The sequence below is a fragment of the Corvus moneduloides genome, chromosome 5 (assembly GCF_009650955.1).
Source record: "Corvus moneduloides isolate bCorMon1 chromosome 5, bCorMon1.pri, whole genome shotgun sequence".
Classification (NCBI taxonomy): Eukaryota; Metazoa; Chordata; class Aves; order Passeriformes; family Corvidae; genus Corvus; species Corvus moneduloides.
This window is the reverse complement of record NC_045480.1, coordinates 49,395,175-49,683,532: the sequence shown is the minus strand read 5'-3', so window position 1 is coordinate 49,683,532 and position 288,358 is coordinate 49,395,175. Positions and strand designations below refer to the sequence as shown.

Below are 288,358 nucleotides of genomic sequence, written 5' to 3'. Positions count from 1 at the left end.
CTGTGTTCTGTTATTTAACTTCACCCAAATAACCATACAAATGCATTTACATGAAATAATGATCTCAGACACTTCAGTATAAATGAATGTTGTGAGTGAATACAAAAAGAAGCAGCAACTTCAGACCACATTATCATAAGTCGCTACAATTGCTATACTAGATGCTCTTTAATTATTGCATATTAATGATGCTCATGTTTTGCTGCCTGCTAGCACAGACACTTCTACAGTGATCATGTAACTTGATGGTCAAACAGGAATATTCATTTTATACTTAAGCCTCCTCTCCATCAATCAGCATTTTTTTATTCTTAAAATAGATCAATTTCTTGACTGACTGATCAGACTGGAGGAGAATATTATTACAGTCCAAAAAAAGAAAGCAAGGGGATTCAGCGAAGATGGAATAGGATTCAAATACTAGGTAAGTTTTCTTTCTGACAGAGATAAGCACATTCTTAAAATCACTACCATATACATTTTATATATGATATTAAACAGCTTTTAAACACAAGATTCAGTAAGTTTTAGATCTTATGAAGTTACTGCTACAAATTTAAAGCAATGGCTAAAATAGCAACCAGTTAACATAATGAAATCCACTGGGCACATTTTCTAAAACTGCCCTTAAGACTCAAAATACTGTTTATCCAACATTTGCAATGCAAACCACAGATGTCTAACAAACAATTTTTCATATTTTGTAAGATTTTTATGCCTGCTTTGTGAATATCAGCACCTACACTTCTTTATCCAGAAATGAGTTATTAAGATATAAGAATGAAACCCCAGTGTCCAGCTTTTAAAGAGGCCTTTAAAGCACAAGGCTTCTTCGCTCCATGGCACCCACATGACTCTTCAGAGCACTGCCCGCCTGGAGGGAGAATTGTTTTCATCAAAGGCTGGGAGGAAACAGGGGTTATGCCTGAAGTGCCAGAGACACACCATGGTCCTTCTGTTTCCTCAGGCTGCTCAAAGGACTATGGAAGACAGTGTAAATCGGGGCACTCTGGGCCCTGCTGGAATTTAGATCAAACACTATTCACAGTTCAAGAATAAATGATGAAAAAAATGATCTGGTGGCACTCACACTATACAACCACCAAAACTCTTTTCTTGAACAGGTTAACTGAGATGCAAGCTGGCACAATTTGCTATGTCTATTACAAAAAAACCAACTGGATTAGTTTCCCTAGCTTCAGTAAGCGTTGACTTTAATGTCAGTAAAATGGCCCTTCACCTTTAGACACAATTTCAGAAAAATTACCTTGACAGAATCTAGTGAGTTTTCTGAACTTTCCTCACGGGAACACTATTAACTATTAACTATACTGTCTGATCACCTATGTTCAAGAAAACATGAATTCAGACTGATTACCCAGCCAATCTGAGGGATGAAATGTGGAAATCTGAGACTCACTAGTCTAGCAGAATGAAAAATGAGAACTGTGATTTTTAAGTAGTTTACAAGTTCCGAGAGAGAAATCATCACCTTGCTGTGTGAATGTATCAGCCTATGACACAAAGTTATTTTTCAATTTTACATTCCCTCTTTTTCTAAAGTATGTCAAAAAAGAGAAGTTCTGTTGAAGGTGCTGAGCAACCTTCATTCCCATTGATCATAAGAGGCATTTAAACCTTGAAAACACTCAGCCAAAGAAACAAATATAATCTCAACTTGTGCATTCATTTAGCAAGCATAAAGACATCTAGCTACTTTCTGTTTTCTGGAATGTATTTAAAACAAGATACTAGTTGATGTGCTTCCATAAACAGTCAAATGAGCTATACAGATATTTTAAATACTAAGAATGCTTACCAGATTTGCAATGATATAGTGGTATCCTTTAACATGTTTACCAATTGTGATAACCTGTAAAAAAGAAGAAATACCTCCATAACAGAGAATGTTCACCTGGTTTACAGACAAAGACTTGAAAGGTACGAAATGCAGTATGATGTAAAAGCTAGTTAAGAGCTTTATGGTATACAATACTGAGTTTATTCAATGCTTTATCCTTTATTTTACCTAATGCACCACTGAACATACTTTCTGCTGGTAGAAATTAGCCATGTTGAAGTCCAAGTCCCAAGAGGGAGAGTCCCTCCAGACAGAGGAGCTGAATGCTAATTACTCTGCTGTGTATTAAAGGCACAACCCAGCCAGGAGAAAGCAGGCATCACACATTAGAAACACTGTGCCTCACAGACTCCTGCTTACATTCTGCCCACTGACATTAATGAATTATGAGGAAGCCTTGCAAAGTTCAAATTGTTTATTGCCCTAAGTCTTCCTCATAATCTCCCTCAAAGCCAGCTGGTGGTTTCTTAACAGTCTCTGCTGGCACACATGTAGCATGGATTCTTCTCCCAAATAAGCTTAATTAAGACTATGTCTGCATGGAGAAGTTTGCATTTTGAACCTAAGCACTTCTCCAGAAAAAGGATGTGCAAGATAAGAGGAATCTATAGGTTTATTCCATCTTTTGAACAATGAGAACAACTTAAGAGAGGAGGACTCATTCATTTCCTCATTTAACATAAAACTAAAATAATCAGACTAGGGATCCTGAAACTTGTATCAGGGTACTAGCGAACAACATTCCACATACTTGGTTTAATGAAGTTACAGAAATATAACTGAAAGCAGTGTTAACACTGAGTTTACATTACTAGAGTTTGAGACTGAGGGGGGATCACATTACATAGGCCATAGAAGTAATTAAATTGTTCCTCTTTTGAGGTCAATATATATATGATACACAAATTTAAGTATCCTAAAGCAATTACTTGGATCAGACTACTTAAAACTACTTATTAAGAGGTTTAAGAACTATATGCAGCTGCTGCTTCCAAAGAAATTTCAGTTAGACCAAACAGATTAGCTCTTCTGTGAAATATGAAATATTTCTTCATCATTGGTGTCTGAGATGACAACCAGTAGCTGCAAGCCTTTGGATCAATGCTCAGTAACTCTGAGCCACTGGGTACTATTTCATTAACCCAGCTTGCTGAAACTTGCCACTTGTCCTTATGAACACTAAGGATGCTGCCAGTTCAAACTGAGAAAATTCAGTGGGAGTTCCGAAAGCCATGATGAAGGAGCTGTGCACACAAAAGCTATTCAGCAGTTTAGAGGACCTTCTCTAGCAGGGATGGACAAGTAGTGGCAGTAATTACACAGCTGCCCAAAGGGTGTTATCAAGGTGAAATGAGATTCTGCAAAGGAAGCTGCCTGAGAAGAGGCAGAAGCTATATAATCAAGAGCATGGCGATACAGACCTGCCAGATCAGAGAGGAGGAATACAAACTAGCCTGAGGAGAGCTGGGGAACTGAAATATTTTTCAACTTATATGAATTGTTGAAATCTGGAAGAGAAACTATAACACAAGACAAAAAACAAGAATGATGACACAACTTTGCAAACACATTTTGTGGCTATACAAAGAGCCAAGGGCTACAAAGTACAACTGGGTGAACTTGAGGCTGTCACCTCAGCTTAAAATATTTGCAGGATAAATCAAAGCACTAAAATGAAAGATGTGATAAACAATAGAAAGCAAAGAAAAAGTGAAGAAGTTGTTGCTTTATGTGCACGCAAATAATACTTTGGTATTCAAGGAAAATGTGGTTAACAGAAAGCCTGTTGCATTTCTTGCAGTAAAAAAACACAGGAAAAAAAAAAGGAATACTGATATGATGTGTCTACTTCAGGCATCCTCCTGAAATGAAGGAAATTTCTGAAGGTTTTTTTTCAGGGCAGGAATTAAAATAATTTTTCAAAAAATAAATCTGGTAGCAAAGCAAGACCTAAAGTATGCTGCTACTAGAAAAGAAAATCAGAAGAACACACTCAAAGGATACTCCCACGCTAAGAAATCCATTGCTCAGCACTTCAGTTTAAGAGATGGAGAAAATTATTATAGAATCAATTAGTAAGACTTTCTTTTAGGCTACTTGAGAAACGGAAAGTGGGTTTACCTTTAAATGTAAGGAAGGGAAGTTACTGAGTAAGGATAATGGGCTTGAAAAAGAGACCAAAGTCCAGAAACAACTAGGCTATCTTGTGAAGAGAATTCCAAGACTAAACCCATATGGGAGAGCTGAGAACAGTTTAAAAGAACATATTCGAGGGCGTAGCAGTAAACTACGAGGAGAACAACTAACTAGAGTTATATTAACTGACCTGTGAGGCTGATTCAGTTACCTAGAATTCTTCAGTGACTTACAAATTAAAACGGCAGAAACAAAAGCTTAGCCTTCTGTATTCTTAAGGAGTAGCACAAGTCTGTGGGGATAAGCTGAGAAACTCTACACATCTAAAAAAGGCAGAATCTATCAAAGTGCAATTAGGGCAAGAAAAATATCTGAGAACTGCAATCAAAATAAGAAGCAGACAAAGACAAATATAGGCCTATTATGAAACAAAGACTGTAAAAATGAGTGGTATCTGAAGGGTAAAAGAGGGTTCTTGTCTTTAAAAAGTGGTTAAAAGGTGAAACTGAAGAAAATCATGGTCTGCCAAACTTTCGTATCAGAGATTATAATGAATATGACATACTTATTTTAAAAAGAATGTATAGGACAGTAAGATAAATGGTAAAAATAGTCTTGTCAAGATCGAAATATGTCAAAGCAGTATCTTTCTTTTCTCTGGCCTGATAATCAGGAAACAGCAGATGGGACATATCTTGAGTCTAATAAGGTGTCTGTTCTGTAGGACAACATTAGAAACTCACAAGAGACATGGATGAGACAGAAAGCCACTGTAAGGTAAGTAAAGAACCATTTGAAAAGCCACACAGAACTAGAGGACCTATAAAGACTACTTATGTCAAACATTGCTCTACACTGTACATTTCTTGACATTGTTAAGTCAGAAAATATGATTTTGAAAAGCTGCAGATGATAGGGACATCACACTCTCAGAGATAAAATGCTCTTGAGAACAGGATCAAATTCAAATTTATCTTGAAAATTAGAGAAACAGTTTGTGGATATGGATTCCAAATAAAACACACAAACACAATGTACTCCATTAAGGACACTGCTCATTGTCTGAGCCTCTTCAAAATGTAATGACCTTCAAAATGAGGGCCAAACTAACAAGCCCTTCAAGAAACCTTCAAACAAATACATCCATACTCTGATGATACATCCCTACTGATGCTGCACAGTCTCACATAATGAAGCTCAAGCCAACAGGGAACTATCCTTACAATTTTCCATTGTGCTCTGCCTGCATGAAAAGAAGTCGTAAGATGCAGAGCCAGTAAGACCTTCCTAGACTAGAACTGAAGTGGTGGATTTCAAAGTAATGCACTAATTTGAATCAGAGCACCATGATAATGTTGCTAAAAAAAAAATTTTAAGAAAAAGTCATTTTTGCAAATAATTTGCATGGGTAGAGAGAAGACAGATTTTGCTGCTCTTTGTAAAGCTCAGGAGGCCTTAGCTATGAAAAATAGCATCCAATTTTAGTTAACACACTTGAAGAGTGACACAAAATGAAGAGATAAGCAAGGAAAGTAGAAATGACAAAGAGCTTCAAAACATGAATTTCAAAGGGCATTAATCAGAAAGAGAAGCTGTGATACAGCGTTCCCAAGACATAAAAGGTTCTCAGAAAAAGCACTAGAGGGAGAAAATACCTTCTAGGTGTAAAAAGAACTAATCCTTAGACATAACTATTTATAATGGGCCACATATAATACTGTATCAACTATGTATAATACAGTATACTACTTACCTTGTGGAGCAGTCTGAACAAGGTATTTTGTAAATTACTGCTTTTATTTTAAATAACCAGGATAGAAAGATATATAGGATCATCCAGATAGAATTATCTTGCCTCAGAGCAAAGGGAGGGATTATAGGATTTGTATGTTCACTTTCTGCCTGGCACATATGCGGTCCTCAATACAAACTTGTCACTGCCAAATGATTCACAATAATCACAAAAATATCATCAAGACAAAGGAACTCATGACATTTACTTATACAATACTGCTAACTGCTGTCAGTGAAGAAAGGAGCATAGCAAACCTGATCGACAATGTCGTTGACTTTATCGCGTTCACAGTCCAAAATCACTCGTCTTTCCTTTTTCACCTCTAGATCTTGGAACAGTGAACGGTAAGTTTCATCTTTCCTCTCATTGTTAATATTTCCTACATTGATAGCAGTCACTTGCCATTTCTTTTCAGCAGCAGAATCCAACACAGCTTGCAATGTTGATAAGCCTAGTGAAGCACAGGAGAAAACAGAAGATATGACAGACAAAGCTTCGGGAATTAACAAACTTCTACAATGTGATTTGTGAGATTACTTATTTAAGATCTCCTGCAAGTTGTTTGACCTGTCACACGTAGGTAGAAGTCAGAAACTAAGATATATGTGGGCCCAATCAATTGTTATTGCATGAAATTTCCATTTACATCACTGCAAGGCATCAAGGTAAAGCCCTCTAAGTACAACCTTTGGGTTAGGCTCAACCTTCTTCAGAACTGGATTTTGCTGGTTTCATTGATCCACTGCTGGAATTCCACATAGTGGGAAAGAGATCTTCTAGGAGAGGAGCGATCCAATTAGAGCAGAAGGATCAGCCACTCATTAAAAAAAGGATCAGCTGCTTAAACAAAAGCCATTGAAGAGCTTTTGCTCCCTGCAATTGAGCAGTACTGTATTTAAACCTGGACCTCACTGAAGTCTGGCAGAATTCCCAAGTTCTCCAGTGATGGTAATGGATTTATTATTTCTGCTGCCTGCAGTCATATCCCTGATTATAAAAGATGTGTTGAGATATATTTTTCCATATAGATAAGCAGGCTCAATGCTAACACCTACAAGCAGTGCTGAGAAGTTTGCTTCCATCTTGTACTTTTGGCATGTTTCTGATAGGAAGCTGTAATGTCTGTACAGATGCAACTGCCTACAATATACTGTAAAACCAGTGAAGGCTTAATTTGACAGATTTTACTTCTTAGGGATTAAATAATGTAGTCTAGAAATGAAAATTACAGCTGGAAATGAATTCCTGCTATACAAAAAGTACAATTTTAATTATTTCCAGCAGTACAAGAATGAGACTTACCATGTTTCAATTCCTACCAGAGAATTCTACATTATTCTAGAGAGCAGTTTTAAGGCTACCAGATACTATTATTGGAAGAAAAAAAAAATTAGACTTTCTTACAAGCAAATTGACACTTTTGCTCATTCTTCTCTCCTGAAACCACCAAACATTGGGAGTCATTTCTTTGAGACAAATTCTGCCTTGGTATGTAAAGGGAGCTTCAGGTATAACTCTCATGAGAAATAATAGTTGTTATACTCACAAACATAGAAGGAAAGCACTAAGAATTAATTTGTCTCCCAGTTTGTAAGTATAATATTAAATTAAGTTTGGTCAGTGTTTAGCAATTCAGCTTCATCAGTGAAAAATGGTAATGCCATACAGCACTACACAAGACTGGTCATCAGCAAAGGTACAAAATGGCAGGCTTCCAAAAGGATAAACTGAATTATTATCTTACATAATTCTGGTTTGCCAAGTCTCTTTAAGAAAGACTGATACTAAGTTTTGTATGTCATGTAGTGAATACTTAGTTTAAAATCACAGATAACGACAGTCCACCAGTACATATATAAACTAATTCAAAAGCTAAAGATAAATGTGGAGAACTTGCGTTAAAAGGCAAAGATTAGTAATGTAAGCAAACTGAGAGATGCAGGGAGCATCCTAAAACATTAAAAAGCACTGAAGTATGTTTATACCTCAAAATACTGCTTGAAATTAAAAACTAAAAAAAAAAAAAAGAAAAATCAGCCAAACTGAAAAACATTTAATCTGAATCATTGTTTCAAATCAGATTTCAGGTCCTCCAACCTGTCTGTATTTCCTCCGAGTTAAACAATCTCAACTAGGCACAAATTAATAAGGACTATTAATGCAAACACTACCCATTGCAACAGGTTTCTATATTTTTGTCATCTGATCTTCTATTTTTCCTAGGGTTTCTCTTTTCCTGGGGGGCCCATTGCAGAGATGTCAAATGGCTGCCTGGATCGCTTGCTTTTTTTTGGGGTGGCAGATTTGTTATCCCCATACAGCTTAGTTTATTCTGATAGCAATAACATATTGCAAAATAACAATAACAAAAAAAGCAAACCCAAACCAAAAAAAGCAAACCAAAACCAAAAACCAAACAAACCCAACCAAACAGAAAGCATTCACAGCAATACTTCTGTGAAAGTGAAATAATCTGGAGAGTAGCAACAGAAGTAGGAGACTCTGCAGAGGAGAAAACTCCAGTAAATTCAGTTGGTTTTTTTAAGCTGCAGGAGCACTTCTGCTTGGCAAACTCATATCCTGAACCTTTTTTGATTATCATGAGACAAACCCTTAATTCAGTGAGCTCTGAAAAGGAAGACTGACAGAGGCTGAATAACTTAGAATCTTACAATAATGTTACTACTTTTTCCAAAACTCAGCAGAGAGGAGGTAAGGATGGCAAAGGACACTACTCCACGTTACATGAGAATAACTACTGTATTAAGACAGTAATAGCTTGGGCACACACATACTGAATGGCCTCACTCCTTACAGACAGGAATGACAGGAAATTGCCCTGTACTTCAGCCAGTCAGTCCCTAACCACAGAGGTGCTCTAGCACTAGCAGTAAATGATTCTTCAGGAATAAGTCATTCAGACTAATTCCTGTTAGCCTTCATAGTTTCCACAAAGATTAAGTCTCCTTTTTTATCTCACTCCTAAAGGTGGAAACAGCTTCAATTCTATATCATTCCTTCAATATACATCACTGTCACTACATTAACAGGCAAAAGTGCTTAAAGGAACAGTGGATTTGTGTATCCAGGATTTGATGTCAACTTAGCTGGCTACAAACTGCTTGACTCTGCAGGTTAACCTCATGTAATCTGTGAGGAGCACTGGGGCACTGAGGAGCAACAATTTAGTCCACATAAAGGTAGGAGCTTCATGCCTTGGAGCTTGTTATCACTGGGGTGCCTTGCCACAATTAAAACAAACAGGTTTGTTTGAAAAAAAGGAACAACCAAAGGATGACCAGAAAGAAAAGTCTCATGTTGTTATTCCTGGCCAGATTCAGACAGTGCAGCTCACAAGAACTAGGTGTTTTTCAGTATTTCCTAAATATAAATCACATGCAGGTCACACTCTGCCTACTGCTGGATCATTGACAGAGTACTGGCTAAGAAAGTAGTTTTACATCTGTCCTTTCTAAAAAGACAGCGAATGTTTCTGATTCTAATGTGAATTTGAAAAGGAAGTGCCAGAGAAATGAGCTTAGCATTCACTGTTCCATGTGATGTTACCTTTGGAAGCTACACACCAGGTTTAGTTCTTCAAACTTGAGTGCTTACAAAAATGGTAAAGAACTCTCTTGAGGAGACCCCTTCAGCTTCTGAACATCATGTATAAAATGGCATCAGAATGCAGGGAATTTAATGTCAAACAAACCATAAAATGTCTCAAGAAACCATAGGGTGATATAACCATACTTTAAATCTATATTATTTAAATATATTTAATATTTAACTCTGACTAATGAACATGCAGGCAAGCAACAAAATAGCCCTCTTAAAGGGAACAGGAGCAGGCAAGGATAGAAGTAAGTTAGCCAAGGACTACTAGGTGAGCAGAACCTGAAAATGGAATGATAATAATGGAATTCCAGAAGAAGCAGTTAAAAACCCACCCTTTCCAGATAAAGCTGCTTCTTCTCAGAAAACTAACTGATATACCACAATTTGCCAGTGATTTTCTTAAGTTCATAAGCTGTTATATTATTATGACTACAGCCATAAAAGGGCACAGGACTTGAGAAGGCTGTATGGTGGAGTTAACTGGTCCCAAGCAATGGGTTTGGGTTTATCAACATCAACAATAAAATCTAAGCTCAACAGATGAGAGGAACTCGATACCAAAAGCAGTCTCCAAAAAAGTAGGGACTGATTGCATCCAAGATTTATTGCTTGCTTGGTGCCCAGCTATGGATTTTGCATACATGGAGTCAATCTGTGGTAGCAGATAACCCTTCATGCTCAGATTTTTTTTTTTTTCTCCTTAGATGTTTCTTTGACAAAAAAAGAAAAAACTTTACATAGAAACTGTTTTACAGCATGTGACTAATCTCACATTGTTTAACAGTTGCAATTCTATTAATGCATACAGTAATAATTTTATTCTCATTTAAACAATTTTCTTTCTGTCCCAAAAGCTGATTTCTAAATGCAAGAAACACATGATTCAATTAAACTTACACTTGCTGGAGGTAAATATTTCTTCTGTTATTTGCTTATCTAATATGAATTCCAGATTTCAATGAGATACATCTGCCAAACAGGGTGCAGGTAAAAAGTAGCACACCTTACCTCTGTCACTGTCATACAAATATGCAAACTTGGTCCACTGATAGTATTCGATCAAGCTAAGAAGAGCTCCCTTGAGGTCAGGTCTCATCTGAATGACAAAGGGATGTGTTCCATCTGTTGGGAAGCTGGGAGTTATGAAGGAGACATGAAGAGTCCCACAGAATGATGTTATGGTATTTACAGACTTCTTGTCATAGAATCCAAAAATAGCAAAGACTCCTCTTGAAAACTGGGAGCAGACTAGGAAGAAGAAAGGCAGACAATTAGTGGGAGAATTTATTTTTAAAAATTATTGAAAACTCTTATCGTGTATATATTTATGAGAAATGTATGTTTGCAAAGTGTCTGGCCACATAAATACCAGGCAAAAAAAAGTACTACTCTGCTATGGAGATGACTTTTTAGCATTATCAATCAGTAATATAAAACTTACACTAGAAAAAACAACAAAAAGGAAGTATCAGATATGTGGTTCACACTCCTAGATGACAAATTCAGAAATAAAACTCAACCAACTTATTCTTAAATTTAATTTATGTTGTGAAGAATAGTGATGCAGACATCAATGGCAGTTGCAATTAAAAAAACAAGACATTATGAGCACACATAGCATTAAGGAAACAGATAATGTTTTGTCATGTTAAAAATAAACTGTGTGTGAGGTCAAGACTCACTGAGCCTTTTGCAAAATACGTTAAATAACTTTCCATTTGTGGAAATACAAAGTCAAAACTAAACCCAATTCTATCAAGAGCAGTAAGAAGTCCATTTGCTTTAAAGTCCTCCTGTATTAAAGCATTATTTTAATTCCTGCTTTGTAGGACTCAGCAAAAGCTGGTCCTTCTGGATGACAGCTGAGGTCATGTTGCAGGAAGAATAACCTCATAGGTGTAAATAACATGCTGATTGTTCACTTTTTATCAGTGGAGACAATTCAGGCCAGTTGATGAATGTGACTGACCACTGCGGCCTGTGCAAAAGCGCCAGTTCTTCCAGGGTATTCTTTTCTTTGAGATTGCAGGGTACACTAGTGCCTAAGTTCTACAGCCAGGGTACAATAAGGAAATATTAATCTCTGATGAACTCACACATATCATTTATGCATTCTTTGGTTTGCAGAGTCACCTTGAACAAGACACATCCTTCTAGAGACACCTGACCTGCTTATAGATAGAAATCACAGTGTAATTGATGCTAATTTTGCCCAGCCACTTACTGCACTAATCCTTGAATATAATTCATATAAAGGCAAAAATAAGTTGGTTTATTTTTAGAATTTCTTAGATTTGAACTAATACCACAGTCTTACCTTTTAAAGTTAATTTATTTTTAAAATTGTGGTTTTTTAAAAGAAATATTATCCCTTTATGCCTTTTACTACTCAATGCTATCCTCTTTTCATGGCTCTGCCTATGTATCTTTGCTACCAGTCATCTCTCACGCCCTAATTATTCCTATACTCCAATTAAAAGCACCTTAACAGGATGAGTGAAATTCTGAGTCTGCCAGTTTTAAGTTTTCACCTATTAACTTTAATTAGGTCAGAATTTCGCCTCAGGTTAGAAAATACAAGTGATTAAAAAACTTGATGAGCAACACCTCTTTATAAAAGGATGATGCAGATTTTACAGGGCTGGAGTGCGAGATGGTCAAACCTTTTCCGTTCCAACAGCAAATCATTACTGAATTATAGAATTGTTTTGGTTGGAAAAGACCTTTAAGATCAGAGTCCAATCATTAACCCAGCACTGGTGAGTCCACCTCTAAACCGTGTTCCCAAGTGCCACATCTCAACATCTTTTAGAGACATCAACGACAGTTACTCAACAGCTTCCCTGGAACAATTGTTCCAATGCCTCCCAGCCCCTCCCACGAAGAAATTTTTCTTAATATCCAGTCTAAATATCCCTTATCCTAACTTGAGGCCATTTCCTCTTCTATTGCTCATTTTCTGGGAGGAGAGACCAACTTCCACATTGCTACACCCTCCTTCCAGGCAGTTGCAGAGAGCAATAAGGTCTCCCCTGAGCCTCCTTTTCTCCAGGCTAAACATCCCCAGCTTCCTCAGTTGCTCTTCATAGGACTTGTGCTCCAGACCCTTCCCCAGCTCCATTGCCCTTCTCTGGACATGCTCCAGCACCTCAATGTTCTTCCTGTAGTGAGGGACCCAGAACTGAACACAGGGTTTGAAGTGCAGCCAAGCACAGGGGGACAGTCACTGCCCTGGTGCTGCTGGCCACACCATTGCTGATACAGGCCAGGATGCCATTGGCCTTCTTGGCCACCTGGGCACAGCTGGCTCATGTTCAGCTGCTGTTGACCAGCACCCCCAGGTCCTTTTCCACTGGGCAGCTTTGGAGCCACTCTGCCCAGGCCTGTAGCCCTGCATGGAGCTGTTGAGACCCAAGTGCAGGACCCAGCACTTGGCCTTGTTGAAACACACAATTGGCCTTGGCCCATCAATCCAGCCTGTCCAGATCTCTCTGTGGAGCCTTCCAACCCTCCATCAAATCAACAGTCCCACCCAACTTGGTGTCATCTGTGAACCGACTGAGGGTGCACTTGATGCCCTCATCCAGGTCACTGATAAATACATCAAACAGGGCTGGCCCCAGCACTGTGTCCTGAGGGACACCACCTGTGACTGGTTTCCAGCTGGATGGAATGTCATTCATCACTGCTCTCTGGGCCTGGCCATCCAGCCATTTTTTTACACCTCCAAGTCATAAGCAGTCAGTCTCTCCAGGAGAATGCTGTGGAAACTGTGTCAAAGACATTACTAAAGGCCAAGTAGAAAAGATTCACAGCCATTCCCTCATCCACCAAGAGGGTCATCTTGCCATAGGAGATCAGGCTGACAAGCAGGACCTGCCTTTCACAAATCTGTGCTGGCTGGGCCTCCTGATCACCTGCTTGATCTGTGTGTGCCTTGTGACAGCATTCAAGATGACCTGCTCCATTACCTTCCCCAGCACAGAGGTTTGGCTGACAGGCCAGGTCATCCTTCTGACTCTTGTAGATTGGTGTCACATTTGCTAATTTCCAGACAGCTGGGACTTCCCCAGTCCTAGCAGACTTGATGTCAAGTCAACTGACCCATGATTTAAAAAAAAAAAAAAAAAAAAAAAAAAAAAAAGTCAAAAATCAAAATTCTACTGATGGCACCAGACTTAGAGCCAGGTATTGATCTGCTGGCTTGCTGGTTCTGTTTCTTCCCTCATCTTTTCTGCACCCCGAAGGATAGAGAAAAATGCCACTTGTGCTCCTGATCCCTCAACCAGCAAGTCCCAGAAGTCTCTTGGTTGCTCTCAGACTTCTTGTTGCAACTTCATTGTTGCCTACATGAAAATAATCAACCAAGGACAATCAGTCAAAGGCAGTATTCAGGGCAGGAAGCTCTCTCTTTATGCCTTAAACCAGAGCCCAGGGAGGCAGCAGATTTCCCTAAGAAGTGGGTCTGGCTGGCATAAGGTGCCTTCTGTTCCCTACAGTGGGGCATCTCCTATGAAAATGATCCATCTTTTTTCTTCATGGAAGCAGTTTTGATGCAGAGCATGGGCCAACCTCAGCAACTCCTCCATGCTGGATGAACCACTGTCCTTGCTATCATTCAGTTTCACCTGCAGAGCCTCACACCTGTTACAGGAGGGCACCTGGGAAGGTGGGGCTGTCACAGAGGAGACACACCAGCTACGCCAGGCAGGAACCCATCACCATTGTCCCCTATCCCTTTAGTCACTGCGTTCGCCCAGGCAGAGAGAGGAAAGGGAATCCTCTGTATCATGTATCCAGTCTGCCTGTCCAGCCTGTCTCAGGGAAAGTAGGTAGCTTTTAGTCTCTCTCCCTCTCGCTCTCCCTGCCGCTCCTGAACCCACTCACCTCCCGGAACTCTTGTCACTGAGCAGAGGAGTTCCCCTACCCAGGCACAGCTCCCACAGGGATGCTCGATGCTGCTGGTCAGCACTGGTCAGAGCAGGCTCCACCCTCCAGCCCGACATCTGTGTGGCAGCATGTTCCCATTGGAGCCCTGTCTGGGCATGTGTGTCATGGTGAACAAAGATTTCTGAAAAAGGCTGTGAATTTTCTGAATAGCTTTACTGTTTAAGTTACTGGAACTTCTTGTTCTATTCCACATAATTATGCTCTCGCTGAGGCAAAACCAACTCACTACCTCCCCACACACTCATGAATAATTGTTTCCCATGTACAGTAAAGGCTAAATACTGTCTGAACTTGCTACAATAAAGGCATTAATGCCTCATAACTCACCTTCAAAAATGCACACTAAAATAAAGCATCAGTTTACTTCTGGATTCTTAGGTAAGAATTTTGCAGAAGACTGTTACTTGTACACTACTGTGACCTCCTGTATTAAATCATTTTAAGGCTGCATCTGAGGTGACAGAGACAACAACAGTCTCATCAAAGGATCACCGAAAAATAAAAATGTTTTATGTCACTACTGCCAACACCTAGGATGCTACCATTTCTCCTGTCACACTTACTGCTTTTCTTCCATCACCAGTCACTGATTTTAGGCATAGATGGAATAATGTTCCCTACAGCAGCCAACAACCAGAAAATTTGAAAACCATAGGTGATGCCTTTTCAGAATCACCACCCATCCTCTCCTCAACCTTCCTGACACTGGAGACCTTTACCTTGAACCATGAGTTTTCTCAGTTTTGCTCTTCCTATCTTCTCCTCTGTACACTGGGGACAGAGGAGAGAGTGAGTGGCTGTGTGAGTGCTTTGCAGGTGGTAGGGTTAACCCATGACAGGGTAAAAGGTGTTATTCCCACACCCACAGGGCAGACCTGTTAATATTCCTGGTCTGTGCTCCGCTGTACCTCTGCAGTGATACACACACCCAGTTCTTCCAAACTGAACATCCTCTCATACCATCTCTCATCACAGCTTACTTAAATGCAGCACTCTTGGATTAACACAGTGAACAACTCTCCATTTAATAATATTTACACCTGATAAATCATCACTCCTTACATACTCATGTCTTCTTCTGGGGAAGGTTGGTAAAACTGGAATTTTGATCTCCTCTCCTTCACAAAGTGAAAGATGAGTAAAAGGTACCACCTCCAGCTGGGAAAGTCAAGTCACTGCAGTTCTCAGTACCTAGAGGAGCTGCAGTTTAAAAGCTGAATTACACATACACATGTGTAAACAATCCCAACAAATAATATGGTAAAAGCAAAAGCATTTTATATTTTTCAAATTATTATGAAACCTGAAAAACAGATACAATGTCTCATTTAATTCAACCAGGGCTCCCTTAATGTGAGATAAAATCTCTCTAACACAAATCTTCAAGTATGGACATAACTCACATCTGGGTCAGCCACAAAAATCAGGATCAACTATAATCCAGGTAAAAATAAATTTTCATCAGCAGTGATCAGTCGCTCACTGAAGAACATCAGTGTTGTGCTTTTCTGTATGAAATTCCACTAAAGGTAAGCAGGCAGGCACCTATGCCATGTAATAAAAATGTGCTGCAAATAAGCATTTAGAATTTGTCTAAAGACAAATTTTTGCAATTTTTCTGGGTTCTTTTGTCTTTTAGGAGAAGAAGGGGAAAGAAGGGACGGTATTTCCAAATATAGTGGTGACCCAGTGGATAATGCAGAAACTGCAATTGTTTTTGGCAGGATTCCCACCTCAGACAGTCTACAGTCATGTTGCTATTGCTGGAAGACATTAGTTTTATAATAGTGAATCACAAGCTGTTCACAATTATTAGAGTAAAAAAAAAAGTCACGATGATTAGGACTCATAAGCCATTGAAATATGAAAGATCTATTTCATTAATGACATTAGAACCAACTGCCAGGATTAATTTCTTTCAAGCTCTCCTATATGAATTGAAGTTTTTTAGGTTTATGGGGTCCTTTCTAGAAATAGTCTATGGCTTATTTAGCAACAAGAGGGCTGGAACATAGTAAGCTCATTCTGTGATCACTTTTCTAGAGAGATTCTCCTAGAATGGCAAATAACTGTGAATTCCAAGAAACAGGGTAAATAAAAATTCCTGAGAAGGAACAATTACCAGAAGGTTTTGTTATAGTTAAGATTTAAGTATTTTATATTTGACTTCTTGTTCTTCTACAAACACAGCTGGACACAAACCTTGTTTGCCTTTTTTTTCCAGAACATTGAAAATGTGCCCTAGACTTTTATTCCAAAAGCTAGGGGCCAGATTTGCTCAAGAACAAAATTAAGCTTAAGTCTGCAATGAGAAATAGGTGCCCTGTCACAGGGTGGCCAAAACTGCTTGCTCCATTATTAACTCTTCCACTGTTAACTACATCTGCTTCTTCTTAGAACTCCTTTTTACCACAATGCATTCACACCTTTCTCTCCTTCCCACTTTCTCCATTTCACTATTCTGTTTTGTCAATGAACTCTATAAGCAGGATAACCTGATATTTACCACTCTGGTCATGACTGGTTCTTCAGAAACAAAGAAATACAGCACTATACACTCTTTGCCTCTCACCACATAGAGCATATTTCTGTGATGCATATCATCCTAAACCCAAAGCACAGGAAATGCCAGCTGAAGAGTACGCTTGCAAATTCCAAATACAAAAATATTACAAATATGCTAAGCTTTACACAATGAAGTGACTCCAGTGAAGGAATGATAGTTTGTTTGCATGACTGAAGAACTGAATCATTAAATCACATAGAAATAGCTGGATTTGAATACATATGCTTAGAAACTCTTCCTGATTAAGTCTTCCTAAGCCAAGATTTTCTTCCTTCAGTACTCTCCAAAGGAAAAGTAATAAAGCTAATAATTGTTTACATTCAGGGACAATTAAACTGGAAAAAGAAAATTAGCAAAATGCTAATTACTTACTGGAAAAAAAGTCTAACAGGACATGCTTACAGGTAAATTTCCGAACACCAGTATTGTGACTCTTAACATACTATTGAATTTTAGTTCATGAGAATTTTGATACTTGGTTTCTGTCCAAAGATGAACATTTAAAATGAGAAAGTATTTGCCATTCAGCACTTGAATTTCAAATGCTGTCCAGTATTAAAGTGGCTCTATATGTTATTCTATTGTAATACCTTGGTTTATTATGGTGCTAACAAAAGTGTTTTAATATTAGCACAGGCAAATAAGTATTTAGTGCAATTATTTAATCATGCATATGGAATAATCATTCTCTTACTTCTATGAGAAAGAAACTACAGCATATGTGTAAAGGAAGAGTCAAGCACCACCTCCCCAAAAGAGACCAAAATACAAAGGAAACACTCATTGGTTTGAAAAGCTGATAGATGAGTTGGAAGTAGCCAGGAACAAGATGTGGAAACTGAATGCCCAGTTTACACAATAATTTCAGCTTCTGAAAGAGCACATTATGAATAAGCAGAAAGTAGAAAGGAACAATAGATGGAGCAAAAAATAAGCAGCAACCACAGAGAAAAGAAAGAATTCATATATGATTGAGACTGTATCAGAAAATCATTGTGAAAATAAAAACCACTATGGATTGCTTCCAGAGCCATTACAAAGACTGCAGCACAGCAGACAGCATATTACATACACGTTCCTAGACTAAATAATTTTTTTTAGCTACTATAGTCTGCATGGTCTATTTTACCCATTCAGATTCTACAATTACCTCCTAGATGTAAGCTTCCTCTCAGGAAGATTGAATAAGGCATAAAGAATCACCGAAGTCCATCCAGAGTGATATTCAGAATGACAAAAAAGTATGTTTTAAGCAGAACAACTTGAGATGGAAATACTTTTTTCTAAAGGCCATGGTAGGCTAACTGAAATTGGGAAGAAAACAGCTCCCCAAGGCTCAAAGAAGAGCATAATAACTGAAAGAAAACAGACTAAAGTTTTATGGCAGTATTCAATAAAACACAGGGCACAGAAACCAAATAAAGGCTGGCATTTCAAAATTCCAAGATACCCTTTACCAAAGCTGAGAGGGAATCAATGCCAATTAAAAAAAAATCAGTGGCAATCAGAACTAAAAATATGCCATACTTCTGGATAACAAAACAGTGAATTACACTGAAAAGACCTTCCCTTTTATCCTTGCAAATTTTAATTCTAGCACTGATAAATGTAGAGTTTTATCTCATTTTAAGCATTTAAGAAAATCTGCCCAAAATTATAGCCATTCAATACTGATCTAAAGTGTGTACTCTCCTCTTTGCAGATTGTTCATATACATATCTTATGGCTAAAAAAATCCCCAAAACAAACCAGACCTCATTGGGAAAGGTAATAATTGAATATTGAGCTCACACACAAAGAACGATGTGGAGCTCACAAGCACTTCAGTAATGAGCTCCTCACCTGTACACTCAGCATTAGTGCACAAAACGTGACTTAGAGCAACAGACAGGGAGTTTACAAGCCACCAATCTCTATCAGAACAGGGGGGCTCAGTTTTTAACAGAGCTGACTACGGAAATTCTCAGACTGGAAAAGGAAGAATTTAAATCCTGAGGCTGGAATGTCTGTAGAGCACAATTATGGTGGAGCAGATGCAAAGGATTTTTCTCTTTTTCCACCTTTTCTGGCAGAAATGCGGTCTTTAGTTATTGCTACAACCTGAACTGTTTGCCCAGAGATTATGCAACTGAATGGAACCTTCCACACCTTGTTATTAGCAAAAGCAGCTTTGATCGTTTTGTAAAATTAGACTCAAAACCTGGTTTGCTGCAGTACTAAACAAGCCCAAAAGCCAGAAGAGAGGCAGCTTAATCTGTTTCAACCGGTCAATCATACTTCCCACTGAGGAAAGAAACGTTGTGCCAATATGGGATATTTTAAGCAAGCACAAAAAAGCCTTCATGAAGTTAGTAGCCATCTGTTAGGAAAGTACATGATGATAGGCACAGCTTCTCTATATGCTAATGCTGTGATAATGAAGGTGGTAAATAAACAGCATGTTCACAGTGAAACAACAGGTCAGAAAAACAGTCTGTTTCAATGACAGTTGCATTCAGTTGCATATTGCTTGGCTGTGCACTGTAAAGCATTTGAAAATCTTTTTCATTGCTAGAACAATTACCATGATGCAAAAGAAATCATTGCAAACACTGTTGGAAAAATTCATGTTAAAACTACTACATTTTTATGAATCAAGTAAGATTTCTGTAATAAAATCCAAGTCTCCTCATGAAAGAAAAAAAAAAAATCCATATTCCACAAAATTCTTACATAGCTCTTCACTGTTAGGATCCTAGTGTATTTGTCTAAATCTCCCTTTCATTCAGCTGAAGAAGACATAATGTTTCCTGAACTCCAAATACAGTGACCTGGGAACTCTATTAAATAACAGAAATATAACTTTATCTTGTCTCCAAAATCCAGATATTCTTCAGGAAGTTTGTCTCCCCCGCCTCACTTCTTTCTCTCCCTCCGCCATCCCAAATAAAATCCATACTGTCTCCCTTTGATTATACAAACTTTAACTCACCAATTTCCTTCCAGTCTGAGAACTCACCTTGCAAATGTGCCTCGCTGGCTTTCTGACCGTGTTTCTACCTTTCCCAACAATTACAACCTTGCAGTAACACAAAATTTTGAGTGTCCAACAAAGTATTACCTCCTAGATGTAGGAGCAGATAATCAAACCTAAGAAGAGGCTACTGGCTTTTTGGAGCCACACTGCAAGTCATGGAGAAGTTATCTCTTTCAGGGCCAGGCTTGCTTTGTTCAGTCATCATAATTCTACAGAATTTAACAGAGACAATATAATTTATCCCAACTAAAAATGTAATTGTCCATTTTTAGCATAACCATTTTCACACATATTTTCAATCCAGAAATGTTATATGCAACACAAAATTCATCATCTCCTCTTCCCCTTAATCAGCATTGCTGGAAGCATCCCATTTCTACATTTCATTAATCATATTCCAGTTCCCAAGAAAATGTCATTGTGTAAAATTGTCTTTGAAAATTTGTAAAAGGGTTTGGAAAGAGATAAAATTAACTTGGTAGGCAAAACTACTTTTTGTTAAAATGTTGACAGATTGGGATTCAATTTATCAACTTGTTTTTCTTTAATTGAGCTAGAAGGACCAACCATCACTCCTGAGCAGATTGTCTCTCACCATCTAAAAGGAAACATGGTTTCAGCACAGTTTCTCTGTTAGAAGGATGGAAATAGCTGCAAGAAAAGACTCTGAGGTTACCTTGTAAGAATAAAAAAATGAAATCTGCAGCAAATCTTAAGGAAACTGCTGTAAGGAATGAAGATGATTTCATGAGGCAGAGAAAGTACAGCAGAAAATATGAAAGTGATCTGTTTCTACTGAAGAAGTCTTCATACTACATTTTTAAAGAATAAACTGTGATTTTCCAACCGGTCACCAGTGACCTGCCATACATCTTATTCTGAGAAAGTCAGATGTTTAGTCTTATTTATTTCTTACATATCTCTGTCTCAAATGATGCAGCTGGGAGTGTGTTTCCTTCACCCTGTACAGGCCAGCCTACACCTTGTCACTCCAGCACAGCTGGCACTGCAGCACACAGCTGTACTACACCTGTCATACCCAGCTCAAGGTCCCCTCCCTCCAGACAGCTGAATCTGATTTTCAAGTAAATTATCTAACTAAAAATTTTGGCATAAACATAACTCTGCTGAGAGGAATATCTCACACAAACTCATGATTAAATATAACAATAATAAAGACAATTTCCTATGCCGTCACGGGTCCAACAGCTCGTACTCCTCATAGGAATAATGATGGATCTCTTCCACCTGTAACAACTTCCACCCAGCATTGTTCCAGCCTAAACCACTGACCTACAGCAAAGGGTGGCTTTGTGTGGTTCTTTTGGTGACATTTTAGCAGCACTTTCAGCCATAGTCTAACTTCCTGCAACATTTTGCTGATTTATGACACTCATTGGTATAATCAGCTGCTAACCTAATTGTCAGGCTTTATTTGGATTTACAAATGGTCCAGTACTCACATCACACACCTTCCTATATGCATGCCCTATTTTTTCAATGACTGTAGAAGTAAGAGAAACATCATTTATTTGGGAAGTATTCTGTGGAGCATTCAATAAACATTATTAGTAATACAAATCAGAATAGCAGTAAGATCCTCTTAATTAGGTCACTCTAGTGAACAGCTGTTTGTCCTGATTATATGACTTATTTAATTAAGAGAAGAACATATTCAAAAATAAAACAGCAGGGAGTGGTTTCAAATGATAAAGTAAAATGAGCACACATTGTCAGAAAATTTATATTCCTTGCCTCTCCTTTGTCAATTGCTTTAACCTTCAATAACTTGATGCACTTCAAAATGCATCAAAAGTTTTAAACTTTTTTGGTTCTATTTAAGAGAATTCAGTTTAGGGTTGGCTGATCTACTCGTTAACAAAACTTGCAAAGATGCGATACAGCACACCATTACCAGTTACTTTAACAAAGCAATGATTCATCCTTATGCTTCACTGTGACTGAAATTATACTGCCAGATTTTTTTCTTCCTGTGTTCAGATCTCACAAAAGTGGGGCTAATTAGTTTAATGAAGTTTTACACTGTTTAACCTCTATCTTTTGCCTATATTACCTGAGCTAATTTGAGCACCTACATTGCACTGCATGCTGTGTATAGACATGCACACACGCTACATCTAACTGAAAAAAAATCATTTATAGAGGAAACTTGTGCAATGTCTAAAACAGCAGGAAAAAACTCACTGAGCACTGAAATGGTGCCAGAGTCACATTTTCTGGGCCTTTAAGTTCTCTATTGCAAACCTCCTGCTATATTATGGATGTTGTCTGTATCTTTACGTATGAATTATGTCTGTTCTAAATATATGTTTTGCAGAGGCTTACAGGATTACTAGATTTGGCTTTATAAAAATATCCCACTCACCTACGCTCACTGCTGTTTCAGTGGTGAGCCCAAGTCATCATCATAAAAAAAAGCCCAAAACAACACCACCCCCAAACAAAAACATACAAACAAACAAACTCCCCCCCAAAGCAAAAGACATTTTATGGCCTTACAGTTTCAAACCATACCCCTTCCTCTAGCTGAGCAAAGCAGATCTTAGACAGTCAGGAAAAAGTATGATGTGCATATAAGGCCAGTAACCCATTTTTGGAAAATGAGTTTTTCCACCACATGTTCTTATGCTTTAAAAGTTTACCGTAATTTACCTGAGACAAATAATTGTTAAAATATTTACCAACACTACTTAGTACATTTCCTCTAGTAAAGCAAATAAACTTCTCAACTTCCCTTGCAAATAGTTACCTTAAATTGACCTTGTTTATTAAGAGCTGCTAAGCACATATTAATTCAAAAAAAATGGTCTTTTCCAGGCACATTGACATCACAGAAATGAAAATCTACTTCTCCTTGTACCAAATATGAGAAAAAAGTATTTAGTATAGAGTCATTCCAGAAAACGTTGGTTCGAGGAGACACATTAACTTTAAGCAGCCGGCAATAAGCCCTCTAGAAATGCATTACTGACACCAGAAAAAAATATTACCACGTGCAGTGCACATCAAAAGGCCAGACTAAGAATCTAGTCTGAATGCTCCAGTCACTTGGAGACCTACTCACAGCACATACTGCACTCTGTTCATCCACTGGCCCTTTAACTATGAGTTTAGTAGCAAGCAGCGCACTGCCCTCAGAGCACACGTGCAGAAGGGAAAGCTGTTATTGAAGATTGAATATATTGGTTTCAGGGGTTTTAGCTTGGGCTGGCTTTAGGTTATCCCTGTGGACCAAATGCCCACTATCAGTTTGATTGCATTGGTGGAATTCCAGAAACACATCCCTTTAATTCAAAAAGAACGTGTTCCTTGGGCACCTAAACTGCTCCAGAATGAGAAACAAGCAGCAGTCAGGGCTGACTAGGAAGCTTCCCTGAAATAATCTATTCTTAATCCAAACTGAATTATTCATGGAGACACCCATGTATTCCCAGCAGGTATGAAAAACATACTTCCATTTGAACATAAATAAAATTTGTCATGATGGGATACCACTAGAACTGGGTACATTGGGCTGCATAAATTTAGAGTTTCCTGAGTATTTCAGGTTTTCACTGACAACATGCTGAAGAGGAGTTTACACCGAGAACAAACGTATTAAGACTCAAGATTCAACTATTAAGATTCTTTAATTACCTGTTCTTAACAGGTAACTGATTTTTCACAGTCACATATGTTTAGGGTGTGACAGCTCCCACAAAAAAAATTAAAAACTCTTTCGTCATGTTGATGTCTTGCACAGCCCTAACCTTAGCATCTGGCTTGGTGTTTTGTTTGATGCCCTAATTCATTGAAAAAATGCTAAATGTGTCACTTCCCAAAGAAATATTACCTCTCTTCTCTTCTGTTATTTTTAAAGACTCACAAATTTCAAACAAGTGTCATGATTTGGGTGTCTGTTTCCTGAAGTAAACGCCAGGCACTGGCAAAATACAGTAAATCATGCTGTAGATCTTGTAGACTGATTTGCTATACTTAAAGGTGGCTGCTTAAAATTTCTAGCACTAGCCAGCTGCAGTGGTTGCTGTGCACTGCAGGGAGAGTAGTCCAGTCTTGAATAATTAGACTTCAGAGTTATAAAACACAATTGAGCTCCTACAGTTAAAAAAATTTCTGTGGCAGCTCTAAGACCCTCCACTACTTTTGGAAAATCAGACCACAATTTTCATAGCTAAGAAATCACAGCTTGATCAGTTGCTGAAGTTCAAGTGAAACAACTAAGATTTTTTGCTCTACCCTAATAATGAAGCAAAGAATATGCTTTTTAGTGTTTCCCCTACTTGACAGTCAGTAGTTGTTTCAAATTGTGGGTAATATGGTCAGGGGGCTGTATGCTTGGTCGGTTTAGCACTTTTCCATAGTTTGACCAAGAAACAACATTTAGATTACTCTAAATGATGATTACTAAAAATGTTATTTATCTTTCTAAGGCACACTTCCCTCATTTAACTGAAACATAACCCCCATTACGGTAACTTTGTTCAGAGTAATCTAGTACCTCACACTGTTTGCCTGGAATAATTAGTTTTTGCACATACAGCATTCTAATGCTTCAGGCTTTTAAAATTGCTTCTATAAATACACCTGATCAGCATTGTAATGCAACAAAATACAGCATTTTGTAGCATATGGCACACAAAGCAGCGAAGTGAAGGGCAAGCCTAGCTCTCAGCTGCGGCATGCCACCTAGTTTGTTCCATAACACTTATTTAACCATATGGCTCATCCTAGGTGGCAAGGTACCACTAAAACACAGGTGTGTATTCTTTCACTTGAATTCATGACCCATGTGACAAAGCTGAACTCAGCTCTTCTAATCCCATAGTCAGTGTCACTTCTGTTGTATAAATTTACATAGGGTTTACCACAAGAAACAAACAGAAATTGTATGTGACACCTGCACATGACAAAATACTTAATTACACTGACTACTGTTTAAAAACATTTCCCCATGGAGAACAAAGCCTAATCTAAAACTCACTGACGGTTATATAAACCACAGAACAAGGATGCATTTAAAAGAAAAAATGTCTAGTGTCTGACCAACAGCAAATGGGTTCCCCAACTTCCTCTGAAGCAAGGTCATCAGCATGGAATCAAAATCTCATTTATTCTGGCTCAACTGTCAGTGAGGCAAACCTGAAAATTTTAGCACGCTGGTTCTCCCAAGTCTTGGCTCTTCCAAGGTCCTTATTTCAGAACTGCTATGCCTCTGATCCTCACCATTAATGTAGTCTTTCTCTCGTGCTTTCCACCGGGCTATAAGAAATCTGTTTTGAGAAGTCCTCTGAGCTTATAATTAGGCTTCAGCCCCTAAAAGACCAAAAATTGATAGAAAGGCTACTGCATTCAAAAGCTGCCTGTTTGGCACCCTTTAATACTTCATAAATCAGAAAAGGCTGAAACCCATAAAGACTTTTTTGCTGCTCTCTGTATTAAGTCAGACTAAAAACATTGTTGATCACCTGGGTGAATCTATTACATAAAAGAGTACTGGGATTTTCCCCCTTTCACCCCAGTTTTTTTCACCTTTTTATTAAGCATCCTTTTTTAGGGGATACTCTTAAATGCCTTGCCTTGAAAACGACAAGTGCCTCAGCTCACTAAGAGACATAGAAAACAGCTAAAGTCAATTTCAGAACTGCCCTGAGCAGAGCTGCTGTTTTAGTACCTGAAATTACCACTGAAAATATTTGCAAGAACCACCATTTTATTATGCAAACATGTGAAATACAGTAGCAGCTTAATCTTATTCTCATTGGAGTCATTGGAAGTTTTGCTATTTACTGAAAAAGGAAACAGATCAAACACGAGAAGCTTAATAATCCAAGCTCACTCACCATTGTGCAAATAGCACTTGATTAATTCAAGGTACCATTGTAACACACAGAATGGCTCTGCACAGGAAAAAGTGAAGTCTCATTCTTCACAGGGGGAGAATACCTTTGTACCACAGAAATTCTGGGAGTAATCCATCATGCCTCAGTGTTCCACTGCTGGTCAAAGAGCTACATGATGGGTCTCTGTGCCCCTGACACTGTCAGGGCTCAAGGCCCCCCGTAACTCCCCACCTTACAGACACACACGTACATCCCACGGAAAATGCAGCTCTCCAGACAGCTCACTGCAACCAGCTATGAGTTCACAGCATCAGGCAGGGCAATTCTTTCCACAGATGGATTTGGTTTTAATGACTCCAGAACAAAGCTGCATTTTTATAGTCTTTGCTTCTACTAAGATATTTTATGTAACAGCAGCAATAGATTTGTTTAGACAATGATAAATAACAGAAGGGAATAATGTACATTTTGCTGCGATCTTCTGTCAAGTAAATGCTAGTAAAATACTTCATCAACTGTGAAGTCTGTGAAGACAGACTGCCAGAATGGTAGAGAAATTCTGAACCTTTACAAGACACTTTAACCATGTATCTTAACCAATTTATATGCAGATCCTTTCCTTCACCAAAACTTTTTGCACTGCCAGACCATGTTGCTGAACTGAACCCAGAACAAAAGTACTGAATATAGAAACTGTTTCCTTTTAATTTGAACAGTGATAAAAATGCAAATCAAATAAAAACATTTTATAGCAGCATGAAGATTTTATATGTAGCCAGAAAATCATATAATGATGCGTATTTACAGGGTTTTAAAAAAATTACATGAATTACAGACAAAAAATAGAGTTTAGTAAACTGCAAATATAAATCACACAGTATCTTGAAAGGTGACATGAAAAAGATGAATTTAAAAAAAAAAAGAAAACCAAAGGAAGTCAGAAATAAGGTACAACCTCTCCTCCTTTTCTGCTTAATACAGTACCTTAAAAGTACTTTATAGTATCTTAAAAGTCATGTAAGTAGCAAACTGTGCCAAGAACAATTGTGGAAAACTGTGCTATCTGAATATAAAAATCGGGTTTGTTCTCATGACTATAAAATTTGCATGCAATGCATAAGATAAATGTATGTTTTGTATATTCAAAAGAATATTTTAAAATATTTTCAAACTGAAGGAACTACTTTTTATTTGTTTTCAATTGCTTGGCTAAATATGGTTTACATTAAACTACTGAAGATATATAATTCATTATATAGTTTCCAATTGCAAAGGACACAAGCATTTTGTATGCTTAAAAATGTAAAATATTTTGGAGTGCTTTTGTTACTATTTTAAAATGTTAGAATACTCATAAAATATGTTAGCTAAGCACTTAAAATTAATGAATTATTTGCTGTAAGTAGGCCAAATTACATGAGGTTTCAAAAAGAAAAGTTATTTTATTCCACATGACAATTCTGAAGTAGATTAATAACCCTTAAGCACAATATGAAACAGGGATACAACATAAAAGGTTAAGCAACACTGTTGATGGCAAAAGGCTTAACCTGCTTCACACAAATATGGGAGATAAATTACTATTTTTATATTAAAGTAGCTATTCAGAGCTTTCCTTGAAAAATTCAAATGACAATCATGAAAGTAAAATTCTAAGCAAGCATGAGCTAAGTACCTCAAGCAAAGGTTATCTTGAGCATTATTCATATTTTATGCAAAAATGAGACTTGGCCTGTGCTTATCACATCTACTCCATTAAACAGCTTACTCTGTCTCAGATTCCTTTTCAGGGATACAAACTCAGGCTGCGAAGCTGCATTTAAATAATGATTTAAAGAATGATATATCTGAAGAATTGAATAGTAGTTAATTTTCTTTTACTTTCAACCTCTTTGTTTGCCTTTTAATTTTTTAAGTCCTTTCTATATTACCGTGGTAGAACTGCAGCACGTGTTGAGTTCTAAGCTGCCCATGCTGCCAACTTCTTGACTACATTCAAAAAACTTCCCACCAGTTTCACACACAAATCACAAGCAGCAGAGATGACTAAGACTGCAAAAATCTTCCCATCTAGGTCACTCTCTTTCTAGAGCAGGACCATGTCTTTGACCCACTCCTAACTAGACAACTTCCAACAATCATGAGGGAGTCTCACATTCAGGAGCTAATCAATGACAGCTGTAAATGACAAAAAGTGCATTGAAATTCTCTTTGGACTCTAGCATACAGAAATGAAGGAGGTTTAATTCACCTTGCAAGGCTTTAAAATGCACATTAACTTTATGACTTTAGCTAGGCCATCCTAACCTTTTCTGGGTATGTCTGCATAGACAGTCTCAGAGTTTCCATCACTGCAGAAGGAATGTCATTTAACTCATGTCGTCATCACTGGATGCTAAGATGCAGCTACTGCACAGTATCAGCAACACACTTTACAGGGTGGGCTTTTATGCTTAAAGCCTCAGTAACATTTCAGAGAGAGGTATTTTGTGGGGGGAAAAAACCCCAACTCTTAAATATTTAAAATAATGGTAACATTTAAAAGTAAAAAAAAAAAAAATCAAAAAACTTTTATTTCTGGATATATTACCTGCACAAACTGTACCAGACTTAATGACACTTTTGATTATGACAGCATAACTCTACCATGGATGCTCTTGCTCTGGAATATTCCTTGGGAAATTAAGCCTTTGCTATAAAAAAAAAAAAAAATTAGCTGAAATAGTAGACTTGATTTCAAAGACTATGTACTAAAGGCCAGTTATCATATTAATTAGTGGACTAAAAGCTAAATCAATACAGCAGAACAGAGATCAAAGACGACTTGTGCCCTTATGTTCTCACAGCAGACTGTACAAACCTGTTTTTGTGGGTTTTTTCTAAAGTTTTAGATGTACCTTATACTTATCTCATCCCCACAGTATGAGAATGTTTATGACAAGATTGAATGACCTCATACAACTTTCTGTAAGTAAAGGAGAAGCCAGAAAAGAAAGGCAAAACTGTTAATTTTAAATGGAAAGAGGGAGGCAGATGAAACAAAGAAGAAAAGAAATAATTAAAACCACCACTATTTTCTGTGAAAAGTATGAACAAAGATAAGAAAGAAGAACTGCAGAATCATCACTGGAAAACTGCAATTTATCCAGCTAAAGCACATAATATAAGTACGTGCATTCCTTGATGTTTTCTCATGCCAAAGAGCTTAACCATTGAAGGTGTCCCTTTTCTCTTTCTATACTACAGCTAGAAAGAATGCTGTGTCATTGCTGACAAGCTCCTATTCTCAGAGACGCCCAGCTGAAAGTCCTATATACACTGATTTTCTGCCTCACTTTAACATGGCATGACCTCAACCACTCTCAGTTTCAGCACCTGAAGTTGCCCAGCCCTACAATTCTTTGGCCCTTGAATGGTTGTGCTCCTTGGCAACTGGCATTTGTAAGTACTTGAAACTCTGCACTATTAGATGATACCAATTGAGTCACACTGCCAGATTAACTAAGGCCCCCAAACCAGAGAGAGGGCAATGAGAGGACAAGGAGAGAGTAAAATCTGCTATTTTAGATTCTTAAGCAGCAGTGAAACCAGCAAGAGGGCTAACACCTTAGAAAACATTAACAGGAGTCCTCCTAGGGTAATTCTTGCCAAAGACAGACTTCCTTTTGTGTTCAAAGGCCTGGAATATTTATTTTTGGAAAATCATCTCATTTACAAATATAACTGCAGTAGTGAGCCACCATTATTATAATTAACCATATAACCTTTAGTGGGAACCCATCCTTGTGATGCACATTTCAGTCTCAGAGGCATTGTTGGGTGGCTTCAGTGAAAAAAAAATCCCTAAAGTACTCTGAATACAATCAGGATCCAAAAGAGCAAGTATTTCAGGAAGGCCTGGGAGATTGCCTCTGATGAGATCCCTTCTAAGAGGGTCACGTAAGGTACTAAATGCTTGATCCAAATGCTGCCAGATCAGTCAGAGGACAAAAGCAATCTTTTTTAATGGTCCTTTGGGAAGACAGGGCTTGCAGTGAATTTGGTACTTCCTGGTATATTGTTTACATTCCAAGAAAGAGTATTAAATACTGAAAGGACCTACAGAAGATGAAGTCATTGTGAATTATAGTCCAGCGCATGGCAATCTCAGAAAGGAACCCAACCCTTTAAATCCCAACACACAAGTTGTGAGTTGGCAGTGCATGCCAGTTTTTACCAAACCACAGCAAAATGCAGATCACAAAAAGAGGCCATTAGGTCAGATACAAGCAATATGAAAGAGGAGAACAGCTAAGAGCATCAACCCTCTTAAGTGGTATAAGAAATGTCAGTATTCTTATTTGCATTAGCAGAAATTTGCAATCAGCCTATGAAAATTACAAACTGGGCAAAAGGAAAAGGGGACTGATGGCTAGTCTGGAATAGTGTTTTTCTAACTGGGATTTTCAAAATATAAGGATTGTATCATCCTTTAATCCGAAGTAAGGTTTTAAAACGACAATAACGAAGCAGCATCAAATGCTAGAAGGACTTAGGGCAGCATACTTAGAGATAGAAATGCCACTGATACGCTGAGAAAACTGACACCAATGCAGCAACATTATATTAAAATCCAGAAATACCCACTGCTTCACTGTCTGGCATTCCATTAATATGCACATAGCAGCTCTGCAACATTTCTACTGATCATCCTCTTGGCAAACCACTAGTTTCTTCAGTGCCAAGATTTTAGGTAGATGACCTTAGAGATACAAATATATGCCCTTAAAGTGAAATATATTCTGGAAAGAAATTCCTGTCTGAGATGTTAATTCATTCAATTTTCTAGACAGACCAAATAAAAAGAAAAGCCAGCTATTGAGATGTGTGCTTGCTATTACAAAATACCTGCTGGCATCTGAAAATAAACTAGCAGAAAATCAGGATAAATGAGACTTGAGGCAAACAACCCTTTGAAGAGAATAATGATGTGATAAATAAAAACAACACATTTCCAGGCTATTGAGGTACTTCAAATGTAAGAAAAGGATTGAGAGCAGAGGCTGAACTAATGGGGAAAGATTAAAAGAATCCCAAGGAAAACATGACCAAATATTCTGAAATATATGGGCAACTGACCTGTTTAAACCTAGAGGAAATCAATGACTGGTGATTTAGATAGATGATAAAGTGATTTACAGGTGCACCTTCTGCTCCTTTTTCACATGTCAACATCACAGGGTGAATTGTGACCATGGCAGTCAAGATTATCTGGACTATATTTTTAGCTTTAGGAAAGAAGTACAGCAACTGAAGTACCTATTACTGATGTGACACCCAGGAACAGAGATTTGACACATTTAATTCAAGTCCAATTACAAATAGTAATACCAAGAGGATAGGAGGGGTCTTCTTCATTATGCTCTACTTGTTTTACAGCCTGCTCTGATCCCTGGGAAATTTTTTCATTAGCTTCTTTCTAAAAAGGAGGAAGCAAAATTAAATTTCCCTAAGACAGAATTATTACTGGTGGAAGTTTAACATTTGGTTTGTTGAGTCTTGAACTAGCAGGAATTACTGTATTTCGAGTTTCTGGTCCTTTAAGGCCATTTCAGTTTGATAAATGCCTACACGCTACTGACTAAAGAATATTCTGTTCCTCCCAAGACCGTATGCATGTAATTTAATCACACTTTCTGTAATAAACACCACTAACACAAACTAGTAACAAATAGCAGGAAGAATTATTTCACCATTTTGGGAACCAACCTTCTCACCTCTTTTGGAGTAATCATAATCTAGTAGCCAACATAACAAACTTGAGAACATAAATCTACTACTGACAAGCTGCTGACACAGGAACCAGCCACGCCCTGTGACTTTCTCCTTTACATTCATTAGTCAAGGTCAGTAGCATAAAATTTACTGGGTCAATCAAAGACTAATGCTAACCTAGTCAGTGGTCTATGGGAGAAGACTATGAAAATTCCAAAAATAATCTGAGTTCTTAGACTACGAGAAATGGAACAAGATCTACCGATCTGGTTACTTACAACATATCCCTAAAACTTATTCCCTTATATTCATAACTAACGTATGTAACCAGTACAACCAGGAAAATATGAAAGTTGCTGATGTCATCAAGGGAAAGATTATAAAGAACTATTGCCATTAATCATAAAATAAAGAGTAACTTCATCATTAAAATGTAAGCCCATTCAGTATCACCACCTGGAAATTCAGTAATAAATGGCATTTATAAATATTCTTAGAATATATATATATATGTGAATTTACAACTGCTTAAAAACATATATGCCTGAAAATAAACAGATTTTTCCACTTTTCGTGCATCTTAGTGACACTGTTCTCCAACAGAGAGGGAAGATAAGAGTTAAATTTTCATTCTGCACCTGTGCACCTTCTGGAATATAATGTTTCTTGTCCAAAAGCAGTGTAATGCAGTATGAACAGAACTAAGATGACCTAAGATTCTTGAATAGAGGTAGTCAGAATCATTTTGGGAAGACATCTCTTTTCTGTGAACTCAAACTTTTTGCCGAAGTCTATCTTTTCCTCATTTCCCTTTCCCTCTCACACACACACACAAAAAAAAAAAAAAAAAAAAAAAAAAAGAATGACTAACAGAATGTCTAAGTTCTAAAATAGAGTTCTGGGTCACAAGCATAAAGAAAAGACAAGTGTTCTCTAATTGGAACTTATTTAAAACAATACATCAGTTAAGGACCTAAATCATGCAGAGGAAAAATGACTTTGATTTTTCCCCCTTTCATAAAATTGCTTTGACATGCTTCTCTCTCTTTTTCCTGCCTATTTTATCTTGCTATGTTTCTACCAATCTTCAACTCTTTTTTCCTTACCCATAAGAAATTTCTGATCGATTGTTTTCCCTAACACATTACAAAGGAAACTAATGTCAGAACAATTAATTTTTCTGTCAAACAGAATTCTTACTTTCTCACCAGCCCTTAGGAAATCTAGATTCATTTACAGCTCTGCTGTAGACAACACTGTGACTTTGAGTAAATAATTTAATCTCCCTCCAACCCTCTTTCGCACTGCATGTGGAAAGAGCAAGAAAGTTCTTCAGTCTCCCTCATATACTTCAGTTCTGGGCTTTTTGGGCCAAGAATTGGCACTTACTACAAAGCTGTGCAATGCCTAGTACAATAAACCTGCAATACATCCAGGGACACCCAGACACAAAGGTAATGCAAATAAATGCAGATGATGCTCTGCAGTACGAGCTAGTTTTTAATTAGCTGCTGAGGGGTTCTACCACACTACTTACAGATGTACAGAAATCACTTTCAGTACCTGCTCACAGGCTTTTGGAACACTAAACAAAGTCCTCTCAGACTAGCAATCTCCTATTACAGCATCTGATGCAAAAAATAATTGATAAAAAGGTTAGGGAGTTCAAATCCCCCAAAACTACTGACAGATACACATCTAATGCATATACACAGGCTAAATGCAATATTACAAGAACTGCTACTCTCTAACACCATCTTCAACACTCCCCTTGTCACGAGTGTATGATACCCGGGAGGAAAATTAAATAATCTGAAACAAACAGCAGGACAGGAGAAAAAGCACTGATTCACAATCAGATTGCAAGTTCTGTACACTGATTTACAATGGTGTTAGTTGTAATGGTGGGATTTATATGAGTTGATTATATACAACTTACATCTGACTGATAATAGCTTGCATTTGAAGTCAGGATCTTCACCTTTGTAATTGACTGTTTCATGCTATGCTGCAAATTGAGTGGCAGAGGCATTTCCCTTTCCATTGTCTTCCCTAAGGATTAATGTTTAAACCATTTATTCCAAAGCATATATACTCTGTTCAACTTGAGCATAATGTGAACTAAATATTTCAGAAAATAATTTAAAAGGAACAATTTAATGAAAAAAAAAAAATCCCCCAAAACACCCACACAAAATAAAACCACAAAATAATCCCTCCAGAATCACTAAGGCTTGAAGACAAGTCCATTTCAAAAATCAGTTCATTTTTAAAGCCTAGTGGAACATTTGCCTACAGTTTGAAAATAGAGTCAGTCTTCAAAGAATTGCAAGGCCTTTTGAAACCTACCAAACGCTATTGTAAATGAAGGACTGATGCTAGAAAGCCCTCAAACTGTAGCTTGGTAGCAAAAAGCCACTGTTCAGTCCAATTTATGTTCCTTCTTGAGGGGAAATGTCAAATCCCAGACTAGAATTACACACCACTGTAACAGTTAAAAGAGAACTCCAGAATAATGCAAACACTGCTGTTCACATTCAGGACTAAATTAGATCCAGTAAAACAATCAATTTCTTATATCAAGCATTTCACTTCAGTCAATGCTTCATGAAGTAAAAAACACAGCTAAGCAAACTACACAAGAGTGCTCTTAAAATAGCAATGTATTTTTCTCCCAGAAAAACTATCATGTCTATAACTTACACATGGATTGAACTTGGCAGCATGAGCATCTGAAACAGGCTCTGGGGTTTGTAATGCCACTCTAATGCATTGCCAGAAGTTAATATTAATAAGAATTCCAGAAAAGCATAGGAAAAACTGCACCCAGTTTCCCTGAAGGATACATCACAGTACATTCGGAATTGTTTGTCAGAAAAGTGCATGGAGTTTTCTTGATAGCACAACAACTGCTTTTATTTTTCTTCTTTATCTTAGTCGATTCTTTCAGAAACAAGCAAACTTGAGAATTAATGCAACATGCAACCAGAAAGAAAGATTTTAGTATTTTACTAGGAAAGCAAGGTTATACCTTTCTCTGGAGATTTCCTTCTATTAAGCTAAATGTAAAGCAAGTCAGTAACATTTGCTTTGTGTTTTGTATATTCTATTGCACAAAAGAAGTCATCTTTTGCATTACTAAAAACATGCATGCAGAAACAAATTGGTTCCTGTTATCAAATATTCCAGAGTAAAGGCCAAGTCATACAAGGAGAACAGTAAAAAAGGACACTTCTGACAGCTCTCTGTATTCATAATTCCTGAAGTGGATGGCAGGAAAACTGGAACACTGGTGTGGACTCAAGCCTGTCCTTAATTCTTGTCACAGTGACAAGGGTCTCCCCTCTGGTTCTCCTATGCAAAGAAGAATTCCAAATGGATGCACTCCTTACACATGCCCCCATTCACTCCTGTCTGTGATGGACTTCTGACAGATCATCTGTTCTACTGGGATGATATGCAAAATCACAGGAGCAGGACATAAAGCACAAAGGCAGATTGGAAGTCACCTACAACATGCCAGGCAAGTCCCTGATGTCCCAAAATAGTGAATGCAAGAGTGATACAGCAAACAAGATGAGCCCCCATGCGTTGCCCATCCCCACTGCCTCTGGCTGGGAAACTTCCATTCAAACAGCCAATTCCTTCCCTTAGAAACATGGTGGCCAAATCCAATTGCCTACTGCAAACAGGTCCTGTACTCCACTTTCCCTAAACTATGCCCAGGCATTGTCTCTGGCTAACAGGCATAGATCCAAATCTGGAGTGGTGGTACCTCTGGAGTAAGTAAGGATATAAGCCCAGCAGATGACAGCAAGTTATAGGGCATTACCACAAGTCAGAGAAGACTACTTGCAAGTTGCAAAATAAAAACTCAGGAAGTTTATTTAAAGCTGAAATAACTCACGCTAAGCAGAAAATCCTGCAGCATTATTCACTAAAACTTTATACCATATCAAGTAATAAGAATTTTTTAATCACCATGACATATTCCTTTGTAACAAATATCCTTTTACATGCTATTGAAAAATGGCTTCACAAATTTTCAAGTTGAATTGTTTATTCTTACACTTTTAAAATTAACTTCTATTTTGAAGGACTCCAGAAACACATCAAGAGTTACAATAAATCTCCTCAATCCCTTAACAATATACCTCACATTTATTAATTCTCTTAAACTGACACACCTCCCTACTTTTAACTCATCAGCTTGCAACTTCTGCCCACAAGAAGCAAGTCTAAGGTCATGGTAGCAAGAAAATTAACTTCTTTCTCCAATGTCACAATCTAGTTTTCAGTCACAGAATTACTATAACTTAAGCTTCTGCTAAATTACTATCTTCCCAAGTTTCAAAACACGAAATTAGAAATAAAAGAAAAAACAAACCAGAACATTATAAACTTCATCATTGAAAAAACTAATCCTTCTTGTGTATATTTTCCATACCGTGCAGAAAGGGTGAGCAAAAATGCCATTCTGTGCTCTATGTGTTGCTTGAATCTTAAAATGTGGTGGATCACCATCACCCCAGGATGGTATACACCTACATATTTTCTGGAGAGAGACATTTTGGTTTGGTTTGTTTCACTTGCTGTTAAAAAGTTTGTGAAAATAATTTAAAAGATTGAAAGAAATACCATCAAGGTGATATTTTAGAGGAATCACTAACTGCTACCTGCCATTTTATCAGAAAACTCAACCACAATGCTGATGATTTAATTGAAATTATTCCCCTTAAAAATGCAATTACAGCTTCCTATGAATTAGAACTAGATGTGATTAACCATTTCTCCAAAAAAACAAAAATTCCATGACATTCACTACGAGGAAAGATATATGGCTAAAGATTTAAAGACAATGAACCTCAGGAGGAATAATTTTAGGGACAGGGAGGGGGGTGCATATGCATATCTTCACTCTAGACTATTCTGTTCAATAAGATTTCTCTTACATCATGTTTTCAAATAATCTGCAGAAGAATATTTGCATTGAAGAACAAGCAATGGTTCAACAGAATTACCACCTGGAAAATTGTCAGAATTCCATCATTTTTTTTTCTAAGTATAGTTTCTTAAGGCCAAGCAGTTGATGTATTCCACATTAATCATTAAGAGCTGCTAGTACCGCTACCTAAGCAAATGGCATGCTTCTAATAAGGACTGTACGACCTACTCAATTTTGAGTACCTGTGTTCAGCAGACCCAGGAACCCTGGAGAGCACCTCTGGTCTGGACAAGAGCTCTTGTTGACATTTGGGAGCCTGACAGAGCACTGACTGTCCCCTCAAAAACACCATTCTGTGTGGGAAGGAAATCCAGACGCACAGAAGATAAAATGGTTGTGTGCACCGGTACCCAGCTGAGATCACCGCAGATCTAGAACTACACCCTCCACCTGACATCAGCTGTAGTAATTCAGGAACAGAAAACCCACTGTTTAGTTCAGCCATGTATGAACTCTGTATTATGTTTATTCTTAATTTCAAGTACCAAATATTTTCCATGTATTTTGTTTTTCATACTTACCCAGGTGAGCTACAAATGGGATGAACTACAGTCAGATGCAGGGGAAAGCTAGCACAAGTCCTGTGATTAGCAGTGCTGCTGACCTTTTGTAATTCCAGATGACTACTGCTGGCATGCTCAGGTATACTGGACCTTCCAGGATTCAGCCCTGTAGTAACTGTCAGAGCGAGTTACATCAATTGAATAGGGATTTTGAAGAAAAATCTAGTAAACCTATTCCTGAGGGCTGCATAATATTTTGTGATCCTTGTTATTTCATTGTCTGTAAAAAGGTACACCTGAACAAGGCTGCTCTGTTCATTTATCTCTCGATGCCCTCGTTTGCTATTCAACAGCATAGCACTACAGTTATTCCTGCTACTATTCAGACTTGCATGTTTAAATCACTCACTTTTCATCCTGTGTACGAACAATCCAGATCTTGACAAGACTGTTTTATTTGTTTGTAAGCATGTTTTTCCATGTAATGTTCCCTCCTGTTCCTACAGGAATGAAAAATCAGCATAGTATGTAACACATATTATGTGCCTCTAAAGGGTAACAGGAACGTATTTTTCTTATGCACTTTATCCTAAGCTGAACTTCCATTCTTTGTGCTCAGCAATGCAGAAAAGGGGAGGGAAAAAAAATCTGAGTGCTTTACTGCTGTCTCCTACTTTCTCCTTCATAGAAATGGACCATGATATGAATTAATCATTCCCTGAATGAAGATTATACAGAAAAAAAGCAAGGTAATCTTATTTTACCTGTTGATCAAAAGGAAAATAAAATTCCTAAAAAGAATTCATTTTCTCGTTTTCCAGCAAGCTCCTTCAGCAAATACTTTGGATGAAACAGACTGTCTGACAGACCATGAAAAGCATATTGAAAGTTCAGCATCCATCACAGAAAACATCCTGTCAACAGGTTTCTAACCTTTAAATCTAGTGCCTGTTACCTTATGAGTCCATAAATGTAGCTGTCCTAACAGCTAAACGAGAAGAAATCTTTACCCATATAGCCAGAACTAAACATATGCAGACCTCTAGAGATTAAACTCCCTACCCTGAACGTAATCTAGAACCAAGTGACTAGACCCACAGGAACAGCAGGTACCATGCTGAACACATAGGCAGTACAACTTAAAATACAAACAGCCTTAACAGCTACCTAAAATACCCAGCAGATCTTACCAATGGTACCTGCAGCATAATACGGAACTAATTAAAAAAAACCACATTGCAATTCCTCCTAAGGGAGGCAAAACCCCATATTTTCTGCTACAATATCAGGTTCAAAACTGCAGATCTACTAGTACAAATTAAGATGAAGCACTTCAATCTAATGAGAAACCCTAAGGTTAGTATATCCCAGAGAAAAGGTTACCTGCATAACTGTGTCTCTTTTCATGTGTTTGAAAATACCTTTCTCACCTTGGCCCATACTTGTTCTGAGGATAAGGTAGAAAGTTGGCTTCTCTTCTCTCCCACCCTCTGAGCCCCCAGACTCTGTCTCACTTGTTTCTAGACCATTGGACTACTCCAACATAAAGGTGGCAGATCAGCACAGCACCCAAAGCACCATTATAACCAGAGTGCTTCAACCCATTACAGCTCAGAAAGTAGCTTCTGGCCAGTAATCCCACTTCCTTTGCCTCAGAGCTTCGGTTGGTCACCCAAGCAGGGAGAGGAGCAGTTTTAATTTGACCCTTTCAGTTGGAAACTTCTAAATAGGAGCTTTCTGTCAATTAAGCTGGCTTGATGTCTGTTCCATCAGGTGCTGCTGCCAATTTCACTGTGAGGCACCTGATTCACACCCCTGAGACTGGGTAACACAGATGCTTCCATCTTTGACCTATTCCTGGACTCTTGACTGTTCCCAGTTTCATGTGTGCAACACGAGAGCATTACACACCATAGTTTCCAAACCACTTTGGGAACTGGTCAGTCCTGGCCTACTGTATGGAAGAGAACTGGAGATTCAGCACAGCTAGTAAGGACTCATCAAAAGTATATAAAGCCACCAAGGATTACAGAATGAGAAATTCCCACAAACACCAGAAGCAACATAAACTGAAATGTGCACATCTGCCCCATCTTACAAGTTTGGCAGCATGTGTAAGACAAATCCGAAGTGTATGAGATTTTTTTGGTCAAAACTCTCCTCCAGCATATCACCAGTGAGGCAAACCTCTTCTCGGCTCATCAAGTTAAACAGTCTCTCCTTTGGTCTGTCATACACAGTTAAGAAACTGCTTTGTAACAAGATGAGACGTCTTGAGTTCTAGTACTTTAAGCATTCAGAAAAACAAACAAAAAACCCACTTTACATCTATCACCCAATGGATCTGTACCCTAAGTAGAATCAGTCACTGAGCAACAAATTCTTAAAATCGAACCTCGACACCAGAAGACAAACCTAATGAGATGGAGGACTAGGGTTCCTGAAACAGCTACTTTTGGTACATTTAGCTGGTTGGCAAAAATGAGAGCAGCAAAAAAAACCCTATACAAAAAAATGCCAGAATTTTTCTTGAAGAGGAAAAAAATTTAGATCAAAAGCAAATACAGTTCAATTGCAGTGCACAAAACAGAAGTTGCTAAGCAATTTGTAGTGATAGGACTAGGTTAACCATGTGAACATTGCTAGCTTCCTCAGGAAGTTTCAAAGGACATTTACTAAATAAGACAAATTTAAAGGCACAAATTTCTTGCTATGAAGACACCAATGTTTCACAGTTAAATAATTAGCAAAATTATTTTCACAGTCTTTTTAATAATCCAGTAGTAGCAACATTAGTTTTGGAGAATTGTTATAAGCACTACAAGGACAGAAGAAGGGAAAAACCCCACCAAACAAACAAAAGAAGAAATGAAGAAACTTCAGAATTAAATAAATCTACATTGTTGAATTTATCACCAGTATGAAGAGAGGAACAAGCCAAGTGAACATTTTTCCTAACACGTTTGTTTTTTAAGGCAGTTGATACTTAGTTTTTAAAATGGCTTCTACATATTGTAACATACAGATCTCAAGATGTCATGTAAAAACAAAATACTGCAAAAATTGAACACTGCAAGTCCCTGGAATACAATATAAAGCCAGAAACACTGCAAAAATTGAACACTGCAAGTTCCTGGAATGCAATATAAAGCCAGACACACTGGCACAGGGAATTGGGATTCTGTGTACCAGAAAATGAAAAGTAATATTAGGAGTCACAACACTGACAGAACTATTGTATTCACAGGTTCAGTAGGAAGTCAGAAACACTTCCATCCAGAAAGGCAAACAAAAATCTTGAAGTAATTTTTTTTGCACCCCCAGAAGATCAACACTAGATGCAGCAACGCTGGAGGTTCCTCAGCATGTTGGAACAGGCACAGACCATCCTTGAACATGTATTTATTTGGAATGTCTCAGTCATGATTTAATACAATCTGTGTTTTCCTCTACAAAAACTAATTGCAACAGTACTAACAAAAATGTCAGAGCTCCTAAAAGTCATTTAGGTGTTTACAGACTTGCTCTTTTCTCACGAATCTCAGGAAATTACTGACATTACAAAGTACATGCTCCAAGCAACGTTTCAGACACTGGAGTGCCGGGACACCTGAACAGATGTGCCATGGAGCTTGAAGGACGCTCCCATTTCCTGGAGCTGCCCCTTGAGGTCACACAAGATAGGGTGAATATCACAAACTGCAGGTGAGTAGAAGTGCCTCCACAAATGAAGACCTTGAAGAATATATTGTGGTTTTTATCATATTGAAATAGAAGTAAGCAGATAAGCTCAAAGAAACATTAAGTGCTCCACTTGCTAACAAAATCAGTATTTGCAGCCCACAGATGCTTGCTTGCTTCATACATAGCAAAAGTATGCTACTTGGTTTTATAGTCAAGCTAAAACACATTTTACTACAAGTAAAAAAAAAAAAGAGTTAAGAGAAAATTAAAAATTCAAGTTTATGCAAAGATTTCATCACATAATAACATCCAAGATCAAATACAAAAAAAGGAGAGGAGTAAGTATTACATTTTTTCTCTTCGCTTACACAAGCATAGGCCAAACTCTTCCATTTTTAGGCAGCAGTTCTATTTACATACTGAAACAGAGTTGAAATGGTCTAATAATTTTTCTAAGATTTCCATACTGAAACCTAACAAAGAACTTCATAAAAGTGTAAAATACATAAGAAATGCCAATCAAACAAACATGGGGTCTTATATGAGCGTGTGCCAAAAAGTTTGGAAACAATATTGTGTAGGTCAGATAGGTAGTCAAACATTATTGCCCTTTTTAGATATTGTTTAATCCCTGCCTCTTCTCATATACAAAAAAACCAAATCCATTTAGACAGAAAAAATAAGTAATATAATTGTTGGATCTGGTTGTGTTCCTACTACCATCAGCAGAAGCTTGAGCATTTATTTGGTTGGGTGAAAATAGCCTGGTCTTATTGGTCTGCACTCCAGATCGCTGGATCCAGCTGCTGAATACATCAACAAATCCGATTAGCTGGTAAAAGCACTGAATGACTTTTCAGTCACCGCTTTGTAGATTTTCAGCATGTTCCACTCTCACCAAAAGAAAGCACCTTAAGATGGAGCAGATAGAAGGCTGTGAGTGAAATTAAAACCATACTTATCCTGCAATATATAAGATATAGTGACTCATATTCTCATCTTCCTGATCCCTCAAATCCATCTAGTCTTTCAATATAATATTTCCAACTGTTCATTTAAAATGGCTTTGAAAGTTTAAAGCTGTGTATAAATCTGGCCCATTAATATTTGTTGGTTGAGCAATTGTTTAAATTAATATAACTGAATTTTCCTAATGGGTTTTCTTTTCCTCTATGCTTTACCATGACAACAAAGGGTAAGAAATTGTCTTCCTGCTTCCAAAACCTCGAAGTTACTTTCTTTCTTCCTGTGTCAGGCAAAATGCAGGATTACTGAGGTTTTTTTAACCAAAAATTAATCGAGGCAGGAAAAATGAAGAAGAGTAAGAGACAGGGAGGGATTCTGACATCAAGACAAGTGCCAAAGGCATTCAACTTGAGAATTAAAGACTAAGGGTTAAAATTCAGGTCTTCTGCCTGACATGGACAAGAGAAATAAAATAACTAAGTTACTTCCTGTATGATTCTCCTAACCATTCCCTGTAATTCCAGTGTGGATCAATTCTGCTTTGGTTATAAGTAGCATTGGTGTAGCTTATTGTGCCTGGTATGCACTAACCATGCAAATTACTCACCCTGCTTTACAAATATTACACCTGGAATACACTCTCAAATATCAGTAGGTCTCTGCCCAAGGTACAGTCACACAGGAACATTTTGCTGCTTGCCAGAACTCACATTTGTACAAAGAACCCCCTCTGAGACTGTAATAGTACAGTCTAATGGAATTCACGACATTCATAGAGGGGAAAATTAACAAAAAATATATAAATCAGCATTTTGGCTTGGAAGACATTTTGTCAAAAACAACTCGTACCTGGTATCAGGAAGAAACATTTTGAGCAAGCTAACCCTCAACAACCTCAATTTCAAAGATTTATGAGATAATTGAACAAATTAATCTGACTTGTTCAGAGCTGTACAGTCTGTCATCAGCATACATTTGCAGACATTCTGAGATAGTTTACACATATACAAAGAAATACAACACATTCAAAAAATTTAGATCCACATTAGTTGGGATGGTAAGCCATATTAGCCTTTTAATTTTATGGATCTAAACCAGAGCAAATACATTCATAGAAGGCAGAAAACCAAAGAAAACAAATCCCTTCTCCGTGCTGCAAAGCAGTTGCAGAGCTGTTCTGCTGAGCTCTCTCGCCCTGTTGCTGACATGAGCCCTGACAGCAGTCTTGCCTGTACAGATGACGAGAAAAATCTCTGCATTACCTAGCAGATTGCTGTTTAAATTTTCTATCATACCACGTGCTTAGAAACAATCTGTTGCTTGTAATCTTCAAAGTGTGTGAGAAAAAAATCAGTTCACACCATTTGTACTAAATAGAGGCATCTTTTCTGGCCCAAGTCATGTTTGTAAACTTCTAAACCCATTTACACTGAGAAGAAATTACAGTGGTATGGCACCCTTAACCACAGCAGCCTGAAAAAATGCAGCATCAAGTCAGTTATGGTTTTTTTCCAATATTAACTACCTGAAATCAAGATTAAACTGAATAGGTGATGTAGCATAGTAAACTCATGTTCATATACCTGTTTTGAACCTTTTATAAAATTAGCCCCTGTTCCTTATTGAGCTTTGAAACTCTTCTAACAGTTTTATGACTACACATTTATGAATCAGGGCATTTGAACATTTTACAGGATTTTGCCCTACTCTTGGTCACTGGAAGAATCCTAGGGGAAAAATATGCCCATTTCAAAACACAAACCGCAAATTACTCTGTTTTTTTTTTTTTAACAGTGAAAGGAAAACATAAGTAATGAAGATGCTATTTCCACGTGCAGTAAAGCCCAGTAAGTCATTCACGGACTAACTGAAGTGACTGGCAATTCAGAGCCAGCATCCCAAATATACAAAACAACCATACTGATTCAAGATAATGAATATAGACCTGAATGTTTTTCCTCTGATATCAAATTAAACAGCAGATTAGAGTTGAAATATGACATTTCTTTAGCTTGAGTCTGTCACCTTTAGTTGAACTGTATGTAACATTTCAACTCTCAAAAAAAAATCTCATTAATTTCTCCAAGTCAGGTTTGGGAGCAGGTGGTGGGAGATAGTAATAGCTGGAGCTAAACCACACCTTGCTGTAGAATCATGGTGAGTATCTCTGCCTTGTAAAATTTTTTTCACACTTTCATAAAGTGGCTATCCATTGGAAAATGCATTAGGTATCTCTACATTAAATCAGATTCAGGACAGGAATGTTAACTCTCTGTATTCATTGCCCAGACGGGGACTTTGGGGAGGAAAAGGTAAATTCCTCATAAATTGAGTGATTTGAGAACCTTTCTTAAAACAATAAAAAAAAAAATAAGAAAACAATAATCAAAGATCTGTGGTGGAATAAACCAAGGAGGCACAGCAGTGCTGCATAAGAAAGTAAAAATTGTTCTGTGGTGGTCCTATATACAGATAGATAAAGAAAAATGAACAGTATTTCAAAAGACATCTATACCACTCTGTAAGTGCACCCAAATAAATACAATAGCTGTATTTTAAGCACAGTTATTGATTTTAGAAGGTTCAGTATGAATTTATTCAACATGTGGTTATTTAAAACCTGCTTGCACTCCTTACTGTTGAGCTGGTTCACAGTATGCCTTCACAATGTTTATCTGATTATTTTATTCACTCCTTATTGCTTATCCATAAAGAATTCATTATTGAAATTATTTACTAATTTAAATAAAAGCTCTTTTGCAGTTTCGACAAGGTTACACTTAATATGCACTTGTAGTCAATGCAAAGTCTTTTTAGGAACTTACCAAAGGAAAACATTAAGGTTTCAAGACAAAATAATAATGATGCTCTACAAACCTATATAATCTGTATAAAAACATCCAGACTTCTGCCCTATACCTTTTCAGAAACCTATTTGGCAAAAGGAATTAATCTCTTGTCCACAGTCCTCTAAAACCAGATGCCACTGTATTCACGTTCTGATAAATGTAATGACCAGATGAAAAATAATGGGACAAATCTTGTACATTTCAGAAATAAAAGTTCCGGTTAACTGTCAGATAGAAAGCCCATTCACATATACATACAGAGAGAGTTTGATCTATACAACTGCATTTTTTACCTATTGGGGTATCTTTTCAGTGTTCTTTTCAGTCTGACCTGATACTCCCTGTCTTCTTGTGACATTGTTTCCAGAATATGGGCATGAGCCTTCAATATAAAAAATTAGTAATTCATGCATCTGGTTCACAGGCATGAGAACATGACTTAAAGAGATAAATTATCTTACTATTAAGTGCTATGAGATAACCCTCTTCAGAAAAATGGACTGTAGAGTTTAACTGATGTCTTGCTTTTTATTTATCTGACATTCAAAATAAACTGCTGTTCATTCTGTTAAGTTCATATGTGTGTACATTTACATATACATGTGTGCATACATACATGTCTGTCTATATATGTACATATAAAAATTCATGTTTACTGTGGGTTATATCCTCTTTTTAGTTTCCTGAAAATTACTCCTATCAGCATATAGGATTTTAATTTGATTTCAATTAATTAATTTAAAATTATATTTTCCTTAAGAAAATAGTTTTTAACAATTTAATCATGTTTTCACAGAGAATGCCTGAGAAATTATGCTATCTGAATTTTCAAAATAGTGATAATTACCTGTTTAGTGTATTTTCAAACTAATATGTTCCCAGATATTATATACTTTCCTAGTAATTATCGACTGCTCAAAAGGAATTATTTATCTCTTAAATATGCCCTAATTCTCAAAAATATTTTTATCATGAGAAGCTTGAAAAAAATAACTAATGAAACCAGCAGTAACAGCATCACTTAGTGCAGCGGTGCTTGGTTTGTGTGCATAATACACACAGGATAGTAAAGGAAATCTTATGGACACAAGGAGTTAAGTACATCCTCAACCATGTGCAGTCAATCACACCCATTGAAGACAGTGTAAATTAAGACTTTCATTAGCATAAACAGAAAAAATTTACTATATTTTCATATATTATATATTAATAAAATCACATATAAACACATTAATATATTGAAGAGATTGACTGCTAATATTGGTTTATTTGCAAGCTTGATTGGCATATTTAAGGCATGATTGCCATACTACTCACAAACTACTGTTAAACATAACTCACTTTCAGATTTCTAGGAGTAAAACATATATTCGTACTGTATTCAAAACTGCATGGTAAATTATTTCAGATTTTATGGACAAAATTAATGCAACAATCACATAATAAGAATTTAAAAAGTCAAGTAGGCAAGAGAAAACTGTTGGGTTTGTATCTGCCCACATTCTGGAGCACGGCTGTGTGAAAATGGTCTGTGAGCCAGACGCAAAGGTGCACAGCAGGGACAGCACTGTCACACAATAAATACCCCAGCTTTCTTTATGAATAACTCTCAGGAGTAGAAGAATGTTTCAAGTTTGCTACAGAGATCAATTTTGAGAGGAGAAATGTTTTGAGAGAAGAAAAATCACAGGAGTTCCCACTGTAGGCTACATCCTGGTTTTATTGTATCATTTTACTGCAGAAACCCATCTGATCCTGACCATTTTAATTACAAGAAGGCACAGAACCTATTTCACATCTGCTCACTGAGCCTGAGAAATGTTTTATAGTGAAAAGGAAATGAGAAGGACCAGGAATACAAATGAACTGAAACACAAGCAGCTAATAAATTCCTCCTTTCCTTAAAATCAGTTCTAATAATCTATTGTGAAATACATTTAGGCTTGGTCCACAGTAATTTTAATTCAAATAAACACATTTAAATTTTTTTCATCCTTCCCTTTAAAGGATGTTTTTTGCTTATTCGTTATGCATTTTGCCAACAATATGCTCAATGCTATTTCTTTAAGAATGAAAGCTATAGCATTATATTCCAAAATGCTTGGGAAAACCTTTGCCATGACTCTCAAGTTGCAACATGGCAGATATTCATATGTTTTCAAAGCTGCTGGTTGAAAACATAATGAAAGGATCTAAGGTTTATGCATGAATCAACATACCCTTGTCACAATGTCATGGTGCAGTGATCCCTGCAGAGCTGTAAGACTTGATTTAAAACAGAAAAGCTCAACACTGGCTCTTGAGCCAGCAGGATTAAACATCCAAGATTGTACATATATTACTTCTGTGCTCAAACTACTGTATGAAAAACTTGTTATCATTATGGCAGTTTTATAGTACTCCATAGGAAACCTCTCTTTAAGTGACTCCAATATCCTTTCAGTGCTAATATATGTCAGAACACAGTACAACTACCCCTAAAGTTGTTAGGTAGGCAGATTTAAGAGGAAAGGATTTCATCTTCATCACATTCCTTCTTTCTTGTTTTGACAGAATTAAGAACTTTTAAAAAATCTGATATAACCGATCGTCAACAGTCCTCCAATTAGACTTCACTCAATTACACTGTGCTGAAGGATAATGAAGTCCAGTGGTTTGCACATGTCCCAGTTCTGCCCTATGAATTGCCTCCAGTGCTGTACCTTTGTTCCAGCTGTTAAACAGACAGAACCGAGGAGATTCTGTTAGAATGAATCCAGAATTCTCACACAGTGCTAAGCCTAGCCCATTTCTCTCGAAGGGTGCAACAGCAGTCACAGCAGTGAACAGTGCTCCTCATTGGGCCATTACTCTGAAAAAAATGTGCACCATCTCTCAATCTAAACCATTAAGCTTCTGAGTGATGCTGACTTATGAAGTGTCAATTTGCAATTAGATTCCAACAGCTGCTCCCAATGAACTGTCAACACAGCTTTGCAGAGTTGCAACAATGCAACAAACTAAAGTGACTATATTTTATGGCTACTTTTTGAACATAATTGACTTGTGTCCCTTTCCCAGGTTACGTGAAGGTGGCCCGTCCACCTTGGTCAAGATCAGTAGAATTTTGGCCCAATTTGCTGTCATGCAATATGTCATGACACGATCTCTTAGTGTTGATGTGAAATTCCCACTGAAGTGCAAGTCATTACATGAGTTAAGGCTACCTACTGACAGTGTCCACTCCACTACTACACCCATTTTCTGTCCACCTTTAAATAACTGAGTAGTCTCACTACTTGGAACACTCCTCGGGGGAATGTGACCACCATCTCCTCCTTTCTAAAGTTTAGGAACCTAATTTAAAAGTAGTACCAGCAACACCGATTCATCTAAAAACCATTTGCTCCATCGACAAACTCCAAGCAAGCGCTGATAATTAGTTTGAAGACTTTTACTTATTTTTACAGCTGGCTTTCTGTTTGCTTGCTTGTTTTTAAAGCAGATGGAATAGTGTGCTGTTGCCCTGAGGCTACCAGGGGAGGGAGGCAGGCCCAGCCCCGGCGGGGTGGCGCAGGGGACCCCAGGCACTGCTGGCTGCCACCCGCAGGTGCCGGGTCGGGACCGGCGGGCAGGGCTGCACCCCAGCTCTGCCACACCAGCTGCAGCTTCTGCAGCCTGAAACACAGCAGGCTCAGGGGTTTAAATCAAGAGCCAAAACATTTCAGTGGTCGATTTGGGCAGAAAAAGGTCATCACTTCTATTATGGTATAAGTCTGCCACTATATCTCCGTGAAGGACAATCACCTTTCTGGGGTGAAATACCTGGGTAAACACTGAAGCATTTTCAGATTCATATTATCCTACATTTCTGTGACCTTCTTTTACACCTGCATTGTTTCACAGTGCTGGTCTTGGGCACAAGTTCTTTGAACACAATTCTGGAAATAAAAAAAAACAAACACCCCACCCAAAAAAAACCCTAAACCAACCTGCAGAATGCTCAGCATTTCAAATGAGAACAAGCATAGAGGGGACAAAAAAAGTTGGATTCTTCTTAACCATTTGTGCATGCTGCGCTCTGCAATCAGCTCCTAAATTCTAATTCTTGCACGCCAAATATTTCTCTTTGGAACTCCTTTTTCTCCAATGAAACCCTTCTGGGAAGGTAATCAAGGGGATACTGTACATATTTTTATCACATGCTTCACTAGTCAATTAAATCCAATGCACAAGGTAACTTCATTAAACCATCACTGGTAACTGAAGTGATGAAAAAACAAGTACAAGTCCATGTCTTAATTTGGAGCTCTTCAACCTGCTTGGAAATTGAAGCCTTGCACAAGGTTCAGACAAAAGAAAATCTAAAATGTGGACAGCATCTCCCTTCTGCTGGAAGCCTCAAAATCCACTACTGCAGTCTAGAGCCTACACATATCATCTGAGTATTGTAAAAGTTCTCCAAGGAAGACAAGAACAAGGCTAATACATGCACACAAACGCTGGTCAAAAGCACTTGATGGTCTTGGAGAAAATTATATAACCTTTACTTTCTCAAAGACAAAGTGATTATGCTCATCTCTAGTACCAGTAGGAAAAAAAAAAAATCTGGTTTTTGCAAAACCTTTTTTCAGGGTTTTGTTAACTTCACAGAATTGAGGAACACAGAAAGACCTGTCACATTTTTGCAGAATGCCATATAAACTGCTACACTTACTTCACCAACAGTCCAAGTAACATCATCTGCAAATACCGACCACATGTGGTTCTGGTTGATACAAACTCCCATTATCTAAGAAAGGAAGAACTATCCAAGCAGTTTGCAAAGAATAACAATTTAGCATTACTGTGGGTGATTACATGCTCTGACCTTTTCTGCTTTCAGCTATGTATGCTATACCCTCCTACCCTCACACATGCCACTGAAAGCTCCTTGCGTTGAGCTCTTGCACCACCTATCCCAGCATCTGTGCCAAGGCGCCCCTCTTCAGCACCACCGCACCTACCACAAGGCAGCTGAATCAGGGGGATAAAAAAAGGTCACCAACGAAGGGAAATCGCCCCCGCTAACAGCTAACCTCCAGATTCAGTGTCCCTTGCGTCTTTTTCCCAGGAGGGACAGGAAAACGCCTGGGGGAGCGCGGCGCTGGGCGGGAGCGCCCGGCACGGCACCGAGCGCGCTCCCCGCCCGCTGCCGCCCGCGCCGCTGCGGGGACCGGGGATTCGCCCGAACCGGGCACGTGCGGCACGGGGGCAGCGGGGGCAAGGCGGGCACGCCTCACCGCCCTGGGAACGCCGCCTCGGCTCCCCGCTCTCAGCCCGGCACGGACCGTGCCAGCCGCCCCTGGCCGCACGCCGGGCCGAGCGACAGGAGGCAGAAGCGCACACCGCTGCGGGACTCGCCGCCCCGTCCGGGGCTCCTCTCTTCGCGCTACCACGACCGCGCTGCTCCGCCCCGCCTTCCCCGTCGCCTGCCGCGCAACGCACGTGCTCCGCGCCCCGCGGCACGCGTGCGGCCGGGCCCTGCCGAGCCGAGGGCGGAGCCGGGGCACGGTCCCGCCGGGAGAGCCGCGGGGGCGGCGGGCTCCCGGCGAAGCTCAGCGGACGGCGAGCGCGGCCGCCCATGAGCGCGCCAGGCGGGGGGCAAGCGGGCGGCGAGATGGAGCGATGGAGCCCGCAGCACCGCGCGGCGTAAAATGGCTGATCGCCCCCCGCCGCCCGCTCCGCACCCCTCGGCTGCTGGCCAGAGGGGGCCCCGGCTCTGGCCGCGCCGGTAGCGAGGTGGCTCCGCAGCCCGCGGGCAGCGGGGGAGCGCTGCGGGCAGCCCCGGGGCCGCGCAGCCTTACGTAACGCGCGGGGGGAGCCGCCGGGAACCATTTTACACCTCCCGGAGGGCTGGGGGGGCGCACGGAGACCCCGCGCCCCGTTCGCACGGGGCCGGGCGCTCCCACACCTGCTCGGCGGCGGGGCGGCTCCCCCCGGCACCCTACCTCGCACACGCCCCCACCCCGCGCACACACACACACACACACACACACACACGTACCCCGCACACCTCCGCGCACACACACACACACGTACCCCGCACACCCCCGCACACACACGCACACCCGCCGCCACGGCAGGCTGGCAGCGCCCGCTACTCACAGGCGTTGGTGACGGCGAAGCTGTTGGCCACCTCCAGGTTGTCGATGTGGGGAGTCAGCCTGAACTCCGAGGTGGAAAACTGAACCATCCCTACCCGAAAGGCGCTGTACTCCTGATCGGCGCCCCTCGGGAACAGCCCCCCTGCAGGGAAACACACACGCGTCAGGCGGGCGGGGGCACCGGCGGAGCGGTGCCGGGGCCAGGTCTCTGCCCGCCGCGGGGCTGGGCTGGGCGCGGGTGCCGGTGGGCGCCGCTGCCGGAGCGGTCCCGGCCGCGGCTCCGTCCTGTGTCGGGGGTCGCGGGGGCCGGGCGGTGTGGCCGGGGAAAAGGCGAGGGGACCTCGCTGGTGCCTGGCGGGCACCGCGGTGGGACTGGGCGCGCGGCGACATGACAGGAATGCCCGAGTGACACCGGCGGGGATGAAGGATCGGGAGATCCGCCGGGAGGAGAGCGGGGTCCCCCCAAATGCGGGCACCTACCGATCTGTATGCTGTTAGAATTGACCCCCCAGATCAGTCCCCACAACACAGGAGCCAGGAAGACAGAAATATGCATAATCTTTTGCATTTCCAGGAAAAGTAGAGCATCCACAAAGCCACGGAAACAGCCCTTTCTTCTTCCTCCTCCTCCTCCTTCTCCTCCGCGGAGCGCTCTCGTCAGCAAATTAGATCCCGTGCGCTCCGGGCGAGCGGCCGGCGGGAGCAAGCGAGCCACGGGAGGGAAGGAACGAGAAGAGCCCCGCGGCAGGCGCGGGAGAAGCCGCTGTCTGAGCTGCCGCTGCCGCTCCGGTGCTGGTCGCGGCTCCGGCGCCGAGCGGGATGGGGGTGATGGGGGTGCCGGCGGTGCCCGCTGCGCTCCCGCCGCCCGGCCCGGCCCTGCCCTCGCACGCGCTCGCCCGCGCTCCTCGCACTCAACGGGCGGGCGGCGCTCCCGGCGAGGCGGCGGCGGCGGCGCCTGCGCGGAACCGGCCCCGGCGGGAGCGCGCCCGCCGCGCCCCCTCCGCGCCGCGCCCCGCCCCTCCGCGCGCCCGCCCGCCCGCCTCCAGCACCGCGGACAGCGGCCTCACTTTTGGGAGACTATTTATTTATTTATTTATTTATTTATTTATTTATTTATTTATTTATTTATTTCACCCGCCTCCCCCAGGATGGAGCCACCTCAGAAATACACCTGAAAAGCACATTCCTATTTTTTTTTGTTTTAGCTGCTGTACCCAAACCGTAGAAGTTAATGTGCAGGAAGAGTTAAAGCTATTCTGATATTTCATTTTCATGCATAATGGGGATTTTTTTTTTTCTTTCCAAGATGGGTTCCAGCTGTATTAGCTAGACATGCTATTTACTGCAAGCTAAATTTAACATTTCTCAGTTTGGCACAAAGTCTGTTGCTGTGCACCACACACACACACACACACAATTTATAGAAGAAAAGGCAATGTGGCATTCCTGTGGCCTTGACAATGAATTTGCTATTAAGTGATAATTTTCTGGCATATTGTTTTATTAATTTATATTTAGTTAATGATGGGAAATATCCACATAGGAAAGGATACTGATCCTGCGTTGCATTTCCTTTTCCCCCTTTTTTATTTTTTTATTATTATTAAATTGTTTTCATTCTCCTTTCCCAGAGGAGGGGATTGAAGCTTCAGGTATTCAGACATCAATATGAGTACATATCCTACATGGGAAGTAGGCAATCTGAAGCCCTTTACTCATCACTAATTCATGATGAGTTTTGTTTCATTTGAGTCATTTCGCCAGGAAATTCTGTACAAGCTTCTGTCTGTACTTATCTCATCTTCTCTCTCTCACCCACAAAATGAGATGAGCCTGAAAAAGAGAGCAAGCTTTAACATCCTGAGCATAAAGCCCCTGTGGGCTTATCTGGGTGGAATGGCAGAGTTTCTACAGCCCTTCCTCACTCTCTCCCCCAGCCTGGTCTCTCCCAGAAGCCACGTTTTGCACTGCATGGTAAAACCTACTGCTGAATTCTGTGAGAGGGGCAGGCAGCGTCACTGTGACAATCAACAGATTAAGCTGTCAGGGGAAAGCTTGTGTTCAGGCAGTCCCCACTGCATCCTGGACAATGAGATATACAGACATTTACTTCTAATAAATATTTCAGTGTAAAACTGCCAATCTTTAAGAGAAGTGTAGATAAATTGTATGCTTCTTTTTTTCACCAAAATCTAAAGCATCCCCTTTATGTATAACAAATGAGACTAAAATGATGCAAAGACCTCAGTTTGAAGATTACACTTTAATATGTTATAATTAAACAAAAAATCGTATTTGCCAATATACATTATAGCTGCATAATGAACTAACATATAAAAAGGATTTGGGTGATGTAAAGCATAAAAATAAAATCTAGAAGAATCCTACTTTTTGAATTAGCTGTATTTGCATTTATGGAAAGGATTTAAATCTTTAAACTGTTATTTGAGGCATTGGGGTTTTTATTTATTGGTTTGGGTGTTTGGGTTTTTTTGCGTTATAGAGAACAGTGCTATTCCACATAAGCATCAAGACCTTTGTTGGACACAGTAAAAATAATTCATGGTGATGCATGTTTTAGCTGCTTAGACAACAAAGTATTATTTATTGTTTATACTAAAGCATGGGTAAATGCTATACTAAGTTTTGATCCCACTGTGGTGGGCACTGCAAAATGAGCAACCTTACCTGAGTCAAATAGTTTATAGATGAAGGTCCTGAGCCCAGTCTCTGTCATGAATTGGCCTTGCTATGTCTTCCAAGATAAAGACCTACAGAATATAGCATAGCAGGTAGGTAAAATAAAAATGATCTGAGTAAAGAAGTTAATTACCAATTACAGCTGGGGGTTGTGTACAGACTATTTGTGATGAGTTAGTAACAGCTGCCACGGCAATCCCAGCTGATACTGCCCTGGCTGTTGACTTTCTAATGTGTATTTTTCCATTTCAGAATTGTGAGCCTGTATGGGTATACATCATGTTCAATGTGTGCATGTGTATGTATGTGCATGTACTACTCCAAATTTGTACTGTCATGTCAGAACATGTAGGAAAAAAAAGTCAAACTATGTGGCCATATTCCACTGTTGGTGTGCCAGGGACAAATAAAAGATTTCAACTCATATGAGTAAGTACAAAAGGACAGCATGGGCTAGCCAATCAGCAAGGAAACAGTTTAATCAGAATTTAGTAATAGTGAAAAATGTCAATACTTTTTTTTAAAGGGCTTCTTCTACTCTCTATTTTTTATAACCATCGAATAGAAAAGATGCAAGTGGGCAAAGGAGAAAAAAGGAATTTATAGGTGATAGTAATTTATGATCATGTACTAAAAATAGACATACTCATTAACACTGTGCGTGAGAAAATCAGACTGCATTGCTGGGAATCACATTCAATACTTTTTACTCCAGGGAAAAGAATCTTGCAAGAGGTAAGTAAGGATTGTATTCTTTAAAACAGAAGATTATATTCTTATATGCATTCTTCTAAATCCATTAAAGGAGCTCATATAAAAATGCATTAGTTCAGAATGTGAACAAAGCATCAACAGGGAGACTGTTAATAATAAGCATCAATCACTTGTTGAAAGGAACATAGCAGTGCAATAATAATGAAAACAATGGCAGATGACAGAAGACCAGATATGGAATAAAAAGATGTCAGACTCCTGAAAACCCCAAGTGCCTAATCCTGATTCCATAGTACTCCAGGAGAGGTTTGCTACTTACTGCAAAGAATCATGACTATACTTGATTTAACAATTTAATATTGTCTAATGGATATTCTGAACGTAAGGCAGAAGTTGGTGAGGAAGTTAAAAAGAGCTGATATATGTGCTAATCAGAAGTAAAATTTATCAGGAATACATTTCCTCTGCAATTCATCCTGGCACAATCCTGGTTGAGACAGTGGCTGCAGTTCAACTAAATGTTCATATGTTTCACCAGCTGAATACGAGATGCAGAAAGAAACTTGGAAAAGACTGAAGAACTGGAAATTTTTGCCTTGTGCTCAGAAACATTTAGCGATCACTCCATATACTTATCAAAAACATAGTTCAGGAATGGCTTGATGACATGGAGCACATGCTACAGGAAACTAACTTAGACAATATAAAACATTTGAGGAGAAGGATGGAGTAAAAAACTCAGTTGTTGAATGCTGATAATCATCACATTCAGATTAGAAACTAAGTTTCTCTTTTGTTTTGTTGTTTTAGTAATGTGTCATTGACCATGCAGTCATATACTGAGCAGTGTAATGAATTCCTCAGCCCTGCAAAATGCTCAGTTAAAACCAGACTCTTCTACATATCCTAGTTGAAAAAAGTAAAATTCTGAGAAGGCCCTTGGCAAGAGCTCAGACTAAATGGTTATAGTGGGCCTTCTGGTCTTTTATTTTATCAATCCTTGGGATTTCTATTCAGAATTATTTTCAGTATCTTCTTCATTATAAAAAAACCTTAAAGTGTGCAGATTTAATAGGATGCAAAAATGCTGTACCAATGTATGAATCCTTTGATTCCATGGCTGATCAAGAAATACTTCCCTTCAATAAAGATTATTGTCTTTGGATTTTTGTAATCTGCAGAACTTTTTCAAATACCAGTAAATGTAAATAAAGAGGAAATACAAATGAAGGTTCCAAGTTCCAAATCTTTTTTGAAGTGTGTAGTCCCATATGTTCACTCTGGATCTCAAGAGTCTTTTTAAAAATAAAAAGTACGTCCTGATCTTCCATGCTCATTCTGCTTCCTGTTCTGATTAGCAAACACGTACTGTTCCCATTAACAGCACTCATACCCAGGGAGGACACGCTCTAAGGAACAGCTTTGGCTGCCTTCTATTTCGTGATTTTGGTGATGGAAAAAGCAACATCATGACCCTTCTGGTATAACTGATGTAAAATAATTAGTAATAATCATACAGCTTTTGCTTCCCTTTGCTGGGTAGTAGCTGTGACAGTGCAGTTTGTTACCAGCTTAGCTAACTGTTATGAGAAATTTATAGCAATTTGGGATTTACCATTTTTATTTGAGCTACTTGTGTTCTTTCTATTTGCAAGAAACTTTATATTTATTTTGCCAATAAAATCACTTAAGTATATGCTAAATAAACCATGTGTGTGGAAAATCTACTATGGATGACTTCAATTTTTTCTACTGAGATTATAGCAAATTACATTATTAAGCCCCTGGAAAAATATAAAAGAAACACTTTCAGATTAGACGGTGCATGCTAAATCCCTGATTCTTGTCTGGCAATATCTTTCTTTTTCTTCCAGTGGTATAAAAAACTTCCATTGCTTTGTCTCAGACCCAAGGGATACATTTCTTATTCCTGTTCTAATTCTTCCCCTGCCTACCTGCTACTTCTCTTCTTCGTTGCTTTCTCCTTTCTTGACTGATTTCCATCTGGTTTTCCAACGCGTTGCCATCAGAATCTCCTTTTCTATATGGTTATTTTGATTTCACCCTCATATTTTACTCCTCATTCCCTCTGTGGAGCACAGCTAATTCAAATGTGTTGGATTGTTGCTTTAGACTATAATAGCCAGCCTTGATCCTCTCTCTTTTCATTTACCACCTCTTCCATCTGTTCCATGAGCAATGCCAGCCTTGACTTCAGTGTCGCTTTTTATTCTCATCATGTTCTTATTCCTTTTTTCATGCCAGTGTCTATATTTGAAGTATCAACTCTACACCCATTTTTCAGGTCAGTTCTTAATCACTGAAATTCCTCTCTAGCCTTGCACCTTTTCTGTCACCTGTGAGAAATGTTTTACTCGTTATGCAGAATGAAAAGCCCTTTGGAGATGATGAAGACATCAGATTTCATATACTGGTGGACTGTTCCCTGCTGAGGTATGGTACTTGTCAAATCCCCAGTACTTGTCAAATCACCTCTCCACCTCACTTACCTGCATTCATAAACAACATGCTAAAATGTTAAAAGGCAAATACTAGCTAACAAGAATGTTATAGTCTGCTCTCTATTGACATATCTGGGATACACTTTTAGTGTTACTCTCTAATTTCTACTCACTTATGACTCGGACCTTTTTTCTATTAAAAATAGGTGTTTTTCCCTCAGCAATCACAGCACCATGTGGTAATCCCACATGTTCAGAATCCCAAGCAATAATACTGAGAAGCAGCTCTGGATCTGCAAATCACAGACATTGAAACCCAAGGCTAACATGCACCAGTGATAGTAAAACCTCTGTATATGCTTGGTCATATATTCCTCTACAGTTAAATTTATGAGTATTGTAGGAATTTGATTCTGTCATTGTAGTGAGTAGGCAGAAGTAGTATTTCAAACAAGGACACTGGACAAATACCAGCCCATGGGAAATGGACTGAGTAATCATCATTCTCAGCATGGAGAAGACACGTTCTCAGTTTAATATTTCATCCATACATAAAACTATTCATAACATATATGCTTAATCCATTTACCTTAGAACCCTGGAGAAATCAGCTGATCTTTTTCAAATTTGAACCTGTTGCAAAGCTGATGAGCATCAGAGACTTGACTTCCTTTTATATCCCAACAGATAAAATTAGTTCATGAACACTGAACTCTACCAGAGAATGGAAATTCTCACAGTGGTTTTCCATGCTAATCAACACTATAATTTGCTTTATGACCTCGCACAGGATTCAGGACAGTGTTCACATAAGCTTTGCAAAGATGCCTTCCACCACAGCAGAACTAACAGCTAAACTCCTTAATCCAGGGATGACAGCTTCTCGTAACATTCCACATTGCAAGACTGAATCTCTCCTTCTTGTCTGGAATAGTTTCTGTATGATCTCGTTCACATCCTTTGCACAAGGCTTCGAGGCCAAGAGCTTTTTGAACAAGCAGGAAAGCTGCAATGACAATGCCAGTGCTAATCCTGCTTTTGGGCTGGGGACCAAGGCGGTCAGGGCCAAAGCAGGGGAGGGGAAGAGGGCAGTGTATTTCCTCCTTCCACCCCTTGGAGCTGGGGAGCCCCGTGCCAGGCTGCTCGGTGGAGCAATTTGGCCAGCTGTCAGCATGGGGAGGTGGCTGATGGCAACAGGCTGCTTTGCTGCTCCCTCCTCATTAAAGCAGAACAAAACCCACTACAGTCACCAAATAAATGAAAGTATGAAAGCTCCATCTTTCTTCTTCCATAGGCATGCTTCCCTTTGGAGCCGTACAGCAGTATCAGAAGGCACACAGGCATCAGGTTCCACTTCTGCCAACACCACTGGTCACAGTCACTGCTGTACACTAAACTGGCAGTGTAACAGGTTTTAGTGTGTCCACACGTAACTGAGAATTAGGGCATAGGTTCATTTATAAGCACATTGTTCTAAGCTGCACAGTGTGAAGTTTTTATTCTTTTTTTTTAAAGTTTGCCTTTAAAAGTGAAAAAACCTTCTTAATCTTATAAAAAGAAAGACATTCATGATAGGGATTTAGTTTAAAAAATGGTTATTTTATTGCAGTGCATTTTATTTAGATCACTTTAATAGTTTTATAATTTTGTCAGGGCTTCTGTCACTGGGAAAATCAAGTAAAATTTAAGTTATAGTGAGTAAGAGTTTAAACGCCTATCAGTCAAACAGTCCTATTACATTTTTCATTTAAGAAAAATAAAAAGTATATCAATCACACAAAAAGCATCAAGCAAATGTTAAAATAATTTATTTTATGACACAAATAAGTACGAGAAAAATTGTTGCAGAAATTATAGTATGGATTTCAAGCCCTTACCAACATTAAAAATAAATTAAGTTGTAGGAATAGATAGAATTGCATGAGACAAGATAATAATTCCTTTCTTCAAGTATCCAAAATGTAGAAAGTTTTTGTTTTGTCCAATTACCCATTGCAGACATTTTACACTGTACTTTTAAAAACCACATCAAAAATAGGACATAAGATTAAAAGGACTTCTATGATTTGAAACATCAGCTCTCCTACTCTTATTATTATGATCTTTCCATAACAGAAATCTTTTTGGGTTCACCATTTACCTGTTTGACATAAATAATTTTTATTTTAAAATTTTTTTCCGTTAAGAGACAGCTTGCTTGTTAGCATGGAAATGTACAGAGTTCTGCTCAACAGAAGTTTATTTTTAGTTCTGAAAAACCGCTTCAGTTGTTCAGTCCCAGAACTAGTTCACAGCTCAGATATTTTTACTTTCACCTCTGCATTGGCATATCTTCCCAGAGATTAGTTGTGATAGTGTGCTGTTAATGGCAAGATTTTACAATGGGGAAAAAAACCAAACCAGAAACGTAAGAGAAAACCAAAAAATTCTTATGAGACACTTAATTTCATACTTCGGACTAGCAATACATCTATTTCATAGTAAGTGGGCAGAAAATAGCATTCTTCTAACTGCACAATTGCATTAAATATCGGGTTTAATGGATGAGCTTATCATAGAAAAGATTCTGCTTATAGAATTTGTGGCATTAAAGACAACTTAAATGATGCTTGCTTGTCTTTACCGAAACTTCATTTGTGTTGCTATACATAATTATACATATTAACTGCTAGTCATTATTGTGGTCTGTGGAGCTGCCATTTAACCTAAGAGTGACCTTGGTCCTTGCTAATTGCATTGTATGCACGGAGGTGATGTGCATATGTAGCTGGGTTCTGAACAATTCTAAATTTCTGGCTTCCTTTCACTACAGGGACACATACACAGCACAATGAATGAAGGAATGAATGCATGAAGGGCTCCAAAAGAAAGAGATGAGTTGGTGGGACCTCAAGGGCAGTTCAAAAATGGTAGTTATCAATAAAAACCTAACCTTGACCTTGGAAACGTCACTGTCATAAGTCTAAACAAGCTACAAAGGAAAACACGGACAGAGAGATGATTTACACCTAGAGACGATTTACAGCTAGGACTATATGGGGCAATGACAGGGATATATTCTCTCTCCCAAATCCTGGCTGCACCCAACCTGTCAGTACCAGCTGTAGCTGCTGTGAAAATAGCATTAATGCTTTTCTGTTAAATTAAGCAGATCTTCTGATGTGATCTAATGAATTCACTTTCTATAACTAAAACTATAAAAATGCCTTTGCTGATGGTATCTGACGTAAATAAGTGCACTGAAAGGCATTTTCTGCAGGAGAACCCTCAACAACATTTGCCTTAATTCTGCTGGGCTCCCTGTGGTTTTAGTGGAACTAACAAAATAGGACCTTAATTTTAGAGGTTGGTCAGCTGTAGCAAATAAACGTCAAAGGCAAGGAAATGAGCTTATACAAAAAACACAGGCTTTCTTTAGAAAAAGCTAGGGAAACATAAGGAGATCAGAAACTTCTCTCCTCAAATGTGTATCCAGAATCATCCAGTTCTTACTGATGTTTTCATACTATAAAGGCAGCAATAGTTCAGATTTTCTTCACAGCAAGAAGCACTCAGTTATTTGAGGCAGTTAAGAAAAATCGCAGATCACACCAGCACTCCAAGCACTACTGCTGAACAAGATAGCAGACCGTAATATTGCTTCTTTGCTTTCTTCTTGCAGCACTGCACATTAAAAAATCTGTAGAAATGTTATGCTTCAGAATGGAATTTTCTCCATTCATCATCTGATTATTTTATAATTTTATTAATTATAGCTCATCTCAATTCAGTGCCTCATTAGATGAACAGACAATTTGGTGTTATTGACAAACGATTGTGTGATACATATGAATAATCAATTACAGTAATATCCCATGAAATGACAGTGAAGTTAAATGAATTGAAAATACCACCCTCCACGGGCTCCTGCAATCTTTTCCTTTTGAATGTCAACTATGAAAGACAACCCAGCAGCAAGCAATCCATGAGTCAGACAGACGTGTGGCACACACTTTTATCTTCCTGTGTATAAACCAGTCCTCAGGTGATTCTATCTATACTGCCTTTGGATTACGTCCTTTAAATGACATAGTATTGCCTGACAGGAACTTCCCATCTCAAGGATTTAGCTAACAAACCCCGAGAAATAGATCCATATTTTACTGTATCCCTTTTATTAATTCATTTACTAGTAATTCACTTAACATACCTATTAATTACCCTTGATCATTACTAACATTGGTGAGCTAATAAAATACTGGATATCAACTAATCATTGTACATTCTATGTGACAACATTTGCTTTGAATTTGTAATTGAAGGAGTTACTCCAGTATGTGACTTCATACAGGTAAAATCCCAGAAAAGATTATTTTGGGAAGTATTGAAAAACATCTGTAGTACAAGGCAGTCATTGGTCACAGCCAGAACAGCTTCATGATGGGGAAGTCTTGCTTGTCAAACCTGATTTCCTTCTACAACAGCGTAACCCACCTGATGGGTGGGAAGCCTTCCCTGATGAAGGGAAGCCTATTGATGTAATCTTTTTCGACTTCCACAAAGGTTTTGATACTGTCTCTCACAGGATCCTTCTGGACAAAATATCCAGTACTCAGCTGGATAAACACATCATGTGATGGGTGAGCGACTGGCTCATGGGTCAGGCACAAATGGGTACAGTGAATGGGTGACATCAGGCTGGCAACCTGTCTCTAGTGGGGTTCTGCAGGGCTCCATCCTAAGCTCAGTTCTCTTGAACATCTTAATTAAGAACTTGGATACAGGACTCGAAGAAATACTAAGTTTGTTGAGGACACTAAACTGGGAGGAGGTATTAACTCCCTTGAGGACAGAGAGGCCCTGCAAAGAGACCCTGAAAAATTAGAGAGATGGACAATCACCAACTGTATGAAGTTTAACAAGGGCAAGTGCCAGATTCTGCACCTGGGATGGGGCATCCCTGGTTATGTATGCAGACTGGGGAACAAGGAGATGGAGAGCAGTACCATAGAAAGGGACCTGAGGGTCCTGGTCCATGGCAAGCTGAACATGAGTCATTGTGCCCCGGCAACTGGGAGGGCCAAACTTGTCCTGGGGTGCATCAGGCACAGCATCGCCAGCCGGACAAGGGAGGGCATCATCCTGCCCTGCTCTGCGCTGTGGTAGCCTCACCTCAAGTGCTGGGGGCAACTTTGGGGCACCACAATATAAAAAAGACATTATTATAGAGCGTCCAAAGAGGATGGTGAAGGCTGTAGAGGGGAAGCTGTATGAGGAGTGGCTGAGGTCACCAGGTGTGTTCAACCTGGAGGAGACTGAGGAGAGACCTCATTGCAGTTACAACTTCCTCATGAGGGGAAGAGGAGGGGCAGCCACTGATCTCCTCTTTCTGGTGACCAGACTGGTCACTCAGGGAATGGCTTGAAGTTGTGTCAGGAGAGGTTTAGGCTGGATAACAAGAAAAGTTTCTTCACCCAGAGGGTGGTTGGGCTCTGGAACAGCTCCCCAGGGAAGTGGTCACAGCACCAGCCTGACAGAGTTCAAGAAGCATTTGGACAATGCTCTCAGGCTCATGGTGTTATTCTTGGGGTGTCCTGTGCAGGGGCAGGAGTTGGACTCCATGATCCGGATGGGTCCCTTACAACTCAGAATATTCTATAATTCTGTCATGATTGAACATCCCATGGCACTCATAGCTCACTCTGTGCCATGGCAGAGGATGATTTATTTTACAGGGAACTGGAAAAATACATGGCTTGGTATGCATGCACTTTGCAAATACTTGTCAAACAGAACAATATTAATAATGGGAGGAGAAAATACTGGTAATTTATTAAATCCTGACGCACCATTTTCAAGAAGGTTTAGTCCTAGGGATGCCATTATATCAAAAATAGATACTGATGCATATGCATATTAAATTATAAATGGATAAAGGTATCATTTTAAAAGCTACATCTTCTTCCTTTGTTTCTCTGCAGAGTCTTCTGAGGAATTTGGATCCAAGTAAGGAACTGTGAGGTTATTTTAATCTTTTTTAGATATAAGAAATCAGAAATATTAAAGGAAAGAATGCATGCATGTGTGCAGTAGATTTGATTCTCCTCTGACAATAAATCAGAAAGAACTACAGTGGAAAGCCAATGTAGATGAGAGGGAAGATCAGGCACTTGAAATCAGTCAGACAACTTCCAGAAATGTTAAGACTGGGAGAAGACAAATAGAGATATCACTATTTTATGCCACTGAATCTATGATTAATAATGACTGAAATATTTTTTATTGCTATTTGTGTGCATTACAGTAGTGCCTTAAGGCACTGTACAACATATAGTAAGATAATATTTTTTGCCCCAGCCACATCCAATCTAAACAAAAGGCCCTTGGCACAACAGAAAGCCACCTTATTGTCCTGTCACTTGGTGCAGAGGAATGCACCAAGAAATAATCTGCCAAACTTGCACTGGAGACCTGGGAAAGGGACACTTGGCTGTGCTTACTGGGTACGGTGTTTAGCTACAGAGCGTCACTTACATGCGATGTTCAGACTTGGGCTGTGCACAGAGCTGTCCCCCAGCTGGGGCCCGTGTGCTCTCAGCCAACAGCAGCCAACTACTGCTTGGTCAGAGAAGAAATAATCCCATTGATTGAATTCTAGCAGCAGGAACTGGCAGAAAGACCATATTAAAGAAGAGCATGATGGCCTTGTGCAGATATGAGGTCAATACGGACAAGACCACCTGGTCTATTTTATAAAGCTTTGGTTTTTATTTTCATCTGAGAAATGAAAACTGTTGAAAGATTCAATGTTTAAGGCTGGAATCTCCTTTCAGACAAAATAATTTATTCCAATTGTCAAAGCTCATCAGACTCTCAGCATGAGTCTTGCATAAATGGGTTTATTCCTGGCTGTTTCATTTGCACACTCCATGAAATTTTTTTCCACCTATTTAATTTCATCAAAAATTTCTTCACAGACACTAGCAAACTTGCTGCAAGAGCACTGTAATGCAAAACACACTATCTCTTCCTCGTGTTCTTGTGGGAAAAAAATAGGGTAAACCACAATATATTTTAATAATTAGCATGCTTAGAAAAATACCCATTTTAAAATGCTGTTCCTGAAATAGGAAGAATATGGAAGCATATGACAAATAAAGCAATAAAGCCGTGCTTATGGGTAACAGATAATAAAGTGCTGCCAGTTTGGATATGCACTTGCTGTTTAAAATCTCCCATGATAAAATTTGTAACATTCGGTATTCTACAGTAGCGGTGTACAACACTCCCGTGAATTTGCAGTGTCTGGGAATATTACTGTGGCATCAGTGTTGCTATTTTTCTCAAGAAAGTGCCTCTCTGTTGCAAGAAAACTCATCAAGTGTTGAATGGGATGAACACATTATTGCAACGGTCCAGGGTTTGGGAAATGTAGCTGTGTTTTCCCCTGGCCGGTTTGCTTTGAATGCAATTGTACAGGGCAGGTCCTATGCAGGGAGGGGTCTTGTCCTGATCCAGCCTTCTGTGGGGCAGCCAAAATGACTTCAGCTGCAGCACATCTTCTGAAACTTCCTTGGCTTAAAGACCACAGCAAGGTGAGAGCTTTAAGTCCAGAGAAAACAAACAAAGCTGCTGTAATCCTCTCCTGCCATCATGCACATTTGGTTTTATTCATGTAAGAATTATGTATTTAAGAAGCTTTCACCTTGGGGAAGGAACTAGAAAATATGAAGAATTATTAAATAAAGCCTAAAGTTTAATGTCACAAAGTAGATGATATCTCATGGTGGATGCTGTATATCATTGGAATTTGCTTGAAAAAAGATTGCTTCTGTAATAGCCTGGTCCTGAAGCACATGCAGAAGGGAAATGGAAGCAGGGTTGTCTCAGAAGCTGACACAATCAGACAAATATTTTAAAAAGCCTACAAAGATTTTACCCCCTCCAATAGGCTGAGGCTAAACAGGATCTGTCAGAAGCGGGAGCAGGTATCAAGACAGGCTTTGTCAAAAGCAGAAGCTGATGCTGGAGTGGTACTGGTCAGAATCATTACTCTTTACAGTCAGTTCCTGTCAGTATTATGCCTTTGAAATAGCCAGTCTCCAAATTAGTGTTTTCCACTGAGCTGGCCTTTGAGAGTCAAAGAAACAAATTAATCTGGAAGAGTGAGCCTGCCTGAGACACTGATAAATCTGTTATGACAATGTAAGGCTTATTAAACACTGAGAAACATTATTTCCCTAGCCTCTGGGTCAGATGAAAGTTTTAAGGTTAATAGAGGAAATCAACATTTTAAAAAATGTCACATTGACTACTTTCTTTTTGTATTCTGCTTTTCACAGGAAATTCATACACTTAAAAATATAATGCATGCAGTGGAATTTTATCTAAATATCAGAATACTTTGAGGTATAGGGACAGAACTGAAATGGCTTAACACATATAACGTTAAAATTAAAGAAAAAAGAAGGTCTCAGGTCTTCTCATATATTACCATTCATGCGTTCTTCAACATCACCACTGGCTTGCCCTTGTGAACTCTATGATAGAGTCCCACACACAGTCTTTGCTCTGACTGGATGGAGATGAAAGGTAGGATATCTAAAGTGTATTGCCAAGGAAATAATTCAGGCTTGATAAAAGGAGTGCTTTGCAGAACAGAAAAGCTAAACAGTACTATTGATTATCATGATGTATTCTACAGCAAAAGAAGGTGGAAGCACAGGAGCTGCCTACACACAGACTTTCCTCTCAGAAGCAGCCACAGTTTCAGCAGAGGTTTTTCTTGCAGTTTATATTGCTAGAGAAGATTTCCCCTGAGCTGAAAGGTTTTTGCAGGGGGCAAACATACAACAACTTGACCTGCTTTACTCACAAGGGTTCCTTGGCCCAAAAACCTCTTGAGTTTGCTTCTTCAAGTGAAAAAATGACTCCCACTGTGAATATTCATAGAAAGAAACAGGCTGACACAGATATATATGAAAAACCCTACACTTCCCACTGCCACAGCCCAAAGAACTCATCAGGTAGAAAAGAGTTATACAATACCTTATCTTTTGTACTCCACAATCCTCATATTTCTTCCTGTCAAAGCACATTATGTGGCCTAAGTAACTGCCTGATGGGACAGAAATCCTTAGTAACCCACGTTGTCTCTTTGGTTGGTCTCCATCACAGTAAACCACATTTTCCCGCAATAAGATGAAAGGCCATTAATATTCTTGTACTAAAAGACGTGTGCTTAATGTACCTGCTGCCTTTGTGTGACAGCTAATGGTGCCAGGCAGCTTTAGATTTATCTCAATACTCAAAAGATGAGTTGACTAACAAACTTGAAGGCCCTTCAAATACCTCCCCTGCTAGGAGGGAGTCAGTGGATGCTGTTCTCCAGAACCTGACAGGCACTGACATGTTGAAAAACCCCATGGCGAAAAGCAATCAGTGTCCCTCAAAATTAGGGATGACCTCTATGGACAACCTGGAAGCCAAAAAGACTTTTACAGTCTCATTCTTGTTAGTCTTACCAGTTTCTTTAGTCTCATTAGTCATTCAAAAGATTGTGATCTAATATCCACTCCTAGAGGTAGGGACTTTAAACAAAAGGGCTCATAAGAAGGATAATCTTATGACCTAGACTCAGGAGGAAACCTCGTTCATGCTCAGGTGGGCGAATCCAACTCATTCATTTACACGTGCATTGGTCCAGGAAAAAAGCAAACTGGCACTTTTTTGTCACTGCCACTGAATTCTCTTGTCAGTGCACAAAATTAAATATGTCAGAAATCCCGTAGGTGATCAAAAGCTGTGGAGAGAATGTTTTACAGTGCCATCTTTCACATCAGCCGTAGGAAGGATCGCTCCGTGCTGGCACACCGTGCGTCACCCAGCACACACCTACAGTTCACAGGCACGGGCTGCTGAACACCCACACGAGCTAACTTTAAACCAACCGCTCGAGCTCAGCAGCCAAGGCAGCACAAAGCTTTATGGGGCTGAACTCCAAGCATATTTTTTCTTGCCCTAGCCAGCAGGTAGGCTTCCCAGCCACAGCTCACCATCACCATGGTGATGTTTCCAGCCCTCCCCAAAACAGCCAGTTTAAGGTTAATTTGGATAAGGCTGCACTAGCTGCAGACATTTCAGTGACTGCAGCATAGACATACCGTAGCAATGAAGGGCTTTCAGAAGCATTTCAAAATAGCCAGGTAATCTTTATTTTAAATGTCTGCTGACACCATTCCCACTGATGGAAGAAGGATAGGTGCAGGGGGAGTACAGGGGTGGGCAACTTTCTTGAGTAAGGCAAAATGCAAGGGAGTGCTGCAAGCAGCCCAGATTGCTTGTGACTGATTTGATACAGTGGCATAGACAAAACCACTATGATGAGGAATTTATGTCATCAAATTTTTCTTTACATTCCACTGTTTACTTAGGTGTAGAGCTTCATGTGAAAAGAATTAATTTCCTTATCTTTTGGGAACCACAGATGAGCTTAATTTTCCTGGTTTTTTTTAAATTTCCTTATAGTAATATAAAAAGAAGGTAACTCATTTATATGCAAAGCAAATTTCTAGACAAAAATTAAATTGTTGACACAAACAAAATTATTATTCAATTGATCTGTATCTGAATTTCTTTCCACATTACCTTCTCTAATCCCGGAATTAGTACACGAAAGCATCAAGTAAGAATGTCCTCTCATTCCCTTATCTGCTACCCACCCCATTTGTACTCATTGCAGCACTACGATATCTCAATAGCCTGAAAAATCACTTGACACTGCATATATTTAGGCTGCAAATAAATAATTCAATGCTACCTATTCTATAAATAGCCCCATTGCAATCCCCCAGTAACCATAAGGATAAGCTGCTTTAATTGAAGCAGAGACCATGGTCTATATTATAACTGTATTACAACATCTCTTAAGAGATTCCCTTAACAGCTATAACAGACTGCTTAAGTAAGGTACTGTCTCTCTTCAGAGTAAAATATTTTTAAATAAAGATTACTTGCAAGTGCATTTCCTTTAAAAGATTATACAGACAGATCAATCACTGTGGTCATGCCCATTGACACTAGCCCAGAAGGAAGTGTTGCTGCTTTCTCTTTAATGGCAAATAGGGCACTAAAGACATCTTCCTTTACCCTGTTAACAAGTCCAAATTAATCTGAAGACTTTGAAGAATGAAAGCTGCTTGGCAGTGTTTCCATGTGGTCAATCTTCTGTACAGTGCACTTACAAAAATAAACCCCTTTCCTCAAAAGACCAACTGCTCACTTACACCATCTCAGCTAGAATTAAGTGAAGAAAAGAGGAGATGCCATTACACGCTGAAGAGCTGCTCCTAAAACTGGGTGTCAAACATGAGCTGTGTACTACAAGGAATTAATGCATAGCAGCTGATACACTTTTCAAATTACATCCTTACTTATTGCCTACCTTAAATTTGTAGATGCAGTTGAGAAATGAATTAACGAATCTCCATGGAAATTCCTGATGCAATGTTTGAATGTGTTCTAAAATCCTGAAAAATGTCAAAAGATATCTAAAGGGTGATGATACTATAAAAGAACAGAATTAATACTAATTAGTATTTGAATACTACACCTCAATGCTTAAGAACCAAGAAAATACCAAGGTTTACCTTAAGGGTAGAACAAAAATTTGTAACTCTCCTTACCAGTTAAGCAGAACTTGAAGTAAATGTCAGCTGAAACACAGATGGGCTCTCCCTCAAAAACAGATTTTGCTGTCATGTGGCTTGTTCAGACATCATGACTAGTTAATTGGGTTACTAAGCTGCACTTCACGAACCTCACCTTTGCTACTACTTGAATGTCTTCATTTTTATACTTTCAAATTGTAACTGCAGGGAAAATTTCTATAGCTGTACATTGATTTTGTGCCCATTTATTTTTAATTTAATAATATTTTTTTCTTTCACATTATCACGATCAATTAGGATCCTATATTTCGTATACAGTTTTTATATTTGCACCTTATTCTGGAAATCAGTCATTAGGCTGAATTTTACAACTAGAGGGTGCTGGTGGACCATAACGTGAGATGGTATGCAAAACTCTTGATGACCTTTAGTGGAAAGAAGAAAAATAAAATAAATCAATTATTACTGCTCAGCAGGACAAGCGAATGTATTCCAAGATAATACAAATACTGCAATATTATCTAGTGTAAGTAAAAAGAAAATTAATACTTTATAGCTGATACTGGTTCATTTTAAATTTACTTTCAAATTTGCTGTTAAACTTCGCTTCTGGCCTTAGTTTTTGTGCTGTAATGAACAAAAAAACCCTTTATCTGAACAATATACATTCCTTTTGCTTCCCTTTGTGTGAGTTGGAAAGCAATTACAGTGTATTATTGATTAAGTGTTTTATGATAAAACACAAAAGCCGTCAAGTAAGCAGGAAAGCAAGAAGGAACAAAGATTAATTTAACAATAAAATCTATAATTGAGATTTTACAGATAGAATGTGGACACTAATTACAGATAAATCATTTAATAAGAGTTCTAACAAGAAAATTATCTTCCAAAATTCATATATTTTCCAACACAAGGTAATTATTTTTTTGCCTTCCAGTACTGTAAGAAAAAATACAAGTATGAGAATAAATAATGTCTATAAATATACCATTCTGTATGTATAAAAGTTCCCCCTCCCTTCCTTCCTCTCTTTCACTTATCCTTATTGCTTATTAAGAGTCTCTGACAATTCTGCAATTACCTCCAACTAACAGAAATATTCAAACTTTGAACTAGACCTTAAAGATACCATTTCCCTCAGCCCCCGCTGAACACAGCTCAATAACATCTGGGATTTGCCTTCAATTTCTTTGGATCAGAAAGAAATCCAAAGGACAAACTGTGGCCACCTGGTAGCGTGGCTGCCTGAAACCTCCATGAGACAGTGGCCAGGAAGCTGGTGGAGTGCATGTGACCATACTGTGAAGAGCAGATCTCTTCAACCCAAACACAAGTTGTTGCAGCCAGCCTGTTGATCACAAAGTGGCAGTGGTTTGAAAAAGCCCTGGGCATGCAGCTCCACCAGATGTGCAGTGAAGCCAGCATGGCATGCCATTCCTCTTCTTACATTCCCACTTTTGACCTTTTGGTTGTGCAGGATTGCTGTATGTGGACAACATTCTCATTGTGGGCAACTCCCAAGTGATCCAACAGTCCACCCGTGGCCTGCATTAGCTCAGCACATCCTGGACATGCCAGAAATGTAGCACAACAAGTGGGATTGTTTGTTTCCACACTATGGAAGGTTTCATGTATTTAAACCAGTCACTTCCTAGCCTGTGAGAGGCCAATAGTCCAGATTTCTTTTTATGAATCGCAAAGTTAGTGAGAACTGCCTTATTTTCATATTGTAATTAGCTATGGTGCCTCAGCTTTACAAGCAGAGATGTATTTCTGTATGGCATGCTCTCACGAGCGGAGGCCAAGTCCCCGTTCTCTCTCACATGCCTACCTACATGCAGCTTTCTTTTGGCTGCATTTCTTCTCAGGACTTGCCCTTATGAAGGGATGAACCCTGGCATCCACAGGAGACCACAGCTCCCGCACTATGCACACCAAGGAGCTCATGTTTAGGTAGTCTCCATGCCATAGGGTTTCCTCTGGAAAATGGAAAGCAGTCTCCTATCAGAACTGTTTCATGCACAGGACCTTATTCTCCAAAATGTAGAAGCCAAATCAATGAGCTGCTGGCAGCCATTAATTAACACATAGGCACACTGGGGCTCATGACAGTCTCAGCCCCTTAGACCTTTGGACATGTTTTCACTCCTACTGGTGGCTACGTGCTAGCTAGAACACAAACAGAAAAGGTGTAATTTTAGTGGGGAAAATGGGATTTCGTCTTGAAAACTGGTTTGTTTAAAATTAAAGATTTCAAGGGGATAAACAAAACAAACCAAATAATAAGTGTCCAATGCAACAACAAAAAAATCGTGACTTACATACTGCAGGCTTGCCAGCTGCTACAGAAGCTGAGCCAGAGGACAAAGTAATGTAAAAATGTATAACAAACCTGATACTGAGCTGCATCTTGTGATGCCTCTCCAAAACTCCTGATACCTTTAGTCTAGAAAGTGGCCCGTTTGTTTTTTATGTACTGTATCTAGTTTGTGCCTAAGGAAACAGCAGTTAAAATTTGGCCCAATGTTTTATTGCCAGCATATTCTAAAATACTTAAGTGTGCCTGCTTCATGGACACAACTGTTGAGGATTTTTTCCTAAATGAGCTGATTTTACAAATTTAGTACTTCTCTGATCTTTATTTTTCCACATAGACAAGATCTGCTTATTTGATGCTGCCTTCACTTACAAAGTCTAAGTAATAATAATTACACCTTAGCTTTTTCTTCAACAGTGCCAGCTGAAATTATATAAGAATGAGATGTTTGGTGGGTGTTTCTTTTTCCTCTGGAAGTCAGCAGAAAAGCTGTTAAATACTACATATACTAGAATACTGATTTTAATAATACTCAACGTGCACATCCATTTCATTGTCAGAAACACTTGAAATTCCTGTATGTTACTAATATCTGAAGAGCGTTAATCAGCTTTATAATGTAGTAGGCATTGTCCTTCATATATATTCCTAAAGCAGGATGTATGCTGTACATTTATATACACAGTTGGTCAGAGCACAGACATTGCAGTGTCATGCTTTCATTCAAATTTCAGATGCCATATGTTCAGTACAATCGCACGGCATCAAGATGCAACATATTGCTTTGCAAATGCAAATAATTTCACACAGTGGCCTTCATGACTGGGAAGGGATAATGAAATGGGCTATATTTTACACATATGAAAAAAATAAATAAAAGATTTATCATAAATATATGGACCAGTATATGACGTTGAAGAACAAGAAGCAAAAAGGAAACAGTGCTCTTGCATAAAGATCAATTCTCTTTGCTGCTGATGGAATGACAGGCTTGGGAGGAGGAGGCTTCTTGTTGTTCTTGGCTTGAGATTTCCCGAGCCCATTGTTGACTTCAATGGGCTTCCCATAACAGTCATAATTTGATAATTCAAAATCCCTTGGCAAGCTTCCAACAATGCTGAAATCATTGGATCTCAGATCAGATTTCGAAGTGCAAACTTTTTTGCATCTGGTCTCACCAACCTATGAAATAAAGAGTGAGGGGAATCATGATCTACTCGCCACAACTCATTAGCAAACTTCATGCATCTGCTAAAGAACACTAAACAAACATATAGGAAATTACTTGTTGATAGGGATACATTACATCAGACTAATTTGTGGAATGGTTATGTTATAAAGTACTTAAGGATGATCAGTCAATCATATAAACTAATCCAAACATTCATAATTGTGTAATTTTTCATGCACAATGTGCCTCATGCTCTGCAATCTGCTATAGTTAGACTCCTTCATTTTAAGATGATAGAAGGGGAGAGAACATTTTCATGGGGAGTATTTTTGGATATTTGTTCTGTGCTGATGAACCTGCAGGCTTGATACTATTCAATACTTGCATTTTTCTGAGCTCTGAAAGCCATAGTCAGAATTAACCCTAAAATTCAATGTTTGATGCAATTAATTTTAGTTTGTTCTGGTTCTAAAGAGTTGCCAGGGCAGTATCCTATCCCTCACCCTAGGGCGACCACCTTGCATGGTGAGAAGCACTTTCTTTGTACCTGCGGAGCTTGGTGCCTCTCTAAAGACAAGTAACACAGATGTAACTTTGATTGAGGCTTTTACTCCCATTATTGGCAAAGTTGATTCTTGTGCAAGGTGGAAGAGAAGCATGGCACTACTCCTTCTGCAAACAGTGGATACACCTTCCCAAATTTGCCAGAGTTATATTTCTCATGAAAGCAGTAAATTTTGAAAACGATGCACTAAAACAGAGGTGCAGGTTTGTCCTGGCTCCAGGACAGGGCTAATTTTTGCAGTAGCCAGGAGGGAGCATGGCCAGGGCACAGAGGTTATTCTATACCACCTCATGTCACTGGCAGGGCTGGAGAAAGGGATTCTCTTCTGGGGTGAGGGGGTTCCTTCTGGTCAAACAAACGTGGTGGAGGGAGCCATCCAGTATTGTCTATTGTCAGGGAATTTTTCTGTGTGAATAATTTATTTTATTATACCTTTTTCATTAATATTATTGCTGTCAACTGCTCATTTTCTTATCTCATTGCTGTTTTCAGTAAATTTTTCTTATCTCAAACCATGGTCTTTACCTTTTATGCCTCCCCTTGGAGTGAGGAGACAGAACAGCACCTGGTTTTAGTGGGAGTACTACACTGGAGAATACCATTCCTAAGCCACCACAAAATCAAGATTCCAGGGTATAAAAAAGAAAAATAGGATAGGTGTTCCCTGACAGTAGGACAAAAACTACACAAACAAATTTCTTGCTACTGTCTTCCAGTCCTCAAAGACCTGACAGCCTAACAGTGCTCATTACTGGAGTAGCAGGGGCAAACTGTCTAGCAAGGCAGTGACTAAGACACAGATAAACATGATTATGTGACCCTAGGTGACAGGATGCTGTTATTCACTGATCTGAGACATTCCTTCCAATCAGATCAGACCCAATGACATAGGTAATAAAGATATAAAGCAGACCCTTGTGCAATGAAAAGTGAACCTGCAGGACAGGGGTGTATGTTAACTGAAGAGTCACAGGAATATTACATTTTTTTCTATGTTTAAAGCTAGTAAGATTTAGTAAGGAAAGAAATAGAATCATGTATGAAATTATAAGCCTCTTTTTGGATTTTCCAAATGCCTCATACTACCAGCAATACATTGTAAAACTCAGTGACACTAACTGGAGCCTAAGTTCTCTCATTCACAGCACAGAATATTCCTGTTCCAACTGCAGTATCTAGAGTGTTCCCCTAAAGGCTGTTACAAGTCGGTTCTCATTCCCATTCAGGACTGGGAGTGGATTCTAGGTCACCTCTGCCTTGTAAGCAGAGAACTGTTCACAGCATGTTCACGCAGAGCTCTGCTTAGTTCAGTGTCAGCTGGAGTACTGATTTATCAGGATGACACAATTTTCCTTGTATGAGCAACCTGGCCCAAATTTTTCTTTAATAAGTATATGTTACTTTTGAAAACAATTTCATCCATTTCCTTGCCTTTACAAATCTGACATTCTTCTATTTACTATAGTCAGCTGCTGCCTAAACATACTTTTAAATTTCTTCTCATACATCTCTTCAACTCTCAAATGTTTCTGTTGTTTTAACCTAAATTCACTTCAGTTGCCCTACAGCTTTCCTAAACAATTTGAGATAATACAAAGTATATATAATATATATATAATTATCTGCTTTTTATTTATTTGTCTTGGTTTGTGCTAGGACCCTAACAATAATCCTAACAATGCCTCTGCTCCTCCTCATTTTCCACATTTACTGCACAAAAAACTTACCAAAGGCTACAGGAACCTTTTTTGTAAAAAAAGATATTGCAAGGCTTGATTTTAGAGTACTACACTGAAGATGTGTAAACAAAAGTAAAATGTTGTTAAATGTTATATCCTTTTAACTTCATCCTGGCACAAAAAATATTTTATATCATTCACCTTATCCTGCTCCAGCATCATGACTTGTGGGCCAGACTCAACCCACAGCATGCTTCCACCAGATTTATGGCTTTTCCCCAGCAGGGGATGGGGGGCAGCTGTTTGGGAAGGGAAGGCTTCTGGGATAATGTAGGGCCACCCCACACTTCCGAGGGAGACGGGCAGCCACTCCTTGTCCCTCTGGCATGGAGGTGGGAGGGGCCAAGGAGAGCACAGTAAGGTGACAGCTCTTGGGGCTTGGCCCAAAGCACAGACCTAGTTCCCTGTTTCTTCCAGGACTGGACCATTTTGTCTAGGTTTGGTAGGATGGAAAGAACACCTGTCTTTTCATGAACAGCTCAGAAGTACCAACGAATGTCTCCTAGAATCCAGAAGGCCCCTTATGATGATCCTTTCTCACCTTTTACAAAATTCAGACTGACTGGTGCTCGCTGCCAAGCTCAGCACCTGCTGCTGCTCCAGAGCTGCAGCACGTGTGCCTCTGCAGAAAGCCTTTGGTTACAGAATTAGGGAAGTAATGTGAGAAGAAAATGGGGAATGAGATGAAAGAATAAGTGCTGCCTGTGCAGGCAGACTGGCAGGGAGGAGCAACTAACTCCCCATCTCTGCCACTGCTGCTTCTGGTGCTCCTCCTCTCTTTCCACATTTACTGCCCAAACTAGTTACACTAGATTTTCCTTTAAAAACATCCAGGATGGAGAATTTTTTCCATGACCTTGTTCCCCACAAACATATGTACCTTATTTCAAACCTGAATTTATTCGGCTTCAATATTCAGACACAAGTCACGGCTATAGTTAGTCTGATTAACTGCTGATACTTAGAGATGGTAACAAATCTAACCTTGATTTTGCATAATTCAGATGAGGTAACCAGGCTGACATATGAAGCCAAGAAAAATGTTCTTAAGAGTTTCTTACCTTTGCATCATTACTTCTGTCAACCTAACTGATAATACTTAAAAAAGTTATATTCAGTTTGATTAAATCAATAAACTCACAGCTCAACTTTAATTTCACTGACCCATTCATTAGATAACATGGGGCTGAATTATGAGCAAAATTAAAGATAATTAATACTTACAAACAATAACTATTAGTCAGCACCCTGTAAGCTGTGCAGTATTCTCCACTGATTGATGTCAGGCTCATAATTATTCCTGTTACACCACTTAGCTTTTAAAAGTACTGGCACAAAGTTAGCTTCTTGCTGTATTTTGGAACCCTCCCAGATGTAAAGGATTTATTAAAAAATCAACATTAATGTTCCGCAGCACTCAGAGACCAGCTCTGTAAAAAATTCTAGATGCAACTTAAGCTGAAATCTTGATTGTAAAATGTCTACCTTTAATAGTTACTGTTTAACATTCTCATTAGCTATTGTGAATGAGAGCTATTTCATCCTCAGATTTAATATATCTGGCTTTTCCCCAAACACAGAGCAGAATATTTGTTCAACACTTTTCCTGTTTCAGCTAATTCTTGATACTTACAGCACCTCTGCCTAGTATAGTACCATTACTCTTCTTACAAGGTTTTCTATTCTTGCTGTATAGGCAAAGTAACTTCCTATTGCCCTCAGTTATGCTAAGCATCTATCTCCTTACTTACACCTATTATCTACAATTATTTTCTTGATTTCAGCTTATATTAATTGCTATCACCTCCCATTTGCCAGTGAGAAGAAAAGAGAAATGCTTGAAGCTCAGATAGTTTTAAATATTTGGGAAGTTTGTTTTCAATTGTTCTGTTTGTTAGGTTTTAGGGTTTTTCTTAAATTAGAATAGCTTTACTTCTGGTCTGTAACTATTTCAACATTATTAGCTCACCAGCACCGTTCATAATTTTTGTTTAAATTCTTCTATCCAGATTAGACAGTTCTCAAATTTATGAAATCTGACCTTTCACAACACCAAAAATATCAGGACTTGACTCAATTTGTTTTGTGCAAATAGAATAAAGATCCTTGTCAATTGACTGTTCATCCTGTGATCAAGTCCTCTTTATCCATCAGGACAAAGTGCAATATAAAAGTCATCATATTTGAGAGCAGAAATGTATTGTCCATAACCTCTAGCAGGGCTTCAAATGTGCTATAGCACTGGCAGCCTCTCAAACTCTGCACGTGTCCCTCAGGCTGAAGAGCTTCTCCACTGTAATGCTGCGCTCCCTGCCCTACACAGCACATCCTCCTTGCCACAAAACCATCTCTGCTGCTGTGCACCCAACCTCCTTTTGGCATGCAGATCTGTCACTAATGCTGCCAGTTCTATAAGGGGCTTCCATACAAGACAAAGGAGGAGTTTTCTAACAAGCTGTTATTAATCTCTCTTGCACTTGTTCTGTGCTCTTCTCTTGCTCTTGCCGTGATAGATGTAGATCATCAATAAAGTAATGATTTTTTAGCATTAGTCTGTACTCAGACTGAGTATATTTTCTGGTGCAGCTCAGGAGGAATATGCTACCACACTCCAAATATTCCTTGTAAAGTACAGGACAAAAAATATTAATACATAAAATATCACAATATCATGGCACAGCTGAGGTTGGCAGGGACCTCTGGAGATCATCTAGTCCAACCCCCTGCTCAAAGCCCCTGCTTGGGGCCTTTTTACAGTCATGTTTTGAATTATCTCCAAGGATGAATACAGGAGTCACTGGAGCAGAAAGTACCTACTCTGTACCTGAAATGCTGTCAGGAACTATTAAAATAGGCTGCAGCCTGTGGTTTTGTGTATAAGGTAAAATGTCAGCTGGGTTTTTGATGGTTCTGCAATAAAAATTTTAGTCTGGAGTTCCACTTGAGGGGAAAAAACCTGGGAAGACCAGGTTACAACAGGTCACCACCAGTGGTCAAGTATATTATAACTCAGTAGAGGTGAACATAACTCATCTCAGATTTCAGAGCCTAGATGTGGCTCTGACAAGATAAAGCAAGCAACAGCACCACTTCTTTTTAAAAATAACTGGCATTAGAGCTATTACCACCACTTGCATAGTGCTATTCATCATCTGCCAGAACCATTCTTTTAGCAAATGTTCTCTCCAGTCATTAGCACATTATCTGTGGGGGACATCTTCTATTAATGGGCTTGATGAAAATGTGACTTTTCAAGTGAAGGGGTGTTGTTATAGTTAACAGTGCAATCTCTCACTGTAATCACGTCAGCAATGAAAGCAAAAAAAAATGATTCATCTTCAAAACATTTCCCTTTTTGCTTGTTTTTCTCACTGTATGGTGTTTCATTGCTAGGAAACACATGCAAACTCCTACTGAGGATTCCCAATAAAAAACCAGTGCAAGCAGTTATCACCAGGTTGCATAATTTTCTCCTCTGCTTAGAACAGCATCTACTTGCAGCCGCTATGAGCTAAGGGAGCCAAGCTGTATTTTCTCATGGTTTTTTGCCTGTAAGTGCATAGCCACTGCTTCTCCTAGAAAAACACATCAGAAGTACTTATTTTCTCTTTTCTTCCCCACAGATTCAGGGTGATCTTGACAGACAGACCACTTGACTTTAATCAGACAGTCATATTGATAAACCTCTGGGTTTAAAATGGCACTGACATTTCAAGGGTTTTTGTTGGAGGGAGCATGACTCATAAAGCTTGGACTTGAGGGGTTGGCATATGCCAGCAACATGCAGCTTTTACATCAGCCAGTTCCCAGGATCTGGTGAAGTAGCTACACATGCATGGAAGTCTTTCTCCATCTTTGGGTGATTGGCAAACTGTGAGCACTCTTTTCACCCTGCCATCTTCACTGTCACTGTTGGTGACTATCGGTCGTGATTACTGACTATTGACACAGTGACAAAAGTGCTTTCTGCTGAAAACTTTCAGCAGACCCTTGCAGATTCTGTTACAGGGGAACTCTTCTCCTAGCCTGCAATTACAAATTACATTAAACTTCTAATGTTTAGGATACACTGAAAAGCTTATCCTTTTACTCCATAAAAACGGAACAATAGCTGCTTGTATTTTTAGGAATTATCATGTGGTTTTGTTACAGTTGTTTTTTATTTAAATCAAATACGCCAGGTCTCCAAACCAGATGCCATTTTAACTTTCACAAATGGAGCAAGCACATGACAACAAGTTGTTCCACAAAGACTGGAACCAGGGATGCCTGATTGCCCCACTTGCTTCCCTCTGATCCTCCCCACAGCAAGGACCTTCTCAACCCAGCAGCTCCCTTGTACCTTCCACGCAGGCCCTTTGCCCAAATCTCCTGCAGAAACATCATTGCTGCAACACTGCAAAAGCAGCAAGAGCACAACTTGCTGTTCAGGGAATGCAAACTGCCATGGCATCAGGATCCAGGGCATTTTGAAGTGAAATAAAGTAACTTCTCTTTTTAAATTTGATTACCCTTTAATAACTTACAGATATATATCAGCACCATTCAGTTAATATTTCATAATATTTAATAGCTTAATTTAAACAGGAGAAACACTTACAAATGGAATTATTCATGCTCTCTGTTTTTCCCCACTTGGAGTTAACTGCTTCCATGTCTTTTCTGTTGGCTTTACCTTCAAGTCTCATCTGGTCTATCCACTGTTTCAAGCCTAGCTATGCTGACATTTCCAGCTACACCCTCAGTCACTTTTGCCTGAGTATCACCTCCTAGTGGAAAAAGAACATCCATGAACATTTCTACAGGACATATACTTACATCAGGGGTGCAGTTATAAGTTGTCCTTTTCTCCTAAAGTTATACACTGGGTCACCTAAGTCTTTCCAGACATTTAGCAAAGTATTTGCTCTTGCCTCCCACACAATCCTACATGACCCTGATGAGAAACAGCTCCTGAAGTTCTGGGACAGCACTCTGGCCTCCTTTTGTTTTGTATTCTTTATGCTTTTCAACATACAGTTTTTTTTCCATTACCTGCTTCGTTAATGTTTCTCTCCCTTGCATATTTTCCGTATGACAAATGCATTCTCTACTTGATCATAACTAGGTCTGTATGGGAGCAATCCAAATTTTGTGGGGCAAGCCTAGTTTTGGATTAGGAGTCAGAGCTACCAAAAGATTTACACCTGTTCTGATTTAGGACTTTAGTACAGGCTTTTCCAGGGCTGAGAACTTTCAAAGTACTCCTACGCGGTAGCAGGTTCAGAGAGGGAGTTTGCAGCTAGGCAGATTTATAGCTTTCAAATATATAAAATCTAGCACCACTGTCCTACCACATCCTGATGTCAGATGATTCATTGGTCTGGGAGCTTTTTCTATCTCAGCCTGGTCATCTTCCCAGAAATTACCAGGATACCTTTCCTCTGGTAGGTTGTGTTTCAAAGCAGGTGGATTAATTCAAGCTGGATCCTTACCCATGAGCCACTCAGACACATGAATAGCTTTTACAGCAATGAATACCTATTTCCACTGTGTCTTGGTAAATAATGGTTTTTTTTGATCTCTGTATAAAGATCATGAGAAGCTACTGGAATGTTAAAGGTCTCTCATAACAAACTGAGAAGACCCTGAAAAGTGCAGGTCAAACATTAGAAGCTGAGGCTGACATTTCAAGATTGTGGAGGGGAGATGCTACAAGAGGAAGGCAGACTGAATTCTGAATTCTAAAAACCGTCAGCCTACTGCTAGACATCATTCATGGGGAACGTTCCTGAACTTCTGTGGATAATGATTCCTCTTCTTCTAAGTCATAAAACACACTGAACACCAGTGCCTTCTTGAAAAAAAATTAAAATATGAAAGCACAATATAGGTAGTAATAGATAATTTTGTCTTCCACATGGATATGACAATGGCATGTACCTGAGAGGGTGGGTATACCAAGGAGAATCAGTAATTCAGCAATTGGTTTTGTTCACACTACTTTTTTTTGCTAAACTTGTCATTGATCAAACTGAACACTTAACACTTTTTAAGTACTGGAAATAGGAAAAATATATTTGATGCTGATCTGCTGGATTTTTGCAACTATTCTGTCAGAAGAAACAGCTGAATTTGGGACCTGCAGATTGCTGAACACAAAATTATCACATTCAATTCAGGGACAGCAGAGCCATTTTCTTCTACTCAGTCCTCATGTTGCCTAGGCTTGGGGAATTACTCATGACACAAGTCAAAGAAATCATGGGGTTACTCTAAGCTGAGAGTAGTTGCCTACCAAAACATTTCCCAAAGATTCTTCTACCAGATGAAACTTATGGTAGTTAAGTGCACTGTTCTGCAACGCCTGCAGCTCTTCTGGGCTGGGGGCAATCACTTATGGCGTAAACCCAACTTGATACTACGACAGGGTTTCTGCCACTCTGGCATAAACTACTCCTTCCCTAAACAAACACTGAAGTCACAGTGTACCAATATTACCACTTGGATCTGGCCTAATAGCTTTATTTTATACAACAGAATTGCTAAGTCATTGAAAAGGACAAGCCAAATTCATATTAGACACGTAGAAAAAAGTATTTTCTTCTGCAGAATAAATGTCAAATATCACTTAGGACTGAAGGCATGGGATATCTGGTAACTCTTGGAGCACAAACAGGGGCTTCTAAAATGTCAGGAATTCAGTAACATGATGGAAAACTTAGCCCTGAGTGAAGATGTACATGTCATCTTTATCCATAAAATGAAATCTGACTGATTTACACATAAACTCTATCTAGCAACACAATAAATGCAGGAACTGTTTGACACAAACAGACCTGTCTTTTGTTTACAAATGCCAAGACTTCTGGATTCCTGGCTTCATCAGCATGCAATTCAGTGCAGCTGTGGCCATCCCGAGGGAGCAACGAGCTGGGTGTTATTTGAGTATGTTCTCAGCAAATACTGTCTGAGAGTTCTGTCCTCTGAATAATTACAGTTTGACAGCTGCTATTTATTATGAGAAAAATAGCAACTGTAAAGCTGCTTGCTACTTTATTTACCTGAAGCTAAGCAGCAGCCATGGTGCTACAATATTAAAAGACAAATTTTTCACTTAGAACTTCTGACCCCAAATCACTAGGGACCAATTGTTCAGATTGCTAGCCATTAGTTACCAGCATGTTTCTCATGTCTTGGCCACTTCCAAGATTAAGCACTATTCAAAAATATTAGAAACAGTATATTCCTAGACAATAATGCTGATTTTGCATAAAAAGCTTTGCAGCTCCTACCTGTAAAGTGCTGATGTGAACAGGAGTCCCTGTGCCATTCACAGTGTTCTTCTTGGCAGCATTTCCTCCCTTCCCTTCTGCTTGCTCTGCCTTGGCAATCTTTGCCTTTTCAGCTTCGATTCTCTTTGGATTGTTTAGCATTACCTGAACCACAGCATATTCCACCAGAGATGCAAACCCAAAGAGAAGGCAAACAATCAGCCACACGTCTAAGGCCTTCACGTAAGACACTTTGGGAAGTTCAGCGGCAAGAGTGGTACATTCAGATGCCAAGCTGAGCACTGAGAAAATACCTACAAAAAGAGAAAACAATATATTGAATAAGAAAACTTCCCTTTAATGGCCCTGGCTGTGCTCTCCTCTGAAACAGACAACAGTGAATGATGTTTTGTAACAGTGAATGGGACTTCATGATGTGGTCGGTGCAGCAGATGTACAAAGTGCACATGCCTTCAGCTAATGAACAAGTTAAACACTTAGGTAGGATAGTGCAGTTAATGATGAATTATTAATAATGCAGGACCTTCATTTTATAAACAGAGAAACAAATAAGTGAGGCTAAACTGGTTGTTATGGTTTCCCTGTCCCATCACACATCACAGTTGGGAAATGGGCTTTCCAAAGACTTATCTTACAATGTGCATCTAATTCTGGGAAGGTAGAAGAGAAATATGTGACACTTAAACCTAAAAACTCCAAGTCCTTTAAATTAGACTGGCATTGTCTAATTTATATACATATATATATATATATATAGCATAGAAATCCAAACTGTGCTATAGCAGGAACAATTCTCTGAATGACCTGTTCACAAGTGTGATATTCAGACCTCAGGTGAAAGAGAAGTTTTTGCTGAAGGGCAAAGTTGCACGAGCAAATCAAAAAGCCTGTGCTCCTGATTCATTGAGAAGATGAAACCGTGGAGGTGACTGAGGGTCTAAATCATTCCCCATTTGAGTTTCGAGGATCTAGAGGAAGCTTTCTAGATAAAGAGCATTTGACAAAGCCCTTATGATGAAAAAAGCCCATGTGCGCAAAGGCTCTGTTGAAAGGTCACACTCATCATGGATTTCACCAAGCATTTCCCCTAATAAGGCTTCCAAATGTCACCATCAACACAGGATTTCTATCACAAGAGACAAAATACAAGCTTGACCCCAAAGAAAGATTTCTAACAGGCTCCTGTGAAAATAGTAGCATGAACAGCTACATTTGGAAAAAGCTAACTTTAGAAATAGCTGTCATGTGGGGAAAACTTAGTTCGATCTCCAAGTTCAAAATGTCCCATTTTGGTTTTGTGAATGCTAATGATAAAAATCTTTATTTATGAGTGGGCAGCTAAATGAAATAGAATTGATGTCTATAAAAAATGTTGGCCAAAAGGAGATATTTAGTTAGTCTCAACTATGTTTCTTATATTGCATGAAAAATTTTGTTATTCATAGAGAGATGATTTCCTTCAGATCCATTTTAAATAACTCGGGATGTGAAAATGTAAATTAAAATGAAACTATCTGTATTGGCCTATGAAAATACTCATTTCTACTTGATCACGAACAACACATTCTTTAGCTACTGCTCCTATTTGAATTTTGATAAGATTGATATGACACTTTATTTGGCATTAATCTCTAATGGACAATTTACTACCTCCTAAAACACTAAAGTGTAAAGAAATGTTTACAGTCATGCAATTTTAAACCACAAAATTTTATGATGTTTGACTTAGAAATGTGTAGTATCAATGTATCACTGCAAAGCTGTTTTTTTTTTTTTTTTTTGTCCATAGGGATAAAAAAGAACAACCAGATGTGTTATCTCAGAACAGAATGATATAGCAAATACTGAACAAAATCCTCAGTGTATGCTCTGGCTTATTTTCCATCTACTGTAACTGAAGCATTTAAGTACAAATGTTCCCATAAAGATAGAAAGTGAGCATAGAATACTTCTCTTTAAAAAAAAATTATTTTCACTTACCAGCACCTGCAGACTGGGGATGAACACTAATTATGGATCACAAGGAACTGCATTAACAAGTACAAAAAAGGCTATACTGCCTCATTTGCCTGTGCCCAGCATGCTGTTTATTCTCTAACAGCGTAGTGTACCAAGTACTATGCATGCCTATGCTTGACTTCTGAAGGGCAGCCTCTATCCTTCTCCTGCATAACCAAACCAGCTAATGACATGGACCAGCTCAACATCTTGGATATAGTATTTTTGTTCCTACTGACTTTAAAAGTGTTTAATATTTTAATACGTGATAATTAATAGCATACCTGGTGCCAAAAACATTTGTACACCCCCTTTTTAGACCTTAAAGTATTATACCTTACAATCTTGGATTGAATTCTACAGAAATAACTTATAAATTCTAGCTGAAAAGATTTTTGTGGAGTTTTCATTAACATGTTCAGTAGAGCAATTGAGATCATGGTGACCAGCAGCTAATTTCCATTTTTCTGAATTCCTACAATGAAAGGTTCACTATAAGAGACTAAGAAATGTCTAGGTTTTCAGGTAACAATAAAGTGAGACAGAAGCACAGAAATATTCTATTCAGCAACCATTTGCTGCCTGATGAATATTGGCATGGCCTTGGAGACCCTAGTACCAGAATTGTAAGTCGCACTTTTAGCAGCAGCTGCACTAGGTGCCTACTTACCACAATCCAAAGCTTAAGCCTCAAATGTGAGTGAGGAGCATGAACAAATAAACTGAAAGATCTGAAGTAGCTTCTCATTTAGTAAGATCTGTAAGTAGCCACTGGTACACTTTCTTGGGGCTAGATATCATTTACTTGACACACAAATGTTAATCTTGTTGTATTTCAAGGTCAAGGATCTCAAGGATGTCGCTAGAAGAGTTAGTTCGTTGCTCTCCCAAAACTGGAGAAACACAAATCTTACCCCAGTGACAGTGTTAATAACTGTCACACTAAACACTGACTCAGCTAAGGGATGGTCAGATTTAGAGGTTTTTTGCTTTTCTGGCAATTAAGGAAAAGTCACATAGCCAGGTCAATGGCTAGTATCTTTGAAAATGCATTATTTCAGAAATGCTAATACATAATAGAAGCCAATAAACACAATGAACGAAATAAATAAACAACAAATAAGCATGCATATTTATTACAAAGACAATGTTACTTAAATCTAAGACACTTATAAATCTAATATATCATTAATAAGCCCATCTGGTTCACTATTTGAAGCATGGGATTATAAATTTGGCAGTACAGCTTGATTTCGATTCTAGTTTTCCAGTTCCTCTTTCATTCTTTTTAATTTAATGCCTATTATATTTTCCCCACCCTTTTTGTCTTCAAATGTTCTCTTAATGATTTGCATTATGTAATGCAACCTTGCAACTTTTCAAGGTGAAAGATTATATTTGTTACTTGCCATGAAACTAATAAAGCTTGAGACTCCTTCCCAAGTAACTACTTTTAAAGATCAAAAGAAAAAAAAAAAGAAAAAAAGTCTGCACAGGAGTCATATCCTGTGGAGATGTGGAGTTCCAGTGTGGGTAAGAGATTTTTGAGGAAGGCAGGCAGCAGGAGGGATTCTGCAACTGCACCACTTGGGTATTGGAAACAGGTGCACTAAACCTCCTGGGACATGGCAAAGATTTGGAAAGTATGGGCTTGGAGAGGAGGGAGTGCTAGGGAAAATGGGAGCCTTGGGAGGCCAGAACATGGGAAATGGAATCCAAATAGGAGAAGTGTCAGGATGGAAGAGCCTGTCTCTGCATGTCACTGAGCTCTTGGGGTCAGCAGGTTTGGCCACACCAGAGCTGTAGTGCTGTGTACAACCCAAGTAGTCAGGACAGTATTGTTTCTACTAACCCTGTGTCCTGCTATTTCATTGAAATGATGCTATTTCATAATAAATGAAGGGCCTGCCTACTATGTTGTGCTGAGCAACATGACTGCATGAGCTTGAAGCACTCTCATGAACTGAGTCTCTAATGAAATAAAGCCAGTCAGGTAACACGAATGCTCTTTCCCAAACATCATTGTTTCTATTAATCTTCAGAAAGACTGCTCCAATAGGTACCTATTATCATCCTGCTTTCTTACTGATTATTCAAATGTTGAAATTCCTGTAAACTGCATATTGCCACAGTGTTTGCAGCATCACCTGTGCATAGATGGATCAGATTTGTTCAGGTTGAGAAGAGCAGAGACAGTGTGTTTGTCACACAAATGCTGGAACTACTATCAAGTGAAGTCTTAATGCCAAGGTGGAGTTTACAGGACTAGGAATGAGCAGATTTCAGTGAAAATGATGAGCAGATAATGGAAGTGGAGTTGCTTTCAGGGTCCAGTGTCATTTAGCCAAAGCAACTGAGAATGGCTCAATGGTGTTACAGTGGATTGTGACAGTACGTGAAAACGCAGGTTACCCAGTGGGACTCTTGCAGCACTTGCATCAGGATTGATCCAAAATGACAGCCAGGACAGAACAACAATTAGCAGTGTAGGAGCATAAACACCCATCATGTAAAATCCAACTTGTCTTCTTAAAGTGAAGATCACTTCTACACAAGTGTAATAACCTTTAAAGAAATAAATGCATTAATGTTTAATGTGCTTTGCAGGTGAACCTCTGATCCACATCTTCCAGGTCTTTTTCTGTTTAAGAACAAGTGTTCAATGCTTTGATTTTCTTTATAAAGGTAAAGAATTTAATCTGAAAAAAAAATTCAAAATACAGATCTGCTTAAGCACCAAATGTGGTCAGGCTGCGGTACTCTGTGCTGTGTAAGGAACCCTTCATCTTTTCAAAACACACCAGTAGCAGGAGGCTGAAGTGACTCCCAGCTTGATGCTGGCTTCAAGATGCAGTCCAGATAAAACCAATGGGGTCTAGCAGTCCTACTTGCTTAAGTTCATCTGAAAATCCTACTTAGCATTAATTTGTGCAAAAGATGAAGTAAGAAATACTAGTCTAGAAAGTTTAGAATGGAAAGATGTGATCTGAATGTGACTCTAAGCAGAGATTTCCCCAGTACTGAAAGCTGGTACAGGTGACTTCTAAAATTGGTACAGACATTTCAAAGAAACTGTGAATTTTGCAAACAAGGAATAAAGTATCAAATCTTTTAAAATTAAGATTTAAAGCATACAAACTTTCAGAAGATGTTTAAGATGAATTCAACAAAGAACAAAGTTGAAGTTACTACATTTTTTGCTGGAGGTAACAAATGTATCAAGAAGTCTGACATCCAGAAAATAATTTCTGTCCATATTTTCACTCAATTAGTAAAACTGGAATTTTTATGGTAATAGTAACACAACAGTGTTGTAAAAAACTTGAAAACTTCACAAACTATTCTATCACAAGGAAAAGGCATTCCGACGTTATATTACAACAACTTCAAAATTCAAATCGGACTATATTTATCAAACCAGTTGGTGCAAAACTGATTTATAAGATAGAATGTGTCCAAAAGTTCTCTATTTATCTTCCATATTGTATTAGTTAAGTGCTGTACAATGATAAGTTATCGTAAAAGTGCTGTTTGGGCATACAAACACCAAAACAACAAAAGAATAAAACATTAAACATAAACATCCTTGTATAGAAGACATTCTACTGTGTTTTATAGTTCATTCTATCATCTTCAGTGACCTGTTGGCTGAATATTTTCCCTCTTAATGAATGGATTCCAGATACTTTTAGGTTTTATTTTCAAATGAGAGATGACCTTCAAAATCATTATTTGTTTGTGTTATGTAGGAAATGCATTCTGCATGCCTTCATTTGAATAATATTTCATTAGAGCATAGTATCTATTGCCCTCACCATTCAGCTTGAAAGGACCTATTTGATCTGTCATAAAGATGAACAATAGGAAATTTGCAAATATAAATATTCAACGTCTTGCCACAAAAGCAGCCCAGATTTGCTGACCCTCTTTCACCTTAGGTAGGTATGATAAAACATCAGTTGGCAAAATAGGCAGTAAAGATTAAGTTTTTTTGCAATTTTCAAGGAACTCCTACAAAAGTTGTAATTTTGAAAATCTGCCCCTTGATGCAAAACTTCTCTTGATTATCTGACAAAATCCTTAGCTGAATTAATTTTAGCTCTGTGTGTGAAATCTGCTTTTAAAAAAACACCTTCAGCATAAGAATTTTCAAGTTAATTAAAAAAACGGAGTATTGAAAACAGCCTTTAAACATACTTCAGAGTACTGAAATATTCCACTCACATTACTGAAGTATTAATTCTGGGTTTGATTATGAGAACGAACAGATGTTCTTGGCAGAAAGGATTTGCATTAAAAGAATTGTGAAAACTTTAAAAAATCGTTCTCTCATGTTCTTTCTTTAATGTTTAAAGCACACACACAGAATGTGAACATTTTACTGAGCATTTTGCACAGTGTCATTTGTGGTCACAAGTTGCTGAAACTTGAGAGAACACTGATTTTCTTTGTGCATAATTCTTAAATATTTTTTTTAAGGTTCCAAAAAATATCTCAAATATCTAAAGTTTTTTTGACATTTAATTTCAGATTTAGGGCACACCTCAAAATTATCACAAATAGAACATAAAGTTTACAATTTTCCCATTTGTATGAATTTCATTTGGGAAAATGCAGGATCCATTCCTTTAGTTTTTCACTACTTTATAGACTATTTTTTTTCAGTAAATTCATTGTTTCATTAAGAACAAAGTATTTTTCCCACTGCTAAGCAAGGTTTTACCATATCCTGAATGCAACCACTGCTAGCTGATGGATATGCTTTCAAAAAAGCAGCATTTACCTGAAGAGAGCTAGTTTCTTATTATTTACAAATTATAAATCACCTGAGAACCTGAATTATGTACTTAGGCTAAGAACTCACTCATTATGCAGTTAAAAAACAAAGCCCACTTTTACTTTCACCACCTTTTCAAGTTAAAAATTTAACTCTGAGATCTGTTAAGGCTCCTTGAGATCTCTCCAGGCTTGGAATGTACCACAGGAGCAACTGCAAGTAACAGAGTCTCCACCTGAATAGGCAACATGAAACTTGCAGAGGGTCCTCAGAAGCTGCAGCACCACGGCCTTCCTAGTTGAGTTTTAATGGGAGATTTATTCCCGTGATGTAAAAGCACTGACTAAAATACAGCTGTTCTTGTAGAAAGTCTTGTGGTTGCCACAGCACGAGTAGTTTGGATATAAGCAGGAATCAATTCCATAGGCAGGAATCAATCATAGTAAAAAAGATAAATCATTAAAAGCCAGAGTACAGAAATCGTTGGAAAAAATTGTGCCCACATTAAAAAAATAATCATAGGAATAAATAAATACAGGGTTGAGGACCACAAGCAGCTTTCAAAAATGACAGAATTTCTGAAACACTTAGAGGAAGGAAGAACCTGCAGGGTGAAGCATTTGGAATTACAGTCTAATACTATCCACTTACGGAACAAAAGCCTAAACAGAAAATCAAAATTTACCCATTTTGCTGCAACTGGCATGATTCGGCATGAACATTATTTCAGAAAAGTTAGATATTTATAAGCATAAACAAGTATCAGGACCATAGAAATAAAATGGTAATAGTAAGATCACGAGATGTGTAAGCAAAACCAAGACAAATATTTAATCCCTTCTTCAATTTGGTTATTTCTGTATTTGAATTAGTTTGTAACGATCACATATTAAACTTACCATTATATGAACTACTCATTAGATTAGTTAAAAGTAATCTGTTTTATCCCATGAAATATAAGACATGGACTGGAATATTAACCATTAACTATAAACAGTAACCAAAGGAAGTTTAGAGTTTTTTAACCAAGGAAATAAATTACATTACCTACCTGTGCCTTTGTAATACTTGGTACAGTTACCATATTCAATATCCTCCTTTTTAATATCAAACTGAGGCAGAGCAATTTTCTCTAGCTGTACAGGATCTCCAGACTGCCAGATAAACCGTAAGTCATCAGTTGTGTAACCAACTACAAGAACAAAATAATTGTTTAAAGAACCACCTCAATCACAGTAAACTCTGCAAGAAAACCTAGTATATATGTATTATATATCTTCCATTCTTTTTCATCTCCTCTTCAAATAAATAAATACAAAAATTAAATAATCCACAGCTGCATTTTTATGTAGGCCTAAGTTAGGACTTAGTGGCTGAAACACTACATTATCAGCAATACTAGGATGACTAAGAGGTATTTCTTACAGCGTGTATTTTTCAAACAAAGAAAGCAAAAATGTATTTTCCACAGCTTTCAAGCCTCCATATTCATTCATACTCCAGCAAAATATGAAAAAGCTGAATTTTAATAGCACTTATGAGTCCAAGTAACTTCAAGAGAATTTAACAACTCAATTACTGTGATGAATCTTGGTGTTAATGTAAGACAACTGCTCTGCTTATTTGTTCAGTCTAAAAGCCCTGATTCATGAAAGCATTGCCATTCAGGAAATACCTGACCAGGAATTAGAGCAGATGTGCAGTCTGACAGAAATCAGCTCAGTGCCTTCGTGACCTCCTGAGTACAGACAGATCTCAGAAACCCCCTGAGTGCCCAAATAATAATATATATACCACCACCAAGTGAGAGGCAGTGCAAGTTAGACTCACAATATTCAAGAATAAAGCAATAATGAATGAATATGCATAATCAGAATCATGATTTTACATGACATTTTCTTGCTACCTTCTGTTCATTAAAGATTAACTTAATTCAAACAGAGATAATGTGTGTTAGATGGGAACAGAGAGGAGGAAACATAAAAAAGATGGAGTTGGAATGCATCATTTTGCAGTTCAAAGCCTGGGAAAAATGTTTAAAAAGCCATTCTTTTTCTGAAGGCATTATTCTTTTTAATTTTTGAAAAACAGCTGTGATTAAGAAAGTGAAGCTGTTCATAAGTGATGTCTCTATGATTCACAACAATTTAATAAAAATCACAATGTTTCAAAGCTCCATAATATAATATACTATTAAAAAAAGTTGTTCTGATGTTTCATTCATAAAATCGTTTTCACCCTGTTCCAACACACAGCAGATCACAAAACTGCCAAGATCCTTTATGATAACAATAACTGGAGAGTGAAATTTCTGTCTGTAGAGAATAAGTACAACTGGGGATCATAACTGTGGATATAAGAACATCTTGGTAACAACTGGTGGCCTTTTTTGATTTTAAAGTCTAGCAAGTAAAAACAAAATATTGATTTGAAAATAACCTAAGGAGAATAAAACTGCCAATTTCTAACAGGGAAAGAACTGGGAGGACAGATAGGAAGTCATGGGTACCTGTCTTACTTTTGATAACTGAACTAAAAGGTAGAAGAAAGTTTAGTGCAGACTCTTTCAAAAGGAGCAAATTCACTGAATGTGAGTATATCATCTTAGCACAATTGTGTTTTATGAGTAGTTTATCCTTGAATGACTATACCTTGCAACACCTGTGAAGCAACCTGGACTGAGAAATCTTAAGTGAACTTCCATTAGTATTACTAACTAAGTCCAATTTAACCCCAAATTGATTTGGGGTTATCATAAGAGTTTACTTCAGCTGATGTACATATATATTACTGATGAGCAAAACTGCTATGAACATACTAAAATTCTAAATATAAATGCTGACAACCAAAACCTAAAATAATAATAATAATAACATTAATTATTATTATTGTCATCATCATTATAATTATCATTACTATTATCCTTGTCCCCATTGTGATACCCTGCCCAGCTTTGGTTAACCTTGCTTTTCTTCACTTGTGACTTCCTTTCCCTAATCTCACCTTTCCCACCAGACCTGCTGGACTAAGAGCTGCACAAGCTTTGTGTTACAGCAGGACCAGACCGGAACAAGTCACCTTCCTTCTTTCTGCTTCACGCTCATCCTTATTCAGGAAAACAGAATTACCAAGAAAGCGGGATCACCAGGGATCAAAGTGTTGGAAAAAGCTGTAGTTGAGTAGGGACCTGTGTATGGGTATGGGAAGGAAGATAGATTTCAGAAACATTTTGTCTGCAACTTCCAGCATGGCATGAAGCCCTTCAGAGATGTGACCTGTCTGCCCTGTTGTAAGATTAAATCACCTGGAGACCAGAAATAGATGCCTGACTACATCCAAAACACATCCTGAAACCACTTTCCAAAGGTTTGATACTAAATGATCTCACTCCTTTGACATCAAATACTTTTCCTTTGGTATTGTATCAAAGGAGTTCCAAACAATACCAATAGATCATCAATGCAAGGGGATAAATTGGGCCCCAACAATCTACAAAGCAGCACAGGTTGTGGAAGTTAAAGCTGCCTGGAAAAACCATTCTTTTTTCCAAATGATATGTTTCCATTTATCTCAGTTTATTGTAAATGCTTTTATAAAAGTTCTCAGTTATCATCTTGCTTGATAGCAAAAGCTAAAACAAAGAGTGCACAGTGCCATATCAGTAAGAAACATCTTTGATAGGGAAATCTATATTGGTAGGAACCAGTGAATATCAATTTCATGATTCATTAAAAATGTTGAGATGAAGTATACAGAATTGATAACTTTTGTTTGATTCTCATGCATGCCTAGAAGAGAACTGTTTTTATGGACAGAGTGATTTACATACAGCTTTCCAATTGCATCTTGCAGCGCTGTGTATCCATAGGAAACAAGGTCAAGTCCAAAGGGCATGACAGCGTAATAGACAATCTGAAAATACAGAAATTATATTTTAAAACAGTGTGAGCTGCCAGGTAGGCAGTAGATGGCCATGAGAAAGAAAAAAATCACAGGTATTTGATTTTCATCTTCTAAAAGAGCACAAACAAAATTTAGAAGTTATCATTAGCAGTTTGAAATGGATATCTCACTAGTATAAAATAAGAGAATAAAATTCTATAGAGGGTTTTAAACACATAGTAGTTTACAAATTAGAGAACTACAAATATAAGACAAAATACATTTAGCTCATAAGCATAACCAAACCAAATGTCCATACAGAACAGAGTCCTGTCTCCAGAATTGGCCAGTGGCAGACTTCTAAAGAAGAATACGACACTACAGCAATCCGGAAATGTTATTTTGCCAGATATCCTGCAGCACCCAAAAGTTGCACCTCAAGGGCTCCCTAAACCAGAAGTTACTCTTCAGTATTTAAGGGACAACAACAGATTTTTTAATCTCCAAGAAGATGTTTTGCTTTCAGCTGCTTTCTGGAATCTAGGTGTCCTGGTTTCAGCTGGGACAGTTAATTTTTTTTCCTAGTAGCTGGCATAGCGCTGTGTTTTGAATTCAGTATGAGGATAATGTGGATAACACACTGATGTTTCTGGTTGTTGCTCAGTAGTGCTTACTCTAAATCGAGGCCTTTTCAGTTTCCCATACTCTGCCAGTGAGCAGGTGCACAAGGAGATGGGAGGCAGCAGGGAAGGGATGGGCATCGTTCAGCAGGTAGTGAGCAATTCTATTTTGCATCACTTGTTTCTCTTGGGTTCTATGTCACTCTCCCCCTGTGCTTTTTATTACAATTAGTATTAGCACTAATACTTTTATTTTTTTTTGCTTGGCTGCAATTTTTAAGCTGTTCTTGACCCACAAATTCTATGGGCTTTATTTTCCTGCTTCTCCTCCCCATCCCACTAGGGCCAGGAGGAAGTGAGCAAGGGGTACTTAGTTGCCAGTTGGGGTTAAACCCCGACACCACATAAACTTTAACACGAACAGCATCTTGCAGGAAAGAATGCCATAGCTAAGCTGCACACACTCTAATCACACCTTTTTATCTATCTTCAGTCTGTCTCAAAGGTCTTTTACTGTAAAAGAAGGCAAAAAAATCAATGTCCATCCATTCTCTCTGTGCCATTTGTGATTTAGAGACCTCTATGCCACCACCTCAATCATTTTGCTTTTTCCAGTGTGAAAAGTTCAGCCTTGCTCAGCTGTTCCATACCTTTGACCATCCCTGCCTCCCTTCCTACAGCTGGAAGACCAGAATTACATTCAAGATGCAAGCATAGTATACATTTATGCAGTGGCATAACATTCTCTTTAATCCCCTAATACTTCCAAGAATTCAATTCACTTTCTCAAACAGCACTGAGCTATTAGCTGACATTTTCAGAGAACTAGCCATGACTAGTCAAAGCTTATTTTTTTGGTTGGTAATAACCACCTCAAAATCAATCAGGTTTTATGTGAAGCTAAAATAATTTTTTCCCTCATGCATCATTTCCAGTTGTTGACATTGAATTTCATCCCATACTTTGTTGCCTAGTCATTAAATTAATTTGTGGTTCTCACTGTTGTCTCTTTACCATTCTACATATTTTGGTATCATCAAATGCACTTGCAAATCCAGTTTTTCAGTTGACTTATGTTGAACACAGAACACAGAAGAAAGTTTTTTTGTGGGAGTCTACTGTTTACTTCCCCTGATGTGAGCAGTAGCTGTTTATTCCTGCATTCAGTTTCCTAATTCTCAACTATTTGTGCAAGAGCTTTCCCTCATACACATTTTTTCATGCAAGTATTTTGATAACTGGAGAATCTTTCATTTATATGTCATAATATCTCTGTAAACTAAAACCACAAGACATAGAAATTATATATTTTAAAAATGTCACCAAATCACAGTCCCTCAAAAAATTGATCTTACCTGCATATGTATAATGTAAGAACATAGTGTGCCATTAAAATAAACCAAATATTTTTAGAGGATGACAATAATTTCTAACTTTATTGAACCTGGTTTTCTTATTTGCAAGTTTTCAGAGAGTAATATTTCCATCAGAAACACTTCTATTAGTATTCACTCAATATTCACTAACCATTAACCATACCTATTGAGCTCATTTACAAATAGCTGCAACCCAGAAAAAATATTTGAGAAATGTTTCAAGGTTTCATTTAACATTCATTCTTTCAGATGGGAAACTTCTTTCATAGCTGGAAGTTATTTTCTACTTAGAAATATTAATTTCTACACACCCCAAACCTCCTACAGAAGCATGTAATCAAAACCAAGACCTTCAGAGCAAGCCAAATGAAATGCTTTGATTGCCCAATGTATTTTCTTTTCTGATCACTGCCAGCAATAGTCTTGAGACTGACTTTTCTCATCCTGTTTGGAAATGGGCAAAAAAACCCCCGCCTCTTTCATATTGTTTCTTCTTTCTTCTATCCATTTCTACTGCAGGAAGAAATAGTTCACATGACCCCAGCTTCTGAAGGGGTTCCCTCTTAAAGGTAATGTTGCAGTATATTCAGACAATCATTTTTACATCTATCAGGGCAATATGTTACAGCTCATACCAGAAGAAAATTCACTTCCTGTTAGGAAATTGAGCCCAGTCTCTACAAACTATAAACTCTCCAGATCTGTAATTCACTATGACCTCCTTTTTAATCAACTAATTTGCTGTTTTCAGTGGATGACTATTTTTGTGGCATTGTGTATACCTTTGATAAACCAAGTCAAACCACCAAAAAAAAAAGTTAATTGCAATTAAATTGAACAACAATTTATGGACTTCTGAAAAAAAGTAACATCCAGTAAGGCATAGAATTTAATCAGGATTATTTCACAGTACTTTTACAAAACATACATATTCACAAATTTTGTAATTTCTGTGTTTCCCTATATCTTTACCAAGTAATCATCATTTACTTTAGTTGCTGTAGAAATTCAAGTAGGGTGCAACATATACTCTTTTACTGAAGGCTTCATTTCAGATTACTATCCACTCCAGTATGCTTCTAGGAACCTAAGCAACTAGCGGAAGAGTTTAAATTTAGTTTCCAATCATACAAGTTCAGTGTGTCAGCTTAACATGACATACAAATGTATATACACTTCAAATTTCTCACAGCTGCAGTTTTATCAGCTGACATGCTTTAAAACACCTTCATCTGATTCCTTCACACATAATTAATTGCAGCATTGTTTACAAACTGTCATATAAATTTAAATATTAGTCATAACTTGCATTACATTACTAAGGCTAATAGAGCATATATATTTCACATAAAGTCACTTTAAAAAAATAGTGGAAATATATAAACAAAATACCTCATACTGACTAGGACATCTCCATCTCGAAATATAAAAAGGAGGATATTTTCTTGTGTGACATCATGGAAGTTAGCATTTTTTTCATTTGCAAAGAATAAGTCTGGCTTCCAAAGACACTTAAACATAGTTGGGTCCACTGTCAGTGTATCTGAACCTCTCCAGTCATTGGGCAGTTTGAGTCTGGGGTCATTCCACTTCTGTCTTAGAAAGATGTTGACTCTATAATCCTGATGGGAAGAATAAACAAGTATTAGACTAGCCAAAAGTCTAGCAAAAACCCCACAGAGAAATAAAACCACTCTATCAGACTCAGAAGAGAAAAAAAATTATTCTCTGATTTTTCTATCACACAGTAATCACTACTCAAATTACATTACGAAGTGTTATGTTTAACAGACTTTACTACAGTTAGATTACATCTCACTCACGTTTTGAAGATAGCAACTTTCCTTAAACAAATGACCAAATTGCCGCTCCAGAATCATTTTTTGCATCCCCTCAGTAGCAGTCCCCTGTTACCAGGCATAGAGAAAAGCATGCAGCAGGGCAGAGAGAGGCCATAGCTTGACTACACTAAATGGCTGCAGGCAGCAGGCATGATATCACTTTTATCAGGATATCCTGTGAGTGCCCATTCCAGTTTACTCTCCATTTGGTTACATGGCACACTGATGGCAAAATGTCACACTATAAAAGCAGTAAACAGACCAGGTAGATAATGAATTTTATACTACACACCTAGAATACAGCCTCAGACCTTCTGACCGTGATCTGGAACTATTTTGGTAACAGGAAAACTGATGCCAGCTTGCAACATAAGTACTGAGGTAGCATGTATGAAAGGAGAAACAGAGTTGGTCTCAAAGAGACAAAATCAAGGCTTTACAGAAGAAATCTCCTTCTGGATTCAGAAGGACTCTGGCTGAAGTAGTAGTAGAGCCATGCTCAATGAGAACCTAATTTCGCTTTTGGGAATTGGAGTAGCATGTGTCTCAGGGCAAAATGATACCCTGCACGTGTTCTGTCCTTAGTGAAAGCTGTGTGCATCTGAAGGAAAAATTTGACCTAGAATATCAGCTATGATTTTTCAGTCTTATCTCGTAAGTCTTTTTGTTTTTTACATTTACATTTATGCCAGTGCCTCTTTTCGATGTATATGTAAACTAGGCAGATCACATACAGAAAAAGAACAAAGCTATCGCTGAAGTAAAGTTAAACATAAAAAAATGAGCCAAAATTCTGTATGTAAGATAATTTCTATCTCCAGTCTTCCTAGTTGCCTTCTATAGCATGCTTTGTTTTTTCCTAATTGTCTATTAGGTACAAAGCCTCCTGAGATAAGGGCTGTGTCTTTCAAAGCAGTGGAAACACTGCCACTTCTCTACAATTATAGCAAAATGCTAGAAATCTGTGAGTGAAGGTTCTCGACATATTTTTGGTTTGTCAATGGATTCTGGTTTATAAAGTTTTTTATTCTACATGTCAATGACTCTTACACATTTTTTTGTTGATACAGCTGAATTATCTTCTGTTGTACTTACTACATTTACAGTCCAAAGCAGGTGCCATGTTGAGACAGTCATGCTAACTTCAACCAGAAGGAGTTCACTTGGCTAAAACATCATGGATAATAATTTGTTCTGTTGATTTGCTCTGTAAATTTAAGTACAGTGCCCACTTTCCCATGTCCATTCCACCAGTAAAATTAGTCCATGTATTTCTTTATTACACTATACTTTGTAATATTTCTCCTTACTGCATTGTAAGGAAAAGCAAAGCAAAACTAAGTACTTGTTACTTGTTGGTAGTTGGTTTTGGAAAAAATATACATAGTCTGACTCATATTCATACAAAGACCAATAATGTCTTGCCAAAGTAAAGAAGAAGCAAAAAATAATGGTTAATATGAAGTGAATTTGTACTGGAAGGCTCTCACAGAGAAGCCTCATAATTGGAGGGAATTCAGGTCATTATCTCAGAAAGCATCTTTTCAATTATATGTAGATAATTGAAAATTTCCTTTACTTGCTTCTTGCTGAAAGTTCCCATTCCATATGCACTTCCTGTCTCAGTGAAAAAAATTACTCTAAACCATATGAGATAAATACTGCATACCATTCATGCTCACAAGCATTACACTATTTGTTAAACTGAATTCAACTTCCTCATAAACAAGTGCATTACCCTAATTTTATACAAAATCAGATGCCTTCTCAAAGCCATAGGCAAAGGATAAGCACTGTCCAACACTTGCCTTCAGCTTACCCATTCAGTAGAAGGAGATGCTTACATCACTGAAAAGCAGAATGCACTGGCAAAATAAGAATTGGAAGTAAGATCAGGTGGATGCTATTTTATTTCCTGCCTTGCTCTATTACAAATGAACTTAAACACCAAACAATCAGATGTTTCGACATTTTAAGAACTTGAGTCTGTTCCCATTTAACCCACAGGGAAGAAAAACCCCATTAATCTAAAATGGGGAGGTTCAGGCCTAAAGTAGAGACCTTGATGGGGCACTTGGAGAGGAAGGCCACCATATACTCTAGGCAATAAAGAAAATGTAGAAGGAAGCAAAGAGATGTCACAATACAAAACTGTGGCTAGCCAGACAACAATGTACAAAAGGGCTGCTTCTTAGAAGAGTATGATCCTTATAGCATCTGGCAGCAGTAAAGTCAATGATCTGGTATAAATCTGTCTTGAAAAGGGTCTGTAACCAGTCCTCTCAAATTTGCACAATAAATTTTAAGATTTAGTAAGTGCACTACAATTAGGTTGAACAGGGGCTGAAGAAGCAGTCTGCATGGAGCACATGGTATTCCTACTGTACATTTTACAAATTTTTTTTGAATATTGCAAAGCGATTGGCATTTTATAGTAACGGAGAGTCAAAGAGCAACTAAAAAGCCTGAAACTAGGGGAAGAGGATGGAAGAGATGTTCATGAGCATTAGAGCTAGGAGGACCTGTCAGGTAGAAAGAAACACGGAAGTATTCTAGAGGGCTTTGTTTTCCATGCAACTCCAACAGAAGGCAAGTTGTTTTCAGAGAAGCTGGGAGGCATTCTAGGAAATATTTCAAAAGTCTACTAAACAGTGGGCATGTGGCCAGAAAACCACCTCAGGCCAGAAAGCAAGCATAGCCTATACATCTCTCTGCAAAATGGAGCACATAGATCATGAAAAACTAACTACATAAACTGCACTCATACAAAGAAAGGCAACATAATAATGCTTCCTTTTAATGAAGTAGAAAATGTCATTTTTAAGATTAAAATAAGGAAAGTGAATTTTTGTTTATATTCATGAATATTAAAAAGAAAGGTTTTAAAGTAAAGGAGAAGGAAGAAGTGGTGTTTTGTCATTTGAGTCAGTGAAGAAAGGTCACACTGCAAGCAAAAACTTTGAATATAGATTCTGTAGACAGAGAGTTGGATCATCATCATAGAAAAAAAAATAGCCCTATGGGTATTTATACCAGAAACTCTCTATCCCTAGGAATCCTTGGCTGGTCATCCAGTTTAAAACAGTTTCTAAATGTGATATAAACACCATAATATACCACAAATCTGCAGTTTGAAAAAACGTGCGCAACTCAGAAGCAGAGTTAACATGGGATCCTAGACAAGCGGTCTAACGATACAGAAGGAAACAAATTACAGGATTCAAGATAAAGGGAGCTTACTGGAAGGTAGCAGCTCCAGTGTAAGCTCTTTTCCTTTCTATCTGTACAAATTCTGATTCTCTCTGTAGTTCACTAGTTCTTTTGCTTATTTTTTTCCAGGTGACCTGCTTGATAAGTGTGTGGAAACACTACAATGCTCTTCAGTATTAAACAACACAACATGAACACTATCATTTCTAGACACAGAGCAAACATTTGCCCTTCAGATTCTTCACAAGGGCTTGATTAAAGCAATACAGGATTCTGGGCATAGGACCCACAAAATGGGTACTATTTTGTAAACAATGTAGCTTCAAACATGTTGATGCTTTTCCACAAAGAAATTCCCTCCTTTCTTAAATCTAAGTGGACTCTAACTCAGAGGGAGGTAACTTCAACTCTTCATTGAGGATAAGACAACTGCATAGCTAAGAATATAATTATCTCAGGACCAGAAGGACAGCAAGCAAGGCCTTTTCTCACTGGCACTCTACACATTTGCTTGTTGGGCCTTCTACCATGACCTCACTTCCAATCATCTGGCCCCCACTGTTTTTTTTTCCCACACTTCCATTACACAAAAGAAGGAATCATTGCTTTGGCATGGCCTTACCCCAACATAGATTTGGCAGAAATGTAGGAGTTCAATTATTACAGCCAGCAGTGGCTTAAGAGCAAAGTATCATCACAATAATTCGTTGACTGAAAGACTTAGAAATATATACTTTCACAAATTTTGGTATCATTCCAACCAGTTTAGTAGCTTCTGGTAGAGACAGTGTATTAATCAATACTCCTCATTATTCTCATCAACACCAGAGACAGCAGAGATGTAGCCAGCCACTCTCTTCTCTAACACCAAGGAACATTTTCAGCAGTTCTGGTACTTCTGCAAATGTCTCCTTTTCGGAACACAAGAGACCCCTCTGATCCTTTACAGACTTGGTGCCTCACCTCCAGGAAATATTTTTCCTGTGACTCTGGAGGTACAAGTCTTTTCCTAGTCTAAGGGATCTTTCTACTGTCTGATGTATTACCCAGACCATTTGAAGACTAGTACAAACCTATCCTCAAGAGAGCAGTGATTCCTGAATGTCCACTGCCCACTGCAGCAGGAAGACTTTTCCAAGTAATACATGGAAGAACAGATTGACTGTTTATTTTGTTGGTGCTTCCTGTGTTACATTAAGGCAATCAAGAAGTAATCCAAATTCCACATAAACATTCCACATGCTTAGCTATCACGGTGATCAGCTAGACACAGAAATCTAAATAAAAGCATAAACTAAAGTAAGGATGGTGTCTGAAGTTCTGAGTTATGGAGGAGTGCATGACTTACAGAACATACTCGTAAATTTGTGAGTGACCATAACAGGAAGGCACAGACAGACACACATACATGGCTGCAGAGAGCATGCTACTTTTTTTTGGAGGGGGTGGGGAGAAGCACATCCCTCACATTCATGTTTTGCTACTATTTGAATCTGGGTGAATTGTAAAAAAGCCTCTTTAAAATTCACTTTTTAAAGCATGCAATTCATTTCAGAAACTTGAAAGGGCCGGCTGGCCTAACATACTTGACATTTTAAGACACTTATCTCACTCATACTTTCCTGCTCTTCCTCCCTGCCCTCCTTTAAACTGAAGTCCTCTTTTTCTTTTCAGAAATAAATCTCGTGGCCTTTTGGGCAAACTTACATTTTTTTTTGTTTTAATACTACTTCCCACTAATGCCATTAGTTCACTTATGATCATTTGCAGTCAAACACAAGTCTTTTTTCACTGCTAGCTAAAGAAACAGAAATTTCTGGCCAAGCTGTTCAAAACTGTTCCAGCCACCAAGTATGTTCAACTTGGAGTGGCTCTGCAGTCCTATTGAAGTGTCTTTAGGGTAACATGTAAACTGGTTCTGAATTTTAAGTGGGCACTTACTTCCAACAACAAAAAAATGTATTTTATTGCTTATTAGTGCTATTGTGGTTTATTACTTCTCTGCCATTTTGAGTCAGAATGCTGACTTAGTCACAGCATTAAAAAAGCAACTTGATTTTGTGAACTGCCTTAATGCTTTAGATGGAGCAGGTCACCAAAGCAATAGGGGAATGCCTCAGAACTCCCACTCAATGCATGTCTTGGCTGTGGTTTTCCATGTACTGGCACAACATGGTGCACTCCCCTCTTTTTTATGCAAAAGAAAAAACCTGATCAGGTCAGAACATCTCCAATAACTAAATCAATTTTTTGGCAATATTTTTGATAGTATTTATTGGAAATACAATTACAAAAAAAGATCTGCAAGTCCCAAAATATCAGAAAGAGCTTTGATGAAGCAACTCATATTTTGAAATTGATTTTATTTCCCAAAGAAACAAAAGAAGTCAAAATTGCAATGAGGATTAATTCATCCTGTTATTGACATGCTTTTTTTGATAATTTTCTGGCTAAACTGGAAACACATTTTTGGAAACTTCACTCCCTAGTTTATCTTTCTCATGCAGTAAATAAACAGGAGTCAGGCTATGGTTATTGATAGTCCATTAATTTACTACTCCTCCTTCTATTCTCCATTATTTACTTACATCTTCAGATCCACATAAAACAAAGAACCTGTATGTTTCATCCTTATGCATGTCTGTTCTTTTTCTCTCATATACAGTCCTAGTGGTTTGGGGTTTTTTGAATAACACACCAAGAAACCTACGTAATAACTCTCAGGGAGATTCTTTAATTCATACTATCAAATGGGTTCTTCCAATGCACTTAAAAATTTATGGAAATTAGTCTCTCTCTTGCATCTTAGAAACCATGGATTTCCTTTCATGTAAATCAGATTTGAAAAGCTACAATAATCTGTGGACACATATAGAGTGAAATAGATGATTAGGCTTAGGTTTATGGCATAAAGCACAGCCAGTCAATCACTACTTCCATTATCTTAAGTCTCAGTGTCTGCAACCACAACAATTATTTCTATTTTATAGTTCATAATCCTCAGTCTGGAATTTAATTTAATAAGAACATTTCCATGTGTACTACAAGAATTTAATTTCACTCTTACCATAGTTGTCTCTTGAATTGACCCAAAGCTGTTAATGAAGATGTTGACTGCAACATCGACTGGAATTCCTTTAAAAAAATAATTCTAGTGAGCTGCACAATCCAGTAAAGGTACATTATCCTTCATTTAAAGCTCCTTTATACCATTATCACAATATCACAATGTAAAATGTTTTTTTTATACGGTCATACAACTTTATCTTTTTAAGTTAGCATATATACAGTTTTCAAAGTCAATAGAAATCACTAAACTTCTTTATAACTTAGTGATAAGACAACAGAAAAAATAAAAATCCCTATTCCAGAGAGCTAATCTTAAAGAATTCTGCTGACCATATATCTAAATGAATAATTTTTGAATTCCATGATTTTCTGTTATCACAGAATGAACAAGCCAGTATTACTTTTGCACACAGTGCAACAGATAGAGGCAATTCACATTTCCAGCAGCAGACACTTTTAACTGTCAAGGTCATAATGACAATTTATCATCCCAAATTACCTGTTTATGATTTATGATACTTCCTTATATTTTAAGAGGATACCTCTTTGTGCAAGTCAAGTACATAACCGTAAAGTATGCAGGCAGGTAAAGATTAGTGCATGCATCTTTCATGGCTATCTAGCCTCGGTATGAAAGAGTTGGAAAGCTGTTCCATTTTACAATGGTTACCAATTTGTCAAGAAAAAATTTCTAGAAGTCAGCAGCTGTGAAGATATTAAGATGGCCTGGATTTTTTCTCTTTTCCACAGCCAGGATTCCTGTAGTTGAAGAGGGATGGTATGACAGCTGCTACATCTGCCCTCTGTCACCCTGCAGGAATTGATTGGCAGTCATTTAATCTGGTGTTAACAGAGAGTTATCACAGAGCAAGGAGAAGTGGCCCGATAGCTGAGAGAACTAATTATGGGCCACTAGTTTTATTTAGTATCTCTATGGTGTGAGTGTCAGAATGTCCACTAGATACAGGTATCTGATCTCATTTACACTGTTACAAATATTCAGTGGGTTTCTTCCTACTTTCAGCAACAAAAGAGATAGAAGAATATATGAAGACTGTTCTGATAGACTAAGTAAATACAGTACAAAGTAATATATGACTCTTCTAATAGCGTGTTTGTCTGCATAAAATCCTTTTATATACATTTAAGACATAAATTCAAACTCATTCTCTTGGTCACCAGAAATTTATGAAGATAAAATTTCACTTTTTTCAGGTAAACCAATTTGTTTGGTTTGGTTTAGTTTGGTTTTGGGGTTTTTAAATCAGACTACTTATGTGTGATGCTTTTGATTATGCAACAAGCATAATACCTCTTCTAATGCCTGTGACAGAGCACCCATCGCATCACTAGTAGCCAAGAGTGAACTCTCTCTTCCAGATTCGAATAGGAAGTGCTGTCCAAGAAAATCACTCATGCGTGAGGAACATTTTAACATGGGCAAACCACTTGTCAGAAAATGTTCTTTTTCTTCCACCTCCCTCTGAGCTAACATTACATGTCCTCCCTTTCCCTTCCGTCTTGATTCTTACCAGGCTGCCAGAAGGGTTATCAAAAATATAAAGAAATCTGCAACATGCCTTGTGATTACAAGCTGATTATGCTGAAGAACAGGTAGAGAAGAGGCTGGACATTTATTCTTTGTGACAAGGCTTAGTGCTGAAAACATATAAATATGGTTCTACAGAGAATAAGAAAGAAGTAGTACACTTGCTGAGAACTCAGTTTAATATGTTTATAAAACAGTTAAACAGAACATCTGAAAACAGCCTCTTCAAAAGCACAATAAAAGATTTCCAAATTTTTCATACTCATGATATTCATGTTAAAATATCTCAATGCACATTATATGGGAGTTCTAAAATGAAAGAGCTGTTTTACATAAATGGCACAGCCTACATATAATAAAATTGTCTATGTCTTTTTTCAGAAGGTAAATAATCGAATTCCTGGAAAGCCTAATTTACAGCCTAATTTGTGTGAGTTCTTAGAGGTTTTGCAGAGAATATATATTCCATGTTTTTCTGCACATATAAGGAGTCACACTTGCCTACACAGAAGAATCCTGCAACATCTGACTACAGGTAGATGTTTTAAAGGCAGAAAATGTGTTTAAATGCATTACCTATTTGAATTCCCAAAGTGTGTAAGCTTTCTAACCAAAATATCTTTAAAGGCTTGAATAACTGTATGGTTTCCTAATAGTGATACTGCTGACCCCAACTTTTTATAGTCATCTTAAAGGATGTCTATAGAGAAATCTGGTGTTTTAAGATACTGTAAAGCAGAGTCTAACTAAAATGTAGGGATAAAAAGATATTTTAAAAACTTATTCTATAAATTATATTTCTACTTTTAAACAGTCTTTTATAAAATAAGACCAATAGTAATAAAGCATCACATACTATTATGACAATGAAATCCTAGCATATTATCTTCCAGCTCAAAAGGACAAGTATCTTCTGTAGTTTCACACTATCTAGGGAAATTTCCATTAAAAAAAAACAACAACCCAACAACAGAAATTTAGCTTTTGAATATTATCTCTATATAAATTTTCTCTATGTGAAAAGAGTAAAAGTTAAAATCCAAAGGTTAAAAAAAAAGGGCTTTGACAAACCTTTGAAATTAGGCCTTATCCTGGGATCATAGCTGAGCAATAGCCTATTCAAGATATTGCTGGTGGAATTAGCAGGTACTCTTGCAAGGTCTTCAGCTGATTGCTGCCTGTAAAAAATGTTCATTAGTTACTATCAAGACAGAAACAAATGTGTGCTTAAACTGAAGTAATTTTAAAGTAATGCCATAAATGCCATTTTACAAGCAAAATGTGTTCATTATTTTCAGGCACCATAATGTATAGTCTTCCTTTCCTTGAGAAGTTTCAGTATTTTTCAAGAAACTATTTGTGTAATAAACAAAAATGCTCTCTGACATACTCTCAACTGTAAACTTGGAAGCAACTAAACTGCAATTCACTAATTGTTCCCTTCCTTCCTAACATAAATATCCAGAGGGACATGATTTCTTCATCAGTAGAAAGCAGCCACCTGAACTATTTTTAGCGACTGTCAGATTAGGAACCTTAGTAAATTGACAGCCACTTTGTAGGTGCCAAAGCATGCAGAGGCTTTTGGCAGTCTCCTGCTCTCGCATGCCTGTGCCAGCTATTCTACCCAGAGCTGGAGGATTGCATAATCTCATTGTCAAGTGCTAATAAAAGCTTTGCTACAGAAAACAAGGCCTTGGACTCTCCTCTGGTTTTGCAGGGGGAATTTAAACATCTTCATTACCTTGGCATTATTGTGCTGGGTGTTAAATGAAAACTATTGCTACAATCAAAAAGAACCTGTGACAGGTAAATGTAGTTACAAGAGTACATGAAATTGAGTGTAATAAAAAGCAATACGGGTGAGTCAGTCCCCTCCCCAGGTAATTTAAACACCAAGCAGGCTCATAATGTTATGTAAATTAATTTGTATGTTTCTAGAACCTGTTCAGTGACTGTTTCCAGTTTTGAATTCCACCTCATAATCACTTTTCCATCCCTTTTATGACTACTCAGCTTTCTGTCATTACAGTTCAGTAACCAGGATGCCATGTAAAAATAAGACAAACACCCTATAGAGGTATAAGTCATGTGCATCAACACTATCATCTTTTGCAAACAACTGTATGTGTTTTAAAAAATGATCAAGTTTATTTCCTAAATTTTTTCCATAATCAGCATCAGATGCTGTTGCTTTCTTCACCCTGTAATTTCTTTTTTTCATTATTCTCTCCCATACCAATGTCAGTTTGACAGCCCTACAGGTTATTCTTTGTAACATTTCAGTTCATTGCTTTTGCTCTTCTCATCCTTCAGTTTCCTTCATGTCCTCTGGGATTTCTGCCTTATTCAAACATTTGTTGAAGGAAACACTAACTCTACAGAAGGCTTTTGGCCAGTTAGAAAAAAAAAGGAAATCATGAATGTAATTAGATCTCCTGATTTTAAAATGTCCCATTATAGTAGCTCCTGTTCAGCATTTTCCTTACTGATTACTGGGAAATTAATTAATTAATAAATAACTGCCAGCATAGCATGACATCACTATTTGTTCAAAAAACTGGAGATGAGACCAGATCCTAGCCCTTGAAGAGCTTTTATGAATAAACTCACCTTTAAAAACAACTGGTTTAACTAAAACCATAAGGGAAACAGGGGGAATCAGATCTGCTGACTTGGTAGCACTCACTACGTCTTCCCAATGAGATTTAATCTCCTCGGTTAACATGTAACAGCTAAAACATTTATAAATAAAACTAGGAAGGAGTTCCCTATTATTAAAAACATGTCAACCACTTATGACAACATAACTGCATTTTATTATATCATAATCTCCCTGATACCCTTTGAGCATTTTATTCTCCAAGAAAAAAAACCAGATTCCTGTTTTCTCTGTTGTGTTCAGGATGTTTCGGAAACCTAAAGCTGCATATCTGGTTAGCTATTTTCTTGTATTTGCTTGATGTTATAAATGAGGAAAGAATTATGGCAACAATATGGCACTAAATCCTCCTTGAAATTTTGGACTACTCAACAGTCATTAGCAGGATAAATATGCATTCCAAAGACTAAACAGAGATGTACCTATCAAGACGTATGTATCCAAGAGGATAGCTTAAACTGTAACATACAGGAAGAGAAAAGAATTGTGGAGCAGCATTAAGTGGCTGCAGTATGATTCCCCACCCATCTCTTGCACTAATCACACTAAAACTTCTGTGATCTGTAGCAGCCACATAGGTGAACCAATTGTTCCAGCAGAACTTATCCAGAGATAACTGGTTTTCCAGTAAAACAAGGAAGTATATAGAACTGTATGTTCTGCATACAATAAGCCTCTGCTAATTTAATATTAGAGCAATTAAAAAGCAGTATGTGTTCTAACACCTTTGAATAATTGACAAATTCACTTTCAAACAATCCTCCCAGGGCCGAGTTTGTAAGTTTTTATATTTGACTTAGAATTGGATCATTATGCAACAGAATTGGTTTATTTCCTCATTTGGTCTGGACTAGATGATCACTGTAGGTCCCTTCCAGCTGAAATTCTATTCTATTCTATTCTATTCTATTCTATTCTATTCTATTCTATTCTATTCCAATACAGTACTATTCTGTAACCTTGAGATGTGTTCAGTTTTTAGTGATGACCTTTACCAATAAAGAGGTTGCCACAGAAATACCATAAACCAGCTCTGTATGCTTTTTTTTTGCAGTTACCACTAGATGGACAAAAGGGAAACATAAGGTTAAGATTATTTTCCATTTTCTAGAAAGAGCAATTCAGAAAAGAATGTTCATTTAGCTATTAAAAAGGCAGCAAACACTATGTACGCTGCATTTTATCTGATACAGAAAGGTTCATGGCACTGCTTCCTTGCAAGTCACACATGTTAACATAGAAAACATCTACATCAGATGTCTACTGAAAATACATTTATAAAAGAATCTCCTTAATACCAACAATAAGATTTCTTTCTAAATTATGTATGTCCAGTACAATGAAATATGAAAACAAATCCAAGCAACAACTAATGAACAAACTTAAATACTTTTTTTTATTTTTGTTGTGGGTTATACAAAGAAGTTCATTAAATAGTGAAAACAGTAATCTGAACCACACAGGATAACATGGACACATAAATGAAATACACATGCTCATAAAAAGCAATGAGGAAAAGAGGAAAAAGTTTGAGAACTTTTTTGCTGTTTGTTTGAGCAACAAACAGCAAAACAAAGCCAAATACACCTGACAAGTTTATCTGTCTCTTCAAGTAAGAGAAAGAAAATGGTAGTTTTGTGAGATCTGAGCTGCACTGCAGAAGTATATTAATACAAATGTCTGTTCAGGCTGTTTGTTCAAGAGCCATCCAAAAACTGGGCAAAGGAGATTTATCGCATTGCGAAGACAGTGATGGAAAAAACAATGGGAGAATAGCTTGCTGGTAAAGAACAACCCAATCACATCTGCCACAAGTTGTTGGGCTGTGTTTTGAACTTAGAGAAGTGTGTAAGTGCATCTGTCCTTGCTTATCTAAGAACCAAACGAAATACAATGGCACTGGCTGTTTTGAGTTAGGAGCAGAAGCATTGAGATTCAGTAATTGCTACTTTTAAAGGTCACTTTGAATGAAGTGGTTTAAATAGCTACTGGGAAAAAAAAGCTTTGCTGAGCATCAGTCATATTTTCACTGTGGTTCTTTTACTGCATGCTGTCATTAAACTACCATCATTCAATAGCACACACAGAAACTTCATCACAATGACTGGATCTCCTTCTGAGAGCACTGCTGACCAAAATACCTAAATTTCACCTGCAACTTAATACATCAGATGTGTTCCTTGGGGTGAGTTAAGAAGTTAAGGACACTTTCAAAGTGACAGATGAGCAAAAAGACTTAATGAGACAGTATATGGTATGTGTTAGGTGCTTGGATAAAGAGGGTGGGACTATTAAGGGAAGATATTTTTCTAGAGCCACAACCACCCCTGCTTAATTGGCCATTATGGAATGAATTAATTATAGGCATATTTGTATATTACATAAGAGAAAAAGGATTTGAGCTGAGATCTGCCTTCCTAGAAGAATCATTACTTCAGTGTGCTGAAGGCTGAGTCCCACATAACAACATTCACACCAAGAAGTTACTTACCACTTTTTCTAATTCAACCTACAATTTTTCCACTTGTAAAAAGCTGGTAACTTAGATTTTCACCAGTTGCAGCACACATTTTAATTTTAATGCATTTATTTCAACCTGAGTTGCCTGCATGCAGAGCTGATGGAAAGCATTAAGAAATGGGAATGCAGCACTCTTTACAGTAATTGCTGAGTTCTAAGCAAGGTACAGTACATACCAAAGGATAAGGCAACAGAAGCCTCCAGTTGCTATGGAAGAAATTTAAAAGCAAGTAATTGTAAAGCTAGAATTTGCCCTATGAAAAATTTTACCTAAGTAACAATTAAAAAACCCCCACACAACCAACATACAAAATACCCAAGCCCAAAGTATGATTTTTCTTTCTCTGAACAAATAAAAGGAAAAACAAGCACTATTCTTGTATACACGAAAGTATCCACACTTCTACAGTGTCCTCACAATCCAGAGAGAAAACAAAGTACAGTCAGTCTTTTGCTGTAACATCTCTGTGTGAAATGCCTGGTCTTTCAGAGGTTACATCTGGTATCACTGATGAATCAAAGAATTACTCTACAAACTGTATTTCACAGGATATGCAGTGTGTCCATCTCCTCTTCCACCTCAGCTCTACACATTTTATCACTGCCTTTGAAGATCATGACCAACATTTTCAGTTGATGGCAACAGGTAATTATTTTCATAATTCACTAATCAAAATCCAGAAGTTTAGATAAGCAGATATGCAGGAGAAAAGGAAGCATGTATTACACTTTGTTTGAAATTTATATAGCCTTACATTTGTGTTAGGCAAATGTGTCAGAAGACATTATGTCTCTATAGGTCATCATGACATTTATTCTCTCAGAGCTCACTGAAGTTACAAGGAGTCCTTACCACATGCAGTGCTACAGGAGGAAAGAATATAAAAAATATTCTACACAAACGGGAAGAAAACTTTTCCACAGTTCTAGATTACTGACAGATAAAAATATGTATCTCCATATTAATGGTACTCTCCAGTAAAATTTCCCATATGATGCTGAAACAACAGATTTCAGTGCAGTTTATTTAATCTACATGATGGAAATCGACATTTTAGTCATATAACATGGCTATGTACATGGGAGAAAGGTAAAAATAAGTTTTGGGAAACATAATATCTATTATCCCAGCATATATTTTAAGTACAATTTTCCTGGCATAAACTATCAGTGTTCTGATTGGCAGGCATTTGATTTTCTGAGTGCAATAACTGTAAGGATAAAAACAGGTTAATACATATCAATGACATACAATATAACTCTTCTGAGTGATCTCTCTGATGTTTAGTATGTTTAATAGCTACATTTTCAAACTGTGCGAGGTGACATGTCTATTCCTAGAAGATTAATTACAATTACTTCAATGAAAAGTGGTATCACTAATTACACCAAAACTATGGAACTCTGAGTCATTGTTTACACGTCTTTACGAAAGCAGCTGACAGCTAAACACCTAAAATTAGATATGTAGCTTCAGTACCTAAATTTGGAGGTAATGCAGTGTGGTGAACAAAGAGAAAGGCTCCTTCATAGCTAATTTTGAAATGGAAACCCAGAGTAGGCACCCTGAATTGTGACCTATGAGTTGAGGGGGTGAAACAGCTTGTCTTTCATCTCATGCTGTGTTGCGGTGAGCCATGCTGTAGATAGACCAAAGACAACAGTCTCCTAATGTGGACATGTAGACAACCTTCCTGCAGTTAGGTAGTGTCAATACCTGCTAGCGGCACTACTTCACTCCTTGTCTAGCAGAAACCTCTTAAATCCAGCTTTGGCTTCACATTCAACATTACCAGGGTTAGACACCTTAAGGAGTGTTTATATCGTAATCTGAAGTGCCTTATTAGTCACTAAACTTGGGAAAAGCAAGCTGGTTCATCTGCCTGCCATAGAGCCGACAGCCCCCAAACCAGGAGAAACAGGTTAGCATGGTATTTCACCCAGCCTGAACTAGCACTGCTCACAGCAATGTTTCTGTTTCTTAAAATTAGCTTGCTGGCGCCTAGCTTAGGCATCTCTGCACCCCACTGAAGTCACCACCTGTAGCCATTGTGCATAATGAGTGTCCTGCTGTGTCTTGATATAGCACACAGATATAAAATATGACCAGCATCCAAATGTTTAAGCAAAACTACAAACATTTTAAAATTTAATTAATTAATTAATTTTATCCACATCAGTTCCTTGTCCCAGTATTTTTTTTTTTCCAAATGCTGTAAGTATGGAGACAATAGAAGGACCTCGGTAAAATCTAACCAACTGCATGGTGGTATAAGTGGCATTGTAAGAGGAAAGCATAAGCTGAGATACATTCTATATAATTTGTCTTGACAACAGAATTTAGACCTATGGTTGTCCTTGGGCTTACGGAAAGGTGGTGCAATTTAACCCACAGATCCCAGTTTTTTCTCAGTCAGAAGGTTGTATATGAAATACAAAGCCTGTAAGTTTTCCACACAATTACAGTGTCTCATCACGGTGGTGTTGAGAATGGAGGAAACGCTGCTCACTGAGAGGGAAAGTTACTCAAGGAGAACCAGTCTATTGTGGTTAATTACTGTTTTACAAGACAGCTTAGGTTTTGCTTATATAGCTTTATCTTTTACTGCCTACCATATTTAACCACTTTGAAAACAAATTCGCAAACCTTCTGGAATGTGGCCCTATCTGTCTGGGATCACAGCTTTCCATGAGAGTTACGTGATACAGAATAATAAAAGCATCGACCAACTGCTGTTACTACAGGGCAGAAGAATTTTTATAGTAACAAGACCTAGGATGTGCAAAGTACTTATCGCTGGAATGACTGTCAGATGTATCTTCCTCCACAACCAAATTCAGGCTTTCCTTTCAACTTCATTCCACCTCCTCCCACAAACTGTATCAACCCTTCCACTGCACCTACAAATGAAAATGCTCACAGACTATCAACAGCGTCTTCTAGATAGTGGGAATGAAGAGAGACATGATTCCACTTTCCCACCATTTACATTTTGATCACAAAAATGGGCTTGATCACATACTACAGATAGAGAGGCGATGTATACCCAAAAAGTCAATTAAAAAAATCTAGTCCTTGAAGAAATGGAGAGGACCCAAGGTATAAAATAAGTTCTGAACTTTTAGTTTAGTCTTCATAGGAAGAGCATGTCAGAAACTTAAAGTAAACTAAAGGAAATTTTAGGACAGAGTTTCACACAGCTCTATGCTTTAAACACATCAAAGGCTTTCTTCCCAAGTTCCAGTGTCTTTTGTTGTTGTTTTTTAAAAGAAGCTGTTTATTGAACCTTCGCATCTATGGCCTTTCTAAGCTTCTGCCCTGGCAGATGGCACAAGCCATGTTTTCTGGAGGGCTTAGAGCGCCATCTCACAGTTTCTGAAGTAGCTGATATGCTTTATTGAATACAAGCCAAATATGATTTGTAGTCCTGCTTTGTGGGTAAAAAAGGTCTCTATAGATATTACACAGTATTTAGTTAATCATCTACATGAATATAAATCTCCATATGGACACATGCATAAAGGTGAAGAGGGATGCTGTTTTAAAAGCACAGTCTTGCTATCCAGACAAAAAGATGAGATTTAGTGACTGAGGTTATGCTCTCAGCATTGCCATGGCATTAGGGACACCGACGGATCTTCAGAAGTGAACACTGTGCAAGTGAACAGCTGAGTCATCCTAAAACCAAAATTAACAGGGATAGCTGTGATGATGATCACAGTCATTACTGGTTTTGTTAGCTGCTATGTGACACTCTTACTTCTCTGTGCCTTCTCTAACACTAATAACCAAACTTCCCTTTCCTTATAATTTCATTTGTCTAGAGATCTTCCAAGCAGTTTTGAGTAGAGACCTCCTAGGCTACTAAGGACTGTGGGGATGACAGCAGCAGCTCAAACATCATAAAATAACTGAAGTATTTATTATAGTGTAACAAAAGGAAAAATGTTTTTCAGCAGTGCTCTAAGTCACAGCTAACTGTCCCACATGTTTAAGAGAAGCAGGTATTATAAGGAATTATGAAGAAGTTAATAAGAACTAAGTAACAAAGGTCATGCAAGCATGGGCAGTCTGTGAGCAGGAAAGAGATCAAGTGACTAAATCCACCTGTAGCTGTATCAAAATCATCTGTATTAAGTATATGAAATTTCAAAATAAGCATTGTAAACAGAAGAATGTAATATAAATTTTTTTTTCTCTTGAAGAGGTGGGCCTGATTTTTTTTTTTTTTTTTTAAGATTTTCCATGGGGAAAAAAAAAGGCAAAAGTTTGTTACTAAATCTTTGTACTTCATTGTACTATGCATCTGTGGAAGCCAGTTTCTCAGATTTATGGTGCAAAACTATCACATTTTAGGCCCAATATGTCAATTTCTTTGTTAATCAACAGAGATTCAGGAATCAGACAGAAGTATAATTACTCTATGTTTCATTTGGAAAGCCTGAGGTAAGAAGGAAAATGATCTAAATGTAAGATGTGAAATCTTACATCTGTTCTGAGCAAGCATTAAATCAAAGTAAGAACCAAATGATTAAGAATCAGCTTCAAGAAACCCTTCAATAAAAAAGCAGGGAAAAACAGTTTCAGGAATAAATGAAAATAAGATGGCAAATCAAGACACTATTACACAATGCACTGAGAAGTACAGCATCATGAATAATCACAAGTAAAAGGGTTTGTTCTAAGATACAAAATAGAATTTTCCTAATTTAAGGAAGCAAATATCTGTTTATGAGACAATAATGAACTTTTTTATGGGGCTTCTAATCAACTTGTTTTCATCTTATCCTAGTAGTAGTTAATTTCATGCCAGAGGGGCACATTTGGCGAAAGGCTTGTATTCTGGAGAGCCATAAAAGTAAAAGTTCAAGTATCCTTAGTTTTTATATAAACAAATTCATGCTAAAGTCCCAAACCACTCTTTTAGCCATCCATTTCTTAACATCAAATTAAGGAACTCGGGCAGCAATATCAGGTTCAGTATAAATTTTTCCCGGATAATGATTTGTATAGATTTGAATTTCATTACAAAGTTTGCAAGAGAAGACTGTTTTGTATACAACTACTAATGCAGTTTTTGTTCTTTTGAAGAAGTAAAATTTAGCTTTTCACATGTTGCAAGGAAATAAAAGGCAATAATTTGTTACAATTAAGGTTTAAATTTTACTGCACCAGTAACTTCAAATTAAAAGTGGATTAAGAGTTTAACTTATAAATGTACCTTTTCATTAGGAATCTGTACCATTCAATTTTATAAATTATGAAAAATCCTATTTTTTTTGGTGTGAAAAAATAAAATGCATTCTTCTAAAATATTTCTCTTATGCTTTACCAGGAAATCTTTTATTTAGACACTTCCTTGAGTAGTTTTAGTCAACACTTATAGTGTTACTTAATTCCCACTCCACTTCATCATGTTCTGGTTTGATTGTGAGGAAAGATTTTTTTGCTTTTTCCACAAAGGAAAAATTATTACTAGTAGGCAACCTCTTTTATAACACAAAGTGTCACCAAATCAAGAAGTTTTGTGAAAGATCATTTAAAAAAATGCTGATGATTGGAAGTTTGCCAACAGAAGCCTGAGTTAAGAGAGCATTAGGCAATTTCTCTGCCAGACAGAGCCGTCTTTCACTGCTCATTCACATGAGAGGTCTCCTAGATGCCAGCCACAGAAATAGCAAACCCACTACTACAAGTGGTTGTCTCTCAAGCTGTGAACTTCAGCCAAATAAGGTATGGGTAACTTGGTCATTATTCAGGAAATCGAACAGGACTCATTGCTACAGCAACTCTAGCCAGCAGCACTGCACAGTGGAACATCAGACAAGTACTGGATTCCCCCAGTATTTCTGCAGACAGCTTCAATGACAGCATGTATTCAATGTTTTTTCAAGTGTATTGGTGACAAATGACATCGTATTTAATGGTACCAAGAAATATAGGGCTTAAAATAGAACCAAACAAGAAAAATCCACTCACTTACTAAGATAAAATGACATTGCTGTTTTGAATTCTACTAAGACTAAGTCAAGAACAGGGGGAAATGCTGGCTATTTGAACAAGACCACAGAGTACCTGGATTCAGTTCCCAGCTGCCTAACTCACTTTGCAAGGGCTTCTGTTCTGATGCCTGTCCTGGGAACCCTGACATTTCTCTCCTTGTTATAAACTCTCACAGTAGCTGAGACCAAAAGCCTCATTCAGAACTCAACTTTTAAAAGGGGAAAAAATGGGTAGGGGCATTTCAGATGAGTCAGGATCGCATTTGAGACATATCTTAATGTATTCTAAGGACAGATATAATTTTTTAGGTTTGATATAAAAAAAAAGAAGGAAAACATGCACTACATGTAGAAACATTCTAAAATCTGGGATTACAAACAAACATCACTGTCAACATTTGAAAAGAGTGGTAACTTTAAAAAATATTACTCGAACAGTGATTCTGTCTGATTATTCCACTTTTTGTTTTGCTTTGTTTTTTCTTTGGAAAAAGTTGATTAATGTTAAATAGCCAGTCTAACATTCTGTACCTCTTCTTTTATGGTCAAAGAAGAAATACGTTGTAAATTTGTCTAAACAATTTTATTATTTCAGTCATAGTGATTTTCTGCACTTACTGGCAACTTATCATAGTCCATCAATCTTTCCCTCAGATATTTACAATGTAACACTAAAAAATGAGTAAGACTGGCCAAGAAAATGATAAAAACAGCATCCACAAATAAAACTTTCGCATTTTCACATGGATCACAACCTAAAATGTGGTAAGCATTAGGAAGAGGGAGTATTTTTAACATCAAATAATCATAGGGGTCCAGAACACATTGTCTATTCAACTGGGCAATCATGGATTTTAATTTCTGTATTTTTATAGGGAGACTATTCCACAAGGGCATACTTTATAGCAACAATCAATCAATCCACCTCCATAAAAGTTATAGAACTGTAAATGATTGATGAAAGATGCTGAAGACCTTAGATCTATTCAACATGCAGTAAGAACATGTGTAGAACAAGCCTTCTCTTACAGAACTAGCTAACCAGAAGCTGAATTTCAGCCCAACAGTTTCGCACCCTCCTTGCTTTCCTCAATACACCTGCAACATGGGACCATGCTACTGTGTCCCCATAAATAGCAAGGCACTGGGTTGAAATCCACAAGAAAAGGAATGATTACTATTGATTAGATCTTCCCTTTCACTAAAACAGAGGACTTGCTGCAGAAGGAACACATTGACAGCCCTTAGCTATGATGCTGGTCAAACCCATTCCCACCACAGACCCCATCCTTTCAGCAGAAAGCACCACCTTCTACTTCAATTGCCACATAATTTCCACTGTTAAAAATAGGGCAGGATCACCATCATACAAAAGCATAAAAGAAAGCAGGAACATACGATGGACACAGATATTGCTTCTTTTTCCCCTTTCCTTTCTTTGAAGACTTCTCTTTGGAATAGACTTCTTCAACCCATAAGGAGAATGAGATGAAAAGTAAAATTGCTAGTAAGAACTTCATCTTGAAGATTATGCTTCAGAGAAATCTTCAGTCTGTAGCAATAGAAAAGAAAGAGGTTTATGTTAGTAGGGCTGGAAATGGCAAAAGGAAACACATACCTGCAAAAAGTAAACAAATTTTTCATGGGGAATGGGCTTTTTGTTGTTCTTTGTTGTCCTGGTAGAAAGAATTTGTTCAGGTGTATCCCTGACATGGAACTGACTTAGGCAATGGCCAGAGAGTCAAGTAGCTTCCCAAAGTTAAGACTGACAGTGAGGAACAGATTTAAATGCAAGTTTGCTCCAGTGCGTTTAAGAAATGCACTGTCCTTCAAAGATTGCCTAACCCAAAATACTCAGAAGCTTGGAAACAGGATTCCTCACCAGAAATGTCATACATCAACTGCATTAAATACAAAGTCAACCAGTCATGAAGCACGGTGAAGAACTGCAAGCTCTCTATGACCTTGCACATATAAACCAGCAACCATTTCAATGCTGGTTATGAGAAGGAGTATAAATATAATTTTATGTACAGAATTTAAACACAACTGTTTTGCATGAAGCATTTCCACTGCAGAGCCAGCACCGAAAGGGCCTTGCAAAGATGACTAAACACAACCTGCAATACTATGCTTTATTGCATTGTGCTCAGTTTAATATTTAAACTTCTGTGGGGCAAAAGCACGTACCCCAAAGGCCAGGAGCTGAGTTTGTGTTCAGCCAGAGCCAGCCCACCTGCCCCTGGCCACAGCACTGCGGCACCCCAGGCATTTTCCATTTGTTTGCCATCCCACAGATAATTCCCAAGCATTTCCTTGGGCTAACGGAAATCTCGCAGATGCCTCAGAACCTGCTGCGTTTTTCACTTTTATTTATTTGGATTTTTTCCCCCCATTGTTTTTAAGGAGCTGTGCCTCTCTCTCTCTTCCCCCACCTCCGGGAGGCACCGGGATTCTTCAGCTCTCCCTTCCCCGGGAGCCGCAGCATCGCCACCCTCCCCCGGCCCGGCCGCTAAAGGTCGCGGGTCTGCCCCTGCCGCCACCGGCCCCTCGCCCGGCCTCGCGGCCCGAGGCCTCCCACCGGCACCGGGAAGGGAGCGGCCTCCGCGCCGCCGAGCGCTCCGCGGGGAGCGGGACGACGAGACGAGCGGGGCTCCCGTCGCGGCCCCGGCAGCACCCCCGGGCTGTGCCCCACCGCCCGCCGCCGCCGCCCCACGGGCGCTGGCCGAGGTGCTGACGGGGCTCGGCGGTGCCGCCCGGCGGAACGGGGCCCTCGAGCAGGACCCTCCATCCCCCGCCCGCCCCAGCGGGGGCGCGGGCCCCGCCCGCACACGCGGCCCCGCCGCCGCCACAGCCGCGCCGCCCGCGCCCCGCGCTCACCGCCGGACGCTGCGATCCCCCCGCGCTCAGCGGCAGCGGCGGCGGCGGCCCGGGAGCGGGCGGGCCATGCCGCGGCCCGGCCGCAGCGACAGCGCGGCTCCTCCAGCGGCGCAGCGAGCCCCTACCTCCGGCGGTGCCTCCGCGGCCAGTGAGCATGTGCGGCGCCGCGGCGCTCCCCAGCGAGCACGTCCCGGAGCCCGCCCACACAGGGCACGGCGCGGCGGGAGGGGGCAGCGGGGCCGACCTCCGCACCCCCGGGCCTCCCGCCGCTGGAGACGGGACAGCGGCGAGGCGGTGGTAGTGGAGAAGGGCGTGGCGGAGCGAAGCATCTCCTGGTCTCTGGCGGGAGGAGAATGCGTTCGATGGTGGTGTTGAGAGATACCTACTACAGTTGGCAGGAACAAGAGAATATTAGTGGAGAGGGGCTGAGTAGGATGAGGAAGAGGCAGTACAGTCTTGCACAGATTAGTAGAACGGTGGATCATGGGCCGAGGCCAATTTTATGAGGTTCAACAAGGCCAAGTGCTGGGTCCTGTACCTGGGTCACAAAAACCCTGTGCAGGGTTACAGGCTGGAGGCAGAGTGGCTCCAAAGCTGCCCAGTGGAAAAGGACCTGGGGGTGCTGGTCAACAGCAGCTGAACATGAGCCAGCTGTGCCCAGGTGGCCAAGAAGGCCAATGGCATCCTGGCCTGTATCAGCAATGGTGTGGCCAGCAGCACCAGGGCAGTGACTGTCCCCCTGTTCTTGGCACTGGTGAGGCTGTACCTTGAATCCTGTGTTCAGTTTTGGGCCGCTCACTACAAGAAGGAAATTGAGGTGCTGGAGTGAGTCCAGAGAAGGGCAACAAAGCTGGTGGAGGGTCTGGATAGTAAGTTCTATGAAGCTGAGAGAGGTGGGTGTGTTTAGCCTGGAGAAAAGGAGGCTCAGACAAGACTTTACTGCTCTCTACAACTAACTGAAAAGAGGTTGTATAAAGGTGAGGATCAGTCTCTTCTTCCAGCAGCCCCTTGAGAGGCCCAGGGAAGGGGCAGGAGGCAGCCCAGGACACCAGGGTGGGCAGGGAGAATTTGACAGCACACCTTTCACTCCCCACCACCGTATCTTGGCAAGAGCACAGATGCACCTACCAGGTCCAAGCTGATGTAGGGCCAAGGCATAGGCCCAGCTTCCTGGGATGAGGACCCCCTCCTTCACTCTTTTTTTTGTCCCACAAGCAGCCAGAGAGATAACCCTAGCATTGCTGATGCTCTCCAGATATGGCCATGAGAGTGGAAGTCATTCCTCTCTGGCCTCTGGATGCAGGTGATAGTAGGACATGGCTGAGTTGCCACATGCTCTGGCTTGGCATGTCACAGGATGAGCCCATGTGAGAACCTTCACATAACACACACTGAAAGCTAGCAAGGAAAGGAAAAGGTGTGCTGCCATCAGCATGTAGTGAGGACTACCTAGTTTAAGAGGGATTTAAAAAATTTCAGGGTGGTTGAACTCAGACATTAGTATGCACACTTTGTGCATGCAGCAGCACCTCTCCATCACTGCCAGCATTTTTCTACTAAAACCTCGCCCTCCCTCTCCCAAATGCCGAGGACAAGGCACATGGAACTGCTGTCCCACAGGGATGGGGATTCCTACCTTCAGAGACCCCTGCAGAAAAGCAGGTAGGTTGCAGACCCCATTTGAGGATTGATTGTTCCCCCCTCCAAGATAGTGCTGTAGAGCAGGACCACGGCACAGCCCTGCTTGGGGCTGGCTTATGTTAAAGTCAATGGAGCTTTAAAGCGGATGGGGTGGGGGAGAAAGGAAAGGCATGATTTGGTCAGAAAAGAGCATCCTATGCGACAGAGCTCCAGCACTAACACTTGCTGCATTTGTGGTCCCTGTGGCAGTAAAAAAAGATGGTGGGATTTCCTCAATTTGGGGAACATCCATAGAGCAGCTGAGGCCAGGAGCTCATGATGAAAAGAGAGAAGGTGAAACCTGAGGGATGGTGGGAACTGCAGCTGAGGCTCAGGAAGCCAGACAGGGGGTAATGCAGCACCTAACAAACCCCAGGAACGGCCTGGGCCTCCCTCCAACACCCTGGTTTCATTCCCCTCCTGCAGCTGGGGGAGCAGCTATGGCTTCTCTCCTCAGTCCCCTCCTTGCTTCTCCACTCATTCCTTCTCCCCACATTCCTGAGCTGTCACAGTGAGATGTGAAGAAGCAGCTGGTTTTGAGCTGTTTCCAATGAGCTCCCTGCCCACAAATGTTAAGCTGAGCAGGCAGGTTGGGCTCCAGCTGTCTGGGGACAAAGGCAGCAGTATAGGAGGACCAGAACGGGCCCTCCACCTAAATTTTTTTTTGACTGCTGAGTATGGGAAGGTTAGACTCTGTCTTGGACTCCTAAGATGTTGCTGTATGTGCTACTGCATCCACCGTAGAGTGCCTGTAAGTCCCAACACAGCTGAACTCACAGGCAAGGTCTTTGTTTTCTAGGTACAAACCCACGGAATAAACTAGCAATTGCCACAGGTCATACTCTCCCCTGGAAATGTTTCCTCTCCAAACCAAAAACTTACCCAAGGAACAGATAAGGCTCTATGGCTCTATACCACACTTGCCAGTAACCTTTCTTTCATGACTTTGTTCAAAGGCAGTTTCTTTTTCCTGAGAAGAGCTCAGCAAAAGTATTTTTCTATCGCAGCCTCTTTGAAGCAACGCATGTTGTAACACCTCATGCTGGGGCAAGGCAGGGACCAGTCGTGGGCAGCAGCTCCTGGGGTCCCAGCCAGCTCCCCAGCCTCTGCCAGCCCAAAGCACCCACCACACCCCAAGGAATGCTCCTTCCCTCCCTTACCCTCTCCTCCCCTCCATCTCAGTTTTGCTGTCCTGTCCCACATGTGCTGGGGCTCGGCACCACTTCCAGGTCATCGTTCACCTGCAAGCTGGGGAGTGCCTGGAGGACAGGGGCAATTGCTTTGGCAGCTTCCCTGTGCCTGCCACAACATCAGGCACATGAGAGAATGGCAGCTCCTTCCGGGTTCCACTTTCAGCTGGGATGGCAATTCCCAGTGTTTCACCCTTCACAGCCTCCATCTCCTCAGCCAGGCAGGCTGCAGTTAAGCCACATGCCTGGGCTGGCTCTGGAGCAGAACTGCCCATGAAGAACTGAGACACCACAAGCCCCCATGCCGGCTTCCAGTTCCATATTCGTCCCTCACCCACACATCTGCAGAAGGGAACATGGCACCAGGAAGCAGATTGCAGTGGAGAAGGCTGATGATTAAATTCACAACTATTTTCTGTTAGGAAACTCCAACTTTTTCTTCCAACTGCAGCAAGCCTGACTGGGGCTTGCCCCCATGCATTGGGACACACAGGAGAAGCTGGCACGTCTCAGAAGGTGCAGAGCCCCAGCCCTGCTGGCAGGGAAGATCCCAGGACCTGTTCTTTGGTGGCTAGTACCCCAAAGCTGTAAAACCCCCCTCAATTCACAACATTCCATGTGAGCTTCAGCAAAGGAATCACTCCTCCAACAGTCAGTCACAGCACATGCTGGGCTGCACAGTTGGTTGTTTTCTAATACCAAGAAACCACATTAAAAAAAACAAAAGTATATGTTGCAGCCCAAACCAGAACAGTTCCTGTTTAAACCCAACCTGACCAAGTCCCACAGAGGCTGTTCATCCTGAGATAGGCTCTCCCATGAAGAAAGGGGAATCAAAAGCAGGTCAGCCCCAACCTCCCATAGGCATGTTTCCTGGCAGGGGAATGCATGGACAAAATACATTTTAAAAAGAAAAAGGAGAGAGTTAGTTTTTCTCTTCTCCTTAAGCAAAAGAGTTTTTTGCAAGTGTTTTCAACTTTTGGCAACAACCAAAGTTAGATATTTTGGCTGGATACCCTCCACTTGCCACAGCAGTGACACCAGCTCTTTGTCCTGACTTGCTGTGAGCCTGATCTGCCTCTACCAGCTGCCCTGGCCTGGCTGCCCTTGTCCCACCATGGCCCCCATCCATTGCCAGCCAGACATGGTGGCACCATGGAGCAGGCTCTGGAGCCTCCACCCCACTGCTAAGGGCAATCTCTTCCATCAAAGCCCACAGGATGCTTTTCAGAAGCTTGGAAAGCCTGACCGACAGGGTGCTCATCCTCTGCCTTGACCTGTCAGGTTTCCACTGCTCCCAGGCAGAAGGATTTTTTCTTAATTGCTGCCTGCATTTCCTCATAATTTCTTTTATTCCCCATTGCTGGGGACACAGAGCTGCTTCCATTTATCTCCAGAAACATTTGATTTCATTTTTCACTTGCTCCCTCCATCCTTGCCACTTCTGTTCATTTGCCTTTTAAGCAGAGCTCTACCCAAACCTGCACTACATTACTTCTCATGACCCAGATGTTTTACTATTATTTCAGTTCTTCTAAAGTTAACATGCTCCTAACCCTGTTAGCTTAGAGCACTTGCTACAGACTCAGGAAAACCAGGACTGGGGCAAATCCAATCCAGAAGGGAGCGAAGAAGAAAGCTTACTTTGGGCAGCAGGATCCATCTCGATCCATTGGGTATAGGCATTGGCAAGAGCTTCCTGATACAGGGCAATGCAGTGAAGATTCTATAGGAAAAGGCCTCTTCTTCTGCCTCTCACACTATAGAAGCTGTCCAAGGTCACAGACAACTGCTTTCCTACCTGGCAGCATCGTCTTGGCAGGCCAGCAGGAAAAGAATAATCACTCCACCCCCTCACTCCACACTTGCAAGAGGAAGCCAGAGCTGTCATTAATGCAAGACTCTGGAGGACAGCCTGCACACTGTTCAAATGTCCTATTGCAGTGCCAACTGAGCTGGCAATGCCCAAATGGGAAGAAATGGAGAAAACAGTCTCATGAGAGAGCCTTCTACCACCAAGCCAGCTGATCATGAGTAACGGTCCAGCTTCTGCTGATTGGTTTTGGTCACATTGGTTTGTATTTCAGAGATCCTATTGAAGAGGAGTGAATGATATCTAAGTTTTACTAGTAAATGAATGTATAGGGACAGACACACGTCTGTCTCAATATTCATTGTATTTCAGAGGGCAGAGGTAGCTTAACTATCTTTCCTCTGCTTGCAATTGCTGCCTTGTCCAGAGTTGGAACTATCTGACCATGTTAAATTGTCTAATTCAGGAGTAATTCCCATAAATTCCTGATCTTAGACAATATTCCCTAGAAAATAGTTGTGTAAACCAAATGCAAAATGTAACAAGACATTTCCTTGTGATCAGCCCAGGGACATTAATTGTGTCTTTAGTCTGCAGTAGTAGAACATGCATATCTGAAGGTCCAGCTCTGCTGTTCAGTCACACAAAAGATACTTTGCAGCTGTATAAGAGAATTTCTTTGGGTTTATTGCTCTTTTAAGTCTCATTAAGGTATTGAATTTTGTGTAATAACACTGTATATATTTCAAATAGCTTGTTTCAAACTTCTGGGGTATTTTTTTCAAGTGATTGATACAGCATTTAAAATAATAACAATAACATTTAAAAAAAAAAGGCAGAGGACTCAGAGATTAGTCCTGTGTATTCTGTAAAGGCACCTGTCTTAAAATACAGATTAAGATAATGCTCCTGAAGAAGGAAGAAAAGTAGGAGAACAAGCAGACTGGCCTGAGTGGTCACTAGACATCAGAAAAACCACCTAGGAAAAAGTGATTACAAGTTCTTTAGTCACAAAAATATATAATTCATAAAGCATCTACTTTTCTAGAGGAGGAATTATGACTGAAAACCAGAACTTCTAATGTCAAATAGCTGACCAAATTTTATTAGAGCCTTTACCAAGCTTTTTTCAGGAAAGCAAATATATATTTTTAAATTTCTGTTAACACAAGAACCCATGCATTGGCTTTCAGATTAATTCAGTTAAAAAGCCAGGGAGACAGAAGACCCAAATCAAATGAAAATCATATTTCCTTAGTTTCAATGCTCACCAAACTTGGGTTTTTTATACATTAATTTGATTTAATTCACACAATTAGAAAACACAGTTTTAGAAAAGATTTCATATTCTGCAACCTTTTTAATTATAAAAAGGTTTTTTTCAATCACCTTGAATTCAATCGTCTTGATGGCTACGGTGATCACCCCGAAGGTTTAGAGATTTACAGGGCACCTAAAAAAGACTAATTTCCAAAGGATGATAACTCTTTCTTCTTCCTTCCTTCTCTATTATTGTAAAAAGGGGTATACATCCTCAGGTCATTGTAGGAAATAGGGACAAAATAGGTATTTGGTATGAAAGGTTCCTCCCATCTGGCACAAAAACTGTGGAAGTAACCTGATTTTGTTTCTTTAAAATGAAGACTAATGATTTTCCTTTCATTTTGAGATACAGGAATTTGAAGCAGCAAACCCAGCAGCAAACAAAATAGCAAACAGATGAACCATCAGATGAAGAATATTATAGTCTGTCCTCCTTAATGTTCCAGTTCCCTCATCTCTCTCTCCTTTACAGATACTGAGTATGACAGATGATCCTTACAGGGTTGATCTGGCAAATCTGACTGGAAAATTCAGACTACTATGCCTTGGTGGAGGCTCTAAAATTAAGACTTTTGAGAGAGCTGCACACACAGTGAAATGTCTCATTAAAATTAAATGAGAAAATTATTAGAAACCTGTGCCTCATCAAACATGTTAATGCTGGTAAGTATATATATATATATATATATATGTTAGCCTTTATGTATCTGATAGATACAGAGCTTCTCAAAACAGCAATGGCATACATTGATCATAATAGACATGACCATATTCATAATGCCTGTACTTCACAGGAAGCAGCCACATGTCTAATTGCTGTCATGGATTTATAGAAAATCAAGATCATACAAGATGCTGAAAACATGTTCCTTGCAGCCTTATGCATTTTATTGCTTACATTTACTATGTAGCTATGCCTTTGCTGACAGATCTCCACGTGCAAACCACTGTCAAGCTGTTTGTATGACCTCAAGATTTTTTGCCCTGTGCGGTGGTGCACACACCACTCCCCCAGCCCTGGCCACACTACAATCCCCGAAACACTCCCTAGGCCCCCGCCTTGAGGAGGTGCACCTGGAGCTTATCAGGAACACTGCTCCCAGAAACTAGTACTGTCTAATGACCACCTGGACTGTAACAAACAGCCGTGGAAACTTGTTTTTCTTGTCTGAACAACAACCCAAGTGGGATAATACTTTCATTATCAAATTTTCAAAGAAAGTTTCTGACCTGAATTGTGGCCCAGATGGAAGATTACTATGACTAAAGCCACTTCTCTTGTGATCCTAAAAACAGCAGCCCAAAGTGAGACCCTCTGAGTTCTCCCAGACCACAGCAGCTGTGACCAGTGACCTCCCTCTGCCTGGGACAGCTCTCAGAGCCAGTGAACTCTTGAGTTTGCTCTGTGCAGAGGATCACTGAACCATGACGATGGATCCTGGGCTCATACCCCAGCTCCCCGAGGTTCAACCCTGTGCCTGTTGAGAAGATGCAAAGGCATCTGAAATTATTACTTCACTGAACTCAAGGGTAATTTTTCACAGGTACCTTGTACAGACTCTGTCTGTGCATGCAAGTGTGAATATGCTGTAGCAAATTACTAGGAATGTTGCTCACCTAGATTCTTAAGTACTTTAGATTTGAAAGTAAGTTAGGCCCGTAGGTGAGTTACTGTTGTGCTATAGCAAATTCTATATGAATCCTTCCTTAAGTTGTTGATCCTAAGTTACAGATTAAGTGCTGTTAAATTTAAGTGCTGTTAAGGTTAATGGCTGTTGAGCTTTCAGGCACTAACTGTTGGTAAAGGTCAGGCTCAGTTTAGCATGAGGGTCTACTCTAAAACTTGTGACTCAACAGGAGGGTCTTCTGTATTCTTCTTTACCCTTACCCATTCCTATCCTTTTCCTGCCCAACCTCCTCCCCTAAACTTTAAAATTTTTAAAGACTTTAAACTCTTGTTGCACATTATAACACTCACAGTGTTAATAACTTTAAAAAAGTTTTGAACACAATTATATACCTATAGTAGTGTTAAAAAAACAACTAAATGTCTCTTGAAAATTACAGAGGCTCATTTTCTTCCTGTAAGATAATATTTTAGAAAGTTGAGATTGTCACACCAGTTTTGTGAGAAAAAAAAATTAAATAAAAAGATACCTATTTGTCTGCATCCACATTTAACTCATATGCTCTCATTTAACCTCTATGTCTCAATAAAATGGTGTAATTAATTGGCTGAACACATTTAGTGCCATTGTGGATTCTTTTGTGGATTATACTGTCATTGAGGAATTGAGATACAAGTCAGTGGTGAAAAGGATTAGCCTGTCAGCTTCAAAGTTCTTAAAGGCAGTGTTTGTTCATGCATAAATGGTAGATGTAAATGACTAGTGAAGAGTTAATGCATGATTAGTAATTCTTATCAACATGCTACAGGCATGAACTGTATGCCTCATGAATAACTACGCCACAACTATATCTATACAAATTGATAAAGAATATAGCTTGACCTTGAAAAGAATCAGGAAGACAGTTATTATTGAGATGTCATTCAATAACACCTTCTATACTTTCTGCCACATAAACACTTTCTAAAGGCACTTATTGCATGCAAAGTGCTATACAAAATTAAGTACCTGTCTTTATTTCCTCCACTTACATAATAAAAAGAAGAGACAGGTGCCTTGTTGGACACATGGCAATTCCATCTGATAAGAGTTTTAAGCACGATTCAGTATTTCTCCTGGCTGACTATTTTGGAAAGGTATCTAGATGTTCCTGAGGACAAAAGCGAGGACAGCATGCAATATCACATTCAGATTTCCTTTTTGCCCACCATAGCATATGTATTCTACCTAAATCACACTGCTGATGTGCTTTACTGTAGTAGTTGCTCTTTACTTAAATTCTTCTTGATTTGCACTCAGTCTGAACAGCTGTCAGCTACCTGCTAGACATATGGTGCCAAAGGCCCGTAGGGCAAATTTCTTACAACCCACAAGATGCTCAGTTGCAGTCTTTGGAACACTTTTAGCACGCTGGCATGGTGTTATAATGAATTGCACCTATCCCAGGCTCCATTCCAAACTGGACATGAGCCCCAAAACTGCTACCTAAAGAAAACAGATTCTTTCTACCTTTAAGAGACCTATTTCAGCAGAATCTCACTCTAAGGGCTTAGTTTGATTCTTAGTCTAAAAAATTGGTATTCTCTATATTTGTGCTGACATATATGTCTGAACTTTAGAATCTGTCCCCTCATCCAGATTTAGCAATTCAGAAAAGGGACACTACCATAGTAATTGAGAGAATGTCTGGGTTTTCACACCAGTGTGAAGGATCCATGCATGTTAAAGGATCTGCCTTAGGAGATCCTAAAAGGCACTCTTAAATTTACCGTGGAATTAAAGCTCTGCTATTTTCTTTCAGAAAATGAGGAGAACTAGCAATGCCTGCCTGCTGATTGTTTGGGTAAGGAGTGAAATGAGGACTGTGAAATGTAGTAGAACCATTACCTGTACAGCAGTGGAAGTCCTGGAGAATGAATGAACTCAAAAAGAAGGACAGGTGCCTGAGACACCAACGTAGGTATGTGACACACTATTTAAGGAGATATTTTTTGAGAATAGGAATGTTGGACAAAATCAGGCGTTGGAGCAATAACTGTTATATGAACCCTCTTAGCTGAGCATACTTCTCAGAGGCTTGAATACAATTAGGCACAGAAGAAAGGCCATGTCCTTCTGGTTTGAAAAACACACTTCAGAGTAATAATAATTATATACTTGGTGCCTAGTTATTACACTTCATGGTTTCTCAGAAATTATCATAGCAACTAATAATTTCCAAAGTAGAAACTTCCAAAAATATGCTACCCAGAAATCCCTGTAGAAATATCCCATTCATCCAAAAAGGACAGTTTGTTATGGAAACAAGTATTTTACACATTATGCCTGAAATGTACAGGGTAAATTACATACCTTACATCAATATTAAAAGTCTAGCACTTCAAGAAACTTCAAGAAACTGTGCTGAACTGCTTATTTTTTTTATTTAAATGTCTAACTGTAAACAGAGATGCAAGAGGTTTTAGTATGGGTGGTCATTTGATATTAAAGAACACAGTGACCTCTTAATGCATCCTTAACATAATTTTCTCTCATCTAAGACATTATCCTTCCTGTCTTGAGGTAAGAGAGACTTATACATGCTAGTGGATCTGACATCAGTGTTGCTGAAGAGAACTATTTTTTATGCTAGAAAAAATACATTCTTATTTCCAGATTGCATCTGATTACTGTTACATTTTTGCCTTTGCATAGGTTCACTGTTATATCAACTCAGGCCAGTCAGCAGAGCCATTCCCTTTAGTGTAATTATTCACATCCTTAAGTGTGTGTTGAAATGATTTTTTTGATTAATGATCTGTATTTTATGTTAGCACTTATCTTGAACATAGCAGTTAAAATCATAGATCCTGCAGTGACTCTAAATGCCAGACTAAATGAAAATATCCAGTTCTGAGCACCTAAAAGATTAGGACTGTGGTTTGTCTGCCCAGACAGATATATTTTGTCAAAGTACCATTCAGTTTTTCTGTATGCAGAATGAATTCAGTAGTGTTCATACAAAGACCATGCAGTCATTAAATATTTGATGAAGATTATCAAATGACTTCATAAAAGCAGCCATGCTACTTCAGACCACTGGGCCCCATAAAACAACATTTTGTCTGCACTGATGGCCACAGGCAGGTGCCTAGGGAAGAGTATGGACAGGACAAGCAGATGTTACTTTTTACCCAAATATCTTTCTAAATTCCAACTGTTTTCAACTCAGGGGATTTCTTAATACCATTGTGAAAGTACATAGACCTTAGTATATTAGAACAAGGGGCACTGCTGCCCTGCCACTCCAAGATTAGGAATAGAATATGGGGAAGCTTGGGTGCAGAGAGGAACTGTCAGACTGCAGAGAAAGTCTGAGACTGGCTGTTGCAACTGTCCAGTCTAGCATTATGGCTCTGCTCCAAGAAATAAATTCCCACAGGGCAGAAAAACTGGGTAGATAATAGCCAGAAATCCCATGGGATTCCCCAATGTCTTTATGACATTGTTTTCTTCTGATTAGCAGTACATATCCAGAAGTACTTGCCCCAGTTTTTCAATTTTTTCCCTATTTTTCTTGTTTCATAACCTAAACTCAACTCAGATTCACAAATAGAAGTGATTTTCAATCCTTATTCTGATCCTACCCTCCTTCTCCTGTGGTCTGCCCAGTAAGTTTGTGAAGAAAGATCTTAGGTTAGCATGCCGACATCTGGATCCAAACATGCAGACTTCCAGTGAGACAGACCAGACAGTAACTATTCTGCTTTCCAGTGACTAGGAGAATGAAACTCTGAATCTGCCCTGAGCACATCTCAGAGAGGAGCCTCTAGAAGCTGTTTTCCATCTCATTAGAGTCCCTTGCTGCTGGATGTGCAGCTGACCAGCAAAAGGCCACAGAATCTGCTGAGACCACACTTACGAAGGACCTGGTCAATCTCTTCATGACTGGCATGTGAACCAAAAGCTGAGACCAAGTCATGGGATCATATACCAACATAATGAACCAGTAAAGATGTCAGCAAACTGGACAGTGACTTTAGGGACAGCCACTGTAGTCGCTATATATAGTTGGTAGCAGCAAGGATAGCAGAAGTGTATCTCTAATGGGTTTTACAACATTTATAACATTAATGTTCACCAGTATCCAGGGAGGCCTCTTTTCTGATGGCTCATCTCATCTAGCTCCTTACAGCCAGTGAGAATCTGGAGGGTCTTAATTACTGACATTATTTACTGGTTACTTAATGGCCTAGATACTGAGGGTGATGTTTTCTGATGGAAAGGTGATAGTATAAATAAAATACATCTGAGGCAGATAGTCTCAAAATCACACAAGGAATAAATACTATCAGTGCTGCAGTTGCACTCCTCAGCTATGAAACTCAGGAAAAATAGATTACAAGAGACATTTTGCTGCCATTCAGCCTCCTTTTGAATGTTTTGCCATGCTGCAGTGGTATGCTACAGTATGGTGTGATGCAAACACAGCATCTTGCTGTCCAGAGCAGTTTCATGCCTTTCCATCTATAGATCTCAGGCACATACCCCAAGCTGTCTGACCTCAGATTGCTTGGACCTTGTCTACCACACAAGCTGTCCTTGCTTTACTCTCTGCTTCAGTCACTATGATCTCACTATATTCCTCTCTCTATTCCTATTATGGAGTTTCCAGTCCAGCCTCTCAGCACCCGCTCTAATCTAATCTTAATGACTACTGTCAGCCTATCCAATCCCACTCTCTGAGTCTTGCTTGAGGGCCTGAACACTAATGCAGAGCATGTGGGAGATATCAGGGCTCTCTCACCCATTGCCAGCATGGGGGACTCAGTTCCAAACTGCCTGGGTGGGCTCATCAGTGAAGCCTCGACTGGAATTAAGGACCTCTAGATAAAACAGTTTTAGACAACAGGCATAAAGGAGATGAGTTACACTGCTTAAGTTAGATGTTTAGGCTGGCAGTCACAAACTAGGAAGGTTGAATGGTGATTGAACAGCACTGGGCATTAGAAACACTGCCTAGGGGAGAGGGAACAAACTGTGGTGTTATATTGAGGTAGGAGCTGATGGTAAGGAGGTTGAATTAGCACTAATAAGGTTCGAACTAGACCACATTTCCTTGTTTGCTTATGCTGAGATAGACAACACAGCCCAACCTTACTAAAGTCGAATGATTTCACTCCTGCGTTATTCACTTACAGTGCAGGCCAGTGCGCTGTCAGCGAATGGTTGCCTCGGTGTGTTTTGACAAGCCCATATTGTATGCTTCTTAGCACCTCATCTTTTAGGTGTACACAATTTGATGAAACAAATATGGTATGCCCTTTCCCTTTCTAGAATTTCACATTCCTCTTTTGCTCTCTTGGCATGATAGTTGAATAGAATTGAACCAGCATCAGGTTCACAGTTCCAGCAGTGTCTTGTTTCCTGTCTTTAAATATGTGGCTAACTTCAGAAATACTATTAATCAGATTAATAGCAATTCTCTGAATTTTCAGATCAGTAGCTAGGTTAGTCACTCCAAAAATGAAGTGACTTCCTTTTTTTATGGTCTTATTAAAATTACTTCAAGTACTGTACCCTTTGCATAAAATGGATATAAGGGTACTTATATCCAGTAACAATAACTCTGCTGTTTATTTTATTAAATATATCAAAATTAACTGAACAGTTCCCTTTAATAAGTACCTTGGCTTGGAGCTTTGCAGAGATATAGATCACAGCAAAACATAGAAATCTTGAGATGATCACTGTGATTTGCTAAGAATGAAAAAGATGTAACTGATATTACTCTATGCAACACGTTATCATTATCTCTGAAATGCTCCAGTGAATTTTTTCAACAAACCAAACAAAAAAAGAGACCTGATGACTTGTTCAAAAGCATGGACAGCCCTTGCTCAGCCACAGTTAATAAAAAAAAATCCCTTTTAGTACATGTATTTTTGTACATGTGAACCAGGACTTCATGCTCTAGTTATGGAATATTTTTGTCAGTATAGATTAAAGGATTTTTAAATTGTTTTTCTTGTCTTTCAAAACAACTTTGTTGCCAGTCAGCTATTTACAGTGCAAGTTCAGAGCAAGAGTTTTGTTATTAAAGTGGTGGGAAATAAACAAATGCAAACATTAAAGTGTAAAGAAATGTAACCAAAACCTTTTATTAGCTTAGCCAGAAAAAAAGTCACATAAAAAAAATCTTAATTTAAAAAATGTATTTTTTCTGTAAAACTAGACACTGATGTTTACTGATGATTCAGTCCAAATACGAGTTGCATGTGCAATTTGATTGACAAAACACCTCGGCCTGCTCTGACCACAAGTCAATTGTGTGGAAGGAGATCCAGCCATCCAAAGCAGCCCCAACTCTGTCCACCCAGGCATCTCCCATCCAGATCTGCTGGGAAACAGTGCTGCTGGTCACTGATGTTTAGCAAGAGATGATTGCTAGCTCTGCTAGCACTGCTTTCTTCCTCTGTCAAAGGGGAAAGCCACACAAAGCTAAGCTGTTTGACTTTGCCTTGGGACAGAGTTGCAATCCTCATATATCCCAGCAGTGGTTTCAGCTCAGAAGTGAGGTCAGGTTTTGTCATTTCCTGAATGAACTCAAACCCTGCCTGGGATCTGATTTAGACAGTAAGGAAAAAAGAAAAAAAACCAAACCAACAAAAAATCAACTATGGGGTATAGGGGGAGGGAGAAGGGAGCACATAAAAGGAAAAAAAGGAGAAAAAAGAAAAAATGGAAACAAAGGGGAAAGGGGCAAAGGAAAAAAAATCAGTCTTCCCAGACCAGACCCTGGAATATAAATGGAGCCCCTATACATGCCCTTTTTCCCTTGACTTGATAACTGAGGCTATCCACATCGATGGGGAGAGAGTCTCCCCAGTCCTGTCTGTTTGTTTGTTTTCTGAGATGAGCTAGCAGGGAAATTCCTATTAGTATTTTCTTTACTAAATCTCCCCAGGACTTCCATGAGATTCACCTTGTTTTCACTGCCTTGGTGAGCATTAAGTCTTCAAAAGCTATTACTGTCAGTGTGTCATAAGAACAGCATCTTGCTGGAGAAAAAACTTTAAGTCTTACCTTTCCCATAATACATCTGTCCATAGATTCTTGCTCTCCTTAAGAAGCTCAGGAATTTCCTTGGTTCTGACCAAGTATAGATCTCCATTCATGGGTATGAACCAGGCTGTGATTTGGGCTTCACTCTTAGGCTGCTGCAAATTGAAGACATGCTTTAGATGTGTGGTTCCTGACTGGTGGCTGAAGTGAAAATCTTATTTTAAAGGACACTAAGGTGTTGCACTGACATTACTAAGTGGCACAGATATGTTGTATTTCTGTATGGTCTTAGGACTGTGTATGTCTTTTTCCAAAAAATTATATTTGTGCAAATGTCTGTCTGTAGGCACGCACTGCACACGCATGAAGAGGTAATGCTGCAAGTGAGGTGAGCCAAGGGCACTCTGATAAGTGGCTTCAACCTTGGTTCCACCAGGGGAAAAGCCATTTCCCAGCACGGCAGTCACACACTCTGGCACATCCTGCAAGACTCTAATTGTAAGTGCAAGGCATATTCGACCCCTCTGGTACTCTAAATAACAAATGTGCAGCTATTCTTCCCCCAGAGCAAAACAGTCATTTTGAGTTAACTTCACATTAGCCATTTAGTGTCAGTAAAAGAAAATACCAGCTCTTTATCTGTTTCCCCCAAGACTGTGGGATATAAGTAACCTATTAGCATCCAGCCAGAATGGGTTTATGAAAGGCAGGTCCTGCTTGACCAGCCTGATCTCATTCTCTGACAAAGTGACCCACTTGGTGGATGAGAGAAAGGGTCTGAATATTGCTGACCTGGAATTCAGTAAAGCCTTTGACACTGTTTCCCACAGCATTCTCCTGGAGAATCTCGCTGCTCACAGCTTGGACGGGTGCATGGTTCTCTGGGTAAAAAACTGGCTGGATTGGCTGAACCCAGAAAGTGGTGATGAATGGAGCTCCATCCAGCTGGCAGCTGGTTACCAGTGGTGTTCTCCAGGGCTCAGTATTGGGGCCAGCCCAGTTTAATATCTTTATCAATGACCTGGACGAGGGGATCGAGTGCACCCTCAGTCAGTTCACAGATGACACTAAGCTGGGTGTTAGTGTTGATCTGCTGTAAGGTGGGAAGGATATACAGAGGGATATGGACAAGCTGGCTCATGGGCCGATTTTATGAGATTCAACAAGGTCAACTTCTGGATCCTGCACCTGGGTCACAACAACCCTGTGCAGGGCTACAGAATGGGAGCAGAGTGTCTGGAAAGCTGCCCAAAAGACTCTGGGGCTGCTGGTCAACATCCAGCTGAACATGAGCCAACGAGTGCCCAGGTGGCCAAGAAGGCCAATGGCATCCTGGCTTGGATCAGCAATAGTGCAGCCAGCAGGACCAGGGCAGTGACTGTCCCCCTCTACTCAGAGCAGGTGAGGCCACACTCTAAGTCCTGTGGCCAGTTTTGGGCCCCTCACTACGGGAAGGACTTGGAGGTGCTGGAGTGTGTCTAGAGAAGGGCAATGGAGCTGGGGAAGGGTCTGAGGTACAAGTCCTATGAGAAGCAACTGAGGAAGCTGCAGATGTTTAGCTTGGAGAAAAGGAGGCTCAGAGGAGACCTTATTGCCATCTATAACCACCTGAAAGGAGGGTGTAGTCAGGTGAGGGTCAGTCTCTTCTCTCAAATAACAAGCAACAGGAAGAAGAAACAGCCTCAAGTTGTGCCAGGGGAGGTTTAGATTGGAAATTAGGAAATTTTCTTCACAGGAAGGGTTGTGAAGTTGCCCAGGGAATGGTTGACTCACCATCCTTGGAGGTATTTAAAAGACACATGGATGTTCAGTGGTGAACTTGGGAGTGCTGAGTTAATGGTTGGATTCAATAATCTCAGAGGTCCTTTCCAACCGAAATGGTTCTATGAAGTGTACCACAGCTAATGGTTTTCTCTTTAAAGTTACTGCAGCCACACTGAATTATATGTCAGGAAGATAGTCACAGTCTTTATGAATACTGTCTTCTTGATAGATAACCAAGAGACACATTAATTTCCTCCAGCACTGTTTCTCAGTGAAAAAAACCTAGCTGTGCACAGGCACTAGCTTAATTTTGAATTAATTTTCAAAAAGTTTGTTTGGAATTCATATTAAAGTTGGGAAAATATGTTCTTTTGGTCTACAAATGTTTACATTCTTTGTTTTACACAGAAACTGTCGCTATCTTGACACCAAACTAATTTTTCTTAATGGACTCAATCCACTGTCAGCAAAATCAATGAAGTGCATTTTTCATCAGTCTTAATGGGATCTGGAAAAGGGCCCATGTTTCTAAATAAAGCCAAATACTGGGCTGATTCTGTATTCTGTTATACCCATGCAAACTGGAAATCAGCCAGTTGGCAACTTCTTTTTTCTTTCCTTCTCTTTTGTGTTTTTCAACCGAAAAAAATCCCACTTTATTAGGGTGAAAAAGGTAAAAGCACAAGATGACAAGGATGAAACTGCAATTCCCCTTTCAAGTGATGTAATGCTTGATTTGTATGCCTCAGCTCAGAAGGAGATTTGTAAATTACCCAAATTTCAGCATCTTGAATAATTTGCAGCAGTGTTGGGGTTGATCTGACTTAAATGTGGCTGCCCACATACTCAAAGAGCCTTTTCTATTGCTGACTATTGGCTGAGTATAACAACACTTAAACAATATTTCTTATGTGGCACCTATATACAAGGCAGGCGAATGTAAAGTAAAGCTATCACATCTGTTCTGCTCACCCCTTGTCCGTGGAGACTTTCTTCATTTATTTGCTTTGGCAAAGTAAAGAGATTTTTGCACAGTCTCTGGCATCTCCATGTATGTAAAGATATCATAACACAATCCCAGAATTTGACAAACAGGTGGATTATGACAGTGGCTTAAACAGCATACAGCTTTAAAAGCAAGAATGACAGTCTGCTTAGTTTTCAAATAATGGCAGTTTTCTAAATAATTCCTCACACATAAAAATGGCAGAAACCCCTCTGTGGCCGAGAACATGGTTGCCAATGACCTCATTACAGTTACCTCAGAAAATAGGAAAAGACAGTGCAGTACCTGGTAAAATTCCTTTCTCCTCTATTCTCTGCCAAAATTGCTTCTCATATTTAGGAAATGTTTAGCTCTCATGTTTTAGATCTGGAAAGCTAAATAGTAACTTTCCCTGCTTTATAAACTGTATGAGATTAAATCATTCGCAGCAGACAGATAAAGTGTAGTTTCAATACCTCTCCTTCATTCTCTGAGTTTGTCTTTGAAAAGGAGGGTGATTGCCATAAAAAACCTCACAGGAAAATAATGGCACTTATGTACTCTGTTTTGTTGAGTATCTACCATATATGAAGAAAGAGAGATCCTTTTTGCCTGTGTCTTGGATAATGTGCAGCTTATACAAAGAGGAATGGTTAAGACTTTAAAGAAACCACTATCTACAGGAAGAAAAATGAATATGGTAGAAATCACAGCTAAAATGCAAACTGGTGTGGGAGATTAGCAGACAGAGAAGAGCAGGCCTCCAAGGCAGGCAGGCACTGATTAATCTTGCAATCCTTTCACTTGGCAAAGAGCACAAGCAAATACTTCCTTCCATCCTTAAGGACATATGACCACCAACAGATTCTACCTGTATTGTTCTGCATTTATCTGTTAAAGTGTTCTCAAAAAAAAATATGATAAGGTCCCATTTTTAAGCAGGAATAAATGAAATAAAATAAAAGTACAGCCCTAATTCTTCTATCACTACTACATTCCCCACTTTTGAGCCTGCAGGTTACTCCTGTTGATGTCCATAAGCATTGTATCAGTAGAGCAACCAGAAAGAGTATACACAGAGACCTGTTCTTTAACACCTTTCACAACTGCAGCCATCCTTTTGGAAGAACAGGTAGTGTTAAAGAAATCCATGCCTGCTCACAATGCCATTCACCTGCCTCCACTGTTGACACTTGGCACTGCCTATGGCCAGTGGGCAGTCCCCATCTTCTGCACAGGTTCAGTTCAAAACTTGCAGGCTCCAGTGGACACAATTGCGTCATTTCAAAGACAAACACAGACACATTTTAATAGTTTGGAAAATGTGACTGTGCAAGAGGCTCTGCTGTAATACTTGGTAGAGACTTACAGGGTCAGAGCATGTTCAATGAAGTTCCTGGAAATTTTTGTTTTAGTTGTGTTTCGAAGGCTATAATAATTAAATAAGCAGCACAAACATCAGTATGATCAATACGAAATCAGTTATGGATTATTTTTCTCTCCTTGGGTATTAATCATTAGTTGGATAAACCTTAGAAGAATAGAATACATACCTTTCCCAAGAAGCAAATGAGAAAAAGCTTTGATAGAAACACAATTTAGAAATACTTTACAGAATACCTATCTATAGGGCTGCAGGCTGAGGGAGACATTCTCAGGCAGTTGTCATTATGGTGATATGTCTTTGGCCTCCAAAATGGGAGTTTACTGGTTCAAGTTACCAAATTTTCTGACTTCTATCTTGAATGGAATTCAAGAGAAACTAGACCCCAATTAGAGATAAGTCCTACTTAGTCAGAAAGCACTATTGTTTGGGCTGTCAGGCTGGCTGATGGATTTTCTCATGTACAAGAGTTATGTTTCATCAGCTAGTTTAATTCTTACAGTGACAATTTAATACATTTAATTTAATACAGTTTTTAATAGTGTTTTTTGTTGTGGTTTTTGGGGTTTTTTTGACTCACTAACCGGATTTATAACCTATTTCTTTTGCTCAAAGTTAAAAACATTTTGCTTGCTGCTAGGCCTGAGTTTGGCTGCACATGTTTAATACACAGTACATATTTCATCAACACATGCTCCATCTCTTTGTTATTTGGAGCATTACACTTATCCTTTCCTGATAATTAACCCTCCGTACCTCTTGTTTTCCATGGTAAAAAAAAGAAAGTGATGAATGATGCAAGGCCCCACCAGTGACAGAACTTTTCTGTATGGAAGTACTAACTCATTCCAGGGCTTTCTAAGATATGAGGCAACATTTTAAAAGGCACACAAATAATTTGGCTAGATATTTTTTGATTTTTTTAAAGATTGCATTGTGATATATACCTTATGATATGGTATTTTTATTTAACATGATTTGATTATTTTCTTTATTCAAAAGCTTAAGAATTCTGAAAACGAGCTTCTATTGATACAGGAATTCAAAGTGTCTTTTAGTATATATTTTACAGATTAGTTTAGATCACACTCTCAGAAAAAAAAATAACTGTTCGATGCTTAAATTCTATTAGAATTAGTTATGTTTAAATAAAAAACCAAGGTCACTTCTCTCACACATGCACTTTAGAGATGATCCTTGGCATAATCTATGAATTTATATTCATTGAAAGTGGTAGATAAAAGTACAATCTCAGATTTTTGTAATATTAGAGTGTGGCTGACTTTGTAACCCTGATAAATAGTGTTGTTTGTAGAGCAGTCCATCTTAGTATTCATTATTGGTCTTGACCACAGTATCATAGAATACCTTGAGTTGGAAGGGACCCACAAGGATCACTGAAGTCCAACTCCTGCCCCTGCACAGGACAGCCCCAAGAATCACACCATGAGCCTGAGAGCACTGTCCGAATGCTTCTTGAACTCTGTCAGGCTGGTGCTGTGACCACTTCCCTGGGGAGCTGTTCCAGTGCTCAACCACCCTCTGGGTGAAGAACCTTTTCCTAATATCCAACCTAAACCTCCCCGGCACAATTTTAGGCCATTCCCTTGGGTCCTGTCAGTGGGCATCACAGAGAAGAGATCAGTGTCTGCCCTTCCTTTGCCCCTCCTGAGGAAGTTGCAGACTGTGATGAGGTCTCTCCTCAGTCTCCTTTTCTTCAGACTGAACAGAGCAAGTGACCTCAGACACTCTTCATACAGCTTCCCCTCAAGGACCTTCACCATCTTTGTTGCCCTCCTTTGGACACTGTCTAATAATTTAGTATCTTTCTTATACTGTAGCACCCAAAGCTGCCCCCAGCACTCGAGGTGAGATCACCCCAGTGCAGAGCAGAGTGGGACAATGCCCTCCCCTGCCCGGTTGCCGATGCTGTGCCTGATGCACCCCAGGACACGGCTGGCCCTCCTGGCTGCCAGGCCACAAAGACTCACATTCAACTTGCCAAGGACCCCCAGACCCCCAGGTCCCTTTCTGCAGAGCTGCTCTCCGGCCTCGTGTTCCCTTGGTGTCAAGCACAAGTTTTAGTCTGAACCAAAATTCAGAGAGAGTCCCTGAGGGGCTTCAGGGAAATTTTGCCTGGAGTTCTTTATGAACAAGTCCCAAAGGAACATCATGAAAGGAGGATGTGAGAAAAATGAATATTTGCCAAATTCCCATAACTACTTTCTTAAATTGCACATATTCCTGATATCCGTGCACAAGTACTCTGCATTTCCTTAGTCTTAGTATTGAGCTCCTGTATCGTGTTTACAAAAGTAATTATTATTTACTTTCCAGTCCCAAAAGAAGAAAGCATCAATCTCTCAGGCAGGTTCTTCCCTTATACAAGAAACACCAGTCACACGAAGCCTCATGAAAAGTTACCATAAAAGCTAAAAACAAACAAGGATTTCTTAAAAATGCAATTGCTCAATATACCCAGAACTGCCAGCTGCAGTTTCCTCTTTAGGCTATTGACTTCATAACCTTACCCAACCCTTCAGAAATTTCCTGGTCAACAAGATTTTTCGGAAAAAACAAACAAAACAAAACCAAACCAAAAAAACCCATTGGTTTGAATTAATTTCCTGAAGACTGAATTACTTCATAAGAAGTCAGACTAAACAATTGTAAAAGTTACTAAAAGTAAACCAGTTTATCACTGTAGAGCAATAAAGGTAAATAAGCAGACAAGAAAGCTTGTTGGAAACTACCTCTTTAGACAACTATCTTGAAAGAATATTCAGATATCCTCTGAATATTTGTTTTTCTGTATTGGAAGAAAAGGTAGTGCAATGCATTTTCTTTATTTTTTTATTTAAGTACAGGCATAAGAGTAAGTAGGAGTAAGATTTCAGACTAAAATGGTAAATTCTTGTGAAAGTTTGGGTCATGGTTATTCCTTCTCTAACTGAATAATATATTTATGATTGTGACTATTTAAACTTGTAAAAGTGATTCTCTATGTAAAAGCATGAAGTGCATTTTTAGCAAGTGTATTTAAATCAGAGAAGTAACATATTTTGTGAGAATACCTTTGCTCTGCATTTACTGCTGTTAGCATATTCCTGTCCTCAGTAGTGACCTCGGTGGGACTACTTACATGAACCAGTTCACATACACAGCCTGTATTAGGCTGTTCTATGAGTCTGTAAGAAACACAGCCCCAACTCACTCTAGTTATAGTTTTTTTATAGATTTCAAGGAAAAACAGGAATTAACAAAGAAGTGTCCATAGGATTGTTAAGCATTAAATGAGAAAGTTGGGCTCCCATCTAAATAAGGATGCTGTTATATTTTTGTTTACATAGAAACTTGAACGACTGGTCTGGCTGCAGTCTATCTTATGTGCTGTAAGGCATGTGATAAAATCTTATCCATAATTTCAGACCTAGGTCTTATGAGGTACAGTGTCTATATGAAACAAGACAGAGAAGTTACCTTTAGGTTAAAATATGTAAGTGACTTTTAGTTCTTTAAGGAACACTGGCAACTCACATGTTCTGCTTTCAAGATTTCAAAACTATAAACTCAACCAACTGAAATCTGACTTTTTTAAAAAGACGTGTATAAAATAAAATTTGCCATTAGAAATGCTTGTTACCCAAAATATCTGCAAGAGCATTATTTTCTTTCAGCAGAGGCTTACAGACTTTCAGTCATGGAAGAAGCCTCTACTGCTGCATAGCAATGGGATAGAAAATGCACCATCATACTGTGCTGAAATTCTAGTGAAGACCAAGGATCTTTTGTCTTTTTCTATTTTAGTAGGCTTTTGGAGGGATTGCAGAAGAGCCAGCCACTCTCTTGTGGGCTTCATGGAAAGCTGAGAGAGCATGATGCAGAACTTCCTTCTTCTCCAGAGGCTTGTCTGTGAGAATGCCGATGTGGAAAAGCATCAGTCCTGCTCTTGGCTCCATGCTCAAAGCCACATACGAGCAAGTGCAGAAATACTCACTTTCAACCAAGTGTTACTAACTGCTGTTAAGTTTGGGGTTTTTCCCTTTTTGTTTCACTACTCAAGTTTTCTGCCTCTTATTTTGCTTGAGAGAAAAGTTAGGATGTTTCTAAGAACAGAAAATATTAATTAAAATAAACGTAAGGCAAGACCCTACCAGCAGCTTTCAAGCCAAACCGAAGGCTAGTGTGTGCATTTCTATTTAAGTGCATGCCTTGTTCAGATTCTTGCTGGGTTTCACAGTTGCAAACTGTTTGGTATGCTTAGAAGACCTTAAAGTAGATTACTTAAGAGAGGTAAAACCTCACTCACTTTTTCTACATTTTCATTTAAACAAATATTTGACATTGTGGTTTCAGAATAAGAAGCAGTTTATTCCTGGTATTTCACAACAGACATAGCTAGTGGCTCTTTCTGACTTCTCATTTCTCTCCTGACAGCAGGGATGGCTGCAGAGTCATCAACCCTGACAGTGCTGAGCGAGCTAGAATAGGTGCTGCTCCTTAGAACACCCTTTGAAAAATTTTTGTTTTTCTTGAAACCTTAAGGTGGTTTTTTGTTTCTTCTGCTTTGACAGCCTGTTGCAACCTCTCTTCCTACTCGCCACAGGCATTTGTTTATAGCTTTTCCACCCATCCAAAGTATAAGGAAATTACTGCCCTGAAAGCTGGAAGTTGTGCTATGAAGGAAAAAAAAAGTATTATTTTCCTGACTGGAAGTGACTGTAGCCAAGAACAACACAGATTCCTCTGGTGCCGTGTCTGTCACCAGCAGTCATGCTCCTTCCTATACCATTATAAGTGCCTTGTGTGTTTATTCAGAACTGTTTTATATATGAACAGTTTATATATGAACTGACAAAGTCAGAGGGGCAGCACTGGCTGTGGGAGATCATGGAGGGATTTCCAGGTAGACCAGACTGGACTTGAATGAACAGGAGCAAGCAAATGTTACACAACCACAATTTTTCTAAAATCATTTTAGCAACACAGGAGAACTTTGGCAGTCCTAAGGCATTTAGTCAGTCAACATTTCTATAAACAAGTACATAATTTAATTTTAAATGTCATTTCATTCCAGGGGTCAGTTTCAGGTTGCTGTCACACAGGCCTCTTCCTTGGGGAGATTTGTCCAAGGGTAACCTCTGAATACACAAGAAGCAAAAGAGGACAAAAAACTCAGTCAATTCCAAAAAGAACAGTCCTGGTTTGAATAGCAAGCAATGAATGAAGGAAAGACCAGGACTTTCTTTTAACAGTGATGGACTGAATGGCAAGCCTTGTTCTACAACGAGGTAAAACATTCCCCACAGAAGTTTTAATTAGCAGGAAATTCATTTTCTGTACTTTTACTGTTTTCCGTTGCAGACTCAAGACCCTTTGAGAATTTGAATTACAAAACCTGGCAGAGTAAAATAAAACACTGCAAAAAGAATGAAATGATCTTCAAATATAGAAGAACAAATGCCAGTATGGAAGCTGAGGAGTCATAATCCTTCTCTCATAGAAAACAAACCTGTTCTGGCTTAGAGAATTTCAGCTCAGGCCTGGTATTAGAAATGCAAGGCTTCATACTGATAAACAACCCTCTCCTTTTATCCTTCAGTTCAAGGGCATGACAAAAACTGAACAGGTTCAGTTTCCTTAGCCAGGAATTCCTACAGTGTACGTTAATATCTGCTGAGTCACGGCAGATATTATTTTCCCTTTAATTTCTTTTTGGAATAGAATCTCCTTCTTGGGAAACTAAAAACAAGGCACTGGACCTGAGATCTGATACCAAACTCCTTATGGCTGGCAGGGAGTTTGTTTCTGTAGGTGGACCTGGCTGCAACTGTCCCCAGAAGCATTCATTCTGTGCGGCCTAAATTGTTCTATAATGCAAAGTGACTCTTCACCTGGTAAAGTTGGAAAATAGGAAACAGATTAAAAATGAAAATTGATTAAGAGAGAATGAAAGACATCATCAAGATCGCTTATAAATTTATGTTTAAATTAGGTAAACGATCTGAAGATTGTCATATCCCAGCCAAGTTTGTCTTTCCCAGCACAATTGGCTTGCAGGCACCATTCAGACACATCCCAAAGAGAAGAAAATGCATTTTCTAGTAATATGAACATTGTGATCCAAGAAAGGAAAAAGAAATTACTGCCACCTCTGTTTCTCTTAGTGCATTGTTTTTAAGTTTTGATACCATTTTACATTTTATATATGACCATATTCTTTCATGAAGGGGTCAGCACATAATTGTGGCCATATGTAACAGCTCCTTAGGTATAAAGAGTGTTTAATATTGCTTCATAAGCAGTTCTTTTGGCAAAATTAACAAAGATTCAGACAGGATTTAAGGACACTAAAAATCAGGTTCATGGCTGTGGGTGGAAAAAAGAAGGAAGTCTTAAGATATTTTCAACCTACCATGCTAACTTCAAGTTGTAGTAAGCACAATACTGTCAATGTAGTCATGTTTGATTTGGAGCAAAGCAGATTAAAAGTCCTTTCCCTGGATATTGGTCAATGCAAATAATACCGTCACATACAAGTTCATGTAGTATGAATTCTCAGAATATTTTTTTCTAGGCAATTCTAAGGAGGTTTGAAGTTTACATTTAATTTGAAGAAGGGGGTTTGTTTAAATCTTACTTGAATTAGTCAAAGGCCATCAAATTAATGTGGGCTAGAAACCTGTGAAAACCTTTCATTATCTATCCAGCATTTATGCCACATTTCACTGCCACAATTAAGAGTATATCTTTCCTAAGGCTTTCCTTAGGAAATATATTAAAAATATATATTTCTAATATAAGGATGGATATGAAACAAGGTATAAAAAATATATAAAAAAATAGATTGGAAACCAATATTATGCCCATTTGTAATTTCAGAGGGTATTTACAGTCATATAAAGTTGGCACTATCTGGTAGGAAGATGTATCCCCCAGTGCAATCAGAATTAAAACATACATTTACTTCTCTGTCTGCATGTTAATCTGGTTAATATAACAAACCAATTTGAGAGAGTAAATTAGATTTTCCTCTGACACCTATTACATGTATAGAATTAGTTTAAAAATATAATCATATTTACCAAGACTTTAAACTGGGAGAGATTTCTGCTTCATGCTCTAATGATGATGTCTGATCCAAAAATACCAGTCAACTTAAGTCCTTGTAGGGCCTGATGAGAGGTTGAATTGGGAAATTCCTGTATTAGCAAAGAGTTTGAATGTGAAGCCAGTGATGGAGCACTTCACTGACATATTTTGGAGTCCATTCACGTGTCCAGCTCTACAGAAATGTCAGAAATGTCAGAGCCATTCCCCTTGAGGGTATTGCCCTATAGTGGACATAGTGGAAACTTCCTGAGCTAGGAATACAAGCTCAGTCTGAAAAGATTCTTTGTTCCTTCTCAATACAGGAAGGAACCTACAGACATTCAACAGTGCATTGTTAAAAATCACCTATATGTATCAGTCAAGTGTATAGGAAATCTAAGGAAGTAATTTATTTTGTATACATAGAAAAGAATGCTTCTTCATCCTTTTATTTTTTTTTGTTGTAACAGAGCTGGTGTTTCTGTCCAAAATAAATTCCTAGTTCTTAGGAATATCTCAAGAAACCTCTGATGGAAAAAGAACAAGACAGATTTCTGCTACTTTGAAACAGCAGCAAGTTTGCTAAAAAATAACGTACCAGTATGTCAGACTGAGCAGGCTGAGTATGCTTTTGGAGGCAATATTTCTAGCTTAGAAAGATATCATGTTAAAAACAACAACAAAAAAATTTACACATTTTTAAAAGCCATTAATACTTGTTTTATTCTCAGTCTTTCTCCTTTTTATTAGTTTGTTTTTGATTTGTTGTGGGGTTTTTATTAATTTTGAATGAGCATCTACATAAATGTTGCAGGTCAATATGCAATTAAAACTAGGACTTTGCTTGTTACATCTCTAAAGACTGAGCAGCAGACTCCCTTTAAATGCATAAATGTGAGAGGGCCCTTTTCCTAGACGAGCAAAACTAGAGTCAGTTCATATAAGTAATGAATCCATTCTGGCAAAAAATTAGACCATTCATTCTGGACCTCTCTTTCTAGTTCAAGTAATAAAGACAGGTCTGGAAATCCAATTATTGTCTCCTGTCTGAGATCTTTTAAAGAACTTAGGAAAGGTCTCAATGAGAGAGAGAAATCTAGAAAACATTTTAAAAGTGTTTTATTTAAAATATATTCTTCTAGCCTTATTGTATAGGGTTCAGAGTATAAGTGATCTGATTACCAACATATGTTATGACTGTTAAATCAATTACTGATTTTTTTTTTCTGGCTGCAGCACCACAGAAACAACATATAGGATTTCTGCATTCTGTTTGCAGCTCTGGTACTAACTTGGATCTCAGTTCAAAAGGAAGTGGAAACATAGATATGTTTAATAAGAGGGGAAAAAAGGTTAAAAAAAAGCTTTTAAGAGCAGGGAGAGAGAAGCATTATTAAGCAAATTTAGTTTTGGGCATATCTATCTATCAATCTATCTATATTTTGCTTTTAGTCATTCTGAAATGAGCATGAAGGTATGTGATGAGAACAGGTGTAGAAATGCAGGTAACATCCTCAAACATTACCTCATAACATTGTCAAATAAGCTGGGCTATTTTACATTATTTATAGGTATTAAGTTACATGTTCTATGAGGTTATGAGTTGTTTTTCACATTATCCTAACAAAACCAAACCAAAACAAACCAAAACAAACCTCTTTTAGTTCAGAGAAATAAGAAACATTGAAAACATCAGAAGGTGTGTCCAGGAAAGGACGAATGGAGATTGATCTTACATGAGGCAATGCCATTTCAAGGCTGAGCTTGGTGAAAATGCACCATGTAGATGCCAATGTGAGGTCCTAACTCTCACTAAACTTTAAGCTCCAGGTCTCTCTGTAACATTTTTATTTACTGACGTTCTTGGGGGTGTGGGGTGGAAAGTTATTTTTTACTAACAATTCTTGCAAAAAAGGTTTCTTTCAAACTGTAATTAATTCTGGGATCTGCTTTTGACTCATACTGTGAGTAAAACTGGGAAATTCCAATATTTTGTAACTTTAATATCATTCCAGGGACCTGCAACCAGAAATTCCAGGAAAACTCCCTACTGGAAACTGCATTTGCAATGTTTGAGTGAACACCATGCATGGTGAGCCAGCTGCACTCCATCTTTTGTTCCCTGACTGAGCCCACATGTGAGATTGAGCTTCCAGAACGGCTGCTTACAGGCAGAGATAACAGAGTCTCTTTCTCCTAATGTGTCCACCTACCCCTCAGTTCCACACCAGGGAGAGAGGCTGAACCTTAATGCTGAGCTGCTTCTGAGCTGCTGCAGATGAAAACTGAAGGCAAACCCAAGCTGGCACTGGTTTGCAATGTAACCTACTTGCATTGGTGAGACACAGATTTCCAGATCCCTCTTTGAAGCAAAGATATTAAGAGATGTGGTCAGGTTTTTATGGCTCTGCAGCACATAAACACAGCCTGGCCAGATCTGCTTCAGATCTCTGGGCCATGAAAACCCAAACCCCTTGGGAAAACATCAGGGATAGCTGTTGCTGCTGCAAATCTGCCTGTCTGGCAAGCCCTGTAAGAACTCAATTAACTCTACCTACTTGATTAAAGTTCAGTAAAGTGTGTATAGTTTCATTATAAAGAAGTTAGGGAAATTGATTCGTTTGGGTGAGAAAATATCAACCCATCTCAGATGAAAGTTAAGTACCTAAATCCTGTTTGCGCCTCTCTCCAAAACACTGGATTAAAAAAAAAAAAAAAAAAGAAAAGGGGTCTCTCAGAACCTTTCCCTCAGCTTCTTTCAGTTTTCCCTGAAACACCTTTTCAGAAGCATAAGCAGTGAGCTGTAAAGCAGATGAGTTCATTATTGGCTTAGTTTTTTAAGAATGACTGTATCACTCAGTAGTTATGACACTAGTTTTCCAGACTTCTGTCTAACCCAGGTTTCCTTCTTATTGAAATGACGGCACTTTAGGACCAACAATTTTTTCTTCCTCTGTGTTTGGAGTTATAAGTGGGATTTTTACATAATAATAATCTGATATATGCTGTTGTGTTTGGGTTTGTTTTGTTCCCCAAACAAGAAGCATACAGCAGCACAGAGCTTCTGGAATATTAATTATATGTAGCTTATTTCAAGATTCCAAGATATGGTTGTAACCATCCTTAGATTAAATCCATCCCACAACTGGAATATAGTCTGCTGAGGGGCAAAAGGTTAAAGAGATAATTATTTATTCTACACTGTCTTAAACTAACTTTGGAGGTGCGTTTCATCTAGATTTTTAATTCATATTTCCCTTAAGCGATGTTTATTTTCTTAATGACTGTGTTAGCAAAATTTTCTGACAGTGAAGCTGGGGGGAATTATGAAGAAAGGGGAGAATAGCTTATTATACATGAGGAATGATTGTGAGGTTAGAAAAATAATAGAGAAATGGAAAATAATATGAATTTAAACTCAGAGAGAAAGATACTAATAAGCATTTCTGCTCTAGCAGAAACTATAAGAATTAGGCGTAGTAGGATTTGCAATGCAGAAAAGATTGGAACACATTAGTGGCACTGAGGACTAGCAGTTTCCAACTAGATTTAGTATTTCAAGTAGTGATGGAGAAGTATCAATGCAGGTGGAAATCTCATTTGGAATACTGTAGGCAATGTTCCAGGAAAACAATTCTAAAGCACAGCTATCAGGTAAGGGAGGTGTCAATGGTGCAGGAAGTCTCTTCTAGGTATGCATTCCTATGCCTCTTGGCAAACTTCATGGTATAAATTCATTATTTAGTATTCACTAAAAGCCTGACCAGAAAAAGCAGGAAAAAAATACATTTGGCCTTCCAATTGAGCTAGGAGCAGAGAATACTTATATTAAAATAGCTCCTTATTTTCCTTATGCATCAGCTTCCCCATTTGAGAAACAATGATGTTACTTACCTCATTCTATAAACATAATTAAACTAATTAAATACTCATCAGCCTGAATGATTAATGAAGCACTTTGCTCTGTCTCTGTCCAGTACCACAACTTATGACTCTACCTGCTACTACAACTAAAGAAAACAAAACCATGTAGCTTTAATGCAGACACTAGCAGCCCATAAACTTGCTGTTGTCTCTTTTCATGAGCCCTTGAATTTCTTCAGATGCCCAGTGCACTGTTTTTTTCAGAACCAATGTGGACTGGGAAGATTCCCGGGTTCCCAAAACAGTCAGGAGATTAAATGTCTCTTCAGCAAAACTGGAAAGGGCAGAGTACATAGAACAGTTTCCTGGAATTCCCTGTCTATACACAAAATATGAGTCCAGTACAAAACAACAGAAATATCTGAAGCCTTTCCTGTTGAATAAATGTTACCCTACAAAGGATGCAAGATTATAAGAGAGAGAAAAAAAACCAAAACAACAACCAGGAACGTGATTCTACTCTCTATTCGTTACAGCACTGGAAAGAGAAAACAGAGTTGGAAAATCCTAGTTTGGTGTTTGTAGTTTCCACTAAACTCTAAAAAGAAATATGCAAATAAGGATTCAGTATTCCCTTGCCCACACTAAGCAAGATTAGCTAGACTTAGGGAGCCAATTCTTTCTTCCTGTCATCCAGTGAAAATGGGATTTGCTACTGAACACAAACATCACTTTACCAGGTTGCTTAGAGAACATATCTTTCCTCATAGCCTCTCAGAGGAGTAGGTGTAATTAGGCCACCATCAGGTTGAAAAGATAATTAAACCTAGATTTTCTGTTTCCTAAATACTCAAACCACTAAGCCAGCAGTGGAGGCTGTTCCCTATGGGGCAGGCAAGGCAGGCACATCCTTTATGGGCGATTCACATGGTAGAAGAACACCTCCTGATGTAGCAGGGAAGGATCTAATATATGGAGACATAGAACCTGAAAGCTGAATGACGCAGTGATTTCCTTCAGTCCTCAGCTAGAATGTATGGTAAAATAATCTCATGAATGAATGGTCAATTCATGAGTCATACATAGGTCTTTATTTTGCAATTTTCCAGACATCCTTTTGGAAATTTTCCAGTCATTGGAGAATCTTTTTATCCTCAAATACCACAAAAGATTAAGGTGATTGAGAAATCCTCTCTGCAAAGGGAGAAGTTATTTTTTGGAAAAGCCTTCAGATGTCAGCTTTAATAAGTACATGATGTCTAATCTCCATGATCACATTGTGATGTAACTTAAAATGACCTGGTAATCGAAAAAATCACTATTTTTAGAAGATTCGTAACAGAATTGAGTATTGAAGCACCTTCTTTAAATGTTCTGTCCTCTGGTGGTCCTTACAACTCAGTGTCGTGGTTTAATCCCAGCCAGCCACCAAGTCCCACACAGCCCCTTGCTCACTCTCCCACCAATGGGACTGGGGAGAGAACTGGAAGGGTAAAAGCAAGACAACTCATGGTTTAAGATATAGAGACAGTTTAACAGGGAAAGCAAAAGTCGTGGACACAAACAGAGCAAAACTAGGAATTAATTCACTGCTTCCCACAAGCAGGTGTTCAGCAGTCTCCAGGAGAGCAGGGCCCCATCCCATGTGACAGTGACTTCGGAAGATGAATGTCATCACTCCAAATCTCCCCCTCCTTTCTCTTCCCCAGCTTTATATACTGAACAAGATGCCATTTGGTCTGGAATATCCTTTTGGTAAGTTTGGATCACCTGTCCTGGCTGTGTCCCCTCCCAACCTCCCATGCACACCCAACTTCCTTGCCAGCCTGGAAGTATGAAAAGCAGAAAAGGCCTTGGCTCTGTGCAAGCCCTGCTCAGCAATAACAAAAACATCTCTATGTTATCAGCCTGTGTTCAGCACAAATCCAAAACACAGCCCCTGTGAAGAAATTCAACTCTACCCTAGCCAAAACCAGCACACATGGAGCTAAGTGCAAAGGCTCCCATGCATGATACATGAGAAGAGCTGCTAATAAAATTTGGATTCTCAACAGTGCATGTTCTGGGAAATAAACTGCCATAGATAGCTAGGAGGTAAATCCACAGAGTCACAGAAGATTTCTTCTCTGCCTGTACATAGATTGTCATATAGGTGTGCTTATAGCTGAAAATAAAGTCTTCTTAGGGCCTAGAATCTCTGTGGTTAACTGCACATACATTTAAATGATAGATGGAAGAGCAGTTGCCTCTACTTTCTACTCATTACTTTAGTGATTACTGCTACCATACACTACATGGAGATCAAGGCTCACCACGCTCTCAGCCTCACTGGGTTCTGATCTATGCCTCCTGCTACATAGCTTTACACAGTAGGCAAGGTGCTTTTTTGGCAAGGGCGTGGTTTCTTTCACAAAGGTGCTTTTGAGGGTTGGGTTCAAATCTGTACACTGGACTAAAAGGCCTCTAGGTATTTTGAAAAATATGGGGGGGACACCCATATTTTGTCCGCTCACTCTTTGAGTCCAAACCAGCAAGATCCAGAGCACCACAGTCAGTCATAGGTCAAAGTCAGGTCTGAAGGACTTCACTGAGTGTGTAGGGTAACAGAAGTAGTTCATCAAAGTAAACCTTCTATTTACTGGTGAGGCAGATGGCCCTTTGGGCACTCTTTTCATGAGTAGACCTTCAGTAGGAAGCCTCACTCTCCTGAATTACATAGAGCTGATGCATTTTAATATTATCCTAATTTGGAGAAATAATGTGATTCCAATTAATTGAAATTTGCCAGCTGGTTGGATATGAGCCCACTTCACTGCATGTTTGTGTTATGTTCTGTTTGTAAATGTGCACTGGGACACATCCTGTTCTCATTTCACAGTTGTAAATAAATCAATTCTATTGTTTTAGTAGTGCTCCTCACCTAGCCTTTCAAGGGTCAGGTTTTAAATGGCATCATGTAGCATTGCTTTTCTGAGTTCTTACACATCTGCTGAATCATGAAGCTGAGAACTTATTCTAAGATAGTGTTCTTGCCTTCAGCCCCCAGGGCTCCAAACAGCTCTTTCTTCCATTTCTTCTTGATTTTACATGCCAGTCTTTTAATCAAGATGTTCTGTTGTACCACATCATACACTCAAATTTCTATGAGGCATTTTACATCAACACTATCAACACTATTACTCTTAGCAATGGTGTGCATTCTCAATTAAAAAAATAAAAAGCCATCTAATCCTTTCTGCCATAAACAGTGTTGAATGATTTCAATTAATGGATAAAAATATAATCACCCATAGTTCTCTATTAATTTATCAAAGTCAAGCTAACACATCTTTTATGACATGGATCATTCTAATGAATCCTTTTTAAGGAACTGGAGATCTACAGAAAACTTCAGAATTTTATTTACCACAGGCCATGATGTGGCAATGATTATGTTATATTCCACTCCCATCAAGGTGGAACTATAACTACTTCCTTTTTCCAGTTTTATAAATCCCCTCTATTAGTCCAGGCTTAAGCAAAATTAACACAACTACTGAAGTTCCCTTGAGACAAGTCTTGGGTTGGCCACAAGTCATTAAGACCTAGATGGTTATTTTTAGTAGCTGCTGCTTACCAGTCTCCTCAGTTAATTTGGAAATAGAAAGTATATAGTCTTCTTTGGAGATGCTGTACTAACACACTTTTCCATACCTGCAGACGCATTTATTTTTCAGCTGGTGGGAATATCAGGAGAATTTAGTAGGCTGGAATATAAGGATTCTGAAGCATAACTTAGATGATGGTAAAGTAAACTTATAATCAAAAGGACAAAATGTATGATTCTAAAATCCCGTTAACAGAGCATCATGTAGGAAAGCCTAAACTAGAGCCAAAAAAGTCAGCTACACAAATAAACAGATACATCATATGAGCACAGCACTCCCAGTACAGGAATGGTTTCCATCTCAAACAAAGTGCTAAGTTGACCCAAGTCTATTTTGCCCAGAATTTTAGATAGTAACTTAGCATAATGCTTCAAAATGCTGTGTTGGTTAAGTTGGTTGCAGATAAGCTGTCACCTGACCACGCAGTGCTGCCACGTACCAGGGGGGCCTGTGGACTGCCTCACAATGGTGCCGTCAAACTGAGGATCCAGACAAACCATGAGGAGGAAGAAGATCAGGCCGGATTTAAGTTGAGCTTGGCCAGATGAAAGAACTCTAGCTATTTGAGAGGACTGATACCTCCTGAAGGCAGAATGCAGCACTGCAAAAATACACACACTGACATTCAAAAAGTAGCATGATCATGCTAGCACAACTTCACATGCAAATCAGTTAGACCTTGCTTAATCCCCACAGTGATTCCTCTGCAGTGAAATTTTCCATTCTGCTTTCATTTTTTGTAGCTGTTTCAGCAGTGAATAAATGTCAGATGTCACTTGGTGATTCTTATACTTTATTCCCTTTGCTTTCTCTCTCTGATATACCAGAGATGAGTGATGAGTGACTACAGAAAAGGGAATGTGTTGCTGGAAGGCTTTGGGTTTTTTTTTTTCCTTTTTTCCTTCTGGATGTTGTAATCTGCTATACATTAAAATGAACAAGTTCACATCTGCAAAGTGAGGCATGAATGTTTATTTTATACACTGAATACTTGACAGATTCTTAAACTTATTAATTTCCAAAATATTATATAGTTTATTATATTGCTTATTTTCCTTGCATAGTGTCCTTACAAGTTAGAACCTGATTTAATAACCTTGAGAACCAAAATGGTATTACTTAGCAGCTGTAAACATTGTTCTATGGGCAGATTTACCTAAAATAACTCATAATATTGCCCTAAGCTATTAATGCACTTGGTCCTGCATGAAAAAAATTCACTCAGTATAAGATAAAGAACTACAAATCAAAGCTAACAACCTTGGAAAAAGAAATGGAACGGGTTTGCAAAAAGCATTTAGAGTTTTCCACTGTCTCAACATGTAGCAGCTATTCTTAATACCATAATATTCATATAGGAATTAACTGATACAACAAATCTGACTTCCATCTGATAACTGCATTAGCAGTTTTGAATTAGTCTGTGTAATGAATAACATTCTTCTCATCTATTCAATTAGCATTAATTTCTTTGAGTTACCTTAGAGCCATATATTACTCGTAACTAAAACTGTAGATGTTAAAAGTACATTTAAAATAACTTGGTATTTGTGAGTACAAGGATATTTGATGGCCAATAGTTTGTGGGGTGACAGGGCATGGTGACTGAATGATCACCTTTCAGTGGCTAGAGTAGTCCCAGTTTGATTGAATTATCCTCACAAACAGCTTTTCTGGAAATTGCTGGAAGAATAAATATGGTCCATGACTATAAATTTGGTAGAAGAGATTTACAATGCCCTTAAAATAATAACTAGACTCCACTACAAAACCAGCACTGATTTATCTTTCAATAAGCAGAATTCTGCTGCATTACAACAGAATAAAAAAGGACAGTCTATTGGCAATTATCTGCTGTCTTTGCCAAAGTAAAATTCCTTCTGCTTTCATAAGATACACAACAGGCACAAGCAAGCTATTACTATAATCACTTGTTAAAACTTACTGTACACAAAACTTTTCTGCTTGAAATATACAGCCATAACAACTAATTTTATGTGACAAAATATTTTTGTAGGTAACAATAAGTACACAAGCAATTAACAATAAAATGGGTAGAAACAAATAGAAATGCCAGAGTTTTGAAAACTGAGGAGGGGAATACAAACTGGACAACCAAAAAGATAATAACTCAGCTTCTGTAGCTTTACCCCCTCTCAGTGATCATTCTGTTTTAGTTTGACTTAGCTGTTCATGACCAGGTGTGGCACTGAAAATAGAGCTCTCATTATTTTCTGCATCAAAAAAAGATCAAAACGGATTTTGATCAGGCTGTAAACAGGACAGCTGAATTGAATGCAGGGAATCCACTATTGAACTATCTTTCTCATTAATTTCCAATTACATGAAGGACTGAGCACTCTTTCTTAGCTTTGTTTTTGATTTTTTAATGAATATAATGGAATTAACATTACTCAGTTCAGTGGTTCACAGGATTGAGCAGAAATGTGTTGAGCTACAAAGGATCAAGTCATATTTGCTTTATTCAGGCTTACTCTTTCTATGTGTGTGATAGGACTCCTTGTGCAGAAGAGTTTTTAGGCTCTCATCCAATAGTGTAGTGGGCAGGACTAGGAATCTGGTCCTACAAATCCATTTTGATCAGGAGCCCTTGTGTAAATTAAGAACTATCATCTCAAAACTGGTTTACATTTTCAAAATATGTTCTTGTACTAACATTCATATTTTGCATTGATTAAGAGCTGCTTCAGGTCCACCCCTATTCACACCATTCATTCTGGGCATTGCTGATAAGCATTTGGAGGGGAGGCATGATCCTGTGAGGTACTGAGTTCCATCCAAAAAGATGCTGACAACCTCAGCATCTTCAGTTCCTCCAACTCCTGTTAAATGTTAAATTTTGGGCTATTGACGGTAACCAGCATGCTGAAGGAGCACTAGGGAATGACAGTATCACTCTTTATGTCCACTCTAAATACCTAGCTAGACATAGATTATAGTCTAAGGAGAAAAGAGTATTTTTTTATAAATTTGAACATTAATGGAGTGCTATTCTTTTCAAAATGGATTGTGACAGGGCATAACATACAACAGTATTAGAAACATGATATGAAATAAGTAGTTCAAAGACCTACTGTCACCCTAAACATATTTTATGGGATGATCTGTGATCCACATGGCTGTGAAGCTGAAGTTCTTATTTTTTTATGATGCTGTGGGAATGAGAGACTGATGCTACTGTTTGATCAATAAAGAAAAATGTTGGCAATACTCTGGAATATTGTGCATTCTTAACTGGATGACATGAACTCCAGTGGTTAGTTGTGGGATAGCTTTGAAAAATTACTGCAAAAAGCCTTAAAATTATTTTCCTTTGTAGTGTATTTCCATTCAGTGAATTGGCAAGAAAATAACAATGAGAATTTATTGATACGAATAATGCATCATTTGTATATTCTTCTTGTCCAGCTGGCAGTCCAGTTGCTGCAGCATTACCTGAATTTCCAGATACAAAAACTAATGTATGATTTAAAATAATAATACTAAAGTAGGCTTTACTCTATGTTCTTTTCCAGTGTACCTAAGTAAAAATTTAACTGCGCTTCAGTATCTGAGATTATTCTAATATTTTATAATATGCAGAAAGTCTACCTATATTTATGTAGGAAGGGGTAGAAAAAAAACTGGTAGAATTAAGCTGCTCAGTCCTTAGCAATAACAATCTATCTTATGGGAAAAAAATCCTGTAGAATCTGTATCTGCTTTTAAAACATATTAATGAATGGAGGAGTTAAATTAGATCTTCTTTACAGTTCTGAAAATATAAGGACTGTTCTTTTTACTAAAGTGACTTGATATTTTAAAACACTTTTACTGTTTCTGACCTTGGAAAAATACATGGGATGAAAGCCTCCATGTTCCATTTTGAACTTTATTTCTGCCAAAATAACTTAGATAGTTCTGTGAATGAAGCAACTGATGAGAAACTCGGTGTTTATAATTTTGTGTGTCTCCCATGTTAAAGCTTTTAAAAAAATTTCTGATGAGTTCATGTTTTAGGAAGTGATATCAACTACTTTGAACATGTGCCTGATGCCTTTTTTTTTTTTTTTACATAAATTAATCAATTGTAAGAAACTTGGAAAATTAAACTTTGCATCTGATCTGTACATTCTTAAATATTACAGATCAGTTCCTTGGAAGCTCTTCATCTCTTCTCTGGAAAAGCTCCAGATGGCCTAAATAGAACTCTGGTGTGCTTCTGTAGATGATGCCAAAGCCTAGACTCAGGTGAATTGTTAGAACACGTTCTCTCTGGTTGACTGTGTGCAATGTGGAAAAGGAAAGCTGTTCAGAGGCAGATACTCCACCAATAAGGAGATGTATGTACTGTAAGTTAAAATAAGAGAGATCTGGGAAAAGTGTCGTAACAGTTGGGACAGACAAAATAGCATGTATGTTTACACTGGAGTTTAGTTTTGATAAGAAAGACACCTTTTGAGACTTTTACCAGTGATTATCATCTCACAGCTGTCTTGCAGAATAAGAACTTTCTTATGGAAGCATACTGAAAGATCTTCTCCAATATATGCATGGTGTGGGTGCTGGGTCTGCAGCACCAACTGATTCACTCCACTAGCCTATGTTGAACAAATCAATGCAATGAAGGCCTGAGTAATGGTGTGGAAAAGTCATTCTGTGAGATGAACATGCGGAAAAAAGGGTTTGCTGTGGTAAGCAAATCTGGCCTGGAGATTGACAAGAAATAAAACAGGGCAAACTCCAAAGAGGAAATCTCAGTGGTAGGGAGTATCAGTGGACCAGTTACAAAGGCAAGGAGGTGGATTAGGAAAGATAGTACTTAAATCAAGTGTGGAGAGGTAGGATTAGGAGGACAATACTTTAATTAAATAATGAGCACAGTAGAAGTAGTAACTAATCAATTGAGAAGGATGAAAAGGAGGAGGTGAAAGAGAAGAAGACTAGGGAAGAGACAGGAAAGGGACAAATGAGAGGAAATGTAAACTGCCGAGTCAGGGTTAGGGAGGACAGATATGTAGTAGAAATTTTGCTCCAGTGCCTCGTCATTCCTGGGTGGTTGTTCCTGCTCTTCAGTTCACTATTACTCTACTCCTGTTAGATTCCTGATGTTCTCTAACCTATGGACTTGTTTGCCATATCTTCTTAGATGGATCTCATTAACCAATTAAACTGTAATCTGAGTTTAGCCTTTAAACAATGCTGTTTGGAAGCTGATGTTGTCAATACAACTCCTGTTCTCTTCTGCTGAATTTGTACTTAAATGAAGGCTCATAGCTATGTAATTGTCTCAGCATTACTCCTGCTCTGTGTGGACTAAAACACCAGAAGACTAAAGCTGAAGTGCAACAGCTATACAAAAAAATCTGGTTCAATTAAACATGTTCAACAACCAAAATTCTTAGTATCAATACTATTCTAAGTAACATAAACATAAAATGCTTACAACATAAAGTAAATCAAGACATGGTATTTTTCTACTTCAAACTCAATAGATATAAATATTCCATTCAAATAAATGTGACAGATCTTAGTATCACTATTTGAAAGGCAATCTGCATTCAGGCTGTTATGTTCTAGATAAATTGCAAATATTGGTAGCAAAACTATGCTGCTGTGCCATAAATACTCTCAGCTGAGTTTCATTTCTCTGAAGAGCAGTTTCAAAGCCATTAAATATTTGTATATAAATAGCTTAGAATTATTTCAGTATGAAAAAAAAGCTTGTAATGTTGTAAGTGGGTTTTATCAGTGTTTGAAATAATGTTTATATCTATATGTGTTTTGGATATAGTTTACCCCTAATTTTACTGAATGTGGGTATAGAGGTTGCAACTTTGTATCTACATGATGCATATTACTTTTTCAAACAGCAGGGGTGAGTAATGCTTAGAAATACTAACCAAAATTTGTATTCTGATTGCATATTTGTATTTTGCAATGCTCAGTGAAAGGAAGACAGGCAGGAAGACCAAGTTATCCAGAATTCCATAGTTCTTTAGAGCTAACACAGAGATGTGCCATCTTCAGTTGTGATCATAACAGGATTTCATGCATGTTGATCGAACCAAAGATGTTAGTGATCAATAAGGGATGTCATCTAATTAAAAAGGAGCCAGAAAGCTTACTTCTGACATGAATAACCAAAGTCATCACACACATAGTCTTAAATAGGTAAACATTCACGAGTACCTGAGCAAGCGTCTCGTCTCGGCACTTACTCAAGTCCTTATGCACTTGCTCAAGTGTGTGCCTAGGAGCGCAAGGCATTTGCATACTGAGGTGCATCTGAACGGGGGTGTAAAATGACAGGAGATTCTACTCTGAAAGCATGCAGAAGAAAGTGAATGCTTTGAGAGAGAGACCTTTGCACCCAGAACACTCCTACATATCCCATGGGGAAACACTGACTTTCAGACTGGCAACTGCTGCCCTTCCAGGCCTGGGTGTAGTCCATGTTGAAGTCTGGCAAACACGTTACGAGGCATAAGTGATCTCAACACCCCACATTTTACATGCTGACTTTGGAAGCCCATCAAGACCCAAATGAGCTAGCAGGTGCCAGAAGTGGATAGTGTTCTTTTACACAGTTTGGGAGACCTCTAGTGGGCCTCCTTCCTTGTCTCCTGGTGTAGCTCCCACAGCCTATGTAAAGCAAAGTTGCATTGTAACTTGGACTCTGTATGTGTATGTAACTGATTAAATCATTAGAATTCTTGTATGTGACTGCTCTAAAACAATGCTTATAAGTGGAAAGAACACAAAAGTACAGAAAGGACTTTGATCTCAAATGTTTGAGTCATTTTGAAAAATGATTAAGCTATGCACCATCGAGCAGAACAACACTGATATGCTTAGAAGTCTGTTTTCAAATGCTTTTTTTAAGGTGTATTTTTAAGATCCAAGTCTCAGTTTAGGATTTGCAAAATAGAAATGGCACCTTTTATTTAGAGGTGCAATTCAAGTGACCAAAGTGTTTGGAGTTCCTTCTCCTCTGTTCGTGTCTGAGCAGTCTACATCATACAAGCATCAACATAATTGAAGCTTCTTTGGACTTCACATTTTTCTTAATTTTCAAATGTAGCATGGAAATGAGACAGCAAGTCTTCATTTCATGTACAAATTCAGTAGGAATGGACAATAAGACTGAAACACTAGAATTTATTGTTACCTTACTTACGGGAGTACTTTCTAACACAGGAATGATATTGTATTCAATTCCATACACAGCCTTTTCACCTCACATGAGTAAGCTTACAAGAGTCATGTTTATTTGTACAAATGCCTCTTTTCTAATTGCTCGGTGATCACGAGAGCAGAACATTTTATTCTTGCTCTTCTACAAGGAAATCAGTGTTGGTAATGCAATTTCCACTTTCATATTTATCACTCATCCATTAAAAAATTAATAGAATATTTAATAGCTATTTTAATAATTAAAAATAATTCCATAATGTAAACATAAGCATTTAAAGCTCAGTCCTTTTGTACCAGCAACTAATTCATGTGTAACTACATGGAAATCAGGAGCACTTTGCACAAAAGTGGACACTTGCCTGTGTGGCTAGATGAGCAGATATTTATTAGTTCTAAATTATATTCTAACTTTTGCAAAATACTGTTTTGCCTTTAGTAGCCTCGTAAAAGGATTATACAGGTACATTTGGAATATATGGGAATATAAAAGTACATATGTATTAATTCCTTTTTTCCCCCTATTCTTATCAAGAAGTGAAAAAAGCTTTGGAAAGAAAAGGGAATCAATCAATCTGCTTTTCCGAACAGTGGGTCATAGTCTTGCAAAGGTACATAAATGTCTAGCTGTAACTTTTTGAGACAGGAACCTGATAGAAGTAACTGCATTTCCAGAGGTACATGCCTCCAGAAGCATTTTCCTTTGTTTGTACATCATGCCAAAAAACGGGTTTATATCTCAGCATTTTGCTATTTTACCCCCAAACACTGTATTCTCACCCTCTTCCTTCTCAGGAGAGAAATGCTTATGTCATTGCAAACCTTTTGGAGGGGAAAAAAGTCTTTCTGAAAGAGCATATAGGAAAAGGAAATAGTACACTTCCTCACAGATATTGCTTGGGGTATTTAGAGCTCCCTGAAATCCATCCATATCTCTTGGCATCAGCTCAAACCATGAAGGGCAGTCTGTGAACATCTATGCACCTTGCCTGTTCCAGCCCACTTCCAAAAGCAATGGGGAACCTTTCTTGTCGCGAAGTGGTGAAGGGACAAGGTGTGGAGCACATGTTGCTGTCCACCTCTGTTGGCTCTGTGACCATATTATTTTGACTTTGGTGTGGGGAATTCTATTTGCTGATGTAAGTGAAGGTTTTGAAGATTGTGTGATGAATGTATATGGTACATATATATATGTAAATATACATTATCTATGTGTAATGGTAACTCTTTCAATTAATAATAATCACAGAGAAAGCCTTTTCATTTCAAGGATATTTATAGTTCAGGAGTACAAAGGCTATACAGCATCACAGTGAGTCTCTGATATCCTAACAGACTAAATTTCTGTTGCCTTCTCTTGTGTCTCAGTACAATAAATTCCTGTGGGAAAATCCCAATAGTTCAAATTTTATTCAAGCAAAAGAAATACTCCTTCAAAAATAGCTCTAAATGAGGATGATAAAAAACAGTCATAAAACAATCTGAAAATATGTCAAATCAGTGTGGCTATTCTACAGAGCAAAGTCTGCATCTCAGACTATTTGAATATCCCAATTTACAGAGAAACATCTGTTGCAATATTTAAGTTGAAAAATACTTGATATGCACTTTATAGACTACATTACAAAACCATTGGGAAAAAAACAGTCTGAAAGACTACAGAGTGTAAACTAAATAACTGTGAGATGAGTTATGGTGAGGTGACTGATAAAAAAGACAAAAACTGAAGTGTAATTCTAATAATGGAGAAAACTTAGGAACATAAAATTCTATGTAGTTAAAAATATGTATTATATATGTAGGAAAGAATGATATCCAGAGAAATTTGTACTGGGCCCTGAGTCACCAGAACTCTTAGCTGCATTGGCATCGTGGTCCCCAGTGAAATTCAGTATAGGCAGTGCACTGTGCACTGGAAGGAATTATCTGAACTACATACACATTAGTTTGTCATAATTATCTATCCATTTACTTTTGTAAGGCCAATACTTCCGTGGGTTATTACATGAGTAGATCATATAAAAGTTAAAGGCATGGACAAGAGATACTATATACAATGAAACATTCTATCTTCATTCACTGTATAATGTTAGATTAGGCCTTCACATGGAGTGTCATGTTCGGTTTGTCTCACCCCAAATAAAACTCAGTAAAAACAGATGGCACTGGAGAAGCCTTAGAAGTATAGAGGTGGTTATGTGCAAGCCATAGTAAAAATGCCTAGCTGGGAAAGGACGAGATACGGCTGGAACACAGAAGATGGACAGGGTAAAGAAGGCAAATATAAATGATTTATTTTCATAACCCAAGCACATACATACACTTGAGGAAACTGGAGAGCAGTAATATTAAAAATAAATATAGATAGCTGGTGATAAATGCTTAGCATGAATTTCAGAGGAGATTGGACATTTTTAAGGACAGAGATTACCGCACATGATATTTTGTGTGGCATTTGCAGCAAAAGCATTTTTGTAAAGAAGCAAAGCCTTAATGATCAAAATTATACCCTGATCCTTAATTACAGGAGGTTTAGAATGGAAGCTTCCTCCCTAGGCAGTGTTATTCCATATGCAGCCACTATGTGGGTTCTTGCATTTTCCTTTGGAAAGTCTGAGCCCGGACCATAGAATCTTAATCATTTAGGTTGGAAAAGAACACAATGACCAAGTACAACCACAAACCCAGCACTGCCAAGTACACCACTAAACCATGTTCTCACGTGACATACTTACATATCTTTTAAATACCTCCAGGAATCATGACCACCGCTTCCTCAGGCAGCTTGTTCCAATGCTTCACAACCCTTCCTATGAAGAGGTTTTCCCTAACATCCAATCCAAACCTCCCCTGACGTAACTTGATGCTGTTTCATCTTGTTCTGTCACTCGTTACTTGGGAGAAGAGACCAACCCCTACCTTGCTACAGCCTCCTTTCAGGCAGCTGAAGAGAGCAATAGGGTCTCTCCCCCGAGCCTCCTTTTCTCCAAGCTAAACAACCCTAGATCTCTCAGCCTCTCCTCATAAGACTTGTGCTCCAGACCCTTCACCAGCCCCCTTGCCCTTCTCTGGGCATGCTTCAGCACCTCCACATGAAACCCTGGTCTGATGCAGCCTAGATGTTTCAATGAATGGTTTATTTTTCATGTACACAGTGTAAGACATTAGGTCCAATGTTTTTCAGAGTGAACTTGCCATCAGTATTCCAAAATACAAAGAATCCCACTAAATCCTCAGGCAATGAAGGTTAAGCTACAGTGTAATACTTCATTTATTTGATTAAAAAAACACTGCTTGTAATCATCAGGGTAGGAGACCTGGAACGCTGTACATGTTATTTTTATTTCCATTTAAAAATAACAACAGTGAAGCCAAAAAAATTGTAAGGATAACAATAATAAAAGTAACTACATAGTCTGCTTTGTGCAGTACATTTCTGTCTTCATGCTCTGTAAGTGAAGGGTTGCTATTTACGGTATGCTCCAAGTCTGCTTTTCAGAAGACAGCCCAACTTGGCTGGACAGCTTTCAGTTGCTACTGGAAATATGTCACTTACTAGGAACAGAGGGGTTGTTTATCACTGTCTCAAGGGTTACTTTGGCTGAGGCGAAGAAACAGCTCAGTTATATAATGGAAAGAGCTGGGTCAAAGGATAAGAAATTTATGTAGTGTGTGCTCAAGACTCTGGCAATGCAGACTCAGTTTCTCTCTTGTGTTTCTTGCACATATCATGGCTATATAGGCCCCCCAAAATATATATGGCCGTATAGGTCCCCCATCCATCCCCAAAACCACCTTAAGAACTATGAGGGCTGAAGGAAAAAATTTAGGAAACCCTCCCAAAACCTCTCAGTCAAGACAAAGATTTGTCCTAATTGCTTCTTTTGCCCTCCTAGTATCCAGTTAGCGTTCAGTCTTCTTACCCAGATCCACCACACAGCCACAGTTAAGTCCTCTAGCAAACTAGAAATGCCATCTCTAGCAAAGATCTATAAGGGTGCTGAACATCATCAGTCCTCTTAATCCTCATCAGCATTAATAGGGGAATACTCCTTGACATAATCTCAGTTCTGCTTTCTGGTGAAACAGCAAAAAGGAACCCGATCCTGTCTGCTTTATAGATGGATACCACCTCACCAAGTACCACACGGCATTGCAACAAGCCAGGGACAGTCACAAAGAGTTGAACCTGTGTTTCCATCTGCTTATGTAACTGTTAGATGTCTCAGTTCAGGGTAACCAAAACAACTTCTAGTACAAAAAACACAAAACAAACAAACCCAAACAAACAAAGAAAAAAAAAAGAGACTATTTAAAACCTCCTCTAAGTGTTTTAGTCTCCACTTCCAAGGACATCGTTTAGATGAAGCGTTTAACCAAGCATCAAGTTTTCAAGCACAAACCCAATTACCATAATAACAACCCAGTAAATAAATACTGGTAAGTCAGCACCTCGCCCTAATTACCGAACACACAAACTGACTCCGGACCACGATGACCTCGGTTCCCCCTTGGGGGTAGGGAGACGGCGGATAGAGCCCCCTCCGAGAAGCAGACGGGGCTAGGGGGAGACCCCCCGGTTCTCTCCCCAGTACCTGTTGCGCCGCCACTTGGCCGCAAGAGAGGGGGCAGCAGCGGGGGCCGCCCCGCTCGCCTCCTTCTTCCCACCGACAACTTCCCGGGGCGTAAACGGCCGCGCCAGGTGCCGCCCTCGCCGGGATGGGACGGCAGGCGTGGGAGGGAGGGGGGAGTCGGCAGACACGGCCCGGGCTGGCAGCGCGGGCGCCGAGTTGCGGGCGAGGAAAGCGCTGGTGTGCGAGCGCGGGCTGCCCGCCCCCCGTCCGCCCCCGCGCCGCTGCTGCCGGCTGACAGGTGCGCGCTCCTCCGCGGCGGCCCCGCACCAGCCCCGGCTCCGCCGACCCCCTCCCGCCACGGCCACGGATTGTTTAGTCCTTGGGAAGCTGGTCTGGGTCCAGATTTTCCTTTGATCCTTTTTTTTTTTTTTTTTTTTTTATTAAGAGAGAGAGCGAGGGAAAAAAAAAAAAGCCAAAGGAAAACAAAACCTGGAGACACAGAAAAGGGCTCTAGGAAAAAGTTTTGGATGGGATTATGTGGAAACTACCCTGCAATTCTCCGCTGCCAGAGCAGGCTCAGTGCTGCCTTCTCCCCAGCGGCGCAGCCCGCGCCGGGCGCTGCTGAGAGACGCCCGGGCCTCGGTGCCGCGCCGCCAGTGCCTGCTGTGCCGGAGCCCCTCGCCCCGCCGGCCCAATGCTCCTCCTCGGGCTGCTCCTGCTGACATCTGCCCTGGCCGGCCGGAGGCAGGGCGCCGTCGCCGAGTCCGATCTCAGCAGCAAGTTCGCCTTGTCCGGCGCCAAGGAGCAGAACGGTAAGGAGCCGCAGCGCCCGCCGCCGCGCAGCCCGGGGCAGGGCGGGGGCGGGCGCCCAGGCGGCGCGGAGCGGAGCTCTCCTCCCGTCTCCTCTCCTCCCGTCTCCTCTCCTCCCGTCTCCTCTCCTCCCGTCTCCTCTCCTCCCGCCCGCGGGCAGCCCCGCGCCGCCGAGGGAGCGCGGCCCCGCGGGTGGAGGGCGCGGGGGCAGCGGGGCTCTGCCCGCCGGCTCCGGGTAAAAGGGCAGCGCTTCGGCGGCCGCGGGGGGAGCCCGGCGGCTCCCTCTTCTATGGTACTGGAGGTGCAAAATGTGTCCCCTTCCCCTCCACCCCGTCGCCCTGCTAAAAAAAGAAAACGCTACAAAAAACTAACAACCCAAACCCAACAACGACCCGCGCACCTTTGTATCCTAAATACTTCGCTCTCGGGGGGTGGGTTTTTGTGTCTGTGCGTGAATGAGTGGTATTTTGTACGGGCTGGAAACGAGCTAATCCTGCATAGGAAATGAGAATTACTTTCAACTTTCAAGTGTACCTGAAATGTTTAGAAAACTCTCAAAGGCGAGTTCCCCTGGGCTGGGGCTGTGCAGAGCTGGAGAAAGACTCCTTTCATACAGCAAGGGCAGCTTCGGGGTGTGTAATTTGCTTAGCCTCTGAACTCCATATGATTTACATTATTCAGATTTTTAAGCGCCTTTCCTCTTGATCTGCTATTATGAAGTCATTTTAAAGAATACTTTACAAACTGTAACGTTATATACTGCATGAAACCACACTTACTGTAGAATATCTAAAATTAAGGCTGTTAGCATACATTCATGGAAACCCTGGTGTTTCATGTACGGGGCGGGGGGGCGGAGGGGGGCACGGGGGTGTGTTTGAAAAATTTAGTACTTAGCATGTCAGCTAGAACAAGCTTTCTCCCTGGGCACAAACCAACACAAAAGGCCAAGCTGGGAGCTCTCAAAACTCTCTGAACTGTAATGAAATAAAGCAGAAACGCAGATTCGAGGCTAATTCAATTCTCTCAACTTTGAACTTGGGACTCCCCAGATAAAAGTATTCTACGACATATTTTATAAAGGAAAGCAAAGTTTCAGAGACCCCTGCAAGTGCTCCATGAACGGGTAGAATATGCAATGCACTAATAAATTTAAAAGGGGGAGATTAATACTGCTGTGGCCTGTTAATGTGATGATATATGGCACCTGCAGACTGCCAGAGCTGCTGATCAAAGAGCAGCATGGGGATCAATCTCTAATCAGAGCAACTGTGAAGGGCCAGAGGAAAGTGATCAAAAGACTCAGAGACTGGGGTATTCTGAAAGGAAACCAATCAGACTTTGTGCACAGTACAGGAAATTATCTGCTCTGTGTGAGAAATCACTCACTTTCTACCCCTTCCCATCCTAGCTGGTGTTTGGAGGCTTTAGGGCACCAGTTTTTGACAGCGTGGGCTTGGCAATTATATACTAATGTCTTGTGCTGTTATGCTGCCTTCTCTTAAATTTGCATGGTGTACATATGGAGCTTATCAACACACAGAGTATTGTCATTGCTTTGCTTTAACTTTGTCAGAACTGGAAAGAAACCTGCTATTCTGTCAGTCTCCTCTAAAAGGTTTGTTCCAGGATAACACAGCTGGGCCCTGAAAGGCCTCCAGGGTGCAACAACGGGAGCACAACAGTGTAAAAGGTAGATCATACAGCCCAGAAACAAAACTGATGTAAATAGGTGTAAGTATATGTGACATTACAAGCTGGATTCTGTTCACATATATCAGAAATGCAGCTGCCTTAGGTCAGGCTTCAACTGATTTGGAATGAAATTTGGCATGTCCTAAGATACAGTCACTACATCTTAGAAGAAATGCAAAGCCAGGAGAACTTTTATTAAAAAAAAAAAAAAAAAGGTGCCCTGAAACTCTATTATATAATAGTTTTTACTTAGAAAAATCCAGGTTCCTCTTGTAGCTTACTTTAAGTTTGCTTTATAGTTGTTCAGTTGCAAAACTTGCTTAAAAAAATTAGCACAAATTTAAGTATAGCTAAATACCAACCTCTAACTTTTCTTAACTGATTTTAATTACTTGGGGGATCAGTAACACTAGTCAAACCAGTTCTTACTTGATTTAATTAGAGTGATTTTTACACTCTGCTGCAATCTAAAGATTGTATAGCTTTTAGCTAGAGGCAGGTTAAAACTCCCTGGAGTACGAGAATGAGATATTGCTGTTCACATGCCAAATAATCTCTGGTCAGGAGAGAGGGAGATTTTTTACTCACACAGTCTACAAATAAAAATTCTGTCCTCAACTTGTAAAACTGCTAAGTGGCCAAGAAGTTTTGCAGTAGAATGGATTACAGTGTTACTCAGCTGCATGCATGGGTGCTGAAGCTATTGCTTCAAGGTGATGCTGAAGATGCCTGTAACCAGTTATTAATTCAGTGGGACTACTTGTGTTTCAAAGGGTAAGCATGTGCTTAAGGATTAACTGATATTTACTTATTTAATAACTAAATCATTATTAACTTCAAAATTACAATTTGACTCAATTTATACGCTAATTGTGGGCATAAGAAGCTCTCTTGTTTTTGCTGCATAGTGAATATTATTTTAGGTGGTAATTTCCTAGTGTAAATGTTTTTTCGCAATTTTAAATTAAATATTTTAGAACACAGTATTTTGCTGGTACCTCCTGGAAATTGAGTGTGTTGGTTGTTGTGGGGCCAATGTAGCTCCATTTGAAACCACTTAAAACTACCTCCACGTTTTTATTTGCCTGCCCTCTGTTATAGTGAGATTTTCTTTAAGAACAGGTTTTATTTGTGATTCTTCTTGACAGTAAGGGGTTTTATGTGATTTCTGTGAAAAAATCCTATTTATCTTTAATGTTTTTATTTTATTCCACTGAGTAAATAATCATCTGGAGGATCAAAGAAGTTTATGCAACAGTTTTCTGGAATGTAAAGTAGCGGTAAATGGTGCATGTTGTGATGGCTCCCATTTATCTGGATGGATTTCATTTCTACAATTCTTTGTCATGCTGAAAAACAGATTATGCTTTGAAGGGTTTTTCACACTTAGGTGGCTTTATCATTTCTCTTATGGCTCTTTGATGTATTTATTACCATTTTTCCATATTGAAGCAAAGAGTCAAGAAAAATTGAATCCTCAGTTTCTTTTAAATCAGAAAACTGAATCTCTTATATATTGAATTTGATTAATTGGATGGTTTACTTTTTTCTTCTTTCTGTTACAGTTCTTGCTTCAATTCTATCTACTTTTCACTGCTGTTTTTGACATAGTATCTTCATGCTGCTTCTGTAGCTTCAGTAGCTTCAGAAATGTCTGAGGGAGCTATTGGGAGGTTGAGTACTGTGAATAACTTAATTCTAGTGACTGCATTCTGGTAGTCTCGAGTGCACCTGCTTATGTGATGTTGTTAGATCAATCTGGATTTGATTACATGAGATGGCAGGAGAATTTAAGATCTGTTTTCTTGGCTTCATTAAAACAAGATGGAATAAATGTTTAAAGTAATTTTGCTAAGCTATCAGCTGTTACGTTTTCTATGAGAAATATGAGTGTCTCTGTAGAACATAATGTGAAAACTACTACTGGGTGCCATAAGCAATGATGTGTACAGCTTAGGTGGCCTGTACATTTCAAGTGTAGGACTGAATGACTTCAGAAGGCTGAGAACCTGAGGTCTGTTAGAAACTCACCAGGATCAACTGGAAAGACTGATTTTCCTGCGGTCAGTTTCAAATATGAATGAACTGCAGTAAGTAGAGTAAAACTTAGAAAACTGAAGCACTGACTTGATTTCTGTCAATTCTGCAGCACAGGTAATGTGTCAGTCATGATCTGTCTTTTCAAGGATGTCAAAAGGAATTAAGTCGGTTTTTTTTCTTCCTCAGCATGAATGGAAACCCCTAAAAATAAGTTTCACTAACTGAACACTTCATATCTATTTCTTAAATCTTCTGAAATGGGCAAGATTTATGGAGCTCAAAAAACCCAAACCCAAAATTGTGCCCTTGAGACAGAGTTCGAAACTTGCCTGTTTCAGACCATCCTTGGGAAAGTTGGTCGATGCAGCTGGAACTGAGTGAGTAGCTGAAATGCCAGACGAAGATTCTCTCATCACCTCAACATGTGTGTGGCCTGCCACACTTACTGTAAACCACATAGAGGATTCCCTGATTTGTGTATCTCCAAAGAGGGCTCACAGCTTATTCAGGGAGGGGGACAGCATAGCAGCAAAGAGTTTCTGGTTAAGTTCCTTTAACTTGGGCTGAACATCAGAAAAAAGCATGGATGTCCAAGTGATGCAGCACATTGAATCCTTACGGATGGGAATTTCACTGCTTTTGCTTGAAGGCAGTCATTTGACTGCAAAATTACCTCTTATAACTGAACATTATTGTGGTTTGATGCCACTTCCACTGGCTCGTGTTGAATTGAAGAGAGCCAGCACAGCCTATTGTCTACTGCTGGGTAGCAGCAATTCTTACTTTTGAGAAGATAAGGAAGTATAATAGATAAGCATGTGTCATCTAAAGGGAAACTTGATAGTGGTGCAATTTTTCTCGAGTTAAATCTATTTCTGCTTAGTCCAAGTCTTGTTTTGAAATGTTCTAAAGCTGTTTTCCTGGAAAATAATGAATTACAGCACATCCTCTTTTGACTTTAAGCAAAAGATTGTGGCAAATTAGAGAAGCTGTTCAACACTACAATAAATTGGAGGGGAAGAAAGTTTTTAAAACTGGGGGGTTTTGTGTTTGTAGTTGACTTCTGCCATATTGTTTGCCATTCAGCAGAGTGCTGCTTGGGACTTTCCCTTAGTCCTGTTGCTCCTCTCAGTTTCTTCTGTTAGGTAAAAGTAAGGGTTTTAAAAGCACAGAGCATTTACTCCTTGTCCCAAATATGTAGTCATTCCAACCTCCCCATGTATATTTTAGGGTTGGAAGGAATTTAGTGTAAAATGGAATTGTGACTGGAATTTAGTGTAAAATCTTATTTTTGCATTAACTAGTTATTAGGTTTGCAGATTGGACTTCAAAGCTTTGTCATGTTGTTTGGGGGGTTTTAGTTTGTCTGTCAGTCATAGTTTTATAATGGAGAAGAAACATGAGGCATACCTTGAGACAGGGACAGTGATATTACCAAAGAGCTTATGTTGAACTTTATCTTCACATAAACATAATGTCTTTTATATTTTATAACTTTGTCCAGACCCTTTGAGTCTTAATTATTACATAGTCAACATGTAATAGCAAAGTACTGATTTACATCTTACAGCAGTGGTTGTGCATTATAACAGTGGTTTTGGGGGTTTTGTCTCTTTTGGGTAGTTGCTGTTTTTGGTTTTTGCTGTGTCTGGCAGTTTCTGGTTACTAGAAAGAGGATGTGCTGAGCAAGCCCACTTCCCTTATCGGGAAATGAGCCTCTTCAATTGCTTTATAGATAGCTCTTGGCTTTACCAGAGAGCCATGCCTCTGCTTTTTAGTCACAAAGTGCATGCCATGGGAAATACACTTCTTGGTGTGTAAGCATCTTAAGAATTGGCCTATACAGTTGCAGCCTTTCAGCAGAAACCAGTGGGACTTACAAAAAGTTACAGAACATAAAGTGGATAGAGCTAACATAGAAACATAGTTATTTTAGTAGCACTTTAGTGTCTCCATGAATACTTTGTTGTTTCAGAGTTTCTGATAAATTAGTTGCATGTTAAAACTTACTCAGCCCTGCCATTCCCTTTTGGGCAGAACTTTTTCAGGTTGTGTTTGAATGTGAAGTGTTTTATTCAAGTATGTAAGTGAAAATTCGTAATGTGTTCTTGTGAAGCTGAAATATAAATTGGTGCTTTGAAGAGGCTTTCTTAGATGATAGGATGTTATTTTAAGGTGGCAATGCCTGGAAAATTTGTTCCTGGCTCCATCCATAGACATCCTAGCCTTGAGGTTCATCTGTCTTCTGATCACCTCTTCTTGACATCATTCTCCTGAAATTTTTTTAAACATATCTCCAGTGTTACATTGGGCTATTTGTGTTTAATTTCATGATCCTACAGCATACTAAGCAGTTTTATGTGTGAAGGTACTTCATCTTTACAAAGCATGTGTACAATAACTGTATAGATTTTTCATAACTTAATCAGTTTCCACAGCAGTTGGTTGGTCAGCTGGGTGACAAAAGGCAGGACTCTGGATGCTCTGGGAGAAAGTCTTACAGAGAGTATAAGAACTATTAAAAAAATAGGGTAAACAAAAGGAGAAAGCCCAGCTAATTCCTTGATCTCCTCCAGGCCTTCTGCATTAGGCTTTGCAAGGGCTGTCTTTTTTCTGAGCTTAATTAGTTCTATTCCAACTATTCCATCTTTGTTGAACGTGCCCTGGCTTTTGGGTTTTGGATTTTGGCGTTCACCTTGTGTAGGCATGACCTTGTGCTTGCCCTGGGTTTGGAGGCTGCTTGGCTTCTTGCCACTGTGGAACTCACAAGTCCTGTGAGTGTGTGCCACCCCCAAGCCATTGGCAATGTGCTTTCACCTTTGCTGACTAGACCCCCATGTGAGCTGGCTGCAGCTGAAGTTAAAAGAACTCCTCAGCTGTTCAGCTAAGTCTTTTTGAGCCACTGGATTATTATTTCACTGTGTGGCTATTCTCATTCATGTGCTATTTTCATATGCAGGTGTTTGGAGCTGGGGAAAGAGGAGACAAATTAACCTCCCTGCAGTGCAATCCAATCCAGGCAGAAGGAGAAATGAAATAAGAAAATATTCAAATGTTATTTCCCATGAAGTGGCATCCTTTTATACTACTGAGAATGAGAGTTGCAAGTTGCAATCAATAACACCTTTTTTGTCTGTAGCAATGTGCCTTTTAGTGAATTAATCCTCATAAATTACTCATTTATCTTGCCATTTTATGGTAAATTCATTCAAGGTATCATTATAAACATGGATGTTTTAAGGAGATTCTTCTAGGCTGAAGATCGCCTCTGTTCCTACATTCCCTGAAAGCCCAAAACACTGGAATCTCTCCTTGAACTAGTTAAAACTAGTTATTAACTGCATTAAAACAGCATACAGGCATGGCTCAGTTTGATCACTGTTGCACTGATTTCTCCATGTGAAGTGGAGGGTACCACTCATCCTGAATAAAGCTTGGTAAAGGCAGAGAGGCCCAGGCTTTCCTTTGGTCACGCACCTTCCCAGTATTGTGGCTGGAATTAAAAATCTTTGGTCTTAATTTTTTGGTGCTTGGTTTTCTAGGTGAACAGTGCTGTTGGTTGGGTACCTATCGTATTATGTTCCCTATGATACTACAGTTCTGCTAAAGGAAAAGAGGGAAGGTTTTGCTAGCTTTCAGCAAATGTCTGGCATAGCCAGCGATGATTTTGAGTGCTAGATTTAAACTTCCTTATTGCCTTTGGGTGGCTTTTCTTGAAATCTTAAGTCTGTCTGTCTCAGAAAAAGCAAAGAATGTCTTGGGAAAACGAAACAATGCTGCTTGTGTTTTCTGTACATTTAATTCCTTTTTGCATTGCTGCTGCTGTAGTATTCTTATTATGAATTGGCAATAAATCATGTAAGAAGGTGGGGAGCAGGGGGTTAGATGCTGCAGTCAATTAAGGAATTGGTTCTGTAATCAAATAAATGGGCTTCAAACTAGGTTCAGGCAGTAAAAGGTAAAGGAGTGGTGCCCTTTTTGTAGTTTCAATATTCCACATCTTTAAACCATTATTCAGTTTGGCACATATCAGCAAAGTGGTAACTTTCTGTGAACAAGAAGCTGGTGTGTAAAATACCAGGGAGTATCATGTTTGAAGAGTAGTTTACATGGGAAAAAATGGTTTTGGAAATGCTCTTAGCACATCTTCCCTGTCAATCCATAGCTCCTGATTTCTCTATGCCTCTTTTTTCAGCATTATTTGTTTAAAAGCACATGAAGTGGGAAAGTGACTTAGCTGGAAGAGGTGCTTATTTCTGAACTAATGCATAATATCATTTATTTCAATTATCTTTAGTTATAGCCTTTTCCACAAAACTCAGTTGTCCAGTCTTTTACTAAACTATTATCTAGGGAGCTTAATTGGATGAGCTATTGTATGATAGCAGTTAGAATATCTAAGTTTGGTTATTATTATTTTCTATTTTATTACTTTTTCTCCCCCAGTGTACTTCTCTGTGTAACCATCCAACTGCGTTCACCCCTGTTCCAAACAATCTGAGGCATTAGTCCTAGGGGCTCCATGTTCCTCCTTGGATTGACAGGAAACCAGCACTCATTTTATGCAATAGTTAAACATTAAAAAAGACATATGGCACAGGAAATTCTTTTGCTGTGTGTGAAGGTATGGCATATCCAAACTGAAAATGTTGTTCTGACTAGTTCACCGGTAGTGGGGAGTTATATGAGGCCACTTCCATCTGCAGAGAATCTGTTTCACTTGCTTGTGGTTCTGGGGCTCATTCAAATGCTCTAAAACAAAATAAAAGGAATGGATGTAATAACTTCTTTATGGAAAAGTCATAAAAAGCTACAGGGCCATGTAAACAAATTGGGTCATTTACAAGATGTTTAAGTGATGGATATTCAGTCCAAATTCAAAGGTGTGGATTAGGTTTTTACAGTCATCTTGACTGAATTTTGCCCTCAACAGGATTTTCTTTCTCTGCCAGGAATGCCTTTGACATTACAGATGACAAATTTTCAGAAAAACTGTTTTCAAACATTTTAGTGCGTTCAGAGTAAAGCCAAGATGCAGGAGAACAATTCAGTACTATGAAATGTTATTTTTCTAGGTGAATGAGGGGCCTTTCTTGATCTGCATGGTTACACTGTGAAGCCGTAGTGGAACTTTGTAGTATTCCCAGGGAAAATCAACTAAAAGAGTTTCCCTTCTGGATTCAAACATGCCTGAACTAATTACAAAGCAACCGTTTTGGCTCTCTGCTCTGTTAGCATAAATAGGTTTGCACAGAACAGCAGCGACTGTGATCCAAGCTAAGCTGTGCTAGTCACAGAAACTTGTGTCACATCTCATTGAAGCACTGAACATTATATCTGTGGTGAATCAACTCACAAGGCCCTCCTGACTCACTTCCATCACTTGTCGGAGAGGAGCGAAAGTGGAATGAAAAATATGATAACTAAGACTTCTGCATGTTAAGATGCATTCTGTGGGTCATTTACTTGCTTTGATGTAAATGTAACCTTAAGCATGGACAATTTCCCATGTCTGGGGGAGGGACATTGGAGTTAGCTACGACAGGATGCTCCCCTTCTCATGAGATGTGGTTGCTCTGTTACTACCAAAGCAACTTCAGCTACCTTTCATAACTCTTCATGCACTAAAATCTGCGTGAAGGTCCTTTCAGAACGAAAATAACTTCACTAAGCACAAGTTCGGAGTTAGTTATAATGAACTATACATGGGTGAAGCTCTCTATTTGTATGCTAATAAATGCTAATAAATGAACTGTTGATGTATCTTAGATGCTTGATAATGTCTGTGAAACTAATAGCTGTTACCTGGGAAGTGTATGTGTTACACAGCGTTTCAAAAAGCCCTTCAGAAAGGGTTTCAAATGAATGTTGCATCAGACACAAGTGTAAAAGGTTTATCTGTATATTATTTGCAATTTGTGTTTCAAAAATAAATTTTGGGGAAGTGGTCTATCTTAGTATTTCAAGGCTTCTGTGTCTTACTACTTAGTTGGTCTGCTGTTACACAGGGAGGTTCATACCTACCAACATTTCTGTTGCTCGTGAAACTACAGGGGATCTGAAAGGGAGGTAAAACTTCTTAATTGAGAGCTAACAAGTAATGGCTCCAAAACAAACATTATCTCTATAAAAGGAGATGAAACTATTGTATATGACCTTGCCTATTGTTTCAAAATATGGCTAGAGATTCTTGCTGGCCTTGCTTTCTTTTCTTTGTGTCATTCAAAAATCCCAGGCCCAAGGTGCACTGCATATTTATAGGCAGACTAGAGTCTGAAACTTTAAATACTCTAAAAATTTCTGCTAAGCACTCACTGTATTTCTCACAGTACTTGCTGTTCTAAGAGTCACAAAGTACTTGCCTGTAGTGCTAGTGCAGCCTTGTAGCTATTCCTTTTGAAATGGAGATTGAATTTGGGACAGTTGAGTCTTTCAACAATCCTTACCTATCTGCCTAAGATCCTTTATAAAGAACATTGGCATAAGATGCTGAGAACAGCCATTTTTCTGTTTTCTTCATTGGGAATCTTTATTTTATACATGTTCTGAGTACCTGCAAGAACTAGTATGTGTGTAGGGAAGTGGGTGTCCTAGGCTGAGTCCAAACAGGACTGGCATAGATTTTGAGTTCAATAATTTTCATCTGAAGAGAGACCATTGAGGTTGTCTTTGATCTTAGCTAACACCTCAGAAATGCCACACCTCAGCAGAGTATTCCAGTAAAGAGAGCTCTGTTACTTAAATACCTACCTGATTTGCAAAATTATCATATTGCTTGTGGGGAAAAAGATGGTTTTGTATAGTTGTCAAGTAGAAAGGTAAACATGTTTCTAAAGCAGGTGCTTGCCTTATCAGCAAGAATCTTACAAAACTCTGATTGTCCTCATTTGTCAAGATGCATGTGGAGGTACTGTGTAGTGGTAATATCCAATGAAGTAGCAGTGAAATGTTTCCAAATTCTTATTGCATTTAACATAGTTACATTACCAAAATTTGGACCCAGTTAGTCTCTCACATTGAGGAAAGAAACGATGATGTGCTGGTGGTATATTTAACACTGACCATTGGTTTTATGGGATTTTAGCTTCTCTTTAAGTTTGGGGTTCTATGTGTTATTAAAAATACTGTTTCCAGGTTGGATCAATGCCATTGCATGAAGCTGATTTCTCTTGCTCATTACGGAAAAAACCCCACATCTTGTTAAGGGTTCTGATTAATCTGAAACAGTTTAAAATATTTCACTGTAGAAGGGAGGCTTAGTTTTCTTACAGACAGTTTTAATAGCCCAGCTGAGCAGTTGCTCTGTAGATGGTTGTTAATTATTCAAATGTATAGTTCTGTGCACTTGTGTGTGGTTTGTTCTGACATTTTTATGTATGTGGATGCTTAACGTGTGTTTGTTCTCTTTCTGTTTCTTGAGGTTTCTTGGGCTAGATTGACCCGTTCAGATTTTTTCAGTTTTAGGAAGTGCTCGGTAACTTTACATTCAGTATTTGCATTTCAGATGAGAATGTGTTTTCTGTAGTTTTTCAGAAAATGAGAATCTCTTGTTTTAAGTTGGCTTGGGCAAGCAGTGGTGAATACTGGAGCTAAAACTATTTTGACTGAATTCAAAGTGGGTTATCAATGTATTAAACAGGTCCTAAAACATTCAATAAAATGTGTAGAGTCTAAATAGTAGTTTTTTATGTCTACGTGGAGATCAACTAATGCTAGATAACGTGACAATATTTACATTTTATCTTCATTTTCTTGATTTTGGGAACAATGGAGTCTTCCCTGCTCTTCTACATGTCAACTGTTCTTGAAATCATTTAATTCCAGGCAATAGTGGCTGTTGAACATGTGTATCATCAGCCACATCCAAGCTGCACATTGAGCTATGTGCTCCACAGAGGGATAATATCTCATCTGTGTGGCTGCAGAGGGCTCACACCATCTGGTTTTGGAATTTGCATGTGTACCCAGATGTTGCTACTGAATACAGAATATAGGAGCTGTTGGTTTCCGAGTCCTGATATCCCAGCATTACTTCAGGATCTCAAAAACCAGCTCTGGAATATGTGGGAGTTTTCTTGTTTGGCTTTTTTAATTTTCTTTTTTTTCTTTTTAAAAAACTTTTTCTCGTAATTTTTTTTAAGTGAATGAGCACTTCGTTGTCAATAACTAATTTATTAAAATAATTTTTTATTGTTACTTCTACCGCATTCCCTTGGCTGACTTAAGACTTCAGAGTCAACTAAAACATAATTATGTTCAGAGGTAGCTGGTTTTTTCAGTTACATTCTTCCTTTGTTTTGAAGAATATTCATTAGTTTGAAGCTCAAAGTCTACTCTGAAAGATACCTTGTAATATAATATTTTTGATAACGGTGTGCATTTAGTTAGCTTCTGTCCCTGCTTTAGTCAAATCCTTAACATAGAAGCAGTTCTAAACTTGTGAATCACTATAACACATGCTATTATGTCTACTAGCAATTTGTTATGTGTGCTAAGTATGTATACTTCTTTTATAAATAGTGTGTTACTAGCTGACTAGCTCTAATCCCTGAACTTCCCTCCTGACAGTACTTTGGATTGGATAGATGTAAAAGATGCAAAGATATATTGCGGAGTTGTTCCCTAAGATACACAAATAGGCTTGATCTTGTTTGAGGAATTCCATTGAAGTTGGGAAGTGATTTGATCTAGTCAGAATGAAAAAAATTACGTGATGCTCATTTACAAGATCAAGACCTTGTCATTAATTCAAAGCCTGGAAAAGGGAAGCATCTTGATGACTTTTTTCAGATTTTTGGTTATGTCCATTAAATGTGAAATAAAGTTCTGCAGTTGTGTTCATGCTTGCTGTGGCGGCTGCGGCTGTGCCTGTCTAGCTATAAAAAACATTTACTGAATCTGAATTACTTGTTATCTGAAAAAAACCCAGCTAATAGTGGTTAAAGTGTAATAAAGTTTATTTATGTAAAATAGTACTTGAAAGATAAAAGCTAATCATGCTTTCATATTTTGAGTTTTATTTTCTTTTATAGCTCTCTTATACTCACCAAGCTAGAGAATCCAAGCTGTATGCTGAACAACAGGATTTCTACCCCATTTACAGTAAAATACTGATGGACAGATATGAAAATCTGTTCTTGATAAAAATTTGATAAAAACTGTAACAAACCCTCCCATGCTTCTGCCTTTATGGGAAGGGAGAAATGCTCTTTTTTGCAGTTCATTTGAACAACGTTGAATGCATTAAAGCATAAGGAAGTGGTAAATGTTGAGAGGTAAAGACAGACGTGTCAAAGAAGTCTGTGTTGAAAGCCAACAACAGAAAAAAACAAGATGCTGGGACAACACTGCATAGAAACTGTTTTTCTCTGTATCTTTTTTTATTTCTGTAGTAGAAGAATGAGCAAAAGGGCTCCAGCACAGGAGCTCTTCTTTGATGATTACCAAATGGGATTAATTATTTTTTTCATCCTGTTGTACATGAGGAGCTTATTTTATACTGCTAGACTGATATCACCTAATTTTTCCACCATGTAAAGGTATTTAAAAGGGGAGTTTGGAAGATTTTTCACTGTAACAGGACATGAAGCTGTAAACAGCAAAGACAGTGATCAGTCCATAAACACTGGCTTGGTTTATTCTCAGTCCTCAGCATTACTGACATCTCTTTTTGAAGCACTGTTCCTCAAAACATAGGGTGTGTATGGTGGTGTTGGTGGTTTGAACAGGTGGATCTTTCTTCAGATAAACTTCTGGTAGGCAAGGTTCTAATGCTTCATTCACTGTGTCCTGAGGCTTGCTTGTAACAAGGCAGTATTGGTAAGTCATTGGCTTTGTATTTATGTTATTAGCTTGTAATGATCAAAGTGAGTAGAAGTTTACTTTTTCAGAGAATAACATGAATACTGTGCCATTTTCTCTCTCACTTCATGGTAATCAGAGTTCATCTCCAGGGAATGAAGAGAGAAACATTCTTTCAGCTGTTACAGTTTTTTCATGCTAAAACATTCTTCAGTGTCATGCAAGCATTTATATGTCTGATGAAGTACAGATAAAATAGCTGATACTTAGGCTTTTTATCAATATTGGATTTGTAACATAAGCAATCTCTTTTGTTTTTTTCTGGTGCTCCAAAATTAAAATATCAGACATGCCCTTTCAAACTGCTTCTCTTTCATGTGATCAGTAAGTGTGGCTTTAAGGGACAGCTTTGTACCAATAATTGTCATTACTTTAAACAAGAGGAAACTATAATACTTCTAAAAATCAAGACCTAAGCATTTAAAAAATGAAACCTAATGACAATTGGAAAATCATATGTCTCTCTGAAAATTATCCATATACTTACTTTTCTGGCACATGCTTATGCTGCCACTAGGAGCTTGATCCTTAAAGCCAGAAGAGAGAATGTAACAAACTGCTCAGTGGCACCTTGGTGCCAAGATAGATTCAGTGCAACTAGTTTTAATTTTTTTTCCTTATTTTTATTTTGTTTTGTTTTGTTTTTATTATTTGTTTTGTTTTCTTGGTTGTTTTGTTTTGTTATTCCTGGCACTTTTCCAAAGAATGATTTCATAATGCCTGAAATGTTTCTGAGAAGAAATAAAATTACATTCAAAGCTTCCCATCTTCCTGATTTTTTTTTTTTTGGTGTATGTATGTGTGCATTTTGGAATTTTTTTAAAAATAAGCTGAGCCCTAAGGAAAAAGTGTATGATCCAGACAGTGGTTAAAGGGTTGCTTTTTGATTTGAAAAGTCAACAGCTTGCACCTGCCAGAAAGATTTTGATCAGAAATGGTTAGATGTGTATTTATATATGGATGGGGAATGCAGGACAAAGAGGAGCTTTGGTAATTTCTTTGCCCGTGAACAGCCCTGGAGCCTTGGAATCACCTTTTGCAGAAATAACACTTATAATGGTCAGCATTAGGCTTTGAGCGCTCAGCTTGCATCTGCTTTCTGTCACAGTTAGAGAAGGGCTGGAGGGAAAGATCTTGCATCCTACTGGACTTGTCTGGGCTGCAGTTCCTGAAGACTGAATGAAACAAAAATCAGTCCTTCTGTTCAAGATGACTTGATAACAAAGAACACCCCATAAACACAATGGGATTATTTGCTCAAAGGACCAAGGTGTTTGCTACTGCTACCTTTGGTAGAGAAGCACCAAAAGAAAGATGGTTTAAAAAAAGGGCATACAATCAAATGCCATATCTGGTAAATAATTTTTCTCTAGCTCTTTTCCATGAAAAATATTGATGGTTTTTAGCCAGGTAATGTGAATAAATGCTTTCCCTCCAGCAGCAAAGAGATGCTGTCTTTTGCAGTTCCATAAATTCTGTGTTTAAAAAATAATGACAGTAGCAAGGCAAAAGTAGTAATATTATGCAGATTTTAAGAATGCTTGTAAGAAAACAAGATGTAATTCAAAGAAACAACTTTCATTCTCTGACAATTACGTTTGTGTTTTATTTTTAAGGTGGGTACCCTTGTCCTTAAAATTCTTCTTGCTCTGGAATTTCCTTCTGCTCCAGAACTGAAGCCTTCTGTATGTAATTCAGCATTTCTGAATTTTATTCCTTTATAAATAGAGTATCTGGTACATTGGTTTTAGGTACAATATTTCCCTACTTATTCAAACCTCTGTTTACAAATACTAGTTCAAATAAGTTCAATTGCATTCAAGGAGACTATGTCCAGAAAATAATTCTATAAATAGCTTCAGATAGCTACTTGTCTTTTTTAAGGTGAAATAAAAAATTCTGTGTTGTTAATTTCTGAGGTTAGGTATAATTCTGTTTTCTTTTCATAGCTTTCTCATAATGTGCTTTAAAATTTTACCATCTTGATCTATCTGCAGAGGGTTATCTAACGATGAAGATGCCACCTCCAACAATTGTATTTATATGTAATTTAGGTATACACTTTTCAAGCTGTAGCTGTATATTAGGCTTTAGGTAGTGTCAACAACTTTCTTGAAGCACCTGCAGAAATGTTCCAGGATCATGAAGACCTTTTTATTACTGCCTTGATGCAAAAATATTGCCAGGGACTTCATTTAATGACAGTCTCTGTGTAACACTTCAGTTATATTTCTTGGTATCATGCCATCATTCAGGTAGTAATAAAGCATGAGCAGTTGAAAACACAAGGTTGAGGTTCTGTTCTTGTATCTTAGTTGAAATTAGGTTTGGCTACTACTTGAGTAGGCTTTCAAAGAAATACAGAGTGTTAGATAAAGAGGGTTTGAAGACAGTGTGTTCACCTTCCATCTGTATTGGCACTGGAGGGGGCATGAAGGCTCTTCTGTAATTGTGAGGGCTTTTGTTCCTTGTTTTGTTATATTTTTGCCTCTCTCTCCCCCCATCCATGCTGGAGGGTTGAGATGGTGACTGAGATCACCTATCACTTGCTGCAGGATAACACTGTTTTGACCAAATTCAAATTGCAGAATTGCTTTTGGTCCCCATAAATTCCTTTCTAAACACTTAATTTGCTTGTTTTACAATAATGCCTGCAATTAGAGCAACCTTTTATTAACTACTTTGAGGTTCTTATCTACCATTTGCATCTCTAAGAATGTAGTTGTTCTGTTGCCCAGCTTTACACAACTTTGGATCTGTTTCAGTATTTTTTGAGATATTTACATGGAATATGTGACTGAATGTCTATTTGTTAAATTTCATTTTTAACTTGGGGAAAATGTAGGAACTAGGGCTTGAAAACAGAACTAAAATCTTTGAGAAAGAGAGGGGAAATGGAACAGAATTATGGGCAGAAAAATTTCAAAGCTCAGTCAGACATGGCTCCTGTTTACCAAGAAAAAAATTAGTTAAGAATTATCAATTTACCTTGTAAATATGGACATTTTTAAAGAAGTAAAACTTAGTGGTAGGTAGTTTATATAATTAATATTAGGCTGAGGAGAATTCAAGAAAGAATATTGTTGATTGTACTCAAAAAGAAGTGCTTTGTATTTGAGATGAAACAATTTTATTAAAGGGAGGCAAGGCAAGGTGTAATTAAAGATATGGAATAATACGTAAATTTTGAATATCATCAAATGGTAATGAGGCCAAAAGAAAGAGATAAGGTTAAGTATAATGCTGTGATCTCAAGACTAATGGATTTTGGGAGAATGAATGAATTCTGCAATCATGAACAGCCTAATGTATGCTCTGCTGGAATTTGGATGACCCTGTTAAGTCGAGGCTGTAGTGAGCCAAGCCTGGTTCTCTGTGGGCAGTGCTAAGAGCAGGGACTGGTGTCCCTGAGGACAGTGCCAGTGCCACGCTGCTCACCAGTGGCTCTTGTCTGCTGGAAACCCTTTCCAAGGGAAAAGCTGCGTGCTGTGATACTCATTTCTTGGTTGCTGCTGCATCCAGTACCGATCTCCTGAGCCTTTTCCTCAGGTCTCCTGTCTCTGCCTTAGGAGGCTGTAAAGGTATTGGGGGAGGAATGAAGAGAAATGGATGTTTGGTGCACAAACTGAAAAATGCGATTCGTATTTGGGTAATATTGTCTGGCCTTATTCACTGCAGTAATTAGACATTTATGAAAATCGAGGCTGAAGTGGTACCATGCCAGATGAAATGTAATAGAAGTCTCAGATGGAGTTGCTAGTACTTCCTTTTCTGGCTGGCTTTCAACTGTGCCTGTGAGCGCAAAGGAATGGCATGTATTTATACGTTTGTAAATAAGATCCCACACATTTTCCGCTTGAGAACATGCACTCGGACCTTTTATGGTCAGGAAGGGGTGTTTCCCTCTGTCTGTGAGCTGCCCAGAGAACTACACATTTCCAAGTATGCAGTTCAGAAACTTACAGCTAACACTTTGTAAACTTCAGTTTAAATAAAGAAGTTTGGGGGATTAAAGGCAAAAAAGTAATTTTTTCTTTTTCCAGTAGTAAAATACTTTAAGATAAACAAATAGGTTTTGAAGTTGATGGTTTTTGCTAACCTAAGTTGCGTCATTCAGGTTTACTTATAAAAATAGCACTAAGATCAAGCTCTCATGACTGTGTGTCTTCTTTTCAAATGTCTATTTATCAAGAGATTCAGTTGATAATGTCTTTTTAAAATATCTAAAATACTTTCTGGGTTCTCAGTGTCAGTTGATCATAATGAATCAATAGTATCTAGCAAAGAGATTCTTAGAAAAAAACCTCACAAACCAACAAAAATTCACCTAGATGAAATGGAAATATTTCAGAAACAGTGGTTTCTTGCAGGCCTATTTCACCTATCAAAGAAATTTTGATTCAGTTTGAGTGACCTCCAGCCCTGTAAGATGAATACAGAACACTTAAATGTCACTGTCAGAAAGTGTCATTGTCTCGAGAAGGCACAAATAAAATCATTTACTTGCGTAGCAATTTAGCTGCAGAAAGCATAATAAATATGTTCTTTCTTTTATGTGAAATGGTGAAGTGTTTAGGGAAGTTGTAATGTGCAGTACAAAACGTGCAGGTGGGATTTAATTTTCTATCAACTGTTTTGGAAACTGCAAATAGAAGCTGGACAGTTGGAAACACTTGAAATATGCTACAAGAGCTGTAGTTTTTTTACCTATTGAAACTGTTTTTTGTTGTTATGCCATAATGGACACAGTACTCTGTTCTAGCTTTTATACTAAAAAGTTTTAAATAGCTTTTCTTAAACGTGGTTACTTGCTGTCTTCAGACCAATCAGATAAAAATCCTTTAATACTTTCTGGAAAAGAAGAATGCCTACAGGAAAAAGAATCACTTGTTGAATACTAAAAGAGATAGGTTTCAAAATTTCCACTTAGTTTCCCATAGATACGTTGTACCACATTCATCTTTGTGCAGTGAGAGTTGCCATAGAAGTGTTTTTTGATTTCAGGACTGTTCAATTAGGTCAAAATAAAATGACAACTAGCTGAATGTTGTAATAACAGTATGTGTCATGTGTGATAAGAATATGTTTTCAATTATAGTGCTTTTAGGTGTTTTAAATACTCAGTTTCAAATCAAGATGAAGTCTTTGGGAAGCTTGGTTTTTTTCTACTCAGAAAAGATGAATTGCATGTAATAGCCAGTTCCCTTTCTCTTAGGCTGCCTTTAGTCATATCGTTCTGCAAAGGCAGAATTGGTACAGCTAAGTTCATAGAGGTCTAAATTTGCAGTCAATGGAGACATCCATAAAGGATTTGGCTTAAAACTTTGCAAGGGGGATGTGTTTAAGTTCTCTTAATCAGTCCATACAAGTAGGAAATCAGACAACTAAGATTACCTTGCAGATGCTTTCATAATATGGGGAGCTTTCTCTCCAAGGTCATGTTCTTGCATTAACTGGTGCTATGTAATCTTTGAAAATATGTAACCCTACCACAGATGAACCAAGAAAGTAATTCGTGTTCCAAAGAAGTAAAAATCAGTGGCATAGTAGAGTTTCTAGGGCACTTTCTCAACTTAAGTCTTCACTGCTTTGTGTAGGCCTAGAAATCCCAGTGCCACTAGTTAATTAGTGGTGTAATCCTGAACTTTGCTCAGCCAGGGGCAAGCAAAGCTATTACTTAAGTGGAAATAAGTGAGCGGGATTAAAACAGAGAAAATTGGGCCTCAAGGGGATCAAGTGTATTCTTAGAATTCAATTGTTGTCACTTAATGTGTTTAATTATCTTTCGATTCACAGGGCATGCCATGTGCAATTAGCTGGAGTTACAAATAACTAATCTGCAAATTTCTGAGTTAAAGCTGCCTTTTGATGTTAGACTAAACTATGTCTTCTATGAAGTACTACTCTAATATCCAGGACACCATTTTTTTATTTCCCTTTTTTTTTTTAGTTTTTTTTTCTCCTGCTTCCTTATATCAGTTTAATTACCTTTTGTGCTGTTTTCCCGCTTCTGGCTGCTTATGGTTGTTATTGGTATCATTATATGATACGGGTTATTTTCTCTTCTGTGCAATTTTGTAGTTGATGTTGGTTAATGATGTCACTGCTGAAGGCAGGGGAATGACCTAGGTGACTTCTCAAAGGTCTTATGGACCTCTCTTTCCTATGATTGCACATTAAACTTGTTCCTCAGTTAGCCATACAGTATCATTGAGCTGATTCATGTTTTAGGTGCGAATCACATGCATGACTTACTAGAAAGGAGCTGATTCTCTTACGTTAGATAGTAGAGAGTACTTTGATCCTGATCAGGAAACTCTTCAGAGGGACTCTGTGCTGAAAGCTCAGCTGCTGCTTTGGTGCATTGCTAGATTGGGGTCAAAGTGTGGAGTATCTTGTAGATTCAGATCTATTTCTTCTGCCCCAGGGACTAGTGATAGTTAAACTGTAAAGGTATGATAAAATAAGGTGTTTTGAGATAACAACCTGTGCATTATAACTGCATGCTCAAATAGGGCTACAAAATAGTAATTTGAACCTGACTACCTGTGTAAAATATCAGATTTCGTATTAAACTGAAGAGCCCTGTTTTGCATCTTATCTGTGCTTTCTTAATGGTCTCTCTGCATGTAACATTAGTTTTTGCTCTGAACTACACAAAAATTTGTTTGGTTACTTAAAGACTACCTCTTGGTTTGAGTGATAATGAAGCAGATGGCATCCTCTTTTACCACTGAAGCTGAAAACCTGGTATGTAGAGAATAAAGGAACAAAACTCTGCAGTTGTGGAATCATCAATGAAAAGTTCCAAAGACAAAACCATTCTGTGACTCAAAGCCTTGTTAAAAGTTCTGGTGGCTCTTTCCAAGCTAAGATGATAGGAAGGCTATATTTGTAAGCCTGGGTTATTTGTAGGAGCTATGATTGTGATGCCACCAAAAGGTTAAAGTTCAGTCTTTATTTTCGGATCTCTTCACCTTTAAAGCAGCAGGTCATTAGTTTTTATGTTCCATGGTTGTTGGGTTTATATCTGAAATTAGGAGAGGAATAATTCCTAGCTGTCAGAGCCCTGAAATTGTTTGCAGCATCAAAAAAGCTTAATACAATTTTTGTGATGGCCATGTATGCAGTGTTATTGTTCTTCCCAATAGCAACGTGATCTGCTTTTAAGTACAGCTTCAGGATAGTCTTAACAGTCTTTTTATTGTCATTGTGGTTAGCTATCAGAAGTCTTGTATTTGAGTGAGGAGAAGGTAATCCAAAACCTTCCTTAATAACAGGAAATATTTGCCATTTCACCTCCAATACAAGGGAATTCATGCTTGCTGAAAAGCTGGGTCCTTCTAAAGGTCAAAACTGTGGAGCTGTTGCCTCCTTTGCTTTCACAACTCCTTTCAGTTTTGTCTGTTTAGAGTCAACCTATTTTGCATTTCCACTGGACAGTGATTGGTTTGGGATTTGGTGGTGTGGGTGGGCTTTTTCTTACTATGTGTGGGGTTTTTAATGGGATGCAGAAAAATGGTATGAAAATAGGATTTTAAAGCTTTTGGACAGGAATATTGAAGTCCTGTTTTTAAACTGATGAGGCAGGGAATGTGACACTGAGTTTGGTATTACTAAGTTAGACTCAGCAGAAGTTGATTTTATTGCCAATTTTATATTTGTAATAGTATCCTCAGTTACTGCTCAAGCTCAGGGCTAAGGTTATTAATTTATTAAAATTGTAATGGAACAGAAGAATATTTTGGAGCTGACATAATTCAAAGTTAAAGTAATTGATGGAGACATTTTCTTTGTCTTCCGTTGTTAAAGTGCATGCAGTTCACATAATAGGCATGAAGAAAGGTGAGTTTTTGTTCTATTTTAAGGCATTTGACCTTGGCTGGAAAGTTTACTTCAATCTCAAGGTTTTCCAGGGTTTTTATCCTGCAGTTCTGGCCTAGGTAATTATTTTCATTTGTGCATATCATCTATGCCATCACAAAATGAACTGTCCTATCTTTTTTCCTGCTGAGATAGGAGAGCAGAAAAGAGCTAAGATGACTTGATACTCTTCATATTAGTAGTTGCTGACTACCCAAAAACATGGCTTGTGTGTATATCCAGAAATACTCTGCTCCTGGCAAGCTGAGGTGATGCTTTTTCATCTTATGATCTGTCTCCAAATGCAGATGACTTTTTTTTGCTGAACTTTCCAGATGGCTTTTAATTGAGTATTAGTCTGTACTTTATTCACGTTTATATACATATGCTCTTAGAAAACCACAGTGGCAGTGCCTCTTGCTTGCAGTAAAGAAATCTGCTGTTCTTTCCTCAAGCTTAGCACATGATGGGACAGACACAGGATTTTTCCTTTTTCAGAGGGATTTCAAACCTTGTGCCTGATATTGTTGGAGAAAAGCTGTAGCATGGCATTTCAGGATCCCTCCAGGAATATATAATTTCATAAATTTGGACACATCTCTGAGTAGAATGAAAATATGACTTGAATAGTCCTGATGTTTAAATACCTTAGGACCTTCAGGAGGAGATTATGACTTGCAGATCTGAGTAGATCAGCTTTGAGTGAAGCACTGATGTCTTTGAATGAAGAGGGTCTTCTTTCAAAGCAAGACTCCCAAAAAGCACATCTTCTTCCACCATGGTGTTTGGTTTTCTTGAATCTGCTTTAAGTCTTTTCATGGTACACATAAGTGATTTGAACTGGGATGAGTGTGTGGTTTGTTGTTCTTTAAACGAATTTTTTCGTTCCAGGAGCCTAATACAGGTTTTCAGATTTGTTTGGAAACCAAACCATGTGCCAAACATTTAGGTATGACAGTGCCCATGAGATTTTTTTTTTTGTAACTTTCCTTTCATTTTTTTGTACTTTGAATGTGTAATTTTTGTATGGTTCCTCTAAAAATTGACAGTAATTTCCTTTTTTTAAAAAAACCCAAGGCAACCGGCAAATAAAACCGATGAACACACCCTGCCACCCCAAAAAACAAAGCACATGCATTTGTCTGGCATTATTTTTGGTAAAAGTAAAATTTAAACTTTTGATTTAGATTGTTCTATAAATGAACTTTAATCTGTTGAAAGAACAGTCTGTAGTGAGGGAAGAAAAAGCACAGATCTGCGAAACATGGCTTTAAGATCTCAGTTTTCAAGGAGCTTAAGAAAATGCAGTCAAGTTTATGGGTTTATAGTATTTAAAATATTGGTCTTTGATAATTCATATTTCAGTATAAATAGATAGTAAGTATTGCTGTTGGTGGGATGCACTTATCATCTTACTCCATTTGCTAAATACAAACTTAAGAAAGTAGCTGTACTCTATTCAGAGATTGTCAGTCACTTCAGCTTCTAGACCTCATTTCACCATTATTCTCTTCTCCTCCAGCCTCTTTTTTTTTTCCCCTCTTGTTTGCATAAAGCCTACAGTGAAGTGTAACTTGAGGCCCATTGACTGTGAGATTTCCAGAAATCTGTTTTGCAGCTGACCCTTTGTGCTTTATTAAGAGCAAAGCTAAAATACAAAACTTAGAGAATTTTTCTTGTGCAACAGGCAATAAATATAATTACAGCTTAATGCTTGAAGTATTTTACTATCTTCAGAGACTCTGCTATTTGTTTCAAGAACTCGTCAAATTTGCAAGAGAATTTGATACAGCTTTGGTTTCTAGAAACAAGCAAGCAGAAAAAATCTATGAAATAGAGTATCACAGCTTGGATGGTACTGTGACAGTATGAAATAATAGTTCTGTACTTATTAGGATCTATTGATAACTTTTTTTTTCCAGAGGTATTATAGATTTGAATGTAAAAATGAAACCCTCTTCTTTAGAGATCTGGTGGAGATAAAGCAACAAATGTAGTCTTATTTTTCTATTGTATGAACATATTGAGTGTGAGTTTTGTAAACTCACAAATTTAAATGTGAATAAACAGTATTATACCTTATCAACTTCAATATTCATAGCAGCTAGTGGACAGACCTCTAAAAAGGATGTTTTGAAATCTGTTACTTGGTGGCTTTTCTGTTGCTCTGTTTTTCTTCTGAAAAAAAAACAAAAAAAACAAAAAAAACCCCAAAAATTTTTGGCCTTATCTAAGTGGGAGGAAAGTCATCTGAGGCAGTTCTAAATTGTGGCTTTTGAGATTAGGATTTTGTAGTTAATGTGATGTTAGAAATGCACCCAACTCAGAGTTGGGGTTGACTGTCTTATGTTACCACAACTTCAAACTGAATTTAGTTGCTAAAAATTTTGAAAGCTCAGTCGATATATAAATAAGAGTTGCAACTTCTCATAAAGGTGATGGGTAGCTCCAATTTACAGTTGTTGCTTTCATATTGTTGAGTTTCCTTTGATGTAAATATCTCTGACTTTTCAGATATTTTACATGGGCCTTTTTTTTCTCCTACTTTTTGTCAACATACAAGTTTGTACCGACACTGTTGTCTTGTTTGGTCTGTTTTTAAGTAGAAAAGTGGACTGTTACTATGATGGTCCTATTAAGAACTGGAGCATGGATAAATATGTAGATTTTCAGTGTCCACAAAGTTCTAATTGCTTGACAAGTATATGGAAAAGTCAGATTTTCACATAATCAACTTGAAGGCCATTATATCTGAATTCTCATGGAAGCCATCTATTACAGAAACCCATTGTATCCTACCATAAAAGGAGAGTTCTTTTGCTTTCAATTGAGGAGATGTTAAACCAGAGAGATAAGGAGGTGTAAAATCTAAAAGCTTTTTAATTTATCGTCAAAGACGTGCTGTCAGCATTGAAATATCATGTTGGCATGAGAGGAAGGTGAACGTTGTCCTCTGCATGTGAAGCAGTGGAGCACTGTTCCATTCAGCCTTTGTTCTTCTCTATGCTAAAAGAGGAATGAGACCCTGTTGGGCATGCATATTTTGGCAGAACCAGCTTCTGATCTTTTGAAGACAGCTTTACACAAGTTGTGGGATCATTCAGAGCCTGTGGAGTCAATTCCAATTCCAAACGTCTGGCCAAGAACTTATAGGATCAGTCTTCACATGTAATTGCTAAGCTAGTAAATTGTGATCGTGTTCTAAATATGTGAATCTAGAAGATACCTCATCTGCTGTGGTCTGTGAGGTCATGCCCACCCTTCAAGCTTGGGTGGTAAGTGAAGAAATAGTTCAGAACACCTGCATATCTTAAAAGGTGTGATGTTACCTATGAGTTTCTTTTTCTCCACAAGAAGGTGCATACAACTGAACTGTTATGTTTGGTGCTTGCTGTTAACTTGATTATTACCTTTTCCAAGTTGGTAGGCTTTGCAGTGTGACTGGAGTCCTGAAACTCTATCCCTTGCTTTGGTGACAAACCACTAAATAAGTAGAGCTGATTACAAATTACACAATGTTTTTGCATCTACAAAATAAATCTTAGGACTGTCATCTTCCCTCCTGTGTCTGTCCCATCACCACTTCATGTTTCATATTTTTCTTTCTCTCTTTTTTAATGCTACTTTTATTACTTAAGCTCACACAGGTGGTCCTGTCAGGCTATAAAAGTAGTTGCTTGACCAATATAAAGAGACTGCCTGAATAATGCTGGTTTTTACATTTAGGACTGATCTTGCTTAGAAACCCTTACACAGGATTTATGCAAGAGAGCAATAAATTATATGTAACTTGTAAAACATTCTGGGACACACATGGGATACAAGATCAGTCAGCAGCAAAAATTTTCCCATGAGTGGTATGTTTCTAAGGTGTCTGGCAAGTTGGTTCATCAATCTTTCTTGTTTACCCTTTAATAACAGTGATGGTTTACTTTACATATTATTTTTTGGGGTAAAGTTTGTTGAACAGTCCTCAGGATCATGTAACCAGTGGCTGATGGAGTTCTGTTTCCAGCCCATAGCTTTTCTGGCTTGGAAGAAAAAAAAAAAGAGAGATGTTAAGCATGTTACTAATTAAAGCAACTGCTTAAAGGGAATTAATGGGACAAATTTTTAATATGTATATTCTGTGGCCCACGGGCTTGTGTTAAAATCTGGTTTTTTGTGTTTCTACTTTTTACTGTCAGCCAAGTTTATAATTTTGAAAATGGGCGTGTTCTGAAAACTATTCTTTCTAAGTGCTGAAAGTAATGGGAAATTAAGAAACTGCTGAGGGAGTGGTCTTGCAATGTAGAATAGGGTGGATGAATGAAAAATCAAAAATAGTAGTCTGCAGATGCTCAAAGTACATGAAACTGGCAACAGTAGCAGATCTTGCTACTTTGTTTTATGCACAGTCTTGTTTTGATTGTTGGTCCATCAAGAGGCACTGTTGCAGTCGCCTGACTCTGGCAGGCCTTGAGAAATACAGATTAGTTTTGAAGCTAACACCCAAGAGAAAATAAAGTCAAACACTGAAGTGTAACTGTCCTGAAGAAAAAAAACACCTATTTTTAGTTTGTTACTATGAATAAGGCTTGGGTTCTGGGCAAAAATGTAATAAATTTATAAAATCTAAGGCCTGGATTTTTTTTTTTTCTTTGAGAGGAGGGTATGTGTGTATATACATACAAGTTTGTACATGTATTTTTAAAAAAAGCACTTATACGTATGTATGTATATAAAATACTTTTCTGTGAAATGCTGTAACAGCAAAACTTGGGGTTTAGATGATGATTTTGAAGGACCGCCTGTGGACCTGTCTGGACTCAAGCGAAGTTTTTAGAAATAAGTGTGGTGAAGTGACAGGGTATGTACAATGTGCTACAAATTTTCGGATGCATAAATTTATGCATATGGTTGAATCTTTGGTCCTATAAGTATGTAAACACACAAAACTAGCAATCCTTTTGAAATTAAAAGTCCTAAACCATTCCATTCCAGATTGGTTACAAAATACTAATCCCTATCCCTGTAAAAGCAGGAATTTGCTGAAGGAACATGGGCAAATCCTTAGCACTGGAAATCTGAGCAGTGTCCGTGTAACATTGTGCATGCTATTTAAATAATCCATGAATTAGTCACACATTTATCAGCTTAACATTGCGCTATTCAAAACTTCACACTGGACAGCCAACATTGAATCCCATAAACATTTTTCCCAAAAAGCTAATATATGAGGAGGCTTACTGCTGCCTTTTTTTAAGGGAAGAAAGGAAACAAAACCCACCAAACCCAAAAAATCTAGCAAAACAGTGAAAGGTTTGCTAAGAATATTTTGAACTGGTTTTAAATTTTTATATGTCAGTATTAATCTCAGCTTTCACTAAAGTGCTGTTGTTGCATTATGTACTCCATTACTTAGGATTTAGATCCCATACTGATTTGATGTGGAAAACATAGGGATGACTCTTTCCCAGGAAATAAAAGTGTAGGGTTTTTTTCCTGGTCCTCTGCTATGCTTGTGTAAGATTGCTGCAGTCACAAAGCAGCATTTTCAGCATTTACCAGGATGAATCCTGTAGCTCTGTGGCTGTGTCTGACCTGACACAAGTAGTCTCAGGAGCTATGGGAAGCAAAAAAGAGTTACAGGTCTGTGGCAGGTATTATATATAAAGCTAATTTTCTTGCCAATGGCTGCAGTGATCACTTCTTTCGCTCCATGTAGCGGCTGTGGTTGCATTATGTGTGGGTTCCATGAGGATCTCTTAATTGCATGAAAATCATCTTAAAGACTTCAGAATACCTGCTTCATTGTCAGATAATCATCACGATGGACTTGTTAATTTTCAGGCTTAATGAGATGCCCTGAAAAGTATTGGTCTCCTAATTAGTGTCTGTGACATAAAATCTGCAAAGCACTGCAGGTATAATAATGGGCATTTATCTTTTTTGGCCTGGTACTTTTGTAGCCTGCTCTAGCTCCTCAGCCGCCCTTTCTGAAGGCTTTCCATGACAAAGGCCAGAAGCAGTGTCTAGGACACCTGGCTTAACCTTTCTGTCTCAGTAACTTGCAGTAAACAAACAGCATCCTTGTCACCTTTGTAGAATAAAACATGGTATGAGTATCCTGCTTTAAATCTTCTTTTTTTTTCGGTCATGTTAGAGTTAAACCTGGCGACACAGTTTCAGGCTTGTTACAAGGACACAGTTGCAGTTCTTTGTTTTTCTTTTCCTTTTTGGTAATGATTTTGCTTTCTCCTGAAAGTAACAAATATGATAATTTGTGTCACTCACTGTAACAGTGCCTGTACTATATCTCCTGCTAATGAGAAAATGCTCCGAATTCTGTATACTTGACTGTTGTATTAATGACAGACTTCTGACTGTTGAGACATATACCTCTCGCTTTTAGTCTGCGTTTCACGTATTAGTTCACACGTTCTTGTGAAATTGGAGTTAATTCTCTTACTGGAAAATGTGGTAACGCATGAATGTGTCGGCCTGAAAAGCTGCATTTTGCTTCACTGGGCTGTGTCTTTTCTTTCCTACTTTACACCTATAGAAGACCCAGTCGTTTTGGTTAGTTGTGCTTTTTGTTTGGTTTGGGGTTTTTTTTAAGCTACAAATAACCTCAGACAAGTAGTTTAAAAACCAAATAAATACATAAATAAATAAAAACTCTGTCAGCTGTTTACAATGGTTGTGAACATAGAAAATACACCTTGGTGCCTGCTGAAGTCATTGGGAATCCTCCTTGACCCCAGTGACGCAGTTATCCTTGTTATACTTCTTTGGACCTCAGAACATGGCTCTGACCCAGGAGCCCTTGCTTGTGTACGCCTCAGGAAACGGAGACAAAGAATATGTTTCTTGGAAACATTTTCCCCTTAAAAATCCTAAGGGTTTTTTTCATTAAACAAAGCTGGAAGGATAACATTGGCATTTAATCTCTGCGTGTGTTGGGTAGCCTTAGATAGGTAGTGGTGCTTAGCCTCCTTGTTCAGTGTGTTGGAGGTGACTTCTTTGACCTGAGTATTGTAATCAGCTGTTTCCACAGCAGAGACCCACCACGCACATCTTAGTAACAGGCCCCCCGTGGAGAAGCAGTGGTTGAGTGCTCTGAAGTAATGGATTTAATCTCTGCATAAATCTGAAGCCCTGTAGATAAACATTTCAGCTAAAGAGTATGCTAAGCTCCAGCTCTGTGCTCTCCTCCTGCTGACAGAGGATTCTCTCACTCTGCTTCAGTGAGGTGTGTCTTTGTGGTGTTCCTCATAAGCCTGGTCACAAGTCCAGTGTTAAGCTGCAAAATAATGTGTTCTGTTTCTTCATAACACTGTATTTTCATCCATCCTTGTTCCAGCTTCTTATTACTCTTTTCCAGCAGCCAATAGCACAGGAACTGAAGGATATCTTTTTCTCTTTGCTCTGTTAGGTGAAAGTTAAAATAAAACTTAAAAAAAAAATCACCACAAAAATTATTTTTCTCAAGTAATATACTGGGAAGTTTTGGTATATAGTAGCATAGTCACTTGAAAAATTTTATGTGGTTGCTTACCAGAGATGTGGTTCTGAATCTCAAAGTGCTTAGAATGAATTAGGCTGAACTCATCATGGCAGGACAAATTTCTAGATAGAAGTGAGTTAGCAAGTGATACTGTGGTGGTTTAGTGTGGTCCCTATGCCTTCATGTACGGAAAGATATAGACAGAGAGGGAATATGTGAGAAACTGATATAGAAAGGAATGTAAGAACTAATCAGGGAGCATGAGAAAAGGGAAGATTTCAGTTCCTCTTCTGTGGAGGAATGGGAAAATGAAAGAAATAGGAGATAAAGGAGCACAGATGCAGAAGATGATAAATACACCACCTTGGGAAAGGCAAACTACTGGATAAACTGGGATGACTAAGATAAAATTGCAATTGATTGAAATAATTTGGTGTCATTCAACTTAACCTGTGGTTACTTTAAGTAAAAACATTTAATCTGGATAAAGCAGATATGTTGCTATACTGCAAAGCAGCCCATTTTCAGGGCTAATTTTGAGAAGATGAAATAGACTGCTGTACTAAAAAGGCATTTTACATATTGTTTAATACTTCAATGTCTTCCTATTACAAATACAATTAAGTCTGCTTTTTCTCTTTTGTTTAGACCCTTTTTCAGAAATGAAATACCAACCACGAACTATGACTGATTTGACATAAACTTCAGTTAGTTCGTTATTATTATTATTATTATTATTATGTTATTCAGTACTTTTAAACAATGTTATTGGCTCTGTGTTGTGGTATGTACATATAGATTTTCTGTATAACACAGATTTTTAGAATGGAATACAGTTTATAATTTCCTCAGAGTGTCAAGTACAAACCAGTTATTCTGAGCAGTAAGAAAATGTGGCTGTTTGGCACTGGAACATGTCTGTTAAAGTTTCCCCACCGCAGACCACCTGCTAATCCAATGTAGCTGTATTTTCACTGGATACACCTGGTGTGTGGGGGAAATGTGCTTGTGTAGCATTGTGTGACATTGCAAACTTTAGCTTCCTTCCTTTCATAGCTGCTGTTGGAGGCACTGTTGTTTTTTGAAAACATTTGAATTAATCTGCATTTTTTCAACATCTCCAGGAACATGGGATACTGGGAAACACACCTGAAGTAGCAGTGATATTAGTTGTGAGGTTATCTGCTCTTGTCCAGTGCTCACATTATTTTAACAACAGTATTTTTTTCTTTTGGAAACTCTGTAAATATGACTACACTGCAAGGGGGTTGTGTGATTTAGCTTTTCTCTACTATGTTGACAATTATTTTTCTTCCTGTGGGTTAGGTCCACAGTTTAGAGATTACAAAAGTGACAACTGTAGGACAGTTGATAATGAAGTAGTGCTTTACAGCAATAAAGTAAGAATGTGGAGACTTGAGCAAATTTCTGAGGTATTAAAGATTGTATCTTCCAAGTCACAATCTTGGATTATGGCAAAATGTTACCTCAGAGTTACATTCACGTTTCCTTTTACTCTTGAGAGGCTCCAATTCATAGAATGTAAACTAATCATCTGTACCGGGGAAAAACATTTTGCTGAAGCATTTATATGCAAAAGAAGGATTTGGAAGACTTAGTATATAAATATCTAAATCTAAAGTCTTCCTTAAAAAAGTTATTTTTCCATAGGATGACTTTTCTTTCAAAGTCGTAATTTCTGTTAAGGGTGTCATGTTGTTGCTTTATGTTTGTACAATATGTATAACAAGAAATTCTGTATATGTTTCTTATGTGTAAGAAGCAATTACAAAATCATATAGACTTGAGAAAACCTCTAAGATTGAGTCCCACCTTTTACTGGTCACCACTTTGTCAACTAGACCATAGCGCTAAGTGCCACATCCAGTTGTTTTAAATACAGAGTTTTAAAATGGTGAGCGTTGAGGTATAGCTCAGTCCTAATGCCATGCTGTGTTCACTTTATTTTGCAGCGGGTCTGTAATGGAAGGATAAGTCAAGCAGCCCCACAAATCCATACCCGTTAAAAGTTTCAATTCATTTTATATAGTGGACTGGGAGAGAAAATAGAGGTAGGGCAAAAGAAAACAGATACATTTTTTTTCTTGTGTGTGGTGTGGATTCTTCAGTTTTAAATGTGCGGTGTTTGCATCAGTTCTCAGAGCCTCTACCTTAAATTGAAGCTTATTTGAAACAGGGATTGTCCACGATGACTTTTAGTATGGATCCTAACTCACATCATGGTATAGAGCAGTAGAAAAAGTATTTTTAGTCAGACAGCTCCTCACTGTCTCTGACTGGATGTTCTGTGTCTCAATTTTGAATACTCTACCATTGTAAGTTCTAGTGGTTAAAAAGTAGCTTATTTTTATAGAAGTAAGGAATTTGGTGCCTCAGATTGTTCTATTTAAATTGCATAATCTTTTGGATAAATCAAACTATATTTTTAAAGGCACCAGAATTTTTTGGTTAATACGGGTTTTTTCTGGTCTCTGAAATTCCTTTAGAAGACCAGAGGGAGATGAAAAGTGTAGAGGAGGTGAGTAGGTGCATAATGAAATAGAGTAGATGTTTGCTGCTGAGTTTACTTTATGCAATATTGAATTAGGAGGCAACTCAAATTCAGGAGTGCTGACTTCAGTTCACTTAGATCTGAGAAGGGTAAGGCTGAAGCACAGTGGTAAGATTGTACTATGGTTTCCTGGTGTTGTTATCAGAAAAGGAGGTGGAAAATTTGTGGTGCACATTACGAAGACCACAAAAACAATATTTACAGTAGAATCAAAAATGAAGAATTTCTCTGAATATTTTTTTTCATAGACAGATAAAGAAAAATGAGTACCTGAAAGCCAAGAACCAAGAAATAAAGATAGAAGATGAAAACATCACTTTGATAGCTCTAGAACATGGAAACCCAAGGAAGAACTAGTGAAAACAGTGGTGTCAGAGAGGACTGTGAAGCCATGTGGTAGTAAAGAAAGACTTTTTCAACTTCTGGAGATGCTGGGCAGTTGTAACTTCCCTCATCTAAAGTATGGGACTCCAGTGTGCTTGGTTTTGGAGCTAGGTGCTGTTATGACTTGGATAAAGCTCAAAGGAAAGTTGCCGAGTTATTTATAGTGAATTTTGAGTGGAATATATGTATTTTAGCTAAGCAATACCTAAGGCAAATGTAATAAACCTTAAAACAATTGAAATTTCTTCAGTTCTAGGGGAAAAGGAAATTTATTTAGGTGAGTGTGAGAAGAAATGGTAGCTAAACAGACAGGAAGAAAGGAAAAAAAATGAGACATTATTATGAGGAATAAAGTGCAGTTTGAAAAAATACATGAAATTATGTGGTAGTTTTCTGAGTGAAATGGAAAATCTGTTTACTGGAGAAATTTGCAACTGCACATGCTTTTCTTCTCCTGCTTTTTTCTCGTTGTTTCCATTTTGCCTGAAAAGAAGTACGAGGGCAGCTGTTGTCCTGCCCTCTGAACTTGCAGAGGGACAAGTTCAGATGTCTTTATCTCAAAATGTAATGATATATTAATACTTGACACTTCACCTTCTAAGTCTGCAGAATAACCCATAGCTATTTAAAAAGGCCTAGTGAACTTGAGAGCTCTTAAACAAATGTGGTTCATGCTGTCAGTGTACAGCAGCTGGAAAAGTGACAGATTGTCCAGCTAGTGTTCTGGGAAGAACTGAGGTTCTTGGTTGATGGGTTGAAGATGCACTTTCCATTTCACTCAGAAAACTGCCAAATAATTTAATGTATTTTTTCAAATTGCAGAGCAGTAGCTCTGTGAAAGCTTTAAGCATCCCTACTTGCATGTTCGTTCCCATAACGCTGTTTTCATCGCCCACGTGTGCTGTTCAGAATTGGTCCTGAGGCAGCTAGAGGTACAACAGACAATTCTTAGTTCAGTTTTCCAAGGTAAGCTTTGGTTTAACCCCTTTGATAAGCATTGCAATGTTTGACTGTTGAAAGTTCCTGGGGAGCTGCAGTATAAGGAGAAGGAAAATTAAGGGAGTTGCAAACAACGAGAAAATCTTACACGAACATATATTTAAAAAGGGAAAATTATCCATTTTCTCAGGGTTGCCTCTTATTCTTTGGAAGTTTAGCAAGTCCTGCACTATTAAAAATTCTTTTAAAATAATTTTAAAGAATATTAATCTGATGGTGAAAATTGTGAATGCCATTGTTTTCAAGAGTGATTTAAAATGAATATTGTAACTTACTATAACTGACTTAACAGAGAGAATTTATTCCCGTTGTAAATTCCATGACTTTATATCGGCTTTCCCTTTTTATCAGTTGTTGCTTTCAGTGAAGCTGCTGATAATTATTCGAGGGTCTAATAGTGGGATGGGGTTATGTCATCTGAGAGAGTACAGGTTTTATGTGATTCCCTTGAGACTCAAGAATTTCAACTTAGCGGTTGAAATTACCTAGCTTTCTACCTTGGTGTAAATTTTTGAAATGCAGAGCATGAGATGGTCTTCATGAATGCAAGCCCATACACAATCACTCTGAGTCCTTTGAACAGCAATATTGCAAGATGTGTTCTAAGGTGGATGTTTTAAACAATACGTTCCTAGAGTGAGGAAAATCTGAAATATATCACATTTATTAAATGCAGTTCAGAATGATATTTGCATGTACAGTGTAAGCAGTACTGGAAGCTGAGCATCTGTTTAAGCATCCTTTTTAGAGTCTAGTAAAGGAATATAAGATGGCCAAATGTTAAAAAAAAGAGAAAAGAAAATCAGCAGCAACAAGTGCAATATCTGATGAACCAACAGCTTTCCTAGTAGTAAAAATCATGTCTGTTGAGGCCTTGGTCCCTAAGGCACTGTGAAGGAATTACAATTATTTTTTCACTTTAATCTTATGTTACTTTTAACATTAAAACACAGTTAGTTAGAAAATACATAATACTGTCCTGCTGCTTTTGGTGTTCATCCTTGTTTCATGATAAGTCATCAGATTTTCACAAAAGTAATGTAAGATTTACCTATTGAAGTGGTTGCTGAAATTTCAGTAGTCGCCAGCTGATAGTGCCGGGACTAGGCATGATCTGAGCAAGCCAGACATTGCCTTTTGTAGGGAAACTGGCAGCAAGGAGAATATATTGATGTACTGTATATTGTGCACTGAACCAAATGTAAGGTGCATTTGCACTGCTTATTGAATGTAATTATGCTAAAATTCACACCACAAGGAGTCTTCCCCTAGGGAAAGTGGCTACTGGCAATCTCATTTTCTAACTTGTAAGATGATTTCAGTAATGTTTGAAATCTCAATATATGTTTATCTCGTGAAAGTTCATCAGTAACTGAGCTGATTTCCACAAACACGTTTTCAAAAGTCATAGGATAAATTACTGCATGTTTAAAATCTGAGTAGGATTAGCAATTTTACCTATAGCAAAAAATATAATTATAAATATTGGCGTTATTGCACGTAGAACATTATATACAGCTATTAAAAGCATAATCCTTTAAAAAGGAGTGAATTAATAATATAGCATAAAAAGCTAAGGTAGGTGGGTATGCATTAGAATGTAGAGTCCATTTTACTGTCTGCTAAGTAAACTGAAGCTTTCAGTGAAGGCACTTGTGTCAGTATTCTAGTGAAGATTCCCTTTGTAGGAAACTTCATTGCAAGGCCTGTGTCTATAATAGCAACCATCAATATTGAGATTATCTCTCTCTTTTTTTCTTTTTTTTCTTTTTCTTTTCAAGAATAGTTGAGTTTCCTGGTCATTTGGAATATATTCTGATGTGTTTATTCTTTCAGCACTCAAATATGCACAGGGAATGATTGTATTTTCCTCTTTTGAGCAATGCTGCCTTTAATTGCCTCTCCAAGAACATTAAAATAAGAGTTTCTTGGATGCTATCATGTAATATTATTAAGTAGTAAAACACATATGTTGGATTAATTCAGCTGTGTGCTTTTCAGTCTCATGAGCTGTTAACTGGTGGAGAAAAGTAATTTATTTTTTGCCTTTAAAGCTATGTTTAACTTATTGCTTATGCTACATATCCAAGCAGAAATGTGGATTCAAATCCATCTACAAATTAATGGTTCTCTGTTTCTGTAGTGTGAAGTTTTCTAAACAAGCTGTTAATAACTAGTGCCAAGATAATTGTGACTAGAACTAGGAGGGTTTGGTGACTATTTGACATAGTAGTCAGCAAAATCAGCAAAAGTATTCCAAAGGTTTGCAATCCAAAACTATTTTTATTACTTACACCAGATGTTCAGATTCTGGTAATACTAATTAATAATTATAAAGATGTTGTTGCAGGGGAAAATTTTGTGAAATAGTTACTTAAATCACATATGTAAGCCATACTGTTTAATTTTCGTTACATAATTTACTGTATTCTACCAGCTTTAAGTAGGTTTATTCACTCCAGTTTTTCCTGGTTGTATGTTGGATCTGCTTACTCTTGTTCTAAATCTCTTTGAGACTTAAGAAGCTTCTCAGGCTTATTTGAAGATAGTCTTTTCAACAGCCTTTTGGAAATACATCCACAACCTCAAAAAAGGAAGGGATTAGACATCATTAAGGGTTCAGTGGACCATTCAAATTTAATTTGAACGATTTCAGGTTATCCTACCTTTTATCAGTAAAATGCTTAAATACGCTAAGGCTGACTTCTAAGAAATATGGCTTCTAATTGCAAAGCAGGAATTATTTAAGTCAACATTGAAATGATACCTGCCTCCCTAAAACTTCAAAGAACAACCTTTGTCCTCCTCTCGAGCTTTAATAACTATAAATCAATCTGTCTTTCCAATATTTTTCTCACAACTGCTCACCATGTTTAATCATAATGCAACTCAATTTAAGAAATTTACTTTGCTTCTTACCTTTTCCATTTAGAAATGTGTTATGGTCATGTGCAGGTTGGGCAAAACCTGGGTTATTGTGAATGTCTCCTTCTATTTTAGACCATGTAGAATTTTTAAAAAATATTTTGAAAAATAAAGGTAATACTTTTAAACAAAAAAGTGTAAAGAAAATCTTTACTCTCCCTCAACATATTTGTGATTCTAATTCTTGACAATTTTTTTTTTTTAAATACAAATGAATAATACACCTTTCCCTTGGAAAATTGCATCTTTTGAGGTGCACTTCTTCAAATGTAGATGAAATGATATTGATAAGCAATGTGACTGATAAAATTATTCTGGGCTATCAGCAGATCAAGAAGACAGTGTGGAAACAAGCAGTTTAAAAGGGAGTGAATTGAGGACTTTGTGATGGTATATAGTTCAAAATGGATAATCCAACTCTAAACCTTCTGATGAGATTGTGTTTCTGTTCTTTGATTTGTCTGTAAACAGACTGAAACCATGTTTCAAGTACCCTGCCTTGCTCAAGCAGTCAGTCTTTCTCAAACACATTTGGTTTTTGTTCAGACCTAAATGTTTTGCAGATATGCTCCTTATTTCTTATTTTGGAAATTTCTGTGATATATATGTATTTTTTTTTTACATGATACTTTGTCTGATACGTGGTGAGTGATTCAGTGGCAGTTAGGGCACTGTTCTTAAGAGTTGCGTACCACAAATCGTGCTGATGGGGCATAAGCTCAGTGTTATAGCATATACCCACTAACAAAGGTTTCCGAGAGATTTTGAAACTGTCTTTCAGATAGGTTGCAAATCATCTAAAATAAGATGCAGGGATTGACACTAATTGATTTTTTTTGGTGACAATTTTTTTTAAAATTTCCATCCATTTTTGCTGTAGCTGAGGATAAAGGGCGTAGGGTTGGGGATACAATACTTGACATTCAGTGTTTTCTGAATTACACGTGTTTATGTGGTGGGTAGAACAAATCTTGAGAATTCCTTCTGCAGGGATTCTCTCAGGAATTTCCAGATTATTTGAGATGATGAGTAAAATTTCAGATAAGAGGTCTAGTGACTTGGCTTTCTGTTGCTTGTCTTAGAGCTAATGAGAAGAGTTTTTCTGCAGAATGGTGCCTTGCAGACAGAGGAGACAGAGCTTTCTAAAATTGTGTACTGACTTAACTGGAGGATGTGAGAGTTGCGGGTTCTGGCTAGAGGCAGTGGACATGACTGGAATGCCCTTGAGACCAGGGTTATGATCCCCAACTCTGGCCTTCCCTGTTAAATTTAGACAGCAGCTTAGTTTTATCCTCTAATTAGAAGTATCTGAGATGGGAGAGCTTATTGTTCGAAGGGAATGTGGTGATGTAGTCACTGCTACATTGGGAAGAAAGACTTAAGTAGTTTAGGCTAAGAATGGCTGTTTGTGGTCAGTGTGCACAGGCCTGATACATTTGAAAATGACATGGCAATCCTTACTGGATGTAAGGAAGATGTTTATGTTAAATGGCATTCGATGTGTGTAAACCAAATCTGAACTTGGTGCTTCTTATAACTGTTTAAATTAGAAAGTAAAGTAGTAGATTAACATCCAAAATAATATTTTGCTCTGGTTTCTGTGACTTCTTTGGGACATGGAGATAATGTTCTTTGAGGCAAACTCTCCTTTTAAGGAGAAAATTAAAACTGAGAAAGCACAACTCCCTGTGCATGTTGGCAGAGCTAAGTGTCGTTGGATGGCAGGAAAGTTTTGGGGGTCTTTGTTTTGTTTTAAAGGGAATCTATAGTGCACTTCAGTAGAGTTACAAGGGCTTGGTTTCTGCCCTGTACAGTGTTATCCCAGAATCTCCGAACTGGGATTTTTCTGTATGGGCTAGTTTGCCCTTCTGAGAAGTTAATACAGGGCTCTGTGTGCTTAACTACAGAGCAGACCTACTCTGTCCTTTATAAAAGGAGCCCGTGTATTCCTGAGAATACTTTGAACCCAGGCTCAAATATTGTTTGCACAGGAGACCACTACACCTATTAGTCAAACACTTGTTGAAAGAGAAGAGTTAAGATTGTTTGTTGTCCCACTTCCCCCATTTGAAGGAGAAATGAAATACTCTTATCTTCAAAGCTTGAAATAGATTTGGGGCAAACTCTCTGAAGGGCTGTATTTCTATCTGCACTCTTCTTCAACACCTGCATTACTCACACTACTATCAATGATTGGTGCTGCAGTAATAAAACTGCAGAGATTGCAAGCCTGTAGGATTTATTTTTAATAGGTTTTGAATCAAATCATTTATTTTAAACAACTCTTGGTTAAAAATACTATAAATATTGATCTGGGGACATCTGCCTAAAATTAATAGGCTATAAATAAAGTGGTTCTTTAAACAGATGTTTCTTAGCCTACAATTTCTCTAGTTGGTTTTTAGGTCCTTTTCATGCATGTCAGCTAAATGTCAGTGAAGAAAACCAGTCATGGGTGTTGCATTTTATTTGTAAATTGTATCTCAATTTCTTGTCAACACTGAATGTGTTTTTGTGGTTAAGTAATGTGGTTTTTTTCATCATAGGCAGCAGAAAAAATGTAGTTAGTTATCTTCATCGAGCTGAAAGGGAATAGGCACAATGTTTGGCCTGCCTGGGTAAAAATAAGACCAAACAATTATTTCTAACTGTTCCTGATCTCCTTTCTCACCAGAGAAAAAAACATAGTTCCTTGACCTTTCAAGAATGGTATCCTGTATCAAATTTAGCATTGTTTGGAAGCCTGCTTTGGCATGTGAGGCAGCCTTATATGCAAGGTACCTTACTTCTTCCTGAGAGGGAGAAGTCTGGAAGAAGTGGTCCCGACTGTCATATTTTAACCATGGTTGCCTACTGTTAGGAGTATTCATCCAAGTATGAAGGATGAGCCCTCCTCAGCTATTAAAACATCCAATGTTTGTGTTAGAAAGCTTATATAGAAAGATACTTTTTTCAAAATACTCTTTTGGAGTGTTGAAGAGTGTATGGTTATACAGGTTTGGTAGGATAAGCCACAGTCTGTGTCAGAGTACCACAAATTCTTGGTTTATTCTTGATAGCAACATATTTTGTTGGGCTTTAAATATTTAAATTACTTCACTGCATTTATTGTTCACTTCCCACCTGGAGTAGTGTGTCCCTCTCTGGAGTCCTCAGCACAGGAAGGACATGGATCTGTCGGAGTGAATCTGGAGGGCCACCAAGATGATCAGAGGACTGGAGCACCTCTCCTCTATGATGACAGATAGAAGAGAGCCTACGAGAAAGTTGGAGAAGGAGTTTTCACAAGGGCATGTAGTGATGGGACAAGGGGGAATGGCTTTAAACTGAAAGTAGGTTTAGATCAGATATAAGGAAGACATTCTTTATTTGAGTGTTGAGGTACTGGAACAGGTTCCTCAGAGTAGTTGTGGATGCCCCATTCCTGTCAGTGTTCATATCCAGGCTGCATGGGATTCTGAGCCACCTGCTCTTGTGGAAGGCATCTCTGCCCATGGCAGAGGGGCTGGAATTTGGTGACTTTGGAGGTCTCTTCTAAGTCAAACTAATCTATGATTCTATGGTTGTTTTAAAAAAAATAGTGCACAGATTTGGCAAGATATTTTGGTAATTCTAGACTAGACTGATTTGTATGCCTTGGAGGAGCTGCAACATGGCTAAATCACTTTGTCTAACAGTGATGCAGTTTAAAAGACATTACTTATTAACCTAGTATTTTAATTTTTCTGAATCTTCCCATGTTATAGTGCCAAATTTAACTGAATGAGGAAAAGATACTCTTTAAATACAATTTGATCTGAAATAATTAACAGTGTAAAAATCAATACATTCTTATCCATTGCATTAGTCTGTCACACAGGATAGACTTTTTTGATGATGGAACTGTAAAATATTGGAAGAAATTAAAAGAAAAATTTGCAAATACATGCATAACTTTCTTTTCTGTTAAACATGAGCATAGGCATGTTCAGAGGCCTGTATATGCCCTGAGAAGTGACTAAAGGTAAACAGATTGGTAAATATGAAAGAGAATAGGCATAAAATATCCATTAATTTTTTCCCATGCTGTAGCTCATGAACCAGAGGCAGTTTCTGTGCATAGTGGACTTCCATTCTGGTAACATGTCCATCTTCCAGTTCACTTCACTCTGTATATTTTCAGCACCCACAGAACACTGTTGTAAAGATGTTTACAGGTTAGCCATGTCTTTTTGTAAAGAATTGCTTTCTTTGTTTTTTTGAGCCTACTACCTGCAGTTGCTCAGTGATTGGACCTCTCCTCACTCACTTTTTTCTGTGAACCTCATGCTATGACCAAAGCCTGTCCATTTTCCATGCCAGTCTTATCCTAAGGAAATGGAAAACTTGAAGGACACAAACCTTGCCATTCTCTTAGCTGCCAGTTTGGTGTTCCTGTGGGTGTTCCTGTGACTGGCCCTGCTCTGCAACATTTGGGTCACTTCCAGCTTACACTGAAATGACTGACTTTCTGAGGTCCTTGAGAGGAAAAAAAAAAGCATTCTTTGCATTTGTGTTGTGTTGTTTTGGTTTTTTTCTGAGTGTGTGTGTGTTGTTTTTTTTTTTTTCCCCAGTCTTATTTATCAATCTGGTTACACATGGAGATACAACTGAGTGTTTTTTGTGGGAAGGAATGTAAGGCTAGTGAAAATATTATTGTATTAATGTAAGAAATCTGACTTGTGGAATAGCAGATTGAAATGCTGTAAAGGCTGAGTGCAGGAGTAAATGTCCTTGAAAGCTTCATGTTTACCTTGGGTGAGAATGGCCAAAGCACTAATTTTGCAAATTCCTGTGTTTGCAATACATATGCATTAAAAAGTGGAGAATGCAATTTTTTTGTAGACTGCTGTATGGATGTGTTGTCAGATCCACTTCTTCAGTCATTCATAGCATAAAATTTGGTGGAAATGACTTTTTTTTTTTCTGTTCTGATGTCAGGAGCAATGATCACAGCATCAGTTTTGGGGAAGCATGCTCAAAGAAAGAATCATTAACCTTCTTTGACCATCCCACTGAGGCCAGCTTGAAGAGCCCTATAGTTTTTAGTGCTGCAAAATTGGCATTTCCATCTCTTTTCTCAGCCCTTTCACTAATAGAGTATGAATGCACTGAGTGTCTGTGGGACAACAGATGCCTTCGTGCTATAATCCTTTAAAGTTACCTCACTTTTCCTTTTTTATGACCATTTTAATTTCAAGGAAGCAGAAATTTAACAAAAGCTTATTGAACAGAATTAAAGCCTTCATGTGTTTAATGAAGCATAATTTACTATTGCTGCCTCCCTAGGCCAGCTTGTTTTGTCTACTCTTTGGAGTGCTACCTTGTTAAGAAATCTAACACTTTGCAATTGCCTGTTACTCATTTCATTTAACTTTGGCAATAAGTTGCCTTTGGCTCTATTACAAAGCTTTCAGAAGATAATCAGAAGAAAACAAGAGTCAGGAAGAAATAATAGCAGTTTGTTTTTATTCTATAAATCTACTTTACTGACAGCTAGCTGGGCATTGTGTGGGAAAAGAGATGAGTCCAAAGAGTGATAAAATTTCTAGCTGGGATTGCACAGGATTTAATGTAGTATGGCCAGTCTCAGGGACTTCCCCAGCCACCGTCAACATCAAATCCTCTGAATTAGCAAAGAGAATCTTTGTTACTCAGTATTTTTATAGCCATTTTCATCTTTCTTCAACCCAGTTCTATGTGTTTTCAGTGCCTTTGGTAAGTCTTGTGATCACTCATTTATTATTCTTTCCTACTATTGCCTAGAGAGTCATAAAGTTTGTGGCACTGTACAATTACTTTACAATTTATCATGTTGCAACAACTGCTGGCAGTAAATGTTTGTGGTGATAGGTGTTAAATTAGGTACTGTATCAGTGATTGGAGGAAATAAGATAAATGGAATGAGACAGAGAAGGTAAGTTCAAGAAACTGATTGAACAGTTGAATTTTGTAGATGTTTCACTTAGAATCTACTAAATTGCACAGAAACTTTGGTCATTGCTAGAGGCCGTATGAAATAAGGTTTTATCTGCCCTGTAATTTCACTTTCCAATTGCTCCAGAAAAATTTGAGCATAGAATGATTACAGCTTATGCAAATTAAGGTTCCCCCTGCCTCATTTCAGCTCAAGAAGTGGCGTGCCTAATGAGGAAACAGAGAGAAATAGAGCTATTCTGTCTCATCTTATATGCTTTTGGATGCAAACAAGTGATCCCTTTTTGTACTCAGGCCCAGTTAAATGCAGAAGCCATGTATTGAGTGACTACAAAAATAAAATAGATTAAAAGTAAAGAAAAAAGAGAATTAATTCATATTATATGCTAAAAATAAAATCAGTCACATATTTGTTCTTTTGGGTGGAGTTGGACCGGTGGCAGGTAAGGCTAAGTGAGGGATATTTGTCTCTTCTGAAGTCTTACTGTATCCCCATTTGGACAACCAGTATTTAGGGAATGTTTTAGTATTGTTGTGTAGGTAGAAGTCTTTTGGCTGATGGAACTGGTACAGACTTCACACTGATACATTTCTAAAGCACGTACATTTATGAATTCCATACGATGTGGAACTTTCCCTTTTTGTCCTGGCTTTGTCCTGTAAATGTTTCACGAATGTGCCTTTTTCATTTTTAAGCAGCATGCTCTAGGACATTACTGGTGCAAGGAACACTTATTTCTTGCAACTTGCAGTAAGTCTATAATTTTCAGGCAAAGAATTGTATTCTTAAAGGATGTCTTTTTGGCACATTTTCAATGTAACTTTGACCCTGATGAGTGTGTTGGTTGGCAGAATTGGTCACAATTCTGAATCACAGAATGTTGTTTACTTAAAAAATCTGTGAGGTTTAATCATGAGGCTTCTGTTCACTTTGTAGCAAAGCCTGTGTGTGAAATTCCAGAAATGTATTCTAGAGCTTTAAAAGCAGAAATTCCATGGGAAACATTTTCTTACTCTTCTTTTACCTCTCTGTATTTAAGTTTCTTTCTACCTTGTTCAGTTTCTGAAGCAGATTTGAAAGCTGTTGCTTTTTCAATAATAATTGTTTTGTCTGTTTCTTTACTATTCCAGAGAACTTTACAGATTATCTTGAAGGACATTCCTGCATTTGCTGCATGAAATATCATCTTAAATGGGAAGGACTGTTGCAGTCTTTTTCAATATGTGGTCTTATTGTAAATCTTGTTTGTGCAAAATTAAAGACACCAACAATTAAGCAGAATGATATTAATGCAGGAAAACTCATTCCACTGTCTTTCACATATCATAAGCAGTGCCTGCTTTTCTTAGTAGGGGGACAGGTATATTTAATTATATATATATATATATTTAGCAAAAGAACATTCCTATCCTTAGTTTAGTTCCAAAACCTGAATAAAATTTATTGTTGTGTAGAGTTCTAAAATAGAGAGGGAGAGAGAATTGGGTTTGAATTTTTGAAAGAAAATGGCCCTAAATTTTTTGTTAACTCTATTTTTTTATTATTACTTTTCCACAAATAAAGTTGTGGATTTTTTTTTTCCCAAAACTGGACATGAGGTTTTAAGATAAGTACAGTTCTGTTAAAAACTTAAAATTTTCCTCATGAACACATAATAATTCTAGCAGATTGGCTTTAGTATTGGCTCAAGTTGTGATATTTTTGTAATTTTTTTTTTTAATGGAAGTAATGTTGTTGCATACATCAGGAAATGTTTTGCTATCTCTTCTGCTCAGTCTGCCTGTATAGTGAGAAGCTGGAATGCATGTTCCTGGAAAGAAACTGCATTTGATAGTTGATAGTGTACATCATTAATACATAGGCATATGTTTTCTATTTATATGCAGCAATTACAACTTAATATGGCTAATAAGGGTAGAATAATTGGTACCCATGAAGCATGGTCTTTTTGGCGCCTTGGCTTTTGGGATTCACTACTTGAATTTCCTGTTGGATTTAGAATCACCTGTTAGAAAATGTGTCTTCTTTTTGTAGTGAAGTTATTTTGCTGTTTTAGGGTAGCATAAAACTTATCAAGCAGTTCTTTTTGTAGTCTTACGTTGTGTGAAGCAATTATATAATTTGAAGTGGAAATCATTTTAAAGTTCACAGGATTAATGTCAAACTCTGTAAGCTCTATATTAATCTTAAACAGATCTTTCTTGGTAGTTCTGCACACATCCAAAAATAATATTTCTGAATGTTCTTTCTGTACTCTGGATTACCCTCAGTGTTCCAGGTAGTTAAAGGAGTACATAAGAAATATCTGGTGTGGCTTGAAGTTCACGTGACTGTCAAAAGTTGCAGTCTTTGCCCCTGTGCCTGGAGCACTGAGTTTGTTAGGAGCCAGCCTGCATCTGCATGGAGGTAAGATGTGCTGCAGACTGTAGACCAAGAACAGACTTCAGGTGTGACCATGCTTGAGGTTCTTTGTTTGGAGTATTTGGAGTTTAAAGAAATCACTATGTAATAGATTTAACAAGTTCATTTGTAGTCTTTGGTCTTGCAATTTGACTGCTTTCTCGCTTCACTGAAGTGTAATGAAGCTGCTCCATGCCAGTTATTCTGAAGTTTTAGCTGGGGCACTCTGCAGGTCACCTCGTCCAGCCTCCTCCTTGCAGCAAGGCAAAGTTAGATGAGGTAGCTCAGGGCCTTACACAACTGAATTTTCAAAATCTCTAAGGATGAAGATTCACAGCCTTCCTGAGTACCTGTCCCAATGCTTGATGGCTCTCTGTTAACCCTCATTGTTCCCATGTTCAGCCAGAGCTTGTCTTCCTGCAGCTGGCCACCACTGGCTTTTGTCCTGTTACTTGTGTCCCAAGTTACACCTATGTGACCCACATTTAGGTTGTGGAAGACTGCTATGAGATGTGTCCTTTGCCTTCTTTCCTCCAAGCTAAACAAACCTGCAGTCTTTCCTTCTGCATCATTTGCTGCAAACACAGGAGCACTTTGGGCTGCCTTCCACTGTCTTGCCTCCAGTGTGTCCCCATCTCTCGTGCCAGGCACGGATCTTTTGGGGCAGCCTTGGGAGTGAGCAGTCCCATCCTCAGGTGCCTGTGCAGCCAGCTGTGTGTTTAGCCCTTGTTGCTGCAAGGGTGCACTGCTCACTTGTCCATTTTTGCTGCCCACCACAAACCCCAGGACCTTCCTTGCAGAGCCACCACCTGCCTGCTGTGGCCTTGCAGGCCAGTGAGTTTCCCTCAACAGATTCTGTGTGTGTTCCTGAGAGGCTGCTCCTCTGGCCTGTGGAGGTCCCTCTGTGCCGCAGCCTTGCCCTACAGCCTGTTCAGTGCCCCCCTTTTTCTTCTCCCTTTCATCCATACTGACTTTGCCCTTCTTCCTTTTGCCCAAGTTACTGGTAAGAGTGTTGATGTCAGCCCCAATGCCAGCTCTTTCAAACCATTGACTGCTACCTTTTGAGCCTCATGGTCCAATCAGTTTTTTACTCACTTTTGTCTACCCCATGAGTCTGTATCTCCTCAGCGTAACTACAAGAACTGATTGGGTATTTGATACTGGGGTGTGTTGAAAACCTTGCTGAAATCAAGGTAAATTAAATGGAATTCTGTCTGCCCATCCACAGAGGCAAGGCAGCTGTTTTAGAAGATGGGTTGCTCAAGAGCAAGTAAGGTCTGGCTTCTGTATGTCACCTCCTTGCTCTTGGGGTGGTAAGGTCTGTCAGGACTTGCTCTATTTGCTGACTGGGAGATGAACTAGGACTGACTGCCATTCTCTGGGTCCACATCCTTGTCTGGAATTTCAGCATAGTGATCTTAGTTTTGTTTCTGCTCGCAGCTGGTGTTTGATCTGATGGTTTCAGAGGGTCTCTGTAGTGATACTGGTGCTTTGGTCCTGGCCCCTTGGTGCTTGTTGGGGATGTAGTTTTATCAGTTGCTATTATGAACTCTTCTCTCAGCTTCTCATGTGATTTTTTTCTTGAGAGGCCCATTCTAATTAACTTTTTTGGGGTTTCACTTTTCTGATACTTTAAAAGATTAATTAATACACCAGCAGTAGTAGTTTCAGCACTGTTTCTTGAGGGACTACATGGTTGTCTCTTAATTAAAAAACAAACAAGCAAGAAACCCCAAACAAATAACAAAATATCCCCCAAACCCCCCAAATACCCGCCCTTCATTTTTCTGTATTTTACCAGTTATAAATCTTTGGAGAAACCACTTCTGACCTAAGGCAGTCTTATAAATGTCATCTAAAATAATAAAAAATAAAGGTTTGTACATAAATTCTATCAAAACAAAAATTTCCATTAAAACCACTTTATTCATTTATGTGCCTGCTTTTTGTGAAGCTCTAAATTTACTTGCATGATTTCACTGACCCTTGTGGTACTAGCTGCAGTCTTTAACACTGAGCACATGAATAAGTGTTTTCAAAATTGAGGTTGTAAATAATAAGCTGTTTCACAGGGAGAAATGTGTCTCATTGATGTGGGTTTTTGTTTGTTTGTTTTGAAGGATTTTGTAAATTTACAGTTCACATAAATACCTCAATAAGGTTGCCATTAACATACCAAGGCATTGCAACAGTGTTTTCTTATTTCAGAGTGATCAAAATTAAGAGCACAGAATAATCTTCAAAGAACAAAAACTTGCACTACTTTTTGCTTATGCTGACTTCAGAGAAATAAGACCTGCAAATGAGGATCCCTTACTAAATACCAGACTTCCCCAGCTGCTGCATGGCTTCAATATTAATTTATTTCAATACCTTTCAAAGGCACTGTTGGATATTTCATATAAATAGGTGAAATATTTCCAGGAATATTTTGGTCAAACTTCTCTCTGTCAGTGTTTTGATCTCCTCCTCCTCATTATCTTGTAGTGGAATAGTTACACTGCTGATTTTGCTCTGAAGGGTCTGATGTTGGGCTTCTGATGGAAGTGCAATCTGCCTCGTGTTCCACTGACCCCTGTGGGAAATGGCAGTTGTGCTCACATGCAGCCTCCTGGAGACCATATGCTAGCAGATATTTTCATGTTGTTCAGCTAGCTTGCTAATTCTCATCTTTACTGTTGATCTGAGCTATTTCACAAATGGCCACTTGAGATCTGAGCAAAGAAAAGTTAGGAATGTTGAAATAAGATCAGGAGATTTTGTAGCAATGAGAATAGAATTGCTGGAAGGTCAAACTAAAATTTTCACTTGAGTTGAAGGGGGAAGAGAAAGATGAGTAGGAGGTCAACTATTTTACAGCCAGATTATTGTCATTAACCTTTCTTTTTGCATAACAGGTTCATTTAAAAACAACTGCTAATTCATGACTTTTGTAAATCAGATGCACTTGCATTCTTATTCTGTATATTTATGTAGTGATTCTCAAAGATAATGTCCAGCAGGACATCAGTCCTTGGGGTGGAGTAGTAGTAGCCAGCAGCATTATTAGCTCTTAGTCTTTAACTTTTTTTCTAAGTAATTTACCAGACCTCACAAGAAAACCACATGAAATCAAGTGCTGCAGCTCTTTTACCTGGCATTCATTTTGCCGGCCCAGTTTCAGTTCCAGCAAAGTGAATTATACTGTTATTTCATCTGGCATTGAGAAGAGAGAAGAAAAACTTTGAAAATGCCTCCTTTACATAGGATACTAACATCAGTTTGGTTATGTCCTGATCTGTTGAAAACTGAGACCTGTGCTGCTTTTAATGCCTTTTTATTTCTACAGTACTTGAATTCTGACTTTAGACTTGGACGTTGAGGATAGGACTTCTCCAGACAGTACTTCTGATAACCTTTGATAACCTTTGGAGAATCCTTTGTAGAGGTATAATAAAGTGTTCTTATATAAAACTAGAAGCTGTGCTGGCATTAACCTGAATCATCTGAGAACTTGAATTTTCTGGAGTTGGAGCTGGCAAGACAAGATTGGAATGCATAAAATCTGCAACATCTGATCTTCAACTGTGTACTTGTTTAGAATTTTAATATAGGTAGAATATTAATTTTAATGCTAACAGTGCCATTAAATGACATATTAATTTTATTTGAAGGCTAGAGACATATTAGGCAAAATACAATCTGCCTTATATCATCTCTAAGCATGTATGCTTTTTGTTGTGGAAATATTACTGTGGTCAGAAGTAGGATTTCATATGGAAAATAACAATTTTTTAATGCTCTTGAACCAGCCGGTAGGACAAGGACTGTAAGAACTTCTTAATAATGCCATTTGGAGCTCCTGAAGTCTGCCTCAAAAATATTTGGCAGTTGACTTCATCAGGTCATTATGTCATTTTCAGATCAGTAGAGTGGAAGAAAGTTGGGATTCTTCCAAAATTCTGTCTTTCGATTTAGAAACAGTATTTCTATGTGTTGCTTTTTTTTTTTTCCAAAAGTAGTAAAGTAGGATAAAACTGTCAGATGTGCCTGCCACTCTGGTAGAAGCTTGGCAAATATTAAAAGATGGATTTAAAAATTCCCCCCCCCTCCGAACATGGTGACATACACAATAAATTATGGTCTTTGAAAGTGGAACACCATCTGAACACACTGTCAAAAAAATTTTAGTGGAAATCTGTCACTGGCTTTGGTAATTTAGAAACAAGATTACAAGAAGAGATGGTGGCTGTTCCCTTCCCTTTCCCTTAAGAAACTTGCCTGGGATTTAGGAAACTGATCATCTGGGAAGAGATTTTCCCAGGATTTTCAAACATCTCCAGTTTCCCATGAGGAAGGTGGCCTTTTGATGCTGCTGAAAGTGTGTAATGCTGGCCTTCAGTTGAAGCAGAAGCGAAGAGTTGGCTGTGTAGTGATGCAATCTGTGCCTCCCTTAGCAAGCTTTGGGCAGTGCCCTCCTCGTGGGGAAGAACTCTTTCAGACGTTCTGCTTTGCTCTCCAGTCTGGTGCTCAGCATGGGTGTACTGGGGACTGTGGGCACTGCAATGCTTAAACCTACTTGAGTCAAGTGGGTAGTGCAGGAGTTCTTGTTGCAGGTTTGCACCAGTGTTTGCTCTTTTTACCCCATTTCTTAAGTGCCTGGAGTCCCTGTGGGCAGGGAGCCGCTCTGCCCAGCTCACCAGGGAGCTGAGGCACACTCAGGAATTGCAGAATGAATTGGCTGAGGCTGGATCCAGAGCAGAACAATACTACAGGGCTTGGAGCTAGAGCTTGTTTATAATCCATGGTTCAAGGAGCAAGTCTTCTTTTTTTCGTTTTTTTTTTCCTCTCTTATATATTTAGGGTACTTTTGAACTGTTGCCTTTTGTGACTTGAAAGCTCGAAAGAGATGAATTACTCCAGTATGCTTATTCTTGGAAGCTTCAGCTGCTGCAGAGTGAATGCCAGCCTGCCTGCTGATGGGCACATCTGTTATATTTTATCTGTTTTGTAATCCAAATCTTTCTGAGACCATTTCTGTCCATATACAGTCAATCCAGTTGCGCCATTAATGTTTGAGTACAGATGGCAAGTGTGCTCATAATAATGTTCCTGACTGTAACTTGGATTCTGTAAGACAAAGGTTGGCTCTTGCCATTTGTGAGCCCTGCAAACACAGAACTATTTTATTTTCTTAGACTTATGCTGCGCTTTGGGTAGATGTAGCCTGAAAAAGTAGTTATACTCTGAAGACCTTTTTTCTTTGAAGATGCTGCTAATTCAGACTGTCTGATATTCCTGAGGAGCGCACCCCACTGGACTTAATCACTATGAAGAATGTGTTAGTCTGAGAGTAGTCCCCAGGGAGATGGCAGAAGCTGACACTGTGCAGCAATGAGACCTTGGTGAAAGTTGCAAGTTGTGAGAGTGACTACAGAAATTGGAGACCTCAAAAGTAGTAGTGAGAATAAATATTTAGACTGGAAAAGCTCTCAGATATTTTAAACAGGCTTTTTTAAAAAAGTGTATTTATATAATACAGCTATCAAAAAATTATGAATTTTTACCTATAGTCTGACAGAGAAAATGAGGTAACAGCAGGATGCTGCAATCCTGCCTGATTACCCTTGTTAGAGCATAGGAACAGCACCAAAGCAGTACAGGACATGAGTATCCTATAATTAACCTTGAAATTTTAGGACCTTTTCTTCTGGGAGTTATTTAAATAACAAACAAAAAACAAAACCCAAAAAGCACAAGCAAGCTAATTATCTGATAGTAACACAGCCAAAAGAGAAATGACATTTGCTGTATAAAGTACCTACTGAGAGTAATTTGTCACTAGCAGCAGACGTTAGTTAACACTGTAAGCGCCACTATGATTCTGATTAAATAGCACTCGTTTTGTTTAAATACTATAGCAGTAATTACACTGATGTATATTACAAGCTTCAGCATAAAAGTGACTGATTATATGCCTTTTATAGAGGAGATGAGATGTGAAAACATAGCAGTTAATTATGACGTAGATTTTTCACGGCTTGCACAGCTGTATTAAGAGAATGAGACAGCTGCAAGAATAAGCTGCAAAAATAGTTTGTTTAGCTTGCCTGCTTCCTAACTACACACATGTCCTTCTGGAGGGAGGCACCTGGTGAGAAAATGTTTCATCTTTGTATTTCTTCAAAAAGCACTCCCAGCACCCTCTTGGTGGCTGCAGAAGCACCCAGATAGTGCTAATTTAAATTAAGAAATACTAAACACCTGTGCACTTGCATGTGTGTAGTAATTCTCCATCCTGATATTTCCAAGTCCCAGAAATAGTTTGGTTTCACTGCATTTTTAGACTTACCAGTAGAAGAGGTAGTTATGTAGAAGGAGGAAAGAAGGTGAACTTGTAGGAAAAATATCTAAAAACACCTTTCTGAAACAAAGACACAGAGAATAAACTTGGAGTGTTACTGTTTTATGAGCCATAATTTGAAGTTGTTTGCCTTTGAAGGCAAAGGCTTTTTGATCTATATTCTTCTGTTGACTAGATTTTTATCTTTCAAGAGAGATGAAAGTAGCTTAAATGAATCTGCTAAAACAATGGAAAGCTACTTGAGGGAGGTCTTATTTGGAAAATAGAGTTAATCTGCAAAAAGTAGGATAGTAGAACTCTTGTCTGTGTAAGTTTGGTTAAATTAAAAAAAAAAAAACCACCTTTAACCTCTGTCCTTAAATGAGAATATCTGTGATTTCCATGGTTTCTTTCCAGGTATAAAACTTAATTTGCACACGTAAGTGGAAAACAGAAAATTAGTTTTGAGCCTAAATTTTAAATCTGTGGCCTTACAAATCAGAAATGTTTCAACTTGTAAAAATTTAAATTGCTGATTAAAATATTTGTACTTATTTTCTTGTTCATTCATTGGGAAAGGAAGAATAAAAAGTGTTTGAAAATATTTTCTAAGTTATGTACTTTTTTTTTCCCCCCCAAAAGAGAAAGCAGGGACGTTTTTTTTCGAACTAGCTTTTTTTTTTCTTTCCAATTCATTTCAACATTTTTCAAAATTGAAAGGAGGGGTAAATCATAAACAATGAAATAAGGAGAAAGAGTAAAGCTTTATCTTTGTTAAGTAAGAAATTTAAACTCCTGCTTTTGGAAATGAAAGTGGAAAGCATGAGTAATGGGATATGAAAGAATATAATTCAGCAAGTAAAAAGGCCTTTTATTAAAAATGCATGTATTGAGAAGTTTCACCACTATTGTCAGTGACCAACTGCAGTTGATACTGAATATGTCTTGTAAAAATGGTATTTTGTTCTTAAAAAGCCAGGAACCAAAAAGCATAGGATAACATGGAATGAAATTGCAAGTTATTTTTTCCAGTTCAAACTGGTGAACAGTCATTAATTCAGAATTTTATGAATGTTGTGTTATGTTTTCACACTTCTCCAGTTTTTTCTGAATGCAGTAGTCAGAAACCATTACTCCACAAACTAAGCAGGTGGCCACTTTGATAATCTCACTTACATTTCAGTGTAAAATATAATAGTAATCCTGTCTATAACCAACCGTGTTGTCAGGCAGTACTGGTTAAGCAGTGCCTGGTTTTGCTGCTGCAGTGAGAAGATTGAGAACCCTCATTATCCATGAAATAGTTTTCTGATTGGAAAACCTTTGCAATCTACTGTTGTTGCAAACCCAAACAAATGCAGTAAAATTATGATTTTACAAAGGAAAAAGAGAAATCACTTGAGAAAGATGACATCTGTGTTTTCTTTTGCACAGAACTACTGCATGGCAACATGTGGAAATGGGAAAAGTGGTTGTAGGTTTTTGCTGCCCTGGCTGTTTCACTGTCAGGGTAATGCTGTTACATTGCTTTGTCAGCCTCACTTTGTGACACATATTATTTGTCTTTATTCATTGGAAGAGTTTCTTTTTTTCTTAGATCGCCAGGGTCTAAGAAAATCAGGAGATGGCGACCTATCAAAGTTCTCTTTAATGCACTGTCTGATCTTGGTCACTCATACAGGAGAAGGTTACTGCAGTACTCCATTTGCAGAAAAGGTTTCGACAGGTTCTTTCTGTAATCTTAGACCAGTTCTGAGGATTCAGAACTTCTCTGTAGCCTCGCACAGGGCAACTGGTTTACTGTTCCTTGCATTCGTGCCCCCACCTTTATTATTCAGCTGTGTCAGGCTATGATCAGCTGCATATTTATGCTAAAATTCTGCAAGACCACTCTGCACTAAAACATGGGAATTGGTAATACAGAGTTGGGCAGCTACCTGTTGTATTATGGAGAGTCCCTGCATGATACCTCGCTCAGAATTTCATCGGGGTCTAAGTGTGCAGGATGCAGGTAGGTGATCCTTCCTGAGATATCTAGACAGAGCTGTGTGTTTTTCTCATGACACAGAATACATACCCACAGGAATCCTCACAGACATGATTGTTCAGAATTGTGCATAGGGGTGTTTGTGTGTGTATGTGTACGGATAAATAAAAGTAATATATCTTACTTTGGCCAAAGTATTTTATTGGATTCTGCATAGTAAATGGCAGAATATGTTTCCTCGTTGCTGACTCTCCTTTCCTTGTTAAAGAAGCCAGTCTTGGGAAAAAGTCTGGCATGATGACTAATGATTAAAGTTTGATTGCCTACCTCCTAAGGTAGTTAAATGATGGGTTCCATTAATCAAAAGCGGATTTTACCCAGCTTTGTGTCACCTGCAAACTGACTGAGGGTGCACTCTATCCCCTTTTCCAGGTCATCAATGAAGTCATTAAACACATCTGGTCCCAGTACCGAATCCTGGGGAACCCCACTAGTGATTAGCTGGATGTGACTGTTCTCCACCACTCTCTGGGCCCAGCCCTCCAGCCAGTTTTTTGTGCAGCAAAGCGTACACATTTCCAAGCTGCGAGCAGCCAGTTTCTCCAGGAGAATTCTGTGGGAAATAGTGTCAAAGACTTTAACAGTTTCTAGGTAGACAATAGTCACAGCCTTTCCCTCATCCGCCAAGTGGGTCACTTCATCATAGAAGGCCAGGTTCGTCAGGCAGGACCTTCATTTCATAAACCCATGCTGTCTGGGTCTTATTCCCTGCTTGTCCTGTCCATGTTTGCTTGATGGCATTCTGGATGATCTGCTCCATGACTTTCTCTGGCACTGAGGTTGTGTTGGCAGGCCTTTAGTTCCTAGAATCCTCCCTTTGTCCCTTCCTGTAGATGAGCATCACATGGGTTAACCTTCCATCAGCTGGGACAACCCTGACTAGCCAGGGCTGCTGGTAAATGATGGCACGTGGCTTGATGGTGTCTTCTGCCAACTCCCTCAGTACCATTGGATGGATCCTATCTCATCCCAGAGACTTGTGCATACCTGTGGCAGAGCAGGTCGCTGACCATTCCCTCCTAGATTATGGGGGCATCATTCTGTTCTCTGTCTTCCAGCTCAGGGCCTGGGTATTGGTCTTGCTGTTGAAGTCTAAGGCAAAGAAGGCAGTTATTACCTTAGACTTTTCTTTATACTTTTTCATTATGTTTCCCATGCATCCATAAAAATGGAGATTTTCCATAGCCCTTCTTCTGTTGCTGATCTATTTGCAAGTATACAAGCACTGATATTTGATAACTTTATATTGAACTCCACAAATCTGATATTTACGTGAGACTAAAATAAAATTAATCAATGTCCACTTCTTTCTTTTTTTTTTTTTTTCTCTAAACTGTTCTTAATGTGGTGTTATTCTATGCTTGTATTAGTACTGGAGTTTTATTGGATTTTTTTTTTTTTGTTTGATTTTTCTGCTGTGATTGATCAATATTTCCTTACTTCCTCACTTAATTTACCTAAAAACTTTGTTATGAATAGAAATAATATGATTCTGTGTTAAAGCAACCAAATGGGAGAAAAATTAGAGCTTTCATTTGCCTTAATGAACTAGGACTGCAGATTTTGATAAAACTTTGCCAAACCTTGGAAGAGAACAGATAATCAGCTTTTGTATAGTGTTGTTATGTATGTGTAGATGAAAATAAAAAAAATAAAATGGAATGAATGGTGAATTTATAGGGGGAAAAAAAGGCCACAAAACTGACACACAAAATAGTATATTTTGTCAGTGAATGAATAACTTGATAAGTCAACTGGTATTCAGCTTTAAGAACTGACTTTAACTGAGGGTTCTTTTTGACTTTAGTTAACAAGGCCTAGCAGCTGACTTAATTTTTTTTCCAGTGAACTGATCTCACAGACAGTCAGTGTATAAGCATTTTCTGTGTATGAGTAAAAGTACTGGAGGCTTAAATAGAAGCACATATTTGCAGCTGTTTTACATAACATCTGGATTTCATCCACGTTACCAGCTGTAATGTACATGGAATAAAAGAGGGAAAGAGAAGAAGAGAAGGATTCCAGTAGATTGTGTCATCAAATGACTATGACTAATTTAAACATTTAGGTATTAATAGTGGTACAGTATTTTGAATTTAAAGGAAATAAAAAAAGGAAACATCTACCTGCTTTCACTCCCCAATAATGATAGTAATAAATGACAGTGATAAAGGAGGATGAAATGAACTTCTGGTATTCTTGTGTTAAGGTCGTAGTAAAATCTAGACATTAATGGTGAACTGTTTAGTGCACTTAAAATAAAAAAGCTGTTTAATGGGTTTTCTGGTTTTCTTTAGCTTTAGAGGTCATTAAATGTTTTTAGGTTGGTTTTTGGTTTTTTTTGCTTTGACTTAAGACAAATTCCATTGTACTAAAGGTGTAAGATTTTATTACATTGGCAATATAAGACGGGTCTTCCATCCCAGACTGGTTGGTAATATGAGCTGGGTGAAAAGATAATTACATGCTCTGCTGGAAAAGGGGATGCGGTTCTCATCATCTTTCAGGATTTATCTCCATGAGTAGACAGGCACAGTAAGTATTTATCATTAGTTGCTTTTTTTCATTTATAATTTTTATTTTAACTCTTACATTTTTACATTGATACACAATTATTGATACACAATTATTTTGGCTTTTAATCAGAATTTGAATAAATATTATTAAAAATAAATTTATAACACAAATAAGGAAGTGGCTTTTGTTTTCCTCTTCATACAGTAACTGTAACACTTTAGGGGATGAATTAAACAGATCCTTGGGATATTTAATTGGGAATTGCTGATAAGTATTGATGTTGCTTAGTATTTATGTGGCACTGTTTTCTGGTAGCACTAACAAAAAAAAAGTTGTCGTGTGAAGAGAATTATTAGAATTGAAAATAAGAACAGCTATAACTAAATGCCTTCAATGAGACCCAGAGTATTGTCTTTATGAATGGCTTCGGGCTAAGCTGTGAGTAGATACCCAGATTTGCCAGCTGCTGATCCCTAGTAATCCCATCCTGCACCAGGCATTAGCACTTGAGGGGTATGTGCTGGGGAATGCTGTGTGTCTCCTTGAGTAGGAGGGTGGTTTCATTATCAGCTTGAATTTTAACAGCAGTCACAAGGAAAGCAAGTGATTTTGAAAATGGATAAACTGGGTTTACTGTCGTCTTCAGAATGTACCAGAAAATGGAATGAAAACCCAGTCATCCAGCTGTTGGGGGTTGGAGGGAGTTGTATATAAAGAATTGCAAAAATAAAGAAATACACTGTGCTTCTAGCCTCTTTATTAATCGATATTATTTTTACTTTACAAAGGTTACTTTGTTTCAATTGGGCTTTTGCCTAACATTTTCCTAGACAGTCTCTAGGAGTAGTGAGGGCAATAAGCAACACTGGACCAAGTGCAAATGCAGACCCTTGTGGAAACTTCCAGTCCTTGTGGGAAGTCTCCTAAGGGAAATCTTATCAGTACAGCAAATGTCTGAAATGCCCTAATACACCTTAATTCTTCTATCTGTTCTTTCACAGTTAAGCTACCATTCTTTTAGAATATTAGATGATTATGATGTGGAAAACTGCACCCAGAACAGCTGAAACGCTTTGAGCTTGAGAGACTGAATACCTGTATCAAGGAGGGGTTCTGTTAACTCCAGCCAGCAAACCTAAAGGAATTGCTTTCTACCAGTGTGTGAAGACGAAGATATTGACCCAAATGTTAGTGGCTCTCTGATGGTGTGCATAGATGGTGTTGCTAAGAGATGGGAACTGCTTTGAAGCCAGAATTGCCCTGGAGCGCAGCTGGTGCCAGGCTTGACTCCAGTAACGATGGCAGAGAAAGCAGCAGGAGCAGAGCTGTGCCGGGGTTGGCCTCGCCTCCACACCCCACGGACAGGCCCCGCTGTGGGGATCCTCACAGCTGCAGTAAGATGTGGTGGAGTGATGGAGCAAATGGGAAATGCAGCTTGTGGGAGGAGAAGGGGGCGCTTTCTGTTCTCCTGATGTATGGAATCACTCGGGCTGCTGGCCATGAGATTTTTTTCCCCTGTTCTTTTTGTTACTCTTAAGGTCTGTTTAACATCTCTCAAAGTCTCTGCTGAACTGGAGCATTTTTTTGACGTTTCCATACCAGGACTGGTTAGTTCTGATCCGAGGGCATCCTTGGATTGTAATTTGAAAAATCCTGGGAAATATGCTCGTCTGAATCTGGCACATTTTTAATTTCTACCCTTAATTGCTTTTTCTGCTAGTAATGATTCTAATGGTATGGACTTGTTTTAATACGGCTGTTAGCACTGTTGATTTCATGTATGCCTCTGATATTTGATATATTTCACATCCATCCCTTCTGAAGTGGGCACAAAGACTTTCATCTTTATTAGTTTTAGGCCTGCAGCTTCAAAGATAGCAGAAACAGTTTCTGCTCTCCTCTTCCAATTTGCTAGAACAAGAATCTTCCAGAGGCAAATGTGCATTCCCATGAGATGAGAATATGTGATCTCTTTAGCCTTCATCAGATTTGGCCGATTTTGAAATGAGATGATGACTTATTTTGTTGTTGCTCCTTTTAATTATTTTCTCACTTTCCCTTATGCTATGAACTCCCTGGGTCTTTCTTACAAGTAGATTTGATGTTACTTCCAGAAGTGCACTCAGCAGTAATTAGACGTACTGTAAAAAATGAAAAGATTAGGATGAGATCGCCTTCCAAGAAAACTTTTTTTTCGTAAACAGCAGCATGAAATCTGAAAAGACATCACAGAGCTACTTCTGCTGAACTGTGAAGTAAGAAATACTATTAAATTATGGAAGAATTTATATTTTTTCACCAATTCTTTAATAAATGCCTGTATATGGATGCATGTGGTTTGCAGCAATGCAACTCATAATGCCTCCTGCTCTTTATCTAAGAATGTTTAAATGGTTTAAGTGAAAGTTCTGTACATAGGTTTTTTTTTTTTTTAAAAAAAGAATTAAAGCCATCAGTTCTTTTCATCATGTGTATCCTACTCATAGTCTAAAAAGAGTCAGTCTAATTACTTTTAATAGAGTGAGCTTTAATTCTCTCTAAAATATGTAAAATAATGAATTTGAAACCAGAATAAAGTTACTACACTGTGAAGGAAAGTCTATTTGTTAGCAAGTCTGTATTTGTTATCTTTAAAAGAGAAGACATGTTTTAAAGTGGGGTTTTTATCACTTATGGTCCAGCGCTGTTCTTTGAACAGTAACACCTCAACTTAAAGGTTATTTTGAAAACTTTTCTCACTGCAGAGAATCTACCAAACTTGCAGTGAAATCAACTGTTTCAGTTACATTTAGTTTTATGCAAATAGGTGGTGCCATGAAACCTCCTCTTTCTGCTTCTTTTGAAGACCTAAACCTAAGTGACGTGAACTTAAGACATCTCTGGATTGTAAATAAAAAAATTCCTGACCCTTGCTTTTTTGAGCATCCTTAAAAAAATTTCATATGACACCCATGTTTTAAAAGAATCTGGGAGAGTAATGTTCTCAGAAATTAACTTCTTCACTCTGAGACTACAAATCCAAATTGTGTTAATTTAAATTGCAGCCAGCAAGACGAAAATCCATTACTTCCCTCAAATTCAGTCAGTGAGGAAGGAGTCCTAGAAGAGTAAAATCAACAGTCATCAAGACAGATTTACCAGTATAATAATGTAACTTATCTGCTTTTACAGAAGACCCAAAATATCTAAACCATGTTGATATGCTGTTTATAAAAACCCCAAAACAACCAGGAACTGAAACAACAAGACCACCCTCACCCCCCCCCCCCAAACCCTAAGCATATTCTCAGTTGATTTTCATTCAGCAGTCTTTGGTTCTTATTCAGGTTCATAGTGGAGGTAGTCAACATTTGGCATCTGGTGCTTCATATTTCTTTATAGCAGTGATACTTTGATGAGCAGATAATACTTTACCTGTGGCATATTATAATCTTAACTTCAAGCTTTCAATTTCAAACAGAACAGCTGCCATAGCACTTTGGACCTTTCTACTTATTATTTTTTTTAATTGTGCAAGGTTTTAATAAAATAGACTTCTGCTAAGGTTCCTGGAAATAAGAAGAAAATATTAACATGGCTAAAAATTTCAGTAAGCAATTAATTAACAAACTTCAGATTGATCTTAAGCATTCTACATGTATAGAATTTTTTTTCGTGCAATGCTATGGTGGACTGAGTAAACAAAATTATGGACCATCAAAGTTTCTAGACACTGATATTGCTAAAATTCTGCAGAGGGAAGCTGATTAGATATGAGAAGTATTTCCTTTCTTCTTCAGCCATCGTGTGTAAGATATGTATGTTTAGTTATTGCAGAGCTTTTATCACCAAGTGATTCAGCCATCCCATTAATTGCAGTGCTGGATTAGATTATGCATGTATTAATTGTTCTGTTCCTTCTCATTTACATGAAGGCATAAGCTTGAGGGCATCATACTCCTACCTTGTTTGTTTTGCAATTGAATTACTAGCTTCACCTACTAGTGTTGAAGCTGTTGATGAATTCCTTCTGTTGGGGATGCGTTGGAATTCCTAGGCATAAAATTATAAATGAAGTGTGCATCAAGATGTGAATATAAAAGCTGTTCCCTTTCCTACAGTAACTTGCTGCTATGCCCTGGAAAAAGGCAGTGCCTTAATATAAGGCACAATTTCATTTAATTGAAATTACTGTAGTTTTCTTCTATTTTAAAATATATATAACTCTTACAATTACTGCATGGGGATTAACACTTGAGAGGTTCCGTTGTGACTCCAAGTGTAACTAGGGGAAAATGCTTTCTATTTAACTTCTTTTTGGTAAACAGAGTTCTGGCATTTAATTTCCTTCTTATCTTGAGACTCATGTGATGTGATGTGAACTTTGAATTCAGCTTGTCCAAACTGCACTTAAGAAATGCAGTTCTGTGCCTGTGAAATTAATAGTTCTACCTTTCTCCCCAAGGAGTTCAAATGACAATACAAATTTAGCCAAAACTGGCATCCAAAACCCCTTCCGAAAAGGGAGTGAAGAGACTGGAAAGTGGTTTTCATCAAGTATCCTAACCTAGTTTACTGTTCACCTAGGATAAATTATCAGGAAAGCAGATCTTATTTATTGGTGGAAAGATGGGCTTCCATCACACATCGCTGTTTGTTCTACCACTGACTCTTAAGGCAAAGCCTTTTTGTCCAGACTGAAGCCAATTGGCTTGGGCAGTTTTTGAGCTTCACTGCTAAGGGTCTGCTTTCCTTTTTGTTTGCAGGTTCTCCAGGACTGCAGGGACACTGCAACCAAAATGCATTTTAGGCATTGATTTCCCCCAACCCTCCCCTATGCCTGTCTGTGTTTTCCAAAGAATTTGAAGAATACTGAAGGGTGGTATGGATGGTTTGGCAAAGGTTAAAGTTTTTAGAAAGGTAAAGTCACGGGTCTGGCTGAGTTCTGATCCTGAGTGACACTGAGGACAAGACTGTTGTGGAAAGCAGCGTACTTCTCATGCTAGATTTCAAAATGAGCAGTAGCTTTTGGTGCAGTGCTGATTGACCAAATTATGTTAAAGGAATGTAGCTCTGTACAGCATTGCCAAGACCCTTGGGAAGATCACAGTTCTAAAAGTTTCAATGTTTTAAAACTTGTATAGTTTTAAAAACGTTAAATGGATAAATGGGAAACTTATCTGAAACTAGGGATATCTGAGTGACTTAAGAGTTTCAAATGTCACTTTTCATATTATAACTGTGAAGCTTTTTTCAGATGAACCTATATAGAGCTTTTTGATATTGGATTAAACATAACTCTCTGAGAAGATTTTTATATTAAAGACAGCAGAAAAAAACACTAAATCATCTAGTGATACAAGCTTGAGCTTATTGTATGAAAAAAATCATAAATTATGTGTGAACAAATAAAATCATAAATTAAGCTGGGAAATAAGGTGAACATTGGCAGCTTTGGGGAATGAAGCCTAAATCAGTATTGCAATAGGTTTCTGAGGACCGCAGCACTGCATATAATCTTTTCAGTGGCATAAATTGTGACTGATGGTGCTTGGGCCCTGCTGTCAGTCCTCCTCGAAGACACCTGCTATACTAGATTAGCAAAAGGGTCTTTTGGAAGTGTTTTTACATAAAATACCATGTGCAATACACTAGCCTAGGGGGTACAGGTTTCTTATGGATGCTCTATTATGCCTTTATGGTCTTTGGAAAAATACAAAGGTCACAGGAAAATAAGGATAAATTATTTGCAAATGTGAGGTTATTGTTCATCTGACTTCCCTGAAGAGTAAAGGCTGGATGATCAGTTAGGCTTGTACCACCTGAAATTACCTGAAAATGGCAAGTTACTTAGAGAGAGTGGCAAGAGTTCTCTCCCTGAAGCTAGAAAATTTCTCTGTCCTAAGAAAATTCTCATCAGTTTGTCTAAATATCAGATGCTTGCCATTGTGGTCGGTCTGTAAGAACAGATCCTTGGTTTTCAAGTATATGTGAGTTCAATAGCCAGCAGCATCAGAGATGCATGATAACAGAGTTATAAAAAATATTATTTCTCCATATGGTGATTTTATACTGTACAAAACTTTCTCATTTTGTCCTTGCAGAACAACAGACTGTCTGCTGTAGCTGGACTTGTGTTTCCTTTCTAAATTTCTTCTAGACATGCAAATACTGTTATGGAAGAGTATTTTTCTAGTGTTGCATGATTTAACCTTCCATTCGAAGATATTAGAAATGAGTGTTTCAAGTTTGATTTTGTTCTGAGTTCTGTCTGTCTGAAGGTCTTCCAGTTCAGTAACAGTTGCATTGCATTTGTCTCTGCAGATCTGTATTGATAGGACATGATCACTTCACCTGCTAGAAATCAAATTTTAGTAAGCCAAAGACACCATATTATTCCAGAAGCTTTGTTTTAACAGGATAACACCAGCTAAAAGATTTCTTTGCTTAAATGGACATTAAAGATGTACATTTTTTGTCTCTGAATTTGGAAGTATGGTGTAGTCCAGTTCAGAAAATATGTAAGGAGATGCTAAATTATTTATTTATAATATTTTCTTTGTTTCTCTTGCCTTTTTAACACGAGGATATACTGGAGGTACATATTGTGTACATGTGAGGTAAGCCTGGGACAATTTTCAGCTGGCTTTTGGAGGTTTCCAGTAACAATGTCACTTCTGTAATAAGAGTTTTGCTTAGGACCTTCTGAACTGAATGGCACATGGGCTTCATTCTTATAGTAACTCTTGTTCTGTAGGTAGAACTAGCCCTACATGTGCTGCATTCATGCCTGCAATTGTAGCACACAAACTCTTAAATCTCTGGTTTTCTTTTACATCCTCTCTTACATGACCTCATCACTGTAATTTTCTGACTAAAAGTGTTTGCAGTAATGCTTTTCAAAATGGTCTTGGATAGCACTTTCTTTTCAGAACTTAGAATAGGACTGATGACCTTTATAAATGTTTGCATTGCTATATTTACAACATACTCCACTGTGTGAGGAATTAAAAAAATAAAATCTATGCAAATACCAGAACAATGCAAACAGCAAACTAAAACATTTCAGGGCTGGTATTTCTAAGGATTAGGGTAGTAGTTTTATCTTTTTTTTTTTCTTCTTTCCACCTCTTGAAACATGATCAGGCTGGGGTTATTTTTTTCATTCTGAATAATACCTAAAATGAGAGAGAGCTGTTTAACACATACCGTATCCATAGAGTCTATTTATCCAGACTGAATTCCACATGGACCATGGATAATCTTTTTCCCAAATGTTTACTAGTATCTTCTCTTAACAAGTGCTGCACAATATAAACTGAAGGCACCATAAAGAAAAGGGACACAATAAAATTAAGCCTTGCTTTTCAGCAAGGTCTGACTTAAGAAGTGAAAGTTTCAAACGGTTTGGGTTTTAAAGAATTTTGTCTATAAAGGACATGAATCACATGCATTTAAAAGCATATAAAGAGCCATAGCTAGTATTAGAAAATGAGCTACAAGTAGCTTTTAATAAATGGCATTGAAACTAATGCTTTTAATGGAGATGAAAGGAAATCCAGGTTCATTTTACTGTTTTGTTGAAGTTATCTTCTTGCACTTGTAACCACTCTGTGCCATGCACAGTCTGGAAAATCAGGGTAATACTCAGGATAATGCTCTGTTTCTCTGTCCCTTCCTATCTCTGCTGGTATGTACAGCTTTTCAAGACAGACTGACTGATACTGTGTGGGCATGTGTGTGGTCTCCAGTACTAACAAAGCTAATTTTGGATGTAGCTTGTAAGTGCTGTTGTAATAAAATTGAAAACAAATTGGAAGTGCTGGGCTTGAACATTTATATGTGATGATTTTTACATTCACTTGAGTTTCTGTTGTTGCTGTAGATACTATTTATAGTTATACTTCCTGTTGATGTTTGTTTACATTTCAGAATTATGTTTTTCAAAACTTTCCTAAATCAGTTCCCATAGGAAAAAAGAAACACTTATTTTTAGTAGCAGAATGGGAAAGATTACAGATTTGAAAATACTAATATTTCTTCACACAAACCTCCCAAACACATAAGACATTAAAAATACTTTTTTTTTTCTTCTTTATAAAGTAAATAAATGACCTTGTTATCTCTTAGTAGATATAAATATCTCCAGCTGGGCAAACCTTTTCCTGGTTTCCTGGTTAACTGTTCGTGCTTACTTCCTGGTCCCTCTCAGCATTAAATGTTCCTGCGTGACCTTTATACTGAGATTTTTTTTCACGTATAGCAAGTTGTACTTTCCCAAGGAGACTTGCAATTCCTTCTATCCCACACCATTTAATCATGTGTGTGTTAAAACCTGGGTGAGTAGCTTTCAAAAACTTTTCCCTTCCTGAGTTTTGTTATCGTTCAGGACTGCCCATTTTACCTGGTCATTATTAAAGAAGACTGAATCTGATGTTCTAGCCTTCTACAAGATGAACCAGGAAAATGGATCCATCACTGTATGCAGTTAGGCTTTGCTTCAGCTTCAACAATTTTCAGTATCTATTGAAATAATTTTGCATAGAGGGACTTGTGAGTGGAGATTATGTAAAACGCTTCCCCCTTCCACAGGGGAAGAGAAAATAGGAAACAGAAAACATAAAAAATGTTACATAGCATACTGATGCTCTGGAAGATAGCAGAAAAGAAAAATATTAAGAGTGGTCTCGTAGGAAGATGAGGAAGTCACAAAGAGCTCGTGCTGATGAGTGAAGGCCAGGTATTTAGGCTGATTACATTTGTTGTCTGCCCTGGATACTATTGATCATGCAGCTGTTTGCTATCTGCCAATCCTTGTAATGGTAGGGGGAGTGATCTACTCAGAATGACGGTTTTCACTATGTTTTCATTTTCCTTTCTCCTTTCCACTCTTTCTCCCTCTATTTTGTTATGGTTTTGTTTTTGTCATCACACTTCAGGTACTTCTTTGACATTCAGAGACCATACTGCAAATATAAATCAATTGTAAATCATTCAAAGTGAAGAAAAATGGGAATGGAATTAACTATAATATAGTGCCTTTAAAACTTCTAAAACACTTTCTGATGGACATTTGATATCTTTTCCTGCTTATATCTTTGCACCTCCAGAAACAAAATCATAATCCTGGATTAATTTGATAAATATGTTAATAATATTGGTTGTGGAAAGAGGCCAGAATTTTCTTTACTTAAGTGATGCCTTTTCTGTTCGAGATGACGCTGGTCACTCAAGCTAGAGGGCAGAGAGAGGGAGAAATCCTTGACTAGAGACTGTATATTATATGATAGTTACTTACTGAATAATAATTTTTCTAGGAAAAAACCACTGAGACAAGGAAAAATGCGCAATAAATATCAAAAGGACAAGCTTGGTATTTATTTTATCCATAAGAGAAAAGAAGGATGTTGCTGTAATAACTTTAACTGCTAATTGCTGTATCGCAGAGTTCTTTGTTAATTTTTGAATGACCAGAATATGTATTTGTCTTATGAATATGCAATGTAGTAATAATGCTGTTTATTTCAGGATGAATAAAGCAGAGCATATTATTATCAGTCTATTATACCATAATTCTAGCAGGTTTATGTATTTAGTATAGTTGAAATTCCTTTCATAGTCAAGTCAGCAGGGGCTTTAATATCAGTTCCAGTGTAGCCAAGGCTTTACCTGTGGACATTGGAATAAAAGCTTATTGAAACACTCTACAATAATTAGATCTTTAAGCATGTGATAACAGCAAAAAGTTACCTCATCTAACATTTAGCAAAAGGAATTCTTTATCTTGGCTAAAATGTAGTATTTATCTAGTTTTAAAAGATATTGAGAAGTTCAGGACCAAGACTGCGTTCCAAAAGAATTTGGTCTGAAAACAGATCTCAGTAGAGGTTACTTTTAATGGAAGAAGATCTACTATGCAGGAAAAAAAACCAACAGCAGTCAGCCAACCAACCTACCAACCAACCAACCAAAAAAAAACCACCAAAAAGCCACCCCTGTTTAATTGCCATTCTCTTCTTTGAGCAGAAGCCAGAGTACTAGGCAAAGTGCTGGCAGAATACTTTAAGGTTATATAGTATAAGCTTGTAAAGTAAAAGTAGAAATTCGTTTCTGTTTCTTGATGTGATTTTGAATCAAAAAAGGTTTGTTACTTTCTGATTAGTCATTATTATCTTTTGCAGGACATTAAGTCACATAGCTCTTTTGAAACTTTATTAAATCTGTTACTACAGTTCCGTGCTCTGTTGCCCATTTATGTCTTTTCCCCCTCCACCCCTCTGTCCTCGCTTTCTTCCTTTTGTCCTTCCCTGTTGGGCCAGCTGCCAAAACTGAGGGTTCCTGAAGATCAATTAGAAAGCTTTTTCTTCTCTGCTCACTTCATCTGTGTTCAGTTCTTAACAAAATGTGAAAGGCAGAAAGACCTTTAGCCAGCAGTCAAATAGTGTATGATATTCAGTGCCTAAGGTAACAGTACAAATTTGATCTCAAAATAGTAACTGAAGAAAAAAGGAATAGGTTAAATTGTAGGATTAAAAAAAAAAAAAATACAGTTCTTCCATACAGTCATCTTGAGTTGTGTGAACTAGAATTTTTTTACATGCCTTTCCAAGTGTGTGAGTTAAGTACGTGTCAGAGGGAGGAGTAATGTAAACAAAATGTAATCTTTCTCTTACACATTTCTAATTTGTTACTTTATATCCATGCAATACTTTATAAATTGTACTTGTTACATTTTCAATTTTAGTAAATGTGCAAATTGTCATCTTTCTAGTTAGAGGTTGCATTTATGATGCTGTGATAGTTGACAGATCACATGTATATTGTGTGTGTGTGTACTACGGGTAGTGCTGATCTCTAATTTCTTACCTGAAGAATCATGTCAAGACTTAAAATAGGTAGCTGTATCATAGAAGCAAGTGAAAATGGAGAAATCCACGGAAGATCTGTCTCAAGAAGTGTATCCCAGAAAAGCCACAGACTGTACTGCTTAGGGAAGCTCTCTTATGAGATACAGCAAGTCGGTATTAAGTTTTCTTTTTCTTAGTACTGGAAAAGTTGATGATGAAAGCAAACAATGTGTGCTTCAAAAACATTTCTTGTGCTGCTTGAGGCACAATGTTTGGAAGAATAGAGTGCTTGCTTGGATAGGTTGAAAACTGGCTGGATGGCCAGGCTTGAAGGCTCAGCTAGCTGGTGGCAGGTGGTGAGTGGACAGTGAGGAGTCTGGGCTTGTTTTGTCGGAGGAAGGGAAGGCTGTGAGGCAGGCATAGCAGGCCCCCAATTGCCTGAAGAGCAGTTGCAAGGGGTGGACAAGTTAAACTCTTCCTGGGAGAAGGTACAGAGTGTAACACCAGAACAAATCCTGAAAAAAAGCCCATCAAAAAAGCCAAAGAACAAACCCAACACAAACCAAACCCCACCCCCCATCCCCCAGAAAAACCAGAAAAACCCACACAAAAACCTCCTCAAAACCAACAGAAAAATCCTGGCTAAAAATTGCTGCTTGAGAGGATCAAATTGGACATTAGGAAAAATATCTAACCTAGAGAGGTAGTGCAGCAATGGAACAAGTTATCCCAAGGTGGTGTGGAGTTTCCATCTGTGAGGGGCTTTGAGCATTGTCTAGAAAATGCCAACCCTCCAATGAATGTGCTGCTCTGGTGTGAGTGGGAACTGTAACCTAAGCAGGAGCTGGAACTGGAGGTCTCGGAGGTCTCAGAGGTCTCTGCACAGCAGCATTTGTATGACTTTGAGTGACTTTGCTCTGATAGCCATTTTATATGCAAACAATATAGAACAGAGGTATTTGTCTTCAATTTTCTGCCAATAACAGATGATTTCCCAGTTTTTCTTTTGTGCCTGGCAAAAGAGTTAAATTTCTTTTGGCTGTTGTATTCAGATAATAGCTAAGAAGTGCCTGGAGGCAACTGAATCAGAGACAGGACAGAAGGTCCTGTATACCTTGAGTTACTACTTTTCAAAGCAGGTGTACTGCTTCTTGAAAGTCTGGTGAAAGAGGAAGAAATAGCATGTTATGTTACATTTCAAAGAATTCCTTCTACAAAGTCTCAGTTTTTGTACAGATGGGTGTGTTGTAAAAATTACACGGGATTGCTGTCCGGAAATCCTTTCAATTAATTCAAAAACCCTTCTTCCCTCTGAAGTTCTATGGTAATGACCAATGAGTTACTGGCAACTTTTGTTTCTCAGTTTTAAAACAGAAAATTCACAAACTGCAACACTGCTGTATACCTGAAAAATTTCTAATGTTTATTGGTAAATATTTGGAGTTAAGACTTTTTTTATGTTTGAATTTGGCTTTATTGTTTTTAAGCAGTGATAGCCACGCATGAGCTAATGTTCTTGCTGAAGGCCTAAAAGGTTTTTTTCATAATTTAGGTCTATCAGATTAAATCAACCAAATAATATATATTAAGACTGTGTGATTAGCAGTACTGTTGTCCTGTTGTGAAATAAGTGTAGTTGTAGCAAAAGGATTTAGAAATTAATTTTACCAGTACTCTGTTACCTTTTAAGTGAATCAGTGCTGAGGTCATTATTCCACCCATGGTGCTCCACTCTTCTTCTAGAGTTCCTCTTCTCCTGAACTGCATGCAATTTGTCTGAGTTTTAACCATGACCCTTGCTAAAATGTAGAGATTACAATGTACAAAGAAGGAGGTATTTGCTATATTTAAAAAGTGTCAGCGCTGATCTTTGTGAAATGTGTTGTGCCCATGGGGGAAGAGACTTACTTTGAAGTAGACAGGAATGAGCTTGTCTAGTGGGTGGGTTTAATTTCAGTTTACAGTGGCATCTGCTGATCTGTTTGGTGATACTCTGGTTTTTCATCTGCATAACTACATTGGTGGAAGGGTTAGGCACTGCCGTGCTTTCAGAATGCCTGGAATCTTGTAATTTTCAGGGGCAGACTTTCTGCATTGATAGATGTATAAATCTGGTGATAGCATCTTGTACCACATCAAAGACGACTGTGGTGACTCATTCTTCAACTTCAGGCTATGTTAAGTGTGTGCTGTCCTTTCCTAATAAGTGTAACCGTGTCATATCTCTGGGTCAACTCAGGGATTTTTCCTGTCTAGTTTGACTCATTTCCAGGACTTTCTCCTGAAGATGATCTTAGTTGCTCATCGTCTGCTGAAGCTTTTTACTGAAGATGCAAATATGTTGTTTTGGCCCTCCCCATTTTCCCAGTGTGGTATTGTTGTCTCCTGGCTGAGATGGTGCCTTGTCTACCTCAATCCTCACCTAAACTGATGCTTCAGATTTATACAATGCTGTTTGTACAGTAATTTTTTTTCTATTTTTTTCCTTTTTTTTATTTTTTTGACAGTGGAGGGAGATCAGGGTGAGGGTGGGGTGGATGGTTGTTCTTAGAAAGGCAGACAGACCACAGCAGCTATAAATATAGCTTTGGAGTTCTACAGCTGACTGCTGTAAATCTGAGTGAGCTTGTTACTGCCTTTTTAGTGTAACTTGGACTGACTTACACCTAAACTAAAGCCAGGAATTGCAAAGTCGTTCCACAAAGAACAGAAACTATAGTTTCCTCTTAGCCATGCACAGGTAGCTGTGCTTTTCATGCAGTCTACTCAAAGAAATTTTCAGACCATCCATGAACTCAGTAGAAAAAGGCTAGCGTTTTTGAGGTACACTGGTACAATTTATGTAGACCAGATAAAAAAGGATATTGCAGCTTATCTAAAGAGAAATAACAACCTTCATTCTCCAGTGACAGCAATTACTTGCCTTTGTAGTCATACAAAGTAATTCTTTTGTAAGAGAAGAAATTCCACTGTGCAAAAGCAAATATTTGAAATGGAGCAAGTGGTGTGTGTGGGAATTGGATATGTTCATGTAACGCTGTTGTGTGTAAAGTAAATAGATATTTTTCCATTGCAAATGGAGGAGCTTGAAGGTACTGGAGATGCAGTTCACTAAATTAGTAGATATCTCTTCATTCCTTTTCCCCTTTTTATTGACTTCTCATTTGGTATGCCTAGACTATTTACAGTCCTTACTTGCAGTGCTGTTGTTATCAGTGCCCTGATGATGCAAAAGAAAACACCTTTTAATATGTTGGGAAATATATCATGGTTTGTAATCCTGTTTGTGCTTTTAAAGACAAAATGTACCACTAAGCGTAGTGTCATCAGATACCACACTTTGACATGTTTATCTGAAATGGTGGTCCTTTGAATACTTTGGAAATAACACTCTGGTGCACTAATCTCTGGGAAAGTAATTTTTATTATTGTTAGCTCCTGTGTTTAGCATGCAGCTCTCAGCTGACAGACTGTACATTATAGAAAAATGTTTGTGATTCAGCTAACAAAAACCCAATGAAGTATCTAAATTAGGAATTCTGGTTTTGTGCCTATTTTTATTATTACTGCGTGCTGTCCTCTCTTACTGCAGTCAGTCCTTTGCAAGTGTGTGTGGGTACTGGCAGGACCACACTCCATTAGTTTTTTATAGGAAGACATTCTACTCAAAAGAAAATTTACCATTTTCATACCACAAGTAGAAGGCACAAGCCCAGAAGAATAGAAAGCTAAAGTTTGTCAGACTTTAAATTATATTTAAGTATAGATTAATTCTTTTAAAATAGCAACGCAGTCTCTGTGGCCTTCTTTTCTTGCACTGCATTCATTTAGCTATCCAGATTTATATGTGGCTATAATAAGGCAGAATTGCACTATGTATTTTCATAGTAGACAGAAGTATGTATGTCTTTTATAACTTCAAATGAATGTTTATCATAATGCTGGTTATAAAAAAAAAGTCAGAAAAATAAGGTAAAACATATAACTGGAAAAAAACCAATGAATAGCTGGAAAGAAAGTAAAGTTAACTCTCCAGTACAAAAGTACAACCTTATTTTGTTACAAAAGTTATTAATAGGTTCCATTGAGAATTCCTATAATTTACTGAGTGAAATATCAATCTGACCATATACAGGTTTTAGAAGAAGATGAAAATGATAAAAGTCATGTGCTATAGCAAAAAAGAGATGGTTTTCATTTGATATGCTTATGGAAATAAATTTTCATTGTTTAGCAATCTCATCGTCATATGTCACAATGTTAAAATGTATTAAGATTAGGTCAATACCTTTTTTTTTTTTTACTGCCAAATACCCAATATGAGCTGATCCCAGCAGCTGAATATGCATTCTTGTGAATATTGGATGCTTTAGAGAATGAGGTTTCTTGAGTTACTGTGAAGATAATTCTTGGGACTCTGAAAGGCGTGGCTGCTGCTCACCAGAGTCCTTTTCTTTTGGTTAACTCCGCACAGTTACAAATCCATAACCTGTAGAGGTTTTTTCAGTAGTTTCATTGTTACTGTGGGCTTTAAAAATCAAACATAGTTGCCTTATTTCTTTTGACTTAATTTCCTGACATGTTGTGAAACATTCATTTAATTTTACATGTATTTAATCTAACAATGTTTTGAACAATTTTGAGGAGTGCCCTTGATTGAGGCTTGTCTGTAAATGGCCTATTTCTTATGCTTGGTGACTTGCCCAAATTTCCTCAAGCATGTCCCACTTTCAGTCCTCTGTAGGGACAACTTTGCTCTGATACAGTCCTCAGGAAGGGGGCAGTCATCAAACTGGACCAAATAAATATGAAACAGTCTCCACTAGCAAAAGACAAATTCGAATCATCCCTTTTGTTGTAGATCTGAGCAGACCTCTCCCTGTAGCCTTGTGAGATCTCTGCAATCTCCAGTAATAAAGAACTGAAGCTGTCAGCAGGCTGCATGATGTAGCCCTTGGGCTGGTGGACTTGAGAAGTCCAGTCTTGTAGTCGGGACTTTGCAGTCACATTTCTCTTATTTCCACTTGAACTTCGGTTCTGCTTTCTAAAGAACAGTTGAAAGTTGGGTTTGAATAACTTTTTGCCAGCAAAGTAATACTTGCGACTCTTGTGTTGTTACTGTATGGATTTTTCAAGGAGAAATTCTTGCAAGATGAAGAAAACAAAACAAAAGTGTCTCTATCTGTGCATACTTATACAAACACTTCAGGAAAAGCAGAAGGAATGAGTATTGATACCTCTGTTTTCTGTCCTTGCTGTAGGTGTGCAGGATCCTCACCATGAGAAGATAATAACTGTGACTACTAATGGAAGTATTCACAGCCCCAAGTTTCCACACACGTACCCACGCAACACTGTGCTAGTGTGGAGATTAGTAGCACTTGATGAAAACGTATGGATACAGCTTACTTTTGATGAAAGATTTGGGCTTGAGGACCCAGAAGATGACATTTGCAAGTAAGTTACTTTCCCTTTCACTTAGGAGATTCTGAAAGGAGGTGTTGGGGTATGAAAAAAAAATATATTGCTTGAGTTTTGCAAAAATTGACACTTGCACATTAATTTATTTATAAAATGCATCTTTTAAAGTGTTGGTTTATGGGGTTTTTTTATAGTGCCAGAGGAGGTTTTCATGCTTGAAAGCTCTGGGGTGCTCCCATTTTTACTTCTGCATTCAGTATCTAGGCCATAGACATACTACAACACAAAAATATGGTATATTTAATCTCCCTCTCAAGTAAAAGTTTTGACATCTGGGAAAATATTCTTGACACAATGTTAGAATTATGAATGTCTAATTTTTACAGAGAAAATTTTGGTAAGTTACCTGAAGCAGAATTCAGGTCATGACATGAGGTACTATATCCCTGTTCAAGACAAACCCACATGCTACTCTACAATATTTCAGTGGCCTTAAATTGTCAAGTTGTCTATGAAAAACAGCACTTAAAGTACTGTGCTAATTGACATTCTTTATTGGTACTGGTTTTTCCCTGACTTAAGTAAGTATCTGCTTGCTCAGTCACTGGCAAAGGTTTCTGTAGGACTGGTGGAATCTCTGTTTTCTTCCCTGATTCTCTGCTGAAGGCTTTGTAATTTGGGACAGAAACAATCGTGACATGAGAGGCATCAGCATGAATGTAGTTCTGAACCAAGCCATGTGGTTGATAATGTTTTGGGTGTTTTGCGAGGCAGTAGGACTGACATGTATATTTCCTGTGGGAGGGTGAAAGAGGAGAGATCCTAAACTCTTGTATCCTGTATCTGTCTGTCATTGCAGCAACACATCATAAAAAATCCTGATGTGTGAATAGTGGTACATTGTCTGGACTCTTTGGTAAATTAAGTAGCAGATAAAATATGTCATTTAAATGGCATATTCTTCTCTAATGCTTTCGCAGAGAGGTACTTCACACAAGATTTTTGTTTCAAAGTAATTTTTTGTTTGTTTTTCTGGTTTGAGCTTTATTTTTTTGTACCTCATATACACATTTGACTTGATTCTTGCTTTCAGTTTTTCTAATTAACTGATATTCCATTGGTTTTACATCTTGTATCAACTTTTTATGACAAATTTGAACTTTTAGAGGTTATTTTTACACTTGTCCTTAATTTGGGAGAAGGTGTTTATAACAGATGGATAAACATCTTCCTTTCATAATTCTAAAGGGAGTAATTACCAAGGCCATGTCAGTATTAGACTAACTACTATAAATATATGTTTGCTTGAATGGGTGTACTCCCTTTGTGCAATAATTCTTTAAGTGAAAACTTAGCTTCCTTTTTCTTTTCTGTGCATATGGCAGAGTGATGTGGCAAGTGATAGAAAATCCAGGTAGGGTGACTCATGCGTCCACTTGCAAAAAGAGAAGTAAGATAAGTTAAAATATTTTATAATATTATAACTAGAATTTTATTTTAATTGGAGTACATTTATTTTAAGTAAACGATGTGCAAAATACAAAAGTATTGACAAAAAATAGTAATAAATCACTCAATCTTCACTCAGTTGTAATCTTATCGTGCTCGTTTTTGTGCAGGGATACCAGGAAGTTGTATGAATGCAATTCCTGATATGTGTCCTACCGAGAAAATACTGGGCTTTTCAGCTGGGAAGAATAAAAAGAGAGTTACAGTTCTCTCTGAAAAAGATTTATATTTTTGATTTTAACCAAAATAAAAAGCATAGCTAGGATTCCTCTGAACTTTAATCTCAGTAACAAGTTCAGCGAAGGAAGAGAAATTGCACCTTGTTTGATGTGAAGGGAGTATAAATAAATAACAAGTTGAGGAGATAAGTAAAACATAGAGAGATTAAATATGTAAAATAATTCTACACAGGTCAAGTAGGTTACCAGTTACCAGAGTGATATCTCTTTATGAGTTATGTCTTGCATTTCTTACCTCCTAGAGTTACTAATAAAATTATGTATACTTCTTCCAATACTCTCTGTAGAAAAATTAAGGGGTTTTTTATTGACTAGATCCGACAGTATTTATTACTTCACTGTGTTTCTGCCATCTTGAAACACACAAATCAGTATTGTTGCTGTAGACTGTTCAACAATTTCTCCAAAAGCAAGTTTATATGACAAAAGAGAGAATGAACTATCACATGAAGTTTAATCTATTATAATTCTATACCTTTAGTTCTGACATATGACTGAAACTAGGTAAAAACTGCATCCAGGGAACATTAGACTTTCTATGCAACAGTGCACAGTATCAGGAAATCATTGTCTCCCTTCTGTAGTGTATGAGACAACTTCACAGGTTATCTTCCATGGTCATTGTCAGAGTTTTCAGTTCCTCCACCTGCTTCTTAAGCTGCTCATTCTGGGTAATGCCAGAGCTTTCTCCATCATCACTGTAGACTGTGGTGCCCCGCAGTGTCAGCTCATAGGGCCAATGAGAGAATATGCTGGAGTACATCAGCTTAAGATAATTAGCCATTTTTAAATCTTGTAGTAATTCAAATATTGCTCATACTTTGGAGTAAAATAAAACTTGAACATACCCAGTTGTACAATGGTAGTGGTGACTAAAAAATGTCATGGATGTATCCTGAAGCTATGGCAAGTTTTTTCCTGTATCTCGCTGACCTCCACATTCGGATATCTTCAAAGTCGGCCCTGAAATTTCAAGCTGTTCAGTGAAGTATTTTCATCTAGAGCAAATATCACATTTTACAGATATATTGCAGGTACCAGTCTAGCCTCTACTTCAAATATTTTCCCAAATGCAAATCAAAGTGATCCTGCATGGCTTTCTTTTATTCTTACTTGCCGTTCAACTTACAGTATTTACTAATATAGCAAATTTGCATCACAACAAATTCTGTGTTTAAGGCTGGCCCTCCTGACTCAGCCTCACCTGTAATAGCATTAACGTGCGTGTTGTGCTAATTCGCAACAGTCTGAAGCATGATTGCTGGGTCAGTTTAAATTATAGGTTTTTCAGAATAAAATTCTGGTATTTTGCCTGTATTTCACCAGGTGATTTTAATCTTTGTTTTACAATGGTGATGTACTTGAAATTCATGCAGATCATGTTTGCATTCCTTTAAAGACAGTAATTTTTTTTTTTTTTTTTAACAATAGTTCAACTTCATTTGCGCTTGATCCTTCCTATGGACAAATTTTAAGAATCCCACTGTGTCCTTTCCGAAATGAACACAAACTCGACTTTATTTGACAAATAGATCCATGCACATTTCTAGAAGAGATTTAGGTTATTTGGTTGGCAGTAGGGATATATAAATCTCTGCAATATTGCAGTAGTTTCGGTTTCATACGCTTTGTTTGATTTCAGTTGTGACTTGAAAAAGAAAAATGTTGCAACAAAAAAAATCCCCCCGCAAACCAACCAAACAAAAAGGAGAATTATGTAGCTCCTGGGTGCTTTGTGCAGCACTGTTTACATGCTAGAAGTGGCAGTGAATTTCTAGCAAACAGAGGCATTGAGGATTTGGATTGTGTACGCCTGCCCTTTCTGATGAAATAAAAATGGAGTTTTTCTGCTGTTGATATGGTAGCTGATATGACGGGTCATTATTTTCATGATGCTAGCCCCTAAATCCTGTTTCAATCATAAAACCATTAGACTTCTGTGCCAGACAGCTCCTATTGCCAGGGAGCTGCCATAACTCTTCTTGACCAAAAACTGATTTTTGCTCAGCTGTTGCTTGTTGTTTGAATTTGTTGCTTTCTGTCGATAAGAACATGAAGTGATAACAGCTTTATGATGAACTCCTCTGTGACAGGAAGACACACATTTAGCTTTCTTCCAGGAAGAACATGGATGCTACAGTTGCCCTTAAAGACAAGTCTGATGATGTGAGTTGGTTGTACATTGGAGCATTACAATGGAAGGCTGCAATAGGAAAGGAAAAGAAAAGAATCTTTCTTCTGTTGGTAGCATGTGTCAAACTTGCTCTCTCCCTGTGCATAGAGTGGCTCTAGCTGTTCATCTTAGTAGTGGTTGCAGCTGTTCTTTCTAATCATCAGATGATTACGGTCTGACTTTTATTATACGTAATAAAACACAGAAATGTGTCACAAATCCAAAGTGCAATTACTGTAGATAAGGTGATAAGGATAAAATACATGAGTAAAAGGCTGTGGAACTAACTGATAGTAGAATAACAAATACCATTTTACCAACATCTTCATATTAGGATGGTTACATGGATTTCCAACTCTCATTGGTCCTCTAATAATTTAAATTATCATTTATAATTTGTTTGTTTGTTTTGGGGGGAGGGAGGTTTTCAGCAGGTGCAGATGTGAATCTGTTCATTTACATGTATAAATAAAGCATTAATCTATAATGTCTTGAAAGAAATTTAAAAGCTTGTCTACTTGATATTTGTAATATGTAGAACTTTTATCTGCAGAAAATTAGTTAAGCTGAAGGCAGCTGTCAGTATTAAATTAGACTAAAATCTGTGCAACTTGTTTTTCCTCTTTATTTCAAATTCAATACTTAATTTTTAATCCTGGGAATGTTCTTCCTCTGAGGATTCTTAGGATGATGCTTTATTATGCAGTGCCACGTGTATTAAATTCATTCACTGCCTCCCCTCCCTGTGTTTCCTTAGGCTACTTGCCTTCACTTCAGATATGTTGTGACTGAGCTATTGCCCTCCATTCATGGAACATTGAGATTCGGTGGTAGAAGCTGTAATCCAGACTGCTTCAAACAGTCATACGTGTTCCTAATGAACGTGCTGTAAGGAAATTGTTGATAAGAATTAAAAAATTAGAAGATTTAGCTTAGTCTGATAACAATGGAAAAAGTGTATTAAAGAGGAAACATACTGTCTTTCGTCTGTGGCTATGAAGAAGGAAAATATTTACTTAGCAGTCTTTTTTTCTTTTTCATAATTTGTTTCAAATGGGTTCTAGACAGTGATAATTTATAGTAAACACAATAAAAAGACTAAACATTTTGTTGTGTAACTTTTCCAAAGAGACCTTTCTGTGTAATATAAGACACAATGAGTTACTTGCACCATGTGGAGCTTCCTTTCTTGTTATTATTACAAATCTGAACATCTAGTAAGTGGAGTGAAATATGGATGCATAACTGTGACTCTAATGCCTCAGTAAAAAAGAACAGAAATTTTGCTTCTGTTTTGCTCCTTTTTATGGAAGCACCTTGCAACATCAAGAGAGTGCATGCATGAAAGGATAATGTCAGCATCATTTTCTTCTAGACAGAAGAAATTCCATTCTACACCCTCCCCCCTAGGGAAGAAAAAAAAGTTTATTTTTCCTGTTTTTCCTTGGGTGCATTATAGAGTCAATGTTGGTACGTATGTGAAGACCACACTAATATCAAGCATAGATTTGTGAAAGAAATACACCCCTTCATATAAAGTATTAATTCTGGGGCTTTTGAGGGCAACAATTCTTTATCAATGTCTAGTTCCCAAGAAAATTGTTTTCTGGACACAACTGATGGGCTGTCTTTACTATCAGACAGTGTTAAATGCTTCTCATTGGCTGTGGTTACAGAGGGTGAAGTTATCTCCTGAGTAAGTACAAAGTTCAAGTTGGCTTTGAATAACTGGATAAAGACCTTTAAGTGAACTCTGTATTTAAAGTGGAATTGGTGCAGACAATGTTCACTGTGACTCATGTTGCTAAGTAGCTGGGCTGCTGGGATTTTTACTGCTTCTCCACATACTTCTGAAGAGGAAGGGGTTGCTGCTGCCACCTTTATTTGAGAATTCAGAAAAGAGTCCCCAAAAGTTTTAAGGCTTCAAACTGGAAAACTCCCAAAATATTGAGTACCAAAACCTGCAGAGGCTTAAAAGCAGAGATGAAAGTTACAGTGAGGACTAATACTTAAAACTCTTTTCTTACAGCTGTTGCCTTGGAATATCAGCGTGTTCAGTTTTAACCACCCGTTTTTTTATGAGATAATCACCAACATGATATGATGTTCATATTGATATGAATATGTACCATATTGATATGATGTTCAACAAGAGCAAGGGCTGGATTCTGCATCTGAGATGGGGCAACCCTGGATGTACATACAGACTGGGGAATGAGAGGCTGGAGAGCAGCGCTGCAGAAAGGCCCTGGGGGTCCTGGTCCATGGCAAGCTGAACATGAGCCAGCAGTGCCCTGGCAGCCAGGAGGGCCAAGCGTGCCCTGGGGGGCATCAGGCACAGCATCGCCAGCCGGGCAGGGGAGGGGATTGTCCCACTCTGCTCTGCTCTGCTCTGGGGCAGCTCCCCTCCAGTGCTGGGGGCAGGTCTGGGTGCCACAGTATAAAAATACATTAAGTTGTTAGAGAGTGTCCAAAGGAGAGACACAAGGACGGTCAAGGCTCTGGAGGGGAAACCATATAGGGAGCAGCTGAGGTCACTTGGTCTGTTCAGCCTGGAGAGGAGGAAACTGAGGGGAGACCTCATTGCAGTCTACAACTTCATCGTGAGAAGAGGAGAGGCAGACACTGATCTCTTCTCTTACAGTGACAGGACTGAGGGAATGGCCTGAAGTTGTGTCAGGAGAGGTTTAGGTTGGATATCAGGAAAAGGTTCTTCACCCCAAGGGTCGTTGGGCACTGGAACAGCTCCCCAGAGAAGTGGTCATGGCACGAAGCCTGACAGAGCTCAAGAAGCATTTGGACAGTGCTCTCAGGAACATGGTGTGACTCTTGGGGTGTCCTGTGCAGGGGCAGGAGTTGGACTCAATGATCTTTGTGGGTCCCTTCCAACTCAGAATATTCTGTGAGATCCAATACCTGGGTGGGCAGGGCTCTGTTTAGGTGACTCTACACATCAGCAATACTGAGGTATCTCATAATTGGCTGTAACTTCTGCAAAAAATGAAACCATAACTGAGTTAAAATTTATTATAGCTCTGTTCTGTGACTCAGATCCATTTGGAAAGGAATGATTCATTAATATACAGGGTTATAAAAAGCATATAAACTCTCATTCCTCAATACAAAATATTTAATTTTTTCCCAACACATAAATTACTTGTTAATAATTTCTATTCAAAGTCTGAAAGGGGGATATATAATTTAAATGGTTGGGATGAGTTCTAGCGTTCAAGTGCCTTGGTTTAATTGAAATACTGATGGCAGAGAATTAGTATGAAGTACCTAATTTAATCTGAAGTCCTTTGTAGCAGCATTGATATTTTATCAGTGGGAGAAAGGTGGCATTTTAGGAACAGTGTGTAGAAAATAGCATAAAACTTGTGTTAATACAGGCTGATGGAGTAATTTCTTCTGATGCTTGTGGAGTGGCTTTTTATGGTTTTGATTTTTAATTGTTGGATCCATTTGCAAGACAACTAAAAACTAGTGCCAGTACAACAGAGGTTTGAATGTTAAATGGATATAAATGGAGGATGAGAGTGGGGAATGGGGATCAAAATTCGTAAGAAGTTATATTGATTTAGGCCTAGTGTCCTCTGATTATCTAAAAATTTTCCTTTTATATATAAAGAAAAAAGTTTTATACTACAAAGGTTATTTCTCTCATGTGAGTTGAAATGTAACAATATTATTTCAATTTAATGAATGGAATTCTAAGGCAGAATCCAATAGATTTATGCTTCCTGCTTTCTTAGTGTTCTGAAGAAAAAGTGAGTGGGTTTTTTTCATTAAAAGAAATTTCTGGATATGTTTCTTCTTTTGAAAAAACTGCAGTGGAATTTTTTTTGTTTTCTTGTTGGGTTTTGGTGGTTTGATTTATTTGGGTTTTTTAGAAATATTTTTCTTTTGGATATTGCATGATTCCAGAAAAAAAACATTATTCTTTGATCGCCACATAATTCAAACATTAACTCATCTTTCAGCTGGTCCCATCCTATTGGTTGAGCTGCTGTCCACTGTTCACGCTGTGGCAGAGGTGTGTACTGTATCCAGAAGTATATCCTTTCTTTTGGGTTCTCTACTGGTTATTAAAAGTTGCTTTATACCATTCTCATGATAGGAGATTTATAAGTGTGACAAAGCAGATATCACAGGCAATAAAAGAAGATAAAAACAACTCAGAAAATAAAAGCTCAGTATGATTATAACTGAGGCTACTCTGTAACATGCATTTCCTAAGGTTCAAGAAGAGTAAACTCTTCTATTGTACAGGAAGGGATGATAGCTGCAAAACTGCATTCTCTAAGCAAATCAGAATGAAACATAAAAAGGAAGAGTGAAGGAGATGCTTCTCTGAGCAGAATGGGAAGACAGCAGAGCACAGGTGATATGATCAGAAGGACACACTGCACAAACTTAGGGACTGCATTCTTGCCCACCCACTTTTCCCTCAGCTTCAGTAAATGCAGCATTCATTTTTAGCATCCACTGTTGCCAGAGGACACTATAATAGATATTATTTTGGAAGTAATTTGAAACCTCTTTTCAGAGCCCAGATGAATGTGTAGGAGAGTGATTGCTGATGACTGGGCAGTTGACATAATCCCTTACTCCTTTTTCACACCAGAGACTACTGTCATTGACAAAAAAAATAATTCAGGCTCCTTAAAATTTCTTTCTGGTCCTCTCAATCTCAAGCAAGCTGTTTGAATAAAGTAAACTGTGTCTCCACTATCAAAATATTTTTTGTAAACTGTCCTAATCCTAATTTATTGCTTCTAAAATTGTTTTATGTTACCGTACTTGGCAGTGTTTCTAATGGTGGAGACCAAAGTTATTTTCTTTGAATGGGAATATGGAACTGCTGGGTCTTGCTTCTTTCTAGGGTGCTCTGGGAACAATTGTTATTGATGGAGTTCCCCTGCTCCCACCCCACCACTTACTAAAATAGAGAAGTAAATCTCTACTTTCAGGGGCAGAAAAACATACTGTAAGCCATCACCACCTGAGCTCAGGGACACAGACCCTGTAGCCACCTCTAGTTTCTGGCGTGGCTCAATTTAGGTCCTGATGTCAAGACAAATGCGAGCTGCAGAGTCAGGCCCAGCAAGATAATCTACATTTACCCCGTGTAGTATGCCAGTAAATATGCCAGTTCAAATATAGCATAGGCTCCCTTCCTGGTGTTTTCTAATTACTGAAAGTGTAAGTACCATTACGATGTTAGGCTCACCATCAGGTGTATAAACAGGAATAGCAGATGTTCCAACTGTCCTGTTCCTGGATGGACAGTGTGTTTCTTCGCCTGTTATGCAGATTTTCTTTTTGATAGTTCCCCACTTGTCCTCTTCCTTTCTTCTTTCCCTCTCACTAAAAGCTGGGGATGCTTCTTTAAGTGTGTCGTCAACATTTTATCAAAGTATGTTTCTCACATGCAATTGTAGTTAGACAGCATTGCCAGTAAGTATTGTCAGTCAGACAAGTTAGTTACAATCCAGTCTTGCACTTGATGCTGCTCCATTAGGATAAAGTAGAAGTAAAATATAATGCAATTTACATTAATCTGTTCTCAGCTGATCATCGGGACATCTGAGAAGATGCATGTGCATCAGAAACTACAGTAAGAAAGATGCATTATTATAAAAATATTAGATGGTCATGTGGGAGTGTCATAGAGCTTTTATAAGGTAAAATTAATAGACGATCTCATTTTCTGAAAGTAGCATGTGAAGAGGGAGACCAGCACTGTAGCACGAATTATTAAGACATATCTCTATTAAGACTAGCCTTTGACTCACATACTGAGGCTGGACTAAAACCAGATTTGCTTAATTTAATGACCATCAATTTATAACTAGTAAAACTGAAGTGACAGGAAACTTCTTACACTCCTTAGGTGAAAAGTGATCTCCTGCTAGGATTGGGAATACATATTTTTTCTGGCTCATGCAGGCTGTTCAGTTACATTATAGAGTTTTTTCGCTTTCTGTTTGAGTAGCAATTACTAGCCTGTGGTGATGCAGAATATCAGACTTCGTGACAACTGGTCTGTCGTGCATTGGTAAATCCTGTGTGGTGCAGGTGTAGCTGCCAAGAAGCCACATACTATTGTATTGCTGAGCTAAAAAAAAAAAAAAAAAGGTATTTTCATTAAAATAACATAGATAGAGCTCCAGCCTCCATTGAAGTAGGCAGGAGGGAGGGAAGGGAAAATGAGAAACTTATCCAGGTAGTAACAGTGTTTGAACATCAGAGGCTGCTTTGGGGGAAGGGAAGCTGCCTGCACTGCCCTGGAAGAATCTTGGGGTTGCTAAAAATGCCCCTTATGCTCCTTATGGGTTTTTTTCACCCAAAACTATACTTTTGAATATTGTTAGGAAATTGCTTAGCCAATAGTTTGCACATCATTGGCTGGAGCCACTGCTGCATTCTAGGATTTATATCCTGGAATATCTTGGAGCGCATAAAGAAGAAATTACTCTTTGGGATACTAAAATAAGTATTTCTGTAAAAATGTGATTGTGTGTTCACAGAAGCTGGAGCAGATACATTGACCACTGTGAACAGTGTGAGTAGAGGAAGAAATTTTATAGTGGGTTAGAAAGAGTGCTTTACAGCCTCAGCTGTAAATGTGAACTCTAAGGTCCATTAGAGGTTTTGGTTTTCTACAAAATGTTGATCTGTACAGTAGGAACATGTGATTTATTATGAGCACTGTAATTCCCAAGATAAAATATACCCGACTTTACGGAGGAGTCCTGGGAAAAAGTTGGTGAGGCATCTAGTTCTCCAAAATCTGGAATGTGTGGTACTGTACAGTGCAGAATACTTACTGAGTGGATTCACTGTCTGAGGAGAGACAGCAGCTGCATCTGTATGAAGGCAAAAGCGCTTTGGAGAGTGCAGTGTCCAGTGCAGCAGGACCCTGAACTTTGGTGGTCATTTCCACATGATGTTTTATTGTAAGGTGGTAATAATAATTATAATGATAATGATAATAATAATACAGTAATAGTTTGCATGGCAGAAGACAAGGACAAGTAATAGAAGTGCTACTGCACAAAACAATAAGAATACTTTGTCCTATTGCCATTTTTTGTTACGTGTGTTATTATTTCATTCATAACTTGTGCAGAGTACTAAGGAGATCTGTGGTCCACATATGCAGTGAATAGCACAAAGTAGACAATTGAAGATAAACAGTACAAGAAAGGGTTTCATGTAAATGTTACCCATTTTTTAGTCCTTGAAAAATAACCTTTCCAAGTAACTTCTAATTTGGGGGAAAATCTTTTTTATTTAATGCATTTTAGATAACTACCGGAGAATCTGTAGTTAAATAGGAGAAAGGTAATTGTATCATATTAACTGTGAGCGTCAGAAATCTTTGGAGCCTTCATTTTCCCAGAACTTCATTTTTTTTGTATTTGAAGATAAAGGCCAAAGTAAGAACATGGACTGGGACATCATTTGCAGGCTGATTTGTATGTGTACATTTTTTTCCCAAGCACACCAATTTTCCCAAATTCCTCTTTGATACATAGTAATAGTAGTGCCATGTACTTTTTTGGTTTATATCTGTGTTCTACTCATAACATGCCATTTTTGGACCAAATTTAGTCCATATTTTAAAAAATTTAAAAATATTTCTTATTCTGACTGGCATTGCGAATACTGTCATTCTGTAATACAAGGAAGACAAGTAGAGGTAGCTTCTAAGAAATTTGACAATCGGTCATTTGAAAGGGAGAGTTTGGGAAACCATCTTCTTTCCTTACCTCAAATTCTGATCTGCAGGATTATACTGTCTCTTTCTATAAGATTCTTATTCAAGTGTTTGAAATGCTGTATCAATAGAAGTTGTACAGGTATAAATTAGTTTGTAGAAGAGGCTGAATTCTGTGGTTCTGCATTCCTGAAAATACTTGTTTATGTTCTTAATCCATATCAGTAGTTTAATACATGCTTAAATAGTTGCAAGCTTGCTGTCTCAACATAGAATTGTTTCTGTTTCAGAGCCTGAAGTATATTTACCAATGTATCTAGTTGGCAATTTGTCATTCTTGTGGAAAAGTTAATGTCTCTTTGTCCCCACAAGGCAGATGTCACTTTCAGAGGCTGTGGGATATTCATGTGCTTATGGTGGAGATAGATAAGTGTTTATCAGCACGCCTAGATACCAGTCATGAGAGTTTATGTCCTAGAGTTGCTTGTGTGCCAACTTCCTAGTCATCAGGGAAATGAGACGTATTCAGCAATACACAGTTTATTAACTGGCACTGAAGTAAACTTCTTATACAAATGGGAGTTTTGGGGAAAAGAGACACATTTCTTTGGGTTTTTTATTTTTGCATGCAGTGCCAAAATGCATTCACCAAGGGACAAAAGCTGCTTTGCAAAATGTATATTTCTCAGCTTCACATGATACAGATCCACAGAAAACGGAAATGTATTTTCTGGTCGACCAGAGCGCAGTAATGCAGCTGTTAATTTCTCCAAATCAAACCACCAGTGCATCCTTTTCACGAAGTCGGTTTGAAAGTTTGAAGAGTAGAATTTGGGGATTTGAACTCTTGTCTTGTTTTTCCTTCCCACTTGTAGTGTGGTAAGTGTATATTTATGATCAAAATGGCTTACAGTGAATGAAAGGGAAGAGAATTTAAATCCAAGGGTTAAACTTTTTTTTTCCTCCATGTATCCTAAATAACAAGGTAAGAATACAGAGAGAGTTGTGCAGTTGTGGTAGAAGCCTCAGGCTGTTGCTAATCAGTATGAGAAAAGATTAAACAGGGAGAACCATGGCAACCATGTAACATTTGTGAATGAATCTGTGTTTCCATAAGGCAGTTCCTAATATACAGTACTGCAGATTCTAAAATAGATTTATTCAAAGTAGGTTGGCACAGAAACCACAATCCATATTTGGGGAATGGCAGTTAGAAATGTTCTCTGTTTATACCTTGAGTATCTTTATTTCATGGAAAATGTAGACACGGTAGGATACTTGGGGGTTTTAAGCTCATTTGTTGGCTGGAAGTGATGTCTACTGCTAGAAGTGATGTTTGTATATAATTAAACATAATTTTCTGAGTACAAAAACTGACCTCATCAGTTATTTATTTAGATTATATCTGGGTTTGCTGTTTCTTTCCAGTGACTGTTATGACACAGTGTGCATAAAATCAGCAAATACAGAAACTACTATGGGAATTTATTTATTTATTTATTTATCAAATCACTGCTGTTCCATCATCTTTTCTCTGTTTATATGTTAAAACATCAAGCATGATGATTTCATTACAGAAATCATAGAACGTAACTCTTTTCTCAATTGTTGGATAATCTGTAATGATATCCAGAGGAGTTTCCTCTTACAGGGGAAGGCACTCCAAATCCTGCTAAAGAGGTTGAGTCCTAGGGGTAAATTACCCATGTTGTGAGCCTCAGGAACTGCACTTGAATGACTCTGGGTAACTTTGTTGAGAAATTCATATTGGAAAGACAAAATCCAGAGGGACTATTTTAAATAGTTAAGATTTTATATTGTCTAGTTTTTAAAAAATGTTTTCTTCCAGTATCCTGACTTTACTATCTCTCAAAGTAGCCCCAGTTAAATATTTCTGATGATGTTGAGCAGAATCATTTTTATTGAACTTTTACCCCGTATGGAGTATTTGCTGGTGCTGTCACAGAGCCACCATTTCAGTCAAGGTGCCATGTCCCTTTTGTACCTCTAGCAAATCTTCTTTCTGAGTTCTTTTATCTGCTGCCCATGTGGCAAGTGATGTTATTAATAGGTAACTTTTATTGGTGTGCACCGCTAGAAGTTTGCAGTTTCAGGAACCTTGTATCGGCTGGGCTGAATGGGGACTGGGCTGACTTTCCCAGTCTGACATTCATATACATGTTTCTGTCTGGCAACAAATACAAAACAGTGTGGTGTAAATTAATTCATTTGAAAGGCAATGGAATTAATTAAACAGCTCTTTGAAGCTTGTAGACTTGGGCTGTAGGTGATTGTACTGCCTGTCCTGGTCACATTGTAAAGAAAAAATAACACCAGAAGTAAAATTTCCTCTTATGTAAGCTGAAAAGTAGTGCACAAGTACCTGCAGTTTCATTATTACTGATCACTTAAATTTTGTGTCATTTCGATTTTCATCTCACGTGATGTATCTTTTGCGTCTGTGCCTTTGTCTTTGAGGAAACCTTAAATTTGTCTCAGTGAGAGGGCCAGTATTGGTAATAGAAAAGAAAGTTCTCCACCTGCTGAAAGAATGATGGAGTATGCTTTTCTTTTTACAACTGCTAAGTCTGTAGGCTTGTTGCTTGCCTGAAATACTTTTTCTCCAGTCCAGCATGCCACTCTGTACTTTTCTTTCTTCTTGGGGTCGTCCCATTTTCCCCCTGCCCTTTGTCATAAACCCAGCATTCCTCTTGTCCTATCACATATTTTTGCTGTGTATTGGCCTGCAGGGAATAACAAAGCTGCTATTAGATACCATGGATTTGAGTGCCTCTGTCATGCTCCAGTGTTCCCTTTTCCACTCAGATAAATGTTAATCTGCCAAGTTTTGAAAAAAATGTCTTCAAGCTAAATGTTTGGCCTTACTTCCCTCCATAAGCAAATATGTTTATTTTACAAAGACCAATATTAGTACTTACAGATGTGATTTAAATGTGAGCTAAGAAGTGAATAATATGTGAGGTATCACCAGTATGTCACACTTTTGTCTATACAAATGCACAGTTATGTCAAATGATGGAAACCAAGAATTTTGTTCCATAGGAAATGTAAATATTTCAATAGCAGAAATAAAAATTATTTCAAATAGAGGTGGAAGAGGGAACTAAAGTTTCCTTTAGAATGATGGGGTTAAAATTCTGATGAGTAAAATACCAAAATTATATTTTCATGATGACAGTTTTTAGTAATGTTCGGTGTTTCCAAAATTGAAACCATCCAAACTGTCCAAACTATCTCAGTATTGTTTTGCAACAGTTTGTCTCATGAACTGCCAGAGAACCTTGGATGTTTTGAGTTTGCAGGTGGGTGTGCTATGCCAACACCAGGAAAACTTTGGAATTCTATGTGCTTTAAAACAAGTTGGAACAGAAATATTACATCACCCCACAAAATGCTGGAAAACGTTTGATAGGGATTGTTAACAACTTCGTATTTCTTAATTAAAAAAAAGAAACATGTTTTTATCAAAAGGGGAAGAGAATAAATTTCACCTGTCACAAACTGTTTTAATGGGCTTCCTAGATTTTTGTCTAGCATGCATCTGTATACAGATGGAAAGATTCAACACCACTGATATGATGAAGGGTTTTACCTGGTGGATTTTTGCATCTTACATTTTTTGATACATTTGTGGAATTCTGGAGGCAGAGGGAAGCCATAGAAAGGTCACAAAACTGCAAGCCAAGATAAACAGCCTGTCAGAGTATGTTTAGGAAATGACAGTGTAAACCACAGAAAAACATATAGAAAGGAGAGGAAAACATATACCCTTGGAAAATACATTTCCTGGTTGGAAAGCTGTTGAAGTTTTGAGCTGCTTATGTTGCTTCCTTGCTCCTTTCCAGTAAATTGTCTTTGTTCAGGCTGTTAATTCAATCCATGTTCCCAGGCACCTGGGCCTTAGGAGAGGGGAGTACATGTTCTGCAACAGGTATAACAGAAGGCATTGTGGGCATCAGGCCTAAAAGCAAGAGCATCTTTCACCTAGGAAAGGAGACTGGACTGCCTTTTTGGCATAAATTTTACTTAGGTATATATAAAAAATATTACAGATACAGCACCAGAGCATTTCTTTAGTCATTGTCAAAGAGGATTATGTTTGCTCATTTGCACACTGCAAAGAAAAGAAGGCTTCTGTGTTGTTAATTTTAACATGCATTTTAACATTTTTTTGCTCCCTTGCAGTTGTAAAATGGCTTCTCAGTTCTTGGTTATCTATCCTAGTTCTCTTGTGTTTCAAGTACAAGCTTCTCTTGATGGGGAAATTATTTTCCATGGGTGTACTATTGTCCTTGCCACTCCTTAGCCACGTGACATCAGCTGCAAAATTACGTAGCACAATAATGTAAATGCTAAAGCATCTGAACCACTTTGTTTTGTTTCTTTTACAGAAAGTTCAGACATCAGTCCAGATGTGTGATGAGAGGAATTTTAGTTGCAGAGGAGGCTCTTTTGGCAGCCTCTTGTAGCACATTTAGCCTAGATAACGGTCATTATCCGAGCTGAATTTTATTCAGTTTTTCAGAATACTTATTTCCCTCAAGTTTACCTCTCTACTAATGGAATTAATTAGCTTTTATTTGAAGGGTCTAGGATTTAAACTGTGGAATTTGAGTTTCTCTTTTACTTCAGGTGTACCAGAAGACCAAAGGGTGCAATAAAAAAAATACTGCAAGTTAGGTAGAAGCACTAAGCCCCCTGACTCCCCTTAGCATCTTAAACCTAAGTCAATAAATGTAAATATTAGCTTATTTCACTCTTTAAAAATCAGAAAGGTAGGTAATTATTTCATATTCTTAACTAAAAAAATAAAAAAGGTTATCTTTATAAACTTCATAAGCTGATCTTGAAAAGAGAAAAAGCTCAGTGCTCCAAATAAATTTGATAAATGTGTTGAGCCCTGAGGCCTTTGCACCATTAATGTACACATTGCCTTTGTAATAAGTTGTATACCTGATCATAAAGTAAAAACACTGGTGGATCTGTTAAAGGAATTAGTTCGTGTTTGGGGGAAAAAAGATAATGATAAAGTAATTAGTATCATAAGTTCAACAAAGATTTAAAACTGTGGTACATGGCAGTAATGGATTTTGAACACAGTTAATGAGCATATTCATTACATTCATTTTTAATTAAGTGGAAAAAATAGTGGTCCTTTAAATGGAGATAATAAATGTGCAAGTCAGTCTTGCACAAACATGCAACACAAGAATTTATTGCCTGCTGTCTAACTAGGGAACTGGGAATCATTATAAAGATTAGATTTACTGAAAAAAAAAAATCCAGAAAAAGCTTTAGTAGAAAATGTTTATGAGGTAATAATTTTCACTTTAAATATAGTTTGGCATATTTGGTAGAGAGTGTGTGTGTGTACATGTTTTTTAAAATATGAGCCTTTGCTATCATCAGAGGTAGGACTGTTTGTACCCTTGAAAAGGGCTCTGCTATTCACGAATTTAGATTTATGTGAGATGTATTTAATATATGACTGCACATGCAAGAGAACATAAAAATATCAGAAACCTCAAAACTTTCTCAGAGGTTTGTTATGCTCATGCTTAGGCTACAAATTGTGGTTTAAAAGTAAAAACTTGGCTCAGGAAGCTGCAGCTGAAAACAGCCAAGAGCTTGCCCTGCTTTATCCAGCACACACTCACCTTCTCAAACCACTGGGCTGTGCTGCCACTGGGGCTCTGGGGGTTTCAAGCTGAAGCAGGGAAAATGCAGCTGAAATGCTTAGTGTTTATTCTGTCAGAGGGCAGCTGGGGAGCTGACATGAAGCAGGTTAAAGCACTGAAACCAGACGTACCTTCTAGAGCAGTGGCTTTCCATGTTTTTATGACTTGGGAACCCACTAAACATTTCCAGTGAGAATGAGGGCCTTTGCCTACCATACTGAAGCTTATTGATGATTGACTGGCATGTCTTAGTTACCTTTCATGGATGCAATTGAAGTTGTTCACAGATCCCTAGAGGTACCCAGACCACATGTTAAAAACAATAAAATCAAACTTAATATGTTTCATTCTCTCAAAGTTCCCAGCCCATATGTGTCTTGTCCATATTTCTAAAATATCGGGTTCTTTCTGACATGCGGTGAGATCTAGGTCTTTGCTCAACAAAGCTTTGTTGGGATATGCATAAACTCCTTCCAAGTTTCCCTAAGCCACCTTAACCTTTGGGAAGTTATTCACCACTGGCATTACAAGAAAGTGAGTTTTCCATACCAAAAAGCACCTGAACTTTCACTGGTGGCATGCAGTGTACTGCTGGTGACACTGCAGTACGAATTACTGTGCCACTCAGGCTATTACAGCCTTTTTTTTCTCTGACTTTATTCTGCCCTGTCACACATGTGGTAATTGCTTTCTGCACAAGAAGCAAAACCATACACTTGGGTCTCTTCAAAATGCTAGCTCTGCTTTTATTTTTTTAACCTCACTGCATGATTTTATTATGTATGTAAGTCAGTAGCAACTTGGGAGCTAAGTTTCAAATAGCTGGCTTTGGCAGCATACTTTTAGCATTTAAAAAAATTAAAAATTGCAGCGTCAGTTTATTGGTTAAATTAGCAAGTTTATAGAATTTTTGTCAGTAAATAAACACTTTCTTTTCTTTTCTGTTCAGGTATGACTTTGTAGAAGTTGAAGAGCCTAGTGATGGCACTGTTTTAGGGCGCTGGTGTGGTTCCAGTACTGTGCCAAGCAGACAAATCTCCAAAGGAAACCAGATCAGAATAAGATTTGTGTCTGATGAATATTTTCCTTCTGAACCTGGATTCTGCATCCATTATACACTTCTTATGCCAGTAAGTAACATGTTTCAGATCAAAACATTTCAGGATACAAAATCTTTGAAGTGGTAGCTCAAAAGAGTCTTTTAATAGTTTAAGATTAATTACTGTTTATTTCTTAATAATAATAGCAGTGTGCAATCTGTCTTCCTGAATTGTACATTTTGTTTCTGTTTTTTAACTGAGTGTTCCTGTGGTTCCTTTTGGATGGCTTTGGACTAGGAAGTTGTGGGCTCGGTTGTTTGTGTGGAAACATCAGTAAAATGTTTGCATTCCTAATACTGTACTGTGGAAAAAAAAGAATTCCAGCCTTGAGACAAAGACAAGTCAGTTTATGAATCAGCAGTGGGATGTTGAAAGAGGATTGGGAAGTTACAAGAACGAAATTGAAGAAATTAATGGTTTTTTAGTCAGCTGCTCTTAGGCATAATCAACCAGATGATTACACCTAGTTCCCAAACAGAAGAGTTCTTATGATTCTGGATAGTTTTATTATAGAGACAAAGCAGACAATCCATAATACTCATTTTCCACTGCATTTTCCCTGTAAACTGTACTTTAGGCTTCTCTTGAATATTGCTTAAAGGTTGTAAGTCACAGGTATTAAACTAGTCTTGTCTAAAATGTGACTAATTTCACTGTCAACTATTTTTTGTTACTTTTTTCATGAAATGAAAGATCTGTGATATCAAAAAACGGTTTATAGAATTTTAAGGATGAGATAATGTCCAGAAACATTAGAATGGAGGAAAAAAGGAGTTGACTTGTTTTAGGATAGGTATTCCATTTTAAAGAGAGTAAGGAGTATTTTTTGTTAGAGTAGTCTCATGGTCTGTGGTATTTGGCTGGTGGAAAATATCTCCAAGCCCAATAAAAAATTGATGAAAAGAATCCATGTTGTAACCCCACTGACATGTGCTTCACTCAGAATGCATTTGGCTGGCTTCATTTTCTTGCCATTTTTGCTCCTTCTCCCCACTGGCAAAATTTCAGTTATTGAGAAGAATATATTTAGCATGCTGATGATGGTGCCAGTGTAGTGTAGTGAGGGTGGGATGTTCGTATATATGTGTGTGTTGTTTTCCTAGAAATATTTTTAAATACTTATGCCTAAGGAAGAACTACTCCTAAAGTGACTAAAGGTTTGATCTGCATAATTGACTCTTTTATGAGTTATTCTAACTTTTGTTTAGAAGAACATTATGACCTGATAATGGTCAGTTTTAAAATTAAATAAAATGTCAGTCTCCAAACTTGAAATAAAGCCAGGTTTAAACTTTGGTACACCCGAGGGCAGAATGTAATAAGTATGTTTACTTTTAGAAAATGGTGAAAGAAAATCACTAAATACATGTATTTGTGGGGCTGGTGCCAAACTTCCATTGTCGCAGCTCTGGTATTACACCCTACCTGCTACGTGTCTATGTAACTTATGTATGATCCCATTTCTGTGGAGCTGATTGAACAAAGGCACCTGAAAATAGGAGTATATGTGTAATTATTTTTATGTCATGCTGTAAAAATGGACTGAATTTATTCCTTAATGTTTGATGGGGAAAACCGGCTATAAAATTTAAATTACCAGTACCCTCAAACCAGTGACTTCATGTTCAAAATACTTACCCCTAACATATGCACGGGACAAGAGCAGCCCACTTGCTGTCACAAGAATTTGGAATGAGTCCCAAAATGTTCAGTATAGAAACTGCTTATCAGTTAATTTTTAAATCTCCCTTTAAAAGGGCTGTGATCTTTTTCAACAAAAAGTATGTCCTAATAAGCCATGCAGAATACAATTACACATTTCAGACCACAGATTGTAAATTAAATATATATTGTTTAGTTCCAGGATTAAACCTGCTTCTTGTACCTAAAGCAATTGAAAACTGATGCCAAACAAAGTCATTTTCTTTACAACGATAAAGTTATCTTATCCACCTTTTCAGGAGAAAATAAAATTTACAGCCCCTCTCCCACATGCCCCATGCCCACAAAAAAAAAAAATGTCAGCTGTAGGAATGAGCTTAAATTTTAAATAATGCTCGCAAAATCATAACTGATTCACTAAGAGATTCAGTTCAATGAATTGGTCCTAAACAGTTAATTTTTTTCCTCTTTTTTTTTTTTTTTTTTTGACAAGTAGTGGGGAGGGGGAGATGCCTGGTAGACTAGCAGGGAGAGATTGTTTGGGGAGAAATGAAGCAAAACTGAAATAAAACAGTGCAAGCTTGTTTCTGTATTTGGAGGCCACACACAGAGAGGGGCACTGGACACATTTTCAGGTCTTTTAAAGAGCAAGAGAAATAGCTTTGTTTAGATCTGCTGTAATTTATCGTATATATACAGATATACATATATATATATTATTTTTTAGGGTTTTTTTTAGATTTTTTTCTTTTTTTACTTTGTATATTTTATTTCAAACCAACTTTTCACATGATAAGGAGGCTATTGATCTGATTACTTTACTTCTAGGATTTAGTCACCCTAAAGAAAGGACTCACTGCCATTCCAATATCAGTGGATGCAACATCATTCTATGGAAAGGTTTGCTGTGGGATTGGAAGGCACTGCATAAAAGCAGTGCACATACTGTATACAAGCAGAATGCTCCCCAAGAAAAACATTATGCTTGTCTTCAGATTCTAACTAATTAGAGCTTAATAATTTGAATTTCTTCCATTTTAAATTGAGTACCCTGGCTGCATCTGGAACTTTCTGGAATTCTGGTCTTACTCCCACTTTCTTTCCTCTGTTTTATAGCTGCAAGTTCATTTTGTCTGCAATACCATAAAGTGGAAGCAAGTGTTGAAAAAGCTTATTCCTATTAAGCAAATGTAGTTTGTGTTATTCCAAAACTATTATGCTCCTTTCAGCACAGCTGTTAAGTCTCAGTCACTCTTTCATGCTCTGCCCTGTCACTTACTCTGTGCTTACCTGTGGGCTGCTTTATTCAGTAAGGGCTGCCTAGTGATGGTTCTCATTTTTGACCAGCTATCCATTTATTAAAACTCGAGATTTTGGCAGCGCTGTGCCACCTAAACCCTCCTAGAACGTTACTGCAAAAAAAATCCATATTTGATTTCTTTTCCCCTTCTTCTCACTTGCCCCCTATAATAACCACATGATATTGAGGGAAATCTTATAAACTCTTGTAATATACATTTGGGCCTCAGTCTTCCTAGTGACTTGTTTATTTTAAACTATGTCAGTTACAAGTTTGGCAGAGAAAACGATGTAATGAAGTCCATTGTTAGTTGGGGAGCGGTTGAATGGGATACTTGATGCCTGAGGTGCCATTAAGGAATGCATGACTGATTGCCAAAGTAGTTATTAATTATTCAGGGCACTCAGAACAAAGCAGCTCCAGTTAAAGTTGAAGCTGGGGGTGACTGTATTCCACTTCATTTTTGGCATATGGTAGCATGTCATTTGTCATCAAAGATCATGCCAAAGATCTTTGAAAAGAACAGACTTAACCCTCTTTTATGCAAGCAAAGATGGAACTCCAAGAAGCTGCTTAAAGACTGACCTGCTTCAAAAGTGACTTAGCAGGTGGTTTGGGATTTTGGTGCAATACCTGTTTGACTTCCTGGGTTTCAATCCAAGAGAGTGGTTTGGTTTGGCTTGTTTTTTCTTTTTTCCCCTTTCAGTGCAGAGATTTTGTTAGTATCACTCTTGCTTTTGACAGTAATGAAAGTTAAATAGATATTTAGGACTATCTAATAATTCTTCCTTTATTTCATCCAAATTGGCTAAGTTTTGCTCTTTGAGGATTGAGCATGTTACTTTTATGGGTTTTTTTGTGGAACATTATTAATAGAGCTTGTTGATTGAAACAGACAAATAAAATGTAAATACTAATAGAAAAAGTGCATAAAACTAGAACAGAGAGAGGAAAGCTCATACCCTGCTTTCCCTTCCTTTCACAAGTCTACAGATTTCACAGCTATCAGGTGTGTTTCTCACATGTTTGTACTGAAACCCAAGAGATGCTTAACTATGTCTGCAATAACTGGAAATCCATCCAGAAACATCCTAAAGGACATTAGGGATCTCCTAAACAAGGGTTTTTCTACACTCTCTTTAGAAGTGGTCAAAAGGTTTTAGAAATAAAACTATTTCAGGGTTGTTTAAGCCAAGGTGCTGTGAAGAATCAGGAGAGTGGATGAGTGTTATGCAGCACTTTGCAATACTACATAAAGTGAAAAAGAACTGTGAAAATCCTTCAGGTGGTGGGAAGGACTCTAAAACAAACTCTGTGTTCAGAGTGTCCACTGATTAGGTACAGTGAAACCTTAGTCTGGATAATTAAACAGGCTACTAAAGATGCTCCTGTGTACAAATTCCATCTATTAGTTTTCTTTTGTGTGGTAAAAATTCATTGTAAATCAAAGATGTTTTTGAACTAATTCTTTCTTTGGAGATTCAATTTTATATTAAATTTCTGCTTAACATCTTAGATGAGATAATTTCTTAGATGAGACAGTAAATATTACCTCAAAATACATAGATAGGAGTGAAATGCTTCAGTTAACAAAAAAAAATGCAGAGTACAAACTGAGAATGGCTATTATCCATGGGACTAAAATGAATGGTGGGGAAAAAAAACCTTTGAGGCAAAAGAACCTCTAAAGTATACTTTCTAATGAAATCTTGTCTTTGTTTCCTGTGACCATATGTCATTCCGTCTCATGGACGTCATAAAAAGTTTAAAGATCTGTGTGTGTGAAGCAGGCTCACAGAGAGACAGTTAGACAGGAATCTAGCAAAATTATGGTCCTGCACAGAAGTCTATGGAAGTGTATCTTTGATCTCCACAACCTCAGATGTCAGTGAGGATTTTCTTAGACTCTAAAAGGAAGAGTGAGATTTTGAACCATTTTGGTGTTGTCATTTAGTTCTTAAAAGGAACGAGCATACTTACCTGATAGCAAGTTTTGTACTATGAAAGACAAGGTTCCTTTCCCTTTGGCCAAAATCTGAATGCAGTTTCTCATGTGGTACATGTAGTATAAACCCTTTCTTTTGTGTTTTTCTGTGATCTTAGTCTTCCAGTGGTGAAGGCTGAAAAGAATCACAAATTGTTTCAATGACTGTGGAAAAAATTAATTTTGTTTCCTTGGATGAAATTTTTTTACAAATTTGTTATGTATTTGACTAAGATTTAAATTCATTGATTTGAGAAGTATTTTAAATATCACATCCTGATTCACTGAGGCAAGACATAAAAACCAGCTAATTTTCTTATTTTTATGTAAGTAGCAGTAATTTCAAAATTAAATGCAATTGCATTTAAATGTCATGCTTTGGTATTTTTTCTATTCAAAAAGTTCTGTACAACTTTTCTTCCTGAAAAATTCAGGAGTGTTCAACAAGTATCAAAGTGGGTTTTCCTATGGAACATTTACATAAGTCTTAAAACTCTTTTACTTTTGGATGTGAGGGGGGTTTTTTTGGAAGTACTGAGGGGCAACAACAAATGACATGGACAAGAGCTCATGACATCTACTCTCCTTTTAGTTGTCCAGAGCATTATATCCAAGTTAGATCAGTCTGTATCAACTTGTTTCAAGCAGAAATTATTGCCATAAACAATAGATGGGGTACTGCAACTGTCACAAAAAAGCAGGCAACCTTATTGCTCCTTGTCCCAAATTGTCTTTGATCACACATTAGCCCTCTCCTCCCACATGAGTGCAGACCATAGAACGATACAGTGGAAACAATGTCGGAACACTTAAAAAGCCCTAAAAAGGGAAAAAGTTTAGAAAGCATATTGGAAAAGCATTTCAAATACAGGAGATGATCTCTTTTCTTCATTTTTTTGTAAATTGCCCAAAGGCTTTTATTAGATTTCTATTAGTAATGAATATTTATATTATCAGGGACTCTTTTTTAGTATTTAAAAAATTTATTAGTGTGTCTCATAGCATTTCAGCATGGAAGTTTATGTATGCATATTTAACTTGGAAATGAGTTTTACGTGCTCTATCATTTACTTGATTGTAGTGTTCTAATGTAAATTTTAATGTTGTGTGCTCTGCTGTTTTCAAAAATTTAAAGGTTTTCTATGAGGCTCCTCAAAGAAAAAAAACCCTTTAACCAGGGCTGTGACTTAAGAGCAATCTGTATTCATATAAAAACACCATTCTTCAGCTGTAAACCCAATGATGTCATGTAATTGGAGCTTTGGATGCTACTTCAACAGAAGTATTTCAGAATGATGTTCAAATGTTCCTTTAGTCTTTCAAAATTATTCTATAGTCATGGTTCAAGTTTATTTATTCAATCTAATTGTTCATAGCTATCCTAAAGAATGAAGTGTCTCAATTACTTGTGTGCAATTTTTTATTTAATCCTTTACTACATATTTTATAAGCTACTTTTCACTTCATGTGTTTGGTTTAAAAAACCCAAACCACCCTCCCCCAAAAAAACCGAACCAAACAAAAAAAGGCAACAAAACGTCCACACACAAAAATCCCAGAAAAAAACCCAAACAACAACCCCAAAGAACCCCCAACATCACCTTCCTCTTCTCCAAAGTTTTTTTAGCAACCCCTATTTTTTATGCTTTAAGTACTACAGTCATCTAGTTGACTATCCCTTTTCCGAATTTCAGGATCAACATTTTTGAGAAAGCATGCTGATGGCTTCTCTACAAGTTCCAAAGCAAAGTGATTCTCTCCCATTCTCAAAGTAATCCCCTGTGTAACTGGCGCTGTCCTACTTTTTTTTTTCTTTCAAATACTGAGATGTTGTGTCTGACATGGTTGCTAACCAAAAACAAAAGGTAAGCAAATGCACATTACATATACTAGGTTTCAGGCACCACCACTGTTTTCAGTTTTGCCATTTAGGTGCATTCGTGTTCTGTCCCTATCCATCATTAGTGTCTTAGTCATGCCACAATCCTATCCATTGGCTCACCCCAGCAAAACTAGTAAGAGTGGTGTGTAACTAATAAGAGTGGTGTGTAACTAGGGCAGTAACTAATTAGAGTGGTGTGTACTGTGCTAAATTTTCTTACTGTGATTCTGGTAGGAAAAGGCAAAAGCAGAAATGAAATGAATGAAGTTGGGATAGAAAGGTGCAACTTCTCAATTTTTTTTAAGTTTCTTTTTCACACACTACTGCTCTGATGGGGGTAACTCTAGACATTTGAGATGAACTCAGCTGTGGAGCAGCTTCTGTAGATGAGTTACAGCACAGTCTAGCTCCACAGGTTGGTAGAAGCACCTCTTTAAATTCAGGAGAAAAATTCTTGACAGAGTAATAACACTGTATAGTAGCTTCAGGGTAAGCGTTTGCTCATGGGAAGATTAATGTGGGATATTGGTAGTGGTGTTAAGACAAATCCTTTTGTTTCTAAAAAGGGATAGATAATAAGCACTATGGGAATACCAAAATTTGCACCTGTCTTGTCTTTGCAGTACCTGGCCTCTGGTGTTACAGATGGGGATTATGAGCTGTCATTTGTTAGTTTCTGTAAATGCTCAAAACCTTTTTAATGAGGATGATGAAAGGTTTGGCTGAAAAAGCCAGGATTGTTGTTGAAAAGCTTTCAGTTTTGTTTTCATGGGAAAGTCTAGAAAATCACAAAGCTGTCACATCTGTTCTTGCAATTATCTCAGGCTAGGATAGTAGACAAGGAATTCAGGAAAGCTGCTTCCATGTTTGTTCCTAGCTATTGTTGTTGAAGAACTGTAATTGTTTAAAACCAAAATGAAATTAAAAAAGCCCTTGCATGTGGAAATGGAAGGCAGTTTGCTTGGCAAAAGACGTTTCTAGAGTCTTGACTATTCATTTCACTCTTCTTTTGAGCTGAGCAATAAATCACAGGAAGAAAAATAGTATAAGATCATTTACGAGGAGAAGTAGAATGCTGGCTTCTTATTGAAGGGTATGTTTTAATACATGAAAGACCAGGTTTAAAGGCACTTGAAAGGTGGAGGTGTAAATGTAGATGACACAGCCTTTCCAAGAAATTTTGCATATAATCCTACAGGCACTGTGGAGGTTGGTGGATCCTAGTAGCCTTTCCCTTTCAGCTGCAAAAGGGTTTCTTAGGGGAACTCTATCATAACTCCACCCTGACATCACTTACAGCAGTTCTTGGTCCCATCTGGGTGATTGTGTTAGGAGGATAAGGGATTTTCAGTGTAGTGGTGTAGATAATTAAATCAATATGGTGATTTATTGTTCAATATCTAGCTCTGGTGTCTTTTGGTAGCACTTAGCTTCAGAGTTTCTCAGTAGACATCCCTTATTCTAAATATTTGCCTGAGAGTGTGACAAGCACCATCTTTAAAAAGACAGATGCTGTTCTGAGGTAATTTTGTTAGAAATCAGTATCTTCATAGTTTTGTGAATGGTTGGCATAGTAAATGCAATTCCTGAATTTGCATTTTCAGGTGTTTTATTTTCACTGTTTTTCTTACTGTGCCTGCACGTGAGTGTTAAAAAGGCCACTGTTTTTGAAGCTTGCTAAACCCTAAAATTTAAAATTTAGTTGAAAACAAATTTTTGTTAACTCCATGCAACCAACCCTGAACTTCCCTGCTGACTGACCCATCCTAAATGACTAGTAGCCAAGGAGAGTAAGATAACTGAGTTGAGCCAAATTATCAAACCCTCTGAGTCATCATCTATATTTCTTGATGGGAAAGGACCAAATGCCAAATAATTTTTAACTTTCTAACTGGAAGGACAGTTAGCCACATATATGTAAGCTTTTAATATGTAAGTTGTTAATAGGGTTGTCCTTGCTTATCTTCTGAAAATCATTCTGATTCGCTGAACTCTTCTGATTTGTGTGTACGTATTTGTCTTTGGGCTTTTCAATGTGAGGTGTTCTGGGTAATCAAAAGTTAATAATAAAATACTTCCTGTTCTTAAGTCATCTGTGTAATGCCTTTTTGGCTTGGAATTCTTGTCTTTTAGTTTAAGTAAATTCTGTCATTGGTCTTCTCTTGTTTGCACTCTGTCAATATATATAACTTTAAATACTGTATTTACTTTATTTAATTGCCTTTCTGCTTAAGAAACTCATAGGCACCTTTCATCTAGGAAAAAAAGCCTTTGTGACTAGGTGCCTAAAACAGCAGTATATCTTTGATGCAAAATTAGTGTAGAATTATGGTTCATAAGAGTTTTTTGAAACTGTTTTCTAGTATAGAAACTTCAGAGTATAGCTCAGCTTTTCACCAAAAATCAAAGATAATTGGTCAAATCAACTGTAAAAAGACAACTAAAAATTTTTCAGGAAGGTTTTCAATTCTTTAAATTGGAAAAGATACTCGCTGTTAAAGAGGAAAAAAATCTTTACCATTTCCGTTATAAAGCTTGATATTGCATTACCTGAAATTACCTGTTTACAAATGACAAGGGAATTCGGAAAATCAATACGTTAAAAGCTATCAATGGGAACAGAACCAACTTTTCTCTGCAGGCCATTTCAGAAAAGTTTATGATAATTTTAAAACACTTATGCCCATCTAAGGAGTATCATTAAACAAGTCATACAAAGCCACAATTTACAAAACCGGTGCTATACAAAAATGCCAATGGATACTTTATAGATGGAACTGGCCTAAATTTTGTAGTTCATATTTGAAAGAGTGGCAAACTATTAAGGTGTAGTCATCATGAAAATCGGAAACCAGAGAAAAGTGATTTTAATAACACCATTACTTTAATTTTTCTCTTAATCTGATTCCATAATAAATTATGAGAGTACAATTACTTTTGAAAGACTTCTCCATTGTCCTCTCCTTAGATAAATACTTACAAAAGGTAATCTCCTAATCGAGCAATTAGAGAATTAGTAATCCCCAAGGAGAATTAGGAAGCAACACATCTTGCATGGGGCACAGCATGTGAACTTTTTGGTTTAGATCTTTTATACCCTGCTCTGGCTTTGTCATGTGCAGTGTTGTGTCCCCACTTACAGTCTGCCATAGGCCATGGCTTCTTGCAGTGTGGCAGCTTCCACTATTTTTCTTTCTGCAGGACAAGGATGACAGCTCTTTTCTGCCAAGTATTGAGGTTCAGAGGAGAAAGAGAAAATAATAGTCAAGTTACCCAAGGCGTGATAACTGGCAAGTGCTATAGTGCCAAATTGTCACAGTTAGATCATTTTGTTTACAAATGGTGTTCCTGTGGGCTTTGTTGGGTGAATAATTGTATTTTAAAGTTACTTTAACAAGGCACCAAGTTGAATTTTATATTTCCTGCAATTTTAATGTTATTTCTATTCATATACCACACCACTGAAATTGCAATAATAATAATATACTTTCCAATTTATAGGCTTGAAATCCTTGGAAGATTTGATTCTAGTTCTTTTGTCATGTACAGTGTGACTGATGACAGATTTTTAAACAAGCAGTTCCCATTGCCTTCAACATGAAATATTAGGTGTTGTGAGTCTGAAAAACAATAACCATATCATCAAAATAATGGTCACATTATTCAAACTTCAACAGATTTTGGTGGGTGGATATTTTTAAAAAAATATATTAATAAATTAATTGACAAATATTTGTTTCCCTTTATGTATTTATTACAATGAGATTAATCTTCTGCCCAGCTGCTACCTATTCCTCTGATCTCCTAATTAAGTGAATTATACATTATTGACCAGATTCAGTAATGAAGTAAAGATTGCTTGGAAGAATTAAACTTTGATGCAAATCAGGTTAAAAACAGTATTGATGCTCTCATTCTGAGATTACAATCAGTGGTTATCCCAAAAACTTGGTTTAATTTTCTGTGGAAGTTGAATGGTAGGAGAAAAAAAAGAAAAGAGTTGTCAATGTTTTAGTTGCTTACTAAAGCATCCTTTTTTCTCAGAATTCTCTTTGGGAACACAATAGTTGCTAAGGTAACCCATATCTGATACTGGTATATTGTTTGAGAAGAGAATATAACCTGAATTGTTAAATAGCAGAATGTCCTCTTCTGACTTCTTAACTGAAATATAACTTACAAAGGGAATTTATACTCATCTAAATTCTGGCAATTTACATTAAATTTATGGTGATGTAGCTGAAATGACGATTTGTCTTCCCTCGTGTTCCCCAAGTGGTTAGTGCTCACGCATCCTAATTTGTTCATTCAAATCCTTGTTTGTCCACTGGAACTGCACAGATAATCTGAAAGATGCAAAGTAGCTTCAAATTAAATAGTAAATAGTGAAAAAAGGCTAAGAGCATGGTAATACTATCTTCTTGGCAATTAGGTATCTCAAATGTACAAACGCAGAGAATATTTTCTCCAAATATAAGACTGAGTCTTCCTTCAGCAAAGCGTGGTAGTCACCACGGTCACTTTACTCAACTTGTTTAACATTGCTTCATAAGTGTATTTCATGCAGAACATCTCAATTATGTTTCATTTTTGGTATTGAGAACCTTCAGAATGGGTTTCTATTCTTATTTAAACAAACAGATCATTTCATGGGGCTTCACTGTGTAGGGCAGGTGGTAAAAATCTCACCACAATTAGCCCTGCAGATTTCGTCAATGAGGGTTCTTGACCAGTGTTTCCTTGCAAAATCCCTTCCCTCCCCCCTGCTACTCCCTCTTTTTTTTGCTCTCTTCTTGCAGTGTCTGTCCATCATGTCCTGGAAAAAACATACCACGATATATATTCGGTCATCAATGCTTGTAAAAAAATGTGTTCTTAATATCATCTTAATTTATCTTCTTATTTGGCTTATTTCTGAGATAGTGCTTTGTTGGGGATGCAAATGGGCGTTTTCAATGACATGGCTGTGAAGAACACTTTCTGACTTGGTAAAAGGATAAATTTGTGGTTAGACAGTATCTTTCAGTCCAGTAAGATAAGGCAAAAAATTGCTTTGTTTTCTCTCAGTTGAACCCCATGTTACACGATATCTGCAGTTCGCAGAAAGTCATATTTCTTACGGGCTGGAAAAATCGGGTGCAACCAGTGCCTCACAGTTTGGCTTTTTACTTAAACTGATAATAAGCCTCACATCTAACCACTTCCTAGATTGCAGTGAATAGCAGCCTGTGAAACCACAATTAATTAAAGTTTAGAAAACCACACTTTTTGATGTCTTGTGTTCTGTAATTAGCTCCATATATTCTACATTAAATCATCAGAAACTGACAGTATTGCTGAACCAGTGAACAGGAAAAATAAGAGACAGAGGGATATTTTAAGTATATATACAAGCAGAAAGGTGTATTTCAGAGTGTAAATATTAATTTTTCAAAAGGGTGCTAATAAAGGGTACATGAGGGGAGTAGAGTTTGCAACTCTTTTAAAATTAGGATTTTGAAACACAACATTAAAGAAAACCCTCAGCTCTTTTAAAAGTAACAGTAAGGTAGAGCAGATAGCAGCAGTTTGTAAATGAGTCATGATTAGTTCAGTGTTAGTGTGCAGCACTTCCTTTCTTGTGCAGGTGTTTTGAATTTGTAGCTTTCCAGCAGAGTGAACTTGCAAAACCAGAGTAGTGTGAAAGGAGATGAAGGTCTGTGCACATGGGGACATCCCTTTAAGTCAGTGTGACTGCTGACAGTTCTGGTGGCAGGGTTGGGGCCATAACTGATGCCTGAATAGATTTGTTTAAAATGTTACAAGGAAGATTAATGGCATGGTTGAGAACATAAGGCAGCATAATTTTCTGTCATTGCTGTTAAAAAGAATACCCATATCCATACTATGCTAGCAAGCCCAAATGAATATAATAATCTATCTATATCAATATCTATCTATCTATCTCTCTATCTCAAGATACTTGAGCTAGTTGACCATCAGACTAATTAGAGATAATTTGTTCACATCTGTGGACAGTGACATTGTTATAACTGAAGATATCAGGTTTAATGGAAGACAACTGATTAACCAGCAGTCTTCAGGAGAATTTTATTTTCTTTATATAAAATTGGATTTGTTAATACTACAGGTTCATTACTTGGCAGATGCCATCTTTCCTTCTTTTCTTCTTTTTTTTTTAATGCGTGTCAAGGAAGGGGCTGAGAAGGAATTGGATGTACAAAGGAAAATCTATATTTATTCATTATAGTGAAAGTAATCAGGCTGCTTCAAAGATTTATTTCATTTTTAATAATACCAAGCATCAGGCTGAGGCAGTTGTTTATAGTGGTGCCTTAAAATTCAACCTATTCTATTTTAATAGATTTGTTCATGCTGTAAGCAGCACCAAATTTAATGGGAGACTATTAGAAATAGAAAAGAGCAGTCTGCTTTCAAACCCTCTTTGAAGGATCAATTTTAAATAGCTTTGAAAAAGTAGAGCATGGCAGAAATGCATCTACTTTTATTTTACAGCTGATACTAAAGCCATCTTCTCAAGTGTGTTATATTACATACTGTTTTGAGGTTTCAAAGAAATTGTAAATGATACTGTCAAAGGAACTTCTGCTACTCCCAAGGAATCAGCTTTTAATAAAAAACCTGTGACTCCCTAAATTTCTTCAAGAGAAAGTAGCTAAATTAAAATCCAAAATTGGAGTAGTTTCATTCATTTTCCTATTCACATTTTAGGTAAGTTTAGTTAAGGTTGACATGCAACTGAAAAACCAAACGTTTTTTCCACCAGCTGTTCTATATTTAGGTATACTGGCATGCAGTTATTTATTTTTATTACACCATTAGTTTACCAAATCCAAAGGGTTAAAATGTGCAAATGGACAAATAGTTACTGAGGAAAAAAAATGGTTACATATCCAGAAGACCTTCTGTCATAGTTAGTCAACACAGTTTTTAAAATTATTTAGAATTAATTTGTGTCTAAAATTCAGCATGTCCCTCAGCATAATTTAACAGGTCTTCTAGAAACATCGAGTTTACCAGGTAGATGCTTTGTAATGCAATCACAGAGATGCAAGGCTCGAAAGGAACTCAGTGGGACCTTTTCTGAGCCATTGTCCTATTCTAAGCAGGGAGTAGATACACTAAGCTAATTCTTGCTAGATTCTAGTGCTGTTCCTGAACTCCAGGAATGAAGATTTCAGAGATTTCCCCAGTCATCTGTTGCACTCTTTCACATTGTATGAAATTTTTTTCTAACACTTAACATAAATAATTCCTGTCACTGATGGACTAGGGAACAGCTGATCATCTGATGCTCTTTTATGTGTTTGTTGTCTCCTGTCAGCCTGGTCTTGCCGAGATGAAAGTAAATTGTATCACTCAATCTTTTATCATGGTTCATTTTGTTTTCATCTTGCTCTTTCATGTGAATATCCTGTTTCTCTCTGCCTGTATCTAACAAGTGCTGGAGATAAATCTGAACGCTGTATTTCAGCTGAGACCTCTCTAGCAGCTCAATATCTATTTTTATGAGGTTGTTCTGAAAATATCTGAATGAGATTTGTTTTTTTCGAACAGGATCCCATCATCTCTTATTCAGGTTTTGGTCCACTGTGACACTTCATTCTGCTTCAGACTCTACTTATGATTTTGTATTTATGCTTTTAATATTTTACTCCTAAATGCAAGGGATTTCAAAATATTTTTCTTAAACTTCTCTTATTAAGCATACTTTCCCAATTAATTTTGCCTTTTACTTGTTGTGTAATCACATTACTCTACTTGTGTGGATAGTATATATCAAAGTATAATGAAGTAACATGAAATGAGATTTAAGAAATACAGATAGAAGAAAATATATAGGTAGAAGTGATACAGCTGGAAATTAAGTGTATGTCAGGACAACATTATGGTTAGCAGTATAGGACAATAAAAGCAAGCTCACAAGTTAGAAATCTGGCATGTTAAAATGGTGTGAGAATCTGTATGTGGACAATGTAGCCCTAGTCTCTACCATGCTTTCCGGGTTCTGATGTGTGTGCTATATATAAAACAAATCTAAATATGACAAGTACACAATGCAAAACATTTTCCTTCATAAATCTTAAAATATTTTACCGTTCTAATGGGTTTGATGACACCAAGAATGGATACATGAGGACAGAGATGAGGTTCCTTCCCTGTAAAGTAATGCTTTGTTCAAGGACTTTTTTACCTTCAAGGCAGGACAAGCTCTGATTTGCAATGTCTGCTGTACAGGAATGTTGGGTGTGTTCGTTTTATTGTGATATGAAATGAACAGAAGGCTGTTGTGGAATTTAACATGTATACTGAAGGATCAAATTAAAGTAGTGTTCACTGTAGAAGTAATTTTCATTGTTCTTCACAAATACACTTTCCAGTTGTAATAAATGGTTATTCCTAGTGTTCAATGTTTGATGAACCTCCTGTGTATGTGCTGGGATAAGTAAACATTTTCTTAAGAACACCTATCCATTTCCCGTGGAGAACTTCCTAGAGGGAACTTAAAGAGCAGTTCATTCCCTGACTCCAAACACTTACTGTTGTTTTGTGTGTGTTTTGAGTAAAATGAAAAATTTTTAAAAAAGTCTGTAGACATGATGTCCTCTTACTATGGCTGGCCATATCCCCTGTCATAGAAGAACGTACAAAAACTTTTTTCTATTCAGAACAGCTGCACTTATGTTGACTATTTATTCCTTGTCAGCTACTGTCAGTCAAGTAAGACCTAGAGCTCTGTGTACAGAAAATTTTAAAAAAGGCTTCTGTAAATCATAGATGTAACAGACACAAGCATTTCCTGCTTGAATTTTAGGTGTGTCTATAGATGTAGTGATTAATATTCACAGTAAGCGCATTTGCAACAAGATCTGAGCAAACATTCCTAAGACTACATCTACATGCCCACTGCAATCTGATTGTGGGAATCTCTTTTTGCATTGAGTCATTTGGGCACTGAGGATCTTAATTTACTGTTAGTTCAACTAAAATGTTATTCCTCCTTTTAGATGATAATTTCACATTTTAAGGAAAATTCAGGTTGTCCTGTTGTCCTGACTGAGTAAAAAGTGTTCCACATTTCAGCCTGCAACAGGTACGTATACTGCAATTGCGTGGTATCAAAGTTTCAGGGAAAGAAGCTAAGCTGAGGTGGAATCCTGCTCTGCTGATGTTCAGCTAAGTTTTGGAGCCAGGGTCTCTGTACACTAAATATAAACTGTAAAAAAAAAATATTAGGGTATCATTATAAATATTGAGAAGAGAGATTCTCTTTCTTGCTCTTAGTATTTGATATATAAATCTTTATAAAATTTCCCTTCTAGAAGGGAATTGCAGGTATAATACAACATTCATCAAAATAGGACAACCTAGAAAATTACATTTAAGTTTATATTCATGAAATGAAGGTAAAGGGTTTATTTATACCAGCATTTGAAAAAACACTTCTTACTTTGCTGTCAACTCATGCATTTGAATGTCCACGAAAGAATATTTTAGTGCAAAGTGATGTCACTACTATTTAAAACAGTCATTAAATACCCTACTGCTTTAATCTCAAGGACAGCTCAAGCACAAAACAGAAACAAAGCTACCTTAAGAGCTGATGTTTGAAACATAAAAAGGTAATTCCGGGTATATTCAGAAAGTAATAAAGCAATGAAATGTTGATATAGTTTTAGAAGGGTCTCTGTATTCTACTTTAACTCCTCAGTGAGAGCAGTATGAGGAGAAAATATCACATTTATTGGAAAATTCAGCAAGTAATCAATATGGAATTCTGCTCTGAAAATGAGTACAAGGCTGCAATGACTTCTTAACAATGAGCTAGATTGAGCAGGGAATAAACTTTAAATGTCCTTAAATACTGTGATGAGTAGTTAATAAGGAAGAGTTGAAAGGAAGGCACTAAGACAGGGAGGACAGAGTTACTACTTAGGAAAGTGGTTTGTGTTTGCAAAACAGCAGCAGTCCCACAAGATGTGAATATTAAGCACCTGTCCTGCACAGAGGTTTGTCGAGGCAGGAGACTGCAGCCAACATCCGACATCTGCAGGTCACTTGACCGAACTTGTAGCAAGCACTTACAGAAGGTGCACGTTCCCTCACACGTTCCACACCTTGTAAGGATTCACTGCAGCTGTTAATGTGTTTAGGAAAGTCCTGTGAATATAAAAAAGAAAATGTTATCAGACATGAAGGTTATGATTTCGTAGACATTGGGGGATTTGCCTGCTTTAGCACCTTGCTGCAAGCACAAGACAAGATCTTTCTCCAAAGAAAGATTTTATGAGATTGTGGTGAGAGAAACTGTACTTCAGTACATTGTTTTGGTACTTCATTTTGCCTGTACACAGTCTACTTTCAGTCATTTTCAGCAGGTACTTTATCTGTACAAACACACAAATACACTTCATACCCTTTTAAATGTGTATATACATGTTAGTATTGCCCATGATCTGGATTAGACTAAATATTTTTATTAAGCATTTAAATTGTACAAGACATCATCTACTGGGATTTTGCTTTTTAAAGTTGCAGTTGTAGTCCTTCCATATGCTCATGCATGAGACAGGAACAGCCAGATAGTTTTAAATGTATTCCATAAATCTGGTTTGAAAATGTTATAATGAGAGGTACTCTGAAGTTCAGAAACCAAAATATTTTGCAGTTGTTACTAGGATGCAAAAGGTAGATTTTTTTCTTGTGGCATATATATATATATAGTTACATGGAGTGGGGAGAGCTCACTCTAAATTTTGTTTAAAGTCTCATTTAGAAGAGAGAAATGTATAAAATGGAGAGAGTGGTCACTAATAATTAAGATTTTGGAAGTAGGTATAGTTTAAATGTTACTCTGCCACAAGTATACTTAATAGGAACCCAGAGTCTGGGATAATAAACCTAAAATTAGCTTGTATAACTACAGTAATTTGAAAATGATAAAAAAGACAAATTATTTCAGGAAGTAACTTGAGATTAAAACTGACATACTGATTCGACTTTGAAGCTTCTTGTCTTGGAGATAATCTATGCCTTAACTTGTTTTATACTGTTATCACAGGCTAAGTATTTGCTTTTAAATGCTTCCTGTTCAAGCCAGTGAAGTTCAACTTCATCAGGTCCGGCTTTCAGAATAGTAAGGCTGAGTCTTTGCCTATTGAGTCAAAATACGTCCAAGTCGTGAGATTTCTTGCATTTATTTGAGTCTTCTATCTAGAATACTATTCACTACCACATCCAGAAATTTCCTAATGCAAGCAAATATAATTAAAAACCCATTACAAAGGTAGAAAAAAGGCATCAGAATTTGACTTCCGCTGCACGTATCTGGTTGAATCTGCAAGCTTTCTGGATTCTGGGGGTTGCAGGGGTTATTTGCTTCATGGTTTGAGATGGCTGCAGTTGCCAAAGATGCTGGCAACACAGCTTTCAAGCAGAGTTGTTTATACAGTTCTTCTCTCCTTAATTAGCTGAAAGAATAAATCAGCAAATGAAAGCTCTTACCCAAAAGAATACAAGAATCACTGGGTCATTTTGTAGAATAATGAATACTTCCAGTAAAGGAGAAGCAGATAACTTTGTAGTGCTTATGAAATACTCATGAAGTAGCACATGCTGCTTCAGTGAGACTTACCAGATGGCACTGAAAAAATCAATAACATGCAACTGCATCCAAGAAAGATCGTTGTCTCTGTGTATATTATTCCTAGGAATAGAAACCTCTAAAATTGTCATGATGAAGTGTATTGACAATAAGATCTCCCATACATACAGTGCTGAGCATTAGTTTTCTTCTTTTTGCCTTTTAAATGAATTAGTGTGGCTTGTTACTGATATATGTGGTCACAGGAAAAATCAAAATGTATTTTTATGCGTATATAAACACGACTATTTATGTATACATACATAATTATAGAAATTTATAACTAAGCAATCACTAAAGTTTTTTGAAAACGGCTTCCAGAGATTATTGCTATTGATGGCATCCTTTGAGAGTTAATGAACTAGCTCTAGATGTGTCATCTCCGTCTTCACAGAATGTCCCTCACACCTGTACTGTCTATTCCAAAAGGTGTCAGTACGCATACACTTCAGGCAGAAAGGTGCAATTTGCCAGAGGAACACTGATGATTAGTGACATCCTGTGCTATTTCCATGCTGCTAGCTTCCTTGGGAGCACCTTGCAGTTGTTTCCAGCACAATTAGAATTCCAGGCCTCCTCTGTGAACTGCACAGAAACTCTATTTAGGGGAATATTTAAACATTTTCAAAAACCTTTTTATCTCAAAAGTTCAGCCTGAGGAAATGTTATGCTGTTAATTAAGCTATAAGACTGTTAGCCAACGTGATTTTTGCACATCTTTATTCTTTTATTCTGACCTGTGACAGGCAAAACCAGAAAGGCACAAATGTGTTCATTTTCCCTTGTGATCTCTGTGATCTTTCTCCTGTTGGTGGTTTTGGAGAGTAGAAACTACACACTATTCGGAAAGCAACCCTCAAACTGCAGTAACAAAAATATGGATCTAGAGTTTGGAAAGCCATCTCTGGCTTTAATATGTAAATTGGTGCAAGGGCATGCATGGATTCTCAGCAAATGAGGTCCTCAGTGAGATAAAAGGAAAACCCTGCACGCAGGTGAAGAGAGCCTGAACAAGCTTTTGGTAAGAGGCTGTAGCACACTGTAGGAACAGAAAATTTAGGGAGCCTGTGAAAGGCAGAGAGCTGGAGGCCCAGGAAAGAGGGATGCTGTCATCCTGCAGTCTGGTTCTCATTTGCAGAAGCTGATTAAATTGAGGAGGGCTGGTACCCCTACCTGTGTGTCATTTGGCTGGCAGAAGTTGCACCCCTGAAGCAAGGGCAACTGAAGGAGAGGGATGTTAATTCAGTGCCACTGGAGCTTATTTCACCAGATCTACCTACTCAGCAGCCCCAGAGTGATGTGCCTCTCATGCAACTATCCTTGCTGCTGTGACAGTAACTTCAGCTAAAGCAGTAAAAAGTGCTGCAGTAGATGGGAGCTGTGGCAGCCTTCCTGACTTCCATCTCTGCCATGTGCAATAAACACCCTTGCCTTCTTCCTGGTTTTGCCTGGAACTTGCCCAGCTACAGATCATCTTGCTTCCTTCTGCCTTGCAACTTGAACAGGACTAATAATTTCATAGCTGCGGTGCAGGTTTATGTTGTACAGAGATGTCTTTACAAATGAGAGACTTTCACAAGTGCTTTTTTTTGTACTGCATGTATGCAAGCAAGTAAGTGTGTGCTTTTTCAGGTAGGTCAGGATTTCTAGAGGCTTTTCACACCTATTACTGCATGTACTTACGGGAGAAAAGAAAGAGCTATTGTTGCGCAGAGAAATTTGTGTCCTCAGGGCAAACTCAGAAGAGTTGGATATCTGCTTTCTCTCATAGCTTCTAATGATGCAAGTAGGAGGGTTACCTGTGATTATAAAGGAAGAAAACAGGCTCTTTATTGTGCATGTTACAAGAATGTGCATGTACTCTAAGTTTCAAAAGCATATCTTTAAATCTAAGCGGGACTTGAAGTGTTCTTTTATAATAATTAAAAAAGCTCTAAGGATATTTCATTAAAAGAAATATGGTATTTCTTTCAAATTACTGATCCTAGTTGGGTTTCAGAAGAGAGTAGGTTCCTTTGAGGTTTCCTATAGGGTCCCTTCTAGTTTGATTAAACTACACTGATGTTTATTAGTTTCTCTGAACTGTGCCAACTGATGAATGGGTCATCACTCAGAAACTGCCTGACAGTGTTTTCTTCAAGACAAGAAATAAAAAAAAAAAAGTGGGGATTTCTTTTGTGGGGCGGTAATTATTTTAGACATATTATTCAATACTTGTAAGTGTCCTGTCATGCCAAGTATTTGACTCACTTGTTTTTGTTTTTCCAGTCTTAACTTAGTGCTTGCATTATTAAACATGAAATTCCTCACTCCTGGTGGCAGCAACGTAACAATACTATTTCTTGCCTCTCCTTTAACTGGAAGAGCGTAGTGTTAGTACCTTGACAGTCCTATCCTAAGAAACAGGAGCAATATAAAGGCTTTTCTTAGGTCATGATAGTGCTTAAAAGCTGATGTTGTGTAGATTGTAGGTCAGTGCTGTTATGTTCTAAATTGTTTATCCTTGGAGCAGGTTAGTGCAAGGAAAGAACAGATGGATAGTGGCAAACAGAAAAGGTTATAATATCCAGTCTCATATCCAAATTTATACCTGGTATCACTCTAACACACTTCTAGATTCTTCAAGGTAAACCGATAATGAATATCTAATAAAAATTGGTTGTATTCATTCTTTCACAGAACTTGTGAGATCAAGTGTTACAAACCTGTATGCTGCGAAATTCCTGGTGCCAGAGTGACTCTAAAACTGTATTTGTGTTAGCAGCTGCTGTGCTTTCAGTTGTGATGACTTAGCTGTTGCAGATCTATGCTTCTTTTTCAGAAGTTTACCTCTTGTTTATAATGCAGCCACATATACAGTCATGCAAGGAGATAGTACTTCCAGATGCTTTACATTATGAAGGTTTGGCCTAAATACTGTGCTCAGGATAACACAAGAAATATATGTCAAAACAAGAAATTAATCATAGTCTTTCAAGTTAGACTACATACTGAATAATACTTCAGACTTGAACTTCAACTAGATGATTTTAAATCTGTTTGTTGACGTTTTTGTTCAGATCTGCTGCTTCAGTGAGGGTTGACTTCTGATTCTACTTATGGTAGTGTCCTACTCTTTTCCCTTTGAGAAAGAGGCTAGATTGGGGTAGTTTTGATTCCTTTAACAGGGCACAAATAACATTGTGAGCACCATAAGATGCATTTTAGTCCCTAAATTTTTTTGGGGGTGCTGTTGTTATGTGTTATGTTCAGGGCTGCATAGTCCTGTGACATTAGTCAGTATTATTTCTGTCCTTTTTTCCGAGCCCATATCTTAAACTGTTGCCTAAATTTTGTGTATTGGCCTGTCTTGTATGTTTGTAAACAACTTAGGGGATTTCTGTATGGTATTTGTTTTGATAGAGCAAAGTGCACAGAAGATAGAGCAAAGTGCACAAAGTGTACAGAAATACAATATAAACAAACCTGACAAAAATTCTGTTTGATCCAACACTAATTGTCATTCTTGGCTGTTTTACAGGCCAGCAGAAGCTCAGTGTTTTCTGCTCTGGTCTTCATCCTGAATCATTTTAACTAACAGTAAAGATGCAACTGTTTGTCTCTATCTTGCTTTTAAGCATATTTATGCTTATTAAAGTAATTTGAAATTGTTTCCTGGGTAGGAAAACAGAAACAAACCACAGAATTTTTTTTTTTACTAGAGGAATCACATAGAGAACTTCATGTATTTTTCAAATCTATCCTGACAGAAATTATTCATGCTCAGGAAAAAAAAATAAGGAAGGTGATCTCAAACCTAAAACATTGGTATGAGTTGAGAATGTGTTGCTATGACAGAAATAGTGTTTACTGTCAATTAGTATTTATTATAGCAGAGCTTGGAGAACATCACTTCCCAGAAGATGGTTTCCATCAGGAAAGATATTTTGGAGAGCTGCTATATTTGGACAGCAGGAGTGTCTTTTGTCTTGGGTTATATCTCCCCTGTCAGATAAATAAATCTGTTAAAGCCTGATTATTTTCTAGCTGACCCGTTAGTGGCGACATGACAAAGTTCTGTGGACTAAATTAGGTGATGCCATCTATAGAATAGATGTGCAGTTGACAGACGGCTGCTTCATTATAAGATCATCTTCATTATAAGATCATCTTCATTATCTCCATCAAAGTTGTGCAGCCAAACAGCTAGAGATTATCAGTGGTCCTACTGGGAGGCTTCCACACCACCATTCTGCAGTGAAGTGGCTTCTCTCTCTGACACCCACTGAGTACTGGTGTCATAGCCCAGCACAGAGAGTGCATTGAAAACACCAGTGTGTGTCAGGCACGCAGGTGGAGTGAGGCGTCCGAGTAGGACTGCCTAGAGAGATGTAGATTAAATTGCAACAGGAGTGATGGACTTCCTATAAAGTGAATGAAAGCTTCAGGTAAGAAGCATTTCAGCATTTCTAAGTTGCAGCTATGTTGTTACGTTTCAGAGTTATGCTGAAGTTCTGTATTGCTTGTTCTAAAAGGTGTGTACCATCAATGAAGTTGAGTTTTCATTTCTTGTATCAAGTCATTTCTCCTTTCCTCTCTGAGAGTAAAACCTTACTGCATGTGTAAACACTACCTATAGATGACAAACTTCGAAAAAGTCAAGTGAGATCATAAATTGTATAGAATTCCAATGTATAATTTTAGTCACTGGAAGGAGTACCGCTTATGCTGCCCTAGATGTTCTGTCCAAAAGATTTAAATTATAAAATAAGTAGTACCTACTAGCAAGTAAAAACAATGTAGAATATAATTAGAAGTACCATTTATATTGAACAGTTTATTGAATTGAGATTTCATAAAGGTTATGTCACAAATACAATTTACAGCATTTATAGCTTTATTATATCAATTATCTTTAATCTTTGGTACATTTTAACTGTCATATAAATTGACTAACTGTAAAGATTATTAGGAAAAAACATTCTTAATCTTGAGATTCAAATGACTTTATTCTAAAACATTCATCTTCAAAGTTGTATAATTTTGCTGTTTCAATTACTTTTTCTTTCTGTTTTGGGCTGCCATGAGAATGACTAGAAAGTGATGGCAACTTTAATTGTGTTACCATTAAGTGCAATGATTCACCATATCCTCACAACATTTTAACTCAGGCAAATGACCATTGAGCCCAGAGTACCATAAACTGAGTGATTACTTGCTACAAATGTACTGTTTAGCAGTGCATGTTATAAGTTGTAAATATGGAAATAGATTCTAGACCAATGCATTTTATTCTAGAATCCACCTGTTTTTCTGGCAACAAAAATCCCACCAGAAGTAAGACGCTCAGGTAAATTCTTCAGAAGGAAACAAAATAGAGGATTCTTTTTTTTTTTTTTTTTTTTTGCTTCAGTTATTAGTTCTGCCATTGATTTTGTTTTTCACGTTAGTAAAACCCTGCACCTTCAAACCAGGAAATGTGACTGTTACATCACTGTGGAGAAAAACAGGAAGAAAAATTTTGGAATGTTTATTTTTTTGACCATCCGAGTTCCAGTGTCACAGCACTGTTCTGAAGCTTGCTGAGTAGCATATTTTGCTAAGAGCAACTATTTAAATTACAGACCAGAATCTGTTGCTTTATTATCATAACATAATAGATGAATCAACATGTTGCTATTTTTAATGTGGGCAATGGAGAAAAGAGAAAAAGAAATATTTTAATATTTTTAAAACCGCATTCATCCAGAATGGGAGGGAAACAACTGTTTCACCAACTCTATTGGAAAAGATTAGCAAGATGAAAATATGGTAAAGTTAATAGTAGCAGCACACTTAATCTATGTTTTGTATTCTTTTTGCAAGACTTCCAGTTAAAAAGCAGCACAAATCGTTCTGGTGGCTGCATTTCTTGAGGTTGTAGAGAGGGAAAGCCTTGAAGCAAAAAATAGGAAGGCTGTGGTGGTTACTTCCATTTGCTGCTCTTTCAACCACACATTTAGCTGAAACCAAAACTGCATATTTAATAGAAATTAGAGGACAAAAAATAAATATCATTATTGGTATGGAATACAGCTACCACAGGCATATATATTTTAGAAAACTTCTGCTGAGTGAGGAATGTTGCAAGAATTATTTTACTAAACCTTTTTTTTCCAGCATAACTGTTAACATTTCTCATCAATTTCTCTGATCATTTTGTGAAGGTAAATGAATACCTACCATTGATCTGACATTACAGATTGAAAAAATTACAGTATATATACACTTCACATTGCAGTGCTGAGAGTGCCATTTTGACACTAAGTGGTACGAGAATTTTTAAATATAGATATTGATATAAACACATATTCTTGTCCTTCCCATCTCCTAAGCTGGCAGCATATTCAAATTTTTCTGCATCTGTCTTACATGATCCAGATGAATTGCTCTGGTGCAGTACTCTGGACATTAATATCTGCATTGATGTCTGCATACAGAAAAGGCTAAAGAAACTTACAGGGCTGCAGAAACAGCTTCCTATTTAGGCTTCCCTTCCTGCCTTTTAAAATTCTTTTGAAAATACAAATTAATGGATAATTTTAAAACAGACTGTAGAGTGAACAAAAACAGACGCCTCACTTTGCTTGAATTGTGTGTGACTAAGTAGTCCTGTCCAGTGAGCTTGTCAGTGAGATTTGTGCTGTGGTAAAGTACTTTCTCAGGACTCAATTTTAACATTTAAATACTTTTGATTTCATTTGAAACATTTTTTTCTCTTCGTAACGGAGAAATCATTTTACTTATGCCAGATGTTGTTATTATTCTGTTCATTACTGTTTAATCAGAAACATATTTCTTATTACTGTATGAAACACATCTGGTGCTTTTTGTTATCTATAGATGAGAGCAAGAATATTTGCTGTCTTCATACTGGGGTATGTTAATATTTTGCATTGAAGCACAAGAAGACAAAGATTGTGGCTAAGTTTCTGAGGAAAGGCAGAATGTGGAATGTTTCAGATTCCTAGAGGGGTACGGGAAATGCCTGTAATGGGGCCATACTTTTAAATCACCCTTTGTTCTATTTCTAAAGTCCCATCCGTCACTCAGTAAACATCTTCAAAGGACAGGTGTAGTGGCATGCTGGCTGCAAGGCTGGAAATGTAAGAAGTAGGAAAACTGTGTAGTGGAAGTTTGTTTACAATTATTGCTAAAGAATAATTAGGTACTTTTTGACTCTTGTCATTTGTCTTATTAGATAAACTGTATTTGGAAACAAGCTATCCACTTATAAACTTTCCCAGCTATGTAACTTGGTAAAGTACAGCACTTTGTCAGAGCAGATCCATTAACCCTCTGACTGGTGCTCTTCTCTTGGCTTTGATTGCAGCACCACACAGAAGCACCCAGCCCATCCTTGCTACCCCCATCAGCCTTGCCCTTGGATGTACTAAACAATGCTGTTGCTGGATTTAGCACTGTGGAAGACCTTATCCGGTACCTTGAACCAGATCGGTGGCAACTGGATTTGGAAGATTTGTACAGGCCAACGTGGCAACTTCTTGGGAAAGCATATATTCATGGGAGGAAATCAAGAGGTAACTTACTCTTCTGTCTGGCCTTGCAGCTTTCTACGGGTATGATTTCTTGACAAAGAATTAAGAGCATTCTTCACCTTGAGTTTTGGTTCCAAGAAAGGAATATGTTAGAAAGAGACCACATATCATTGTTGTTAGCTGTCCTCACCATTGTATTATTTAAAAAAGGACAATAGCTAAACTCAAAACTCAAAGGAACTTAGCAGGATAAGGCAGCAAAGGGGCAAAAAGAAAAGAAGCAAACACTGTAGGGAACCTGTGAGATCTTTATTTCCATAGAGTAGCAGGGCATCTTGATGGGGTAACATATTTGAATTTTTTGGGTTTCTTTTTTCTTATGGAGAGCAAAAACTGTATTTTTATTTGGGGTAGGTAATGTCTTACACTTCTTATATCATGGGACCAATTGTTTATTTCCCTAGAATTTTTCTAGTGTCTACACGAAATGAATTGAGAGCAATTACCTAAATGTTTCTCTTTGATGACACCGCAGGAAATACCATGTGTCCATGTCTGGGTTGATCATGCAGTTGTCGACTTAATCAGAAGTAAAGTAGATTGTGTTTTCAAAATTTGTAGATCTATTGATCAGCAAGTCATTTTCTTCCATCTGCATTTTACACTCATGAATTTCCTGCCGCATGCCATCCCGATACCACCCACTATTTCATGTTTATGGGTTCCATGTGGATGAATAGCATGAAGGCAATACCACCTTCCTTGCCCACCATCCATCATGAAAAGGAAGACATATGAGCATAACTGAACAGACTTCCCTGTTGGTGGTGTAAACTAGGTTATCATCTGATCAGCAAGAAAAGGGAGGAAGTAGAACCTTTCATAGCTGAAATGTAAGGGTCTGACAGTTAATTCTCAGATCAGAGCCAAAAAATCATCCTTTGTGTACCCTATCTATATTGCTATAGCTGTGCATAGAGCAGCTAAACTAGGATCCAGAGAGGAAGAAATATCTCTAAAAGTCCTCAGATAGTCATTTAACACTTCCTTAATTAGATTCAGTATTTGCCAAATGCATGCCATAAGCACACAGTAAGTGGGAGAAAAACAAAATGCAAGTGCTGGATAACATCTATACAGACAAAAGCAACTCCCTGCAAGACACATCTTAGAAAGAAACTATCAGAGTAAATCTTTTAAAGACTTCTAATTAGATGCTGAAATAGATTTTTCCACTGAATAAACATATCATGGTATTGCCACACTTGTCTTAGAGGGACCACCCTCAGACTGCATTACTGAGTCTGTAATATAATAGCCTGAGGTGGAAAGTATGTCCAGTTGAAATGCCATAGGACTATTCAATAGATAGGAAAGCAAAACCTTTTTCTTCTTTTTTCTTTTTTTTCCCCATGTTATTCTCTCAAGCAGCATGTTTGCCGTATTTCAAAACCTTTTTAAGAAATGTTTGTGGGAAGAGCATGTCCTAAAATTTTTGGTTTTATTCAAACTCTTTGATTTCATGATTAGATCAGTTTCATTTTTACAGTGTTTCAGTGTAAAAGCTAAATTACTGTCCTGCTTTCATAAACATGTTATTAAAAGTGTATCTTACTTTACATGGAGAACTGTCCTCTACTCCTACTTAATAATTTGTATGAAAAAGACTATATTTAGACAACCTAAATTCCAGAGAACTTCTGTCTCTGATGTTTTCTCTGGATAAAATGCTTCCAAAAACTACTAGTCAAAAAAGAAGAAATACCGAGTTCAGAGGCTTTGATGTCTAAATGTAGTCCTAAATCCTTCTATACTATTAAAAATGCTTAAAAATAAAATATATTTTGCAGTGCAAAAAAAAATTATCCCATCACTTCCCACTGGAATCTATGTATAATCATTAGATCATATTCCAAAATCTCCTTAAAGAGGAAAAAAATAGTCACAATCAAAGCATAGTCCTTAGCAGTTGTGTTTTTCATACAGTTATGTGACTTTTTTTTCTTATACCCCACTTCTTGCTTGAGATTTTATGACAGCTCCTATTGTAGAAGCCAGGAAGAAACTTAGATTCCCAGCAACATCTCCAAAGTGCTTAGGAATGAAAACCATTCTGCTGCTATCTGTGCTCACACACAAGTGCCCCAACCAGAATTTAATTTGTTTCATTGACTTTGAGAGCAGTATCCAGCTGGAAAAATGTTTTGGGAAAGAAGTTTCCCTGTGGTACTCAATACACATCCCGGAAGATGCCAGAAAATTGCATTGCCAGTTGCATAATGCAATTAATTTCAGGCTCATGTGAACCTGGATTAGTTCAGTTGCATGTGCCAGTGAAGGCACATTCTTGAAATGCACTTTACTGTAGGCATACCTTCGTCTACATTTTTTCTCCCTTTTTCTCCTTCTCTTATTTTTATTTTAGTGTTTCCCATCTATGTGCTACTGCAGAGCCTTTCACTCCTCCTGAGCTAGTGCTAGACAAAAGAACCCTGAATGTTGTGTCAAACATGATACATGAGTGGAAGCCGAGTTGAAGGAGTGTTTAAATGTTCCCATTATAACAGGTACTGTAACTCAGTGCACTTGGGAAATCCACATAACCTTCTATTGTGGTTAAGTAAACACTTTTAGGGGAATATATACATTCTCTCATCTAGCTTCATGCCCACAGTGTGTTAAAATAAATTTTGAACAGACAGCTACTCTTTGAAAAAATAACAGCTTCATTCACACACTTCAAAGAAGTGATTATATAAGCACTAGATAAATTTGCCACAGACCTTTTAATGAAATTGAATTACATAAGGTAGGGCAAGGGTTCATTGTGAGGTATCATAGCAATATACCTTAGTACATTTTAAAGCATGGAAATCAAACATGACATTTGTTCATCTCTCCTGAAGCCTGTTTTAACAGTAAAGCACACTGGAAGATATCTGCTAAGAGCTGACTGTGTGTTCTCCAACAGATCCCTTTTAAAATTAATGTCTGCAGGTCTGAGGGGTTGAGTTCAAATTAATTCCTTTCTTGTGACAAAATATGTAACATGCTGCTTATTTTAGTGCATTGCCCTTTTCTCTAGAACTACAGCTAGTTGTAGGTATGGAAATTGATGCATTTCTCTGCTGCTGCCAGAAGGCAGGAGGCAGCAGAGAAGGACATCCACACACAAGAATCTCTCTCCCTCTGCTCCATGGGCCTGCTGGAAGAGGTGTCAGTGCCCAGGTTCCACTTTCAATATCTCATGGTGAAGGGCTGAGCAGCACATAAGCTTAGCTTCTTCAAACTCACTGCACCAAGCATATCAGTCTCTGCAGAAACAATCTTCCAGTAGAAAGTATTAGCAGAACTAGCACTTCTCACAGTGTGCTTCAGGCATTTTATCCTCATTCAGACAGTTCACTTATTACATGTTTGAAAACGTAACAGAAGAAAGAAGTACTCCATTCCTGTCCACAGTCCTTGATTAATGGAGGTAGACACGTCCACCCTTTAAGTGACTCAGCCTAGAGCTATTAGCTGATCAGAAGGGCTTAAATAATTTCTGATTTCTCACAGTGAATCTCTCCCCCGGAAGTTTTGTCTCTCTTTTCCTCTGCTCCCTTCTCAACTTTCTCCAAGGAATGCTCTTGCAGTGTGGGAGGCAGGCTGGTGTCCTATCAGTAACTTTATTGGAGTTATTACACACTCCTTCCTCTTAAAATTCAGTTTGTTTGTTTAGGACCCTATGTTAACCCGATAGTGACGGAATGAAGTGCCCCAGCTTGGCATTCACTGTGAGTGCAAGCAAAGAAAAGGCTTCAGTGTGTTTAACTGACCTTTCACAACAATAAATCCTTACTTATGGATGCCAGTATATGGATATGGCCTGCAAAAGAAATGTTTGAAGGAACATGGATTGAAATTCCTTCCCAAAGATCTGCTCCTGGGAGACCACCAGTGAGCAATTGTGCTAAAGAAATACAGCGTCTAGATTTTTTTATGTCTTACGTGTTTAAATAGAATTAAGAGGTATTATCTTGCCTTGATAGGCTGAAGTTCTCCTTGATGACCTCTTGAGGCTCTTTACATAGTAGAGAGGGGAAAAAAAGGTATTTCTCTAGAGGGTAATTCAGATCAGAAACTTGTTTTAGCTTTATTGCATATCTTTTTATTTGTGAATGGATAACAATAAATTATTTTTTTAAGGAATATTAATGCACTGGCATATTGTTCCCCCTAGTTTTTTCTTGATTTAGCTTAAAAATGGTTGGTTAAAGATCTCTGCCACTTTGGTCGGGGCCTCTATTTTAGTCATCTCAATAGGACCTTACCTTTTTTCTTTCACTTTTTTTTTTAATAAAGAGAGTAGTATCCCTGTGAATTAGACATCACTTCTGTTCCTTAATGGTAGATATGGAGAAAAACAGTTCAGACAAAAGATCCTAGATCATGATCATAATAGTCTGACTTTTCTGAAATAAATTCAATTTACATTGCTTTTCACTTTTTTTTCCAGTCTTTTTTTTTTTTTTTTTAATTCCAATTTTAACTGCTTCTTTCAAGGCTTGTTATTTCTTGACTATGCAGCTAAGATGAACCTAAGGGAGTTTGTTTTCTTTTGGATCTTTTCATGAACTTGCTGTTCAACCATTGGCATGGTATGATACAGTGGAAACAGTTTATAGGGAAACCGGTGCCAAATATTAATATCTTTAACTTGCATTTCGAGTTAGGTGCTTACAAGGAGGAACTTTTATTTAAGACACATCAAGAGAAAATGAAACCAGAGAAGCAACAGAAATTCATATATATGCTGCTATGAAGAGGGAGGAGGAAATGGAGCCTACTAATAGTTATATAGATATACAATCTTGTGCACTTATTTATTCTGTGCAGAATTCCCTGATGATGACAACTTCTTGAAGTTCTTAGTCCATAAAAGTGCCTTCTGCTTAGATATGAATGGTTTCATTCTTTCTTATACTTAACAATGCCTTAGCAAAGAAGCAATAGTTGAAATTTTAACAAGGAAGAAGTTTGAATGCTTTATGCAAGTGAATTAAAGTTGTTGAAATTTTGCAGGATTCTTAATTGCTCTGTGTGTGTTTCTCCAATCCAAAACGACTCTAGTAAGCAACAGTGGAGCTCATAGTATTAGTGTGAACAAAGTGAATTCCATTAGCGTTGATTTGATGAAACACATACTGGAACGTAGTAGTCAAATCTTGCTTTAATTTGAACCAACTTTGCCAGAGTTTTAAAATAATTGGTGAACAGCAATCATTCCATTTAAGTTTCCTGGTATTCATGCAACTGCAGTATTATACTTTCGTGCTGAACCTGATTCACAAAGGTGAACCTTCCTCATGGGTTCTGCACTGGTGAAGTTTACTTACCACAGATGAACTTGGATTGCAAATCAGGACAGCACCATTTTCTCTGTCTCTTTGCAGTGGTGGATCTGAACCTCCTGAAGGAGGAGGCGCGGCTGTACAGTTGCACTCCTCGCAACTTCTCCGTGTCCCTGAGGGAGGAGCTGAAGAGAACTGACACCATCTTCTGGCCACTGTGCCTGCTGGTGAAACGCTGTGGTGGAAACTGTGCCTGTTGTCAACAGAGCTGCAATGAGTGCCAATGTGTGCCAACAAAAGTCACCAAAAAATACCATGAGGTATGCACTATTTTTACATTTGCATGTTTGGAAATACTGAAAGCAAATTAAGGAGTTTATTTTTAATAAAATGAGTGCACCAGTATTAATATTTTAATATTTTATTTATTACACTTCTAGTAAATATATTTTTCACATTTTAATTAGATACCGCATTGAAAAAAGTAAAATATTCCTTGTTAGTATACTTTTCTTTGCAACTATTAATTTATTTCTGAGGTATTTACTGGTGCGGTTCAGACACATCACAACCATACCTTTTGTTCATCTTTCTGTAGTGGTAGATATCAACTTTATGAAGAAATAAATATTTGTTCATTTCCATTGCTATAAATTGATAGCTAAAATTATTTATGATAGAATTATTAATTGGGTTAACTCTACTGTTTGCTCTTAAATAAAATTAAGTGAAAATCTGAAACTGCAAGACCCTTCTTTGATAAAGCAACATGATTTAATCATGTTCAACATGATTTAATAAATTTTGTAAACAGCTTGAGGTAAAAGCAAAAATAGTAACGAGTGGGTGGAATTAATGAAGAAATTCAGTTTTAATACACTTCATGTCATCCAGTGTGTTTCCAGTGCAATCTAAGTCATAGTCTAGGTGTATGATGAAGCACTTGCTGTTTTCTTGATGCTTGGCTTCTTCTCCTTCAGGTTCTTCAGCTGAAGCCAAGGATTGGTGTCCGGGGATTGCATAAATCATTGACAGATGTACCCTTGGAACACCATGAAGAGTGTGACTGTGTGTGCAAAGGGAATACTGAAGGATAAACATGATTTAATTGTGCTGTTTTCTTTCAAAGCACATTCAATCGATGGCTGATTCTATTATGGGGCTTGTGCATTATCTCCTTCTGTAATCTCAGTTGTTTGCTTTGGGGATCTTCCATCTTGAAGATTTACAGTGAGCTCTAAAAAGAGGAGAAGCCAAACTGGGATTATATGTTGTGTGACAGCTCTGTTTGGAGGCCCAGTGAAAGGATGGGAGAAAGGCATCAATGAGGGATTTAAAATATATGTATTGTTGTTGTTCCCCACAATTTTCTTGGCAATACATGGATTTATAATTTGGGAGTAAAAATAGAGTTAGAAGGCTGACATCATGGAGACTTGATCCTGCTGGCTGTCTCATTTCTGCAGCTCGAGTACATCTGGCCTCTGGTTGAAAACACCTGAAATCTTTCTGTGTTCAGCTACTCCTACGTACTCTAAATCAAAGCATTCTCTGTTGTATAAACTTGGGTTAAAACAGACTGTCTTTTTCCAAATTAAATTTAATTTGTCTAATGCTGGTAGGAAGGACTGGATTTTTCCATATGCTCTAGTAAAGCTCCTGCCTTTTAGAAGGAAGACTGGACAATAACGTGAGCTAAGGAAGCAAACATTGAAAAGAACAGCGCCTTCATTCTTACTACTATGGCTGATGATTTTTTGTTTGTGTGTTTGTTATTTTTTATTGTGTACATTTTTATACTCTCCTTTTGACAATATAACTATTTGCTTTTCTAAACTTGTTAAATATATCTATTTTTACCAAAGGTATTTAATATTCTTTTTTTTTATTACAACCTAGATCAACTATTTTTTAGTTTTGTGAGACTTTAAAGCCAGATTTATACAGTTGGAGGAACAGAGATGTTGTTACAGTGGGAAAGAAGCGTGATCTCTTTGTGGTTTGTTCCAACATAGTGAAAAGTACAGTTTTTCACCTGAATGCACAGTAATATTAGAGATGTGTGGATGAAGCTCTAAGCTTGCTAGCTCCATGAGACTAAAAATATGAGAGACAGAGGTTACTATAACCGGTTTCAGAAGCTGACTTTAAAAATTCCCTCTCTCCATACTGGCCTTTGTTCAGGTAGAGAAGAAATGAGCATAGATAGATGCATTCTGGCTTGTTTAACTCTTTAATTTCTTTAAAGTAGAATGACCTACAATGTAAGACAAGAAAGCAGTGGCTTGCAGCTGTCATGATGCATCATGGTCATGGGAAGGCAGCCTTGTCAATGTTGAAGTGTATGGTTTTCCATTGGCAGAAATAGCTGTTTAAGTACTGTTCACTCACAGGAACATAACACTCTGCAGTGCAGTTTGATGAACTATGGTATTGTTCTTCTGTATGTTATATTCTTTAACCAGTACACTTATCCCACCCTATGCAAATTGAAACGGAAACAATAAAGTATTTTGCTTGTAAAATGCTTTAATATTATGCCTAGTTTATTTTTTTGACTATTGGATTTTCAGATTGTAATGAATCACAAAATAAAGTAATAATGCTAATTTTGGGAGAATAAATATTTCAGTGTGGTCGCGTATTTGTACCTGTCAATATACAATCCAATGGGAAAAGTTAGGATGGTGATTTTCTCCTTACCATGTTGAAAGTCAGCTCTTGAAACAGAAGATTTCTGTTGCCAAGACTTTATTCTGTTGCTTTATTAATTCTGCATTACTGGAAATCCACAAGAAGAGAAAGGAGAGGAATTAATGTGATGCTATTTGTATAAACATTCAAAATGTTCAAAATTGTGTGGATGTGAAGCCATCAGATTGAAATAACATCTTCTGTTATTGTTTCCATAGTGAAAATGAATTCTGATGAAAATTTGGTTTTTTGCAAGTTGGTATGACTTTCTGATACCAGTTCTGGAAAATACTCAGGTGGCTTCTTATTTTGTCCCCACCCTCAAACTCCTACTCAATAAGAAAAATATCTGGTGTAAATGTGACATATAATTATCTAGTCTGAATATTAACCCTGTGTCAGAATTCAGAATTGTGGTCACAAAAGAAACCTGGTTTACTTGAGTTTTGAGTCTTCGACCAGAAGTGTGTTGCAGGGATGTTGGGGATGTTTTTGCATTAATGTTGTCCCCTTTTTTTTTTTTTTTATTTAAAAAGTTTTTGAACAGCAAGTCAAGGTAAAGACAGAAATCATAGCCTCTGGAATCATAATTCAGCAGAAGAATCAAAAAATGTAATTCCATTACAGAAATTTGTGCTGGGGGAAATGCAGGGGGTCTTATCCTCTCTGTAGACTTGCTAGGAGAAGAAGTCCAGTCATGAATTTTGGGGTAGATATTTGGTGGCGGCAGAGTAATGGGGAGTTTCTGGAACCATGTGGGATTATGGAGAGTAATGTTTTCCAAATGTCACAAGTAGTTTTTTGTAGTGCCCTCCTCTGGCTCACTTTCTTCCTTGCCAATTTCTTGAACCAGTTTCCTTCCCAACTGCTTTCTATGGACCTGCATCTGAGCTCCTC

At 38.1% G+C, this 288,358-nt stretch overlaps 3 protein-coding genes and 1 long non-coding RNA gene across 12 annotated transcripts in view; 2 read left to right on the top strand and 2 right to left on the bottom strand.

Annotated features, from left to right (window-relative positions):
* GRIA2 (glutamate ionotropic receptor AMPA type subunit 2) overlaps positions 1–51,615 on the bottom strand; it is a 93,910-nt gene extending 42,295 nt beyond the window's left edge. For all 4 annotated transcript variants that reach the window (XM_032108211.1, XM_032108209.1, XM_032108208.1 and 1 more), the window contains exons 1-5: positions 51,170–51,615; positions 50,691–50,831; positions 10,419–10,658; positions 6,047–6,243; positions 1,820–1,873 (exon numbers count right to left, since the gene is read on the bottom strand). In XM_032108211.1, the coding sequence (XP_031964102.1) occupies positions 1,820–1,873; positions 6,047–6,243; positions 10,419–10,658; positions 50,691–50,831; positions 51,170–51,257 (720 nt within the window). In that variant the 5' untranslated portion in view covers positions 51,258–51,615. The remainder of the gene's footprint in view (positions 1–1,819; positions 1,874–6,046; positions 6,244–10,418; positions 10,659–50,690; positions 50,832–51,169) is intronic.
* Positions 51,616–66,734: 15,119 nt separating this feature from the next.
* GLRB (glycine receptor beta) lies at positions 66,735–117,879 on the bottom strand. 4 transcript variants are annotated; one of them, XM_032109113.1, is made up of 10 exons: positions 117,667–117,768; positions 116,185–116,338; positions 104,673–104,779; positions 102,051–102,118; positions 95,325–95,554; positions 91,884–91,966; positions 89,106–89,246; positions 85,690–85,842; positions 81,280–81,572; positions 66,735–71,712 (listed from the first exon to the last, which is right to left on the bottom strand). In XM_032109113.1, exons 2-10 carry the CDS (start codon positions 116,304–116,306, stop codon positions 71,416–71,418), a joined length of 1,494 nt encoding a protein of 497 aa, XP_031965004.1. In that variant the 5' UTR covers positions 116,307–116,338; positions 117,667–117,768; the 3' UTR covers positions 66,735–71,415. The 4 variants fall into 4 exon arrangements, with proteins under 4 accessions (XP_031965004.1, XP_031965006.1, XP_031965005.1 ...); XM_032109114.1 differs by lacking the exon at positions 117,667–117,768 and adding an exon at positions 117,792–117,879 and having other exon boundaries at positions 71,261–71,712; XM_032109116.1 differs by lacking the exon at positions 66,735–71,712 and adding an exon at positions 78,638–78,774 and having other exon boundaries at positions 117,667–117,769.
* Positions 117,880–117,944: 65 nt separating this feature from the next.
* LOC116444059 lies at positions 117,945–151,855 on the top strand. 3 transcript variants are annotated; one of them, XR_004240192.1, is made up of 5 exons: positions 118,015–119,328; positions 124,145–124,335; positions 127,102–127,260; positions 141,555–141,768; positions 145,585–151,855. It is a non-coding gene; the product is annotated as an uncharacterized LOC116444059 (long non-coding RNA). The 3 variants fall into 3 exon arrangements; XR_004240193.1 differs by lacking the exon at positions 141,555–141,768 and having other exon boundaries at positions 117,945–118,031; XR_004240191.1 differs by lacking the exon at positions 141,555–141,768.
* Positions 151,856–163,295: 11,440 nt separating this feature from the next.
* Positions 163,296–287,393, top strand: PDGFC (platelet derived growth factor C). Its single transcript, XM_032109821.1, has 6 exons — positions 163,296–163,660; positions 234,816–235,011; positions 253,271–253,451; positions 279,266–279,473; positions 284,870–285,087; positions 285,748–287,393. Exons 1-6 carry the CDS (start codon positions 163,543–163,545, stop codon positions 285,862–285,864), a joined length of 1,038 nt encoding a protein of 345 aa, XP_031965712.1. The 5' UTR covers positions 163,296–163,542; the 3' UTR covers positions 285,865–287,393.
* The last annotated feature ends 965 nt before the right edge of the window (positions 287,394–288,358 follow it).

What these genes read in the sequence shown, in the direction of transcription:
- GLRB (XM_032109114.1), bottom strand. Translation starts at nt 116,306, where the DNA reads ATGAAGTTCTTACTAGCAATTTTACTTTTCATCTCATTCTCCTTATGG. An exon ending in GATAAGGCCTAATTTCAAAG is followed by an intron (nt 102,119 to 104,672) that starts GTTTGTCAAAGC and finishes ATTTTTTTAAAG; the next exon opens with GAATTCCAGTCGATGTTGCA. An exon ending in GATGTCCTAGTCAGTATGAG is followed by an intron (nt 91,967 to 95,324) that starts GTATTTTGTTTA and finishes CTGTATTTTCAG; the next exon opens with ATTGTCTATTACGCTGTCAT.
- PDGFC (XM_032109821.1), top strand. Translation starts at nt 163,543, where the DNA reads ATGCTCCTCCTCGGGCTGCTCCTGCTGACATCTGCCCTGGCCGGCCGG. An exon ending in CGGCGCCAAGGAGCAGAACG is followed by an intron (nt 163,661 to 234,815) that starts GTAAGGAGCCGC and finishes TCCTTGCTGTAG; the next exon opens with GTGTGCAGGATCCTCACCAT. An exon ending in CCAGAAGATGACATTTGCAA is followed by an intron (nt 235,012 to 253,270) that starts GTAAGTTACTTT and finishes TTTTCTGTTCAG; the next exon opens with GTATGACTTTGTAGAAGTTG.